At 34.8% G+C, this 288,358-nt stretch overlaps 1 protein-coding gene and 1 non-coding gene across 4 annotated transcripts; both read left to right on the top strand.

Annotated features, from left to right (window-relative positions):
• Positions 1-82,530: 82,530 nt before the first annotated feature.
• Positions 82,531-82,637, top strand: LOC118893759. Its single transcript, XR_005019599.1, has one exon. It is a non-coding gene; the product is annotated as a U6 spliceosomal RNA (small nuclear RNA).
• A 29,626-nt stretch (positions 82,638-112,263) lies between these two features.
• LOC118892753 (cadherin-10) lies at positions 112,264-232,351 on the top strand. Of its 3 annotated transcripts, none has more exons than XM_036847655.1 (11): positions 112,264-112,494; positions 175,040-175,334; positions 176,871-176,990; positions 177,440-177,607; positions 207,156-207,343; positions 208,664-208,917; positions 213,091-213,227; positions 220,099-220,220; positions 225,315-225,423; positions 228,597-228,848; positions 231,646-232,351. In XM_036847655.1, the coding sequence occupies exons 1-11, from the start codon at positions 112,264-112,266 to the stop codon at positions 232,128-232,130; spliced, it is 2,361 nt and encodes a 786-aa protein (XP_036703550.1). In that variant the 3' UTR covers positions 232,131-232,351. The 3 variants fall into 3 exon arrangements, with proteins under 3 accessions (XP_036703550.1, XP_036703548.1, XP_036703549.1); XM_036847653.1 differs by having other exon boundaries at positions 231,640-232,351; XM_036847654.1 differs by having other exon boundaries at positions 220,099-220,235; positions 231,640-232,351.
• The last annotated feature ends 56,007 nt before the right edge of the window (positions 232,352-288,358 follow it).

The following is a 288,358-nucleotide window of genomic DNA, read 5'->3' as shown; positions in this document are numbered from 1 at the left end:
AAAATGCTCATCCTCTATTAGGGTCTATTTTCAATTGATCATTGTCTCTCTTCTGTTGTTTCATTTAGAAGCCTTGTAATTAACCTTCACCTAGAGGTTTCATTTGCTGAAATGGATGGCACATTTTTGGCTGTGTTGTTTGAGGATTAGAACAGATCAATATAATCAATAAGATTAAAATAGAATGTATTCAAATTGTTCATTGTAATTAGACATATTTGACATGTCTTAGCATATTAACGATGAGATTGAGGAAATAAGTAAATCTCAATTTATAATGAAAATGAAAGAGCAAACTAAGTGAAAAACAAGATACCCAAGGGAAAAAAAATCCTGCAGAGCTTCCTTTTGCTTTACTAAATTGAGGTGACAACTGTGCTGGGATCTCTGGTCCACTCGTTATCACTACCATCACTATCACTGGGTCACCTTGTCATACATCACATTAGTTACACACAGTTCTGCAGAAACTGCAATAATCAGTGTACATCCAGACAGGTTTCACTGTCATCTCTCCAAAATGTTTACTGACAAAATGGAAGCAAATCAATGTATTGGCCAAGATTTGAACCTTCAGAGTTCAATCAGTAGAGAGAAAAAGAGATATACTCGATGCTTCTAAGCAAATTTAAACTTAAGAAATAGCAATAAAAGTGACTAATAATAACTAATATAATACAGCTAATAAACATTAAGCGTATTTTCTGTGCAATTTGTCCCCATAGCTAATGGAGGTAAAGTTGGAAGAGGCAGGTCAATTATTTCACCTGTGAACCAAAAAAGAAACCTACTGAATGTAGATGTATCTACTTACATCTGTAGATATTGCCTCCTTTGGACACATATTGGTAAGGTCAGATTCACCCACCTATTGCTCTTGTTTCCTCCTTTTTCTATTACTTGGGAAAAGGTAGAGTCAGAAATAGTGAATCAGTCAACAAATAAATTTCATGAACCAATATTAGGCCAATTCATGAATTTTGCAAAATATTCTTCTCTCATTTATTGTTTGAATGGTAGTGTTAGAGATGATGCAATAGAGAGAGAAAATGAGGTAATATAAATGGGAAAAAAACCAATGTTTGGTAAAATAATTCTGGCTATAATTTGGAAATAACCCCCTTCAAATGAGGGAGAAATTTCCATAAAAATCATGGATGTCTTAAAAAATATATACCATTCCTTCTAATTTATAAAATAATGCTACAGATGCAAATAAGCACAAAAAAAATGAGAAGAAGAAAGAAAGACTAAAACCTGGAATGTGCTCATATTTTTCCTGCTATTAGAATGAACTGGTTTTCTGTTATTAATAGACCCAAACAGCTTTTACTAGTATTACTCCCATGTCACAATGTGTTGACACATTATGTATTTTCTAACACATTTGGAATGCTAGGTTTCCCTAGTGAATCTCAATATCTCACAGGATGAAAACAAAGTCTGAACACTGTCAGAATCATCCAGATCTGCTCAAATTTAAAGACTCAATGGATTGCCCAGTTGTCTTGAGATGTTCATTATATGAGAAGAAATACACCTTTTCTTTTTAGTTTTAACTTCTTTAATTATTTTCCTTTTATTTTCGGCATACTGCTATTATGTTTGCCATTCCTCTCCTTTCCTAGGTCACATAAACAAAATAAATAACAGGAAGCAGGAAAGTTTAAAAAAAAGAGAAATTACAAAGAAAAAATTAAATTACATGATAGAATATTATGTAAATTACTGCTAATAGTTTTTATGAACTTCCCTCCATTACTGTCTCTTGGTGCATACATGTAGAGAGAAAATATATGTATATGTCATTAAATATTCTTTGAACACCTGATTTTCAATAGCTACATATTAGCTAGTGTTTTGACTTAGTAATTCTCTATAGTTAGATATTTGAATTGCTTCTATCTTTTTGCAATCATGGTTGCCATATATTTATGAATATAAAATGCTATTTCCATTCCTTATTATTTCCCTAGTAGAGTTTCCTACAAATGAAGTAACATGGTCTAAATTACTGATTTTTAAAAATTATTTATAGTCTACTTCTGCTTTAGAGAAAAATTGAAAGACCATATACCAAAATGGAAAGGGCATGAATCTGCAAGAGTTTGGGATTTCACACCCTGTTGCGTTGTTTAGCACCCCTGTCAACTTTGGAAATTTATGTCAACTATTTGAGCTTCAGTTCCCTTGTCTAGTCCAAGAAGAACATAAACTCTAGAGATTTTTTGACATGCTGTGTATAAGTGATTACCATAATGTCTTGCAAAATGTAGTGCTCATAACTGGTAAATATTGTTGAAACTTACAAGCATTACTTTGTGGTTGAGAACTTGTCCTCTGGAGCCAGAGAGCTTGAAATTGAATATTGGTTCTTCCATCCCACAGATTATGAAAATTAAACAAGTTTTGAACCTCTCTGTGCCTCTATTTAATGTTAATGATGATGCCTATTTCTAAGATGTTGGGAGGAATAACTGGTAATACATTATAACTAAAGTCCTAGAAAAATGTCCTGCACATAATGCATGCTCAATTAATATGGGCTACTACATTATTTTTAATACTGCCATGTTCACCTTTCACCAACTTAAAGCTATATCTTTTTTTTTTTTTTTTTTTTAGTTTATTTTATTTATTTTTGGCTGTGTTGGGTCTTCGTTTCTGTGCGAGGGCTTTCTCTAGTTGCGGCAAGTGGGGGCCACTCTTCATCGCGGTGCGCGGGCCTCTCACCATCGTGGCCTCTCTTGTGGAGCACAGGCTCCAGACGCGCAGGCTCAGTAGTTGTGGCTCACGGGCCTAGTTGCTCCGTGGCATGTGGGATATCCCCAGACCAGGGCTCGAACCCGTGTCCCCTGCATTGGCAGACAGATTCTCAATCACTGTGCCACCAGGGAAGCCCAAGATATATCTTATTTTTAAAATATAAAATAAATTCTTTCCAAAGGCCGTAATTATAAAAACGGTAGTTTTTTAACGTCTTACTTTAGTTAAAGTTTTGTTGAATATCTTTGATTCTTATTCTTGGAATTGACTAACTGTACATTTTCCCTAGGTGATGGTAATTTAAAATGTTCATATACTATGAATTTTAACACTTTGCCTTTCATATTTTCTTGCAAATTTTTTCCTAGTTTTATATGTAACACTGTTGTTGTATTTCCTTTGTAGATTGTCAGATTCAACAATTATCCCTTGGTCTTGCTTCTCTTTTTTGCAGGCAAGTGGGAGTTTGTTGAAGTTCTGTTTAGAAGAGTTTACTTATTTTTAATGGAGGTCAGAACATTATATTTTATCGTTTCATTGGCTACATTTAACTCTTTAGTGTTCATTTATAAACTTTATTTATTAACTTGATGTTGGGTGCTTTGGACTATTTGTGACCTCCTAAAATTCATATGTTGAATCCTAAATCCCCATTTAGTGGTGGGGCCTTTGGGAAGTAATTCATTCATGAGGTTGGAGCCTTCATGATGGGATTAGTGTTCTTATAAGAAAACAGCAGAAAAATGATCTCTCTCTCTCCAGCATGTGAGAATACAGCAAGAAGGTGTCTGTCTGCAAACTGGGAAGAGGTTTCTTACTAGAAACCAAATTGGCTGGCACCTTGATCTTGGGACTCCAGCCTCCAGAATTGTGAGAAATAAATGTTTGCTGGTCAAGCCATCCAGCCCATGGTATTTGTTAGAGCAGCCTGAGCTAAGACACTGGGGAAGGCTTAATACAGAAATTATACTACTGTCGACTAAAACACTATTCACAACTTAAAAGTTGAGAGTTATGTTTTATTCAGCAGGAATTTTTAGGACTTCAAGCCTGGGAGGCAGCATCTCAAGTAACCCGGAGAAAACTGCTACGAGGAGGTGACGGCGGGGGGTGGGGAGCCAGAATATATAGAAGTTTTGCAACAAAGGGCAGGTAGTCTGAATGTCAAGAGATTATTGTTAACTAAAGAAAACCGGATATCTCAAGTTAAGGAATTTAGCGCTTCTCTATGTATGGGAAGATGCAAGAGTCTGGGTTCACTGAAATCATTCCTTTGATATGCCCCGCAGCTATCTGGGGCCAGTATCCTGTGCTTTCTCATCCTGAGTTTCCTCGGGCTCACCATGGGGAGTGGCTGTAGTCTGATGGCTGCTAGATGGATGGCAGGTACCCTTTTCCTTCCTGAGTCCCCTCAGTGCTCACCAGATCACCGTCGGCTGTAGCTGCAGTCACTGATGACTGTGCCATCCTTTGTTTACTGATATGGCAGGCAATATTCCATTTCTCATTACAAAAAGAGTCAATTTAACAAGAGCCACTTTTAAACAGTTGTCCCTCTCTCATTTACGTATGATGATTCTTAAATTATATCACTCTGTTTTATTCCACAGATTCCTCATAACTATTTTCAACAGTGCTACACTATTATGATTCTGTGTCTTCTATGGTTTTACACTAGAGAAGACAAGTCTCACAATTTATTCTTCTGAAACATTTTAGCTGTTACACTCATTGTTTTATGAGTTTAGAAATATATTTGTAACATAGTAACAATTAAAACATAGTAACACTTAATTGCAATGTCAAAATCTTTTCTGTCTTTTGATGTAATGCTATTTGTATTAATTCTAGTGATTTTGGAAAAAGGACATTTAAATTTTTTATTGGTAAAATTGAAATATTTATTAAATTTCCACAAATCTTTGAAAAAATATAATGGGTGGCTAAAATATTGGATTACTTGCTATCTGATTAGTACATGAGTCTGAACTTGAAGAGCATATTTATAGAAACTGGATACTCAGAGAACAAAGCAGAGTAATTTGTGCCTGTCAAGTATTGTGAAAAACCCTATTGGATTATATTTGTAGTATAAAAGGGTTAAAGCTCTACATACCTTCTATTCAACTAGGAAGATTAGTAATTCATTCAATTAGCCTAAGCTTAAATGATAAAAGTTGGGGAAAAATTCAAATTTAGTTAATTCTGGATAAAGAGGAGTGCACAAGTTTTGGCAAAAATATATTTTATTTGAGTTCTCCTGATATCACTGGGGGCAAGTATTTCAGTGGGCTCAAAATCTCTAAATAATTATCACTTATCTACTTTAGGAAGAAATATATATGAAAGCACTACATCAAATATAAATGACTTTAAGTTTATTCTTGTATCTTCTCATCTACAATGTTTTAAAAAACATAATCAACGGATAAGATTTTTGCTTCAATTAGTGCTAATTTCTTGCTGAGAAAATATATAAAACAACTATCTGCATAATGTCACTAGTTTACCATATGATAATATTTAATGAGAAGAGTATAATTCACTCAACACTCATGAAAACATCTATATTCTTTTAATATTAATGAATACATCTTTAAATACACTATATAGCAGTGGAAATATTCAATATCCTTATTTATATTATTCCAAAATACATATTATATACATATAAAATAAACAAATATATGTGTTTATATATATCCAGTACTAACATAATTAAAAACAGTGATTATACCATTGTCTATAGATGAAATAGGTTAAACTAGAGATGAGGTAATTTTCCTTCCAGAAATAAAATTTGCAATTTGTTCTATTTAAAAAGTAATTTTTTAAAATTATAATTTCATCTTTTCATGGTTTAAAAAAACTTAACCCTGTTTACCCCTGTACGTAAAAATTTATTTCAGGAAATCAATGATAGCTCAGCTGGAAAATTTAAATATGTGAGATGAACATACATGAACATACTCCAAGGATTTCTTTTCATTGTCTTTTTCTTATCTGGATTATAAATCTGATTTTTTAGAGACAAGTTTTAATTCCCTTTAGAATTAAATGGTTATTTGCCAAACAAAATGATCATTCTCTATGAGTCTTGGTATCAGAGAACTTTACAACAATAGCCCAAATCATAGCTTACTGAATTTCTAGGATTATTGTTTTCAAAGTCAGTCTATGGGTAATGTTAATATGCTGCCCAAAATAAACAGAGAAAAACATAGTTTTCTATAAAAATACCACAGTATACAATGTTCTTAGATATGACTTCATCTTCCCATATTCAGAACAAAGAAGTTCTGGATACATTCAACATCAGAATACAATTTGTCAAAGACCGTTGCATCTGAATACAGTTATCATTAGCTAGTGAGGGTGTGAGTATTAGTGGCTCTGCCAGTTGAAATTTATCCTGTTCAAGGAAGAGGAAAATGTCTTCGGAAAAAAAAAAAAAGTTAAACATGAAAGAAGAGAAATGCTTATTGTAATTTTTTCAAGGCCACATACTTCACGTAGCTAAATTACTCTTTTTTATACTTTAACAACTTAGGCAAATTTCAAGGCTTCAATCACTATTTAGGACCACTGGAGGGCTATATAAAGAGAGCAGTAACAAACTCAAGAGTAAATAATACTCATGTGGCCAGAAGGAGTTAAAATAACTTTCAAAGGAAATTAGTTTTACGGGAGACATACTTAAGGCTTTAAGAACTTCTGACTTTCCTTTCCATCCTGATGAGGGCCCCCAAATCCCATTAATGTCAACATTTACCTCATTTTACAGCTAGTTCAGATTATTTTATTTTGGGCAAAGTGAGAAATAAGCAGAAAACACAACAAAGAAATCACCAAGCCGCTATCTTAAAGCAATTTGTCTCAAATATTTAATGTGCATCTTATCTCTCCCTTTTCTTTGCAAGGATCTATCCCCTTTGAAGATATATGGTTTGGATACTGAAATTAAATTGAAGAAAAAATTGAAAGTATAAACAATTGTAAGAGCATACATTAGACTTGTAATCAATTATATTCAAGTGTCAGCTGGTTAACTCAAAGGGAAAAAGAGGAGAATTTTTTGAGAAATCCACAGCTATGTTCTTTCTGATACTTAACCTGCTGACAGGACCAAAAATATACCTGGGAACATCACTTCGTATAGCTGGCAAAAGTCAAGGGAACAGATATTTAAGTGGTAAATAGTAAAAGGTCACATACACACACATATGCTGGAAACCAACGGGGTGTCAGGGGGAAGCATAAAGTTCAGTTGAGCTAATACAACAAAGAATCTATACACAAGCATAGCATTTAGCCTAGATTATCAACACAAAATTTTTACTGGTCCCTGCCTTTAATTGATCTGTGCTCACAAGCAGTGAAATAGAATGTAAAAAAGTGGCATTTCCCCTGATATATTATTTGCAGTATGCGAGGGTCACCTTGCACTTAAGCTGTACATTTTTAACTTATTCCCTCTCATAGAGGGATATTTTTCATATATGCAAGTATTTACGTAATAGCTCTGCTGTTTTAAATCCATAAGCTTTTAGTCTTGTTAGTTAACCTGTGGAGAACACTGAGTCTGTGTTTGTCCCTGTAAACTGATGAAATCCACAAATGCAAAGAGACAGAATAAGGAGCAGAAGGAGGCAGAGTGAGAGCTGAGAAAAGAGTAAATAGGTTCCAGTGATGATTCCTGGTTGGGGACAGAGTATAAATTCTAAAGAAAAGACATTTGGCAATCAGTGTTGTGCCAGTAAAGTGGTGTTTTGATAGACACACCAAGAGCATTAGTTACTTGTTCTTTACAAAGAGTTACTTGTTCTTATAAAAAGTCTCATATACCCAAATCTCCTTTTAAATTTTGTATATAATATTCGACATCTGCTGAGTGTATTATCTATAACGCTTTGCAAAGCCATTTTGAAACAAAATAGAATTCTTTTAAACTAGTGGGTATGCATGCCTCAGCTTACCCTGAAGCAGGACCATTATCATCTCCTGGGACCTACACTCTCCATTTATACTCCATCACTGAGCAAAACCCCACTCCAGCTCATATGAAATAAATGAAAAGATCATTAAACCATTGGTAGTAGCTCCTGATCGATGCCTGGCCCCCTCTGAGCATGACACACAGGCCTCCATGACAGAGCTGACTTTCCTGGTCAATCCAATCTTCAGTGCATGTATTTGCTGCTTTGGATCATTTACTGGCTCAGCAGAGGAAGATCTGGGACAAGTCTCTACTGAGACTGTTGCTATTGTCAGTGCTCTACATGGAAACATACAAGCTCCATTGGCTATCTAGGAATATCCCAGCAGATATACTCAAAGTATACTTAATTGGGGGGTTAAATACATTATTAACTTTAGCACTTTTGAATATCAATTGAGTGACAAATGCTTAGTGAACACTTTTGTACTACTTAGGTCCCATACTAGGCTTTTTGCTGAACTTTTTGTATTTTCTCACAATTCTTGAACTTGGATTATGTTTACTCATTTTGTTGTTGTTGCTGTTGTTCTATCTCCTTCCATATTTTCTCACCCAATCTCCACTCATTTTAAGCTGGTGATGAGCTTTCATAACAGATGAATTTGTGATAGTATGTCAGGGACCACTGATATGTTAGTGGAAAACACTGGTCTTTGTTACTCTCCTTTCCTACAGATAATAGATGTGCATTTTAAGGAGAACCTCATCAGGCCTCTGCCTTTGCTGTATTAACACACTGTGAATATTTTAATATTCAAGTATTTGTAGTGGGAGGTGTTTCTGGACATAAGGCCTTGTACTACTCCTATCTCCTCCTCCCATACCAGGCCAGATCATACTATATTCATGGATTCATATTCTACTACCACAAAGGATTACTGGTTTCAATTATTTGCCAGCTAAAATGGTGCAATTATACATACACTATTTCTAGAACAAAGTATTCAGATATATAGTTGAATGTTTATTAGACATTACAATGTTATTAAACATTCAACTATATATCTGGATATATCCTTCAAATCTTACTCATTTGGTGGTCTCATTCATTCATTCATTCATTCATTTAATTTAAAAACACATCTGTTACCTACAAGGTGTTAAGTTTGTTTCCAAACACTAGGCATCATCTAGTGGACAAATTTCAGTCTCTTTCTTCTAGGGGCTTATAACCTATTGAGAATGGTTTGGGGGGTAGAGAATAAAGGGGCAGGGTCAAACAAATTCAAAGGAAATAGTACTAGTGTGGCCATTTCAGTGTTCCTAACTCAATTCATATCTCATATTCACCTAGTTCAAAATCACCTTTTTAAAAAATTGAAGTATAGTTGACATACAATATTATATTAGTTTTAGGTGGACAATATAGTGATTCAACATTTATATACATTATGAATTGATCACAATAAGTCTGGTAACCTCTTTCACCATACTAAGTTATTGAAATACTATTGATTATATTTCCTATCTGTATATTACATCCCCATGACTTTTTTTATTTTATATCTGGAAGATTGTACCTATTAATTCATTTCAACTATTTTGCACAACTTCCCACCCCCAATCCCTCAGGCCAGCACTAGTTTGTTCTTTGTATCTATGAATCTGTTTCTCTTTTGTTTTGTTATTTGTTTGTTTAGTTTCCACATATAAGGAAATTATATGGTATTTGTCTTTCTCTGTCTAGCTTATTTCACTTAACATAATACCCTCTAGATCCAACCATGTTGTTGCAACCATGTGGAATATATATATATATATATCTCACATCTTCTTTATCCAATTTATCTATCAGTGAATACTTAGGTTACTTCCATATTTTAGCTATTATAAATAATGCTATAATGAACATGGGGCACATATATCTTCTTAAATTAGTATTTTTGTTTTCTTTGGATAAATACCCAGAAGTGAAATTGCTGATTGTGCGGTAGTTCCATTTTTTAATTTTTTGAGGAAACTCCAGGCTGTTTTCCATAGTGGCTCCACCAATTTACATTCCCATCAACAACAGTGCATAACAGTCCCCTTTTCTCCATATTCTGGCCAACACTTGTTTTTCTTGTCTTTTTGATAATAGCCATTCTGACAGGCGTGAGGTTATATCTCATTATGGTTTGGATTTAAATCTTCCTGATGATTAATGATATTGAGCATCTTTTCATGTGCCATCTGTATATTTTCTTTTGGAAAATGTCTATTCAGGTCTTCTGCCATTTTTCCATTGGATTTTTTTATATTGAATTATGTGAGTTCTTTATGTATTCTGGATATTAACACCTTATCAGATACATTATATGCAAATATCTTCTCCCTTTCAGTAGGTTGCCTTTTTGTTTTGTTGATTTTGTTTTTCACTATGCAAAAGTGTTTAGTTTGATGTAGTCCCATTTGTTTATTTTTGCTTTTTTTGCCCTTGCCTGAGGAGATAGATACAAAGAAAATATTTCCAAGACCTATGTCAAAGCACATACCACCTATGTTTTCTTCTAGGAGTTTTATGGTTTCAGATCTTACATTTCAGTTTTTAATCTCTTTTGAGTTTTTTTTTGTATATAGTGTAAGAAAGTGGTTCAGTTTCATTCTTTTGCATGTAACTGTCAAGTTTTCCCAACACTGTTCATTAAAGAGGCTGTCTTTTCCCCACTCTTTATTGATGACTCCTTTGTCATAAATTAAATGACCATATAAGTATAGGTTTATTTCTGGAATTTCTATTCTGTTCTATTGATCTATGTGTCTGTTTTTGAGTCAGTACAGTTTTGATTACTCTAGCTTTGTAGTATAGTTTGAAATCAAGGAACATGATGCCTCCAACTTTGTTCTTTCTTAAAACTGCCTTGGCTATTTGGGGTCTTTGTGATTCCATATAAATTTTAGGATTATTTGTTCCAGTTCTGTCAAAACTGTCAGTGGTATTTTGATGGGGATTGCAATGAAAATCTGTAGATTGCTTTGGCTAGTGGACATTTTAACAATATTAATTCTTCCATTCCATGAGCATGGACTATCTCATTTATTGGTATCATCTTCAATTACTTTCATCAATGTCAAAATATCTTTCATCTCCAGAACCTTCACAGGGGTTGGAGTGCCCTGAATCAGAGCACTAGTGCGCTAGCATAGACCCACTATGAAAAATTCTATGAATGAGGAAAGAAGTGACACCAGCTACCCATATCTCCATTATTCAGCTGGGGGAGGAATTGTTCCTGAGGGAGGAGGTAACTAATGATACATTGGCACTGGCTCCTCTGCAACAACTGATTCAGCCATATAAGTCCCCATTTAGTTTTTGTCCAAAGAGAATTAGAGCAATTCATTCAGGTATTGCAATATTATATAAATTGTAGGAGCTCAAGTTTGGGAAAATCAGAGCAGAATAATCACCTCAGTGTTTGTGTCTTGAAAAGATTGCTATATAAGAAGCCAGAGCCCACATGAATTGGCTCATTTCCTTCTAAATCCCAATCATAGAAACTGGAATTGAATTATAGTGGCAAAATTAGTAAATTATAGTGTTTTAATATTCAATATATACAGAACTATATTGTGTTATTCCTGATTTATTTTGTATTTTAAATTAAGCTCTTATCAATAATTAAACTTAAGTTCTCTAAAACAAGGAGTCTAAGGGCAGGGGATTTTTTTTTTAATTTACTTGCTTTTATATCCTTAGCACCTAGAAAAATGTCAGGTACATAATTGTTGTTTAATAAATGTATGTTGAGTGAACAAGTACACCTAAGTACTTTTCTCCCTCTTCCATTAGGAAGAGGGAGAAATTGTTGTTTGAACAGCATTCTGAAGAAAATTCTTTTGCACAGATTTCTACTTTGTTTCATTTATTCCCAATTGCCTCAAAATAAGAAAATTAAAAAGAACACTTTAGGAAACATGGGGTAAAATTACCACAACTATGGGTTTATAAAATCCAGAATGTTTAAGGATTCTTCCAGCTGTCAGTAACAAAAATCCAACTCAAAAGATTTAATAAGCAACTAAATTATTGTTTCACAAAGCTGACAAAAACCCAATGATATATTTCTCAGACATGGTTGAATAGATGCTCCTATTAGGTCCTCAGGGATCTGAGTCAATTTTTTTTTCCCCTCTCAGTAATATTTTTCTTTTCACTGACTTTATTCTCAGGCAGACCTCTGCATATGGATTCAAGATGCCAGTGATATCTCCAGACTTTCATGACATTATAGCTTGAGTTTTCAGAGAAAGAGAAATTATATTCCCAATACATCACGCTGATAAATGTCCAAAGAGAAATAAGGTGATCTCAATATAGTTTATGTGCACATCCCTGAACCAACCCCTGGACTGCTAAGCCTGGGTCTCCTGCTGATCTCTGGGCTGGAGACAGAAAGTCAGGGTAAGATTAGCCCCACCCACAAGCTGGGTAGACAAAAAAAATTAAAAACAAACAAGCACTGTCAACCACTCATAGTCACAAGACACTGCAAAATCTCATTCCTACTTTCTTCTCTGGTCACATCTCACCTCAACTCTTTCTATTTCCTCATGATCTGTGTTCCAAATAGATTGACCTTATTTTTTTCCTAAATGCATCAAAGCTCATTCACTCCAAAACACTTTTACACATGCTGCTTTACCTGGAATGTTCTTCCTTCTTCTATCATCCTCTTCATCCTTACTAGGATGAAGGATATCTATCCATCAGCCAGCAATTTAGTGATTACTTTCTCATGGAAGCCATGGATGGTTTTCTAGCTTAGGCAAAATCCTGTGACACATGCTCCCTGCTAAAAAATGTATATGCTTTTATCCAGAATTTGTCATTATTGTAATTACTTATATTCTAAATATTTGTTAACTTTTGGTCCTTTTACCTGCAGGAGGACAGCATTCTAGACTGTCACCTTCCTTATGGTTCCCCCAGCATGTGACATACTATCTGTCTGGCACATGGTAGGCACTAAAAATATTTATTAATGAGTCCAAGAAAATGCGCCAAAGCAATGATTGGATTAATTAAATATTGAATAATTGACTAGTCCATAGGGAGAACAATTTTTTCAGTAAAGGGCTAGGAAATAAATATTTTAGGTTTTGCAGCCACATTTTCTGCTGTATATTCTTCTTTGGATTTTGCTTGTTTGTCTATCTGTTTGCTTTTTTACAGTCATTTAAAAATGTAACAAACATTCCTATTTCCTAAGCCGTACTAAATAGGTCACTAGCCAGATTTGGCCTGTGGGTCATAGTTGGCCCACCTCTGCATTAGTATACCAGTAGTTACAATTATTTCTGTAATTGCATAATTATAATGAGATTCTATCTCCAACTCTTTTATCTTTTGCTTTGCTTTTGTTTCTGAGATGTACACTTGATTTTCTACCCTACATAAATACATAAATATTACTTCTGTTCTCAGACCCCAATCCAAGATCATATTGATGTGTTCTCTTTTCCAACTTATTTGTTACCAACTTTTTCTCCCTATAAAATGCCTGTGTATTTCTTCTAATATCCTGCTGTCTGTGCCACACTGTGTCTTTTGCATTCTTCAGCTTAGCGCACCTGCTGCCCTGGCTTCTTATTGCTGTTTCAAATTTTTATGCTGCATCATCATCCCTTCTGCTTTCTTCAGTATATAGTATAATATTTCAGTAGAAGGAGAAATGTTTATTTAAAATAAACTCATTAAAACAGACATTCCTAGATTCTGACACCAGGGAAATAGCATGCCATCTGCCCTCCATAGGAGCTCTTTGCCTGAGGGACACAACCATATCACCCAGGTAAGCTCTTACTAATGTGTAGATTGTACTGCAACCTACAAATTGTGTTTGTCATTCTAGACCTTCTGTCCTTTTGCTGCCCTTATTTCTATAGTACATTTTTAATCCTTTTTTTTCTATTGTATATACTTTGACATTTCTTTCCCCAGAATGCAACAAGCACTATTCTTGTGAATAGGGAACTTAGAACATCTCACCCATTATTTTCTTGTGCCTTCAGTTTCTCAGTGTGAATTGCAAGATTTTTTTTAGGAAAAGCATGGCACATTTCAGGTACTGCTATTGCATAAATAGAGGGTAATAATTTAAAACCCGAAATGTATACATATATAGGTATTTTAAACGCCATCCCTTGTGAATTCGTGATTTATGAAAGTGAGCATGCCATGTCTTACAAACTTCAAACAAAAAAGGAATCTGTCATCAACTTACTTATAAAAGAATCAAATAAAGTGTGGCAAAAATAAACTGTTTCTCAATATTAACCATAGTTATCTATAAATAACACATAGTCTAGTAGCTCTTCATCCAATATGACAAATGGTATATTAAGGTAAATTTTACATACAATAAACTGCTTGTTCCTGAACTTCATATAAGTTGAATAGTAGAGTATGTATTATTTTGTTTCTAATTTTTTGTTCACCATGATGTTTTGAGATTCAGCCATGCTTTACATGTTCCAAAGGTCCATTCCTTTCATTGCACAGGATTATTCCATTGTGTCATGAATATACACCAATTATTCATTCATTACCATGTTGAAGGAATTTTGAGCTGTCAGTTTTTGTCCATTATTAATAAATCTGCTATAAATACACATGAACAAGTCATTTTGGTGGACCTAGGTGTTATTTCACTTGGTTAAATACCTTGAAGGGTTTCTGCTGCATTATGGGGTAGGTGCACTTTTAACTTTATAAGATATTGCTGAACATTTCCAAAGTTGTTGCAACATTTTACATTCTCATCAGCAATGTTTGTGAGATTTAGTTGCTCCAAGCCTCATAAAAATTTGGTGCATACAGTATTTTAAATTTTACCCTTTTTATTGGGTGTGAGATAGTTTAATATGCATTTCTCTGATGACTAATGACGTTGAATACTTTTTCAGTTGCTTATTGGTCTTTCATATAATCTTCTGGCCTTTCATATAATTTCCTTTATTTTTTTGGACAACTTTATTGTTTTCTATTATTATTATTAGTTTATAGAAGTCTTTATATATCCTGACTATAAATATCTGTCATATATATTCTTGGTGTGCTTATTCATTTACTTAAAGGAGTTTTGAAAAGCAGTGGATATTTTTTAAAATAAGCTTTTTATTTTAGAATAACTTTAGATATACAGAAAAACTGCAAAGATAGTACAAGAATTCCTGTACATTCCACATCCAGTTTCCTCTATTAATAACATCTTATATTTGTATGGTCCATTTGTTAAAATTAATGAAACAATATCAATACACTATTATTTCCTTAGTTTTTTTCCCCTAATATCTTTTTTTCTATTCCAAAATACTGAGCAGTACATGTAGTAGCTATGTCTCCTTAAGCTCCTCTTGGTTGTAATAGTTTCTCAAGTGTTTTTGATGTCCATGCCTATTTTGAGACGCACTAGTCAAGGATTTTGTAGAATGTTCCTCAAGTGGGGTTTGTCTAGTATTTTTCTCATAAATAGACTGAAGTTATGAATATGTGAGAGGAAGACCATGAAGATAAAGTACCATTTTTATCACATCATAGGATACATAGTATCAACCTGACTTGTTATTGTTGATGGTGACCTTGATGACCTGGCTGAGGTAATATTCGTCAGGTTTCCCCCCTGTCAAGTTACACCACTTCCCCCTATTCAGTCCTTACTGTATTTTTTGGAAGACTATCACTATACACGGCCCAAACTTAAGGGGTGAAAAGTTATGCAACACCCTGAGGGTAGAGTATCTACATCAATTATTTGGCATTCTTTGGCACTGGAGATTTGTGCCTTCTCCCCCATTATTTATTGATTCAATAATTTATTTTTATTAGTATGGACTCATGGCATATATTTAATATTTTCGGTTATACTACAACAATACTTTATGTATTTAGTTGCTCAAAATGTTGACATTGGCTATCAGAAACTCTTTCAGTTGACTTCTGTCTCCCTTTGACATGCTCCCTTATTTGTGTGTGTGTGTGTGTGTGTGTGTGTGTGTGTGTGTGTGTGTGTGTGTTTATGGTCTATTATTTATTTATTTAAAATTAATAGAGTTTATTTTTAGAGCAGTTTTAGGGTTACAGAAAAATTGTGCAGAAAGCATAGAGAGCTCTTGTATTTCTCTTTTCCTCCCTTACCTAGTCTCCTCTATTATTAATATTTTGCATTATTGAGGTATATTGTTATAACTGATGAGAGAATCTTGATACATTATTAACTAAATTTAATCTAGTTTACAATAGAGTTCATTTTTTGTGTTGTATATTCCATGTGTTTTGACAAATGCATAATGTCATGTATTCATCATTACAGTTTCGTAGTTTTACTACCCTAAATATCCACTGTGCTCCAACTATTTATTTGTCGCCTTCTCTGACCTGAAGCCCTGGCAGATTGTTCCCCTGTCTCTACAGTTTTTCCCTTTCTAGAGTATCATATAGTTGGAATCATACAGTATGTAGCCTTTCTAGATGCTCTTCTCTCACTTACCAACATGCATTTAAGATTCCTTCGTGTCTTTTTTGACTTGATAACGCTTTTCTTTTTATCACTGAATAACATTCCATTGTATGGGTGTACAACTGTTTGTTTATTCGTTCACTTACTGAAGAACATCTTGGTTGCTTCTAACTTTTGGCAGTTATGAATAAACCTGTTATAAGTTTTTTTTTATGCAGGTTTTTGTGTGGACATACATTTTCAATTCATTTGGATAAATACCTGAAAGAATGACGCCTGTATCATATGTTAAGCCTATATATTTAGCTTTGTGAGAAATGGCAAACTGCTTCTAAAGTGGCTGTAACATTTTTCATTCTTACCAGCAATGAATAAGAGTTCCTGTTGCTCTATATCCTTTCTAGCATTTGGTTTTATAAGTGTTTTGGATTTTAGTTATTCTAATAAGTATGTAGTAGTATTTCACTGTTGCTTTAATTTGTAATTCCCAAATGACATATGATGCTGAACATCTTTTTGTATGTTTATGTATGCATTTTTTGAGCACTGCCTTACTTTCTGGTACTACAGAATGTCTCCGGGTTATCTTATATATTTTCTGTCTATGTCCTAGAATCAGCCATTTCTCCAAGGAACCCTGGTTCTTTTTAATGGAGAATGGTATTAGAAACCAAACTCTGGGTGTACGACATGCTTGTTACTACTGGTGTCACTGTTTCTAAGCCATCACAGTTGACAGAACAAGGACATTTATATGTCTATACTAACCTGTATAGATTCACATCCATATTTATTGCTATATGTAATCTTCTGTATCTATATTAAGCTAAACATGAGTTCATAGATTATTGTATCCTCCTACCCTTGTTTAACTCTAACTTCCCACTTCATCAGTAGGAAACCTGGCTCCCACAATCTGCAATAGTATACTTATTTGTTCAATTACAGTATACTGTATAGGGGGTATCAGAATTATTAGCCATTACTCCCATGTGAAACAACTTTATCAGCTAGAGGGAAATGCTTATGCACAGCTGGTTTTGCCTTTAGTCTTACAGAATTCACTCATTTCCAGAATTACTTCTTAGTAGTTTTTTTCCCTGACTCCCTTCACTGAGGTTGTTTGATATATTTGTAATACAAGTAGATTGTTTGGTCACATTCTGGTTTCCATTCTCATATACTCAGACCTTCTAAAAAATATTGTAAAATTTGCATATATAAACGTTTTACTCTTTGTGCTGTAAAGTTCTGTGATTTTGAAAAATGTACCCTGTCATGTACCCACCATTACAGTATCACACAGAATAGTTTCATTTCTCTAAAAAGTCCCCTGTGCTTCAGTTATTCAACCTCACTTCCACTCCAAACTCCTAGAAACTGTTGTTCTTTTTACTATCTTGATATTATTTCCTTTTCCAGAATGTCATAGAATTGGAATAATACAGGCTACAATGCAGTCTTTTCAGACTGACTTCTTTTACTTACCAATAGGCAAGCTTTTTGTGGTTTGATAGCTTATACTTATCGCTAATAACAGTCCATTGTATGGATGTACTACAGTTTGTTAGAAGAATGTGTATTCTAATGTTGTTGGATGAAATATTCTATAAGTGTTAATTACATCTAGTTGATTGATGGTGCTAAGTCAACAATATCTTTATTGATGTTCTGCCTACTTTATATATCAATTACTGGCAGAAGACTGTTGAAGTCTCCGATTATAATAGTAGATTTCTTTATGCCTCCCTCAGTTCTATCTGTTTTTGCCTCATGCTATTGGTGTCCTGTTTTTAGTTGCATAGATGTTTAAGACTGTTATGCCATCTTGGAGAATGATCCCTTTATCATAATATAATGTCTTGTGTTTTTTTATTGTTTTTTTGATAATTTTCTTCTGAAGTCTGCTTTGTCTGAAATTAATATAGCTATTCTTCTATTCCAGCTTTTTTATTAGAGTTAACATGGTGTATCTTTATCCCATTACTTTAACTTATTTATGAGTTACAGACAAACAACAAATCATTGGGTCTTATTATTTTTATGCATTTTGGTAATTTGTCTTTTATTTAGTGTATTCAGAAAATTCACATTTAAAATAATTATTGACATAGTCGGACTAATATCTACCATGTTGTAACTGCTTTCTGTTCATTAATTTTGTTCATTTTTCCCTTTATTTTCTGCCTTATCTGGATTTTATTGAGCATTTTATATTGTTCCATTTAATTTTAGTAGTTGCACTAAATTTCCAATATACATTTTTAACTAATATAAGTATACTTTCAACTGGCACTATTCCACTTCATATAAAGTACAAGTACCTTATAACAGAGTAAAACAGGAATTCTTAATTCCTTCCTCCAATCCCTTATGACATTACTGCCATTCATTTCACTTATATATGCTGTAATCCCCCAATACATTGTTACTATATATTATTCTCTTAAACAAGTATCTCTTAGATTAAGAATAAAAAAATAAAAGATTTTATCTTCATTTATCCCTTCCCTGACATTCTACCTTTCTTTATGAAAATTTGAGTTTCTGACTTACTTTGTTTTCTTTCCCCCCTAAAGAACTTTTTAAAACACTTCTTGCATGACAAGTCTGGTCTCCATGAAAGCTCTGAGTTTTTGTTTGTCTGAGAAAGTCTATTTCTCCTTCACTTTTGAACAGAAAAAAATTTTGGCAGAATTCTTGGTTGGCAGTTTTTTGTTTTTGTTTTGTCTTCCAACAGTTTAAATATATTAATTCATTCTATTCTTGCTTGCATAGTTGCTTAGTTTTTGTTAAGAGGTCATTGTAATGTTCCTTTTCAGGTAAGGTTTTTTTTATCCCTGGCATTTAAGGTTTTCTCTATGTCATTAGTTTTCTGCAGTTTGAATATACTTACCTAGGTTCATTATTTGGTTTTGAATTTATTTTGCTTGATGTTTCCTGAGCTTCCTAAAACTGTAATTTGGTGTCTGCTTTAATTTTAGAAAGTTCTTGGCCATCATTAACTCAAATATTTTTTCTGCTCCAATCTCTTTTTTCTCTTTTTAGTATTTCAATTACATGTTCCACCATTTTAAATTAGACCACATATCTTAGATGTTCTCTTCTGTTCTTTTTCTTCTTTTTTGTCATTTTTTATCTTTCATTTCAGTTTAGAAAGTTTCTATTGAACTGTCTTCAAACTCAGTGATTCTTTCGTTAGCTAAGTCAGTTTGCTAATGAGAACCTCCAAAGCATTCTTCAACCTATTACAGTGCTTGTAGTTTCTAGAATGTCCTTCTGATTCTCTCTCAGTTTCCATCTCTCTGCTTATATTACCCATCTATTACATGATTTTATATTTTTTCCATTAGAGCCTTTAACATATTATTCATAGTTACTTTAAATTTCCTGTCTGATAATTTCAACATTTGCGTCATATCCAAGTCTGTTCTGATACTTGTTCTATGTCTTCAGATTTTATGTTTTCTTGCCTGTTGGCAGGTTTTCTAATATTCATTGAAAGCCATACATGTTTAATGGGTTCTAGGAACTGAGGTAATAGGCCTTGAATATGAGGATTTGTGTATGCTGGCTAGGAGTTTAATGTTTGCTAGAGCTGTAGGTGCCAGAAGATTCCAACACCTCTAGTGTTTTTGTTGTTTTTGTTGCTATCTTAACATTGGGCTTCCCTCAATATTCCTCCTCATAGGCAGTCTGCTTTTTGCCCCTCTTTCAGCAGCAATACACTATTATTATTCTGGAGCCCTGATGGTATGGCGGTCAAGTGTGGGGAAAGGGAAGCATTCTAAAATCTTATGATTAAATCTTAGCGTTTTAATGGGCTTCTGTGTCTGGGTAGTGACTTTAACAAGTGGTTTTTCAGGTGGTATAGCATTTTTCTTCCCTTATCTGAGACAGGAAGTCTATGGGAGATGGACTTGGAGGAAAGAAAAGCTCTTCTCTCACTGGAATAAGGCTCTGATAAAACATTTTTACCCTGGAGAATTTTTTTGTAATGGAGAATGCTCTAGGCATATTTTACAATGACTAATCTTTTCCCACTGTCAGAGTTATGAGGGAATCTTTGAGAACCTAGTGAATTTTCTGAAGATAAAGTCCACAAACTTGTGGAAACCCCCCAAGACCATAGCCCTAGGTGTTTCTAACTCACAAGATAGTCCACATTTAAACTCCAAAAATTCATCAAAATTACCTTTAAATGTCCTTCAAGATTATGGCTATAGTGACTGTTCTCCAAGTAAGCAGATCTCAGCTGTGAATCTCTGGATTTGCCTCTTTTTCCAGATTTCAGAGTGGATGGTTTGTGCTGCAACCTCAGTTCTCTGATGGGTCCAAGAAAAGTTATTTATTTTCAGTTTGTTAATTTAATTCTTGATATAAACACAGATAGGATGACTTCCAAGCTCTTTACATATTGGGACTGAAATCCAAAATCTGAATACTTTAATTTTTATAAAATCAAATTTATACACTTTTTCTTTTTAGTCTAAGAAATCTTTGTCTATCCCAAGGTCATGAAAATTCTTTCCTACATTTTCTTTCAGAAGTTTTATAGTTTTAACATTTACATTGCAGTTTGCCACCTATGTCAAATTAATTGCTCTGTGTGGAATTAGGCAAGGATTTAGGATCATCTTTTTTTCAACAGTTGATGAAGCATCATTTGTTGAAAAGACATTCTTTTATCCTGAACTTCTTGCACTTTTGTTGAAAATCAATTGTCTGTATAAATGTGGGCTATTTCTAGACTGTCTTCTGCTTCATTGATGAAGTTTACAAATCTTAGGTCAATACTGCAGTGTCATTACAGAATCTTTAATATGTTTTAATATTTTCATTAACAGTCATTTATTTTTTAAAGTAATTTAACAGAAACAAAAGTGTGTCCTTTTTACATTTGGTAGTGTATATATGTCCATTCCACTCTCTCACTTCGTCCCAGCTTACCCTTCCCCTTCCCGTGTCCTCAAGTCCTGATTCACTTTGTTATAAGGCAGAAACTAACACACCATTGTAAAGCAATTATACTCCAATAAAGATGCTTAAAAAAAAAAGTAGTGTCTTTTATATTTACCCATATATTTACTTTTCTGGGTGTTCTTCATTTTAATTCTATAAATCCAAGTTTCTATCTTGTGCAATTTCCCTTTTATTCTGAAAATTTTTCTTTAGCGTTTTTTTGTAGTGCAGGCATTTCTTCAACCTTTGTTTTTCCTAAATTGTCTTTATATTGTGTTCATTTTTGAAGAATGTCTTTATTGGATCTTAAGTTCTGGGATGGCAGTTACTTTTTTGTTTTGTTCTATTATGTACTGGTTTATTCCTGATTTAAAAAGTCTACTGTCTTTCCTATCATTGCTTCTCGTATATTATGTGCTTTTTCTAAAAAGTCAATTTCAAAATTTTTTCTAGCTTTGGTTTTCAGTAGCTTGTTTATATGGTCCTTTCTTCATCCTATATGAGTTTAACTGAGCTTCTTAGATTTCTAATATAACGTTTTCATAAAATTTGCAGGACTTTCAGTTATTATTTTTGCAAATAATTTTTTTCTTTCCCATTCTTTTACTCTACTTATGCTGTTACTCCAATTAGATTTATGTTAGTCCAGTTGATAGTTCTCACAACTCATTGAGGTTCTGTTCCTTTCTATTTTTTACTTTTTATTTTGAGTTTCTCTTTTTATTTTATAGTGGAACTTCATTCAATTTCATATTCCTTACTTTTGCCATCTCCAATCTACTGTTGAGTCCATGCATTTTTAAAAAATTTTAGTTATTATAGTTTTCATTTCTATAATTTTCATTTGATTCTTTGGTATAATTTCTACTTCTTTTACAAAGTGGTCTGTCTGTTTATTATTACTATATTTTCATTTAAGTCCATGACTTAAGAATTTATAATACCTGCTTTGTATTGTTTTTCTATTGCCCATAACAAATTACTACACATTTAGCTGCTTTAACTAACACCTATTCATTATCTCACAGTTTTGTAGGTCTTCAACCTGGGTGTACTCTATTAGTTTCTACTAAATGCATAGGGTCTTACAAGGTTGAAATCAAGGTGTCTGCTGAGCTGGGCTCTTATCCAAGGACTTTAGGAAAGAATTCACTTCCAAGTTCATTCCCGTTTTTGGCAGAATAAATTTATTTGTGGTTGTAGGACTGAAGTACCCATTTTTTTCTAGCTCCTGGCCTAGGGCTACTTTCAGCTTTTAGAGATCCTTCTCATATTCTGGAAGCTGGTCCAGTCCTTACATATGGCCCTTCCATCTTAAAAGCCAGCAATGATGTGTCAGATCCTTCTTGTGTTCCAAATCAAGCAAGGAGACAACTGCTTGCTTTTAAAGGGTGAATTTGCTTAGAATAGGTCCAAGCAATAGGATATATAGATGTAAACATACAAACATGAAGAAATTCATTATAAGAAACTGTCTCACATGATTATGGAGGTTAGCAAGTCCAATTCTGCAGTGTGGGCCTGCAGTAGAGTTGATGATGCTATATCAGTATGAATGCCAGAAGCCTAGGAACCAAGAAGAGTCAGTGGTATGGATAAAGTCCAAACGCAGTCTGCTGGATAATTCTCCTTTGTCCTGGAGGCCTGTCTTTTCATTCTAGTCAGGCTTTCAACTGATTGGACAAGGCCCACCCATATTATGGAGGATAATCTGCTTTACTCAAAATTCACTGATTGAAATGTTAATCTCATCCAAACACCCCCTCTAAGTTGACGCATAATATTAATTACCACAAGTAGTAACCTTAATTTTATCTGTTTAATCTTTTTTGCCACGATATAATCATTGCTGTGATACCTTATCATATCATATTATCATATCATACCATATATACACTCTCAGGAATTAGGACAGAAAATCTTGGTGGGCCATTTTAGGATTCTACCTACTATATGATTTAAAGTTCTTATCTGTTCATTATAACTAACCCATGTTATCTCAATTCTATTTATATTGACTGCTTTTTCTATTGATCTTTGATCACATTTCCTGTTATTTCATGTATAGTTACTTTTCACTATAACCTGGATAGTATGTATGATAAGGTGTAGAGACTCTGAATTCTATTATCTTCTCTGAACATATGTTTTGTTTTGTTTTTTTTCTAGTATGAAATTAAATTACTGACTGTCACCTTGAACTTATGGAAGTTCAGTATTAAGCTTTTTTTTAGGACCACTCCTTTAGTCCTGCAATATAGTCTTACTTTTAAGGTGTGGGAACTCTGAGTCTTAAATAATAAATCTGAAATGTTAACCATGTCCCTTCTAATGTTTTGGGGCTCACACTCCATATTTTGTCTCTCTTACAGCTTAGAGTTTTAGCCTTCCAGTGATTACCTTCCTTTTTTCTTTTCTTAATATTTATTTATTTATTTGGCTGCATTGGGTCTTAGTTGAGGCATGCAGGATCTTCGTTGCGGCATGCGGGATCTTTCATTGCAGCACACGGTCTTCTCTCTAGTTATGGCATGCAGGCTCAGTAGTTGTGGCGCATGGGCTCTCTAGTTGTGGCATGCGGGCTCCAGAGCGCACAGGCTCAGTAGTTACAGCATGTGGGCTTTCCAGTTGTGGAGCACGGGCTCTAGAGTGTGTGGGCTCAATAGCTGTGGTGCGTGGGCTTCTAGTTGTGGTGCACAGGCTCCAGAGCATGCGTGCTCAGTAGTTGCAGCACATGGGCTCTCTAGTTGTGGCTCGCAGGCTCTAGAGCACACGGGCTTAGTTGCCCTGTGGCATGTGGGATCTTAGCTCCCTGACCAGGGATTGAACCCATGTCCCCTGCATTGGAAGGCGGATTCTTAACCACTGGACCACCAGGGAAGTCCCCGAGTGGTTACCTTCTGATGGGCTTCTTGAAGTCTGTCTTTTATATGTGTAAGCCAGGATTCATTTAAGGATTTAAAGAGACTTGTACGGAAATTGTGGAATTGCTCCTTTCAGGTGGCTTCTTTCTTTACAGGATTTCCTTTCTCAATTTCCAGTCAATCTGGCAGCTGAGAACTCTATCTTCTAACATCTTAAATTACTAAGACTGCAACTTTCTGCTTGAGTTCTAGTCAGTTTGTGTCCCATGGACTGAGAATTTCACTCAAATTTAAAGCATTTTAAGAATTTCACTTTGTACGTTTCCCTTTTTTTCAAAGGGTTGCATTTACTCAAACATCTATCTAATTTTCTTTCTCTTCCAGTGCTTTCCTTTTAGTGATTTTCTATTTCCTTCCTTCAAATAGTTAAATTTTATCTGTTTACTCATTTAATATATTTTGTCCAGAGGTTATAATTTCTCTCTGTGAGAAGATTTGTCTGATAGCAGGTGATACTGACCTGTGTTGTTATTACTGAGAGCAACCTCCTATTGACATTTTATTTAAAATGCTAACAAATATTTAGATGATTATGATAATAATAGAAATAATCATAACTCTTTAATTGTGGTTTGTCCCTAAATTTGGAAATTCATTTAATTTTGTTGAATTTTGTACACAAACTATACACACACACAAACTTGCATATGTATTCATATATACATATGCATACATACACACACACCTCTTTAGTAGAAATGGAATGTCATACAACTGTACTTGGAGGAAGTACTGAAATTATTATATGCCATTCAGTTAGCACTTTTCAAAATAAGTACAGCTGGTCCTTGCCTAATCATGTGTTTTAAACTGTTCAAATTGTTTGTTCCTTTAAGATCTAATTCAATTTCTATCTGCTAAATAAAGAATAATTCAACAACTGTTAACACTCCTGATATTTAAAACATGATTTAGCGCTACTTTTCATACTGGCTTAGCTTTCTCACTCTTTGAGTCATATATTACTCATGCTACCTCAACTTGAGAGCATACTTCTTCATGATAAGTACAAAGTTAAAGGCTATTTTTTAAACGGTTCATAAAGGAATTAAAAGAGGTTAAGATTTATACTCAAACAGATATAAGTTGCAATTCTGGCTTAATGCTTGGCTTTGTAACTTTGACACATTTTCTAACTTTTCTGGCCTCAGTTTCCCCTTCTGAAAAATATACTTGAGAGTGTTCTGCAGATTGTAAGTTGGTCTATCTATGTTATTATTTTTCTAGGATCATGTATTAATGTTGCAAACATACTTTTCTTTCAATAATCTTTGCTGATTGAGTGATAATTCTATTCTCAGTGTTTTGTGAGTGCTAAAAGCTAAAAAGATTTGTGTGCTTCTATTTATTGCAACACTTTCAAACAACAAAGATTCACACTTTTTGAATAATATTCCTAAATGATATACCCCTGATATCAACAATAAAGATTGAATAGCTATTTTAAGACCTGCACAGGAAACCAAATTGCATATATCTCCATGGCTGAAAAATTTCAATGTGAAATGAGTAGGATGGTGAGAAACAGAATTTCTAAAACTTTAAATTTGATTTGAAATTATACCAGGCTTTATCAGTTTTTTACTTTACCTCAAATATATGGAAATGTTTGCCTTTTAGTAAACAGTTTGAGCACTAGAAAATTTAGAAATTTTCCCTTAGGAAAATTTTGCTTGGAAGGGGGAGTGAGAAAACCAGTCTTCTTTTTTTTTCCAAAACAACAATTATTATGCAAATCGTTCAAATTGTAAAATCTCTAACTATAATAATTAAAGTCAGAGAAAATGGAATGGTGCTTTATTTATATTGCCATGATAAATAAGCTTATATATAATACACTTTATCCTTAGACTCTAGCTTACCCAGCATCTGAAAAGTGTGAAATAATTTGCACAAATGCCATATTACATTTAGCTTATGATTTAGATGAGAAGTTTAAAACATTCAATTGATTTAGTTATGTTGTCATAATATCCTCCTATATTTTACCATAGCTCTCTGTTAATTGCAGCCTTCTTATTGATCTTTTTTAGGTGAAAACAAATCTGGAAAAATGTGTAGGCCATATCTTGACAATTATGGAAAGATAAAACAGATTTTTCATAATCATGTTCGTGCTTACTGAAATGGTATAATGAAATTATATTTTTTGGATTAGTGCATCTGTAATTCTGTGAAATTCTAATCAAACACAGAGATTTGCAAGCATTCAGAGTATAACTAAATGAAAACTTCAGGGAGATATACTAGGTTTCGATCAATGCATTCATAGCTATTAAAAAACATGTAGGGGAAAATTGATAACGTTAGAACACATTTTAATTTGAAATCATTAAATATAGAAACTTTCCCTCTATTTTCCTTTTAAAGAAAAAAGGTATATTTTGTTACTGAACATAAAAAATTGACTGAATTTTTTTCTTGTCTTCTTTTTTCTTTGTTCCCATTTTTTCTTTTCTCTAAGCTCAGAAAGAGCTTAGTGAATTTTTCTAAGGAAGATAATGATGACAGTGATGATGATGGTGATAAATACGAGTTTTATCAGTTAGTTTATTTGAAGAGTGCTATATTATACTATGGTATAAGTGGGAAACAATGGAAAGGACTTTTTCTTTTGTCGTTATTCTTTGGACAATAGATTACTAACGTTGCATTTGAAAACACACAAGCTGGGTTTTAATCTTTGGTTCTATATACAGGCAATTTTCTTTCACATTTTGTGTGTGGTGAAAATGGATTTACATACTTCCTTTTTATTTCCACTAATTACCTAATTCTGAGTATAATTTAACTCTTAATTTTTAAAACAAGGCTATGAAGTAGGGATTATTATGTTCTCCCATTTTACGAATGAGAAAAATGAGTTGCCGAAAAGATAAATAACTTTCTTAGCATCTTATAGCTGGTTGATGCAAAGCAAATATTTGGACTCTGGAATTTTGGCTGCTGGATCCATGTTTTTAACCATTTAATTATGCTTCCTAAGAGTAAGTGGTCCTTTCATGGACAGGAGCTCCAAAAGTGCAGGTTGCTAAGCATGAACAGACAGGAAGCTGAATGTTGAAATGGCCGTGATGTGTGGCATTGAAGAATCTCTTGCTTTCCTTTTTCATTAGGCTCTGGGAGACTTTAGGCTGCTAAAGTGATTGACAGAAAATAATGTTATTTGATCCTTTGTATGTGTTTATGTGTGCCTAAAACTCCTAACCACCAGGAGAGACAGACACATGGCTAATTTTTTTTAACCTGGTATGTCCCTAGTTAAAGTGAAAAAATATATACAGTTTACATAAGGAAGAAGGATAAAGAAAGGGAAAATGCATTAGCAATACATTCAACTGAAGAATAAGAAAGACATTTTTGGATAGCGTGGATTAAGAGGGTAATTGAGGTCATATAGGAATAGCTACAGAGTATGAGGGCAGTTCATGGAAGAGAGAGAAAAAAGTAGTTTAAGAAACATTTCTGTGAACTATAGGTTTATGTTAGTTTTAATACATATATTTAAAAGCATAGAATTGTTGATAAATTATTTTGTATCTTAGAAATACACTCCGATTTTGAACTGCATGAGGAAAGCACACACACACACATGCGCACACACACATTGAGAGCCAGATATGGCTATCCTCTCTCAAAAAACCCCTATTTCTGCTTTAAGCCAACACTGGAGTGTACATCTTTAGCATTTTCCTAAATGAAACCCATTGTACATGTCATTATTGAAAAATGTTGATTTGAGTGAATGTGTTGCTGGGTATCTGGGAATGGAGTTTTACTACACAAGAGAGCATTTCCTATCTAAAATCTCATTAGACATCCACTTCATACCAGCTCTGCCTAGGGAGTCTTCCTCCAAAGAGATTTAAATGGGAGTTCTTGCCTATTTTTTTTCTATACAATTTAGCTCATGCTCAGCTTCTTCAGACCTAGTTCCCAGTTGAACCACCATATTAGAAGCCTCTCTGAACTAGTTTACAATGATAATCATCCAACAAAATTCGCTCCTTCCATGGAAGGAAGTGCATTACTAACCATTAAAAATATTATATTTGGCAATATTGATACATAAACATAAATTGAATATATAGTAAATATATAAAAATTATTTTTCAAGGAAATATATATGAATACAGTATTCTTAAATCTAAATAATTTAGTCATGGATATTTAAGGGTTTTTCCTCCAAGAACTCTAAGAAACAAACTGTTACGGTTATATATCTTTTAATTAAATCTTTAATTTTATTTAAATGAAATAATGATTTCAGATAGGTCTACCTATCCTTCATAAAATGAAGGAAATCTAAAATCCTTTTAACATACTAATGGTAACTCATTTTCATTGATTAAAGTTACCTTTGATTTACTGATAGCTAATATTCATGTCATCATTTTTGAAATCAGAAATAAAATTATGTGTGTACGTGTTTTCAAAGAATAATATACTAGGTTTTATTTTCAAAGATTTTTGAAATGAATTTGAAGATATTTTAAAGTAAGCCAAAATATCAGAAAGGTTTTGCTATATTCCACTGAAGCAGCTGATTTTCAGGAAGACTGATTGAGATTAGCAAGCATATTCTGAAAGCAACACTGTTTTGCACTGATGAGGAAGATTACCGGGCTCATTCCCATAAAACTTTTAATGATTCAAATATGTTGTCAGGCTGTAGTAATTTTTTAAGTTGTATTTTACTGTGGTAAGGACACTTAACATAAGATCTACACTCAACAGACTTTTAAGTGTGTAATACACTATTGTTGACTATAGGTACAACATAGTACGGCAGATCTCTAAAGATTATTCATTTTGCAAAACTGGAACTTTATTCCTGTTGAATAGAAACCCCCCATTTCTCCCTCCTCTAGCCTCTGTCAACCACCATTCTACATGTACTTCTATGTATTTGGCTATTCTAAATACCTCAGATAAGTACTTACCTTTCTGTGACAGGCTTATTTCACTCAGCATAGCGCCCTCCAGGTTCATCTATGGTGGCACATTTTGCAGAATTTTCTTCTTTTTGAAGTCAGAATAATATTCCATTGTACCTTTATACCATTTTTATTGGTATCCATTCATCTGTTGATGGACATTTAGGTTGTTTCTACTTCTTAGCTATGGTGCATAGTAATGGAATGTGGGGATGCTGATATCTTTTTGATATCCTGATTTCAATTCTTTTGAATATATACCCTGAAGTGGGATTGTTGGCTCATATGGTACTCCTACTTTTAATTTTATGAGGAACCTCCATATTATTTTCCATAGCAGCTGTTTTATTTTTAAAGTATTAACATTGCAGCAATAATACAGATTGAGATAGGGACATTTTTTCCCCTCCATTTTATAGATGAGGAAACAGAGGTAGAGGAAGTTTAAGTCACTTGCACAATATCAAACAGCCACTGAGTGACAGAGCCCTAAAGCTAAGAACTACTGCACACACCCTCTAATGTAAGGTAGTATGGTGAAACATTTCACCTGTTTGCCCATCGATAAGATAAACTCTAATCACCACCATTGTATTACTATCATTGATCCCAAGATGAGAGAAAAAAGAGACATGGAAAAATAACATACAGGGCTCTGCATAACGTAGTTAGCTTTCCAGATATACTGAGATTGATATCTTATCGCCCAAACAAACATATCTCAGTTCAGACATTATCAGTTAAGCACCAAAGACACATATAAATGCTTCAATCAAAATAGGCCTTTCTAAATGAAACCATGCTTAGTCCACCAGACAGACCCAGTCGGTGTCTACATTAAATCAAAATTTGTGTAACTCAGGACTAAAATCCTGTGGAGTTTTTTCAAAAGCTGTTAAAAATGTTATTTAACATTTTGAAAAAAAAAAGTTGACTGCTTTTTTAAAAATTTCAAGTAGTTGTTGTGTTCTTTGGTTGATACAGCCCCAAATATAAAAGCTGGTATATTTTAAAGCAGCAAAACATAGCTTTATATAGCATTACATTTTCTACATATTGTGTTATTTTATATAATCTCTTCAGTCCCTTAAAAGTGTTATTGAGTGAGTAAGTGGTTGTTTGGCAGTTTTACATTTATAATTGACCAGTAATGAAAATTTAAATAAGAGAAAAAATATAAAATGTTGTCAGATGGTGATCAATTTATAGTGGAATTTTTCCATGTAAAGTTCTATAAATGAAACAATATTTGGAAGAGTTATCTTAGAAGAAATTTTTCCTGAGTGCATGCATATGGAGCGTTTTCCAAATTGCCTTTGTTAAAACTTTATTCAGAACAAATATTTTAAAATTTTATTGGTATTAACCCTTCAGAAAATGAGTAGGACTTTTATTATGACAATAATATTGAGTACACAAACACCTAGAAATAACTCTATGCTTGAATATGGGTCAGCTATAAGAATATGGTACTGAATAATAATTTCATGTAAGTCTCTTTAATTCCTAACTCTGTGTGGGTTTTAAAAACTGAAACATAGGGAAAACAAACAAACAAACAAAAACAAACATCCCCAAGCTTGAACTAATAATCTCCCACAGGTCTTAATTATAGTTCCTACCTTCATTCACTCCAACACATTAGAAACTTTCAGAACCTAGATTTGGATGAGGTTTCTTAGGGAAGCAGTGCAAGTAAAGAAACTAGAATCAAACACCCTCGGCCGCTTTCCAGTTTATACATGAAAAATAGAGGCCACTGGCCTCTTAAACACTTTGTTTTTGTTGTTGCTGTTTGTGAGTCTGGTTTTTTGGAAAAAAAAAAAAAAGATATATTACCTTAAGATAAAACTCTGTATTATTTTTGTTTCTTTATGGACTTATTATTCTGTGCAATACTGTACTTTTTGTAGATAAAAATATAAAAACTTCTTTAGGGAATTGAAACATACCCTGCACCAAAAATAATATTTCAAAACTCTATTTCAGGGAAAAATTATCATGATGAAAGCTTCTTTCTAGTCTACATTGACCCATGTGCCTTAACCTTTGTCAAATAAGTTACAGCCTACAGAGCCACAATAATTCTACAGAGTACATAAAAACTGGTTTTTCAATTGGCGAGGTCACATTAAATCAAAACAAAACCACCGAGGTCATTGGTTTGATTTCTACTGTCCTATTAATTCCATCCATCAGGCATAGTTTGGTACCCTAACCTTGGAAAGTGAGCTTGAAAACATGAATATTTATTTTCTTAGATTTGGGGAATGAGGTAAACGTTAAGTGTGCAAATAGATCACCAGTCTTTCATGTAAAAAATAAGATAGAGATAAAACTGCAAAGTCTACAAAGGGGGTTGATGAGGAGTGTCACTCAAAGGACTCTACATAAGAGTGCACTATTTGCACACACACGTGTTCTTGAAGATTTAATCCTCTACTTCAAACATGCAACTCCAAGCTGGCAAGTGCCTTAGACCCAAAGGACATGTGATTTAGTGTGCTTCTAATTCTGTGGTAGCATGCACAAGAATAAATAAGTGCTTAAGTATCCAGTTGTTTGACAGGTCTTGATTTTGCTAAAAATCAGCATTTTAGTCTCATGCAAGAATTAATATTTTTCTGACTCCTCTTACTCAACTCTCGAACAATGATTTTGGAGAGGCTCACTCCCAAGTTTGCCACTCGACCTAAGGTTTTATGAATTAGTGAGTTAACAATATGTTACAAAAGAGGTCATATAATGTAGTCAAAGAATAAAAGTTAAAAGAAAAAGTAATCATGCAGGAAATCAGAGAATATTTAAATAGCACACTTAGTCCATTCTCAAAAGACATCAGAAAAATGTTGTTGAGTTAAAGCGATAGACAAATAGTAAGATAAAAACTGGTGATTTGGGGCTTCCCTGGTGGCACAGTGGTTGAGAATCTGCCTGCCAATGCAGGGCACACGGGTTCGAGCCCTGGTCTGGGAAGATCCCACATGCCGCGGAGCGACTGGGCCCGTGAGCCACAACTACTGAGCCTGCGCGTCTGGAGCCTGTGCTCCGAAACAAGAGAGGCCGCGATAATGAGAGGCTCGTGCACCGCGATAAAGAGTGGCCCCCACTTGCCACAACTGGAGAAAGCCCTTGCACAGAAACGAAGACCCAACACAGCCATAAATAAATAAATAAAATTAAACTTAAAAAAAAAAAAAAACTGGTGATTTGACTTATAATTAAAAGGCCTTATAACAAATGTATGGAATAAATTAAAATTAGTAACTTTGTGCTTTAATTTGACGAAAACAAAAGGCCTATACAGAGCAACCATTAATTAAACATTTGGAAAGCAAACCTGGACATTTTAATTTTGACATCACTAAATTTTATTTGCAGGAAAAGGAAAAAAAAAAATTCTGTTGACTAACAATGATCTTAAGGTGGATGACATTGTGGTCTCCCTTGCATGGCTGTTGATCACATCTCACATTAATTTTTAAAAAACAATCAGATTAATGAAAGCTATTCTGGGTTGGTATATTTTTAGATTATTTCAATAAATTAGCAGAATAGTAACTTAATTCTACTATTTTAAAAATTCTGAATTTTGTAGAATATCTATGTTTTATCATGAAACAGAATGAGGTATTATTTTTGGTATAACTTATATTTTTATATTTAGACATAAATTAGTGAACATATTTTATTATTATGTTATTAATTCAGTACCTAGGTCATGACTCAGCTGGTACTAATATTTATTATAAACTATTTGTTATTTAATAGAATATTCTTTTTTTCCATCTATGTGTTGCTCTTCACACTATATACTTATAAGAATTCACCCAGATGTGTATGCCTACATGACATCATCAAAGTTCAGTGAATGTAGGAACACATATAAGCCTGAAGAAGGCTCACATGCCCAGGTAGGGAAGAATATATATATATTTTTTTCTTTAAGAATATCTGAACTCTTGGTAATACTTCAGATACTTGATGATAATCTACAAAATATATAATCAAAATAATTTCATTACCTGTCATTAAAATTATTTTCTCAACGGATGATGTAATGGGTGTTTATGTTGATCAGTAAATGTTTAAAAATACTACTTTGCTAAAATATAGTAAGAGATATGCACATTTCAGTTACATTAAAGTAAATCTTATTTTGTGTACAATTTTTAATTTCATATCTACATGTTTAGGTACTTCATATGGGTCTGGAGAGAGTTTATTATTGAGATCTACTTTTCAACAATTGGCTATTCTTGTAGATGTTTTAATTAAATACAAATTACTTTCAAATTTATTCTTCTTAATTCACTGTTTAATATTAAGTATACAAATCTACACCTACCATTCCTAGTACAATGTTTTTGTAATATATGATGCTGACATTTTTGAATTCATGAAAATGATAGTAGTTATTTTTAATGTTTGAAACCTGTCACCTAATAGAACAGAAGTGCTTATTCCCACATCCTAGCACCTGGGAACCAATTGCAATGGCTAAGAAAATCAAAGAGCAGAACTTTGTAATTCTGAAATTTTGTCTCAATGAATTTGTATATACCTTCAAAATATCATTTTAATTTAGATTTTCAAATTAGGTTTTATCTAGAAAATACTCAAATGAAAAATGTATAATTTGCAGGATGGCTAGGAAGATAGGTAAGCAAAAAACGCTGAAGCTATGAATTTCCAGGTGAGCAACACAGAAGTGGTGCGTCCAGCATGAAAATACTAATGGTCTCTTCTAAAGTATTATTTACTCTGAAAATTTTAAATTAATGAAAACAATAATAGTCATGTGTGATATTGAAGGCAGAGAAAAAGACAGGTAAATACAACATATGTGAGGTGTGGAGAAGAAATGTTTAAAAATCACAAAACAGACAACCAATACTTTGGTTGGTTCCAAATCTACTTTTCCCTCAGTTCTCATCTCAGGATGGTGATTCTATTTGTCAGCCAGAGTCATCCCTCTCTTAATTTTCCTAACACTAACATGTAATTCATCAGCAAGTCCTATCATATTTATCTTTATAGTATATACAAATATAACTGTTCCTCCATGATATCATCATCTTCTACTTGGACATCATCGAAGTCTCTCTTTTGGTCTCTCAGCTTGACCAGTCCTACTCTTCCCCTTCCTTCAGTCTGTTCTCCATGGGGTGATCAAAATGACCCATTTAAAAATCTAAATCAGATGATGTTTTTCCTCTGCCCCAAACCTGCAAAAGCTCCCTATCTCAGTTAGAATAAAATGCCTGGATGTAACCAGCCCCACAAGGCTGACTCCTTGATGCCAGCACTCATCTCATTACAGAATTATTTACTTTCAATTTACTGCTTTTCAGTCCTGATGGTCTCTATGCTATTCTTCAAATAACTGAGCAAGTTTCTGCCTCTGGGCATTTGCATTTGCTGTTCCCTCTGCCTGGTGAGTTCTTCCCACATGTAGGCAGATGGCTGGTTTCGCTTCATTCAATTCTGCTCAAGCATCACATCATCAAAGACTCCTTTTCTAACAGTGTTATGCAAAAAGGCACATACTTACCAGTCTCTCTCGATCTCCTATTAGGTTTCTATCGCTCCTAGAACTAAGTCCATCAAATTTGGTGACTTAAATGACACAAGTTTATTACCTTACAGTTCTGTAGGTCAGCATTCCCACACGAGTCTCACTAGGCTAAAATCAAGGTGTCAACAAGGTTTGTGTCCCTTTCTCTCTAGGACAGAATCTGTTCTCCTGTGTTTTCTAGCTTCTAGAGACTGACCACATTCCTTGGCTCCTCCATCTTCTTATACCACCGTCTCACTGATTCTCTTCTATTTTCACGTCGCTTTTTGAGATGAGAAGTGTTCTCTGCTTTTAAAGGTTCGTGTAATTATATTATTGAATCTGCCAGAATCATGCAGGATAAACATTTCATTTCAAGATCTTTAACTTAAACACATCTGCAAAGTCCCTTTTACTATGTAAGGTAATATATTCACAAATTTTGAATATTGGATTGTGGACATCTTTGGGTGCCATTCTTTTGTCTACCATCTCTCTTTACCCGCTTTATTTTTACCTATAGCACTTATCATCTTTGGCATTAGTATATGCTTGTTTATTTGCTTACTTTCTTTCTCCCCTTACTTGAATGCAAGTTTCTTGAGACAAACCTTTCTATATTTTCTTTACTGCTCTATCCCTAAGTCCTAGAATAGTCCCTGGGATATTAGAGGCATTAGAGAAATATTCGTTCAATGAATAAATAAGTCAGGTGCATTTAATAACTAAAATAGATACTTATGAGCAGGAATAGTAGATTTGATTTTGAAATTAAGAAATATTACTAAACAAATCTGTGGTTTCATTTGAATATAAGAACAGAATTTGCAGGTATAGTGAAATAATATGTCTTACGTTTTCATCATAGCCGTCTGTCAGCAAAGGACCACTTCTTCTATGACCATCCAAGGAATGGTAGTTTAAGTATAGAAAAATGAACAAATCTCGTATTGAAAGTTTGTTATCAGATGACACTTTAATTCTGCAAAAAAACCAAAACACACAATAGCATATTAACTGCTAAGCTAGATGGTACCCCGAAGATTCCAAAGTGGGTAGGTGATAGGGTCACTGGAGAAAACAATGAAGTCTAAACATTTCATACGAAGAGTACTGCACATCAATGTCTTTTCTTTGAAAAGTGTTAACACTTATTAAAATAATTATCATCTGAAGTGATTCCCTTTGGCTACGGTCATAAATCTATCTCAAATTTTATCATTTAACTTTTGATTACATTTTATTTTTGAGGAATTGCATATAAACAGTGTTATATTTTTGAGGGATTGCATGTAAACAAAAACTACATATTTATTTCTATGGGCTTCAAAAATGGGGACTTGTAATCTTATTTGCACTGTACATGGTAAGCTAATAAGAAGAACACAGAGGATAAAAGTAATAATATCAGAGAAGAACATAATATCAGAAGAACACAGAGGATAAAAGTAATAATGAGAAAGATTTTCAGAGCTCTAATAATTAATATCTGGAATGCATTTCTCTTTATGATATCAAATAGCCATTTATATGTGACTGTATATTGTGCTAAATTTGAATACATCCACATATTATGTATGGTTCACCTAGCTGTGTCAATACTGCTAATATAATAAAGATTTAAATTTTTTACCTGTATGTGGTTATCAATTTCATAAATTTTTTAGTGACTTCTATTTATGTATAATTTTCTCCCTTAACAAAAAAAGAAAAGGAGAATTAATTAAATGACAGAATATATTGATCAGAGAGACAAAGACAGAGATACTTAAGAATGTACATAGAATTTTAAGATTAAATGCTAGGATTAAACCGTTATTTTAGCTTAGTCCACTTTATCCTACATCCTGGCTTAATGAGGGGGAACAGCCCACTGTTGTGGTGACAACCACCTGTTCCAAGCTAGGACCAGAAGCCTCCAGTGATGAAGCCAAGCTTGGAGGCCTCCCTATCCTAGGGCTTTGATTCAAACTCAGTTCTTTCCCACTTCTGGGTCCCTGCATATGCTCCTCAGTTCAGGTCTTCTCTCCTTGCTGCTGTCCTCTCCCAACCCCAGTGCAAGATATAGGAGCTGAAAACATCTAGATTGATTAATATTGGACTGACCAGGAACTTATTCAAAAAAATGTCAATAAGTCTGGACGACTTATGAAGGGGGGTGTTTGCGAGAGAGAGGGAAAGGCAGCTCAAGATAAAGATACAGGAAGGAATTCTTTTTGATAAATTTTAAAAAGTAATAATGTTTAAACATACTTTGATGATTATGATACTATAAGTCTCATGTCTGTACAAACACTTTAAAACTTTTTGGGTTATTATGATGCTATTGGATATGAATTAATGTTGAAAGTCACGGATAGTTCTGCATCATAAATCTTTCCCCCTGTTTTGGAATTCTTTGTTTAGCACTACTTATTTTGTTAAATGATGTTGTTCTCTTGTTTTTCTTAAATACCGATTATTTTATTTGTACTTTTCAGAAAGGCCCTTTTACTATACTAGAATGATGACAAATAACAAAAATAAAGTTGATATAGAACACACTTAAAAAATTTCCACTCCTGGAGCAGTATTTACAGAAACCAACTCAGGAATTTCACAAGTGATCATTCTTTTGCTTTGATTTATTTTGTTTCCTAAATTTATTTATTTTTGTCTGCACTGGGTCTTCACTGCTGCGTGCAGGCTTTCTCTAGTTGCGGTGAGTGAGGGCTACTCTTCTCTGTGGTGCTCGGGCTTCTCCTTGCAGTGGCTTCTCTTGTTGTGGAGCATGGGCTCTAGGCGCACAGGCTTCAGTAGCTGTGGCACGCGGGCTCAGTAGTTGTGGCGCACAGGCTTAGGTGCTCCATGGCATGTGGGATCTTCCTGGACCAGGGCTTGAACCCGTGTCCCCTGCATTGGCAGACGGATTCTTAACTACTGCACCACCAGGGAAATCCCTGTTTCTTAATTTAATATTTAAACTAGGCAGTAATTGAATTGCTAATAATTTTAACAAATCACCTAGAAATTGCTTTAGATTTTGTATTTTTTGCAAAGAATTTGAATCATTTGCATTAATTAAGTTAGGATAAAAAATGCAAAATGTTAAGCAACTATACTTAGCTTGAGATCTTGTATCTAGCTGAATAGCTGCAGTATCAGTTAAATGAAGAAATTTATGAAATATAAACCTTTATCTAAAAATAAAACTCTTCTCATGAGGGTGCATTTATTTTGGCCCTTGGTCTAACTGTCGGCTGTATCAGATTGTGTTTAAAGAAATGTAGGGCTTCCCTGGTGGCGCAGTGGTTGAGAATCTGCCTGCTAATGCAGGGGACACGGGTTCGAGCCCTGGTCTGGGAAGATCCCACATGCCGCGGAGCAACTAGGCCCGTGAGCCACAGCTACTGAGCCTGCGCGTCTGGAGCCTGTGCTCCGCAACAAGAGAGGCCGCGATAGTGAGAGGGCCGCACACCGCGATGAAGAGTGGCCCCCGCTTGCCACAACTAGAGAAAGCCCTCGCACAGAAACGAAGACCCAACACAGCCATAAATAAATAAATTAATTAAATTAAATTAAAATTAAAAAAAAAAAAAAAAGAAATGTAAATACTTGATAAATCTTGGTGACTTTTCAGCCAAAGGATATCTTGATGCAGGGACCATGATATCAAAATTAAATAAATCTTTACATATAATTAAACAATGGTGTAGTCACTATATAAATGACTTGCACCAACCCAGATTTTTTTTTCTCCATGATTTTCCTAAAATACATGTGGTTCAATAGGTGTTGTTGTTTTGCTTTTGTTTTTGTGTTGTTTTGCTTTTGTTTTTGATTTGTTTTGCTTGTGCTGAAAAGTGGTTGAAAAGCTGGCAAAGATTAAAGTACTTTTGCAGGGGCTATGTTGTAGTAGTTGAAGTGTGTTTTGCTCTATTCCAATGACCTATAGCATGAGCAAGATGTTCTTAGGGCAACAAAATGGATACATATATGCATAATATGTCTGGTAAACTAGGACTCCGTTGTTGTAGTGGTTACATATATCTGCAGTAAGGAAACTACTTTGGCCAATTAGGTGCTAGGAGGGCATGATTTAAGTGTTACCAGGCAACACACACAATGATTTCTTCTAACAGTCACTGGAGTAAAGGGCATTCCATCATGTTTCTAATTTCACCTCAAGCCTCAACCTCATCTAGGAAACTTCTTTGACCCTCTTCCTAGCCCCTCCCCAGTTAGGTCAAGACCCTTATACGATGCAATAGAATGGTGTCTTCTTTCATAGTACTTATCACGGTGAATAGTAATATAATCATTTATGAGATTAAATAATTATTCTTTTCTCCTACTAGAGAGTGAGCTCTGTGCGGTTGAGAGCTAAGTGAGCTATTGATTACATCACATCCCCAGTGATAAGCAAAATATATGATGCATTGTAGCAGCTCAATAAGTAGCTGGAAAATGAATAACTGAATACACGGATGAATGAAGCTTTACCTACTGATATCATTGAGGCCTGATGCCAGTGACTTGACACTAGAGATCAGATGTTATAGAGTCAAGCCCAGCTTAACAGGAGTCAAATACACTTTATTGTCCTTGTTTACTATTGACAAATAGATTTATTGATGTGTTTGTCTGTTAAATGTCAACACTGATTACTGTTCAAAGACTCACCTATCATGGGAACTTTTCAGTCTATGAATGACATCATAATGCATTAGTATTATAAGTAGCTCAGCTACAAAATCATGGGCTCCAGAGCAAAATGAAAATGTGGAACCCCTTGTTCAAAAATTATTAAGAAACTCAAGACTGCACCAGCAGTACATTAAACCAAGAGTGGGCTCCTTCTGAGCATGGGGCCCTGTGTGACTACACAGGATGCAGACCCACAAAGCCAGCCCTATCTATAAAGAAGAAGATATTTTCAGTTTCCTTTAGTTTTGGAATCTGACTTTATGAAACTTCTCCTCCTTCCCCTGTTTCCTCTCCTTGTTTCATTACCTCTAGCCCTTCCATATTATCACATGAAGGATTACACAGGACTGAGTGTAATCCCAAGAGGGTATAGGGTAGGAAGAGACATTTGCATGCCAAGCAAGCTACCATCATCACTGGAGCTTGTAAGAAAGGAGCTCAGAACCCCTCCTTCTCCTGTTTGTTCTCCTGGTGATTCTGCTGGGACTCTGTTTAATCAACATGCTGCCAGGACGGAACATCATCACCCGGCACTTTCACTGCCATCCTCCCTCTAGCATGTCGACTGCTGAAATTAAAACCAAAACTGACATTTATAGCAGTTGTAATACTATATTTTGGAACCTCGAGAGTAACTACTTCTACATTCATCACACACTTGGCAAATTCCCCCTTCTTCCCCTTCATTTACTTTCGTGTATCACTTGTCTTCATTTCTGTCTCTCTCATTAGACGGTTAAATCCTTATTTAGCTGGGACCATGATTATAGCTCTCCCCTACAATCTCATAAATAGCGCAATGTTTTGCAGTGCTTCTGCATATAATATATATGTGTTAAAAATAATAAGTGACTGAATAAACAATTCTCTCAATTGTAAATCGTGAGTTTTAAGTTGGGGTTTCTTCCTTTCCTAGATTGCTTTACAGCAACTGTAGGCCCGCGATTCTCAAATTTCAGCTCTCAGAATAAATTTGAGACTTTTGAAAACACAGAGTGCTGACCACCCCCTTAGTTTCTGAGTCAGTAGGTCTGAGAAGATGAGAATCTGCATTTATAACAAGGTTTCAGATGATGCTAATGTTGTCGGCCCATAGACTGCATTTGTGAACCATTGTTCCACACATTTAAAGAAAAAATTACTACTTTTCCTCCAGTTCTATTGAGATATAATTGACATACAGCACTGTCTAAGTTTAATGTGTAGGGCATAATGATGCGATTTACATACATCATGAAATGATTACCATATTAAGTCTGATGAACCTCCATCATCTCATATAGATGCAAAATTAAAGAAAGAGAAAAAAGTATTTTTTCTTGTGATGAGAACACAGGATTTACTCTCTTAACTTTCATATATAACACAGAGCAGTGTTAATTATATTTATTATGTTATACATTACATCCCTAGTACTTATTTATCTTATAAATGAAAGTTTTTACAGAAAAAAATATTCAGTGATACTTGCTAAAGCATGGTAAGGCAGTCTTTATTCAAAGGGGTCATCGAGATGGGTAGAGGGACCACTGCAGTGGGGTCTGCTGTGGAGTAGAAAGGTTGGGCTTAACTCTGAATACAGCATGGGTTAAGTGGGAATTATAGCCAAGGAGCAGGATGGGGCCAGTGGATGGAAAATTACTAAGAGGAAACATCAGGGGTAAAGGGGGATTCTGGTTAAATTGACCTAATCAGATTCTTGCTAAAGGCAGAACAGAGTAATCAGACATCACCTGGGGGATGACGGAGCATGAGGAACTTGAAGGTGATCAGATATTGAGGGTGGGGATTTTAATTAAATTGACTCAGCAGGATTCTTGCTAAAATTGAACAATGCAGAGTTGAACATGGAAGTCCATATGTCAGGCCTAGTTGTAAAAGAGTTCAGGGGAGCCTGAGTAAAGTTTGATCAATGAGGGAGTCTTTGTCACAGGCCACATATTTGGTTCTATAGGTTGAATGCCCAGTTATGTGCAGAATTTTCCTAAAGACTAGGGTGACCACATGCTGCAAATAGGTGAGTTTCCAGCTGACATTTCTCATTGGAACAACAAATAATAATCTGGGGAGACAATTTTCCATGTGTCTCTCTCAGATTTTTGTACTAAACTCCCTTTTCTTTAAACTATCTCTTTAAAGACATTTGTTTAGAAACACCCTTGAATGATGAGTTATTGTTTCCACCAGTGTAGAAGGATTTGCATCTTTTACAATAACGTAAACGTCATATCTCCCTTTGGAATTCAGGCAGTTTTGTTCACAATCCATTATATAAAAAGCAGTGCTCCCTAACCTTGGTGTCCCTCAGTTACAATGCAAACCCACTGCCTGTGCAATATCCACCTGCCCATCTCAGGCATTGCCCAGATGAGATGTGGAGACCAAGAACATGGACACAGATATGATAGCCATGCTGCTTCCGTTGCCTTTAGTCTCTGACTTAGGAGTCTCGTGTCTTCTGCCAACATCCATCAAGCTCACAGCTAATTTGATAGCTTACGTGTAGGGGAAAATGTCACAAAATTAACATTTATTGACAAATAATAAGTGAAGGAAAGGAAGAGGAGGAATGAAATATTTTAAGAGAGAAGAAATAAAAGAATAGTTGTGACTTTTCTAGTCTTAGATATTTAATTTATTTAAAAATATTGCCATTTCTTAAAAAGATTCTAAGAATTCTTAGAATTCTTTTCAGAGTGATAATATTAATTAAAATGTTTTTACCACTCAGACCTAGTCTCTGTATTAACAGTACAACTTAAAATATAACATATGAGATTATATTTTTGACCATTAAATGCAATTGCAAACACATTAGAATTATGATTTACTGTTTTCCACTTTTTTTATTTGAAAGATTTTCCTTTTATTCACTTTCTCAGGCGTAAATTTGAGTCATAACCAAACAGTGGAAAATTCAGTCCTGATTACTTTCACTTCACCAGTGTTTCAAAATTTAAAATAAGCCACTATCCTTATTCAGGTAGAGATAGAAGCAGTCAGATTGAGTACGAATTTACTTTTCAATCAGCATGAGAATTATTCAATCTATTTTTTTCTGTCTCGCTAAGACAATAAGATTCAAGTTACCTGTAAATCTTTTCATGCGTCACCAAAAATGTTTACATTAAAAATAGTAGGAAAAAAGTCAAACAATGTGATTCAGGTTTGATCTAAGGAAGAAAATGAGCCCTGACCTTTATACCTAAAGTACACAGAACATGGTGGCTTATAAAGAGAAGGGGGCAGGAGGGTCAAAATAAACTTAAGATCACATGTTCTTTCATTAACTCTTGATTGTTTTTCATAATAATTATATTTTTGGAAACATAACTGGCTATTTGATACTTTAATTTTTCCTGGCTCAAGCCTCCCTTGTCCCACTCCCAAACTGCATGATCAAAGAAATGTTGACATATGGTTAAATAGTATTAGTAACGGAGGTTATCATTACAAACAGGTTTTAGTAAGAGTTCAGTTGCAGATAACAGAAACTACTCCAGCTACTTCAGGCAAAATAAATAAGTAAAATAATAATAATAATTATTATTATTTCATTTTGAGTGATAGATGGTAGTTTACAACATGAATAGAAAGAGAGGATTAGGTGACTATCAAGAGCACTTCTAGCCCCCAAAATCACACACCCTTTGCTGTGATCCCAACAGCTGCCTCAGGTAAGGGTGACTGCAAAACCATGCTTCTTCAGCTATTATCCATGGTGGCCAAATTAATGCCTCTTACCTTGCCTTTCTCTTTATTTAATGCAATTTCTAATTCTAATATGATGAGGACACCTAAAAAATGGAATATGAATCACCCTACCCCCTCCCAGACCACTCACTGCCAGGAGAATGTACTTTAAAATTTTCCAGCCTCTAGAGTCTAGTAAGGCAGGCTGGTAGGAGATTAGAAAAAATGTGTCAGACAAACTATGCCAAATTATTTCTCTGCCAGTATATTTGTGGAGAGTGAAGCAGTGTAGACATTCTCTATTCTCATTTCATAGCCACAGAGAGAGAACTAGGTTTGATTAACTTCCTGTTATAGTGGAAATTGATATAATCTCTAATACCATTAAAAGAAACCCTGGATTTTTATTTTTCCTTAAAAAACTAAAAATAGAATTACCATATGACCCAGCAATCCCACTACTGGGCATATACCCAGAGAAAACCATAATTCAAAAAGACACATGCACCCATGTTCATTGCAGCACTATTTACAATAGCCAGGTCATGGAAGAAACCTAAATGCCCATCGACAGATGAATGGATAAAGAAGATGTGGTACATATATACAATGGAATATTACTCAGCCAAGAACAAGGAATGAAATTGGGTCACTTGTAGAGACATGGATGGACATAGAGACTGTCATAGAGTGAAGTAATTCAGAAAGAGAAAAACAAATAGCGTATAAAACAAAAACAAATGTATGGACACCAAGGTAGGAAAGTGGTGGTGGGGGGGGGTGGGATGAATTGGGAGATTGGGATTGACATATATATGCTAATATGTATACAATAGATAACTAATGAGAACCTGCTGTCTAAAAAAATAAATAAAATAAAATTCAAAAAAAAAAAAAAAGAAAAAAATGCATGTGAAATTAACTTGCTTCTAAAAAAAAAGAAAAGAAAAGAAAAAGGAACCCTGGAAAGGTAGCTGAGAAGCTGTTGTTTTAAAACAAGTATGTAGCTGTTTAGCAGGTGACACCTTAAGGATTGATGCTTACTGTTTAGCAACAGTGAGACAACTTTTAGGCATATAATTCCACATGGAATGGAAGGTTGTTTTACTTAACTGATTTTAACCAAATTGGGTCTTTTACATTTGTAATGAAGAGGGTCAGCCTTCAGAGGGTCCCTTATTATAATGACAGCATGCTCTTCAATTTCTTGAGTGTTTTATTAGTATAGTAAGGCATTTTCTGTACAATTTCACATTTAGTTTTTAAATTATGGAAATATATTTTTTAAAGTTTTCATCAGCTTTTATTTGCTTATAATGGTCATGTGGCCTTTCCTTACATCAAGGGACACTTTTGTGAGGCACTGACCCATTTGTCCCATTTATACAGAGTTTACTGTTCCTTCTTCTGACTTTCCATGGGGTAACATTTCCTAACATTCATGACCATAGGGAAGATTTACCTAATGCGCAGGAATAGGTTACATAAGATTTCCAGAGAAAACAAAAGAAATAGAAAAATTTGCAGAATCCCAAGTTAAACCATGTATAGAGTGAAACAAACAAGGAACTGAAAAATGATATTGCTTAATAAAACCAAAATTATCAGAGGTTTTAATTTTTAGCCAACGTTTCGTTTATACTTTATTTTAATTTTTATTACTAAAGCTTTTATTCAATAGGATAGCATTTGAGTCTCTCTTGCACAAGGAGGGCATTAAGAAAAATGCAATACATCTTAATGCACTCATTCAAATTCTCTCTCTCTCTCTCTCATATCTGTATCTACATATTCTGAATTTTAGGATACATGGATGTTTTGTTTATTATTTACTTAATACATATCTGATCGATACCACTGTTTCATACTTCAAAGTTTTTAAATGCTAGTAAAATTTATATTGCATGGATACCATTCTGTAACATTATGACAAAATTTTAATTTTAAACAGAACAAAATTTTGTTTTTTCTCTTAAAACTAATAAAATATGCTGCTATATGATACATAGATATGGTGGCACTACTGCTATTTTTATCCAATTCTGTCATCTTCTCTAATAGTATGAGTGGTTTTAGCTGGGCAAATAGCTTTCCAGAGTAAATACTACATTTCCAAGCCTCCCTTGAAACAATTTGTGGCCAAGTGTCTCATTTCCATCTAAGGAAACCATAGAAGATTCCAATGAAAGAGGGCATCCTTTCCTTCTTTATTTTATTCCTCTTTCTAGAAAGCGGATGTTGGGGTGATTGCTATTATATTATATATGTGAGTTCAACTCCTCAGGACTAGTTGAGCATCAAGAGAAAAGGAACCCAAGTTTCTGATGCCTACACAGAGCACAGAAATCATATCAACTCAGAAATTTATGCAAGAGAAGAATAAACTTCTATCTTGTTAAAGAAAACTATTATCAGTATTTGGGGAATACATCATTGCAACATGCATTTTCATTAATAAAACAGCATTTTACATATGAGATCAGCCTTTGCTTATTTTCTCAACTGGACCAATGAAAATGTAATATAAGCAACTCCTCATACTATGCAGCCATTTATTCTGAAACTAACAACAAACAAACATACAAAAATAGTTAATCTAGTAAGATGCCATCATACATGTATGCACCTGAACTGTTGCATTTAATTAAACACTATAAAATTTATATATAGACTATGACATTCTATAATTTCTCTTGACAACCAACTTTAATATGTCAATGGCAGTATTATATTGAACACACACATACATCGTATTAACACAAATACATTACAGAAAAAAATGGAATATTTATTTTTATCCGATTCTAAAGTTAAGGTCCTCTGTTCAAAAGCAAAAACAAAAACAAAAAAACTATGGGTAAGTGATCTAGAGACAAGTGTAAGAGTTCTTGCTCTATTATCACACAACTTTAGTAGGGTCATCACAATTTTCCAGATGCCCCCATCTGTAAAATTGTTTCAAAAGTCCCTTTTGGCTCTAAATATCATTTTGTTGAACCGAAATATTTGATATTTTAAAATATTAAGCTAGCTGGTGACATTGGTCATATAATAACCTTGCGTATACTAAAACTTCTTTGAAATCTAATTTAGGATCCCCACACCCTTTTTCTCCCCCAGATTGAGTTGCCTTCCTGTCCCATTATGCTGATTATATAAGGGGTCTACTGAGGTTAGAATAATAAAATAGTCTATCAGGAGGTAGTATGACATCTCAGAAACAGTACTAAACTGGAATTACAAATATACATAAGTATATATGTTATATATTTAATAAACATGTTTATATAAATATAAAATATAAATGTCATTCTAGTTTTAACTCTAGTTAGCTCTGTGACCTTAATTAAATCATTTAACATTTCTGAGCAGAATCACGTATTCTAAAAAAGTTACTGTCTTCATAATTCCTCCTCCAGCTTTACGATTATATTTATAGTATAATATTATTTTATGGCACGTTTATGTAATTTATTTATTTAAAAAGGAATCTACATGTAGCCAGAAAAATATAAGGACGTTCATTATTTTGTGGAGCTATACTGACATCCTTTGGTAAGGTTTTGGTTCATTCCAACTTAATGTAGAGATAAATAGGGAGATGAACAGTTAGATGGTTAAGTAAACAGAACCACCCAAATGTATTTATTATCTCCCCCCTCCCCCCACCCCCCAAACGTTTGGGCATGACACTTAAGTTTCCGAGAAAAAAAGTTAAAAGAAAAAAACAAAGAAAGATGCTGTTACGCCCCAAATCTAAATATTTTAATAGCGTTAATTGCATATTTACATTACGAATAAAATATTTTATCTATAAAATATAAAAAGGCAAAGCAGGTAAGATTAAGCAGACAAGACTGGCTCACGGACATCCCCAAACGATGAGCAAGGTATGCCCTCGTATGAAAATAAGCAACAAAAATAAGGTGTTTGGAGAATCAAGGAAAGAAAGTTCACTGAAAGCAAAAATAAATCATTTAAACCGCACCAAAAATCACTCTGGTAACGTGTCAGATCTGGTTGCAACGTGACTTGGCACTCGGTTCATGTATTTCGGTAGTCTGGCGTAAGGATGGTGCAGGAATAGATACATCAGATGAAGAAGTATCTATTAAAAAGAATTGCAAGAAGCAGTCCTGTTCCTGAGATTGTATTACGGACACAGCCGGATTAGATTGGGTTGATTACCTTAGCCTTGAAACAGAGAGTCTTTCTGCCCTGCGGGGGAGGGGACGCCTTTCATCCAAAGCTCTCCTCTGCGCTGCGCCCTCCCCTCGCATTCACTTGCAAATCGCTGTGTGCTTGCAAAAGCCAGCACTTCTAACCTTCCCATGGCGAGTGCAGCAGCTCTATCAGCAGAACCTTTCTCTCCGAGTGAGGAAGGGTTTTCCCCCCCCTCCTTCCTTTTCTTTTCTTTTCTTTCTTTTTTCCCCCTTAATCAGAAGCACTGAATGAAAGCCAATCAGAGAGAGCTCGCCCCCGTTTTTTTCGGTTCCCTGCCGTCCAGAGTTAAAAGTGATGCTGAGAGAAAGCTTGAGTTAGATTGAAGTAGAATCAGTGATAGAAAATAACAGCCGAAAACAAACAAAAAGGGGACATAGTGACAATTTCTCCAGGGTTATTTTGGCTGGAACCAACTTCCATTATCCAGAAGCTGATAAAAAAAAGGTAGGAAGACTTCATCTCTCTCTCTCTCTCTCTCTCTCTCTCTCTCTCTCTCGCTGTCAATCTCTTTCTCTCTTTTTTTTCCCTCTAACTCCCTTAAGATCTCTTATTTTCTTTCCCTGGGGGAAAATGTTTGTCTTTAACTTGTATTCAGCAGTTATTTCCAAATAATTATCTTTAATACATAGAAAATTACTAAGCATAAAACTATATATTGGATTCTAGAAACAACTGCTTTGAATATCTGAAGAGGTAATCTAAAACTGGATAAATTACATATTATGCTCAACAGTGGGTCATTATGTTAGAGTTTGTGAATTCATTCACTGTGAACAAATGCTAAAAATACATTATGGAGTGTAATTTGTCACGCTCGTACTTGTTCATCTTAATTTTAAAAATCCGTTGAAAAGAGCATTGTTGCTATGAACCCTATCATGGAACATTACTTTGCATTCCGTATGAATGGGTCCACTCTGCACTTATTTATAGTCATAATTCATTGTAGGTTCAACATAAGGAGAAATGACAGGCAGAAGACAGATGCCTTGAACCTGTCAAGGGTCACTAAGCATCTACATAAATAAGGTAGATTGGCATTTATCAGAAACAGAATAGGCATAATTCCTAGATTCGCATTTTGTGTCTGAGTCAGAAGTATGAGAGGGGAAAGATGAAGAGGGGAGATTAAATGCATGTAGTCAGCAGTTGCAGCATTATTGTCTCTGCTGCAGTAAAATCCATATTTTATGTGGTGTTAAATTAATGCAGCACATTGCAAGACTAAATGCATGTCCCCAACAAGTAACTATTGATAGCCCTGTAAGTATGGGGAAAAGCAGTAGTCTGAAAGTGTTTTTATGCCACTGCAATAAAAACCTACCATCTTCTTATCATTAAAAAGGGGGGTCTACAGGTGCAGTCACAGGCAAACGTCATTTTAGAATTGACCTCTTCTCTTTTGCTTCCTAAAAGCAGATCTATTTCCTATAATTGTTGTTCTTCATTCCAGTAAGAGCTTCTGTTATCCAAAACGGCACAGGCATTACTCTCAGCTGTTTGGCGCTGCATGCTTTTTGCTTGTTGTGTTTTTCTTGAAGGATCTGTATTAAAAATAATCTGTCCCTCTGATGCTGACAACTGGTATACTTCAATGTATATGTTAGAGAGTTTCTCCCTCCACAGCACCCCCCTCTCTATCCTGCTTTAAAATGTGGCTACAAGAGCTTCTCTGTGGTGAATAACACTTGGCAAGAGTGTGCTCATTTTTTAGGTCTGGTATGGTGAGGATTTTTAATTAGTAGAACTTTCAGGAAAACATTATGTCATGGACAAGAGCTCTAGGTTCATTTTTAGTTAAAGTATGAAGAAAATAGGAAGAGGTCTGTGTCATAGGGAAATAGGTAAATGGTAAATTGCATAGATAATCTGCTTGCCCCCCTTCCCTGTAGCATAGTAGAGGTGGCACATACGTATTCAATGTGTAATGCATAAGGAAATAGTGGTTTATTGGTGGGTGGGTGTGGAGCAAAGGTGTTAGAAAGTGCACAGATCTAAGCAGAGTGTGTCTGTGGCTTAGGGACACATCAAATACAAATCCATTCTGATGATGAAAACAAAGAAATGCTTCTTTCAATTGCTTTCACTTTTTTTTTTTTTTTTGGATGTGTTTTTAAAGTGTGAGTTAACGTCTGCTTTCATTAAATCAGATACTTCTTTGGTTTCAAATACTTGCTGCTAACATACTGACTTCCCTTGTGAATGTGTATGCCTTCCCTGACTCCAATCAAAGAATAGAATTCCATACACTTAAATGCCTGAAAAAGAAAAAAAAAAAAGAGAGAAAAAAACCCCCAGGGACATAGGAAAGGAGCACATAACCTATATGACATCCATATGCACATGTATATGTGTGGTTAGATTGCTTGGTACCTGATTAATGCTTCAGGTGATATTCCTAGATGTTTACAGAACCTAGCTGTTTATTGATAAGAACAGTACTATACAGGTATTGAATTTAATATTGTTCTGTTAGATTTTCACCTACATGAAGATTTTCTGAAAGGAAAAAGAAAAAAGGGATAGAAAATTGTTTTTCTATTTAGAGAGATATGCATTTCTGGCACAATATTAAGAAAGTTGGTGTATCTGAAAGAGGTATGATTTTTTTCCCCCCCTGTTGAAAAAGAAAATATTTGAAACTGAAAGGTTAATTCCAACATATGTGAACCCTGTTCAGAGTCTAGGATGCGTTTTTTGGTCTTCATTTAATTTCACATCTAAACAAATGACTGAGACAGAGTATATATGATCTGGGAGTTTCTGGGCATATGACTTATTTCATATGTTTCCTAACCTACTTTGCAGCAAGTGATAGAACCAGTGCTCCTGGAATATGTTATTTTTATACCAAATCATTCCGCTAGGCTGCAGCACAGGAACAGTATTCGCTCTGACGATGCTGATTCAGCAGCAAAGTGAACCATATTTCTGTTAAATGTTATTATCAGTAATAGCATTGCAGAGTAAACAATTAGTACAAAGCGGGGCTGTAAAACCAACTACCTCTAGTCTAGCCCTTGGGTTTCAAAAGCATTGACCATAATATATTCTTCTTTCTACCATGCAAATTACATTCTAATACTGTTGCCACATAGACGTTCTCGTAAAATACTGAAACAACAAAGTATTAAGTAGAGAAATATAAAACTTATTTATGCCAGTCATAAGTAATTTTATGCAGCTATTTGGTCTCCAGATTCCAGGTCTATTTTTGAAAACTCTACTTTTGATTAACCTAAAATATTATCTGGAATAGGGTTTCAGAAAAGTCACTTCAGTAACCATATTATATTTAACAGTCATGTCTGAAATAAGCTGAAGTTAAAACCCAAATAGCAAGAAAGGTGCCCTCATTCTTGTTAGGTTTATACTGAGCAATGGTGCCATAGATTAAGCCTTGTACTAAGTGTGTATGGTCCCTCTTATGAATATTTTGAAAAAAAATCAGAGTCCAAAGAATAGCATTATGAATTCATAGTTGAGAAATGAAAGTTAACATAAAAAAATCATTTTCCCTTTCTTCACACTTAATTCGGACCAGTGAGTTCATGGAGAAAATTTTATTTTTTCATAATTACAATAACCTAAAATATGCAGATAGAAAATAAGTTCTGAATTTAAGCATTTTTAAATCTGCCTTTTTTTTTCTAGTTAAAACATTTGAATTATGTCTACAGAGCAGTAGGGATATAACAATCCCTGCTTTTACCTCCAGTAAGTTCCACACTCAAAATTACAGATTTTTTTTTATCACTCATCTGAATGAGAAAATTTCAAACAAGTCTACAAGGAATGCCTGTTTTCTAAGATAACAATATCAGCTCAGGGTCACCTCTCTCCTCTTCCTTTCTTGTCCTAGAGTGGCTTCAGCTCAATTGATATTTTAGTATGAGACCGCAAGCCCTTTTATAATCCAGTTGTGCTGTCTTACATAAGGGTATCTAAAACATGTGAGGCCATTTTTGCCTTTGCCATACCTTCTTTGTCCAACTAACTCAAGAGGCAAACATTGTAAGAAAATCATATCTATGACATTAAAAGTTGTAGATTTCTGGGAATGCATTATTTTAATGTAATATTGGCATTGATCGGTTAAAGTAATCTGAGTTTAAAAAAATGTTTCAGTGTAACTTTTGATTAACTCTTTATTCTCAATGCAACTTCTCACAAAAAAGTAACTTGATTTTTTTTAAAGAATAAAGGTATTTGTTTTCACCAGTCTTTTTACTTTTATCCTTTTTCTCTCTTGCAATGTATGTGAATTTCTCTATATCACTAAGAGACATTTGTTAAATATTACCTATTGGTGGTGGATTTAAAGAAAGGGAAAACTGAAAATTGAGTAAGAAAGAATAAAATAGAATTCCATGGTACTTCATTTTACGAAATAAAGTGTAGCGTTCCTTGAAAATAATGACTGTGGGAGGCTGAAGTGCCTTCATATAGCAATCCCTTATAGCAGAGGACATTATGTCCTTAGAGAGTTTGTCAGTAACATTATAAAGCACTTAACCAAACTATGTGATCTCAATTTTAAATCCCCCCCGCTTTGTTCTTTTTAGAAAGAAGCCTTGATACTACATATTCTATATGATGCAGAAATATAAGGTTAAATAACATTTCTACTTTCAGGGCAGGATTAAGCAATAAGCTATAAGGTATCATACAACAACATTGCTTCATAACAGGAAATTCAGTATTAATGACATGTCTAAACATTTCAGAGGCCTGCTGACCTTCTTCCCTGCCTCCACCGCCCCCCCACCTCCTTCTCCCTCTCTCATTCCTTCTCCCTTCCTTCCTTCTCCTCTTCTTCATTTATGACAATTGCAGACGTCTTTGAATGAGTTTTCTCTTGTGCTTTTTTATATTATCCTATATGAAATAATATTTCTGTAAATCTTGTGATGTTTATGGCCAGTATTCTATCATCTGCCACATTGTACGTTGGATTGATTACATTTATCCTTTGCATTATACCATGAAGTGTATGAGAGTTCAGTTGACTAGAGCGTGTCCTTTCAAATGAAAGCAATTTTTATAAACATTATAACACCTAGGCTTTTAAGGAATTGAAATTGGCACCAAAGTAGTTTACTGCACTAGCAAGCAAAGTATGGGAATTCAGTGTTTATTAATGAAATGACTTCTCCTAAGTATCAGAATGTGGATGCATAGGCATAAGTTATTATACTCAGTACATCAGTTATTGATTGGGAATCTTTGTTGATTTACTGGAACAGAATATTGAAATAGTTGGACAGAGCCCTGATTTTAAACATACATTAAACATAAATTGTGTGTTTTCAGAAAGCAGTCTTTCATTAGACTTGTTGACTCTTCTTTATTGCCAAATACAGATATTACCAGTGTGTAATCTAAAAATGTAAACTGATTTAAAATGAGCAAATGTCTATTCTAGATATTGTAGAGTAAAGAATTACATTGCTCCTACCTCGCTTCCAGTTGAAAATTTGGGAAACAAAAACCGTAACAATAATCAAGTCAAGCAGAACATGTGGGGAATTTAAATAACCAATAAACTGAATAAAGTCAATGTTTTAACTTGGGTTATTCTGGTAATTCTCTACAATGTTCACATGGTAGTTATAAATACAAGAATTGAAGTTGAAATTTGGAAGAGTTAGATGAATAGATCAAAGGCAATCAACATATTTGCCTAGGTTATTCAGTGTATTTTTTGCATAATGCTAGTATCATAAGTTTCAAAAATGTGACTGATTCTCCTTTTTTATGTAACTCTACTCCTAATAAAATCAAGTTCAATCAATCCCATGTGAAAACCATGGTAACTTCTGGGATTTTTAAAAGTAAAGAATGTTTCCATAATTCTTGGATCAGACTTCAAATTTAGATGAAGTACCATAATGTTTCTGGATAATTTGACTTCTAAGTACCAGCTTTAAACTAATAGCCTCATATATAGGTTGACTTGAAAGCATTTGAACTACCTGAGGGACTTTAATGGTTTTGTGTTTACCATGTAAATCTAAGTGTATAGTATATTAATTATTTTATTTAAAATATTTGCTTTAAATAGACCAAAAGATTAAAATTTTATTCCTTCAAACTCATTGGTTTCAATCTATTGCTAGTAAAATAAAGACTGTGAATTACTAATCTTTTCATACCAACAGTGTGATATTTATTTGCTTTTGCAATGACATAAAAAGAAAAGGAACCATTAGAATAAAACGAAGTGTATATCAACTTATTTAATCAAATAAGCAGAAATTGAGTACACAATGACTAACCATAGCCTAGTAAAATATAATATTTTGTTTTACTTCTTTCTGAAGCCTTCTAAGTTGGGGGTTGTTCCTGCTCTGTAGTCTTGAACTGTATTTTGTCACCAGAGTGACTTTTTAATGTGTAGTGCACATTTATTCTGTCTGCATCTAGCTTCCTAAATTTGAATAAAATCCTTTCCCAGTGAATAAGTACCTATGGAAAGTCTTTATTTCTTTATCCACTCCCTTCAACAAGGCTTCAGTTAGTCTTTTGGAGATTTGTTCTGAATGCCAACCACAGGCAAATACTTAGAAACCCCTTCCCTTTCTCCTCTTCTTTTCCTTCTTCTTCTTTTTTTTGCCCCCTGATTGAGTGAAGAACAGAGATTTTCTATAGAATTTCTACATTTTAACCTCCTGACCTAAAATTTCAACGTTTTAACATACTGACCAAGGTTTTGGATGGATGCATCTAAAAGAGAACTACATTTTTCTAAGATTCTCTTCTGGCTACGGTGCCCTTTAAAATATGCCCTGATTTTTCAATATTTAACTAGATACTTCTACATAATCTTTTTTTATTATTATCAATTTGTAAAATGTCACTATCTTGGGAAGAGACACTAGTTAGTATTTTCAATACTAAAAAAAAAAAAAAAAAAAAAAAATACTGGGGAAATGAAATATCCCTAAAATCTAAGTTAAGAAAAATGGTTTCTTAGCTATACTTTTTTTTCTTGGAGTTGGATTATCCTCCATAATTGAGTATGAAATCTGAACAAAGTAGGTGAAAAACATGTTTTCTATTTTAGGGCAAAGATATGTCAGTGTTAAGCATACAACCTCTGCTGGGCATCTAGACCCGTGGAGATGTGAAGTCAGAGAAATGGCGACCACAGACTTGTCTTTGACTTCAGAGCAAAGGCATTAATTCACCACTTTATAGGTAGGAGTTGGATCAAACCAGTTTCTAGGTAGGTCCAAGATGAACAAAGTATGAATAAGAAGAGCCTCGTCTTTTCTAGAAGCAAACTGAAACATTGAATATAAACCACTGCCCCCCAAAAATCCTTATGGAAATGTTCGGCTTTTAATGGTGCTAGTAAGATATGATAATGCAAAATTCACAATCATTAACTGTGTTTTGATTTTAAGCTATCATGTATAGCTACATATTTATTATTTTGCACGTGTTATATTTTTCTTTTGCCTTTTACTCAGTAAATTTAAATGATCTCCTGGTATCTAAACAATCACTTGCTCAATTTTTTCTTAGCTTATAATTAATTTTATTCATTTAGGGGGAGGTTCCTATGAGCCATTCCCTTAGTGCTACACCCAGAGATATAAGGATGTATCTAATATAAATTTTGTGCTTGAGCAGTGGTTTTAATGTGAGATATTCACAATTAAATATCATATGATTTATAATAGAAATATTAGTAGTTATGTTCTAAATATTTCAGTTATCATGGAAAAAGTATTAAATTAGCAGAATGTCATTGGACAGTTACCTATTCCTCTGCCTAACACAGATTTTTCTGTTTTGATTTTCTATTATGTAAACTACGTAAGAAACTTCTCACTATCTTGTTTAATTAATTCTTTCATTTTTCTATTCACTGTTCTTTAAATGCCTACCATGAGCCAGACACTGTGCAAACAGCCAGATACAAGAATGAAGGGAGAGAAAGACAAAACAAAACAAAAACCCTTTCTGCAGTGAGGCATTAAATAATTAATCACATTACTTTTATTATATTCTAGTTTTGATTAATACAAGAACGATGAGTATCAGGTGCTTTTATTTATTTATTAAATTTATTTATTTATTTATTTTTGGCTGTGTTGGTTTTTCGTTTCTGTGCGAGGGCTTTCTCTAGTTGTGGCAAGCGGGGGCCACTCTTCATCGCAGTGCGCGGGCCTCTCACTATCGCGGCCTCTCTTGTTGCAGAGCACAGGCTCCAGACACGCAGGCTCAGCAATTGTGGCTCACGGGCCTAGTCGCTCCGCGGCATGTGGGATCTTCCCAGACCAGGGCTCGAACCCGTGTCCCCTGCATTAGCAGGCAGATTCTCAACGCCTGCGCCACCAGGGAAGCCCATCAGGTGCTTTTAAAATGAATAACATGAGGTTCTAATTTCACCTATTTTCATAAGCTGTATTATTGTACTCAAGGCCACATGACATCTTTCAAGAACCTATCAACATGAGTTAGCAGATTAGTTTAAGATGCATATTTGTGTAGCCTCAGGTTCAGTCAGTGGGGGCCTGAGGGTGGATTCTGGATTGGTGCTTCAGTTAGGAGCAGCCATGGTGGTTGGTGACCCATGTTTGCACTTCACATGTGCAGTAACCGATTGTCATCCTGCAGCAAGGACTCAAATTTGAGACTAATATTCCAATCCCAAACCAGAAGCCTAAATGAAAAGCCTACATATCTGAAGACCAGGCAAATTCTATTGCTAAAAATTCTTATGAACAGAAGCTTCCACACCCCAACAAGCAATCAAAGTATTCACTGCATAGAAGCCACTGAGTTTCAAACTTGGTCACTCCGTCACAAAGTTTCTTCTATATAATATTATTTTCATGAGGACACCTGATAAAGGTCATGTTTAATAGGGAGATGACACAGTGATAAGGCTACATGCCAGAAGCACTGAGATTGCCTTTCTTAATAAATGTAGTGACTCTTACCTAAGTGTACTCACAAGGATAAAAGCATGGAAGGTGGCACCAAACTGGGTTCAAATCCTGTGTCACTTACCAAATATTTAATATTTAATATTCCTGGTAGTTTTTTCATCTGTAAAATGGGGTTAATAATTGTACTTATATGATAGTGCAGTTGTCATGACTGAAAGAAACCATAACTGTAAAGTACTAACAATTCTTGACGCACAATAGGTGTTCTAGTGCTACGTATTATTGTTATTGTCACCTTGGGTGTTTTTTGGTATTATTATTTGTAAATTAATGTGACCTATGCTTTTTCATTAATATTGAGTGTGTTTTATTTTAACCATAGCATATGATGCAACTTGGGCTACCAAATTCAAATTTAATTTGTATCATGTAATAATTTGTGTTAAGATGAAAACTACATGGCGTTTTCAGTCTGATTTTGTCACTAATTCTACTGCCAACATCATAAATTTCTCATTCCAAATTTTTTGTTTGTTTGTGAAAATGGGAGTTTGAACCAAATAATTTCCAAGGACACAGTTAGTTTATCTATTGTTCCAATTGGAAAGGGCTAATACAACCTATTATTGTAACTGGAAAGGACTCAATATATTACTGTTAAAATATAATCATTCCCTAACCATTGTGAAAATGTCAGTTGCATAAAGCGAGAATGTAACCTGAAAACTTAAACTACATTCTCAGAATCACATATAGTTAATCACATGAACTAGGGAATTAATGGATTCAAATTTTGAAAATGATGTGCAAGACCTAAAAAGGGGACAGAGGAGGGAGAAAGCATTAGAAAGATGGACACTAAGTGTTGTGAGTTCTGTAAGCCACATAAACTCACTCAGGTGAAACATGAACCATTTCTGAATATACTGCAGTAATGGTTCCTTTCACAGATTCTCCTTCTTGAGGTCAGAGTAATGAAAATTAGAACAAGAATGATGAACAGAGTCAGTGCATTAACAGAAATAATCCCATTAAAGTTTTGATACCTATAAATCTCAAGAATAGTTCTGCTGTCTATATTACAAGCTGAAAGGTCAGTGGGTCAGAAAGTATTACAAGCTGAAAGACTAGGTCCAAGAAACTGTCTGATGGAGACAGAATCTGCTGCAAAATGTGAAAATTTTAACAGGTTTTACTTAGATAATTCATTTTTTCATTCTTCACATTTAAGGTAATATGAAAATCAATGAAAAATCACTGTTTCTGTTTTTTTCTGCCTTTTTGTGGCTCTATTTATATGATATATTAAAAAGCATCTGGAATGAATTCTATGGAATTATGTAAAGTCTATAAATTCCTTTCTTTTTAAAACTTCATTTTAAAAATCCAGAATTATATCACATTTTTTATTTTCTAGTTTTATTTATAATTCTGGACTCATTAATATATTTGTTTTAGAAATTCACATATTTAAAGGATAAACTTAGCCCTTTATCTTATCCACCCACATGTAGAGGTGAGGTAAGTCATAAGAGAGACTACTAATCCTAGCCAACAAATATAATTTTGTGAACATAGTAAAGATAATTCTCATTTTTGGTCATAGCTATATATTTACATTTATTATCTATTTAATTATTTACTATTTAATCAAAGTCACAGTCTTCTTCATCACATGTTTATTAATGCTGTGATCATTTGATAATACTTTTTTTGTCATGGCTTCACTATAATTTTGGCTAAGTGATTTAACTTCATGGCTGATTGATTAGAATGGCTAATTTAAAATATTCTAATAATAATATATACTTCATTTTACTTGACTTTCTAAAGGCATGCACTTTTAGAATTAGACCTCCCCAGGGCTAAAAATTAGGCATGCTTTCTCTTTAGTTTTAAAATTCTTTAATTATGCTAGAGAAAAAGTTCATTCACTCGCATATATATTTACTTTCATTTAACCGGGAATCAAGTGAGAATAAAATTGTGCGAAACTACAGGAGAAATTAATTTTAAAACCTAAGTAAATGAAACGTTGAGTAAGTATGCAGACTAAATCACTTCCTTTCAAAATCCATCAAATTCTTCAAGGTTTTCAACCATTTGATGTGTTGTTTTGAAAGTCTGCATTTTAAAATAATATAAATTCGACTTCAAAACTTAATCAGAAGGTTGAACTGAGTTTATGTTTCTGAGGTATTGACCCATTTATAGGGTAAATTGCTGCTAATATTTCTGGTAAAATTCTAGTCACTTGACAAGAGGTAAAACATACTTAGGTGTTTGGCGCCCCCTTGTGGCCATCATATAGTATATTAGGGAAAATTCCCTCCCTTCAGATTCTTTTCCAACTGAACGCTGCACGTGGGAGCATTGAAACCAATGTGAACTTATATTAAGGGCTATACAATGACATTACAGATGGTTCATGTTTAATATTTACATGTCTATATGAATTACAAAAATATTGTTTTTCAAAAATCTAAACAAAGTATTTTAAACAACACTTTTCAGGCAAGATATAATTTTTAAACCAAAATATATTTTTACTGTGCAGCTGCAAGTCTACACTAATGACTCAAACATTTAATGTTCTCAAGGCAAAATTCCTTCCAGTATCCTCTGGTGTGCAGCACAAAGAAACCAGGGGCTGCGTTATTGTGATTTTTGCATTTTGTAAAACTTAAATGTAAATATGCAGCCTGCATGAAAAGCGTGAAACGACTGCCAGTAACCCCTGGTCATTGAATGTGTTTTTCAGGGGGCTCACTGGAAATTCAGAGAGACAAATTGTTTGCTTTCATTTTTTTCGTAAATATTAGAGTAATTTATAATTTGCATAGTGTAATATACATATTCACCAAATGTTGTCTCTTTTACTAAGTTTTTTGTAACCTAACAACACACTTTCATGAGAGTAGGGCCCATTGTTTGCTTCTCTTACAATTTTACAAGGAAGTACCTGCATTTAAAAATAAAACAATACTATTATTTTCTTGAAACCAAAAATAAGACTTCTAGATTTTTAAATCTGGAACCCTCACTGATTTCTTATATGGTTTTCTTCCTCATTATCTAGTTTATTATCTGAGGGTAAAAATAAAGAAATTTGATCAGAATGAATTTTCTTTGTACATCACCCATAGCAATAGATGAGCAAAAGAAATTCTTTAATTTATTGCTATATCTATAGCTCTCTCTCTCTCTCTCTCTCTCTCTCTCTACCTACCTACCTATTATGATGGCACACTTATGTTACCATCCTAAAATATTACCATTCATCATCATTATCATTAAAACCTGAGTAAGACTTCAGTTCCAAGACTGGACATGAAAACGCCTAGTCATATTTCCAGGCCCCAGTGTCAACAGTTCCTGAACTGCCCCTCTTTGGGGCACTGGGGTGATTAATTTTAAAAGAATGGAACTTAATGGGAACTGAAGACAAATTTATAAAATAACAAAAAGTCTTGTGAAGATGATCTGTATGTTCTGTGTTAAAGCCATGAGTTTCCCGTCTTTAAAAAGCAAATCATTTTCTCTCTGTTTTGAACTTGCCAGGCTGGCTCTTGATGTAAACCAGGTGGTCAGAGCACGTCATTTCTCATGCACAGCCCAACAGTCTCACTGAAAATGAAGATTACTTTGCTTTCCATTAAACCATGTTCCCTCTGTCAACAAAAGTGCTTCTATTCTAAGATATATTACTATTGATTTGCCTTTATTCTCAAAAGACTGCTAGGGTTTTCATTCTATGCAATGGTGCACACTGTGTAATTTAAACAAATAAGTAAAGTATATATTTCAAATCCAAAAGGGAGACAGAAATTGAAATGGTGTATTTAAGATGTTAGAAATGTTTAAAATTTAGAAGAAACCTTGTAATGATGTCATATTCACATTTAGTGCTATTGCTTAGGGCAAAGTCTTCTTTTTTGCAGAATGAATAGTAAACGGATAATCATAGATATTGAAAGAAACATATAGAAATCTCTCCTCTGGTGAGTAAAAGCCAAGAAATAACTCAAGACACTTTTACCTAGAAATTTCTAGTTTCTTCTCAATTTTAGTCTAAAATGTAGCATACCTATTTGACCAACATAATTTAGCTTCAAGTGATAAGGGAGATTTCCATAATTAACCATCATCCTAAGACCATTTTTAAACTTCTTAAAAATTTCTTCACTGTCCTAGAGCTAAAAATGCATTGTCTCTAATCTTAACTCTCCCCCTCCAAATATGCTTATTTGATAAATCCTTTTAATTCTAACTGTATAACAAATATAAAATTGGTCTTTTTAAAATTTCAACTCAATACTACAGAAGAGATTAAAATTACATTTTTCCTTCACAGTTCAATCATGTTTTAGAGTTCTTAATATATATTACAGAATTTGCTAAGAACTTGAGATAGAGTTGTAGATAATATGGTCCCTTCCTCAATGAAATGAAAATATAGTAGGAAAGAGCAACATTTAAAGGTAAATACATTGTAAATTAGTGTTTTGCTTGTAGGATGAATGAAATTTTAGGGGAATGTAGGTAGGGGAACATAGCAATTTAATCCTGGGGGAGCTGAAGGGGGGCTTGAAAGGTGAGTGTTATTTCATTGGTTATTAAGAGATGAAATTAATGAAATAAGAAACAGCTTTCTGGGCTTCCCTGGTGGCGCAGTGGTTGAGAGTCTGCCTGCCAATGCAGGGGACACGGGTTCGAGCCCTGGTCTGGGAGGATCCCACATGCCGCGGAGCGGCTGGGCCCGTGAGCCACAATTACTGAGCCTGCGCATCTGGAGCCTGTGCTCCGCAACAGGAGAGGCCGCGATAGTGAGAGGCCCCGCGCACCGTGAAGAAGAGTGGCCCCCGCTCGCCGCAACTAGAGAAAGCCCTCGCACAGAAATGAAGACCCAACACAGCCATAAATAATAAATAAATAAATAAACCCAAAGTTTAAAAAAAAAAAGAAAAAGAAACAGCTTTCTGCACATCCAAAATCCTCCTAGCTGATCTTCTCTCTAACCCTTCCTAAAATATATTTTTCTTAATTTATTTTTTCATATAATTATTCATTCAATAATACTTACCGATTTTCCATTATGGAGAAGGCAGTATGTTAGGGACCAAGATGTGATGGAAAATAAGTCATATTCAAACTTCTAAACCTCGAATGCCTTCTGGTGTTTTACAGGAGACAATCAAAACAGAAGTTAAAATATAGTCTGATGACTGCAAGGAACAGTGTCAGCACAGGGTACTGTGACGTTAAAGATGTGGGCATATGCCAATGTTTGAGTCCAGGAACGGACTCCTTCAGGGATGAGATTAAAGCTAAGCCCTTAAAGCTGTGACACTTTGTGTCACTCATACGCTCAAAGGTTTTTCTGCACAAGTCCATTTTGAGAGATATTGCTACATAGTGGTAAATTGTTCTCCAGAGTTGGGCAGGTCTACATAGAGTATTACTTCTGTCACCAAGGAGTCTGGGAATCTCGGCCAAGATATTTAATCTAGCTAAGCCTCAGTTTCTCGTCTGGAAGATGAGATAATATGGCTACTTCTTAAACCTGCTGAAAGGATTAAATGAAACTATACTTATAAAGCACTTAGTAAATTGGTTTTTTTTTGTAGTTAATAAATTCCTAATAAATATTCCCAGCATTATTACTCTTTGTGGGTAAAATCCAAATTATTTAACCTAATATGATCTAATTCTTCCTTCTTCTTTTAAATCATTGTCAGTCCCTCTGCCCAAACCCCTGTAATTTGCCTCTTAGTAAAGACAAGTTCACCAGCTCTCAGTTTCAGGTGAATTGTCCTTATTTTATGTATTATTTTATTATTATTACTTTTTATCTCTCTAGCTTTGTTTATATTGGTCACTCTGGCCCCAGACTCTGCCTGGTAAAACTCACTACTCAGGTAGGTTTCAAAAGTTATTTTTTCCTTAAGTTGTTCCTTGCATTCTCCTGCTAGAAGGGTTCTTTAGCTTTGGAAAACTCACAACTTTTTATTCATACCTCTTCTTACCATGGGTAATCATCTGCCTTGAATTTTTTGTGTGTGTTTGTCTTATTTCTTTTTTAAATATATAATTACTTTCTTAAAACCAGGATCATGTTGATTTTTATCTACAACTCCAGCACTTAGCTCAGTAACTCCCACATAGTAGCAGATGTGTGATAAGGAAATTCATGCATCAGATAAGTACAACATATATTATGGTTTACATTTTATAGACATATTACCATAGAGTAATTGAAAGATTAAACAACCGTTAAAAACACAAAAGGCCTCTTCCTTTTCACTGGGTAATATTCTGGATCTCTCCTTTACCCTAAAGCAATTTTCTTTTTTACAAATACAAACTCTAAAGCAGCTTTTTTCTCATCCTGATTGATTGATTGACTGATTATTATCTTATTCATTTAGCATTCACAATTGGCCCACCCCAGACCTACTTTATCAGAATTTTTGGAGTTATGGTATGGCCATACATATTTTATTTTATTTATTTATTTTTTATGGAAGTATAGTTAATTTACAATGTGTTAGTTTCAGGTATACAGCAAAGTGATTCAGTTATATGGCATATATATACACACATATTGATATATATGTGTGTGTATATATATATATTCTTTTTCAGATTCTTTTCCCTTGTAAGTTATTACAAAATATTCAGTATAGTTCCCTGTGCTATACAGTAGATCCTTGTTGTTTATCTATTTTATATATAGTAGTATGTATCTGTTAATCCCAAACTGCTAATTTATCCTCCCTCTTTTCCCCTTTGGTAACCGTAAGTTTGTTTTCTATGTCTATGGGTCTATTATTGCTTTGCATATAAGTTCATTTGTGTCATTTTTTTTAATATTCCACATATAAGCAATATCATATGATATTTGCCTTTGTCTGGCTTACTTGACTTAGTATGATAATCTCTAGGTCCATCCATGTTGCTACAAATGGCATTATTTCATTCTTTTTTATGACTAATATTCCATTATACATATATACCACATCTTCCTTACCCATTCATCTGTTGATGGACATTTAGGTTGCTTCCATGTCTTGGCTATTGTAAATGGTGCTGCAGTGAACATTGGAGTGCATATATCTTTTTGAATTATGGTTTTCTCTTTATACATGCCCAGGAGTGAGATTGCAGGATCTTATGGTAGCTCTATTTTTAGTTTTTTAAGGAACCTCCATACTGTTCTCCATAGTGGCTGTACCAATTTACATTCCTACCAACAGTGTAGGAAGGTTCCTTTTCCTCCACACCTTCTCCAGCATTAATTATTTGTAGACTTTTTGATGAAGGCCATTCTGACCAGTGTGAGGTGATACCTCATTGTAGTTTTGATTTGCATTTCTTTAATAATTAGCAATGTTGAGCTATACCACAAAGCTACAGTAATCAAAATAGTATGGTACTGGCACAAAAACAGAAATATGGATCAATGGAACAGGATAGAAAGCCCAGAAATAAACACACACACCTAGGCCAATTAATTTACAACAAAGGAGGCAAGAATATACTGTGGTGAGAAGACAGTCTCTTTGATAAGTGGTGCTAGGAAAACTGAACAGCTACATGTAAAAGAATGAAATTAGAACATTCTCTAATACCATACACAAAAATAAACTGAAAATGGATTAAAGACCTAAATGTAAGACCAAATAGTATAAAACTCCTAGAGGAAAACATAGGCAGAACACTCTTTGACATAAATCACAGCAATATCTTTTTAGATCTGTGTCCTAGAGTAATGGAAATAAAAATAAAAATAAACAAATGGGACCTAATTAAACTTAAAAGCTTTTGCATGGCAAAGGAAACCATAACAAAAAGAAATGACAACCTATAGAATGAGAGAAAATATTTGCAAATGATGCGACCGACAAGGGATTAATCTCCAAAATATACCAAGAGTTCATACAGCTCAATATGAAGAAAACAAACAACCCAATCAAAAAATGGGCAGAAGATCTAAATAGACATTTCTCCAAAGAAGACCTACAGATGGCCGAGAGGCACATGAAAATATGCTCAACATCACTAATTATTAAAGGAATGGCTGTATATATTTAAAAATTTTTCCTTGGTTATTTGAATGTGCACATCAGATAAATAACTGTAACTAGAAATTACTATGCTGTTTTTAATGTCTGAACCCACAAACGGATTCTAAAATCAATTTTAAAAGGAAAGTTTCATAAATACATTTAAAATTTATTTTTTTGAAGGCAGGTGCATTAAAGGGGACATTACTCATTTTGAAATATGCATATCTTATGTTATTCTTTTTTTGACTCTTGCTTTATAGCCACTTATTGGTTTAAGCACATATGTACAGAGCTTCGTGTTGTACACTAAGATGAGTATAATAGAACAAGTAAGAAACATTATGTTATTGAGAAGCAAAATAGCACAGGCTGTGGTATGTAGTTAAGCATTAAAATGACTCTAAACCAGTAAGTATTAGGATTCATTAGTATAAGTCAGAAAGCTGAAGTAATGAGGGAGATGAAATTGTTACTTGACCTTGGCTTGGAGGATACATAGAGTGTATGCAAGGGGCAGGTATTCCAGAGCTTCTGTCACTGTGAGCAGAGACAAGAATGAACATGGGGATTTGGTTGGTCACTAAGGAACCAAGCTGGGTTTATGCTGAGAAAACTATATTTATGAAGAAACTTGAATACTAAGGGTTTTAGACATGATTTAAAAGTTCATAAAAAGGTACCATTTTAAAAGTCCATTTAAAAAGTCTTATTTTACCCCAAACTCATTGGGATGAATAAGGTTAAAAAAAAGAATCAACCATTATTCTTAGTATTTTAAATGCCTCAAATGGTGGGGTTAATGTAAATCCAAATGCTTCAAAGTCAACCCAAATCTCTTGTCTCCGCGAGTACCAACCTGAGAGTGCCAATGGAATTATCCTAATAAATACCATGTCTGATTCTGCCCATTCTCCATCCCTAGCAATTTTCTTATATGTGCTTTCAAATACATATATGCTGTGAGTTACCATTTGATGTCTGCCATTTTCCTCCACTTCATATATAGTTCCTCAAGGTTGATTTCTGTCTAGCATTTTCTCCCATCAATGAAAGTGTAATTTTCTGTGGTCTGTGCATGGTCATAATGTTCTGGTGTCCAAAGCTATTAAAACTACTGATGGTCACACTAATGAATTAGCATCTTTGATGTATCAGATAGTTTTGTTTAAATTCTCCTTTAGTATAAGCTCATTTGTGTGACTGGGGGTTATTTATTTCAAATACTGTTTTGTTTTTTTCCTGAGAAAACAACTTGCTCTTAATCTCATAGCTAGTTATTGACAAAATACGAAGTAGAACTTATGTCCTAAAACTCCCATTCCTATGTTATTATTACAACGTTATAGGAATAATCAAAGCTTTCCTTACTGTAAAATGAAAACTCAGACAATATTAACTTCATAACTTTTTTTTAATAATTAACTGAGATAATACATGAAATATGCTAGTGCTGTGTGGTGTACAGTACATACTCTTAATATGATAATTAAAGCTATCATTTTGCTTCACTAATAGTGATTATTTGTAAGAGATGTTAGTTATGTTATTACAAAGTTTTAAGCAAATGATTAAATATTGATAATACACATAATAAAGATAACTATCATTTATTGAGAGCTTGTTAAGTGCTAGACCCTATACAGAATGATTTGTCCAGTATTTCTTTTAATCATCATGTTAAAGGAAATGGGTAATATTATTGTCTCCATTTTATAAATGAGAGAACTGAGGCACAGAGAGGTTAGATAACTTTCACAAATCACGAAGCTAGTGAGAGACCCAGAATGCATACTCTGATAATATTGTCCCTGCCCTTCTGTTCTTAACCTCTACCCCATATTTATGTAAGTCATATGTGCATTCCTGAGAGGAGAAGATGTAGCATCTATTTATTTCTACTCCTGTTTTCCCTTTTATAAAATTTCTACTTATTAATGACTTATTTTTATTATTTCTTTTTCAATGAGATAACATTGGCCTAAAAATAAGTAGGATTTTAGGATGTAAAAGTACAAAAAATGTGCCATATTTTAAGCACTGTTCTAGTAACATGTACAATTGAGTTGTCAAAATTTGTGAATGATGAAGAAAGACTTGCCTTGTAGGTAGGAAAATGTTCACTAAAACAACTTAAAAACTTAAAGTAACCATAACTTACAAAGTAGCCATAAATTCCTCAGTGGACTTCGTATCATTCTCTTAGCATTATGTAGTAGTTTTTTTTTTTTTTCCTTAATGCTCCCTGTTGGAGAAATAAACATATAATGCTATTTTTGAAGTACATAAGATATTTTTCAAGTATACATAGGAAAATAGTCACAATGATTGCTTCTGGGAACAGAAGTAAGGGATTCATGTGTCGACAGAGAACCATTTTCGTTGTATACACATAATTTTGTTAGAAAGTATTATCATAAATATGGATTAATTTTTGAAAAAAAATTTAATTTTAAAAAAGCTTGTCACTCATCATGAATCCTCTTGAGCATATGAAAAATGAAAGATTCCAAACTCTTAAACTTGTCTTCATAGCATAAGATGACCCACTCATTGTCCCTTTATATAAAGGAAAAAAAAAACAACTAACAAGTGCTTGTATATGCAGACACACTACTCACTGAGTTTTAGTAAACTGAGTAGTTATTATGAGAAAAACACTCAATAACATTTCTTCCCCACGTGGCTCTAATCATAAGAAGGATTTTATATTTTTTAAAAAGTTCATGTTGAGGTTGTGACAATGCCCAGTTTTTCTCAAACCTGATTCAGGTTATATGAATTTGAAAGCTGTGCGCTTTCATATGATAATGTGAATATACTTCACATAAGCATATATTTAAGGTGAATAGCTATCTTGTAACAAGTAACTCTCATGTTATTTCAGGATCCACTTTTCTATAGTGATCATTGTTGCTTTCATACCACCTTTAGTTTTCTGCAAAAAGAACAGAGGTGGCAATATTTTATATCTTATAGGTTTTTGCCAAATGAGCTTCAAATGATGTTGCAATGAATTATGTGAACTATTTGAAAATTTTGCCACCTAGAGAAAAGTGAACCAAGAGTTTACTTTGCTCTATGTGTATTAATCTCTAAAGAATTTTCATTTTAATTGTTGGTGCCATATTCACACTTATCAAGCACTTAGTTTTGGTGAACCAAAAGAATCTCTTACATAAAATTAATATTAATTTGAATGCTATTAGTTTTGAGATTTTTGCTTGCAGATATTACTTTTTATGTTGTATTATAGGCACAAATATTTATCATTTTACAAAAAATATATATAAGCTCTTATGCTTAGTTTATACATGTTCCAATAACATTATTCTGCAAGTCATTCACATCAATGAAGCAGCAACTATCATAAGAGAACACGATTCAACATAAACGCCCATGATAAATTTGAGATGATCTTTCAATACTTAGTAAAAATGTTGCAATTAAAAAATTACTGAGGGAGAGTAATACATAATGATGGTATTTTATTCTAAAGCTAAGATTAACGTTTTAAAATGTGATGGACATCCTGATGTGAGAGAAGATAAGATCCCTAAAACCAAAAGACTAAGATGCTTCAAAACAAACCTCTCTGTGTACCAAAATATAGAATGCCTCTCTGGTTGAGATAGCCTTTGGTACGTTTTCATGTTTGTGAATATATATAATCCCATTTTCATAATGCTCATTTGGAAGCTTTACCCTGACTTCAGGAAATTAATTTATTCAACAGCCATTGGGTCCTTGTTATGTGTAGAGCATGGCGCCTCATCAACTCTTGCTATTTAGCCCATGTTACCAAGACATCTGGTTCTTTAATTTCAGTCTGAAAATATTCAAACTCAATCACTTCAGATATAACTACAGAACAAGGAGAGCCCTGTAGTTTGGCAAAGATAAAAGCAGTATTAATGGTATATTGGGCCACTACTTCCCTTGAATAGTCTAGAATTGACTTATTGTATGTTTTTTATCTAAAGCTTTTATGAACCTATTATATTCTCAGCCTGTGTTACTTCCATGAGCGCTCCACCTAATAAATAAAGTACTATGACACTTCGCATTATTTGTCCTAAATTTATCTCTTTTAAACTTCAAAGAGTGCCCTCAGACCTGGTATAATTGAAGTGTGTGGAGAAGTTGGCTTTCACACTATCCACCTTCTTCATGATTTAATAGATGTCAGAGTTTCCAGACTGAAGATTCTAATCTTTAAGGTCTTTCTATACAAAGTGGCTCCATTTCTTTAATGATAGTTTAGTTGTCTTTCTGTGAGCATTTTCTAGCTTTACTGTATTTCTTTGAGGTAATGCAGTCAGCATTGTGTGAGAACATTCAAGCAAGTGGTTCATAGAAGTTCATAATAGAAGAAGTAAGCCTTCAGAATATAGGTCCCAGTCCTGCCCTTTTCATCAATCAAGGACTTTTTAACACATATCTTAATACCTCTTGAGTTTATTTTGCTTTGATCAAAAATTGGGCATTTAGAAGAGATAACTTCTAAGTTCCTTTCCAAATATGGAATCTCAGAAATGAAATTACAAAATTATTATTTTTAAGAAGAAAAAAAATAACTTTTGGATGTAGTTAATGAGACAAGGAATACACTGAACTGATTTCGACCTTGCCTTTGTGTGGTGATTAATATGGAGATACTGATGCAATTTCGTGTGCTGACATAGGCTCCTCATACCTCTGTGACCACCTCATCATAGCTGACATTAAATGTCTCAGAGAATTTAAGTTTTCCTCCCCCTTTGTTTATGTTGTTTACTCACAATTTGATTAAACAATTTTCAGCAAAATTTGATATTCTTTATTGATCCATTTAAATATTATTGAAGCAGCGGGAAAAAATCCATATGTAAGATAGACTAAAATCTATGACCTTATGGAGTTTACAGCCTAGAGAGGGGATCAGACAATAAAAGTCTAAATAACAGAAATATTTAATATGGCTGGTTGTAATAAGTGCTATGGAGGAAACAATGCAGAGAAGGTGGTGTTATTGGTCCAAAAGTGATTTATTTCTCAAAACAGGATGCTGCTTCTTTATGTTGGGTTTTGTTCCTTACTATACTTTGGAGCACCTAGTGAGCTCCCCAAGAAATGGTTGCTGTGTGGTTATCTGTCTATGTCCCGTTTTTTCCCTTCAACTTGTTGCTGTACTTTGATAGTGAAGAAATGTTACAGAAATGTATTTCTTAGGAAAAAAAGGGAGAGAGAACTTTCATTCTCACTAGATAAGGTACAGTTCAGAAAATGCAAAAAAATAGTTTTGAGTGATACATTTTTCATTTTCATCATTGATATAGTTGACAGTTGTGTGAAGGAAAAAAAAAAGACATGAGCCATGAGACAAATCCCTAAAAACACATATGCGGTTATTTAAAAGTACAGCTCACCCTGCAATAGCATTTGGAATTCAGCGTTGGCTTCTGCTTGCTTTGTTGCTGATAGCTTTCCCTTTCTGCAAGGTAAGAGGTACTCTGACCAAAGGGTTGTTTCTTCTCGTAAATATTTTTGTTCACATGATGCTTAAACGCTGTTGAAAAACTCCAGCCAGACCTACAAATCTCCCTGTTTGGGGTTTTCTGATTCTCTATTACTAACTTTGCATTATTTTCCATTCACGTAACTCTGAAGTGATTGAAAAGAGAGATTTCCTCTAATTGTTTAAATTATTTCTGATTTGAAAGAAATATCCTACTATAAGAATGCACATCATAACGAGGGTTCTCTTTTAAAATTTGTTATGCAATTTACACGTTTTGAACTGTCACTGCACATTTGTTCTGTTGTATATTGTTATTACCTTTTCTCCTCATTGCATGCCATATTTTATATGCAATCATCAGACACTTTCAAGCTCAAGTGGTCGTTAGCTGTGCGCTCTCCAGCTGTTCAAAACTGTTAAATAAAACTAGTCCACCCATCGGGAGTGTGCCTGACTGGCTTCCCTGCATCTTTAGGAACCGCTGGCTTGGAGCTGGCTGTGAATGAACACTGACGCTGCCCTGAGCCCGTCGCTCTATCTCCCAGTCCTATACCTGCTTCCTGTGTGACAAAAAGGAGAGGTGAAATAATACTCATTTCTGGCAGAGGCATAACCGTTTTCTTTTCTTCTTCTTTTCCATACACTTGGCTATAAGCATAGCACTCTTTGAAGCTATCTCACATTTTTTATGGCCTAGAAAGTGCCAGAACTAAGGTCCAGTATGCAAGTCACTTAACTTTATTTGTCTCAGAATCCTCTTTCAGAAATTAAAGAATTAAACTGGATGATTTGTTTTCTTCTGAGTTCTACAAAATGAAATGATTCCAAGCAAATATTTTATTTAAAAAATATATGGGTAAAATATAAACCTGACTTTAGAAGGTTTTTTCCCTAACTACCTGTATTTTTATGTCTTTGTCATTAAAATACATGAAGCAGTGTTTGGTGTCTCATAAATATTGAGAGATACCACCATACTACCATCTCCATAAATGCCTCTTCTGTCTTAGAATTTTTAAGTCCTGGGGACCTGGAGAGGGGTAAGACAGAGTCTGTATCCAAAAGTTGATATTATTAGATTTAAAGTACATCATGATTATTACTGTCAAGACTGGCAAAGGTTTGAAATGGTGATCAATTCTCTAATCAGAAGCTAGAGTGATTTGGCTAAAGCACATATCTGATTCTACACATTCTCATCCATCCTAATGTATTCCAAATTTTGCACCCGACTGGAAGAGATCCTTTAGTATCAACAGAGCTAATGAATCTGATGTAGCTTAGCTAGGAGAATGTCCCTTCTGCCTTCCTACTCCTATCCGCTCCCTCCTGGCAAATTCTCACAGCCCCTTTATGATGAATATCTTCTTGACCCACTATGTGTACTCTTGCCCACAACATCCAGAAACCGAAGAAATTTGGTCACCGATCATTCACCAAATCAAGTGAATATGTTTTGTCAAAGGTCAGCTATGACTCCTGAGTTTGAGTTTGTGCCGACTTTTTCTGGAGTCTTCGTCCTGACCGAATAACCTTCAAATAGGTCTAAATACCCTTCAAATAGGTCTCCTTGTTTCTGTGCTTGCCCTACCTCAACCTATTCTCAGCCCAAGGAAGTGAGATTATTCTGTGCAAATATCTCAGTTGGTGTAAAAGCCAAAGACTTTGCAAGAGCTGGTGAGACTTCTCTATCTTCTGGTCCCCATTCCCTCTTCAACCTCATCTCTTTCTGCTTTCCCAAGGCTCTCACCACTTCTGCCAGCCTGGTTTCTAGCTAATCATCTAACATTCTATCATGTTCCTGCTTTAGGTGAAGCCTTTGCATTTTGATGTTTCTCCTGCAGGAAAATATTTTCGTATACACCTATACATATACACTTACATGTATGCCTCCTTTCCTTCGGGTCTTTACTCAAACATGACCCTTCGGGAAGGCTTTCTCTGACTTCCCTAATTAAAGTAGAAATTCTTCAACACTCCGTGTGCCATTTTCCAGTTTTGCTGTTTCTTAAGCACTTCTCACACTCAACATTCTAATATTTTACTTATTCTGTATGTTTATTGTTGATATCCTCCCAGTGAAATCAAACTTCTTGCTGACAGTGAATTTGCTTGCTTTGTTTCTGTTGTGTTATTTACTTATTGTGTTTATTGTTTAAATCCTTCCAATAAATTGTAAACTCAGTGCTGGCCCAGAATACTGTTTGGTTTATTTAGCTCTGTGTCCTCTTAATCCATATGCATTGGTTGAATGCTCAAATAAACAAACAGATATGGGGGTTCTGTTTTGTTTCTAGATGGCAATCAATACTGGAGATTTCAAGGAGACTAAATCACTTCTTTGGTTTTCTTTCTCCCCACTGCTGCTCTGACACATGTCAGTATTCTGGGCGAAGGGTGAGCGGCAAGGGTGCTTATGGACCCTCTAAGGAGCGACTCCCCTGACCTGGAAGTTCTGACTGTCGTTGAGTAGACAGCTGCTGAAGAAGCTCATTCCTGAATTGAATTCATCAGAGCTACCAGTATTTGCTGCATGCTAGCAGATATATCCCAGTTTCAACCTCAAAATATTAAGTCAAATGCTGATATGTCCAAATGCCTTGTATATTATGCTGGCAGCTAGACCTTGACGATAGGATGAAACTAAAACAGAGTTTTCCATAAACCTTCAAAAGTTGAAACAAACTGTCCAGAGCTAGTCAGTCAGTTGAATTGATTGGTGCTTTATGGGATTTGTATATTTTGTCTGTGCATCTTCTGTCAACATTCTTTATGTCTAATATGAATACTGACTGGTACAGGGGCCTTTACAAAACTGTGGCGATGAGAGGAGAAAAAAACCTACTTTGTCCCTTAACTCTGGTAATATAGAACTGGCACATTCAGAGTTGATTACCTGTAGTCACTCTAAACAATATATAAAGGTCAGACAAGTATATGTCTGACAAGTATATGTCTGACAACTTCGACAAGTATATGTCTTGTCCTTACTACTCGCCTTAAAAAATAGTTGGATTTATATGATTTTAAATCAAATGCAGTGTTAATGTGCTTCTTCATTTTTAGAGACCTTCCTTTATTCAAAGGCCAGATTTTGATATGATCATGTTCTGTGTCTTATGCAAGGTGTTTTCTTAACTGGTTCATAAATAAACCTTCTTCATTTTAAACAAAATGAAGAAGTTTGCTTTTTTTTTTTAAGATTTATTGATTGATTGATTGATTGATTGCTATGTTGGGTCTTCGTTTCTGTGCTAGGGCTTTCTCTAGTTGCGGCAAGCGGGGGCCACTCTTCATCGCGGTGCGCGGGCCTCTCACTATCGTGGCCTCTGTTGTTGCGGAGCACAGGCTCCAGACGCGCAGGCTCAGCAGTTGTGGCTCACGGGCCTAGTTGCTCCGCGGCATGTGGAATCTTCCCAGACCAGGGCGCGAACCCATGTCCCCTGCATTAGCAGGCAGATTCTCAACCACTACGCCACCAGGGAAGCCAAGAAGTTTACTTTTTAATACTATACTTTCTCAGTAGATTTGGAGGCTTGATTATTTAAAAGGATTATTTATATCTTGTAGAAATGTGGAATCTTCTTATAATGTACATAATTTTGTTAAAATGTAATAGGCATAAATAATTAAATACTGCATTTTGAGCTGTCTGACAAAAAGACAACAGGAAAGAAATCTAAATACAGGAATATTAGAAAAACTATTTCTATGTATACTGTGATAAAAATTAATATGTTAACATCTGTGAGAAATAAAAGGTACATGTCTGAGGTAGTAAGATAAGATTGAAAAAGAAGGAACTTACAGTATACTTGTGGAGAAGCATCTATTTTGATACATGTAAGTATACTTTATTCATTTTATTGCTAAAAGTGTTCTTTTCAATGAACAAACCTCAATGGTAACAAAGATGAAAAAAAACACAAACACACAAAAAATAAGCCCAGTGTGATACTATTTAAGTAAACAGAATACAAAATAAAATTATATGTTGTTTTTGGATACACACATTTTGGTGAAAACAGAAAAAAAAATGCATACAGACACACACATACCAACATAATGATGGTGTTTATTTGTAGAAGGAGATGAAAAAGAAGAGTTAGAATGAGGCTTATTTTGATTTATTAGAAAGAGACTTCTGAAGCAAATATGCTGCTTTACTAGCATGTCTAAACTCTGATTTTTGGTTATTTGAATTTTTGTTGCAGTATTTGCTATATTTAAAATACAGGCATTAACATAACAATACTTGAATTCATAGACAATATCATATTGGCATTTGTAGAAGCTGTTCTGAAATTTTAAACCATTTTTAAGCATTCCAGATGTGCATAAGTTTCTCTCTGTTCATATTATTAGGAAGAAATTAAATGCCAGATTCTCTTTTTTCCAAAGTACATATGATTACATATACAAGTATATTATAAAATTTTATTTCTACTAGAAATATAATAGTTTACTTTGTATATACCAATGCATATCCCATATTTAACATACAACATTACCAATATTATAACCTCTTATATTCTGATATACATTCTAATATTAACACATTTTTTTTTCTTTTTAAAGACATAAAAGGAGGAATATTTATAATTTTTAAAGTTGTGGACAATTTTCATCTGGGAAGAATTCCAGATGCTTAAAAATATTAATCCTCTTATGAATTATTATTTTTTTTTTGCAGGAGTAGGGGTTAAAGTCATTGACAATGGAAGATTATACCCTTTGTATTTAGTGAAATTTATTTGAATTTAACATGATCAGTCTTATTCTCTTTAGATGTGGAAGTCAAAACATCAAAGTTTCTGTCAGGATATGTGAAAACTGTCCCAAGTTGCTATGTGCTACACTTCATTTGTTTGTTTGTTGTTTGTTTGTTTTTAAGGAGGTAGGGGTCAGTCAATCCCAAGTCATTTATTGAGCTAATATTCTGTCTCAGCTGTGGGGATGAGGGGAGGTAGAGGTAGATAAAAAGATAAATGAGAAATTACAATGAATTCATTTACAATGAATTTATGATTATAAATTTTAAAAAGCATATGCATATATATGTATAATTATCTATAAGTATTTTTAATAATTGAGTATGATTCAGATTATAGGAGAATTTAGAACTTTTTGAGAAGATTCATTAGGGCATTACATTATTTCATCATCATCAATGCACCTATAAACCTAGTTGGCCACCTTGTAAAGGGGTTTTTAATCACAGAGCCATGCAGTTTTAGAATTATAAGGGAGCTGCTAGAGAATGAATGTTTGTATCTCCCCCAAATTTATGTTGAAACCTAATCCCTAATGTGAAGGGATTTGCAAGTGTGGCCTTTGGGAAGTGACTAGGTCATGAGAGTAGAGCCCTCATGAATGGGATTTGAGAGACACCAGAGAATTCCCTTGCCCCTTCCCCATGTGGGGACACAGCGAGAAAATGGCCATCTAGAAGAGGGTTCTCACCAGAAACCAGATCTGCTGGTGCCTTGATCTTGGATGTCCCAGCATCCAGAACTGTAAGAGATAAATGTTAGTTGTTTAAGCCACCCATATGGCATTTTTGTTATAGCAGCCCAGAAGGACTAAGGCAGGATCTTAGCAATTAGGCTGTCTCCAGCCCCACCTCCATTTTGTATACCATTGTCAAAAATGTTCTGTGATTTTACCTATATCTCCTTCAATTGCTGTAAGGGTAGATTACACCCTGCAATTCACCAGTGTTCAATCTCAGTGTTTTCCCCCCATTATGTGTAGATAATGAGGTGATGCATCATGTGTTCATTTAAGAGCACATCTCAGAAAAATAAACTATTACTATAAGCATAATTTTGGGTAATATTGGGTTAAAGTAATTTAACATGGACATGATGGCAGTAATTTCTGGGTCTCTGGAAACTGCACTGAGGTATGTTTACTGAAGGCTGATTAGTTATGAAGCAAAAGTTCAAACCATTTTAAAGTTCAAACTGTAAAACTGGTTGCTGAGTGCTTCATCACCACTCGTTTTAAAATCCTTTCAATTAACATGATATTTAATTAATAATTTAAATATCACTGTTAAAACTCATATGACTATACTGTTTTTATGCACAAATATTAAGTGGATAAGCAAGAAACCTTTAGTTTTTTGAACTTCGTATTTTCATTAAAGTTCTAAAATTGTATTAACTATGTCTTTTAAACTCTGACCTAATTTTATTCTGACATAATGATTTTAAGGGGGTACTGGTTCCATCTAACTGACAACCATCTAACTTATTAAACAAGTGGTTGATTAACTAGTGCTGGCCACTTCATAGAATCATAGAGGAGAAAAATTATATTATGTAGTTGTCTAAGTAATGCTTGAGTATTACGGCAGTTTAATCAAATGTTTATTCACGATCATGGAACTCAGTATCTACAGGAACATATCCTTTTCTTTAATTAGTTTTCTTGTTGCTCTGTTATTTTATTCTTAAATTAAATGAAATAATTGGAAGTATTTAGAGGCGTTTTGTGGTGTCGGTGTTAAATTTCCTGTCGTCTTAATCATCCTCAATATGTATTTGATAAAATAATTACTTGATTATTTAATTTTGAATTATTTGCAAATTTCAAAGGCCTCTGTCAAATTTTTAATTTTTATAATTGTTATTCTTTATTGTTTTAGTGTGTTCTATAGGATTGTTCAGTAATATACTAAAATAGTCAAACTTAAAAGTAACTCAAAACATGAGTTTATTTTTAATTGGTGATGGGAATTTCCTAATTCTTAAATATTTATAAGTGTTATCTTGTATCTTTAGATCGAAAGGGCAAGAACACAGGAAAGGTAACTAAGCACCCATTTACACATTTTAGCAAGATGTGGATTAAACCCTCTTCTATGAAATTGAATATAAATTATGTGTGAGCATGTTAATTTTAGGAAGCAAATGTAGTCATAAATTATTTAACTTAAAATAGTTGTCAGTGTTTATTAGAAGTATGAATTATATTAATGAAGTTGTAGGATTTAAACTGTTGGCTAGATAAAATTTGTGATTTAGACTTAATATTCAAAGTTTCAAATCCTTATTTATGCCTTTTTAAAAATTATTTTTAAAATTTTCAAATAGCAGGTTAAAACTATGACAAAATATTAATAAATAAGTGTACTGATAAATTTAAAAACCTTCACAAAATGTCCTGTGAATAAATCTTAATACTACTAGTTCTAATGAGGTAGATATTACCTGTATCAAAACACATCCTCAGGGATTCAAATGGCAAATTCTTAGAAAGTATTAATCCCACTGAAGTGAACATTAAATGTCATCATAGCTGGAAATTTATTTAGAAAAATCTCACATTTGCCAAGTTATTAATGGTATTAAGATGTTTTTTAAAACTCAAAGTATTATGTTAAGATGGCCAGCATTCTCTTTGCTTAATGAAAAAATTGCTTTCTTATCAACAAAAAAATTTGAATTTTTTGAAAACAAAGGAAAAAAATTCATACATTAAAAAATACATTATTTTATATGGAACTAAACCAAAAAAGACTATTTTATTTCCAGTTATACATCCACAGCTTGTCACAGGAAGTTAAGATGATTTTGTTTGCAAATTTTAGTAAACCTCCAGTTAGTGAATCTTGTTAGATCTTTAAGAAAACCTATCAGTTCAGTAAAGTAGAAGGCCAGAGATAGGTCAACTGTACAGTTGCCTAGTATAGGGATTCTGTGCTAGTCAAGGACCCAGGTTCCTTCTGTCTCTCTTTTCTTCCATTCACAGTTTTGAATTCCTCCAGTGATAAGACCTCTAGGATCTATCAACCAGTGATACCACTAAGAAGAACTGATGAGTTCCTTTCAGAATCCTATGCTTGAATCAGTCAGGAGCGAGGGGCATGGGATTACTGGAATTTATAAATTTGGATGTGGTGAAGTTTATGCTTGAGGCACATGAGCTGAGAAAGTAGGAATGGAATATAAAAATCTAAATCTGAGATTAAGAATGTGGTCAAGGAATGAATGCTAGCTAGCTGTTGGGGATTTTCTTCCAGTTTCTGAGCATGTTTATTCCAATTAACATGCCTAGAAACTGTGCCCTAGGTATTTTCATGAGCTTGAAGCTTTTATCAATATTCTCAAAATGTCTAGCTATTTCTCTCCCCATAGTTCATAGTTAGCCCAGAAAATGTCCACAGTCTCATTTGGAAAAGCTGGGAAAAGATATTTGTGCTGTTATCATGTTTATCACTCAGGTGTACTTAAATACTTAATCATTCACTGGGCCCTGAATCTTTGCAATGACTCAGGGCCGGAACTTGGCTGAAGAGCTGTACATCCCGGTTGTAGTTGGGGGCATCATTTTTCTACCAGACCAACCACAAGGTTTTCCTGTTACATAAATCATGTAGACCTTAGAGTTCTGTACATATATTTCAGTTCTAGAGATTCTGTGGTCAAGTAGCCATTGAAAAATGCTCTCTTGTGGTACCACTATTAGTTACAGAAATTACATTTTGCATCTGATGGTTCATTGATATTATTTGGTCTCAACACCCAAGGATCTCATTCTGCTCATGGAATAAGAGAGCCTATTTGCTGCAAAATCTCTTAGCAGCAGTTCTAGCTAACAGAGAACAACCTCAACAATAGGTTTTAAAGATGCTGGTGTGCTGTCATCCATGTATTTCTCAATACACAGGGTAGAAAGCATTTGCCATCCTCTCTTAAGAGATGTAAAGAATTGGTTGAATGAATTACACATGATAAAACCACTCTACCATTCTCATTTCCTTAATTAGATGAGTCTTTTTATACACAAAGTACCAAAGAGTTTGGGGTATCTCGGAGTCATCATTAAGTCCATGTTTTAATTAGCAAACCAAGCAACAAAGCAAACCCCATTATCATGTGCTGAGGTTAGCACAACAATTCTAAATTGATGGGAAGGGCAACCATATTAATAAATGTTGCGTTCTAAAATTATGTTCTGCAATCCTTGCTTTACTACTTTCAAAATTTATTCCTATACATATTTTCTAGATTTTTGCTGATACAAATCCAAAATTATTACAATGATTTCATGCTTAATCATCTCTTCTAGAATTTGAGTTTGTAATTGTCTCCCTGGGGCATGTTGAATTCTGATTCTAATTTAGATCAGGAGATAATTAGAAGTGGTAGAGGATGGGAAGAATAAGAATAGTTTTCCCTGGAAAGGTAACTCTCTCAGATGAGGTTGTTATTGGATTTTAAGCAAAAGCAAAACAGGCCTTCTTGGACTTGGAAGGAAGGGCTGTTTCTTCTCACAGGGAAGATTCAGATGTTTGGGAGTTCGGGGGACACTAAGCCATCTGGATCCTACCACATTTTCCTGCTCCAATATTCAGAATCTTTCTTGTTATCAATCGATTTACTAGCTTTCCTATACTGTGGTAATAATGGGACTGTGTATGTAACAAACTTTTAAATTTTATAATTGGTATGATCAAACTTTTGAGTTTGGAGCTCTGAGTTAAGTCTACAGTTGTAGATGATACAAGATTATTTCATCATTCATAAAATTCCCCTGGTTTTTCTCTGTGCCTGGAGCCAAGACTTAGGGCTTCACGTTTGTTGTTTCCTTCAAGCTGTCAGTACAGTTTGAGACAATCGACTCACCTTCACAGTTTACACATTCCTCATGCCCTTTAATATTGTTCTCTCAAAACAGCCACCTGATCCCTCAAAGTCTCGTGGCTCAGTGGGCATTTTACTCTAGGTCATAATTTAATTAGCTATTTTGCTACTGCAAACCATGGGATGATAAAATTTCATTTTTCAGCTAGAATTTTTTTTGAGCCATCAGCTGTATCTTGCCTTATAATAAAGTGAACATTTCTTCTATTGCCTTAAGTTCTGTTGCCTGCAGCCACTCCTACCAATTTATGTATCATTTAGGATATTGATGCATCAAGTTTGTGGAGCCAAATTCACATGTGGGTTTCCTAACTGCAAAGGAAGCTAAGAAATCTGTTCTTTGGAATTTTTCCTTGGGAGTCAGGAATTATAAAGCAGGACATTCAGTCAACACTGGAAGGCTATTTGAAATAGACTTGTCAGCAAAAATAATGACAAATATTTAATACCCTGATTCTTATCTTTCCTTTGGGCATTGCCTATTCATTTTTTTACGTATTTTTATCATTGTGGTCCTCATGGTTTTTTTCTTATTAATTTGTCAAAGTACACTGTACAAATTGCAAAGTCCCTTAGAGGTAGTTAATCCTGTATCATATATTTTGCATGTATTTTTTTCCAAATATGCACATTGTCTTTAAAATGTGTAAGCTTGTTATTATTATAGCTTTTACATTTATTATCTCCCTAGTTAATGTATTCAATTTTTCTTTAAAGACCTTTTTAAAATGCTATTAGGATCCAATTTTATTTCAAATAATCAACTAATTTCATTAGCCAACTTACATGAACATATGTATTTTTTTGTGTTTTAAATTAGTATCAACTGTTTCTTTTTTAATTTGGGGGAGTATTGTCAGTATTGAAAAATATCAAATAAGCCAAGATCACTAAGTCATCAAAAAGACCACAAATTATATTTTAATGTCATTATTGCCCAAAACCAAAAGTCAAGACATTTTTTCTTCAGAAAAGGTATGTTGAGTTAATGCATTTCAATGAAAACCAAGGTGAAAATAAAGATAGATGGTTAGATAGAGTCAGGATAAAACCTCTAATATATACTGTATGCTGTTGCTTACTGAAAGTGACTTTTTGAGCTCCTCCTAACCTAAGCATTCTTGCCTCTGCCTTCTCCCACATAAAACCTCAAGTGTCAATTTCTCCAGCTTGTCTCTATACCAATTAAAACAGAATGGAACTTACTTACTAAGCCATATCAACCACACACTTTAGTGTAAAGGAGCTTTTCAATGTTTTCGTGAGTTTCGGTTCAGTGTACTGCTGGAGAGAGCCTAAGTATATGCTTGAGGGTGTACAGAATGTTTTGGGGAATTTGGTGTGAGACAGTGGAGTCTAGAGTTTCGGGGTATTGGATCAGCTATGCTAGTATGAACCCTTGGGGAATAGTGACTCATTTTTTGCATTTATACAACTACTGATTTGGATTAGATTAACTCTGAGGTCATTTTGAACTTCAAGCTTTTATGACAATAGCTTAGAGATGGAAAAACAGAAAAATATCCTATAACAATATTGGCCTCCATTGTAAGCCTTCATACAGATTAATTAGCAAACATATGCTTAAGGCCTACTTCTTTTCAGGACTTTAGCCATGTGCTGATTTCAGCCTTCTTTTTTTCTTTAAACGCGCACATTTTGCTTAGGGTTTGCTTTCAGTGCTTAATTAAATTATTCACCTAAATATAAATATTATAGGCAATGTTGCAATCTTGTGGTTCTTAACTAGGGCCAGTTTTCCTCCTCCTCCCCCAGAGAACATTTGGCACTGTCTGGAGACATCTTTGTCTGTCACAACTAAGCAGGGGGCATTGCTACTGGCACTGGGGGATGGAGGCCAGGGATGCTGGCTGCTAAACATCCTACATTTCACAGGATGGCCTCCCACAACCAAGAATTATTCAGTTCCACATATCAACAGTGCTACTGTTAAAAAGCTCTGTCATCAATGCACTAGGAATACACAACTTGATGCATTTGCAAGGGGCTGGATTTGCCATTCTTTTTCAGGAATGACTGATGCAAAGATTGACTAAAGGGATATGTGTTTTAAAAGGATGAGATATTAAATGAAATGGAATCATAATATGAGAGATTTGTGTTTTTCTAAAATCACATGTCTTGCTTAGACATTCTTGAAAACAAAGTATGGTATATGCCTAAGACAGCTGCTAGAGGAAAAAATAGTGCATACAGTCTGAGCACCAGTGTAATCTATGGTCATACCACAGAGTGAATTTAGCTAACATACAAATTGGTAAACACAAGGCTTTGGCCTTAGTCCAGTGGTCTACTGGATATATGAATTTGATACTCCTATTTATCTGGAATCAATGAAAACATCTGAATGCCTACCAAAATATTCTGGAGAATAAATTTCACTTTGTTCCACATCTAAATTCTCACAGAATAGGAACAATTGATTGTACAATATTTATTAATATGGAAAGTATTAGTTTTGTTCAGATTTTACAAAGTAATTCCAATCTAGTGATAGTTTTTACTTTGTACTGACTTCATTGATATTTATCAGTGCTAGATTTCTTTTTATACTGATTAATTTTGTACTTTCTTCTCCTTTGTTTTGTCATTCAGCTTTAAGAAATCCCCAAGTGTAGAACCCATATTCAGTGTTCTTCTCTTAAAATGCAAACAATCTTGAAAACCATAATATAAATTTATTTATTTATTATTATTTTTTTTTAAATTATTTTATTTATTTATTTATGGCTGTGTTAGGTCTTCATTTCTGCACGAGGGCTTTCTCTAGTTGCGGCAAGCGGGGGCCCCTCCTCATCGCGGTGCGCGGGCCTCTCACTATCGTGGCCTCTCTTGTTGCGGGGCACAGGCTCCAGACGCGCAGGCTCAGCAATTGTGGCTCACGGGCCTAGTTGCTCCGTGGCATGTGGGATCCTCCCAGACCAGGGCTCGAACCCGTGTCCCCTGCATTGGCAGGCAGATTCTCAACCACTGTGCCACCAGGGAAGCCCAATAATATAAATTTATTGCTGAAAAAACAGATTTCTGATTCTCATTAGCCTCAGGAAACACAAAAAGTCATTCTTCTTTTAATGACTTAAATAGTGAACATTTAAATATTATTTGGTCTTGAGATAACTAAAGTCTACCTTTTTACTAAACCTGGATACCTATTAAAAATTACTACCAAAAAAAAAAAAAAAAAGAAAAATTACTACAGTGCTCGCTTCGGCAGCACATATACTAAAATTGGAACGATACAGAGAAGATTAGCATGGCCCCTGCGCAAGGATGATACGCAAATTCGTGAAGCGTTCCATATTTAAAAAAAAAAAAAATTACTACAAATAGACGCCCCCCTCTTTTTTTTAAACTTGCCAAAAAAAAAACTAAACTAAAAGTCCATGCATTGTAATGGAATATATACTTTTGTTTGAAAAAGCATAACAGATAAAATAATTATAGGTAACACTGCATTAAAAAGTATAGTTCTCATGGATATGATTTAGAGTAATTAAAAGAGAAAGCATGTTAGTACCTTGGCAATGTGAAAAGATAAATGAAAAATTCTGTAGTCAAATCATAATCTCTAATAGACATTTCTCCAAAGATATACAGATTGCCAACAAACACATGAAAGGATGCTCAACGTCACTAATCATTAGAGAAATGCAAATCAAAACTGCAGTGAAGTATCATCTCATACCAGTCAGAATGGCCATCATCAAAAAATCTACAAACAGTAAATGCTGGAGAGGGTGTGGAGAAAAGGGAACCCTCTTGCACTGTTGGTGGGAATGTAAATTGATGCAGCCACTATGGAGAAGAGTATGGAGGTTCCTTAAAAAACTAAAAATAGAACTACCATACGACCCAGCAATCCCACTACTGGGCATATACCCTGAGAAAACCATAATTCAAAAAGAGTCATGTACCACAATGTTCACTGCAGCTCTATTTACAATAGCCAGGACATGGAAGCAACCTAAGTGTCCATCGACAGATGAATGGATGAAGAAGATGTGGCACATATATACAATGGAATATTACTCAGCCATAAAAAGAAACGAAATTGAGTTATTTGTAGTGAGGTGGTTGCACCTAGAGTCTGTCATAGAGAGTGAAGTAAGTCAGAAAGAGAAAAACAAATACTGTATGCTAACACATATATATGGAATCTAAAAAAAAAAAATGGTTCTGAAGAACCTAGGGGCAGGACAGGAATAAAGATGCAGATGTAGAGAATGGACTTGAGGACACGGGAAGGGGGAAGGGTAAGCTAGGACAAAGTGAGAGAGTGGCATGGACTTATATATACTACCAAATGTAAAATAGGTAGTTAGTGGGAAGCAGCCTCATAGCACAGGGAGATCAGCTCGGTGCTTTGTGACCACCTAGAGGGGTGGGATAGGGAGGGTGGGAGGGAGACACAAGAGGGAGGAGATATGGGGATATAGGTATATGTATAGCTGATTCACTTTGTTATACAGCAGAAACTAATGCACCACTGTAAAGCAATTATACTCCAATGAAGATGTTAAAAAAAAAAATCATAATCTCTGATTGCCAAGAGATTTGGGTAGTGAATATCTGCTATGGCTGATCACAGTAAGGACCACTTCATGCTTCAAGGCATAATTTCCAAAAGATACGGCATGCTCAACCTTGATCACTTTGTTGAATTACATAATGAATTAATTTATGACATCGTCAGTATAAAAAGAGTCAGTCTAATGGGTAGACTTGAAAGTGATTTCAAACTTTACCTGGAAATCAAGTGAAGGTTAGAGAGGTCTGTTTATATTATTTGGGGCATTATATTGACCAGAGGAAGCACCATCCATGATAAATATAGAAGGTTTCAGGGAAGCTCCTTGGTCTTAGAAAAGACTTGTTATTCTTCGTTTCTTTGTTTCATTTGACTTGTTGCCAGCAGAACATTATTCTACAAATGTGCCAAGACTGCTCTGTGCATTGTGGCTGCAAAAAGAAAAAAAAACAATAAATATTAGTTTCCTGTATTCCTGTAGAATATATTTTAGGGGGACAGATGATAAATAGTTAAACAATAGACAAAAATAACAAAAATATTACCCTGTGATGATATCTGTGAAAGTAATGAATGATGTGAAGTGAAAGAAAATGTCTTTGAGGGCTAGTTTTAAGTAGAATAGTCAGAAATTTTTAAGAAGGTTTTGAGTTGAGATTTGAGAAATGTGAAATATGTGAAATGTGAAATATGTGAAACGTGAGCAGAAGAGCTCTCCGTGCAGGAGGAACAGCAAGTGGAAAGATCCTGATACAAAAATGGGCTTGAGATATTGGGTGAAATGCATGGAGGCCAGTGTACCAGAAGAAAATCAATCAATACAAATAGAGGAGAGATTAATGTAGAGAAATAGGCAGGAACTGTATTATAATGCATTGTGAGTACTTGTGCAACTTGAGAAGATGTAGGGAGGAGGAACTGAATTGTTTAATGGGTCTAAAGTTACATTTATACAAGAGGAATAAGTTCTAAAGATGTGCTGTACCACATAGTGCCTACAGTTAACAGTACTCCGTTGTGCATTTAAAAACTTGCTGGGGAGGCAGATCTCACATTCTTACTACATACACAAAAAAAGCAAGGAGACACAAAAAATCTTTCGGAGGTGATAGATAGGTTTATTACCTTGTATGTGGTGAGGATATCACAGATGTATGCATATGTCCAAACTCATCAAAATGTATACGTTAGATATGTGCAATTTTCTGTATACTAAGTATACTTCAAAAAAGTTAATTAAAAAGAAAGAAAGCCTAGTTAAGAATGTATGTTAATGAACTGGGGAGGTGGTCACATGCACCAGTGATATCAGAAGACGCAAATACCTCCAAGTACTTGACTCCTGCTGTTGAAGATGGCTTGATGGTTGAAGTCAAAGCCTGCACATCTTCTTCATCTACTGTTCTAGGCAGGAGAAAAGCAGGGGGGCGCTACATAAGAAAATGAGTCCTATTCTCTTCGATTTTCACAGAACAAGCAGGTGGCAAAATGAAAAATGAAAGTTAAGATAAACATAGGTTTCATGCTACACCCCAGTTTAAACAGGTCCCCAGGATTCAGCCCCAAATACCACATTTTAATCTGGTAGACAGAGAGAATTATTGTAGACACCATTAACCTCCTGGTTCTCGTTGTGCCTGGTTCTCTGTTTACCTTGTCTGGAAAACAAAACTAAATTCTAGCTTCATCAGGTGGTGGCAAGGCAACAGCAGAGAAAATATGGTGAGATTGATCCTGGACCCATTTTGTTGGCTTCTGCAAATGTCAAAAAATGGTGAAAAAACTTCATCTGTGCTATGTATTGTATCTTCATAAGAGACTGGTTCTTTAATGACCAATACTTATGTGCCCCCAAATTAATTTATTTAAAGCTTGAGATATTCACCGGGATGTCCTATGTTGCAACACTGTCCAATTCCTAATTACCGAGAATGTCTTCACCAGCTGCCCCAAATATTTCCAAGGATAGGCTTTCATTTTTATGGTAAATGAAAGCTGTCATTTCCTTTTTTTCAGTGAAGAGGATGCTTGCAAGCCAAACCACAGAGCAAAGAATACAATGAAAACAATGAACAAAATTTTGGAAACTAAAGAAAGAGGACACATAGAAAATAAAGATGATTTAGTCTCTCTTTTTGCTAGAAAGGCTATAAAAGTGAATCATGCTGCTGTGAAAATGAGTCTTATCTAACCACCCATTTATTTATACTTGCTCATATATGTATTAACAGCAGGAAGTACAAATACATAGTTTCTCCTGAGTTTTTTAAAGGTACTTTCACTAACTACAGCTATAGTCAAACAAAACATGAAGTAGTAAAGGTTCAATGTTGATACCTAAGCCACTCTCCATGCATTTTCTACTGCTGATTTGCACTTCAGTTAACCATTTTCAGTTTTGAGAAACAGATACCTCCAGTAAAGGCAGAATGAAAATCATTACTTTGCATTCTTTAACATTTTTTTCTATATGGAAGTACTCTAGGATTATCCTAGATGACGACAATGATTCTGACAATCAGTTATTTGCAGTTTGTCTAGAAACAGTAGATGTGAGTTGTACCTCTCAGAGGGATGTGTCTTCATGCTCTCCAAACAGGTACTGCAAAATCATGATAAAGAAATCCAATCATCCTTTAAAAGACTAAAAAATGTAATAGTAATATTCCATTAGAGGCTCTCATTACCACATACATTTTTTGATGGACTAAAAACCTACCTTACTTTTCCCAAAGTTCAATTTGTGTCATATCAATTTCACTATATTGATTAAATGGGACAACACCAATAAATCTGAACAAATGAAAAAAATATTTAAACTGCTGTAAGAAATGTGTGTATAAAGTTGAGGGCTGTATAGTTTCAGAAGTTGTCTTTTGAATTTCTAAGGGCCACTGTTTTCATGAACCTCGTTTTTTATACCAGTATTATAGAACAAAAAAGAATATTGACAATGTATATCATTAACACATTTGTAAGTTATTATGGTTCATCAAGTGTATGAGCACTGATACATTGTGTCAGTAAGAGAATGGGGGAGGGAAAAATTGAGAGATTGGGATTGACATATACACACTACTATGTGTAAAATAGATATCTAATAAGGACCTACTGTATAGCACAGGGAACTCTACTTAATACTTTGTAATGACCTATATGGGAAAAAAATATAAAAAAGTGGATATATTTATATGTAAAACTGAATCACTTTGCTGTACAGTAGAAACTAACACAACGTTTTAAATCAACTATACTCCAATAAAAATTTTTTTAAAAATGAGAAGAAACTTCTTTCAATTCAACTATCATCAATTAAAAGACATTTTCTGTATTCAGAGATGGTAAAATGTGAAAAAAAATGCATCTTTGAATTGACCAGATAAGGTCGTAAGAAATGGGGTTTACACCAAAAAATTTTTAAAGCTTTTTAAAATTTTCCTTTTTACAATACCTTGTTGCAGTTGGAACCACAATAATTATAGCATTTATTGTGGTTTAAGAAACTATTTTTACTTCCAGTGGGCCACTAGAACCCTTTGTCTCTTTCCTATATATGTTTGTATGATCATAAGCAACTGAATAGATGGTTGTTCTCAGGACTCAGTGCCTTACCGGTTATTGAACTGAGGATCCCAGTTTTTTGATAGCTGTGGGCCATGGGCCAGGGTCAGTTCCTTGCCACATGATCCTCTCCCCCATGGCAGCTTAGTGATGCAAACATGCATGCAGAGAAGGCAGTAGAATCTCCTAGTAAGTCGCAAGTTTTGAAAATAATATCCCTTCACCTTTCCTGCATTGTACGGATTAAAAGCAAATCACTAGGCCAGCTCACATTCAAGAGGAAGGGACTACATATGGGTGTGAATACCAAGAGGAAGGGATCATTGGAAACGATTTAGATGTATAACTACTGCAACCACGAACAAAAAATCTACTCTGAAAAATAGACAGGACTTTAACAACTTTTCTAATGATCCTGTTTATTCTCACTCTTATAACTGTGTTCATGCTATTTTATAAGCTATGAACAGTCTATCATTAGAAGATAGTATAATAAACAGGAAAGAAAGTCTGTTTCAAAATCTGAGTTTAGCCACTTACTAGTTGTATTGCGTTAGATATGTTACTTAATCCCTCAGCCTTCTTTGATTTATCAAGTTAATCAGATTAATATTTAATATAACCTAGTTGTAAGTATCCTGTTAGGGAAAAATGAAAAATTATTTTCCAAGAATTTATTGAGTGACCGTATACCCAAGGATCCACGCTAGATCCTAGGGATGAAAATCGGAACAGTAAATAATCTAAGATGAAACTATTTAAACTATATAGAAACATGTCTGGCATGTAATAGTCACTCAGCCAATGTTGGCTCTGAAGAAGGTTTTTTGTACTTTTTCTATTTTCTTTTACTAAACACTGATTGTTGATCCTTCAGTGACAGTAGAGGAACAATTATTATACTCTTAAGAGGGAGATCAATTAAAGGGGCAGCAACCCTACTTCCTCAGCAATCTCACCGCTTAATTTGCATTTCTTTACCTCTTTATCATTTCCCGTCTTTCTTCCCCACCCACTAAATGAAAGTAAGTACAAGGCACTTAAAATCTTGGGGTTTTGGACTGAGGAAAATAAAACATTGAGGATGAGAATATTGCCAGGATATATTTATTCATTTTAGTATGAAGATTTCACCAGAAATAAATTAAATCCATATAAAATCTCTATATTCAGGGATCATAATTCCATTTGGTAGATCTATTTCACTTTTCCATTCAGAGGAAAAGTAATGTTTTATTCATAAGTGTTTTCGAAATAGAGGCCAAACATTCGTATTCATAATATGAAAAAGCGCATTAATATTTAAATATCTATCTCTAAATTTAATCAAATACAATTAGCATAATTGAAGCAAAAATACAGATGACCCTAGTCAATAGTTTTTAAATGGACCATAAAATGACTGTTTATTGAAACTAAGATTACATAATTCAATTTATGTTTAAGATAAGAAGCTATTTAATACGGTGCTATTTTCTATAGCCCAACTCATGCTTCTTGAGGATTCCTTGCCTTATTTCTCCAATTTATATAATTAGAAATCTAATTTACAGAATTTTAAGAATGAGCTTAGCATTTGTGAAAGTATGTTGCTCAATGGTTGGCACATGATAATTGGTCATATAAAAGTTGATTTTTCAGAACTGTCTCAAGATAAAATTAGGTCCTGCAAGCAAGGATCAACTAGCTAAAAATGTCCAGTGCATTATATTAATATGGAATATTTCTGGGTCCATGGGCCCCTTAAAGTATGGTGGGTAACTTTTACTGGGTTTCTCTCCCTGTTCCTCTGTTCTGCACCCTCATCGTGCATTATAATGGTAACCAGACATTATTGCCTGAATTCTAGGACTGGTGGGGAAGAGACGACCAGATATCTGACAGACAGTGAGCATGGTGATCAGTAATTCTGGTGGGTGCCTGACCATAGAGGTGAAGTCAGCTGATTGGTGGACTTAGGGGACTGCTGGTAGTGGTATAGATGGCTCAAGCCAGGCTGGGAAATGTGTATGCAGGGAGAGATCTAGCAGGGAAGAGCAGAAATCATATCATGGCAAGGAAGCTCACATAGCCTCCTGGTGGTGGCACATGGTCTTTTGGATTCCTGTTTCTTTCTGTTGCAAATTAGCTAGTCCCTAAAAACCTACACTGTAATCATTTGAGAGGTAATCATTTTGGTAGATGCCCCCAGAGTTGTGCTGGCCTCTAGTAGTGCCCTGTTGTAATCTGCTGCTGAAATCTGTGGTCCTGCTTTCTCATCTTTTCATATCTGCCATCCAGTTTTTGTTCTGGTTCTGTTGGTTCGCAACCTTGAGAGTTTACCAGGTGAAATTTCAAACTGGCCCCTGTACACAGAGGGCAAGCAGAGATGGAAGAAAGAGGCAGATGATAACTCCAGATTGGTAGGTAATAGTTTTAATAAGGAAGGGAACTTATATACGAGGCTTGTCTTGGGCAGCCACAAGATGAGTGGATCTCCACTCCCGCCCTCCAGAATCTTGCCTTTATATAGAGTTACAAGAGTTTTCTATGCCTTAACCGGGTTCACTGATGTATGCAATCTGGATGCTCTCAAAAAACACGTTGTTCTCTCAAGGGTGTGTCCTTGAAGTAGTTCCTAGTGTGGGAGCAGTGGACAGAATGTACATTCCAAGGACAGAGGAGGAGGTAAGGAGCCTTTGATTGTCTAGGCCCAGCTCCTGGGCCAACCTGTGGTTGACGTCCTCCAACAGGGTCCAGAGTTGCCTCCTCACAACATGCTCGATTACATGAGGCTCTGTGAGGCTAGATGCATTCACCAGTTATCTTTTATCTACTACCAAGTCTGTGCTTCTAACTTTTCCTCCTCACCCCTCAGTCAAGCCTTAAGGATGTTGACCAAAGGCATAGAAGAGGAAGAAAGTGCCAGCAGCCGGGAGACTGACTGACCACTGGCCATTCTATTATTTTTCTGAGAGCTCTTCTTCAGAATATATAGTGATTTCTCCCTTTCCAGTGGTATGGGAATTCTCCTACATTAGATCCTTAGTTCTCCCCAAACTGAGGTTCTTAGTATAGCTTTACCAATTCACCAATTACTGACTTTCAAGGCACTTATTCTTCAAATACAGATACTTTTGCTGAAGAAAATACAATTTTAAATTTCTTGCTAAGTAATCACAATCTTATTCTTTCCACACCCTTGATGCCTAACATCTGAAACCTCTAACCCAAAGAATAGTGTTAAATCAGTTGGGGTGTAGCAATGAGAAACATGTAATGGGAATTTTTTTATATGCACAAATTTTAATAACTTTAAAAATGCTGCTTATTCAGTTTGTAATGTTAATATGTCTTTTTTCCCTGATGAGTTTTAAGCTTATTTAAAAGAGTATTGTTGTACCTTTAAATCCTGATTATTTATCACAGTATCTGTTTTACTGATACTGTGATAAATTGTTCATTAAATGGATTAATTAAGTGATGGGATGATAAAAAATTTAATGGTTTCTTTTCACAGAAAGATCGGAACAATACAATATGCACTATTATGTTATATTTTAAAATCTTTTACTAAAATATTCGAAACATAAGTAAATCAAGCCATTAAAGAGCGACACATATTGTATTGACAAGTAAGAAAAGTCAAGAGAGATGGCTCAGTTCGCTAACAAATCCATTACTGTTCCATATCTTTTCTCATTACCACCAGTTTAAAATTGGATAATTCTGTTTGCAATCTATTTTATTTTGTAAGAATGTGTCTAGGTTAGTATTACAAAAATACAAAATATTGTCTCACACACAATGTTTAGTAGTGTCCTTTCTTCTAATAGTAACATTTCTTGTCAAGGTATTTCAACAGCAAACTGAGGATACAAAACATTGTCAGGCAGCTAAAATGTCCTTTTGAGGTTATCAAATAAAAAGCGAACAAAAATAGAGGACTTGCTTAAAAAATATAAAATTATCTTTACAACAATACTAAATTAATAAATTTTTATCAGCAGATAATCTTTTAATATTTAGATCAGGCTATGAGATTAAATATTTAAAGTATTATAACCCTTTTAGGAAAATCATCATAGAATATTTGCTTTTGTTTCAATATGAGCAAAACTTTCATTTGTATGATCTTAAATGCAGAGTCCTTCCTAGCTCTGTGACTGATACATAATTCAACTTTTTTGGAGTAATCATTCATTTGACTTTTTTGACTGTAATTATAAAAGGTAAAACTAACGGACATCCCTAGACAATAAAGCGTAAAATCCAACATGTGGAAGTTCAACTCATAGCTCTTGAATTTCTCTGGGATTTATAGGGGATTGTTCAAAAGCTTAGCATGTAAGTCATAAAAATATTATTCCTTATTTATAATTTATGTTAGAAATTTGTGTCTGAATAAAGTAGGAACTATAGAAGCCTGGTGGTGTCTTTTATAACTTTCGTTCTTGTAAATAATGCAACTCTGTTGAGTTCATTTCCCTTGTTGGCTGTCCCTAAAGTGTGCCCTACCCTATTTTGGTTCTGTTCCATCAGATACTTGTAAATCAAAAATCCCTTTGAGAATAACTCTCCCACCTTTGTGTCTGTCTCCGAGGGAAATGTAATGTGACTTCAGTCGTCTAATTAGCAGTAGGAGTCTCTGTGCTGCAGGCTGCGACATCAACACAAGTGTGATGAGTCAGTGTGCTGACATCAATGAACACTTTATTAAATTACACACTCCCCTAGGCAGGCATGGGCTTTCAGAGCCCTCATATTTTATGCACTATTGCACAGACTCCCTGTTTTCAGAAACTGTGAGTATCCAGGCCAAGCTGAGGATATAAAGTCCTGATCAGATTATGGAGGTTTTTTTCAAAAGATATTCGGCACACTGTTAGGTGTTAGGTTTGGCCTGTTGTTTTGACAACTGATAACTAGCTAGAGTAAAAGAATAACAGGAAACAAGACAGGGCATATCATTTAGGGCATCTTTTTCTTTGGAACACCAGTGTCTCAGAGTAAAATAAAGGATCCATTATCTGAATAAAATTTCAAAGTGATAAAACTTTTCTCGATACTCCATATTTAGATGTATAAATAGTATGCAGTAATTTTTGTTTCCTGTATAATTTATAAAAGTACACATTCTTAAATGCTTTTAATTATTAAATGATTTAATACTTAATAAAGGAAAGTGCAATGAAGGTAAATATCCTTTAAAAATGGCATTTATCCTTTTACATAATAGCCATCTTGACAGGTGCGAGGTGAGATTTCGGTTGTGGTTTTGATTTCCATTTCCCTGATGTTTAGTAATATTGAACATCTTTTCATGTACCTGTTGGCCATTTGTACAAAGGTATAATTTACATACAGTAAAATTCATCCTTTTTAATCTAAAATTCTATGAATTTTGACAAATATATACAGACTTATAACAAGTAGCACAGATAAGATAGAGAACACTGCCATCTCCCCCAAAAGTTTCTGTATGTTACTTTGTGGTGACTAGGCCCTAGCAACCACTAATCTGCTGTGTTTTGTATCCCTATACTTTTACTTTTTCAAGAATGTGATATAAATGGAATCATATACTATATATGATTTTTGAGCCTGGTTTCTTCCACTTAACATAATGCATTTGAGATACATCCATGTTGCTGCATGTATAAATAGTTCAGACGTTTTGATTGATGAAGAGCAAGACCTTGTATGGATACACCAAAGTTTGTCCACTAACCCGTTTGAGGCCATTTGGGTAGTTTCCAGTTTGTTATGATAATGAATAATGAATGCAGTGGGTATAACCATTTACATATAGTTTTTTGTTGTTGTTTTTTTTAAATTTTATTTATTTATTTACTTATGGCTGTGTTGGGTCTTCGTTTCTGTGCGAGGGCTTTCTCTAGTTGTGGCAAGCGGGGGCCACTCTTCATCACGGTGCGCGGGCCTCTCACTATCGTGGCCTCTCTTGTTGCGGAGCACAGGCTCCAGACGCGCAGGCTCAGTAATTGTGGCTCACTGGCCCAGTTGCTCCGCGGCATGTGGATCTTCCCAGACCAGGGCTCGAACCCGTGTCCCCTGCATTGGCAGGCAGATTCTCAACCACTGCGCCACCAGGGAAGCCCTACATATAGTTTTATGTGAACAAATGTTTTTGTTTCTCCTGGACAAGTGTCTAGGATAGGAATATTATATCAAATGCTAAGTGCATGTGTAATATTTTAAGAAACTGCAGTTTGTTTTCTAAATGGCTATATTTTGCATTCCCACTAGCAGGGAATAGCAGTGTCATTTGCTCTGCATCCTTGCCAACACTTGGTAATGTCTTTTTAAAATTTTATTTTAGTGATTTTAATGTAGTATAGTGGTACCCATTATGGTTTCAATTTTCAAATTTTCATTTCTAATGAAAAAAGATGTTAAACATCATTTTATGTGCTTATTTGCCATCTGTATATTTTTTGTTGAAATGTCTGTTCAAGTCTTTTGCCCATTTTTAATTGGATTGTTTGTTTCTAATTATTGACTTCTGATATTAATTAATGTAGCATGGATAAATGCTTTATCAGATGTGTTTTGCAATTATTTTCTCCAAGTTTATGACTTGTCTTTTCATTTTATTAATGATGTCTTCTGAAGAGATAGTGCTTTTAATTTTGATAAAAACAAATTTGTCAATTATTTTTCTTTTATAAATCAAGATTTAGGTATCATCTCTAAGAAATCTTTATGAATTAAAAAACGTGAGTTTTTCTCCTATGATTTCTTCTATAAGTTTTATAGTTTAGATTTTTACATTAGATTGATAGTCCACTTCAATTTATTTGTTATAAATGGAATAAAATATAGCTTGCATTTAAATTGATTCAGCTCTATTCATTGAAATGATTATTTTTTATCCATTGAATGATATTTGTAGCTTTCTAGGAAATCATATATGTGAGTCTATTTCTGGACTCTCTGATCTCTTCCATTGGTCTATGTACATAATGTTTCACCAGTATCTTACTCTGTTGATTAGTGTAGCTTTATGATAAGTCTTAAAACCATATAGTATGAGTTCTGCAACTCTGTTTCTCTTTCTCAAATTGCTTTGGCTATTTTAATTCCTTTGATTTTACATATAAATTTTAGAAGCAGTTTGTCAACATCTACAGGAATATCCTGCTGGAATTTTTTTTGACTCTACAGATCAATTTCGGGAGAATTAACATTTGAACAATATTTCCATCCAGATCATAAATAAAATTCATTTATTTATTTATTTATTTACAGTTTCTCCCATGAGACTTTGTAATTTTCAGCATACAGATCTTTTTTTAAAAAATTTATTCAGTAAGTATTTACTGAAAACCTAGTGTATTAGTTATCTATTGCTGCATAACAAATTACCCCAGAACTTAGAGGCTTAAAACAACAATAATCACAGAGAGCAACTAGGCTCAGTGGTTCTGGCCTTCTCATGAGGTTGCAGTCAGATGTCAGCTCAAGCTGTAGTCATGTGAAGGTCTGATTAGGGCTGGAGGACCCACTTTCAAGGTACCTTCCTCCAGGGGCTGGCAAGTTGATGCTGGCTGCTTGGGGAAGGTCTCAGTTCTTTACCACAAGGGTTCTTGAGTGACCTCACAATGTGGCATGACTTCCCCTGCGGGAATGACATAAAAGTAAGAAAGTACCAGGAGGAAGCTGTATTTTTTCTATAACCTCAGAAGTCATATACCATCACTTCCACCACATTCTATTTGCTACAAGCAAGTCACTAAGGCTGGCCCACATTCAAGAGGAGGAGAATTAGACTTCTACCTTTGAAAGGGGGGGTGTCAAAACATTTGTGGACATACTTTATTCAGCTTTTTTGAGAAATGATTGACATGCATCACTGTATAAGTTTAAGGTGTACAGCATGATGGTTTGACTTACATATATTGTGAAATAATTACCACCGGAGGTTTAGTTAATATCCATTACCTCATATAGATACAAAAAAAGGAAAAAGAAAAATGTATTCTCCTTGTGAAAAGAACTCTTAGGATGTACTCTCTTAACAACTTTCCTATATATCATATAGCAGTGTTAACCATAGTCATCATGTTGTATATTACAATCCTAGTACTCATTTGTCTTATAACTGTAAGTTTGTACCTTTTGACCACCTTCCTCTAATTCCCTCTCCTCCAACTACTGCCTCTGGTAAACACAAATCTGATCTCTTTTTCTATGAGTTTTGTGTTTGTTTTGTTTTGTTTTGTTTTTAAGATTCCACATATAGATGAGATCACACAGTATTTTTCTTTCTCTCTCTGACTTACTTCACCTACCATAATGCCTTCAAGGTCCATCCATGTTGTTGCAAATGGTAGGATTTCCTCACTTTTATGGCTTAATATTACATTTTATGTATATGTATCACAACTTCTTCATCCATTAATCCATCCATGGACACTTAGGTTGTTTTCATGTCTTGGCTGTTGTAAATAACAGTAGATTGATCTTACATAGATTTTGTTTGATTTCTACCTAATATTTCATTTTTTTTGTACTTTTGTAAATGGTATGATTTTAAATTTTATTTCAATTTATAATTGCTAATTGTTAATATGTAAAAATGCCATTGATTTTTGTTTGCTTGACCTTGTATTCCTGTGAACTTGCTAAACTCATTGACTAGTTTGAGTAGCTTTTTAAATAAATTGCCTGTGATTTCACATGTTCAGAATCATACCATTTGCAAATGAAGACAGTTTTATTTCTTACTTTTCTCTATGTATGCTTTTTATTTCTTTTTCTTGCTTTGCTTCTTTGGCTAGGGCCACCAGTTTAAAGTTGAAGGTAAGTGGTAAGAGCACATCTCCACAACTTGCTCCTAAACATATGGGGAAAAACATTTAGTCTCTCATCACTAAGTATGATAGTATGTTAGGATTTTGTAAGTGCTTTATATGAGTTGAAGAAGTTATCTTTTACTCCTAGCTTACTGAGAATTTTTATCATGCGGGAGGTTGGATTTTGTCAAATATTCTTCATCAACTGAAATGATCATAGGTTTTAAAAAATCATTTAATATGATTACAGTGATTGATTTTCAAATGTTGAACTTACTTTACTGGGGTAAAGTCAAGATATAATTTTATATATCATTGAGTTTCATGTGCTAATATCTTGGTATGAATATGTATTCTATCTTCATGAAGGTTATTGCTCTTCAGTTTTTTGTTTTTGTTTTGTTTTGTTTTCCCTCTTGTAATGGCTTTTATCATTTTGGAGTCAGATTAATGATGCCTTAGTAAAATGTATTGGAAAGTGTTCTTCCAGTCTAGTACTTTCTGAAATACTTTGTGTAGAACTGGTAAATGTCTTAAATGTTTGCTTGAATTTGCCAGTGAAACTTTCTGGGTATGGAGCTTATAGGTTCAATCTTTAAATATTTATGGACCTATTGATGTTATCTTTTTCTTTTTGACTGAGATTGGTTGTCTGAGTCTTCATGGAATTTGTGTATTCCATCTACTTTTTAAAATTATGAGTGTGGAACTTTTAGAAATGGTTCTTAAATAATCTTTTAATATCTGTAGGATCTGTAGTGATAACCTATTTTACTCTTCTACTGTTGGTTTCATTAATTTTCTCTATTGTTTCTGTTTCTAGTCTCACTCATGGGTACATATATATGCATATGTGTGTGTATGTATATATATGCATGTGTGTGTACATACACACACGTATTATTGCCTTTGTCTTTTTGATTTGGGTAATAATTTCTTCTTTTAGCAGTCTATTAAAAGAGAAGCTTAGATAATTGATTTGACATGTTTCTCTTTACTGAAGTTGATATTTAATACTATAAATTTCCCTCTAAGCAATTTTTAGCTACATCCCACAAATTGTGAAATATATAGGATTTTTTCCATTTTTATTCAATTCAAAATATACTCTAATTTCTTTTGAGACTTCCTTCTTAACCCATCGGATTTTAAAAAGTTGTTGTTTAAAGTAAGGGAGCTATTACAGTGGAGGATTACTGGACTGAATGTCAATATTATGACATAGTATGAGTGTGTTTCATGTTTGGTAATTGCAATCATTGTTGCTTTTGTTGTGGTTATCTATTTACAATGTTTGGTGTCAGTTTATTTATCTCTTGTAAAAATAAAATACAGTGTGTGTGTGTGAAAAAAAAAAAAAAGATCAAAGAGAAATGGCAACCAAATGCAATGTATGATCCTTGATTGGATCCTGGATTAAAAATACTAAAGAACACAGTGGTCACCTACTAGGGAAATGTGATTTTGAGATTAGTGCTACTCAAAAGTATAGTCCATGGGCCCATAAAAAAAAAAAAAAAAAAAAAGTTGTTCTTAAATTTTCAAATATTATGGATTTTCAGATCTCTCTTCCTCTTATTAGTTACTAATTTAAATCTGTTGTACTCAGAGATGTGTTATATAATTTCAGTCTTCTTAAATATACTATGACTTGTATTATACCCAGAGTATGGTCTTCTTACTGTACTTCATATGTGTACTTGCACAAATGTTTATTCTGATATTGTTGGGAGGAATGTTGATGATTCCTACCATAATTGTGTATTTTTTTAATTTTTTATTTCCTTTCAGTTCTATTAGTTTTTGCTTAATGTATTTTGAAGCTCTGCATACATGTTTATGATGTCTTTTCTATGTGATTTGGCTGTTTTTCATAATGTAAAGCCTGTATCTCTAGCAATATTCCTTGTTCTGAAGTCTGCTTTATCTGATATTAATTTAGCCAATCCAGACTTTTATAATCAGTAGTTGCACGATAAATATTTTTCATTCTTTTACTTTCTTTCAAACTATCTCTTTCTATTCCAAATGAATTTCTTTTACATAGTATATTTTCAGGTTTTACATTATTACCCATTGTGATAGCCTACAAACTAGGATACTAAGCTTCCTAGTATTTGGAAACAATTTGCTTTTCCTAGTAATTAACTCTAAATGTACAATGCAATTTATTGTAAGCTTACTATAGTTTATCATATTTTTATTATCCATTTTTTTCCCCTGGGATAATTCGACCTAATCAAATGAAAAATCAAACTGTTGCTTGCAAATTGTAAAATGTTGCTTTTTATATTCATAGACCTTATTTGCACTGACTCTGGGAAGAGATAATCCCATGAAAAGTGTAGTAAAAATATTTTTGATTAGTCCCCCAAGTTAATTAATTTTTTTCAATTGCTCAAATGCATTTTGTAATCACACTTTACAATGCAAACTTAGAATGCATGTTTGTGCTATGCTACAGACATAGCCAATATTTGGGGGATGGGGGATGGGGAAACTGGAAAGGACCACTACAAGCTTTATGATCTTAAATTATATTTTGGTTTTTGTGTCTTCCCATATATAGCCTTATCATCCTTTTCTCACTGCCATGTATTTTTATTCTTCAGAGCCTTATTATAAATTCAGTATTAGAGGTATGAGCCTACAGGTCACTGTATATATATCTTGCCTGCTTGGTTTGCATTAGAATCCAAAGATAAAAATTCCAAGTTTAATTGAATGGGCTTTACAACTGATGCTAAGGAGGACAGAAACTGATACCTCTAGTTATACAAAGTCCTGAACTTCCTTATCACACAATGTTTTCTGTTCCTCTGGATATACCACATATATTTTTTCTCTGTGGTTGTCTTACTCTTTCTTTTTTTAAAATGAAATTGGCTAGGTTTTAGGGTTTTATTATCAAATGAAACTGCTATAATTCAAGATAAATTTTGGGAATGATCAAAAAGTTATACTTAAAAGGATGAATACACATATTTACAAAAGAAATCAGGAGAAATCTTGAATGAATGCAGGAGGCTCCCATTCTAGGAAATTAGGACTTGAGACATATCACGCCTTTATGACACTTTATTCTTATTCCATAGCTTATTGGTGGGAGAAAGAAAGTGAGAAAATGCAATCTAAATAAACTCTTAGCTTCTTTTCTATATCCCACTCCTACCTCCCCATCTCCAGGTATCTAGAATTCCATCTTCCTAGGTGATGGTAGAAGTCAAGAAAATAACTTAAAATGCCTTCAAATGGAAATGCATGGTATATAATACTTCCTTTGATTAACTCAGTCCATCAAAGGCCATTTACCACACACACACACACACACACACATGCACACACACAGAGCAATAGAAGGATGTGTTTCCCCCAGATGCAGAATACCTATTTAGAGGAATGGTTAAAAAATCAGGATGTAATACCATGTAATAAGTATCCCCATGCAAAAATTCAGAAGGTATCAGGTACATGTGGATGGAGGTAAACATAGAAGGTATACCAGTTATCCAAGGGAGCTAGGAAATGTTGAGCAGCACTCTGCCTTGAAATAATATTTTGCAATTAACTGAGTAGATGGCATTTTATAGATTGTCTTAATGGTCCAGTTCTGATGTACTACTTTTTTTCTGACACCAATCTTAACCTGCTAAATTCTCACTGAAATGATGAATCCTTCTGGTTCCCACAGTGATTGTGACTGAATATATGTCAAGCATATAATTATTTCAGGGGTTAATGCATAAACTCTTTTAATGTCCAAAAACTCACAAATTTTACTACCTTCAATAGATATAGGTTTTTTGTTGTAGTGATTTTTTTACACTGGATTTGGGTACCAACTGATTCAGTGAAGCAGACTTATCAACTTTAATACTCTCTAAAGATTAAAAATAATTACAGGTAGTAATTTCCCCATTGATGTTTGCACTATAAAAAAAGTCATATACACGTGTACAAGCATCGAAATTTTCTAAACTAGGTGGTCATAAAACTTATCATGTGAAAGACTGCAAGCTGTATTTCATTTGGAATTCCAAGAGGCCTAGCAGGGGATTGGTAGTGGTAAGGCCAGGATCCTGGGTATGAGTTAGCGAGGATAGGGGGCAGAAACCACTAAATGTAAACATGCTTTTAAAGGAAGTTTAAAAAATCCCCATTTTATTAACTAATTTACAATCTTAGCCAATCCCAACGTTCCTTCCAGAGACATAATTCTTGAAAAAATATTTGCTACTGAATCTTTGTTCTCAAGGGGACTTGAATAGCACATTTATATATAAAATTCAACATGTCAATGATGTCTTTCAAGTTGAAAGCAATCTGTGGAATTTACATGTCTAAATACGTTATTATTAACATTTTAAATAATATTCTTTACCCAGAATCTTACTGTATGTGTCCCAGTACTTCTGTGGTCTGTACCCAGTACTTCTGTGGTCTGTTCACCCACTTCCTGCAGTATCAGAAATCTCCCATTCCCAGTGGGTCTGTCTTATTTGTGCTCAGCACACTGGAAGCTAGCCAAGATGTCCTCTAGATAAGAGGATTAAAGTGCAAGTTTTAATCATAGTAACATCTATTCATTATTAAATTATGGAGGACCTTTCAGAACAGTACAAGGGGAATCTGGTGACCTGAGTTATAGTTCTGGTTATGACACTGTTTGAGACTGAGCACATCACATAACATTACTCTTGAAACTGTTCCCATATCTGTCAGCTTGAGCTATAGGAGAAAAAATTTATCTCTGAAGCTCAGTTTAAAAGTACTTGATCGTATGTTTTGCTGCTAAGGTCGGTGTCGATTTCTCCATGAGGCAGAGTAGGCACAGAGGGCTTAGGACCCTCCTGATTTTTAAGGGAGGGGCCCATGAAAATGTTTGTTTTTTTTAAATAAGAGAAAACATTGAATTTTTAGGTCAAAGACAATGCTTTACTATATAATATTAATATATGTGTCTTTATATGAATGCAGTTGTAAAACATATTTTCTAATATTGTTTTATCAACAAAAAAGCCCACGAAGGCAAACTGTCTAGAGCCCATAAAAGTCATAATATAGCCCTGGCTATGGTTGAGAAAATTGTGGCTGAAGGGTTAGAAGATTTGGACTTCACATTGTAACAGACCTAGAGCTAAATTTAGATTTGAACTTATTCGTCTTAGAATTGAATCATACAATCAAAGTGATATCATTTCATTCCGTCAGTGCATATGCTTCTTTTTCCTCTGAGCTTTGCACATATTTTTCATGTTCATGACCCGTAATGTACTCATGACTCATTTTTCCAATTCATGGAACACAATTCCATCCCATTGCATTGCCACAACTCAGTTTAATAACTGCACTTATGTGCAAACTTGTGCATATGTATGCACATACAACGTGCACACACATACACACACAATGACATCCTGTTTCCTCTTCCCTGTGTCAGCTAGGACATGATTTCCTCCAAAAAGATGTCTCAGCCCACCCATGTTTGGATTAGGTGCTCTTTTCACCCATCCACACTGTTCGTTCTTGGATGGTGAGAACCATCTTGCTTTTCACCAAAATTTAACAACTTTCATATTGCCAAATGTAAGGCACAGAGACAATACTCCATAAACATTGCCAAGAGAATAATTCTAAACCTTAGTAGGCCCATTTATAGAATGAAAATTCTAAACACACTCTACTGAGATGAGTAAAAACATATGCACACCAATTTGTATGACTAGTTCATTGGGGAGCTTATTATAATATACCTTACTACTCCAAATATTTACAAAGCCAATAGTATGTTTTAGTCTAGAGTCTATACTTAGGCATTGATACTTTTTAAAAAGTTTAATAAGTAAATATTAGAAAATAAAGAAACCTTGTATTCTCTTTCTAGTTCAATTGAAAACTATGATGAAAGTACCACTTAGCATTGAGCCAAGCATTATGAAAAATGGAAATAAATGACAATCTAGTCTCTTTCTGCCCTCAGAAGTTGAAATTTAACTAATGCAATGCTATGCCAGCTGTATATTTCAGCTACAGATACATAATTTTGGAGTTAATCCTTTTTTATGTAATGGGCTTCCACGTAGAGGTAACGTAGGCTATCTACAAGTGGGCTTTCTAGTATTGTGCAAATATTGAAGCATAGAGTTAAAAAGTAGTGCTGAGGGCTTCCCTGGTGGTGCAGTGGTTAAGAATTTGCCTGCCAATGCAGGGGACACGGGTTCGAGCCCTGGTCTGGGAAGATCCCACATGCCGCGGAGCAACTAAGCCCGTGCAGCACAACTACTGAGCCTGTGCTCTAGAGCCGCGAGCCACAACTACTGAGCCCATGTGCCACAACTACTGAAGCCCGCATGCCTTGTGCTCCGCAACACGAGAAGCCACCGTGGTGAGAAGCCTGTGCACTGCAATGAAGAGTAGTCCCCGCTCGCCGCAACTAGAGAAAGCCATGCACTGCAAGGAAGAACCAAAGCAGCCAAAAATAAATAAATCAATTACTTAATTAAAAAAAAAAAGTAGTGCTGATAAAATTTAGTGCTTTTATTTAAGCCTGACTATCTCATCAATGCCACAAAGATCTGTCTTATGATCACTTGCTTATTCTTATGTAATAACTATACTTTTAAGTATATTTTTAATGGCCAATAATGTAGTTCCATGTTTGCACCTTTGACTAATTTTCACAAATGAGTATCAGGTATAGTTTTTGCATTTTCAGGTATAACAGCAAGAACTCACTTTGCAATACCCAATTTAGTGCATATTTCACATATTCACATAGTAGAACAAGCTAAAGCGTGCAGTGGTTGTTTATACACTATTAGTGCATGCACAGAAGGTCTTCATAGAAAAAACTTTGAATGGGAATGATGTTTAACGGGTTCTTTTTTCCAGCTATGGATATTTTTTCTTGATGTTCTACTAATAATGTGTAAGTGAGGAATGACCCCATCTTGGGTAGGAATTCCTAATCAAACTCCCAAACTCTCTCTCCCTATCTCTTCACTTATTGCTTTTTAGAAACAGTTCAAGTCTTGGATCAAAGAAAATTGGGTACCAGATGGCTTTTATCCTAACATCTGTAAGTTACCCTGAGAGCATTCTTGCTACCAGTTTCCACGTAATGAAATAAATCCTACTACAGCAGGATGAGACTTCCAGGAAGCAGCAGGTGTAATGTCACAGCTGTATTAGTGCGGATCAAGTTACATCTGGGACTGTCACACTGGCTGCTAAAGTTAAAAAGGCTGCTGAGAGAGCAGCAAGAACTCTTGGATGCTCTTCTTTAGCTTATTAGCAAGAATCGTAGAGAAAAGTGGCCACACCAAGTTATGTGTCTCACTCAGCAATGCTTCTCTTTACTCCTGCCATATGCTTTATCCACCCACTGCCCAGAATTTATATGGGTTATATCTGGTTTTGCAAATTATCTTGTTAAGACCTTAGCATGTAGTATAGCTAGAGAAGTGTATTACCGTTTTATGTGCAGGTCACATTCCTGGAGAATAAAATTAATTTCAAAAGGTCTCTCTTGAAGGGGGATTTGAATCTGAGAATAGCAAGGATCAAGGCTTTTTGGAATTCTGTCTGTATTGACAACAATCCTAACAATGTTTTATAACTTATCTGAGACTAGCAAACCTTTATGTTTCATATTTCATTCAACAATGATATATTGATTGCTTGTTTGACTAATGTCTTGTGTGAGTGTGGTGATGTTATATATAAATAGGATATAAGCATAAAATGGTATAAATGGTCCTCAACATGTTGTTGTGCTTTTTTAGGGGAAGGGACCAAGTTTCCTTCTCACTGAAATATTTTAGAAAAAATAATAATATTCAATCCAGTTCAAAAATATTTACTGAACACTTTGTGCAATCCCTATATTAGCAACTTTGGATGCAAGACATAGGCCCTGCTTTAAGCTTACAGTCTAAACAGAGATACATATGCAAATGCACACTTAAACTAGAGTGATAAATATTCAATGTAGAATTATATATTTTCTATGACATTAGAGCACAGTAGGTAATGTGTAATGAACTCTTGGAAAAATATGATCAAGCATATGGACTCATATTATTTGAGTCCTTAGTGTAATGCTTTGATTCAATTATCTCACAAAGTGCTTTATACTAGATGCATAAAATGGTATCAGATGCATAAAAAGGAAGTATTTAGTATGCACTGGCTCATTTTAATTGTATAAACACACCTGAAAAATGTTCCTTTTTTCTCAATGTTGAAATTTCATTAGATTGTATTGGTGCTATGAAACTCTGAAAGGATTAAAATTGTTCATCCATAGAGGCTTGGGTATGGTCTCAGTAATCTTTAGCACTTTCTATTATGATTATAAATGGTAAAATTAAAGGGAATAAAAGCTGGAACATTAAGATTCTAATCAACATAATCAACCAACTTGAAGAATGACTAATTCCTTTTATTGAGAATGGATTACAGCTTAATTGATCACCTGTTATGTGTGGAGACCTAATTAATAATTGAGATGTGTCAAAATGACTATTGTATTTTGTGATCTGCTCTTCTTGGCTTCCTATATAATAAAATTAACACGCTATAGAGAAAATAATGGTAGTGATAAATATTTCAGAAGAATAATGAAGACTCTGTGATTACAGACATGGAATAAGGTTCAGTGGGACAGATGCTTTAAAATGTACATATAAAGGAAAACATAGTTTGTAATATGATCATGAGAATAATTGCTGTAGTGTGTGCTGACTTGAATCAAACAGATTCTTCTAGTTAAAAAAAATCCAGAAAACGACTGATTATTTAGAAAAAAATGTTCTGATCTTCCTACAGTAGTCACCTTATATATTATTTTCCCATCAATGTAATAAGCAACATACTAGGGCTGTGAGGCACTAAATAGGAAAAAGTCATAAACATGTTCTGAAGATGAACCTCCCTGTGGTTCAGCTGTGTTGACATTACAAGTGAGTTTGTTAGAAATGCAGAATCTGTGCCTCACCCAAGACTTGCTGAATCAGAACAGACATTTAACAAAAGCCCCAGGAGATGTGAATATACATTAAAGTTTGGGAAACACTGGAATTATGGGAATGCAGAATGCTAAGGGATGATTTAATAATCTTAAACTTCATGTGGTATTCGTATTAAATTATTTTTAAGAGTAAAATAAAGAAATGTGGTTTTGTAAGAAGTTCTTGAAAATGAAATTTATTAACTGAAAATGACATTATAGAATTTCATTAATTTGTGGCATTTTCATTCCAGGAGATAGTTTAACTGTGGTCTCAACCCACTTGATTCCTTCTAATTATAACTGTTTACAATTTCAAACAAGTACAGCTTCTTTACATACTGTTTTTATACTCTAAAATTTAGCTTCTGTTTTTCACTGTAAATAGTCCAACCTATTCAGAAAGTTATAAACATATTAATTACTTAATTCAAGAAAGTTTTACTGATACACACACACACATATATATACATAGCAACATGCTATTCGCCAGTGAGGGAAAGTCAATAAAATATAATTACTTAGACATGATTGAGAATTATATATTAGTGGAGGAGTAGTTTATACACATAAGAAGTTACATGTCAGACTTGAAATTAAACAACTGGAAATAATGTGAAATAAATTTTAAAAATCATCTGGTTCGAGATATTGCAATGAGTTATCAAGTACAGATGTTATCTTCCCAGTAATAGACACGTTTAAAATATTTAATTGATTTGGGTCTTGATGAAGTGGGTTTTTGAAAATTAATTTATATATTAATAATGCCCTCTATGATATATTTTAAATAAGAAAGATTAAGGTTAAGAAACCTGTTAGTAGATATTGTTCACTCATTTGCATGAAATGATGATTTAAAACAGTGTGGTGGCACATTAAACGGTGAGGGCGGTGTTGGGGGAAGAGAGCTGAGAGCCATGGAGAAAGAAAACAAAAGCAAGAGAATATAGACTGACCATGTAAGAGGTGTACTTGGTTAAATGGAAGTGTCAAAGATGTTCTATATTTTGAGTCAGGTTACTGGAAGTATGATTATTTGTGGTTTTTATACTGAAGGAACAATGTCTTGAAAAGGTTAATAAGTAGGCTTCTAGCAACATAGAACATACCTAGGAAGAATTATCATTGAACAAATTAACTATTGGTTTGTTTTGCATAATTTCCTAGTTTTATTTCTTTTTGTGAGTGTTTATCAATTGTTCATTTGTTTTTGGAACTGTTTTACATTTCCAAGAAAATTGAGAAGATACAAAGACTTCCTAGATACCCACTGCCCCCACACATGTGTATCCCCGCTCATTATCAACATCTGTAACCAGAATGGTACATTTTTTACTAAGGATGAACCTACTCTAAACTATCACTCAAAGTCCTTAGAGTTCACACTTGGTGTTGTACATCTTATGGATTTGAACGAATGTTTAGGGACAAATGTCTAAGTTTTTTGAGGATCCTACTGATATATCCTCTTGCTCAGAGATTCTTTCCTCAGCCATACCCAGTCTACCAGTAAGCCTATCAAAGGTATTCTTCATTTACAGTGTTCTTCATCTCTCACATTTCATTTTAGTTCTTTCTGAGGATTTCCATCTCTCTGCTTACATAGCCCATCTGTTCTTACATGCTGTCTACTTTCTTCTTTAGAGCCCTTAACATATTAATCAAAGTTGCTTTAAATTCCTGGTTTGATAATCCCAACACTCCTGCTATGTCTCATTCTGATGCTTGCTCTGTCTCTTCAGTTTATGCTTTTTGCCTTTTGGCATGCCTTGTAATTTTTCTCTTGATAGCAGGATGTGATGTACTGGGAAATGGAGCTGCTGTAAATAATCCTTAATAGTGTGATAGTAGGGATGGGGGAGGGGAAGCATTCTATAGCCTGTGATGAGTTCTCAGCCTTTCAGTGAACCTATTCCTCTGGACTGAACGTCACAAATGTTTCTCAAGATTTTCTCACTCCTTAGGAGGCACTGGATGGTCACTGTGGGCTGGATTGGATTTTCTCTTCCCCCAGGTAAATTAGGCTCTGATAATACTCCAGCAGGTTAGGCTCTGGTTAAGTAGCCTGAGGGCAGGCCTTGTTAAGAACAGAGTGATCTGAGGTATTTCCAGAGATTTCCTTTTCCCCTCTCCCTGTGGAAAGCACAAGGGGATTTTTCTCAGATATTTACTGTGGGAACTTGGTCGAGCTCCTGGAGGTAAATCTCACCATGTCAAGGACCTTCCCCCTGGAGTTTTTAATTCTCAGAGTTGTGCACACTGAACATCCAGAAATTTATCAATCACAGTTCAGTTTTATTACTCTGTTACTGGTTCCGGATGGTTTCTGCTAATGAGTCTCTGGTCTGCTAAGCTGTACTTCCTTCTATTCACCTGTCTCTCCAATCTTGGGATCAGTAGTTTGCCTTGAGTCCTCTCCTCTGTTACAAATCCAAGAAGAGTTGTTAATTTTTTTTAGTCCGTTCAGCTTTTTGTTGTTGTTAGGATGGAGTGTTAGCTTCCAGGCTCCTTACATGTGAACTGAAAATGTCATTCTTTTTTAACTGCTCAGTAGCATTCCATTGTATGGATATAGCATGATTTGTTAATCCATTCACCTGTGACATTGGCTTGTCTCCAGGCTTTCCCTATATCCATGCATTGCTATAAACATTCATATTTTAGATGAGTACACTTTCATTTCTCTTGCATAAATGTCTAGGAGTAGAAGCCTAAGTTACATTATAGATATATTTTTAACACTGAAAACAATCTGCCTATCCTATTGCTGCTGTAACAACTTACCACAAACTGAGTGGCTTAAAACAATACAAATTTATCTATTACATTTCTAGAGGTCAAAAGTCTAAAAAATTTTCCACTGAGCTCTGTTCCCTCTGGCGGCTCCAGGGGAATATCCATTGCTTTGTTTTTTCAGCTTCCAGGCTGCCTGCATTCCTTGGCTACTGCCCTCTTCCTCAGGAAACTCTAACCTCTTGTTTCTGTGAGCATCTCTTTTACTGACTCTGATCCTCCTGCCTCCCTCTTATGAGGCCCCTTGTGATTACATTGGTTTTACCTAAATGATCCAGGATAATCTCCTAAATCCCCAAGTTAGTCACATCTGTGAAGTGTAAGGTAAGGTAGCATATTCACAAGTGTCAGGATTCAGGATATAAGCATCTTTGAGGAGCCATTATTCAACTTACTACACTGTCTTCAAAGAGTTTATATCATTTGACAATCCCATCAACAGTGTAAAAGATTTCTCATTCCTCCACATCCTCACCAACACTTGCTAATCATCAGTCATTTTAGTTTGCATTTCTCAAATGATGAATGATGTTGAATATCTGTTCGTGTACTTTTTTGCCTTCTATCTTCTTAGGTGAATTGTCAATTCAAATCTTTTTCCCATTTTTATTGGGTTTTGTGTTTTTTGATGGTTGAATTTTGAGAATTCTTTATGTATATGGATGTAAGTCTATAATCAGATATGATTTGCAATCTGTTATCATATATTTCTTCCAGACTCTGGTGTGTCTGTGTTTTCTCTTAACAACGTCCAAGCTCATCAAGTTGTATACATTAAGTATGTACAGCTCTGTGTATTTCAATCATACCTCAATAAAGTGGTTGAAAACAAAAATAAAATAAAGTAATAGCATGAAAAAATGAAAATACTTAGGATATATTTGACAAAAGGTGAACAAGGCTTATATACTGAAATCTACAAAACATGACTGAGAAGAACTCAATAATGGAGAGACATACAGTGTTCATAGGTCAGGAGAGTCAATGTTGCTATGATGTCCATTTTCCCCAAATTTATCTAAAGATTCAATGCAATCCCCATCAAAATCCCCACAGACTTTTACATATAAGTTGCAAGGTAACTATAAAATTTAAATGGAAAATGCAAAAAGTTCTGAAATAACCAAAAAATATTTTTAAAAGAAGACCAAAGTTGGGGGACTAACATTGTCTGATTTCCAGACTTATAAATTATAGGAATCAAGACAGTGTGCTATTGGTGTAAAGATGAACAAATAGAATGTAATAGACTAGCGAGTCCAAAAATATATAGACACACATATATAGACAACTGATTTTTTACAAAGGGACAAAGGCAATTCAGTGGAGAAAGGATGAGTTTTCAACAAATGGTGCTAGAGCAATTGAATATTCATAAGTAAAACATAGAACTTCAATTCATATCTTGCACCATATACAAATCTTGATTCAAATTGGACCATAGACCTACGTTGTAAGAACTAAAACTATAAAACTTTTAAAAGAAAACAGAGGAAATGTTTTTGACCTTGAGTTAGGTAGAGATTTTTAGACACGAGACAAAAAGCCCAATCTATTAAATAAATTCAAAAATCTAATTAATCAAGATTAAATTTCTTATTTTAATTTAATCTTGTCATTGTTTGAAATGGTTTTATCAAATAATTTTTATGTAAAATATATTTTAAACATTTTAATTATCTTAAATCAGTATTAAAATGCATTTAACGATAGACTCTTCAGAAAATTTATTATGAAATAACAGAAACTAGAACAATAATGAAGAAAAATGATTCCATATTTTTGTGATGCTCCAATTATTTACTAACAACTTTTACAGATGCAATCTCCACCTACTCCTTCCTAAAAATATTGCTACTTAAGCTTCTAAAGTTATAGGTAAGGTTGTAATTGTATTGAAAATGATCACCAATATAGCAAATAATTGCTTGCAAATATTTCTAAATTGAAAAAAGAGAATTGAAATGAGAATGTTGCTTCAATAAGTTTTAAAACTTTTGGCAGAAACCCTCAATTATGCAAACTCTCTTTTAACTTTTAGGAACAGTATATTTTTCTGGAGAATACTGTCTAGCATGTCCTGATACATTTTAAAAGTCATATATCATTTTAGTAAATGTTCCTATTACTTAGAATCCAATCAATTTGAGTTTCTGTAAAGTCAGTGCCTTGTGATGTAAAACCATTTTATGCATCAGATAATTTCTATACTCCAAGTACAGCATTTTACATGACATATTTTAATACAGGTTACATCTGTCATGTTGAATGCTTCATGTGCTGTGGAGAGCTCCACTGTCATTTAGTACACTCTGGGGAAATACTGCTTCGCCATTAATCTTATTTCTAAAGCATGTTTGCATTAACCTTTAAATCGTCCTAATAATAAAACAAGCACACAAAAAAGTAAACAGATTGCTTAGAAATCTTTGTAAATGAAAGCATAAATATAAATGCTGGAGTACTTAGAACACATTGTCATATTTGAGAAATGAAACTCAATCCTTTTGGTCCTCCAACCACTTTTTTATAGTATTTTATCATATCCTGAAATAAAATTCATAGCTAACAAACAGAAAACAAAACAAAAAAAATACAAAGAAATTTTTAAAATAAAAATATTCTAACAATAATATAAATAAAGAATAAAATAAAAGTAATTATGATTTAAAAATACTATTTTCATGCATAAATGTTTGAGTTTAACTACATAGAGGAGGTAATGATACTCAGATGTTTGAATCAATTTACAATTCATTCATTCAATCAAACTGTTTAATGAGCATCTACTATGTGCAAGGTTCTGTTATAGACACTGTGAAAACAGTAGCAAAGAAAAGAGCAAACTTCCCTTCTTTCATGGGATGATGGTAGGGAGACAGAATATGTGCACAGTAAATAAATAAAACACATGTAGTGTATTGGGATATACAAATTAGGGGAGTTTTCAAGAAAGAACCGAAGGAAACAGGGGATCTACCTATGTGGATAACTACACTGAAAAGCCTTCCAGGTGGAGGGAAGAAGTAAAGAGGTCCTGGTTGAAGAGAGGAGCATATGAAGTGTGTTGCAGGCTGAAGCAAGAAGGACACTGGCTGGAAAGGAGTCAATTTTGGGGAGTGGCCTGGGGGATTGAAGTATAACATGAAGTCAGAGAAGTGACCAGCTGTCATGAAATGGAATACAGAATTGTAGGTATTTGTGAGAGGCTAGGTTTAATCAAAGTGAGGTAAGAAGGCATCAGAGTGTTTTGTGCAGAGAAGTGACATGATCTGATTTACATTTTAGTGGGATTACCTCGGATACATTGTTGAGAAAAAATAATTGCAGGTGGAGAGCAGTGAGGAGCCTGGGGCATCACGGAGTTCTAGATCAGCACAGGGGCAGGGAGGTGGTCAGAAGTGGACACATTGTGCAAATGTATCAAAGGTATAGCTGACAACATGATTAAATCCTTCTACATAATAGTGTAAATTATGTCATATGTTGATTTACTGTAGTAGTGATTTTTTTTCCTACTCTATGAAGCTCTAGGTGTTCCACAGACCGACCTAAGAGGGGAGAGAGGAGAGGTCTTCAGCTGAAGACACTAAGTTTTTTTTGGTTTTGTTTTTGGCTTTACTTTTACCTTTGAGCTGGATTAAATTTGAAGAAACTGTGCTGCTGTTTAAAAATCATTTAAATATCATTACACTGCATGACAGATGCATAGTTCCTGTAGTTCATTAAAATCACTATTTTATTTTCAAAATTTTAATTATGTTAAGTTACTCTGGAAATGTTCACGTGCAAAATTAACTACAGCTCCACTCTATATAGGGGTTATGATTCCTGAAAACTGGTAAAGTGCCAAAAGAAAAAAAGAAATAAAAGCTAAATATGTCCTTTCTTTAGAATTTGTTTGAAAGAAATTATTTACAATTATCTTTTCTTAAATTGTAGACATGTTACTAGGTAAGTAGTGTTTCCAAACTAATAATTATTTTATGTAAAAGAGGGGAAGCAAATATTTTGGTTACTATTATTAATTAATATTTGTCATGTTAAATTTAAAGTGACAGGTAACATTCATAATGTTGTCAACTGACTTTTTTTTATTTGTTTATTTGTTTGAAGCTTTTGGAAACATGTCCAAAACATTGATGAAATGCTGGAAACCAGTTGAAACACAGTAAAATTCAACCCAATAATATAGGACTGCTTTTTCTTCATCCACGTTGGGAATTGTCAAGAAGTGAACTATGACAATATATCAATTTTTGCTACTGTTTCTACTCTGGGTATGCCTGCCACATTTCTGTTCTCCAGAGATAATGTTCAGAAGGACTTCTGTGCCCCAGAAAAGAATTTTAGGTGCACGCGTACCTAGAAGTGATGGCAAAATTCTGCACCGTCAAAAGCGTGGTTGGATGTGGAATCAGTTTTTCTTACTGGAGGAATATACAGGATCTGATTATCAATACGTAGGCAAGGTAAGTCTGTGCTGAAATGGCAAATATTTACATTCCAGTTTTTCATATGTCTCATAAAGAAAATTTGAAGGTTATCAAGATTGCCATTCTTACAAATTTGATTCTCTAAATATCCCTAAAGCAGTTTTTGTTTATGGAATACAAATTATAATTTGAAAAACTATGTAATGAATATAGCATTATAAATGTATGAATTCATTTACTAGAATTAATTCTGCCTACTACCTCATGTATTAAAGAGGTACTAAAAATTGCAATTCCAGAATTTGTAGTTAGAAATCAATGATCATGAGAAAACTATCTGGCAATCCAGTATTTAAAATAACAATGCATGTATATAATACATATATATATACATATATATATTTCACATTGCCGTTGACTTCAGTGAGGAAGAAAAGATATATTTAAAAGTTGTTTAATATTCTACAGAATGAGAAAACAAAAGTCATTAAAAATATGACCTAAGGCCAAAAAAATGCTTACTTATAAGAAAACTTATTCCAGATATGATCATTACTTATTTTTCTAAAGTCCTACCATGGGTACATTTAAATAAGGGAAGAATAAATGTGAAGACAAGCAGGAAAAAGTAGTTTACTTGTCGGGATATGATGACATGAGGAGATTTCATGCTATTCAGTTATAAAAGATAGTGAGGAAAATGAGCTTTGGTTAAGACTGGAGGGACAAATACGACATAAAAGTTACAATGGATACTTTTATACACTAGATTGTATTAATTTCCAGTTTTCTTTCTTGGCACTATCCGAATCTAATCGAAATTAGGTAATATCTTAAAGAAAAAAATCATTTTAATAGTGTTATTTTTATGGACAGTTTATGAAACTATATCAAAGAAAGAAAGTTAAACACACAAAAGGAAAACAGATATAATCACATGTTCATATATCACATATCAACAGTACAAAATTATGATAGATCCATGATTGTGTTGGCGACTTTTTCATCAACCTCAACTTTAATAGCTTCTTTCACATAATTAAAACTGGGCTTTTAGAGTTTTCGTCTTCTAAGAAGAACTATTTTTGAGAAAATACATGTTCATTGATTTTTAAAACACTTTGATATGTGTTTTCATGTTCCAGTTATTTCAGTTTTTTTAAAATATGTCTGGCAGTATGAGAAAGATGGCATTAAAGGTTAAATGTCATATTGACTGTAAGGAGAAGAAAAAAACCCAGCAACCTAAGCAATTTTACCAGAAAGCATGCAGTAGTGGCCTTATCACAGGGTCATCTGATACAATTCCTGAGATCAGAGGGTTAAGGTAAATTTTATGGTTGCTGCAATAGGCAACTTTCAGTTTATGAAACCAACCACATGAAAATATAATAACTGAAATCCGAGCCATAGAAACTATAAATAGTTTCATTTGGCTCTTCCTGGACATAGCGGTTATTTGTTTATTTGCATAGATTTTCCTTCACCTGGTCCTTAATGAGGATTTAGTAAATGTTGGTAAATTGAATTATCATTCCATTATGTACTCTCTTGTGATAATCAAGGTACTTCTATGTACTTTCATTTGTTCTTTCCCCAAAGAATATCAATAACTTGAAATCAAGAACTTTACTTTGTATCTCTCTTTGTTTCTAGCTCTTAGAGTGGAGTTTAATATTTAGTTGGCTGAATTATCCTGAGTTGTATTGAACTGAATTCCCAGAGTCATCTGGTACCACTTAGCTCTTTGGTAGAGAAAACTAATGTAGAGTTTAAATTACTGTGGGCTATTAAAGCTGGTAAATACTTAAGATACATGCATCTTGATATGCAACTCAAATTTTATTCTTCCTTACTCTGCTCTATAAAAGCAAGCCAGAAAACTCTTTAATGAGGAGAGACATAAGGAATTTATGGAATGTGTTCACCAGTTTCTTCTATAAGTATGTCCTGAACTACCAAATCAACAGACATATATTAGATGCTGTAGCTCTGAGTTTACTTCTAATACCCAAAGCATCTGTTTTTTCGCTTATATTTCAAGTCAATTTTGTATTTCTATCATTTATTCATGTCATGACCTGTGAAATAGTTATTTTTAAATTTCCCTTGTCTGTAGTACATATGTGTGTTACTTTTTATTAAGTATTTGCATTAATTACTTATACAATTAAAGATCTTATTTTAGAAGTAAACATATAGATTTTTTTAAACATTTAGATTTGTATATGCGAAAAGGCAATTATGAGATACAGAATATTTTTATAAACATGCACTTTAATGAATATAATTGAGGCCTAAGGTATATTTTCTTCATGAAGTATAAAAAATTTTAAATTCCCTGGATATTCTTTCCAACATTACTTATAATAAATTTATTACATATTCATCCTTTCAGAAATTCTACTTTCAGTTTTTACTTCATTTAAAGTAGGCATGTGATATTGATGCTAAGAGATTCAATGTCTCTAGGTTAGTTCACAGGGAGGAGTAATACATGTCCTAATTACTAGATGTATGGGAAGACAATGATAAACTCTCCATTGTTGTGGAAAACATGATGGGAGCTCAGAGTAGGAACAATGGAGAGAATTACACTGGTTGAGTGAGGACAAGACTGAAAAGCACATGCATGAAGAGGGGAAAAATTTTTAAAATACCAAACAATTAGCCAATAAATCCTACAAAGAATGGATGGCATATAATTTCTTAGATAAAAACCCATTACTGCTTAAGGGGTTGAAGCAAAGGGAAAATCCCCTTACTTCTCATTGGATTAAAGCAGAGGAAAGCTTAGGAAAAGCATATAACTGCCAATCAGAATACCTATATGTAAACTTGCTTCTGCCACTGTTTTTGCTTTCAGTGGTTAAATCAATTAACTTCTCTTGGCCTTCATTTTCTCATCTATAGTATGATCATGTCAGTCATTTTATATATATATATATATATATATATATATATATATATATTTAATGTACTTATATATATAATTTTTATATGATTACATTATAAATGTGAAGTGTTTGAGCATTTAAAAACCCATTTATATATTAAAAAAAAAAGAAAGCTAGTGGCTGAATTGTCACTGCCATGGCTATTATGAAGAAACTAGCTAACCAGCAGTGAACTCAAAGCATTTCTTTGTTCATCTCTCAATGAGCAAAAAAATATCTTCCTCTAAATCATTCAATCAAATGTATTCTAAACCAAAATATATTTGGTGTAAGTTCTTTTTTTTTTTTTCAGTGAGATAATCAGAATATTGACCTTTAAGAAATTTCCTATATAGGACAATGCCTGCTAACCTTTCTTTACCTTCCAAAGCAAGAGGTTTAAAACGTGAACTTCAAGTATCTACTTTTGCCCTATGTTACTTTCATATCTCAACCTTTTATAAACATCTTTAAATTTACCAATTTAAGATTTGAGAAACATTGTGATTATAAGCTATTTTTATTAATGTCCTTTTACATGTAGCTTCTTATCACAGGTTCCCATTGCCTGATTCAGTTGCCTAGATAATTTCAAAATTTTAGGCTTCCAAATATTCAAATAAATAATGACAATAAACTAGATATTCTTGAATTTACTTTTAGCCATAACAAACATACAGTTCTAAGTGAATTACTAATTTTATTTACTGTACAAACTTTGCACTTTATATAATAATTATTCTCAAGTGGAGCAAAACATGTTAAAAATAGATTTTTAATCAAAACCAGAGATTAAGAAAAAACACCAAAAAATTAATAACGTAATTGAACAATGATAAACCTGATTCTGAGTCAGCATAGTAAAATAATTCACTCCAGGAAGTAAAAACATAATAATAATTTTAATAAATAATCAGGGCAACTGTCTATATCTTCTTGGTATAATGAAAAAATGTACCATCTGGAGACATGAAAGAGATTCTTGGGGCCTCCAGGCCATTCAGACCTTATAGTACCTCACTGATATCATCCTTCTCTAAATGCAGAATACATTTGACACATAGATTCTTTTTTTTTGTTCCCAATGATAGGTTCTTTTTTTTAAAATTGAAGTATAGTTGATGTATAATGTTGTGTTAGTTTCAGGTATACAACAAAGTGATTCAGTTATACATATATATAATACATATATATATTCTTTTTCGGATTCTTTTCCTTTATAGGTTATTACAAAATATTGAGTATAATTCCCTGTGCTATACAGTAGGTCCTTGTTGGTTATCTATTTTATATATAGTAGTGAGTATATGTTAATCCCTAACTCCTAATTTATCCCTCCCCTCCTCCTTTCCCCTTTGGTAACCATAAGTTTTTTTTTCAATGTCTGTGAGTCTATTTCTGTTTTGTACATAAGTTAATTTGTATCATGTTTTAGATTCCAGGTATAATCGATATCATATGATATTGTTGTCTGTAAGTCTTGTTGGGTTCTCAGTTGTTTAGCATTCTTGAAAAACAGAAACCACGTTTAATTATTTCTTAATTTCATATCCCTTTTCCTGAAGAATTGATGGCTTCAAAGAGCTAGAGCAATAATGGTGCTCTCTATTTTAGCAGATTAAGAATACTATAGGTATTTATAGTTCTTCTGTCCTTAGATGATTACTTAAGCTCACCTCTACCAAGGGATACACGGTTCCCCATAGTCTACCATGGCTTTGTCCTCCCATAGTTTATAACCCAATATGAACCTTCATCCCCCTTCCTGAGTAGCCAATAGAAACTTTCTCCCTGTCCCTAACAGGTTTTTCTCTTTGGAACCAACTGCTTTTATTTGCACAAGTATCTTGCTGGTCACTCGACTTTTCAATTCACTATTAAATATTTCATTTTCTGACTCTACCCTGTTCCATGATTGAAAATGATAGAATGAGCCATATATTTTTCTGGTCTATCTCAACTCTATACCTTTAGTTCTGTCTTATTTGCCCTCATGGCCCCTTAATGAGCATGAAGAGTTCAAAATACCCTAAATTAATGATTCTAACTGGGGGTTATTTTGCCATCCAGGGGAAATTCATCTATATATGGAGACATTATTTGTTTTCACAACTAGGTAGAGGGGGTTGCTACTGGCCTCAAGTTGGCAGGGACCAGGGATGCTGCTAAAAATCCTGCAATGTATAGGGCAGACCTCCAGTCCTAAATGTCAGTAGTGCTGAGACTGAGAAGCCCTGTCCTCAACTTCCTTAGTTTGCCAGAGCCTTTTACATTTCCTAAACAGCTCAGTCTTTATTTTACTTCTTTCTGAGTTCTTGTTTCTGAGTATGCTCTCAATTATCATCATGTTTCTTCCCTTCAGAGTTGCTGTAAGAATTTGCTTTCCCTAACTTGGATTTCTCTCAAGACCTGCTTTCCTATTCATATTCTGTCTAATCCTTAAAGCAAATATTTGGCTCCAGTCTCTTGGTCATTCTTCTCTGTAGACTTGTGAGCTGCACACACCCACTATGAATGAATTATTTATTCATTCTGTCAACAAATATCTAGAAGACGTGTTACTACTCAGGTACTACTCTGATATTAAGTACTGTGGTGAAAATATAATTTCTCTACTCACAAAATGTCTGCCTTTAAGAGAAGGAGAGAATAATAAGTAAGGATAACAGGAAGTTATGGGACTCTTTTTGTCTCAGACACAGCACAGACCCCAAAAGCCTCGAACAAAACAGTAAGTGCCAAATATTGCCACATTTCATTTCTGCAGTACTTGTAAATAGGTGGAAATAAAATAGTTTGGGGATTCGTATTACGCGAATCTGTGTGTTATTAAATGTTGAAACTGGAGAGTCAAATTCTTATTTATTTATTTATTTATTTATTTATTTATTTGGAAGAGTTTTTTAATGCGCAATGCTTTATAATGAAGTGATTCTTGGAAAGTTCTAGAAGAGATATCTTCCAGAAACTGAAAAAACATTATTCATGAGAGAATAACTTGACTTTAAACATTCACAAAGTCTGGCAATACCAACTGTGCCCACTATATTAGACTGTATGCGTTTTGCTCTTAATAATATGGGTACAATCAAGTCAAACCTGGTTGCAACAGGGGAAGGAGTAGTTGGAACTAAGATAGAAGAAGCTGTCCTGACCTCCCCACTGCAGTTTTCCTACAGGGGAAGGAAATCTCAAGTGAACTCATGGATGAAGTTTATGTTTTGTTAGAGTTTAGAGAGCTGGGAACACTCTCTGGGACCTTTTAAAAACTGTAATGTTGTTGAGACTAAAAGTTTCCAGGTGACTTTTTTTTAATACAAACATGATGAAGAGACTCTACATAAAACACACACACACACAAACATATAGGCCTGCTTTAGTGGTGAGATGGGAGTAGGAGAGGGCTTGGTATATAGTTATTTTCTATTTGAACCCTATTAATGCTCACCATAAAAGGATTGAGCACAAAACAAATTAATACAGTGAGTGATTTTAGTTAGAAAATGTCCTAAAAGAAAATAAATCAGGATGATTTGATAGACATCAACAGAAAGTCCTTTATATTAAATGATTAATAAAGACCTTCCTGATGAGGAGACATTTGGACTTTTGGGGTGAATATAGACATTATTTCCCTGACAGGTAAAGACCACAACAAAAAAAAAGATGATCCTAAATTAGAATTTATAAAGACTTTTTATACTAATCCTCAAGCAAGAGGTAATTAAAGCATTTTTAAATAGAGGCATGTCCTGCAGAACCCTGATAATGTTTTCCAGGCAGACCACCTCTTGGTTTTTAACTCTCAGAATGCATACAATGTCTGTATCTCTCAATGCTTCAGCCAGATGTTATATTGGAAAAATATGCTCACCTCCTCAAAGCTCACTGTAACATTTTAACAAAGCAGTATTCAGGAAGATCTTAAGTTGCATTCCAGATACGCTTGGTAGAACATCAGAACCACCCATAGATGTTTTGAAACTAAGAGGCTGTAAAAAAGAATGTGCATCTAAGATTTTGTAAGCCCTTTGGGAAGTCTTGTTAATTCATGTTAACCTGTAAGTGATCAAGTAACACTGGTTTAAGCGTTTTCTATACTAACATTATAGCATGTTATTCATATATAGAGATTTTACTATGTTTTAGTTACTTTTTTAGGAAATTAGTTTTGAATTTGGGTTTAATGTGTAAGCATTCTATTTTTTCCAGTTTAAACTAATGGGAAATAGACTTCCTGTTAGCATTTTCAAGCAAAGTGTCAAATATTGAACTCTTTTTAAAAAGATAAATGGAATTAAGTATGTGATACTCATATATAAATAACTACAATCATTCTTTTACTTAAAAGTTCTTACTGGTAGTAGTGATAACATGTTTACTAAACTCTTCCATGAAGTTATTTACATAACGTGTTATCACTGTATAACCTTCATGAAACAACAGTATACCCGCACCACCTAAACACATTTACCACACTCACTGCCCTTACTGTACTCTAGTGATTTGTGGGAAATCCACCCTTCCACTCATTTTTTACTCTTGAATTAGTAACCCAGAGTTGCTGTGTTTCCATCTTTTCTTTCCCATCATAGTCTTATTTTTGTACATCCCTCTCTTGTACTCACCATTTTATAACCCCCTCCACACAGAAGCTTCTTCATCTCTTTTTCCTGCTTCTTCAGTTTGTCACACAGCATCTTTTAAAATCTACCTCTCTATGTTATGTCCCTTGAATGTATTTTTATTGGGTTATGTTTTAGATGAGATAATTATGAATTTATTTTCTAAAAAGTATTATTTCTGTGGTTTTAAGCCAATTAATTCACATAGAGTAGTAATAGTTGGAAGTAGATGAAAGGACTTTGATGATAATAATAGACTAATAATAAAAAAAACCTCAATGAATTTTTCTGTGATGAATAAGCTTTTAAAAACTTTACCTATTATTTAAAAATATTAAAGTTAAAAAATACTAAATCTGCAATTTAACCCATCGTTTTTCAAATATAGAACTTTTAAGAAATACAATCATCTCTGAATGAAGATTATGTGAAAATTGAGCCAGACTTTTAGCTAAAGCTCGAGAGAAATCTCTGTAGATGAAAAATGTATTGAAATGTCATAAAAATTTTCTCTGCAAAAAATATCTTAATATAATTTATCAGTAACAGGTGAGTGTGTAATGACCATGAAGCATGGGAAATTATTATTATGGTATTATGAATTTCTACCAAAGCCCTCTTATTTTCTTTCTTGGAGACAATATACAATTATATATTCAATTAAATTTTGTCCCCTTTGTACTAAAGAATAATGTTCTTTTCAGTAAAGAAAATGAAAGTAGGTGTATGTTATTATGTTTGCTCATCAATGTCTCATACTTAGAGTATGTTCAAATACTCAAATTCTCAGTTGCTTCTTATGAAAGCATGAATAGAAAAGGAGGGAGCACTTTAATAAATTTTCTGAAGTGAATTCTTAAATATTCACATAATATAGTTAAATTTCTACTTTTGTTTTATCAAAGAATATTATTTAATCTTAATTTTTTATTATTATCATTATTAATATTGTTGGTGGTGGTATTATTATTGTGTTGCTAATGGGTAACTGCATTCCATGGCTCCTGGTAATTGTAAATAAAAGTTAAAATAAAGAAAACATAAAAGTTGCCAGGAAGATGGACTAAGTTTAGAGAAGGGAACAGTGATTTTGTTGGGATATAATATACAAACCTTTGGTTCTCTCCTTAGAACTCTAATCAACAAGACGAAAAGCACTTTATGCAAATTTCAGACTCTCTCTTTAGTAAAATTCTTTCACTAACCTCATTTTAAAACTATACTTTAAGCATTTATAGATTACATAAAACTATTAAATTTAGAATTTTACATGAAGGTCTTAAATCTCAGCCCAGGATTAAAATTGTTTTACCAAGTAGGAAATTGAGCTGTAAGAATGTGTACTATTATAGCCTTTTATCTAAAGGAACATTTCCTGTTTTGGCTGATGTTTAGCTTAAATTCCGTTAGTGAACTCCTCAGTTGAGTGTTGTGTCTTCCAAATACCCCCCAAAACTCCAAGACCACTGAATTTTTCAATTTTCCTTGATACCAATTCTGTCAGTATATACAAACCAGCATCAAAAGCTTAGCACCAAATCTAGTTTGCATGTGTTGGGTTATCCTGAGTCCAGTGGAGCAGAGGGATAGAGTTGTGAATCATGAACTAGCTGAATACATGCATTCCTAAGAGCTGAGCTTCCAAAGGGAGACAATAAAGAGATAAAGCAAAGGTCAAGGACATGACCTATGATTGTAAGTCAAATAACATAAAGGCAGAGATAGAGAACATCCAAGAAGAAGTAGAAAGGGGCGGGGGCGGGGCAGAGAGGCAAGACTTGGTTTGTTATAGAGGTCAAAGGAGAACAAAATTCCAAAGAATTGATGACTAATCCTGTTGAGTGTTGCAAAGTCATCAAGAAGAAAGTTGTAGCAATTTAGAGATCAGTGTGGACCAAGGAGAGAGCCATTGCAATAATCTGACGTAAATGGGAGTCAGATGGCTTTGGTTTAGCACAGAAAGAAGCAATACATCAGTTTCTCATAGGCATGTTACCAATAAGGTAAAATAAGTAGGAGTAAGAGAGAGTTTGAAATGATGAAGAGCTGGAGATGGGACGTTATTATATGGACAGAAAGAGAGGATGTGAATGTGTGCAACAGGTGAGCTCACTCTTGGTAAAAATTAAAATTAAAAATTTGTCTATTAAGCTGACAGCCAGAATCATACATAATTACTAAACAAAGAGAGTATTCCCACTTAAATTACCAACAGGAGTGAAATAAGTTTTAAAAAAACCACTTTGCTCACTACTAATATTTAACATACTTCTGGAAGCAAGATAACAGTGTAAAAACTATCACATATAGTTTTTTTTTTTTAATGTGAGAATTAAATGAAAAATAATATAAAATATTCTGAAACATCGTGACATATCCTGATAATGATCCTCTAAAAAGTATTTTATTTATTATTACTTAATAGTCCAACAACCGTTTTTTATTGTTTCGTATTTACAAGTAAGGAAAATATGTCCTTCTTGTCTAAATTAGGTGTCTAAGGGCACCAATCAAGTAACTTGTAGAGATGGGATTCTAGCCCAGAAATTATGACTCCAGAGTATATACTAACCATCATTACCCCTCATTGCCATTATTAATAGTAATATTCTTATTTTATCAATATTATGTGTTGCTTCACCAGAAGCAATTATATTCTTATTTAAGCAGTACAATGATGGATAGTTAGCTGACTTTCTTTTCTGAATGATATCAGTACAAAACTAAAATTGCATAGGTAACAGGAGTATTTCTGCTACTTCATAGAGAAGTCAAATTTATTTTTGCAGTTGTTAGGTGTTTATTATTTAATTTATATGTGGAATTGATAATGCATGCACTTTGAATAAAATTTAAACGGCAAAATAGGGTGTTTAGTTAAAACTGAGACTCCCACCAGGATCCTCAGGCATCCATAGTTCTCCTCCTAAGAAACAGCTGCATTTACCAGTTCTGTTTTGTTTTTGTTTTGTTTTGTATTTTTGTACGTATTCCAAGAGACATTATAGAACTATTTAATAAGTATTTATGATTTTGTTTTTACATAAATGGTGGTGTACTTTATGCCATGTTATAAAACATGGTTGGTTTGTTTTTAGTTAAAAATGTAACTTGAGGACATATTCCATTTCAGGACATAAAGATATCCTTCATTAAAAAAAATAGTAGCTGCATAGTATTCTTTCCAGTGGATATATCATAATTCGTTTTACCTTTTTCTTTTGAAGAACCTTTAGTCATTTAAAAAAATATTTAGTAATATAATAATATGACATGTTATTTCACACAGTGCTGGTATACCTTTAGGAATATGACTAGAAGTGAAATGCTGAAGCAAAGTTTGGAAATCTTAAACTTTCATAGGTATTGCTAAATTGCTCTCCACTGATGCAGTTTGAATTTATCATGCCAACAGCAAGGTATGAAAGTTAAGTATTTCTCCACAATTGTATCCAATCTCTGTATTATCATCATTTTTAATAGCTTTTCAATCTTGTAAATGAAAACATATTTCTCTTATTTTAAGTGAGAATGAGCATTTCTTCATGTGTTTAAAGCATTTCACATTTCTTTAAATGAGTGTTTATATCCCTCACCAATTTTTCTATTAATAATCTAGTTTTTTTCTTTTGATCCATAAGTTCTCCTTATTAATTGACCTTTAATTCTTTTTTTTCATTTTCAAATGTAATACATGCTGAAAGTTGAATAAAACACACATATAAACTTTAATGAATAAGTATAAATCAAATCGGGTGACCTCAACGCAGGTGAAGAAATGGAAAACTCATGGCCCCTAAGAAACTCTCTGTGTGGGTCTGTTAGTAACAACATCGTTTCTCCTTTCTAAAGGTGGCAATAAGATTCATTTGGGGTTAATAATACCTTTCTTTTCTTTATAGTTTGAGCATCTATGTAACCACTCATAAACAGCATGCTGGAGTTTTAAATGTTTCTGAAATTGAGTGTAATCACAGTTCATATATTCTTTTGTGTCTTTCTTCTTTCACTCAGATAGGTGTATGAAATTAAACCATATTTTTGTGCAGAGGATCTCTTTATGTGAATGTGTTTGGATTTAGTTATACGTTCTATCAATAATGGAGATACGATGTTGCCCCTTCCCCTTACTTTGGCTTTACTAACAATGCTTCTGTGAACATTTCTGTACATGCACCCTGATACTTATGTACATTGAAGAGCTTCAGAGTATATAATTAGGAATAAAATTGCTGATCTCTAGTGTGTGCCTAGCTTCAATTTTTCCAAATACTGCCATTTTAGTTTCCTAAGTTTTAACCAATACCTACTCCCACTGGCAGTATACGAGAATTTCTTCTATTCTACAAAGAGACACAAGCTTGATATTTTTAGAAAATTTTTTTCAAAACTGGTGATTTAATTTGCATTTTCCTAAATAACAATGAACTTTCATTTCTGTGAACAAGGTTTTCAAGTGTTTTATCAACTGTTTCTTCAGGTCATCTATTTTTTGCTTATTGATTGCTTCATTCCCAAATCCATAATAGGTGTGGAGCACCAATTATTTTTCAGGCACTCTCTAGGTTACCAGGTCACACCCCTGAATAAAAGACAACACACCCTGTGTCACAAAGCTCACATTTTTAGTGGGAAATGCAAAAAATTAAAGATAAACATAATAAATATATTACTCTTATGGTATGTTAGATGATGAAGGTTACTATCAGAAAAGAAGAGAGAAAACAAGGTAAGGAATGTTGAGGAATGGAGCAGAGAAGGTGGTGGTAGTCAGTACTTTCTTACTGAGAAGGTGATATTTAAGCAAAGGATTTGGAGGAAGTGAAAGGGGTAACTAAGCAGCTGTTAGAGGAATATTTTTTGCATCAAGAAGAAATAGTTACTGCAAATGCTCTAAATCAGGAAATTCCTCATGAATATTCAAGAAAGGGCAGGGAGGTACATGTGCCTAGAGCAAAGGGGGCAAGGGACAGGTGGTAGAAGGGAAAGGCAGAAAGATAACAGGATGCCCAGATCCTACAAAGTGTGGTAGACAAAATAATTGCGCCAAAGATATCCACATCCTAATTCTCAGAATTCATTATATGTTATTTTAAATAGCAAAAGGAGACTATTGCAGCTGTAATTAAATTGAGGATCTTGAGATGGGGGAGATTATACCCTGGATTTCCTATGCAATCCCCACGTGATCACATGGGTCCCTATAGGAGTGAGGCAAGAGGGTTAAGGTCAGAAAAAAAGAGATGTCACAATGGAACCAGAGGTTAGAGTAACAAGCTTTGAAGATGGAAGAAAGAAACAGGAGCCAAGGAATGCAGACATCCTCTGGAAGCTGGAAACAGCAAAGAAACGGTCTCATCTGAAGCCTCCAGAAGGAGCAGAGCCCTGCCAACACCTTGCATTTAGACTTCTGACCCCCAGAACTATAAGAGAATAAATTTGTGGTGTTTTAAGTCACTAAGTTGTTCATAATTTTTACAGTAGCAATAGGAAACTAATACAGAAGACATTGGATTTTGACTTTTACTCTAAGATGGAAGATATTGTAGAATTTTTAGCAGAAGACTGACATTATATGAAATAAGTTTTAAAAATATCAGTCTGACTTCTGGCTTTAAAGTTGGTACAACAGCAATCTATGTAGTATTGATGCATGGATGTTAGGAAGCATTGTTACAGATGACTCAAAACATTTTGGCCTGAGCAGCTGAAAAATTGATTGTTTTTATTTAGAGAGCATTAGGAGTAAGAGCTCGAGTTCATCTTCAGATGTTCGAGTTCATCTTCAGAAGATAAATGGAGTTTTGAGATTGTATTGGGTTGGCCGTTAAGATGTTATGGACACCCGAAGGAACTTTTTGGCCAGCCCAACTACAAGTTCAGGAAAACTAAAATGGGACCTCTTAGAAGCCATCAGCATATAGCTGGTATTTAAAGTCATGGGACTGTTAGATATTAAGAATGTGAATGTAGTGAGAAGTGGAAATAGGGCTGTATTTAGAAGCAAACTCACATTCAGATATGTGTGAGGGGGAGGATGATGTGGGAGGAAAGAAGAAAAACCAACATATACAACAGAATGAATATTCCTTGAACTGCAAGGGAATCTAAGAGCTGGGGGTGTCCTAGAAGACAGGTGAAGAAAATGTTTGGAGAATAGAGTGTGTTAACTGAGTCAAAAGCTGCTAAGTCAAGGAGGTAGAGAGTTCTGATTTGACTACCGACTTTAGTTTCATGGAGATTCTAGGTGAATTTGGTGTTTATGGTTTCAGTGCTGTGGTGGGCCCGGAATTCTCATTGCAGTGGATTTCAAAGGGAATGGAGAGAGAGAAATTGGAGCAAGTACACACAGGCAGCTCCTGCAAAAGGGAGCAGTTGTTTGTAGCACTATCTGATGGGGGGAGTGTGAGTGGATCAAGAAAAAAAACATTTTTTTTTTACTTGTCTTTCTGCATTGATTAAAAACTCCAATAGAATATTGAATAGATGATATGAGAGGGACCTCTTTATTTTGTTCTTAGTTTTTTAAAATGTTCAACATTTTGTCATTAATTGTGAAGTTTCTTAAGTTTTTTTTTTTTTTTTTTAATTAATTAATTTATTTATTTTATTTTTTTTGGCTGTGTTGGGTCTTCGTTTCTGTGCGAGGGCTTTCTCTAGTTGTGGCAAGTGGGGGCAGCTCTTCATCGCGGCGCGCGGGCCTCTCACTATCGTGGCCTCTCTTGTTGCGGAGCACAGGCTCCAGACGCGCAGGCTCAGTAGTTGTGGCTCACGGGCCTAGTTGCTCCGCGGCATGTGGGATCTTCCCAGACCAGGGCTCGAACCCGTGTCCCCTGCATTAGCAGGCAGATTCTCAACCACTGCGCCACCAGGGAAGCCCTTAAGTTTGTTTTTAAAGGTATTTTTATCAGACTAAGGGATTTCCTTTTAATCCGAGTGTTTTATGTTTTTTAATCATAAGTGAATATGAAATATTGTCAAATATATGTATGCATATAATGAACTGTTTATTTTCCCTTCAATATTTTAATCCAAGCAATTACCTTAAATGATTTTTCTTATTTGAACTAAACTTGCAGATTTGGAAAGAGTTCACCTTGGTAATGATATAAAACTTTACATTATCGTATTCCACTTGCTCTTTCTTTGCTTACAGTTTCTACTTTTTTAAAATCATTCATTTTCATACAAGATATCACTCAGTAAAATTACTTATGTTAACTCTTTTAACTGTTTTATTGTATTTAGACATCAAAGTTATGATAGTCACATACAATGAGATAGGAAATATTACCACTTTTTCTATTACTTTATATAATTTGTGTGTGTAATTGAATTAATGCTTTTATGAATGTTGTCTAGAATTCATTAAAAATACCTTCTGATACAATAGTTTTATTATAGGGAAACGTGGGCTATTGACTTATTTTCTTTAATGGTTATAGGGCTACTCAGGTTCTCTTTCCTTCTTGACTTAGTTTTTGTAAATTGCATTTTTGGCATCTGTTAAATATTTTTTGAAATAAGCTGGTGGGCTAAATTCAGAAGGCTTCTTAGCTCATGGTCTAAAGAGAATTTGTATATGTTTTTAAGACTGGATTTTAAAAAAAAAGGAAAAAGAGGAAGAATATGGTGCAGAGGCTGTTTGTGGCCCTCAATGTTAAAATATTTACTTTCTGCCCTTCACACGCACAAGAAAAGTATGCTGAGCCTGTGTTAGTGGCTTCTTTAGGAGTAACAGTACAGAAAGTCCTCTTTTCGTGGGTTCATATGGGACCATAAAAATGTCTTTGCATGCTGAAACCATGCAACATCTTCTTAATAATCACTGCGGAAAATTAAAACTGTTCTGTTACCTTAGAATTTTTTTTGTCAAAGCTCCAAAACCCTTCTAATTCTTGCTATTAGTTTACAGGAAGTAAAAAATGTAAAACTAATATTATTGAGTGCTGTAATTTAAAAGATTAGAAATATTGATAATTAAATCATTTATTTTATAAAAAAAGATTACAGTAGTTTGATTCGCGCTTACATTCTTTTCATCATATACACGATTTTTTTAATGCCTTCATCAAATTCTCATACTCCTTTATAAGTTTGTTGCTGTGAAATATCTTTTTAAGAGTTCCCTTAATCTATAACGTTACCTGGATGCTGGTTTGTAAAAGTATCACAGAATATTTTAGCGCTATTCCCCTCCAACGTGACTTACACTGTCATTGTCTTTTATGTTCCTTGTTTGTTCAGATTTATTCACACATTTTACATTTTCTTCACTATTCCTTCTTACATATCAACTTTCAATTAGAGATCATTTGCCTTTGTTATGAAATAAGTATATTCATTAGTATATATGCTGGTGATGATATCTTCAGCTTTGTTTATCTGAGGATATTTTTGGCTTTGTGTTAAAAAGTTAATTTTTGTGGGTATAGAATGTGAGAGTGACAGCCACGTCAAGGAACATTCCTCTGTCCCCTGGATTATGAATGGATTGTTGTTACTGAGAAATCAGCTGGCAATCTGCTTCTCCTTTGAAGATATTTAGCTCCTTTTTGTCTGACTGCTTTCAAGTTTCATCTTGAATCTTAGGGTTCTCTGGTTTACTTGCAGATTTTTAATCTGGCTCAAAATATTGGCGAGAGCCAGCTTCTTACTGGTGAGGGCCAGTTATTTTTTTCTTTACCTTTAGTTACTTATGTATTTTCTTTCCTTTATTCCTCTAGCTTTGCTTACAGTAAGGTAATTTTCTCTCCAGTTCCATAGCATGAGCAACTTGTTATAACTGTTTAATGTTTGAATGTTGAGTCTACATCTTTGACCTTGAATTGTGTACCTCTTACCCAAGAAGTGCAACAAAGCTGAAAAGCAAGTTTTCTCCTATAAACATACTCTCATAGAAAACGCAGCTTTACGATCTGCTGTTCTACTTACTGGCCTAGGTGTTTACTTCCTGCTACATTTCGTTCTGACATCTTGTCTTTATTACTTTAAAGGAACTGTTGTTTATATTCTCTCCAGCATTTTCAATTGTTTTTAACATAAGTTTTTCCAAATAACTTCTCTACCATGTCTGAAAATGGAGTCTCTTCCTATGAGTTTTATTATGAGTTGCAAATATATTTTCCCTAGTATATGTTGTATTTTACCATTTGAGTATGTGTCTGTAAACAGATTATTCGATTATTTGTATGAAGTTAAATTATTTATTTCTTTTTGTCTTCTAAGTTGTTTCCCTCATTGTTCTGATCTCTTATTGGAAACAACTCCTTTCATTCTTTTATTTTCTCTCTAAATCATTTTATTCCACAACCAAATAATTTAGTGTTTATTTCCTTCAAACAAAGATATTCTCCTATATAACCACAACACACCATCAAAATCAGGAAATTAACATTGATGGATTATAAACATCTACCTCAGACCCCATTCAAATTTTGCCACTTATCCCAATATCATCCTTTATAGAAAAACAAGGCAGTTCACAATCATACATTGCATTTAGTTGTCATGCCTCTTTGGTTTCTTTCTGTCTCTGATAAAGTTCTCAATATTTCTTTGATTTCATGATCCTGACACTTTAATGATCCTGTAATCCTGAAGATTACAGGCCACTTATCTTCTGAAATGTTCTTCAATTTGTGTGTGTCTGATGATTTCTCATGATTAGATTTGGGTTATGAATCTTCAGCAGGAAATCACACAAGTGATGCTGTTCTTCTCATTGCATCTTACCGGGGGTGGAAGACTTCAATTTGTGCCGTTACTGGTAATCACTATGATTATTGGATTAAAATGGCATCTTCACTGTAAAATTATTCTCGTAACTTGTTCTCTTTTTATTTAAATTTGCTTTTTAAGACTTTGTTCAGAGGAGTTTTATGTTAACAGAAAGATGGAGAGGAAGGTACAGATATTTTTCATATATCCCTTGCCTTTACACATGCATACCCTCCCCATTATCAAGATCCCCCACCAGAGTGGTGCATTTGTTATAAGTGATGAACCTACACATCATAATCTCTCAAATCCATAGTTTACAGTTCACTGTACATGTACATGCTATGTATTTGGGCAAAGTATAATGACATGTATCATTATGATGGAATCATAGGGACTATTTCACTGACATAAACTTCCTCTGTACTCTACCTATTCATCCCTCCCCATCCCCTAACCCTGACAACCAATAATCTTTTACTGTCTCCATAGTTTTGTCTTTTCCAGAATGTCGTATAGTTGGAATCACACAGTATGTAGCTTTTCAAGTTGGTTTACTTCATTTAGTAATATGCATTTAAGGTTCTTCTGTGTGTTTTCATGGCTTCATAGCTCTTTCTTTTTTTTTAGTGCTGAATGATATTCATTGTCTGGATGTACCACAGTTTTATCCATTCACCTACTGAAGGATATCTTGGTTGCTTCTGAGTTTTGACAATTATAGAGAAAGCTTTTGTAAACATCCATGTCCAGGTATTTTGTGAACATGTTTTCAACTCATTTCATTAAATACCCAGGAGCGCTATTGCTGGATCGTAATGGTGAGAGCCTGTTTAGTTTTGTAAGAAACCAACAAATTCTCTTCCAACCTGGCTATACTATTTTGCATTCCCATTAGCAATATGTGAGAGTTCCTGTTGTTCCACATCCTCACCAAAAATTGGGAATTGTCAGTGTCCTAGATTTTGACTATTCTAATAGGTGTGTAGTGATATCTCATTGTCATTTAAATTTGCATTTTCCCGATGACATATGATGTGGGACTCTTCATATGTTTATTTGCCATCTGTATATCTTCTTTGATGATGTATCTCTTAAGGATTTTGACCTATTTTATAATTAAGTTTTTTGCTTTTTTATTGTTGATTTTTAAGTGTTCTTTGTGTATTTTGGATAATAGTCCTTTATTAGAAGTATCATTTTTCCAAATATTTTCTTCTGGTCTGTGGCCTGGCTTTTCATTCAATTGCTGTTGTCTTTCACAGAGCAGAAGTGTTTAATTTTGATGGAGTCCAGCTTGTCAATTATTTATTTCATACATGTGCCTTTGGTATTGTATCTAAAACGGTATCACCATATCCAAGGTCATCTAGGTTTTCTCCTATGCTATTTTCTAGGAGATTTATGGTTTTGCATTTTGTAATGAAGTCTATGATCCATTTTGAGTTTGTTTTTGTGAAGATGTCAGTTTGTGTCTGGATTAATTTTTGCATGTGGATGTCCAGTTATTCCAACACCACTTACTGTAATGACTGTCTTAGCTCCACTGTATTGCCTTTGCTCCTTGTCAATGACCAGTTAAATATATATACATAAGTCAGTTTGTGGGCTCTTTATTCTGCACCATTGATCTGTGTAATCTTTCTCCAATGCCACCCTGTCCTGATTACTGTAACTTTATAATGCCGTGAAGTTGGGTAGTGTCAGTCCTCCAATCTCATTCTTCTCCTTCAGTTTTGTTTTGGCTATTCTGGGTCTTTTGCCCCTCTATATAAATATTAGAATCAATTTGTCATTATCCACCGAGTAACTTGCTGATTTTAATTGGGATTGCATTGAATCTATAGATCAAGTTGGGGAGAACTGACATCTTGACAATATTGACTCTATTCATGAACATAGAATTTCTCTTCATTTATTTAGTTCTTATTTGATTTCATTCTTCGGAAATTTGTAGTTTTCCTTATACAGATCTTGTACATCCTTTCTAGATTTATACATCGGTATTTCATTTTGGGGGTTCCTATGTAATGGTATTGTGTTCTTACTTTCAGATTTTACTTGTTCACTGCTTGTATATAGGAAAATACTTGACTTCTGTATATTAACCATGTACCCTGCAACCTTGCTATAATCACTTATAAGTTCCAAGAGGTTTTTTGTTGATTCTTTCAGATTTTCTACATAGATAGTCATGTCATCTGTGGACAAGGCTGTTTTATTTCTTCTTTCTCAATATGTATACCTTTTATTTCCTTCTCTTGTCTTATTGCACTAGCTAAAACTTCCAGTATCATGTTGAAAAGCAGTGGTGAGAGGGTTATCCTGTCATTGTACCTGATCCTAGTAGGAAGGCTTCAAGTTTCTCACCTTTAAGTATGATGTAAGCTGTAGGTTTTTTGCAGATATTCTTTATCAAGTTGAAGTTCCCCTCTATTCTTTGTGTACTTAAAATTTGTAACATGAATGGGTGCTGGATTTTGTCAAAAGTGTTTGTGCATCTATTGATATGATCGTGTGATTTTTCTTTTTCAGCCTATTCTCTCTAAATCTTTTTGACTCTATCTTTCTAACTCATTTTGCTTGCTTTTCTGGGTCTAGTCTTCTCTTTTATCTACCATGTTTATAGCAAGTTCTACTTTCTCTTTTGTTGTTTCCAATTTTGCCTTTCTGTTCTTTTATTTTACTCTCCTCACTTTTCCCCCCATTAATCCTCTCCGTTTATATTTTAACCCCTTCCTCTGTTATTAGATTATCTTATATCAACCCTTAGGTCAATATTTGGACTCATTGTATGAAACCCATCTTCTTGTTATTTTTTTTTAACAGTTCATGCTGCTATCCTGAATGTTGTGCTCATCATTCTTATGTGGTTTAAAACAACTTACTACATAAATCATTATCTGTATGGTATTTTGGAATTCCATAAAAATTGTTTTACACTGTAAAACAAAACAAAACAGTTCATGTCTGTTTCATCATAATTTCCTGATAACCACATTTTGTATTGATCTATTGATCCTATTCTTTTGCTCTTTTTTTCTTATCCTAGTACAATTATACAAATTCCAATCTGGTCCCTTTTTAGTAATTATTGAATACAATGTTTGTCCTAGTCCAGTTATTTACAGGTAATATGTGAAGCAGAGGCAAGAGTGCAAGACAGGAATTCTCTGCATATGTGAATATGATGTGACCTAAATGTGAGTGTGGTGTGAATAAGAGGCAAGGCTTTCATTTGTTTGATTTTATACTTCTTTGCAGCCAGCTCAAATTAGTGGCTCTTGGACTTTTCAAAATATAAATTTTTTTCTCTTTCAGTCTCATGCTAACATAGTTTCCTGCAAATATGACTTTCCTGTTTGATTCATTTTACTTGCCATTTCTGTGCCAAAACTGATCCCCTTTACTCCTGTCATCAGCCCACATAACCATTACCTTTTTTCTAAATAAAATGGTCTTGATTTTTTTCTTGCCATGTAATATTAAATATTTTGTCAAATTCAACTCTGCTAAAGTTTTCTTAGATACTCAGCTCCATGTATTCTTTCTTAGTGTCTTTTCTTTCTGCCTTTAAAAATTCACTGCATATAGGTAACTTTAGGGAGTTCCTTAGTTTCTTCAAGGATAAGGCAAGCATTTTTTCGTATTGATCTCCTAAATTATTTTATGTGTTTTAAAGAAGAGGAAGAGGGAAATCTTCTCTACATATTGTTATTTTTAAACTAGAAGTTGTAACGCAAGTTTCAAAAGCTCCATTCTGGATGCCCAGAGGATAGATAATTTTATTCTTCTAACTCCATCTCTTGGGTTTCTCAGGTCCTTTTAGGCTCTTAATTAATTTTAGTTTCTAGCCCAGGCACAGCACTAGGACAATATTGACTTCCCCAAGGCCATCCAGACAACAAGATTTTTGTTTGTTTTGTTTTGTTTTTCCTGAAGACTTGTTTAGTAAAAATATCATGGAACTTTGAGTCAGAAAAACTTTACAGAAATTTAAGTCCACCCTTGCCTGGATTTATGATTTGTGTTAGTGTTTTCATTTTTAAACCAGACATAGCAGTAGTAGTGTGCTGGAGCTAGTTCATGCCTGCTTGCAAGAGCCCATTTAAAATTTTTCAGGGTGTTCTCATGTCAGTTAATGCCATGGTGGTAGTTTTAAATTGAGTATGGTGTGGTATTTAGACCACAGAAACTGTCAGACAATACAAATCAGGCCTCCTTTCCCTGGAGAGTTAGTTGTTAAAGTTTTGCCAGTTTACCACTGTACAGTAGCATTCTTTTCATGAAGGTATTGCTAGAATTGAATATAATAATTTATGGACTACATTAAGTATGTTTTCTGGCATATTGTAAATACTCAGTAAATGTTGTTAATTTCTTTCTTGCTTGCTAACCAGTGTCTTAACTTCAGTTCTCATGGATCTCATGGAATTTCTTCTTAATTTTTTCATCTTATACTGACCTTGACTCAGAACTGAATAATAATGCTTTCCTGGCCTCTGACTTAAATTAATTTATTTTTCTGTCACATCATTCTTCACTCATTCTTTTCTCTGAGGCATTTTCTTACTGCTGACCCCTGTGGCCTTTAGCATTAATTAATCTCTTCTTAGTTTAATTGAAGCTGTTCCTCTTATTACTTACATCTTTTTTTTTTTTTTGTCCAACTTCCTAAAATCTTTCCCTGTGTCTCTACAACTTCAAGGTTCATCATGAATCTCACTATTAAAATGCACTGAGGCACATAAATTATTAATATATTTACCCTTCATATACAACCCACAACTGACCACTGAGATGCTGATTATGATGAGCGCCACAATAAAGTGAGAAAAGATTGGTTCTCCTCCAAAACTCTTAAGTTGGATCTTTACTGATGCAGAATTCCATATTGGGTAATTTGCAACTTCTAAGAGAAGGAAGGAGCTAATGGACACTGTTTCTCTTCTTTCTTTTAGAACAAACTTTGAAAAAAGGCTATGTCAGGAACAAATCTTTATTAAAATAGGTAATAAGCCAGTAGGACTTCAAAATCAGCAGCTACTAATAAATTCTTCATCTCACAGTACAGTGAGTCTGGTCAGATCACAACTTCCTTTGGAAAAATCAACACTATTTCAAAGCATTCACAAAAGTAGCTTTTTTCCTTATTGGTAACATTTAAATGGTTCCAAAGCAAATTTGATTAAAAATATGGAGCACAGAAGTACCACAAGCATACATTTTCTAGATATTCTGTAGCAATAGTTTTTAAATTTTGGATCTGATTAGATAAAAATGCAGACAGCATTTTACTAGTATAAATTTCAGCAGTGTATATTTTGGGTGTTGCACAATCTAGCCTTTCACAACACATATAAGGAGTTTTTTTGGCATAAACACCTGTGGAGGGAGATGTGAAAATTTGGATTGAATGAAGAGTTAGTCAGTGATGCAGGCCTTATGGCCTCAGCCCACCTCATGGGGTCTCTGGAGTGTAAATATCCCAACAGAATCTTCTTTCATTAAATTGAAATGGCTAACCCCTTACACCTCTACCTCCATCAGATTCTGGATGTGAGCTTCCCTCAGAAATGGTGACTTTGGGTGAGACAGCTCTTTGGAGTTGAGACAATCCGTGAAGGGGATTTCACACAGCTGGAGCAACATTCTGTTCTTCAAGGCAGAACTGGGGCTGACAACTCTACACAAACCACAAATAAATATTTTTAGCCTTGTTGTTTTCAATGAAAACAAAATTTATACAGAGATTTTTATCACTGTTAAAAACATTGCAAAAGTTTCTATAAATTAATATCTCTAAGAAAATAACAGATTCACAAAGCAACAGAAAATTGGATCATTTTCAGACAAAACTATATTTCAAAGAAAATACACACCTGCCCACACAAACACACACAGATGACAATATCTCCCCAATAAAGAATAACAATTTGAAAACTTTATATATTTGAAGTACATTTACTAAGTCTACTAAAATTTTGTAAAAAAATAAATAATTTAATTTAAGAAGCAGTATGGAGTCATTTTAAATAATATAAATGTGCACAAATTATTTTCAAAATTACCTTAATGATTCAGAGGCAAAGCTATGTTTTTGACAATAAAAATTATTTTCAAAATAATAAATCTTTAGAGGCATACATTTATTGCATTTCTTTTCACATAAGTATAAAAGGCTTTACACATCAACTATATTAAAATAATAAAGTTTGTAAAACTATTTTATTATTGTGGTAAAATATACATAACATAAAATTTACCATTTTAATCATTTTAAGTGACATTTTTAAGTTTCTAATGCAGTGACATTAGAAACATTCATATTTTTGAGCAACCATCGCCAGTATCCATTCAGAGAATTCCCATCAGCCCAAACTGAAACTCTGTATCTATTAAACAATAATTTGCCTTTACCCCCTCACCTGAGCCCCTAGTAAGCACTATTCTATTTTCTGCCTATGAATTTGCCTATCTAGGTACCTCATATGAGTCACACAATATTTGTCTTTCATTGTCTGGCTTATTTCACTTAATATAATGTTTTCAAGTTTCAGTTGTATTGTACTGATAGTATGTATCAGGTATCCATTCTTTTTAAAGGCTGAATAATATTCTGTTGTATGTACATACCATATTTTGTTTATCCATTCATCTGTCGATGGACATTGGTTTGTTACCGCTTTTGGCTATTGGGAATAATTCTGTTGTACAAATATATGTTTGAGTCCCAGCTGTCAATACTCCTGTGTATATACCCAGATGTGGAATTTCTTGATCATATGGTAATTCTATATTTAATTTTTTGAGGAAACAACATAGTATTTCCACAGGGGCTGCATCATTTTACATTCCCACCAACAATGCAAAATGGTTCCAATTTCTCCACATCTTTGCCAACAGTTTTTTTTTTTTTTCCTGTTTTGTTGATAATAGACATCCTAATGGGATCTCATATGGTTTTGATTTGAATTCCCCTAAGGACTAGTGATGGTAAACATTCTCTCATAGGCTTATTGGCTATTTGTATATCTTCTTTGGAGAAATGTCTATTCAAGTTCTTTGTCCATTTTTAATTGGAATGATTAAAGTTATTTTATTTTGAATGATTTTTAATGTGAATTAAGAATATGTTCTCTATGCCCAATATTTGTTTATAGAAGTACACTCAATATATTAATATTTTTCCCTTTGATTTTTATTCTATGTTCTTTATTTTTGTAACAAGCCTACTTTTTAAATTTTTTTTGAAATTGCTCATGCTAAATACAAAATTTAAAATATACAGTTAAGTAAACATTCTTGTAGATATTTTTAGAGAGAGTAGATCATAAGACTTCGGAAAATCATTTAATTCCCTGGGTTTCTGGTTTTATTATCACTAAAAATGGAGTATTTGGGTGAGATCAAATTTGAGATACCATTACACTCTATAATTCTGTATTAACATAGCTGATAAATTAAAAGCAAAGAAAGAAAGAAATGTACACATAGTTACATGGTTATAGGAATGGGAAGATAATATTTGTTGGCATATTTAAACTTTCTCAATAAATCTCTTCAAGAAAAACATTTTTAAATTTTGAAGTATAATTTACTTACCTATAGCAAAACACACTGATCTTAAGTATGATCTGATGAGTTTTGACAAATGCATCTACCTCTGCAATCACATGAAGATATAAAATATCCATCACCCTGGAAAGTTCCCTGTGTTTGTTCTTAGTCAACCTCCTACCCACAACAGGCAACCACTGTTGTGACTTCCTTCAACAGAGATTGGTATTTCCTCATTTAGAATTTCATGAAAATGAATTTACAGAGCATGTATTCTTTTGCATGTAACTTCTTTCCTCAGCATAATATTTTTTGAGGTTTTTCCATGCTATTGTATTTATCAGTGGTTTATTCTTTGTTATTGCTGAGTGGTGTTCATTGTATTAGTATGCCACAACTTGTTAATCCAATCTCCTGTTGATAGGTATTTGGGTCCTTTTGTGTACGTGTGTGTGTGTGTGTGTGTGTGTGTGTGTGTGTGTGTGTGTGTGTGTGTTTGGCAAATGCATAGAGTGAAGTTTCCAGTCATGGATTAGTTATATGGTTAACTTAGAAAATTCTGATTTTCTGATGTGGTACCATTTTAAACTCTTACCACTAATGTATGAGAGCTCCTATTATTCAATGTTCTGCATAACATTGGTGTTGGTAATGTCTTTATATTAAGCCATTCTATAGAGTGCATAGTAAAATTGCAATATATTCTTTATTTCCATTTCCCTCGTGACTAACGATGTTGAGCATCTTTACTATAGCTTAATAAAATGGTTAATGATATATAACATATATATAATCCCTTTATGCAGTGTCTTTTTGACTTTTGCCCAATATTTTATTAGGTTGTTGAGATTTTATAATTGAGTTGTAGGAGTTGTTTATATTTGGATATAAGTTTTTTGTCAGATATATAGTTATTGCAAAGAATTTTCTCCCAGTTTCTGACTGGCTCATTCATTTTCTGTATGTTGAGGAGAAGTTTTTAATTTTAATGAAGTCCATTTTTTCCTTTTGTTTTTCTCTTTTTATGGTTAGTGCTTTCTGGGTCTTGTCTAACAAAATGTTGATTACCTTAAGACCATATAAGGTTATTCTTCCCCCATATTTTCTTCTGGTAAATTTATAGCTTTATATTTTCCATCTAGATCCTTCATACATTTTTGTGTATAGTGTAACATGTGAAAAGTGTTTTTTTTTTACTATTGTTCTTTTTTCCATATGGAGATCAATATAGTGAACCAGTTGTGCTAGCATAGTTTGTGAAAACCCTTTCCTGTTTGAAATGTCATATGCCTTAGTCAAAAATCAATTGAACATTTATATTGTATTCTAATTATGAATGATTGATTCTGTTCCATTGATCTATTTGTATATTGTGTATATTATCTTGCTTATTGTAGCTTCAGAGTAAGTTTTGAAATCAAGTAAGTGCACCAACTTTGATTTTTTCAAGTATTTTTGATAATTCTATGTCATTTGCATTTTTATATAAATATTAGCTTCATCAAAATATATTTAAATATACTGGGTTATGGTTTGGATTTTATTAAATATATAAATCAAGTTGGAGAGAATAGACATATTAATCTGATTGGGCTGCCATAACAAAATAACATAGGCTAATGGCTTAGACAACAGAAATTTATTTTCATATGGTTCTTGAGGCTAAAGTTTCCAAATCAAGGTGCAGCAGGTTTGGTTTATTTTGAGAGCTCTACTTCTGGCTTGCAGAACGCTCATGTGGCGTTTCCTTGGTGTCTGTTGTCCCATAGAGACGGGTTGAGGTAGGAGAGAGGAAGAGAGAGAGAGAGAGAGAGAGAGAGAGAGAGAGCACACGTGCACTCTCTCTAGTATCTCTTCTTATAAAGGCACTAATCCTGTAGGATCAAGGCCCCACCCTTATGACCTCATTTAACTTTACTTTCTTAGAGGCCCCATTTCCAAATACAGCCAAAATGAGGATTAGGGTTTCAATATATGTATTTGAGGGGGAAACAAATGTTCAGTCCATAATACATCTTCCAATCTATGAACATGTTATATCTTCCTGTCTGTTTAGGACTTCTTTAAATCTCTCAATAATTTTTTGCAAATTTAAGTGTAGAGATCTTACATATATTCTGTTATGATTTTTACCTCAGTGTTTTAAGTTCTTTACTGTTGTTGTAAAAGGCATGAATTTTAGAGTTCATTTCCCAAGTGTATTTTGCTAGTATGTAGAAATACAAACTATATTTTGACCTTGCATACTGTGGCCTTGATTAATTTATTTAGCAGACCTAACATTTAAAAAAATAGATTGATTAGGATTTCCTACACAATCAAGTTGTGTGAATAAAGATAATTTTACACACCTTCCTTTCCTCTTCTCCTTTCCTTCCCTTTCATTCCCTTGCTGGACTGTTCAGTGAAATCTTCTAGGGACAGAGCAAAGTAACATCAACTTCGGGGCTGAAAAAAGTCTCAGTTGCACACATTGAGGTTTCAGAACAAAATCAGAGTAAGTAGGTATTCTAAGAGATGGCAGGCAGAGGTGGAGTGTCAGAGATTGAGCATAGTAAAGAAAATTATATAGGGATTTGGACTGGTGTGGGCAGACAGAGTCAGAAAAGGATGAGGTGGGCATATTCACTGTGGAGTAACCCAGTGTGAGAGTCAGAGTGTGGGCTGAGGAGGACATCTCTTCATGGGAAAGACCAGTATGATGTATCTGAGCCTGGTTACACAGCTGAACTCCCCTGAGACAGAAGTGATGGCTGCAGATATGAGAGATTTGTTATAGGAGGATTGACCAAATATGTAAATATATTAAGGATCATCACAGCAAATATTCTTTCTCTAATAGAAAGGAGTTACAAATAAGGAAAGGAATAAAACTAGAATCACTTCTACGCTGTTGGATTGCAATTAGAAATATTGGTGGGAACTCATGGTTTTTAATACATTGATATGTATTGATTAGAAATATAGATAGATAGATAAATAGATAGTATGCATTATAGTGTGTGCAGTATAGTAGTATACAAATATTCCTTAGTTGTATCCAATGAAAGAGCCTGGGGAAAGCGATATCCCAATAACAGTGAGTGCACCAAATACCCCAGATATCTGTTTCTAAATACCAATTTTGATGAAGAGGAACAGACGGATGATTATACAGCTGGAGCAGGGTGTGTACAAGACAAACCTGACCCATCTTGTTGTGTCAGAAAGCAAGTAAGTTCTCAAAGAATGAAGGAAACATGTAAAGGACACAGAGGCAGCTTGAATAGGATCCCACTGGACAAACTGGGGGCTATTTGAACATCAAAATAAATAATGTTAGTAAAGGATTATAACCCATTGGAGAAGATGGAAAGCATTAGTTCATGAAGATATAATTTATTAATTACTTGATTAGAAAATGTTATGAGGAGTGGAATATTTACATAGCTTTTTAAAAATGCTTCCCATAAAACATGTATTAATGCAAAGGGAAAATTTATAATTTTCCAGCTGAGAAGACTGAATCAGTTGATCAAAGCAAAAATCATCAATAAAGAGATAAATGAAATTTGTCCTTATTGACAGGATGCAATAAGAACATAAGACCTCTTCTGAAATAATCCAAATAAAAATGCCTAACCTAAATCACAACACGAGGAAATTTCAGACAAACCTAAAGAGGAAGATACAACAAAATAACTCATGGGTGATGATTGTAATTGTCCAAATCATCAAGTTAAGGAAAAACTAACTGTTCCAGTCTCAAAGATGGAAGCTGGAACTGTTAGTTCTTAGTATGTCTTAAAAGCGCATAATGCCAAAGTGCAGCACATAATTTGAGATATCTTACTACAAAAGATGTTATTGGAAAAATTGGTGAAATTTAAATGGAGCCTGAGAATTATAATATTATATCAGTGCTACCTTAGTGATTTGATAGATAATTTGAGATATGCAAGAGAATTCACTTGTTGGTAGGAAATGGCAACTAGAGAACTCAGGAATCATGGTACCTCAAGTTGACAACTTACCCTCAAATGGCTAAGAGAAAAAGAAGGTTTTTATACTGTAGTTCCAACTTTCTATAAGTTTGTGTTTGTTTAAAAATTTTTAACGAGTTTATTTCTCCCATTGTAATTAGTACACCTGTGATTGTATTTTTATTTACTAGTTGTAATGGTTAAGATTGCCAGTGTTATGTTAAATGGAAATGATGAGAATGGAAAATCTTCTCCTCTTTTGACCTTACAAGGAAATCATTATGCCTTTTTACATTTTATATGATATTAACCATAGGAATTTTGTAGAATAAGTAGAAAATAAGGTTTGAAGTTATGATGAAAAAATAAAAACACACAGTTAAGGCTAACAGTTTTGTAGATATTTTCCTGGAGAGTATATTAGGAGACGTTGTATCCCATGCTTCTGCCATAATTATCATTATGATTATGGGCAAATCATTTAACCCCTTGGATTTCTGGTTGTATCATGACTAAAAGCAAAATAGTTGGGTGAGGTTAAATTTGAGACACCCTTACATTCTGTAATTCTAAATTAACATGACTAATAATATAAAAAGAAAAAATACATTCATAGGTATAAGAAGAGGAGATAATAACTCGACTTATTTAAAGTTTCTCTATAAATCTTTTCAAGAAAAGAATTTTTAAATTATTGAGGTATAATTTACATATGGTATGTTTCCTTATAAAAATTGTTAATATAGTGTATTTAAAAATACTGTGTATTTTTAAAACTTATATGAATGATATTTTGCTAAACTAATTCCATTTCTCTTTTTTTCTTTTTAACACTATGTATTTTAAAGATTTATAATATTATTTCTATACTTACAGTGTTGAATTTAACTGTTGCACACTATTTCATTATATGCATCTACCAAATTATAAACAAAAATAACAAAGAAACAATCAGTCCTACTCAGAAATATTTCAATTCAATTGGTCAACATTAAGAGCCAGATGTATTTTTTGTTTGAGTGTTTTGTTTTTATTTTTTAAATTCCTGTGCATGGTCCTGAGCATGGGAATAGAAGCATGAGCCTGGCCTCCCCGAAAGTTTTGACTCTCTATTTTTAATTAATTACTGTGGTCATTGTCTCATGACTTGTTTAAAATATGACGATTTGTTGCTCCAAGCTTAAGCTTCTTCAGGATGTTTTAGAGGTGAACTGATCATAATGTCAGTTGTTTTATGCTGTGGTTTTAATTTGCTTTAATTTTCCATCATTCCAAACAATCTTCATTTACTCTCAAAATGTAGGAACTTTCTAAAAACGTTAACTTCTCATATACCACCGCAGCTTTATTCATTACAAAACATAGGTATATTCTTTCATCTCCACCTAATTATTAGAGAGGGGATGAATAAAAGTTGAGACAAGCCTAATAAATTTCACAGCAAGAGATAAGGGAAAAGAAGAGTGCAGTAGGGTTACTTACTATGGCATGTTTCGAGCTGATAGCCAAATTACCCTTAAATTCAGAGTAAACTTACTGTAACACCACTAAAAGTGTATATAGTATTGTTTTTTTCTCTTTCCACTGAAATTTGTCTTCATAACTTCCTTATAGAATTGTTTATCACTTGTCCATTTATTTATTTAACTTAAGACTTTATTTTTTTACAGCAGTTTTAGGTTCACAGAAAATTGAGGGTAAGGTGTATAGATTTCCCACATACCCCCTACCCTGATACATGCATAGCTTCATCGTTATCAAAACCACTCACGAAGTGTTACAACTGTTAGAACTGATGAACCTACATTAGCACATCATAATCACCCAGAGTCCAAGGTTACATTATAATTACCCTTGGTGTTGTACATTCTGTGGGTTCAGACAAAAGTATGACATGTGTTCATCATTATGTTATCATACAGAGTATTTTCGCTGCCTTAAAATTCTCTATGCTTCACCTAGTCATGCCCACTGCCCCCAACCCCTGACAGCCATGATCTTTTTACTTTCTCCATAATTTTGCTTTTTCCAGAATGTTATACAGTTGAAATCTAACATTATGTAGCCTTTTCCAGTTTGGCTTCTTTCTCTCCTCTTTTCATGGCTTCATAGTTCATTTCTTTTTAGTGCTAAATAATATTCCATTGTCTGGATATACCAGAGTTTATTTATCCATTCACGTACGGAAGGACATCTTGGTTGCTTCCAAGTTTTGGCAATTACAAATGAAACTTCCATAAACATCCATGTGCAGGTTATTGTATGGACATAATTTTCAGCTCCTTTGGGTAAATACCAAGGAGCATGATTACTGGATTATATGGTGAAAGTATGTGTAGTAACCTTCAACTGTCTTTCAAGTGGCTACACCATTTTGCATTCCCATCAGCAATGAATAAGAGTTCTTATTGCCCCACATCCTCACCAGCAAGGGTGTTGTTAGTGTTCCAGATTTGGGGCATTCAAATAGGTGTATAGTGGTATCTCACTGTTATTTTAATTTGCATTTCCTGATAACATATGAGGTAGAGGATGTTTTCATGTGCTTTTTGCCATCTTTGTATCTTCTTTAGTGAGGTGTCTCTTAATTTAATCCCTTTTTTAATCAGGTTGTTTGTTTCCTTATTGTTGATTTTGAGACCATTTTATATTTAATCAGATGTGTCTTTTGCAAATATTTTCTTCCAGTCTGTGGTCTGGCCTCTGATTATCTTGCCGATGTCTTTTGCAGAGCAGAAATCTTTGATTTTAATGAAGTCCAGCTTATTTATTTTTTTCTTTCATGGATCATGCCTTTGATACTGTACCTTAATGTTAACATACCCAAGTTTCTTTACATTTTCTCCTGTGCTGTCTTCTATAAATGTTTTGTGTTTTACACTTAGGTCTGTGATCCATCTTAATCAAATGCAAATTTATATCAAACACATATTTCTGAAGTGACTAATATATGGTATGAAATTTATCTTAATCCCCCTAAGATTTCTACTTTAAAATAACATAAATATTCTGTTCTATTCATTTTTACTATATGTATATAAACATAATATTAGCACTATATTTACAAAAAATGAAATATAGGTAATGCTTTTAAGCATTAAATAATAAAAGTAGTACAAATTACCATTTATTGAAGGCATAATGTGTGCCAGTTATTGCTAAGCTATTTATTTATTTATTTATTTATGGCTGTGTTGGGTCTTCGTTTCTGTGCTAGGGCTTTCTCTAGTTGCGGCAAGTGGGGGCCACTTTTCATCGCGGTGCGTGGGCCTCTTACTATCGCGGCCTCTCTTGTTACGGAGCACAGGCTCCAGACGCGCAGGCTCAGTAATTGCGGCTCAGGGGCCCAGCTGCTCCGCGGCATGTGGGATCTTCCCAGACCAGGGCTCGAACCCGTGTGCCCTGCATTGGCAGGCAGATTCTCAACCACTGCGCCACCAGGGAAGCCCCTGCTAAGCAATTTAGATGCTGTAATATTGCAATACAGGGATTGCTATTCCTACTTTACTAAGAGGAAGCTGAAGCTTAGAGAGGCTAGTTATTATATCTAGTTTTACTTAGCTAATAAATTTTACAGCTAGGATTCAGAACTATCTTATCAGGAAACTTGGATTAATTCACTATAGTGTAATAGCATATCAGTAAATAGATGTAAAACATCAGAGAGAAAACACAACATCATTTTATTTTGTTTTTGTGGGTAGAGTTCTTATTGAATGCACAAATCTATCAGCAATAAATTTCAAACTGAAATTGCTTTACTCTTAAAATAGTGACAACCATTTATAGAGGAAAGAACCCTGGAGTTTCAACTTCAGGGCACATTAGCAGCCAAGATTCCTTGAAAATATAACCTAATCTCCCAGAGTCTCAGTTTCCATATTTTTAAAGGAAATAATAACATCTATTTATGCAAGTTGTAATTTTGGAAATCAAAATTAAGAGATGAATATGCAAACTCTTTAAAATCTATCAAGCCCCTTCCAAGTGCATAGCATTATTGCAGTTTAGGGCACACGTCAATGAAAAAGCACAACAGATTCTAACAAAAAGAATATTTAATTCAGTGCAGTTTTAATTACATAAATGAAAAGAGGAATCGAAAGGAAATACTCAGAAATGGAAGTGGCAGCATAAGTAGTAATTACATGTTGGCCATGTGCTATGTTGGTGGATGGGCTTTCTTCCCAACATAATTTTTTACTGGCCTGTTTAACATGCCGGAAACATGGGAACCAAAAGAAATGTGAAGAATATTCACACACATACAGAAACACAGAATTGGAAATATTCCCGAATGAAACATCATCTTTTTTTAATTTAATCAACAGAAAGTAAAGAGCATCTTGCTTTTAGTTGAGCAGCTGGGATCATGGATTGCTAAAGTAAAATCATCCCAAAAAGTTAAGTTAAAGGCAAGACAGAAATAGTCACTTGGGCACAAATTTGGAGATAAAGTGATGAAAACTGGTAAGTCCTTTAACATCAATGTAAAGAAAGTAACAAAGTATTAAAAAGTCACACTTTAAAACATGACTTTAAGCATATGTTAAAACACACTTTAAAAGCATGAAATAAATGTATGACTGTACATTTAATTTGTTCTCTGGCCAAAAGCAATATAGCAACTGAAATCTGGCCTATAAGATAAACTGATTTTTTTTTTCATTTTTAATCAGTTAAAGCAGTTCCAAATGGAAATTTTCATTCTCCATTTTTTGAATAATTTAAAACTAGATTGTAATAGTTCTTTCTTATGAAATATGGACCTTGTTCTCAAAGCCTCACTTTGCAACCAGTTTTTTTTTCTTTAAAACCTTTCAATTTACTGTTTTATAATCTGTTTCATTTTCAAATGCATCCATTTTTTGTAATATCTTAACCCAAATTTTAAGAACACACTTCCTCTTTCCTGTCCCTGATATGTTTTCAGTCACTCAGAAACATTCTTAGTTTTCTCTTCCAATAAACACATTTCTCAAGAAAAAAAAAGTACTCCAGTGTGATCAGACCAATAGTGAAATGTCTGAAGGAAGGGTTGTTCATTGGATATTGATCTAGGGTCAATTTATGCATGTTGTATAGCTCTACATTCAGTTGATTTTTTAAAAAAGTTAGTTTCTTTTATGTGCTCAGATATACCTTTGTATACACGAATTAATAACTAAGAAATGTCACGACTAAATAATAAATTTCAAAAGATGTCTATTTATTACTAAAATTGGCTGTGATATATACCTTGGTTAAAGTAGGTTTGTACGATGATTTGCCTGAAGAGTAAAATGACCACAGCTTTTTTTCTTTACCTGTTTTCTTTACCTGTTTATTAATACTAAGCAAGAGAAAAATAATTCCATTAATACTTAACAGCATGTTTATTTGTGTGCATTAATAAAACAAAATAAGGCATCAAATGTATGTTTTTATGAGAATTGTCCTGCTAAAAAGACCAGTTAAAACAAATAATTCATACTAGGGAAACCCTCCCAACCACACACCCTAAGCAAAATATTTGCTTTTAAAGGATAAGATTAAAATATTGCTAAAAAAAAGTTAAATAAAAGAAGGGTGCTGAATGAGGTAGAACTAGGCTCATGAGAAAATACACTGGATCTTAAAACACATAAATGTAAAATATTTTGATAACTAATATATGTTAAATTTCATATTGACAGGTCACTGCAAGGTAAAAATATAGTCTTCTCTGTCATTGAACACCTGGATTCTAACATTGCACACATGTGTTTTTTGAACCAAACTGATATAAGTTGTAATAATCGGGATATCCCTTCTTACAGTATTTCTTTGATTTTTTTCTTCTCTGCTCCTTTTTTCTCTTCCAATTTTTATGCTGACACCTTTATTTCTTGACTCTGATTTGTTGTTGTTGTTCAGTCTTAGAAGCATACCCTGAGAAAGGTCATGAATTTTCATATCTCTTAAAATATATACTTACTCCATTTGGGGATTGAATAGAGTTGTCCATATAAAGTGTGGTCATCTAAAATAAAAATGTATTTCTCTAAATTAGTCCTCCAGACTAATTATGATTTTTAAAATTTTCATCCCAATATATTTTACTACTCTACTAAAACTCTTGTAATTATTTTGCTATAGTGTCCTTGCTTGCTAAACATAAATAATAATTTGGAAGAATATTTGAAATTTTGAATGATCTGGGAAATTCAGAATCCCAACCATAGCTTATAACAGTGAAGTTTCAAACAAAATTAGTGATGTAAATTGTATGGTATTGCTGTATAAACAAATATCCTGAAATGGTAAAATATACTGGCATTGTATTAAACAGCTTCAGTTACAGAAAGTTTGCCCAAGAACATAAGTAATTCTCAACATTACTTAATGAAAGTCTTACAGATTTTTAACACTTAAATAATCTTTGGTTACACTCAGTAATTTTTACTCTCAGTTTAAAAATATAATTTGTATTTTTTTCTTTTTCCTATGCTTATTTTGCTTAATATCACATAAAATTTTAATAAGCACAAAAGTATTTTATTTTTAATACTTTCCCTCTTGTTTCAAAAAACTTGAATTCTAGGGTTGGTTAAGTTTTAAGCAAAATATAAAATTTATGTAATGATTTCTCACAGGAGTTAAAAACAAATTAAATTATTGCTTGAGAAAATTGCTAAGCATCATTAGTTGCATCTTCAATCCACTCCATTCACCTTATTTTGTTTAGTGACTGTAACAATTTTTAAGTAATTGTTCAATTCATCAGGGAGGGTTTAGTTGGAACATCATCCAGTTGCTGCAGAAGCTGAAGTCATTATTTGTTTTTATAGACAGAGATGTTTATTGGCATCCTCGGGCCTTTTTATTTTCTTTTTTAACTGACTGGAAATAAGCTCTGTGAATTTACCTCATTTTCTTTTCCCTTGACTAATGACTAAAGGATGCAAGCAAACAATTTAGCTGAAGAATGAAATTAAGCTATGGAATTTTAATGATGTGTTGTCTTTATTTTTATGTGAAGAGGATCACAAATGAAATTAAACACAAAATTACATGGAAATATGTTGAACCTTTTTTTTTTTTTTCAACCAGCATTCAGTTCTATTTTACTAAAAACAGAATGGCTGTGAATTGAAAATGACACGATGGGAAATAAGAATGATTATTTTAAGGTATTAAAATAGGAGGAAAATATTAAGCCTTTCACAGTTGGCAATAAAATAAAATTACAAGTAATGCAAAAAAAGCAGAAAATTTCAACTTAAAAAATTTTCAGGATATTAGTGGTAAATAGAAAGCATCTAAGTTGAAGTATAGAAAATAAAGTAGTAAATACAAAATAAAAAAGGAATAGATTTTAATAACCCCATTTTTGTCTGTGTTCAGAGTTGTAGTATATAGTACTAACAACAGAAAGCTATCCATTCTGTCACCACATCACCATCACACATACACATTAATATTTTTCATAGAATTTAGGCAAAGGAAATGAGGTGATTTAGGCAAACTTGAAAAGAAGAATACCTTCAAATATAGCTTATATTAATGCTTTTAAAGTAAAGACATGAAAAAAATCTTGAGATTAAAAACTTATCAACTTGAGACAGCAGAAGCAAGAAGAACTACAATCTTGCAGCCTGTGGAACAAAAACCACATTCACAGAAAGATACACAAGATGAAAAGGCAGAGGGCTATGTACCAGATGAAGGAACAAGATAAAACCCCAGAAAAATAACTAAATGAAGTGGAGATAGGCAACCTTCGAGAAAAAGAATTCAGAATAATGATAGTGAAGATGATCCAGGACCTCGGAAAAAGAATAGAGGCAAAGGTCGAGAAGATGCAAGAAATGTTTAACAAAGACCTAGAAGAATTAAAGAACAAACATCTAGAAGAATTAAAGAACAAACAAACAGAGATGAACAATACAATAACTGAAATGAAAAAAGCACTAGAAGGAATCAATAGCAGAATAACTGAGGCAGAAGAACGGATAAGTGACCTGGAAGACAGAATGGTCGAATTCACTGCTGCAGAACAGAATAAAGAAAAAAGAATAAAAAGAAATGAAGGCAGCCTAAGAGACCTCTGGGACAACATTAAACGCAACAATATTCACATTATAGGGCTCCCAGAAGGAGAAGAGAGAGAGAAAGGGCCGGAGAAAATAGTTGAAGAGATTATATTTGAAAACTTCCCTAACACGGGAAAGGAAATAGCCACTGAAGTTCAGGAAGCACAGAGAGTCCCAGGCAGGATAAACCCAAGGAGAAACATGCCGAGACACATAGTACTCAAATTGACAAAAATCAAAGACAAAGAAAAATTATTGAAAGCAACAAGGGAAAAATGACAAATAACATAGAAGGGAACTCCCATAAGGTTAACAGCTGATTTCTCAGCAGAAACTCTACAAGCCAGAAGGGAGTGTCATGATATTTAAAGTGATGAAAGGGAAGAACCTACAACCAAGATTACTCTACCCGGCAAGGATCTCGTTCAGATTCGATGGAGAAATCAAAAGCTTTAAAGACAAGCAAAAGCTAAGATAATTCAGCACCACCAAACCAGCTCTACAACAAATGCTAAAGGAACTTCTCTAAGTCGGAAACACAAGAGAAGAAATGGACCTACAAAAACAAACCCATAACAATTAAGAAAATGGTAATAGGCACATACATATTGATAATTACCTTAAACATGAATAGATTAAATGCTCCAACCAAAAGACACAGGCTAGCTGAATGGATACAAAAACAAGACCCATATATATGCTGTCTCTAAGAGACCCTCTTCAGACCTAGGGTCACATACAGACTGAAAGTGAGGGGATGGAAAAAGATATTCTATGCAAATGGAAATCATAAGAAAGCTGGAGTAGCAATACTCATATCAGATAAAATAGACTTTAAAATAGAGAATGTTACAAGAGACAAGGAAGGACACTACATAACGATCAAGGAATCACTCCAAGAAGAAGATATAACAATTATAAATATATATGCACCCAACATAGGAACACCTCAATACATAAGACAACTGCTAACAGCTATAAAAGAGGAAATCGACAGTAACACAATAATAGTGGGGGGCTTTAACACCTCACACCAATGGACAGATCATCCAAACAGAAAATTAATAAGGAAACACAAGCTGTAAGTGACACAATAGACCAGATAGATTTAATTGATATTTATAGGGCATTCCATCCAAAAACAGCAGATTATACTTTCTTCTCAAGTGCACATGGAACATTCTGCAGGATAGATCACATCTTGGGTCACAAATCAAGCCTTAGTAAATTTAAGAAAATTGAAATCATATCAAGCATCTTTTCTGACCACAACACTATGAGATTAGAAATCAATTGCAGGGAAAAAAACGTAAAAAACACAAACACATGGAGGGTAAACAATACATTACTAAATACCAAGAGATCACTAAAGAAAGCAAAGAGGAAATCAAAAAATACCTAGAGACAAATTACAATGAAAACATGACTATCCAAAACCTATGGGTTGCAGCAAAAGCAGTTCTAAGAGGGAAGTTTATAGTAATACAAGCCTACCTCAAGAAACAAGAAAAATCTCAAATAAACAATCTAACCTTACACCTAAAGGAACTAGAGAAAGAAGAACAAACAAAACCCAAAGTTAGTAGAAGGAAAGAAATCATAAAGATCAGAGCAGAAATAAATGAAATAGAAACAAAGAAAACAATAGCAAAGATCAATAAAACTAAAAGCTGCTTCCTTGAGAAAATAAACAATATTGATAAACCATCAGCCAGACTCATCAAGAAAAAGAGGGAGAGGACTCAAATCAATAAAATCAGAAATGAAAAAGGAGAAGTTACAAAAGACACCACAGAAATATAAAGCATCCTAAGAGACTACTACAAGCAACTCAATGCCAATAAAAGGGACAACCTGGAAGAAATGGACAAATTCTTAGGAAGGTATAACCTTCCAAGACTGAACCAGGAAGAATAGAAATATGAACAGACCAATCACAAGTAATGAAATTGAAACTGTGATTAAAAATCTTCCAACAGGGCTTCCCTGGTGGTGCAGTGGTTGAGAATCTGCCTGCCAATGCAGGGGACACGGGTTTGAGCCCTGGTCTGGGAAGATCCCACATGCCACGGAGCAACTGGGCCCGTGAGCCACAATTACTGAGCCTGCGCGTCTGGAGCCTGTGCTCCGCAACAAGAGAGGCCGTGATGGTGAGAGGCCAGCGCACCGCGATGAAGAGTGGTCCCCACTTGCCGCAATTAGAGAAAGCCCTCGCACAGAAACGAAGACTCAACACAGTCATAAATAAATAAATAAATAAAAGAACGTGAATTTCTTTAAAAAAAAAAAAAAATTCCAACAAAAGTCCAAGACCAGATGGCTTCACAGGTGAATTCTATCAAACATTTAGAGAAGAGCTAACACCCACCCTTCTCAAACTCTTCCAAAAAATTGCAGAGGAAGGAACACTCCCAAACTCATTCTATGAGGCCACCATCACCCTGATACCAAAACCAGACAAAGATACTCCAAGAAAGAAAATTACAGACCAATATCACTGATGACTATAGATGCAAAAATCCTCAACAAAATATTAGCAAACAGAATCCAACAACACATTAAAAGGATCATACACCATGATCAAGTGGGATTTATCCCACGGATGCAAGGATTCTTCATATATGCAAATCAATCAATGTGATACACCATATTAAGAAATTGAAGAATAAAAACCATATGATCATCTCAATAGATGCAGAAAAACCTTTTGACAAAATTCAACATCCATTTATGATAAAAACTCTCCAGAAAGTGGTCATAGAGGGAACCTACCTCAACATAATAAAGGCCGTATACAACAAACCCACACAAAAAAACAAAAAACATAAAACTTATCAACTTGGTTTTAAATCATTTCAAATATGAAAGCATATATAAAAATATTTTCACAAACAACTCTAGAAAACAAGTGAATGTGTAGGAATTATCAATGTGTAATAATAAGAAGAAATTATGTTCAATTATTAATAGATTGTCATACATACTGTCATTCATTGATCTCTGTTATAGACCAGTGGGCTGCTTTGTAATAAAGATGTATTAAATATTCTATTAAATTGTATTAATATTTTAAATCTATTCCTTATAATTTTCTATTCATTAAATTAAAAAAAAATCATCCAAGTAATTACTATTTAATGGGTAGTTCAACCAAACTTTTTTTTTAACCATTAGTGGTAAAGGGACCTTTGAGAGATTTTTCAGTAAGGATGGAGCATAGCAATTTTAATTAAACCTTATGAAAAAGACCTCTTGATCTAATCATACAAAACAACTACTACATTTTGTAGATTTTAAATATCCTTGAAATTTGGAGATTCTACAGCAAAAAAATAAAAAACTAACACAACTTCACAGTTATATTTTATTTAATACAGTAAGTCCCCTACATACAAGGGAGCTCCATTCCAAGAGTAAGTTCATAAGTCCAATTAGTTCATAAGTCCAACAAAGTTAGCCTAGGTACCCAGCTAACACAATTGGCTATGTAGTACTGTATTGTAATAGGTTTATAATACTTTTCACACAAATAATACATAAAAAACAAACAAACACAAAAAGTAAAGTACTACAGTAAAGTACACAAAATCACAACCACTTGTAGAGGATGCACACACGTGACAATGTACACCGGACACATGAACTAACTTACGTGATTGGACATGCGAATAGCACGATCACATCTGCGAAAGTTCGCAACTTGAAGATTCATATGTAGGGGACTTACTGTAATGTAAGTTAAACCACAATTATTTGTGGAGCAATTAGAGCCTACAGTTTTAATTTGGCTCAGTACAATTGGACTATTTTTTTTAAAGGCAGGTTTCCTTTAACATGGTAGCCTCATCACTCTTGATTATTTCCTTTCCCACATAAAGAAGAAGAAAATGATATGTATAGATAAGAAGCACAGGGAACAAACTGATGAGATTTCAGATGAACAAAAATTATGAAGATTTACGGGCAACTAAAAGTGCAGTGGGTCATGGTGATAGATCCACCCAACAACAGAATAGATGTGGACATTAATGAGAGTAGTATGGGAGAAAGCTGAGATGAAAGTGAGTATTATTTGAAAGTGAGTATTATTTTCAACTTTAATTCGTACTCCTTGGTTGTTTAGTCTACTTCCTCCTCAACAATCCACCACCTTGATATCTTCTCCTTCCTACCCCTCCATCTCCCACCTCGACTAAGTATAAGCAAAACATCCAATCAGATATCTTCCTAGAAGTGATTATGGCTCTCATATTGGGTGTTACTAATACCCAGTATTTGGGTACAGTAGTGGAGATGGGAGCTTATCACCATCATGCATCTCATTTGCACAGTTTATTTTGAAGTTCTCAATCCCCATAGACAGATCCTATCCTTGTTGGAAGACAGTTTTTCATAAATTTCTCACATTTCTTCCCTTTCAGGTATTAACAGCCAATTTGCTTAGGTTAATTTACATTCCAGAATAGTACAAATAGAAAATAGCTCACTCACCAGCAGTGTTCCAGGACAGTAGATTAAAAACCTCTCCCTTTCATTCCTGATGAGGGTTAGCTTGCATCCCAGGGAAATTAAGGTAGTGCTAGAAATTCCCTTGGGGATTTCCTGTGCCACAGATCAACAATACGCACCGTGGGTCTGTGATGCTGCATCAGCCCTTGGGATCTGGGAAGCAAGGGAAACCATACAAACGTGAAGCTTAAGGTACCTGCTCTGCTTACAGTAATAAACTGTCTAAATCAATTTTGGCTCATTGTGTCTTTAGTGGACAAATCTATGGAAGTGGGGCAAGTCAACCTAGCAGCTGCCACCATGCACTGCTTACCAACTGCTTGGCTGCTTGACAATCCCATTTGGACAACGTGTAGTCCTCGGGGTCATTTAATAGTTAGGCTTGTAAGGAAGAAGAAAAGTCATTTAAGCTTCTAATGAACCTTTTACACAAATTTAAAAGAATAACAAAATGTCACTAACACTTTAGAAAATCCCACAGCACACGCAAAAATGAAGAACTTCATTTGATAAATAGAGCATCACTCTCTGGGGAACAAGAAATAAGTCAGAGAAAAGTAAAGAACTTTAGAATATGAAATTATATCTTCTAAGAAAGTGAAAAAAAGTAGGACATTTTTATAAAAAGACTTACTTGAAACAAAAATTTTATTTCAAATTATAAATAATCAAAGCAGATTTAAAATTTATATCTGAATCAAACACTCAAAGATTAATCCAGAATGTCTAATAAGCTTCTAATAGAAAACGTAGAAAAAGAGGAAGAAAAGGAAGGAGAGAGAAAGAGAGAGAGAAATCAGAAAATGTAGAGATAATCAAATATTAAACAATATAATATTTTTTCCCAAAGCTGAGGAAAAACATCAATGATCAGACTGAAAGGACTCCATAAAACATTAAAGTGAAGAAGCTTAATTTCTAGAATTATTATCACAAGATTTTAAAACTACAAGGACAAGATCTTCAGTGTAAATACTATATAACCAGATTGTTTTTTTTTTTACTATAACCAAATGAAAATCAGGTTCTGAGTAGACTTTTCAATAACAATATTGGGTGTTAAAAGAATGTCACAATTTCTAAAATTTTCTGAGAGATAAATTATTTGTAACATAACATTATATATCTAGTTAAAGTATCAGTCAAGACATTTGAAGAAAGCTGTTACTATAAATCACAGAAAAATAGGGAGAAAAAGCAATTTGAAGGAATTAGAGAATATGTAGAGAAAAAAACTCATAAACAAGCCCCAGTTTCCAGGTATGTAGGATTAATATATATTAATATATAATTCAATATTAATTAACATATGTTTCACCGATAAAATAAAATAGATTACCTTTCTGGCTAGCCATTGCTGCCTAACACCGTAAAATTTAATGACTTACCACAACAACGGTGATTTTATTATTTGGTATAGTTCCTGTGGTTCAGGATGTTGGGAAGGACTTGGCTGGGTGTGTTTGGCTTAGAGTTTCTTGTGAAGTTTCAGGCAAATGGTAGGTGGAAAGATAGAGTACTTGAGGTGGGCTGGACCTTTCTCTCTCTCTCTCTCTGTTAGTCTCTGTGTTTCTCCATGTGTTCTCTCCCCTGCTCTGAGGGGTTCCTCAGAGTCTAGTAGCTTCAGAACAGCTGGACTGCTTGCTCAGTGGCTCAGGGGTATAGTCCAAGTGTTACAGCTCCCAAAGCAGATGTCTCTTCACATTTTCAGACTCAGCCTCGAAAATCATGTATCATACCTTGTCTACATTCTGTCTATTACAAGATTCAAGAGGCAAGGAACTAGATTCTACCTCTTGTTGGGGCTTCAAGAGGAGGGCTCTTGGGCACTTCCTCTTGATTAGGGAGTAGCAAGTTCTTGGAATAGGATATAGAATGGAAATATTGTTGCAATCACCTGTGGAAAATACTATCTGCTACATACACATAATTATTTTAAAAATGAATTTACATAGAAGAAAAAAATTATATTTGGAATTTAAAGGTATGATAAATATAAAAATCTCAATAGGTGATGTGGAGAATAACATTCAGAACGTAAGTTAGAAAGTAAAGCAAGAAGGCAAAGAGACGGAAGATCAGAGCCAAAGGATAATGAAATTAAAGGGAAAAACAATGAGGATCAATATCTGAATAATAAGAGTTCCAGAACAAGAAAAATGGAAGAGAGAGCATATCAATGAAAAATTCATTAGAATAGTCTAGAATAGAATGGTATGGGATTGAAGAATGTAAAGGCCTGGTGTGTAACCTGCAATTTTGATAGAAATGTACAACAAAGAACGACACCATGCATTTTCAGAAATCTGGACAAACAAAAGATTCTACAAGCTCCCAGAGAAAAATAGATCCATGCGTCTTATAAAAAGATCAGGCATCAGAAAGACTACAGATTTCTTAACAGCAATACTAATATGAAGAAGGTAATGGAGTATTGTATTCCATATCCTCAAGAAAAATAATATCCAGCCTTGACTTCTTTGTCCAACAAGAGAATACATGTACAACTCAGTATTTGGATTTCACATCAAAAATCAGAATGAAAAACAACCAAAAAAAGAAAACATACTAAAGACTGGAGAGGCAAAGGATTCTGATGAAGAAAAATCAGAGGCTAACAGCTGTAAGCAAAGTTTGAATCTCAAACAGTTCCTTTTGGAACATGTCAGAAGGTTCTGGGAGATTGTCTTCAGAAAGATGAAAGCTGTTTAATGTTAGCAGCTTGAGAGGAAATTAAGGCAGTTGTGGAAGAGTTTGTGGTTGAATTAAAGAAAAAAGAAACACAGAAAATGAAGAATTTAGACAATTTGTGTTTGTGAAGAAAGGAGAAAGTAAGAGTGGGGTGAAAGATGGTGTGTTGGAAAGGAAAATTAATCATTGTGGGGCTGGAGGAATAGAACCAAAATCAACTCTGTGTTTTTAAAAGTCTACCTTAATTATATTTACAAAGAAAGTTTGAAAGTAATATTTAGGGTAAGAAAACATTTCCCTTCTTCCCTCTTAGGATCTTTGGCCTAATTACTAAATTGACATATAACAGATTAACAAGAGAAAAACAAATTTAATTTTGGACCTACCAGAGTCCTAAAGATATGCGGCTCACAGACGTGACCGAAGCAAACATCTTTTATCCTTTTTAGACAAAGAAACAATAATTTGTGAAGAATTGGCAAAAGCAAAGGGGCTTGGGCTCTGGGTAGTAAATTAATGAAGAAGTAACAAGGTTTGTTTTCACAGCCTCCTTGGTCTTGAATTCCCTATCTCTGGCAGTAAGGATGCCTTCTGCCCTCCAGGTTCAGGGAGGGCAGCCTTCACGTGGGGGATTTATTTCCAGCTTTCAGGGGGACAAAGGAGGGTCCGAATGTCCTTGCAACAACTGTTTCTTGAGTAACTTTAATTCAGAATAATCAATATACCAAGGTGACATATTTGGGAGCAGCCTGCCCTGAACCCCATCAGGCCCCTCCTTTGAAACTTCCCTGGAAGTTTCACATATTTAAAGCTTAGCTGATGACTGTGGAGAACAGAATTGGTTTAGTAGCTGAATGGTAAGAGATCTGCAAAGGGAGAAAAGAACGTAGATTAAAATGAGAATGAAAAAACAAAAAGGATCAAACGGAAGCACATTTCCTCACACCCCATTAAACCAGCTTCCCAATCCTAGGAATAGATCAGTCCAATAAAATGGCTCTGCTTCATTTATCTGATGGAAAGTGTTAATCTTATCTTTCAACAGATGTAAGTTAGATACTATTTGTCCCGTTTGAATTAATAGAAGCAGCACTTTCCCCCATAATTTCCTCCTTGCTGGGCAGTCAGTGTATCTGTTATGGGCATGCTGATTTGGAGTTCAGCGGAGGCTAAGCTGTGCGCTACTGACTGGGGCAGTGCTGAAGTTCACGTAGTGGTATTGAACTCTGGTTCTGTTACTGTAAAACGTTTTAAGATCGCCTTTTCCAATGCATGAGTTCCAAAGCTTGGGAATAAGGTCCTCAACACTGCAAAGAACTTGGATTGTTGATACACAGGCAGACTTTCTATGATTTCTCATCTAATCCATTTATGTGGCATGCCTTTATGGGCAAAGGAGCTTAAGTTTGTAATTTGGCTGGTATTTAAGGTAGAGTTTTCTGGTGGCAGAAAAAGCTAAGTATCTGACTCCATAACATCCTGACCATTTAGGTGGGAACCTTTTACATATCTTGTCGCCACATAAGATAAAAAGACCAGTGTGCTTCAAAAGCAAGGTCAGAGTGGAATCTATAATTTCCTAGATCAGGGGATTCCATGCTACTAGTAAAATTAGCATCCGCGTATCTCTACTTTCCATGTACTCCTGACAGTTTATAAGAGCAGAACAAGTTGTGGAATATCTGATAGAGGAGGCCTGCAGTTTGGCTTTGGCAACTATAAAGCTTAGCTTTGTCATCTGGCCAAGTTCGTCCAGATTTTTGGTCTATCCATATATAGTTTGGGGTATTGGACAGTCTAAGCAGAGGAGCGGCTGAGACACCCCAAGTCGTGCAAGGGTGATTTGGCATTTGGTGATTTGGCAAACATCTGTGCCATAAAAGGTAGCGCTGGAATCACTTTTCATCTCCTTGATAGGTTTGAATATGCCATCCATGGAATCAAGCCACAGAGTTTGACTGCAATATTGCCCTGATATGTCACCAGGAAAGGTCCAGTGGCACATCTGTTTTCAATACCCAGGGAAAAGATTTCACCTATTGTCTTTATCAGGGCAAGGAACAGCCCTTGAGTTTCTAGAGAGGTTTTCCTGGGCCCAAATAACTCACTAGAAGAAGAGGCAGACTGATGTTTTTCTAGCTGTGGATACCATACCCTGTTCTCCACCTTCCATACTGGAAGGAATGAAAACTAGTTCAGATTCTTTTGCACTATAGATGCTGACATAACCAACAGTCAGCTTGATTAGTTAACATGACCAGGGTTTGGTAAACTGACATAAGGGAGTGTTTGGTTTGCCCCTGACCTGTTGAAAAAGTAAGTGTTAATAAGAGCAAGACATAGGTTGAAAGAGAGCCATAGTGGAAGCATAGAGGGACAGTAGATAGAAACAAGCAACCTCTAGTCAGCCTTCTAATAAATGATTAATTAATGTAGAAGAAGAAAAAAATTGTTCATTAATAAGAAAAAGTGCTTTTTCTTTGTTTTATTTATTTGTTTGGTTTGTGTATGGGGAATCTTTAAAGGTGGGGAATGGGTAAAAGTAAAGTTTCTTGATCCCTGATCTAGGGGAAAGTTGTCTACTTCATAATGCCATCTGCTTCTGGAGACTGGGAATTGGCTCTGGAAAAGCTTTACTTTAAGATCGATCACCTGTAGGGATTGTCTCCCAATTGTCAGGTGATATGGGTTTTTTTTGGTGTGGCTTGTATGAATCCAGGAGGATTTTTCTTTTATTTTGTTGGCAGACTAGGTGGTTAGCAATACCTTGTAAGGTCCTTCCCAGCTGGTCGACAGTGAGTGTTTTCCTCTAAAGACCTTGATGTGCACCTGGTCTCCTGGTTGAGAGGGACGGAAGCCTTGTCAGTCGGTGGAGATCATGCCCTTTTCACCTGTTGGCAGTATGCTCCAAGATACTAGTTAGTTCTTCTATTAGCTAGTCACAGCATCAGATCATTCATGTAAATTCCCACAATATTCACTTAACCCAGGAATAGAAGGTTTAGTGATGCCAGTAAGTGTAAAAATTTAGACATATAAAGGACTTTAGGAAAGATCTGTCATGAAACTGGACTTAAACAGCCAGAAGCATTACTACTGGCCCTTATAAAATTCCAAAATACTCCAAATAGGTGACATGGATTAACCCCTTTTGAAATAATGTTTGGACACCTGATGCCACAGGGTCTAACTGGCATGAGAAATATAGGATGTATCTGAGAGGCAGAAGATTGTCTTAAAATCCCATTATTTTCATGACAGTAAAGATGAAAAGGTTTGTCAAAATTAGGTAAGCTGAGAGCTAGGGGTGTGGATAATGTTAATTTTAAGGCTTCAAAGGGGGTTAATGCCTCTGAAACTCAGGAAATTGGCTCTGGGTGGTATCTGGAAGGAGGGCATCAGAGGTTTGGCAAGGGCAGCAAAATCAAGAATCCATTGGCTGTGGTAACCAATTGCTCCTAGAAATTTATGTAACTTTTTTTGTTTGGGGGAGAGGGATGGAGAAAATTGACTCAAGGAGCTTTGTGGTGAGCGTTTGAATGCCCCATATCTCAATCTCATGTCCTTAGTGGATAACACTTGTTTGTACCCATCGAAGTTTAGTTCCAGAGGCTTTATAGACTTGTCCAACTCGTGCCCTTAGGTCTCTAGAGACCAAACAACAAGTCCCACAAATTCAGATGGAAAAAGTGAGCTAGATATCAAAACAAATATAAAATTATACTGAAGGGCAGCTATATGTCCTTAATAAATGGAGATATATAAAATTTTTTTTCTTTAAGGGAGTAACAGAAATGTGCTTTCATTTTTGTTTTATTTTGATGGAACAGAAGGGAAACAAGAATTCTGTTTTGGATCTGTTAAATGTGAAATATCAATAAGCCATCCCATTGAAGATGTCAACTAGACAGCTGCATATTTAGAGCTGAAGTTGAGAGGAGAGGATTGGGTTACATATATACATTTGGAGGTCATCGTCACATACATTTCATTTAAAGGAAATGAAAGTTGAGTTTTAGAAGGGAGCTGAATAGGAACAAAATGTACAACCCCAAAATATACCTCATTGGCTTATTGATTATTTTAAGCTGGTTGTTTTTAAGAAACAGCAGACACAAGTGAAGCTTTGAAAACCGAGTGCAAGTCACCCCCACTCAGCATATTTCTGAAGCCGGGAAAATTCTGAGGGGCTGAGGTGGGCCCATTTTTCCTGGTTTGTCATAGTGGTGGTGAGGAGTTCCCTTACATACCAGGTGAGGAATTCTTTATTCAGATGTTTGGCAGATTTTTGCTTCAAAGTTTCCACATGGCATGTTTCTTTGTAAAATACCTTAAGCTTTCAGAAATATACAGTCTGTCAACATAAAACTACTGTGGATATGAGCTGTAGTTTCAGTGAGATATTAAAGAACCTAAGAGATCAGCAATCAGAGATTAGTATGGTAATTATTATAGCCCCCCAGCCCAGGTATCCGAAGAAGCTGAAGCTTGCCACGTTAACTTCAGGACCCATGGAAAGGTCCCAGAAATTTTTATTTAATTGAATTAGGGTGTGGTACAGGCATCAGGGTTTTTAAAAACTCCATCAGGTATTTCTACTGTGCAGCTAAGGCTCTGGAGATATACACAATTTTTGAGAATAGGATGTGTTCATGTTTAAGATGATACTCTCTCCAATTTAATCTGTAAATTCATTGCAATTCCAATCAGATTTTTAGCAAGACTTCTGTTCTTTATTTTTTTAGTAGAAAGTAACATGCTGATGTAAAACTACACGTGGTAAGGACCAAGAACCCTCAAGACAATTTTTTAAAGGACAGATAAGGAAGGGTACTTATTTGAATGGGTATTAACAATCATTGCAGAGTTTCAGAAATTGAATGTGTTATTAGTAATAATACTATATTTGTGACAATAGACAGATGGAACAAAATAGAAGGCTCTTAAGTGTACCCATGGTTATATAGAAATTTTTGTTTGTCTCTCTTCCCTCTGGAAATGTCCTGAGACCCAGGCCAGCCGTGGATCCCTGGCGGCCCATCTTGGAACCTGCAGCGTGTCTGTGAGTGGCCAAAACCTTTCTCAGGGGCTCTCCAGTCCTGCCTCTGGGCCTCACCTCCCCGTGATCCAGGAGGAACAACCAAGGCCTGGATCAGGCCTGTGCCACCTGGGGTGCCCGGCCACATGTGGCTCATCCTGGGGTGCAGTCCAGTGGGAGCCTGCCTGGCTCTGGGGGTTTGGAGACCGTCGGGCAGAGAGGTGGGCCCCAAGGACGAGGCAGCTTCTGGGGACTGGATGTCTGTGGCCCAGCATGATCCAGGGGTACCACATCCATCATGGGCTTCTAGACACCAAAGGCCATGAGGGAGAGTTGACCAGGACAATGCTGAAGACCAGGCCAGTGGCCAGGTTGTTGAGGACGTACTTGACGAGGAAAATGAGTACCGTGCCCACGCAGGTCTGCAGCACCAGGGAGTTGGAGAAGGTGAACTGGGGCCCTGCTCCATGATGGCCTTCAGCTGGGAGGCAGTCCCATTAGCAGCGTGATGCAGCATGAGCTAGGCCTTGGCCATGCTCTTCTTGTTGACATAATGGTCAAAATAAATAAATAATAAAACACACCTGTGCTTATATAGAAAAATTTTAGATGAGTTGGAATTAAGATCAATGGTTTAATAAATATCTGTAGTAAATCCTTACTAGAAAAAGTTGATCTGTTCCTAACACCACACACACACACACACACACACACACACACACACACACACACACACACACACATACACACACAACAATGTGTGTATATGGTAAAAGTGAGCTACATGTCAAAGAAAAGCTTTAAAAATATTAAAAGTGAACAGATTATATGAAAACATAAGTATGACTTTGGGTTAGGTAATCATTCTTGAATAAGGTACAAAAAGGAATAAGCATAAAATAAATTATTGTTAAATTTAACTACATTGAAATTAAACATTCTCTAGGACAAAAGAAACTATTACCTATGTTAAAAGAAACATCCCAGGGTAAAAGAAGAAACATACAATGATATAACAACAGATTATTAATATTCAGATGTATAAAGAATTTCTTACAAATTGAGAAGAGAATGACAGAGCGAGAGAAACAAAGGGAAAAAAGATATGAAAGCACAAAAGTGATACACGAAATCACCTATAAATATTAAGTGAGGAAGTGTGTATCATTCAAAGAAATAGCAAGTGCTAAAGCGAGAGTAGAAATAAACTTAGCATGTTCAAGAAATAGGAAGGTCAGTGTGAGTTCAAGTGGTTAAAGGGAGAATGGAAAGAGTTGAGGCCAGCATGACAGGCCAGGACTACATCACAATGAATGTTGTAAATGAGGGTAAGGCGTTGTTTAGACTGTGTTCTAAATGTAATGGGGAGCCACAGTGGATTTTGAGCAGAGTAGTGGCTGTACCGATCTGCATTTTTAAATGATCACTCTGGCTAGTGGGTGGAGAGTAACCATAGAAGGATGGAAATAGAGGTGGGGCGACTAGGTGGAAACTTAAGTGACAGATTACAGTGACTTGTATTGGAATGACAGCAGTGGAGGCTGTGAGAAGCAGTTGGAAATACATTTGAAGTCCAAAAGATTTGCTTATGGAATAAATAGGTAGAGTTGGGGGGGAAAAAATCAATGGCCCCTAGGATTTTAGTTTGAAAAACTGGCTTGATAATCATGCAGTTTACTAAAATAAGAGTTAAATTTGTGGGAAAGGTGGAAATGAAACATTCTGTTTAGGATAAGTGCTATTACTCACATTGCAAAAATATAAAATATGGAAGGAAAAGAGGCACACAGACTTCAAGATGATGATATGTATAAAGATGTAAGGAAAGGAATGAAAGGGCAGAGAAGGCTTCAACTACTGAATTACAGTTTATTTTAGTTTTATTTTCTTTCTAAAAGCAAAAAGATCCAACATAAATTTGCAAAATATTGACATTTATGGAACTCTGGCACTCACTTGTTTGTTTTATTATTCTCTATGTTTTTCTTTATATTCCATTATATTGGCATCCATTTCTTTTGGGAATTATAGCCAGACTTACAAGCCTAGCGTTGTAGTGGGTGAAGGTGGTGGGGTCCGATGGAAGGTGGGAAGACATCAAGATAAATTATGCTAACTTTGTATTGAGGAATAATAATCATACAGAAAAGTGTGCATATCAAAACTGCACATTTCAATGTATTTTCACAAACCAGTTTAAATTTAGAATCCTTTAAAATTTTATTCCCTCTTCTTTATTTCTATTATGTTATTGTCATGTACTTTATTCCAGCATCCAAAGATATTACTATTATTGTTTTGTATATTCAGTAATTCTTTATATTTACCACATAATTATCATTCTGGTGTTTTCATTCCCTTCACAAATTTTATTTGGGATCATTTTCTTCTGTGAAAACTCCAATTTAATACTCCTTTTACTGAATACTTATTGGGGTAAATACCCTTAGTTTTTGTCCGAAAACATACTTATTTCAACTTCCTTTGAGAAGCCTATTTTTGCACAGTGTAGAATTTCAGGTAGCTCATTATTTTCCATCACTGCTTTAAGATATCTTTCCATCATGTTTTGGCTTCCATCATGTCTTTTCAGAAACAGGCAATCAGACTAATACTTGCTGTTTTGAAGTTAATGTATCTTTTTTGTTCCCAAGTACTTTTACAGTTTTCTCTATGTTTTCAAATTTCAAAAATATGACTATAATGGGATTATTTGTTGTTTTACTTTTATTTATCCTTTTGGAGTTTCTCAGATCTTACTGAATCTGTTTCTTGGTATCTTTCATCAGTTTTTAAAAATTCTTACCCATTTTTTCCTTCAAATATAATTTGCATTCCATTCTCATTTCTCTCGTTCTGGGAATCCAATTTCATGTGTGTTGCAACTTTTGATTCTGTTTCACAGGCATCCAGTGATCTTATCTATTTTTTCTCATAATTTTTTCTCTCTGCATTTCAGGTTTGTATTTTCTATATACCTAACTCCTTGATGGCAATGTCTGCTTACCTTTCAGCAGACTAACCTTGTGTTTTACTATATATCCAATCTGCTGGAAAAACTGTCTATAGATTTATGAATGTCAGGCATTGTATTTTTGGTTTAGAATGTTCTTTTGATTCTTTTCTCAATCTCCATTTTTCATCTGCTCTTTCCACTTTTTCCTTACATTTTCAAATCTATTATGCATAGTTATCTTTCAATTTTGTCTGCTAAATAAATATGTTAATCATATACAGTCTTTTTCTATTCTGTTTTTACTCTTGTATTGGTTATATGATCTTGCCTTTTTGCATGGATAGTAATTTTTCCTACCATACATTATGTATAATGGGTTATTTTTCACTGGAAAGAATTTTTTGATTGTTTTTTGGATTATTTGCTTATCATCTGTGATCATTAATTTTATGTGTCAACTAGGACATGGTGACCAGTTGTTTGGTCAAACACTAATCTAGATGTTGCTATGGAGGTTTTTTTTTTTTTTTAATGTGATCAACCTTTATAATCAGTAAACTATAATTAAAGCAGATTGCTTTCCATAACGTGGGTGGGCCTCATCCAATCAACTGAAGACCTTAAGAGCAAAACATGAAGTTTCCCAAAGAAAAATGGCTTCTGCCTCAAAACTGTAACAAAGAAACCCAGCCTGAGTTTCTAGCTTACTGGCCTGGCCTGTGGATTTATGACTCAAAATTGCAACATCTACTCTTACAAATTTTGAGATTGCTGTCCTTCCCGATGGATTTCAGACTTTGTATCTTCCACAATCCCATGAGCCAATTCCTTAAAATTCTCCAAACAATACGTAGATATATAGGAAAATAGATGGATATATATATATATATATATATATATATATATAAAAATATAGATTTCCTATTGGTTCTGTTTCTTTGGTTATAAGGCAAATGATATATCACTACAGTTCAATCAAGGATTGAGGAAGATCAGATTGAATTGCCATTTGGTAAGCCTACGTCTACCACTGTTTATCCCTTTACCAAGATGATGAACCCTCCAAGTGAAAGTGAGTCCTGTCTCTTTTGCCCCCCAATTCTTCAGGATATTTAGTTTTGCCCTTCAGAAATTCTCAGTTTAGATCTTTAATCGTTAGCTTGATGCTCCTTCAACAATTGACAGAATTCTCCAGGAGGGAATAATCTGTATGTTTTGCCACTTTGCATGAAGAACAACACATTTCTTGCTTTCTTTTCTCTCTGGCAGTGACCATTTTTCAAGGGACCAAATCTGTGAGTCTGTATTTTTAGCCTATAGAGGCACTAAGAATTCTTGAACACTCCTAGGTGCAAAGTCCCTGTAGATCCTCAGGTTCAATGTGACATTCCCTGGAGGGCTTTCAAATTTCACCTCCTCATGAGTCTTTTTTTTTTTGAACCTAAGAACCACCAGTCTCTGGGAATGTGACAATTACATTCTGGCCTTCAGAAGCTTTCAGCCTGGCCCTTAGCCATCTACAGACTCATAATTCAACAAATATTTTATGGAAAGACTGGCAATGCATTTGAGGACCTTCACTTCCCCAGTATTTTCACTCCACTACCATGTGAACTCTAAACTCTTTTCTGACTTCTTTTATTCCAGAAGTACCTTCCTCTTGGGACAATCACAGATTCTTACCTCCAAACCCAGGCTCGGAACTGGCAAATTCCCCTGGGGAAAAAGCAGCTGCAAGTCCTCTGTTCACCTCTGAACAATCCTCTCCTCCCAGGTTTTAATCCATTCAGTTCCTGTTGTTTACACAGCAATTTGGCCTTAGCAATGTGACTTTTTTCTTTTTTTGTAGTCCAGCTGGATGTTCTATATGTTGTCAGTGGGAATGTCATCCTGCTATTATTACCTAACTACCTTATCCTACTCTTAATTAAATTACAGACGTCTACAATGACTTACCATATGGTTTTAGAGATAAATTTGGATTTGCATTTCTTTCCCTGGCTCTTCACTGAAAAATGTAAATATGTCTCCTGGTAATCCATGTATATATCATATCCCACTGATACCATCTCATAGTTAACTGGAATTTCCAGCTAATTTATAGCCCCAATCTTTTTCAATATGAAGAATAAGATTTTATTTATGTACATCTATGCTTTCAATGTAGAGTAATCTCTGATCCCCACTTTTCATTATGGACTTCTAATTCCATTTCACTCCATTCAGAAGAATTTCACTTCTTTCCAAGGAAGTAGCACAAAATGAACTCTTTATTCCTCATGTCTGTGGTATTTGACTCTGATGTCCATTTCCTTTTACAAGTAAATAATTCCTTATTATGTACTGTGAAATGTTAGGAGTCCATAAGAATAGAAAACTCGTTTCTCATCCTCAAAATATATTTGTAGTTCCATAAAGACTTATAAAAATAATAGTTCAAAATTTGAAGTGGTTATAAAATTTTATATGTATATACATATATATAATACCTATATACACACTCATACAAACAGACGCACATGATAATTGGGGCACTAAGGAAAGAGAGGTCAATTCAGCCTTACAAAGGAGTTTGAAAAAATGCCTCATATAGGAGATAAGATATAAATAGGATCTTTATCGATGAGTAAGAATTTTCAGGGTGGATAAATCAAGGTAGTGGGGAAGGACACAAGTTGTAGGGGCATGATATTGTCAGATAAGTTTGGGGGCTAGGTTTCCTCATTTTATGAAGATATGAACGTTTCTCCACCAAATGAGCAATCCCCTTTCATAAGGAGAACATGTACCTTGATTTCTTAATTCCTTTTGTATGTGTGTGTGTGTGTGTGTGTGAGTATGTGGAAAAACATATAAAATCTACCTAGAATAGAAGTTTTTAATTTAGTGGTCTAGGGCTATATTTGTACTCCCTGATACCGCATATTAACATTCTTTTTGTATTTTACACACACACACGATTTGGAGGGGGGATAGAATTCACAGCCCTTTTTCAGATTCCCATTTCAGTCAGTGTCTTAAAAAAATCCAACAAATGTAAAGATCCAAACCCCTTTTCATTTTCCCCGCCTTGACCATAACCCCTAGAGACAGCAGGCAGCTGCCTAGTCCTTCTCCTTTGGGCATCCAATTATGTACTTGTCAGTCTATAGTTTTCAAGATAAAAGCATCTTTATGAATTAGACTTAGAAACTCAACAGCTTCAAATACTTCCTCTGTAGCAAAATCTCCAAAACTTCTAAGTCCTAAAATGGCACACAGAATTCTCATTACCCTCCTCAGTTTAGTTTAGTTCAATCCGATTCAAAAAATACTTATTTAAATAAACTCCTTCAGTGAATAGGTATCCCTAGCCCTCTCCTTCCTTTCATACCTCCTATCATTATACCTTTCTTGTTTAAAAGAAGGAAGGAAAGATTCTCAGCTGCCTGTGAAGCCCATAAAGAAGAGATGATCACCCTTTATTTTTTCTTCTCTGATTTCTGTAGACCTTATTAATCAAAAATGAATCTCTTGATTTTAAATATTTTGCATTTACTTAACAATTTTTAGACATGTATTTACACATACTCCCATATTATAAATCTAAGATGCTTAAGAAGACTTCACGTTGTGGGGAAAATAAGGTGTGAAATGTTCAATGTCATTTTCACACTGCAAGGGAATACTCTGCATAATTTAGTGATCTTCAAAACTATAGAAGGAAGATGCCAGGCTTCTAAAAGAATATGAACCTTCTCTAAAATATTTCCCCAATAACTCTCTTTGGAAAGGAAAACTAATACAATAATTAGAAAGAATGTGTCTACTGTGTATTATGCATACCATTTATGGTCGTGAAGCAGATAATGCCCTATAAAACTGTGTTTATGGAAAACTTAAATAAATGCCTTCAATGTAGTCTTGGTATCTTTACAGTACCAGGAAAGAAATGTACGAGTTGAGACACTGTAAGATGTGAATTAGCAGCAGTCCTAGCAGGAGATGTCTTTAGAATTTTATAGCACTCTCTGCTAAGAAGTCTGACCTGCTGCAGGGTCTTGAGTAATTCCTAACGGTGTCTAAGAAAGCCCCCCAAACTGCAGGATGATCCAAGATGGGACTCATCAATCAGGGTGGCCCAGAAGCACAAGGCCAACTGTCAGTGGGCTGCACTCTCAGAAGACCAAACAGGAAGAGGAATCTCTAGCTTTTGAATCTGGATGCCCCCTGGAGTTTGTACTCCTGGGGGAGATCTCCAGAGAACACTGTCAAATGTGGAAAACAAACCACTTGATTTTTTTTCGCCAGACACTAAATTAAACAGACAACATTGCCCGTCAATCATTTAATCCTCTATACTTGCTTCTGGTCCCAGAAAGAAATTGTTCAGAAAATTGTTTATTAATCTAAGTCATATATATGGGGTATTTTTAAATTATTGTAGTTGTTTTTACAGTCCATTCCATTGATAGATAAGCTTAATTTCTCCTCTCCATTTCTATTTTTGAAGAAAAAATTGTTTCATTGGGATTCATAAAAATTGATGTATATTTTTCCATATCATTAATATTAAAATAATGCTCCATCTTACTCTGTAAATGTCACACACTCCAATTCAAGATTTGCCCCCCTCCCTTTTTTCCCCTAGTCTCAACAAAATGAGTAACTACTTATTTATTTCTGACCAGATTGTGTTTATTTGCTTTAACATGCTTTCAGCTGTTTTCTGGTGCTGGACCATCTTCACTGGTATTTTTTTATTGGATGCAAACTTAAAGTTACCTGATTCAATGCCTTATTTTCCATTTGATATTATGTTACTCACTAGAGCAATTAGAGCAAAATGCTAATGATGATGGTACCAGAATAGCATAGCATATTAGCCATATTCTGGATTTTTTTAAAAAAACCAATATAGAATATATTGGCTGTTTGAAAGAACAGCAGGCATAAAATTATCACTGTGCGTTAGAAAATCTATTCAACAATTTCTGATATTCTGAAGTTAATGAACACACACAAACAAGAAATTGTTAAACTCAGATAGTGTATCTTATAGTCCTTTGGATTCATTTATCAAAATGTATCCTTCAAAGAACTAGTCTAACCATTATAAATACAATCCTAATATAATTCTACAAATATGATTCTAATTTTCTCTACTGTCTTTTCCCAGTGTTGGGGATCAAACCAAATACCAACGATGACCAATATCTAAAAGTGTATCAGTATTCTGAATGAGAAAGAATCTCACACAGCAACATAAATTCCTCTGAACTAGTAATCAGACTTTTACTGGCAGTATTGAAAGATACGTTTTTTTACGTTTTAAAACTTGTTCATTTTTCTTCCAGCCAAGGAGGAAAGTATAAGATAAACTCTTTTATCAGTTATCCTTTTGGTAACAAATTACTTAAATTCCCTGTACTTCATAGATCAATACTCTGATTGCTTTTATAGTATTTCCAAGCTTAATGTGAGAAACTGAAAAATAAAAATGAACTGATATTAAGAAGTAAAAGTTCCACCAACAAAGCACTGATCCTCAAGTGTAATCTTAATTTAACGCCTGTGTGATAAAAAATTGATTGGATCTCAGTTTCTTCCTCTTAAAAGTAAAGATGGCCTTACACTAGATAAGCCACAAGACCCCTTTTAGCTTACAAACTTCGTTTTAGACAAATATATTAAAATGAATGCTTTACATGAAATGTTATAAAAACCTGCCACATTTAAAATTACTAGGCTTTCATTAAATAATTGGCCGTTAAAATATTTATTTAAATTCAGTGGATTGTATAGTTTTAATTATTAAACTAATCAATATAAGCAAATGAGTTATAATTAACCACATCCAAATTTAAAAAGTTAAATAATAGGAAAATGACTTTTAAGTGTGCATAGTACCAGTTGTTCTGTTTTCATTAATTGTCATGTACCTTGCCATGTCCTTTATCTGCTTGTGAATTTACAAGGAACACAGCAGGTTGTGAATTTTTAATAGGCTTTCCTCAAGGAAAGAAAAGGTCAGTATTAACATAAAATTCTTCTTAAGGATTTGTGGCACAAATGTTTCACACAGGGGTTACTGAGGAACTAAAGCCACAATAATCTGATATTTTTTTCTATGTTTAAAGAAACCTTAATATCTCACATAATAAAATAGCACAAGGTCAAATCAATATAAAATTTATTTCAGAGTAGACGCTTTAAGTTATTTAGCACTTGATCCATAATCCCACTTCTCAATAGCACAAACAACTAACTGATTTTGTTTAATTAAATATTTAATAAATCCAAGTATTGATAACTAATATCCAAATGAAAAAAGGAAGAGTAGTGAGAAAGCTACAGTTATAAGGACTAACCCCTGTCTGATCATTGCTTAGTAAATGAGTTGGAATGTAAAATAAAATTTTATCACACACACAAGGAATGATGGAGAGAGACAATACCAGGGTAAGGAGGGAAGAGTATGCAAAAGAAGAAATAATTACAATAATAAAGAGAAACTTGAAAAAGAGAGAGGGAGCTTAGGCGGAGGACTATAATTAAAGAACTTTGTCCATTGGTCTCTTTCTGTAACTTTTAGAAAATCAACATCATCATCATACCCCTTAGTAGTTAACTCTGTCTCCCATCAGGTTCATCTGGGGCAGAAAGCAACTTCCCAAGTCTTAGGACATCTAGAAATGCATGTCTCTGCCTCATAGTATATATCAATTGCAGTCTCTTTACTTGTCCAATTCTCAAATATGTTTATTTAAATAATATTTCAATAAACATAGACTAATGTCAAGCCCCCAAATATGGTCATTTTTGTCCTTTTATTCTAGTGTTAGTGTTCCATTGTTTCCCTCTGTAAGAAAAGAAAATGCTTTTTCTTTTCTTTTATGCAGGCTCTCACAGTTCAAGAAAAAATTATTATGTCTGGTTTCTTAAAAGCAACATTTATAAATTCATAGATCTAATTCATTTCTCTTAATTATGAGAAGGTAGAAATCCTTTCATTTCCGACCCACGAAACCAACAGTCCAGCTTCCAACCCTCATCTCTTTGATTCCCAACTATCATGTTCAATTTTCTAATCCAACGGAAACTGCCACCCTATGTGGTCCAATTACAAGATTTAATTTTCACTCTCTGTAGTATAAGTGAAGGTAAAAATCCTGCTGTGATTCATATTGCAAAACTGAGCTTTATAAAAATTAAAATCTCACTATACTAGCAACTTTTTTTTGCACGTCTAACCAATTAGAAGAGCAGAACTGGTCTTAATGATTCCCATCTTGTCTTATTTCCTTCTCCACTCTGAATCTACGTTCTATATTCATCCAGTGTTCTTTATGAGGTGTAAAATTTGTAAAATGCAAAAATAATTCCCAGGTTTTAACCTCTACTCATTCTTTATCACATAACTTAGGTGATATATGCTTAAGGAAATCCTCACTCATTCCTGTAGGCTAGTTTAGGGACTATCCTGTGAATTTCCATTACACACTGTGTTTGAATCTTCCATAGCACCAGGATGGAATTGTTCATTTACTTTTAGAACTACCTGATTCTTATGAGAGTAAATAAATATTTCTCAATTAAAATTGTTGAATGAATAGACAATAAACATCATAACTGTCCAGTACAAATCACAAAGTTATATGATCAGATGATTGATAATATCAATAATCTTTTCTTGAACTATTTTGATTCCCAGACAGAATAAGAAATATGCAATGCTTATATCTGTCATTTGGAAAATTGCCACATTATTGTACATTTATATAATTGGAAAGTTTCCCAGCAACTTTGTGCATTTTCAGTTACTAAAAAGCTTCAGTCTTGTGACTTTTTGAGAGTAGTTCCCTGGACAACACAGTCATATGTTACTTCTGAGAGCCGTTTAGTTAAAAGCAGATATTTCTTGTTTCTCAACCTTACTTTGTTGTTTATGAATAGCTAAAAATGCAGTAAAAAATTATTTGTTACCTGACTTCTATATCTTTTTCTCCAAGTACATATCCATTTGGGGTTTTTTTCCTATTATATCTGTAATAATGAGTTATTTATCCAAAAATCAGCAAAATGGAGTTTGATCCATATTTAATGGCTAAATGCTGATTATTACAAACCATTAACAAAAATATAGACTGCTTTTGTAAACCCAGCAGTTGTATATAATATATTGTATTACATATATATTGTATTACCTAACCAGTAATAAAATATATTGGGGAAGGGGGTTAAATATTCATTTAATTTAAACAATTTTGATATCCACATAAAAATGTTTTCACAGCCAAGTTCATTGATATAAGCTCCTATAAAGAAAAAGAAACTTTCAAATAAAGTAACAAAATTCTACTTTAAAGAGAATATAATCAGTGTAATACTTCTACAGGTAAATAGATAAAAATTTTTGTTGATTTAATCATCTAAAGAGCAAAAGTCAAACCTACTTAGATAAATATCTAACTCTATAATATTTTGCATAATGGAAGGATATTGTCTCCAGTTTTTATTTTTCTAAGCTACAGGTCAGTATGCCTATTCCAATTTATTACTATATTTTATATGAATATTAAAAAAGACAACATGCTACAAATGAACTTATTTACAAAACAGAAACAGACTTACAGACATAGAAAACAAACTTATTACCAAAGGGGAAGGAGGGAGAGGGATAAATCAGGAGTATGGGGATAACAGATACACACTACTATATACAAAATACATAAACAATGAGGGTTTACTGTATAGCACAGGAAACTATATTCAATATCTTGTAATAACCTATAATGGAAAAGAATTTAAAAAAGAATATATAACAAAATCACTTTGCTGTATACCTGAAACTAACACAATATTGTAAAACTATACCTCAAATTTAAAAAAGACAACATGTGCATGATGATATCTAAGTTATAATATATGCTTTATCAAAACTTAGAAAATCTACACATTCTTTTTCTATTTCTTAGCAGATGAAAAGCAAAATAAAAATTTTAAAGCATAATCTCTTACTGCAAATAAGGAAACATGATCTTAGCATTAAAAAAAATATTTATTGGTGTGGTGGTACAATTAGAGAAAAACTTACAATCCTTGTGTTTTACAAAGGCATGCATGGCTAAGTCTCTCCCTCAGGGTATGAATTCCATGACAGGCAAGGGGATATTCACATCTGGAACCCGCACATCCATTTGCAGACCATCCTTGAAGTACTCGGGACCCATTATTCCCTGCCCAAACATCCTTGAACTTGCTTCTAGATCCTGGAGAGTCTCTTCTCCAAGTCAGTCTACCAACGGCCAGATTTACCCATTTTTATATGTACCCTTAATCCTGAGGGCTGGCCTAGTGTGCATCTGTTAAAAAAGGATATACAATCACCCCTCCACATCTGTGGGCTCAGTGTCTGTAGATTGAACCAACCACAGGTGGTAAACATAGTGCACAATCCATGGGTGGTTGAATCCATGGATGCTGAACCCATGGATACCGAGGGCTGACTGCATTATGCCATTTTATGTAAGGGATTCAAGCATCCTTGGATCTTGGTATCCACGGGGGTCCTGGAACCAATCCCCCACAGATTAGTCCTGGAACCAATCCCCCATCCACCACAGGGCAATTGTGGATGGAATTTGCCCATGACACATGGGGTCCTGGACAAGCGTTAGCACTGGGGTGGGATGTGGACTAGGCTGATATATCCACATGAATGCATGCCAAGCTCTTTGACGTGATGACTAGATTGTGGAAGATGAGTGTTGTGGGCATAAGCAAGGAGGCAAGAAAAAGGCTTGCCCTACATTGCATTGTTTCTACACAGAACTTGTTGTTTGCAGTTGTTAAGAAGATAGATTTGACAAGGTAGGAGACTAGATAGAGCATATTTTATTTTACAGTTTATTAATTTGATTTATAACTTTAAAATATATAGGCAGGTGTTATATAGACATCTATTTGTACTCTTGCTCTGAACCCCACAAATATTTCTGGGGCAGTTGTTGTCATTCGTGTGAATCAGAGAATGATGGGTAGGGTTTCTAACATAGAAGCCATGTCTCATGCAACTTTGCCTGTCTAACAGTTCTTAAAATATTGCTAATTCCAATAATTAATAATAAGTTTACAGGAAGTAAATTTCTTGCATAATATGAGAGTAAAAGAATTTTCCACTCACAGAAAGAGATGAGAGAAGCAATGTTTACACCAGCATATCAAGACTAATGACTTATGTCTTTGTCAGGAGTTATTTGCCTACGGAAATGGTTATTTACCAAGCAAAGCAAAGAAAGGAGCTGTGTTTGGTTTATTTTTATTACTTTTTTCCATTTAGAATAAAAATCACACTGATATGTAAAAGGCTAGTCCTATTGTTTACAGCATATAGATGAGTGTGATCATACTTATTCAACTCTTATTTCAAGAACTAAGATAACTGACCCCATTTTTCAAAGATGTGACTTGAGAGACCTTCTTTGAATTCTTTCTGCATTATGTATCTTTAGACATTATCATGGATATGCTCATTTTTATTCCCCCTAGCTTCATTCAGACCAAGATAAAGGAGATGGATCCCTCAAATATATTTTATCTGGAGATGGAGCTGGTACTCTTTTCATTATTGATGAAAAAACAGGTGACATTCATGCCACAAGAAGAATTGATAGGGAAGAAAAGGCCTTTTATACTCTACGCGCACAAGCTATTAACAGAAGAACTTTGAGGCCAGTAGAACCGGAGTCTGAGTTTGTGATCAAAATCCATGATATCAATGACAATGAACCAACGTTCCCAGAGGAAATTTATACGGCGAGTGTTCCCGAAATGTCTGTTGTAGGTAAGTTCATTTACAGTGTTTATGATGGTATTCAAAAAGTATAAAAAATAATTATCAAGAAATTCTTAAAATATTATGATCAATTACTTGAAATCATATTTGATTCCCTGCTAAGAGTGCATGTTTAATTTTCTGAATTATGAAATGAGTCAGGAAAAAGAAAAGATGAATGCATTTCTCACTTCCTATGGGTTTGTAACTTTCTACAATACAATAAATAGACACTTCCTTCAAAAATCCAAGAAAATACCATTGACCTTCAGTAGAAAACTATGAAAATGCAAATTTTTGTCGCATGGATTTGGAGAACAGCTGTGTAAAGTCCTGACTCCAAATATATTATAAGTACACTTAGAACACCATAAACATAGTCTAGAGTCTTTACATATATACTCTAGTCATAATTTGCCTAAAGAGTTTGTCTGGATTACCTAGATGTTATGAACATTGGAGTTAATTAGATTTTCTATCACTTCATATTAAATATTTTAAAACATCCTTTCAATTTAACCATTATATATAAAACTCTGCTGATATAAATCTCTTATTCAAATAAACCAGTTGAAAATCAACAGCTAATCACAAACTGATACAGAATTTAAAGTTAGGCTGCAGAAGCAGTAAGACAGAAGGCTTGAAAAAACTGGAAGTATAACATTCAAGAAAATAGACTTCCTTTTTCAATGTAAATAAATGGAAGGTGTATTTGTAGGCAAAGAAAGTTAAGATTGATTTCATGTTTTTGCTAAATAGAGAACCACAGAAAATTAAACATCAAAAAACAATAACATTTTTTAGAGATAATGTATTTGGATTTAGTAGAATAGATCATTTCTCAAATGTGGGAGAAGTATAAACTGATGAAACAATTCTGATACATTTTTTCCTTGTAACAATTTTAATAGAAAATATCCAACTGCAGTTCTCAAAAGCATTGTTCAGAGATTATTATTTAATATTTACTTCACTAAATCCCAAGGACTTTTGGCAATCACCTTAATATAAAGCCCTTTTATATATTTTGAACTTTATTAAATAGTTTCTAATAGTTCTTGGGACTTGGGATCATCTTGGATTGTTTCTAAATTTAGAATTTAATCTATTCATAAAATCATATTCTAGAACAGATGTTAATTATTTTTATAGTTAATTAGTGGAGAGAGAGAAAAAACAGCATACTTACTCCTTTGTGATTAGATATGCCCTTTACACAAAACAAATCTATTATGTGAAAATGAATTTAAATATCAAACCCGAGCATTTGTAAAGTGTCTGCATTTATTATAATCTGATACACTGTAGCATTATCTATTGCATGCATGAAAATACACCTGTTGGCTAAATAAAATATGTTGTTGAATTCAAAGTTCACCTATAATACGCTATATGTGTATTATTTTCATCTAAATTATATATGAATGTTTCTTTAAGAGGTCATTATTAAAGCCAAAAGTCATTGAAGTCTTCCATGAAAACCAGTGCTTTTGCTCCTCCTTCTGGTACTGTGCAGAACTAAGCTGAATTTGGATACTTCAGGTACTTCTGTGGTGCAAGTCACAGCTACAGATGCCGATGACCCTTCCTATGGGAACAGCGCCAGAGTCATTTACAGCATACTTCAAGGGCAGCCATATTTCTCTGTGGAACCTGAAACAGGTCAGGAATCATGAATCAGTGTTTGTTCATTTAGTAGTCTTTATGATCTTTATAAGTAAAAAAAAAAAAAAAAAAAAGGTGGGAAAATAAGAACAAAATCCTAACATTAATACTCACAGAAGAGTGATGATGCCACAGTTAAAGATTTAAGAACTCAAAGTTGAATGATCGAGCGAGCTAATGGGAATATACCTGCTTTTATGTTTTTGCATCTGGGTTTAGGGCACTAGACAGCACATACGATATTCTTTAGGAAATAGAAAAACAACACAAATCAGAAAATATTTACATAGAATCACTTTTACAATTTCTAGACAATAAAAATTAATAGCAAAAGCATTTTCATCTTTCAAAAATCACTACTATTTTGGATTTACAATTTGTGAGCTTAATCAACTAATAATTGAGATTTTAATGAGCATAATAAAAGTTTTTCCATTTTCTTCAAGGTATCATCAGGACTGCTTTACCAAACATGAACAGAGAAAACAGGGAGCAGTATCAGGTGGTCATCCAGGCCAAAGACATGGGTGGCCAGATGGGAGGCTTATCGGGGACCACCACGGTCAACATCACGCTGACAGACGTCAATGACAATCCGCCACGCTTCCCCCAGAGTAAGCTGTCTTTAATGGTGTTTGTGCAGGGCAAAAGCTTTAGAGTAAAAAAAGAAAAGAGGAGAAAAATCAATTGTCAATCATTTCATTTAAAACAGACCAAAAATGTGCTACAAAAATGAAGAAAAAAAAATATGTATATGCTGATGAATTCACTGTTATCAAGAGATAAAAGTTAAATATTTCAAACATAGTTCATTCAGAGACAGAGGGATCTATGATCACAAAACCTCTCCATATATATACATATACACATGCAAGCTTACATATATACTGTCTCTCTCTCTCTCTCTCTCTCTTTCTATATATATATATGTATATATACATATACATATATATACTCTATCATCTAAGAACTATTTCTGTCAGCAAAGGAAATGTTTTATTAAAAAAAAAAAAAACTAAATTATACTTCTACAATGAATGTGTTTATTTCTACTTAGAATTTAATAAAGAAGATTCTAACTTGAGGGTAAAATTTTTCACTAAAATAACTAATTTGCCATATTGTAAGAACTTAGCCAGAAAGAACTACATAGGGGGAACCTTACAAACTAATCAGACTTCCATTTAATATCACTGTGTCAGACTTGCATGTAATATCTGTGTTTGGAATGGCAATCATACTAAAACATTTTGTATTTCTGATTTATTTATAGACTTATTTTGTGGTTTAGAATGAAACCTTCAAATTCTCAAAATAGGTCAAGAAGAAGTTAAGAACCATTAGCTTCTGACCATATAATTACATTTATTTATTCTCCTTTCTTATGCAAATTTGGTATACATGCAGCTAGAGAGGATGGTATTGGGTCTCAGTGGACACCGCCAAGACTCAGCCAATTTCCTGCTAATCTAAAAGACCCTTTACTTCAAGATGGAATCTCACGTTGTTAGGAAATGTGGCATAAAACACAGGCTTTAGTATGATCTGTGTTTTTAATTTTTAACATTTGCTGTGTATTAACTTCTAAATTGATATCCCAATTTTAGTTTGTTTGTTTTTTGCCTTAAATAACTTTGTGATAAAGTATTAAAGTGTAAAAAGCAATAGCTTTCTGTGATATTTATATCTTTATACTAAAGGCCATTGCACAGAAAGAATTATAGTCTAAGAATTCACTGTATTATTTTGACTCTTTAAAAGCATTTCACCTCTTTTCTTGTACTATTTTTATCTAACTTTGATTATACACATGATTTTAGTTGAATTGTCTAAAATCACATGTGTGGAAAGATTATACAATTCAGAGAGAATATTCTTGAGTGGACTCATCATATGCTTATGCATTTTTATGATATTTTGTTGGATATTTAAGGTACATGCTCCTCAGGATTGCTACTGTGGTGTTTGGCCCAAAACACAGAGAAGGGTGTTTGCTTATGCTGTTTTCAAATTATCAGGTTTCAACTTCAGGTTACCTTTAGCATCGGCAGGGAAAAGCAAACCAATAATAAATCTTTATAGTTCTTTTAGAACAGGTCTAAAGACATGCCTCGTTGCACTACAATTTAAATTTCACATTTTATATGTATTTCTAACCACCTCTTAGCATGAGCCTGTTACCAGGAGAATGGACATGCAAATCTAGGAGAACAAACCGTTAAGTGGTTGCATAATCCACAATGAGCAAAAATATTTGTGAAAAAAGTATTTTATGAGTAATAAATGACCATTAAGAGGATTATTATAGTGTAAATTCTCAGGAACATATATACACATGTGTCCAAAATACAGTCCATTTAAAAATTATGCATTTGATAAGCAAATTAATAGATTCTAATTAAATGGAAAAACTAGACATTTGAAAGATGAAAATATCTGATAAAAATTCATTTTATCATTTTTCTTCTACTGTAACACCTTTATTAATTCATTCACTAATTACTTTCTTTTCTTTTGTTAAGTCAGAATTTGTGGTTGGTATCTGGTAGGCACATTACACAAGCCTGACATAATAATAATAGTAATAATAATAAAAAAAAGAAACAGCAATAGCATAACATGTTTTCTGAATGGCGTTTTTATTTCACCCTGTATCAGGTTATTTACTGACCTACTTTATTTTATCAGAACAACTCATTGAGGTCAGTATTCTGATCTCCATTCTACAAATGAGAAAACGAACATTATAGACATTAAGGCCGAACTGCAAGTAATGGCAGAGGTGGTTTGAAGTCCATGACCAACTCCAGATGTACAACACAATACATTATGAGAAGTTTTAGGGCATTCTGTGTCTTGTCTCATTATTTTTTAATTATAGATGGAAACATAATTTATGGATCTTTATTTTCTCAATTATCTTTTCTCCTATGAATATTTGCAACCATATCTTACTGTTGGGAACACTCAGTCATGGCAATTAAAATGTTACTTGATAGTCTAAGTCACCTAACATGTGGAAAACTAGTTTTTAATTTCTCATATCATTTCATTAAATAGCTGAGGTTTGGAGGGAGTTCCACAGTTTATGAAGACCTTCATATGTAGCATATCACTGAAACTCACAACTAACTTGTGTAGACTCATTGTTATTATCATTATACCCAATATATGGAAGAAGTAAAGGAGGTTCAGGGTGGAAATAATAAAGAGGACAAACTAGTACTGCCTAATAGAAATGTGCAAACCAAAAATGTGTGCCACAATAGTAATTGTAAATTTTCTATCAGCCATATTAAAAAAATAAAATAAGCAGGAGAAATTTATTTTAATCAGATATTTTAACCCAATATTATCCTTTAAACATATCATCAATATAAAACTTATTCAGATGTTTTACATTCTCTTGTTCCATAATTCTTTGAGATACCCTCTTTCATTAAGTATTTTCCAGTTACATCAAGGCTCAAGTCAGACTAATGACATTTCCAGCCAATAGCTGCATGAGGGTCAGTAGCTTGGCTAGTGGCTGCCATATGGGCCAGTTCAGCACAGACTGTGGAGTCATCCTCTTGAATCCCAATGCTGTCTTCTTCACTTAGTAGCTTTTTCACCTTGCTCCACTGAACCGACGTTTTAGTAGAAAGGTGCCATTTCAGTGCCTTTCAGTAAAACCGGAGAGCAGTGCCTACCCCATGGAGTGGGAAGACTGAATAATTTAAAGCAGGGGTCCCCAACCCCCTAGCAGTCCGCGGCCTGTTAGGAACCAGGCCACACAGCAAGAGGTGAGCATTGGGGGAGCGAGCAAAGCTTCCTCTGCCACTCCCTGTAGCTCCCCATCGCTCGCATGACTGCCTGAACCATCCCCCCAACCCCGTCCATGGAAAAATTGTCTTCCATGAAACCGGTCCCTGGTGCCAAAAAGGTTGGGGACCGCTGATTTAAGGTATATGAAACGCTTGACTCAGTGGCTGGCACTAGTGTATTTATGTGCTCTGTAATACTGATTTGTGCAAGTACTGCTGTATTATTATTATTTTTCAATATTATAAAAGTAGAGTCAAAACTTAAACTTTCATACAGATTGATCCAAATTCCACATTTCCCAATATGGTACATCTGCGGAAGATAAAAATCTCCATCATTTGGAGGGGACAAGGACAAATGAAAGCCCACATGTCCTCCTTCATTGTTTAGCTTATTTATTGTGTGGGTCTATAACAATCATTCTCAATCAGGGACGGTTTTGTCCCCCAAAGGACATTTAGCAAGGTCTTAAGACATGTTTGTTTGTCTCAACTGGTGGTACTACTGGCATCTATTGGGTGTAAGCTAGGGTGCTGCTAAACATCCCTACAATTCACATGACAAAGAATTACCTGGCCCAAAATGTCATCAGAGGTGAGGTTGAGAAACTTTGATATTATCTGAGGAACTGTTCAAGTGAAATCAGAAATTTTTTTATCTAAAATTATTTATTGAGAACACTCCTGCACCAAACATTATTTTAGAAACAAGACATATGAATATTGTTAAAAAAAAACTGTTTTTTTGTCCCTATGACCTTTCATTAAAGCAGGGGAGGCAGATGATACATAAGAAAACAATTCTGTACATGCAAGGTATTGGCTCAGTTCTGGTTCAAAAGAGGAACACAAGTGTTCCAAGGGAGAGGATAAGGGAAGGTCTTGCTCAAGAGGTGATATTTCATCCAAACACTGCAAGATGGAATAGACTCACCATACAAAGAGATGGGAAAGTCCTTCAGGCAGAGGGAACAGAATATGGAAAACCCTGAGTTGGAAGTTGAATGATGTTGAATGGAAGTTGAATATTAAGAAATGAAGACCAGTGTGGTTGGATCTTACCAAACAACAAGGAGGTTAGTGAGAGATTAGATCAGGGAGCCCTACGCTCACGGGAACATTGGCAATAGTCAATTATTGTTGGAATTAACAAACGCATAACTGTGTGCCTGATCTAAGTTACCATTATACTCTTGTGGTTTTAGAGGTATATAAATATGTGAACATTAATAGGACATGTACACCTTAGTATGATTCTAAAAGAGAGGCAATGGATTAGAAGGCTGGGGTGCACCTGAAAACTGAGTTCCAAAAGTCTTTTAGGTTCTTTTGCTCCAGATATTAAATTGTATTTTCACTACCAAAACAATATCTCTGTTGAAATTATTTCAGAATCCTGGAATACTTCAAGTGACTTTAATTTTAAAAACAATTAGTGAAGAAAAAAGTCTATTGCTTACCTTCCACCGATAAGCACTGTGCTTGCAATTAAGCCCATGAAGGTTAATAAGTTTTGTTACATTTTCAGGGCCCGAGAGTGGGCTCTTGTCTAACACTCTGAAATGAATTGTCCGAGGAGACACACATACCGACAAAGCAAAAGACTTTATTGGGAAGGGGCATCCGGGCGGAGAGCAGCAGGATAAGGGAACCCAGGAGAACTGCTCTACCATGTGGCTCACTGTCTCAGGTTTTATGGTAATGGGGTTAGCTTTCCCAGTTGCCTCTGGTCAATCATCTTGCTTGTACCCATATTTGCTCTGACTCAGGGTACTTCCTGGTGGTGCACGCATCTCAGCAAAGATGGGTTTTAGCATGAGGGTTTCTGGGAGGCTGGCGGGACATATTATGGGCTGGCATCTCCTCCCTCCATTTGGCCCCTCTTGAATTCTCCCATTTAGGTTTCAGTGGCAGCACCATGTTCCTTACTGAGATCTCCTGTTGTGAAACAACTCATGCAAGCAGTTATTATTGTGCCTGGCCAGGGCAGGTGGTTTCCGTCAACAGTTCCCTAACATCTTGATTCCTGATTACAAGTGGTTTACTGTCCAGGAGGGGAGAGAATATTTCAATATGAAATGATATGTCTGACAGAATTTAATGGGCATACAGAAGAGCAGCACTTTTCCAAATAGGGGGAAGGAGGACTGAGTGCATCCTTTACAGTGAAAGGTTTTCTGGAGAATTTCTCTTTTGATATAAATCTTCTTCAGACTACTAAAAGCAATAAGGGCAGGAAAGGAAGGAGAGTTCATGAAGTTGGAAATTAGCAAAATTACCAATGTAGGATATTAGCAAAGGGCATATTCTGTGCAGGTAAAAAAAAAGGTAAAGGATTGCTTCAAAGCGGTGATGAGGGTTATCTTTGGTGGTGCCTTTAATGTTTGCTTTTCTATTTTTTATCTATTTTTGTAACTTGATACAAGAAAACCAGAATAACAAAGGATAGAAAAGGACAAAAAGGACAAACGTGACAATTGCTTCGAAGTCAGATAAAATGAGTGCTGAATAGCATAATGAGGGTAATTGTGGGTGATCTTTCCCAATTGGTTTTAGTAGAAATCATTTCAAAGAAGCTGGAGGGTAGTAAACCGAGGAATAAAAGAAAGTCAGGAAGACGATCAAAGAAATAATGCCTGCACTTTAAGAAGCTGAGGTGAACAAGAAAATTAAATAGAAAAGGGATATATTGTAATAGTTAAAAATAAATCCTGGGTTAAGGGTAGTTCAGTAGATAATTTTGAGAGCCTCCTTTGTCCAGGCTCAAAGCAGGAGTTAGGGCTTCAGTGGCCAACCAAGGACATGAACTACTGGAGGAAGGTGTAGAAGATAAAGTGATAATCACAGGAATACATAATATAGTGTCTGGCAATGGGGTAAGTGCATGCAGAAGAGAAAGCAGAATAAAGGACTAGAGAATGGCAGGGGTGCTATTTTAGGAAGCATGAATAGGGGAGACTTCTCTAAGGAGGCCTGAATAATTTTAAAAACTGAAAATGCATAAAATTAGACAATTCAGCTCCTCTAGCCATCAGTTTCTACATTTATAATACTTAGAGTGCTACAATTAAGAAATAAGGTCATATATAAAATGTTTTCAGTAGTAACTAACATATAAAGGTTCTCCATACATAAGGATTTTCCTCCCCTTCCTTCTTCCTTCTCAAGGAGTATGACCAGTGTTTCAAATCTTGTTTTTCTTGCTCTGATGCTGTGCTGCTATTCATTAATGGCCCACAAAAGATGAAATAAAAGTGCCTTAAACCAGGAGATACCTATAATCTCAGCGGTGTACCTCATATGAACAAATGAACATCCGTGGATGAGGACTCCAGAGCAAATGTTCCTGCTCTCCAAGCAGTCAAATGTACAATGGTCCTTGAATTTCACTATGTTTCATTGTGCTAACAGAGACAAAAGTTTTACTCCATCACCTATATTCTATCCACCTGGTATTTTCACTTGAATATTTTAGTCTCTTTCACCTCACATCCTTCCTTCTTTCCCTAACATCAGAAAAACAAAATAGGCTCCATGGAAAAGGTCTATGAAGAGAGTAAATTACTGGAACTTGATCATTGTAGGGCTTGGCAAAAACACTCGGGACAATGGGATTTGTGCCCAAATGGCCTTTTAAAAAAGCGGCTCTGGAAAAATGCTATGATACTAATTTTCATCTAGACCAGAATCAGTGATTAAGGAATAGCTGATCTGCAGAGGTGAGCACTGAATAGCAGCTCCCAGCATCTTTGCCTTAATACAGAAGAGAATGTTGTATGGTAAGACTCTCTCAAATCCATTCCCAAAAAAGAAGAAAAGAAAAAGAAAAAAATGAAAAATAGACATCAGAAAGGAAGGTCCAGGCCTAGAGGAAAAGAGTTTACAAAAGCGATTATGTCGATGGTCAGGGTTCCAGTCAACAAGCTGGTGCCTAGGACTTGGCTCTAGTACTTGGATGGGACAGTTCCTAGGACTCAAGAAGAAAGAAAGCAACTAAACATCTGAGATCAGGCAAAAAATTCCAACCCACAAAAAGAGCCAACTCTAGAACATAGTTTGAGAAGACCACAGCTTGTTATTCATATGTAGCTGCTTTCCCACACATTGTATCACAGAGAAGAGAGAGATTATTTTTCTCATCCTGCTTAACAGTGAGTATGACCTCCAGAGAAATCCAGCTCTCATAGAACCATGCCCCTGATCTACTTAGCACTGAGTCACAAACATGTTTGCAGACAGCTTAGGTGGAAAAGTGGAAGTCAGGAAGCAGTAACAAACACATTTATGTAATAGCTGAGCTGGGATTTCATGAGGAGAGAAAATTTATAAACTGCATACAAAATATAATATGATTGAGTGATGGTCTTATTTGTATTTATTTATCTTTGACCTCTTAAGATGTTTCAGAATATTATGTATATAGGTAATCAAGATCAAATTTATGAGAATTTGATATGATATTTATTATGCAAGATTACAGATCTATCCCAAGTGCACTCAAAAGAGTGAAGTTATTGCTGCTTACTATATCTTTTTGCCATGACTTATTGAGAATGGTAACAAAAATCCATTTTTCATCATTTGGTTGTCAGTTCTGAAAATTAAAACAGAATTTCTCACTTATAGGAAAGTTTTTTTTTTAAGATAAATTATAGATGATGGGCACTTGGGTGTACAAATAAATTTAATGAGACTCTAATTTCCTGAGTATTTTGATGCCAACGCTTTATATTTCCATCAAATTATATTTAAAGATTATACACAAATATAGCTAATTCAGATGCCATACTATGCAACTGTAGAATCACTCAGCGCCTAGAAGAGATTTCATACCTAGGTTTGTTTGTTTGTTTTAACTGCATGACCTTTATTGGCTACTGACTTTATTTAGCTCATTAAATTACATAAATATGGATTGTCTGATTTGCCTATATTTAAATAAAATAAAGCAACAGTATAAAAATAATAGTAACAGGCACAGTGTTACAGCATGGACTAAACACGGTAAAATATAAAATTAACTCACTCTTCGTATCTGTATAATTATAATGTAACATAATATATTTATTTACCCCTTTTTATTAGTTCAAGAAAAACTGAAACATGAAACTTAAATCACTTGTTTATGATTCTACAGCTGGAAAAGAAATAACAGCCAGGTTGAGGATCTGGGTTTGATGATTCAAAAATCTGTGCTTCTAACCACTATACCAAGAAAGAAATTGGTACATCAAAGACTCTCTTTATCTTCCCTGGTACATCTTGCCTTTAGTTAATTCAGTGATTCACTACTTGTATATAGATTACAGGAACAACTTTAGGTAGGACATACTGAATTCTTACAATGTCCATGCATTTTCATACAAACCCAGGAAAATCAAACCTTTATTTGTTAGTGCTTTTGCATTACCCAAGGACCAAACATGAGTGACTGCTTTGCTGGGATCCTTATGCTGCTTGGCGGATAGATAAACAAGTTTACATGAGACAAGGTCGTTCAAGGAAATGTCTATATGATCTACGCAGGGAGTTAAGACACGTACTTTCAGTGAGCTGTGAGACTACCATTATCCCTGCCTGGTACAAGGGAGGTTTGATTTAATAAGTGCTGATTTTCGCTTTGTAAATAGAGTCAACCTTGCCTCTACTGGGGATTCTAAGGTAATGTAGGCCCCAGGCTGATCTGCATATTTTAAAATTATCAAGCACATTTCAAGTAGAGCAACAGTCAGGTATGTCCCAAGGAAGATGCTTTAGCCTGAGAAAGAAGGGAATGAAATTAAAAATGTCTCTTTTCTCCCTTTTTTAATCTAAAGAAAATGAATATTCTTATATTCAAAAGCACTGTTCTACAATTTATATAGGCTAGATATAGCTCTGATTTTTACCGTGATCACAAAAATAGCCTCAAATATTTGTAGGATTTTTCCCCATGGTCCTAGTACCTAGAATTTGTAAGAATTACAAAGAAAGAATGTTATTGAAGCATTCTTTGATTTATTAAACACTGATTGAAGCCGTACTATGTGGAAGTATGTATGATAGGAAATAATAATAAACTAATTATTTTATAGAGAGAAATAAGAAACAGAATACATACATAAATGGTTTGCCTTTTGAAAGATTATAAAACACAACACCTCTCTCTCTCTGTCTCTCTCACACACACATACACACACACAAATAAACATATATACACTTATTTTATTATATCGTACTTTCCCTCACACACAGTCTCCTTCACTCTTTTGCTTGCTTGTGTATATAGGTGGAGTTTGTATATAGGTTGCATAAATGTAAGTATATATGCACATATACACATATATATGCACATATGCATGTAAACTTATATACACACATATAACTGGAGAATGATATAATAACATTCACGCTATAATTGTCAATTAAAGCCTAAATCATAAAATGATCAACCCTTCAGATGTAAGGGGACCAGGAAAGAGAAAAATATTTAAGTGTTTTCCAGGCAGCAAAACAGGCATTGAGGGGGAGAGCGTTTTTGTTAGGGAGGACAGAATGAACACAGGTGACATTCAGAGAAATGCGTGTGATTTGGTGTGGCTGGATCCCAGGGCTTGAAGCAGGTGTTGTGAGAGATGAGAATGGAAATATAGCAGAGTCAGCATCATGAAAAGGGTTGGATACAAAAATAAAATGCTACATATGTTATGTAAGGGAGTATTTTTTAGGAGAACACCAGGCACAGTTCTTCATTTTGTCTAATTATTCTGGCAGCAACGAAGCACATTGCTTGGATCGGAAGAGCAAAGGTTGATGAGAGTCTGAACTGAAGCTGAGGAGAGGAGGGATTTGAGATATAGTTAAGTAGTTGAGCCGTAGGACGTAGTAATTAGGTCGATAAAAGGTTCGAGGGAGAAAGAGAGCAAAAGATACTTTCTAGTTTTCTACCAGAAGAGCTTGTTTGAAGAGAGACAGGGATTTCAGTTTGATTCGAACGTTTTAAATTAAGATTCCTGCAGAAAGATAGTGGTTTTAAATACCTAGGAGACAGTGAACTATGTTGATCTGATGTACACACACGATATATAAGTGAGAACAGACGTGATGATCTCAGCTAAGCTAAATGTTTAGAGTGACATAACTGAGGAAATGTACGATTTCCAAGTATGATGAAATATATACTTCTCTAAGAAAAATAGAAATTATACAAAAATCCACTTGGAGCTCTCCAGTTATTCCCGTGGAAAGTTGCCTTAGACTAAACGATTTAGCATTTTTGCATCATGGGATTCGAAGTCCCTCTGTGTTATGGTATCCTCTAGAACACACTTGGAAAATACCCCTGGGTAGGTATAGAGAGAGATATATAGAAACAGAACTAGCTGTGCAAATATATTTAGACTCAGTTAAGCCGCTGTTACAGAGTTTTTAGTAAGACTACAATTTCAGGGAAGATGCATTGCAAAGAGACTGAGTACCTAGTACAATGTAATATGTTTATGAATGACTCTAAGGTTATCTTAACCTCCCCTGATTCTATATACTTTTTATGTTCCTACACATTGCAATTGTGTGTATTTATTGATGCCAGTTAACTTGGAGACAATTTCAAAGAAATGAATCAAGATGGATTCCCTAATCTCTGGGGATCAATGGCAGCTTCTCTAAAAGCTTTGTCCTGTTGCTTTCTTCAATGGCATGAACAGGAAACTAAGACATCTTGCAGCATCTCATTTTGCTCTAATTTAACTTAAATGCCCAAAGCTAAGTTGGTGATCATGTCTCCAGTGCTCACAGAATAGGTTTCTGCCTTTCCTCTAGTGGGTGTCTTCAATTCCAAACCCTCAATCCTCTGTCAGTCTCTGGTGTGACTTTCAGCTCTCCGCTCCTTTTCCTAAATGCCCATTTAGCATTGCATAATTTCCTTAACTGCTCTGCAGTTTCCTCTCAGGAGCTTTATCTTGTTTTTAATTTCTTCCTGTTAAGCTCATTAAAAAACATCTTTTAAACATTATACAATGGAATGGTTTATAAATGTGCATAATTGTGTCATTTTTCTTAGAGAAAGTGTTGTTTGAGATTATTATGCAGCGAAGAGATGTGACAATAAGATTACACACAAAGCAAATAAAAAATTAAACTAATGTTAAATTATTTTGTTGATTCACATATGTGGTGCTTTTTTCTCACAACTCTGGAAAAGTAGAGAGTTAATGTAAATGTGAATAGAAACAAGGGCAGGGAACAAAGGAAAGAGTCAAATTGTATTTCTTGGAAACTTACTGGTTTTTATCAACAAAACAAAACGGCAGCTGTCTGTTGCCAAGCTTCCAAAGCTACGTTTGCCCTCTTAGCTCTCCCATTTGTTTTCTGGCATCTACTTTGTTGTTCCTGATGAAGTCACGCTGTCACATCTCTTACTGTGCCCATCTTATGTCTTTCCTCCAAAGTATCTTACATTGAGCTGTCAGGTACTTCTGTTTCCAGTACACAAATCTGCAGTGTTTTTAATACTCAAGTACAAAGGTCCTTTTGATCAAATTTTTGGTAGAAAAAGTGACCTGGAATACTTAATCTTGAATCAAAAAACACAAAAAAACAAAACAGAAACGCATTAAAATTGTTTTAAGTCTTTAATAATGAAAATTTAGATGTTATGTGAGGTCGTTAATAGTCTCAGAATACACTTATTTAAGTAGCCTTATCTTTTGGCCAGTCCTTAGGAAGTATTCTTTGCAGTATTACCATTTAGATTTTTATTTCTAAATACAATTTTTCATAGGTGATACGGAAATGGCGATTACCTTTCTCCTCCTTGCATTTGTGCCTCGCCCTTAAGTCGATAACCAAACCAAGAACATACTCACTGGGAAGAAATATTTATCTGCCCTAAACATTAAAAGAGAAGCAAATGATTCAATCAGATACCTGGGAATGAATTTAAAACAACTATAAATTGGAATTGATAGGAAAGCTACCACATAATTAAAGCTTCATCAACTGTAAGATAAAAAATAAGGAGCATGCAAATAGATGTCTTTAAGGAAACATGAAACGTACGATGGGTGACAGGTGCTACTTTGCCTTTGTCAGTGTGTGCAGTACAATCTGTCTCCTTTCTGGACCCCCTCCTGCTGCTCCCCCTACACGGTAAACACCCTTGCATGCTCTTAATTAAAGCAATTTCAGTTTGCTTGACAAACTAAGATACTTGTGTTCAACAGACGAGTCTTGGAAAAACATTTAAAAGTATGAATGAATAGCTCTTTCATACCTTTAAAATATAGAAATGCACTTTTTAAACTTTGAAGTAAACCCAATAAATCTTGTCCCTGAATAGATTTCTGAGCATAAATGCAATTCCAGAGAAAGCATTATCCAATTATCTATCTTGGGCACTGAATAAATATTTATTGAATGACTTAATTACTAAAGTTACCATATAATTAAAACGATCATGAATGTGTGTGTGCTATATGTGTATACAACATATATACCTTTAATATAGCTATCTGAATTATTTAACAGAAGAGCTAAATCTATGCTATTTTGATGAATGACCTCAATCTTAATCATTGCTTTTCTGCAAAGTATGGAACTCCTTGAAAACACTTTCATTAGTGTTTCAAGGAAAAATAAATATACTTTGGTGCATGTATATACACACACTCACTATGTGTGTGGGTGTGTGTATCCCTTATATATAAAATGATTTAGGCTTATTATAATATGAATCAATGGAACATGATCACTTCCCTGGTAAACCTCAGAAAGTACTGAAAATTAACATGGATAATGCTTACCGTCATCAAAATGAAATAAACTTTGTGATGGAGATCGTCTCTGCACCAACCAAGAAATAAAATGAAGTAATAAGTGATTTTGGATCCTTGACCAGAACTATTATGACAAGTTCAAAGCAGACAGATTTTCAGAATCTAAACCTGTGCCTAGAAATCCAAGCAATCTCAAAAAAAGTCCAAGCTAAAAATAAAAAGTGGGAGAACAAATTCCCAGAGAATACTCCCAGTGAAATCTATGTGACAGTAAAATTAATGAAACCAAAAAACTGGTTTTTTCTTTTGTACTCTCTCTCTCCATGTTAAAAAGATCCATGATACAGAATCTTTTTACCATAACCTGATAATCTCCAATAATATCAGGTCAATTTTCTATTTAATGTTTTAAAAAATAATTTGCTTCAGGGAATTCCCTGGTGGTCCAGTGGTTAGGACTCGGTGCTTTCACTGCCGAGGGCATGGGTTCAGTCCCTAGTCAGCAAACTAAGATCCCATGTGCTGTGTACCCTGGCCAAAAATAAAAATAAAAAAAATAATAATTTGCTTCAAAGTATTAAATTCATAGATAAAATTTTTAAATGAAAAATAAGCCACCCATTCCATTCTTCCTCACCCATAGCTCTAATCATCACAGAAAACAACTTTAAACTGTTACTCTTTTTAGTTCATCTAGGTTAAGCTGTAATTCTTTAAGTAATATTTTCTTGTTATTTTTAAAATATTTTTTACATTACCTTTTGACTTCTTTTCATTATTCATGAAAATGGAGTTCAGTAGCATCTCAGTCTATGCTCCCCTTAATATAATTATGATAACACTTTTTAAAATTTCTCTATTGGTTTTCTTTTTTTTTTTTAAACATCTTTATTGAAGTATAATTGCTTTACAATGGTGTGTTAGTTTCTGCTTTATAACAAAGTGAATCAGTTATACATATACATATGTTCCCATATCTCTTCCCTCTTGCATCTCTCTCCCTCCCACCCTCCCCATCCCACCCCTCTAGGTGGTCACAAAGCACCGAGCTGATCTCCCTGTGCTATGCGGCTGCTTCCCACTAGCTATCTATTTTACATTTGGTAGTGTATATATGTCCATGACACTCTCTCACCCTGTCACATCTCCCCCCTCCCCCTCCCCATATCCTCAAGTCCATTCTCTAGTAGGTCTGTGTCTTTATTCCCGTCTTGCCACTAGGTTCTTCATGGCCTTTTTTTTTTTCCCCTTAGATTCCATATATATGTGTTAGCATACTGTATTTGTTTTTCTCTTTCTGACTTACTTCACTCTGTATGACAGACTCTAACTCCATCCACCTCATTACAAATACCTCCATTTCATTTCTTTTTATGGCTGAGTAATATTCCATTGTATATATGTGCCACATCTTCTTTATCCATTCATCCGATGATGGACACTTAGGTTGCTTCCATGTCCTGGCTATTGTAAATAGAGCTGCAATGAACATTTTGGTACATGACTCTTTTTGAACTATGGTTTTCTTAGCAAATTTAATTGTTATGAAATTTCTTTTATATCCACCATTCTCAGCCTTCCTCTCTGTCTTTCTGTCCCAACAGCATTCTCACTGAAGCACTAAATATATTTGAGAACCTTTTAACTGTCTTTAAAAAAAAGCTCTATGATTTTTAAAATACACTTTTCAAAGTACTATACTATTACCTGTAAAAGTTTGATCTTTAGTCCAAAAATGTATACAAAAGCATACACTGGCTTTCAAAAGTCTTAGAGGAAAAAAGCCAGACATTTTATTTCCCATGTAATGATTTCAACTACTGACTATTAAAGATCCTCTTTAGCAAAGTTGTATTTTCCGAGATGTTACAGGTTTGTGCTTTAGATGTGCAGTGGGTACAGCTGTTCAAAATTTGTTAGTGAAAAACCCTATAGCACTTAGCTTCATTTTAGCAACATTCAGAGTTGCGAACCTAGATTCCTCAGTATTCCCCTTCCAGTACGGGCTGGCTAATCTCTATAGCTCAAGAAAATCTGCCATCCCAGACATTTCTTTTTCACTTTTTGTAACTTGGATACGTAGCTCTGTAGATCTCCTGTATTCCTGTATCTTGATTTAGCCCATTATTTTCCTGGAATACATTCATTAGTTTCTTTTAAAAAGCCCAAAGGCAGAGAAATTTGCTGAGTCTCAAATTATCTTTATTGGGCTATCATACTTGATTAATATGGTGCCTATAGTGAATATTCAAGGTTCAGAATAACTTTGTCATCAAATTTTGATGACATTGCTCAATATGTTTCTAGGATCAGAGGTTACCTTGAAAGGTCCATTGACATTTTGATCCGTGCCTTTTATTTTTTCCAACCACACAATTATATATTAATTTTTAATTGTGTGTACTTCCTTCTATTGTCCTCTAGCTCACCAATTCTGTCCTTTGGTGACTTTAATTTTCTGTTTAACCCATCCATTATTTTTTAACTGTTTTGACTTCAACTATTATATTGGTAATATCTATGTTTTGTATTTGGCTTCATAACAATATAGCCAGCCACTTTTCATTGTCTAGTAAAAATATTGTAACTTTTACTCCTTAAAACATAATGAATATATTTTTAAAATATTCTTCATGTGATGACTCCATATTAGTTGTTTTGTTGATATGATTCAGCTAAAGTGTTTAATTTGTTTTGTTTCGTGCTTTTGAATTTTATTTTATTGTTGCTTTTCGGTGTTTTGTTTTTGTTTTCCTGCTGACACTCATTTATGTTTCCTTTTGTTGTTATTATGTATATATATGTTTTTTAATTAATAATCATTGAAATTTGTGAGACCTGAAGTTGAATTTTACTTTATATTTTTAAATAGATCTTTATTGGAGTATAATTGCTTCACAATACTGTGTTAGTTTCTGCTGTACAACAAAGTGAATCAGCCATATGCATACATATATCCCCATATCCCTCTTGAGCCTCCCTCCCATCCTCCCTATCCCACCCCTCTAGGTCATCGCAAAGCACCGAGCTGATCTCCCTGTGCTCTGCTGCTGCTTCCCATTAGCTAACTATTTTACATTCAATAGTGTATATATGTCGATGCTACTCTCATTTTGCCCCAGGTTCCCCCTCCGGCACCGTGTCCTCAAGTCCATTCTCTACATCTACATTTTTATTCCTGCCCTGCAACTAGGTTCATCAGTACTTTTTTTTTTTTTTTTTAGATTCCATATATATGCGTTAGTATACGGTATTTGTTTTTCTCTTTCTGACTTACTTCACTCTGTATGATAGGCTCTATGTCCATCCACCTCACTACAAATAACTGCATTTTGTATCTTTTTATGGCTGAGTAATATTCTATTGTATATATGCCACATCTTCTTTATCCATTCATCTGTTGATGGACATTTAGGTTGGTTCCATGTCCTGGCTATTGTAAAAAGAGCTGCAGTGAACACTGTGGTACATGTCTCTTTTTGAATTATGGTTTTCTCAGGGTATATGCCCAGTAGTGGGGTTGCTGTGTCATATGGTAGTTTTATTTTTGTTTTTTAAGGAACATCCATGCTATTTTCCATAGTGGTTGTATCAATTTACATTCCCACCAACAGTGCAGGAGGGTTCCCTTTTCACCACACACTTTCCAGCATTTATTCTTTCTAGATATTTCGATAATGGCCATTCAGACTGGCACGAGGTGATACCTCATTGTAGATTTGATTTGCATTTCTCTAAAAATTAGTGACATTGAGCATCTTTTCATGTGCCTCTTGGCCATCTGTATGTCTTCTTTGGTGAAATGTCTATTTAGGTCTTCCACCCATTTTTTAATTGGGTTGTTTGTTTTTTTGATATTGAGCTCCATGAGCTGTTTGTATATTTTGGAGATTAATCCTTTGTCCGTTATTTCATTTGCAAATATTTTCTCCCATTCTCAGGGTTGTCTTTTTGTCTTGTTTATGGTTTCCTTTGCTGTGCAAAAGCTTTTAAATTTAATTAAGTCCCATTTGTTTATTTTTGTTTTTATTTTCCTTACTCTAGGAGGTGGGTCAGAAAAGATCTTGCTGTGGTTTATGTCAAAGAGTGTTTTTGCTATGTTTTCCTCAAAGAGTTCTATAGCGTCTGGTCTTACATTTAGGTCTTTAATCCATTTTGAGTTTATTTTTGTGTATGGTGTTAGGGAGTGTTCTAATTTAATTCTTTTACATGTAGCTGTCCAGTTTTCCCAGCACCACTTATTGAAAAGGCTGTCTTTTCTCCATTGTATGTTCTTGCCTCCTTTGTCATAAATTAGGTGACCATATGTGCATGGGTTTATCTCTGGGCATTCTATCCTGTACCATTGATCTATATTTCTGTTTTTGTGCCAGTACCATACTGTCTTGAATACTGTATAGTTCGAAGTCAGGGAGCCTGATTCCTCCAACTCCATTTTTCTTTCTCAATATTGCTTTGGCTATTTGGGGTCTTTTGTGTTTCCATACGAATTGTAAAATTTTTTGTTCTAATTCTGTGAAGAATGCCATTGGTAGTTTGATAGGGATTGCACTGAATCTGTAGATTGCTTTGGGTAGCATAGTCATTTTTGCAATATTGATCCTTCCAATCCAAGAACATGGTATATTTCTCCATCTGCTATGTCATCTTTGATTTCTTTCATCAGTGTTTTATAGTTTTCTGAGTACAAGTCTTTCACCTCCTTAGGCAGGTTTATTCCTCGGTATTTTATTCTTTTTGTTGCAATGGTAAATGGGAGTGTTTCCTTAATTTCTTTTTCTGATTTTTCATTGTTGGTGTACAGGAATGCCAGAGATTTCTGTGCATTAATTTTGTATCCTGCAACCTTACCAAATTCATTGATTAGTTCTAGTAGTTTTCTGGTGGCATCTTTAGGATTTTCTATGTATAGTATCATGTCATCTGCAAAGAGTGACAGTTTTACTTCTTCTTTTCCAATTTGTATTCCTTTTATTTCTTTTTCTTCTCTGATTGCTGTGGCTAGGACTTCAAAAACTATGTTGAATAAGAGTGGCAAGAGTGGACATCCTTGTCTTCTTCCTGATCTTAGTAGAAATGCTTTCAGTTTTCCACCATTGAGTATGATGCTTGCTGTGGGTTTGAAATATATGGCCTTTATTCTGTTGAGGCAGGTTCCCTCTAGGCCCATATTCTGGAGAGTTTTTATCATAAATTGGTGTTCAATTTTGTCAAAAGCTTTTTCTGCATCTATTGAGATGATCATATGGTTTTTATTCCTTAATTTGTTAATGTGGTGTATCACATTGATTGATTTGCATATATTGAAGAATCCTTGCATCCCTGGGATAAATCCCACTTGATCATGGTGTATGATCCTTTTAATGTGTTATTGGATTCTGTTTGCTAGTATTTTGTTGAGGATTTTTGCATCTATGTTCATCAGTGATATTGGTCTAAATTTTCTTTTTTGTTATTCTTTTTCTGGTTTTGGGATCAGGGTGATGGTGGCTTCGTAGAATGAATTTGGGGGTGCTTCTCCCTCTGCAATTTTTTGGAAGAGTTTGAGAAGGATTAGTGTTAGATCTTCTCTAAATATTTGATAGAATTCACCTGTGAAGCCATCTGGTCCTAGACTTTTGTTTGTTGGAAGATTTTAATCACAGTTTCAATTTCATTACTTGTGATAGGTCTGTTTATATTTTCTAATTCTTCCTGGTTCAGTCTTGGAAAATTGTACCTTTCCAAGAATTTTTCCACTTCTTCATGATTGTCCATTTTATTGGCATATAGTTGTTTGTAGTAGTCTCTTATAATCCTTTGCATTTCTGTGGTGTCAGTTGTGGTTTCTCCTTTTTCACTTCTAATTTTATTGATTTGCATTCTCTCCCTTTTTTTCTTGATGAGTCTGAGTAAGGGTTTATCAATTTTGTTTATCTTCTGAAAGAACCAGCTTTTAATTTTATTGATCTTTGCTATTGTTTTTTCTTCATTTCTATTTCATTTATTTCTGCTCTGACATTTATGATTTCTTTCCTTCTACTGACTTTGGGATTTCTTTGTTCCTCTTTCTCTAGTTGCTTTAAGTTAGGGTTAGATTGTTTATTTGAGATTTTTCTTGTTTCTTGATGTGAGATTGAATTGCTACAAACTACCCTCTTAGAACTGCTCTTCCTGAGTCCCATAAGTTTTGGGTTATTGTGTTTTCGTTGTCAATTGTTTCTATGTATTTTTTTATTTCTTCTTTGATTTCTTCAATGATCTCTTGGTTATTTAGTAGCGCACTGTTTAGCTTCCATGTATTTGTGGGGTTTTCTACAGTTTTTTTCCTGTAATTCATTTCCAATCTCATAGCATTGTGGTCAGAAAAGATGCTTGATACGATTTCAATTTTCTTAAATTTTCCAAGGCTTGATTGTGACCCAAGATGTGATCTATCCTGGAGAATGTTCCATGTGCACTTGAGAAGAAAGTGTATTCTGCCACTTTTGGGTGAAATGTTCTATAAATATCAATTAAATCTATCTGGTCTATTGTCTCATTTAAAGCTTGTGTTTCCTTATTTATTTTCTGTTTGGATGATCTGTCCATTGGTATAAGTGGGGTGTTAAAGTCCTCTACTATTATTGTGTTACTGTCGATTTCTCCTTTCATGGTTGTTAGCACTTGCTTTATGTATTGAGGTGCTCCTATGTTGGGTGCATAAACATTTATAATTGTTATACCTTCTTCTTGGATTGATCCTTTGATCATTATGTAGTGTCCCTCCTTATCTCTTGTAACAGTCTTTATTTTAACGTCTATTTTATTTGACATGAGTATTGCTACTCTAGCTTTCTTTTGATTTCCATTTACCTGGAATATCTTTTTCCATACGTTCACTTTCAGTCTGTATGTGTCTCTAGGTCTGAAGTGGGTCTCTTGTAGACAGCATATATTTGGGTCTTGTTTCTGTATCCATTCAGCCAGTCTGCGTCTTTTGGTTGGGGCATTTAATCCATTTACATTCATGGTTATTATTGATATGTATGTTCCTATTACCATTTTCTTAATTGCCTTGTGTTGGTTTTGGGGGTCTTTTTCTTCTCTTGTGTTTCCTGCCTAGAGAAGTTTCTTTAGCATTTGTTGTAAAGCCGGTTTGATGGTGCTGAATTCTCTTAGCTTTTGCTTGTCTGAAAATCTTTTTATTTCTCTGTCAAATCTGAATGATATCCTTGCTGGGTAGAGTAATCTTGGTTGTAGGTTTTTCTCTTTCATCACTTTATCCTGCCACTCCCTTCTGGCCTGCAGAGTTTCTGCTGAAAAATCAGCTGATAACCTTATGGGGATTCCTTTGTATGTTATTTTTTGTTTTTCCCGTGCTGCTTTTAATATTTTCTTTTGTAATTAATTTTTGTTAGTTTGATTAATATGTGTCTTTGTGTGTTTTTCCTAGGGTTTATCCTGTTTGGGACTCCCTGTGCTTACTGGACTTGGGTGACTATTTCCTTTCCCATATTAGGGAAGTTTTCAACTATGATCTCTTCAAATATTTTCTCAGACCCTTTCTTTTTCTCTTCTTCTTCTGGGACCCCCATAATTCACGTGTTGGTGCATTTAGTGTTGTCCCAGAGGTCTCTGAGATTATCTTCAATTCTTTTCATTCTTTTTTCTTTATTCTGCTCCTCAGCAGTTATTTCCATCATTTTGTCTTCCAGCTCACTCATTCGTTCTTCTGCCTCAGTTATTCTGTTATTGATTCCTTCTAGTGTATTTTTCATTTCAGTTATTATGTTTTCATCTCTATTTGTTGTTTATTTCTTCTTGATCTTTGTTAGACATTTGTTGTATTTTCTCAATCCATGCCTCCATTCTATTTCCGAGATTCTGGATCATCTTTACTATCATTACTCTGAATTCTTTTTCAAGTAGATTGCCTATTTCCTCTTCATTTATGTAGTCTTGTAGGTTTTACCTTGCTTCTTCATCTGTGACATACTTTTTTGCCATGTCATTTTTTTTTTTTTTTAAGAGTGGGATGTATTCCTGTCTTACTGGTTGTTTGGTCTGAGGCTTCCAACACTGGAGTTTGTTGTCTATTGGGTAGAGCTGGGTCGTGGTACTGAGATGAGGACCACTGTGAGACCTCACGCTGATGAATATTCCCTGTGGTCTGAGGTTCTCTGTTAGTCCAGTGGTTCAGACTCAGAGCTCCTACTGCAGGAGCTTTGGCCCGACCCCTGGCTTATGAACCAAGATCCCGCAAGCGATGTGGGTGGCAAAAAAAAAAAAAGAGGACAATAACAATGTAAAAAATAAAATTAGACTAGGAAACTAACAGATATGTTAGAAAGAATATAAAAGTAAAAATATAGATGAAACAACAACTGGCAGGTACAACAGTACCACAATAGTAAAAAAGAGGAGGAGGGAAAAGAAAAAAAAAAGTGGGGGGGAGGCCTTGGCTGTGGAGCATGGGGCCTAAGCAAGGGTGAGGTTTGGGCAGTGGGCGGGGCCTATGCTTAGGACCCACAAGCTGGAAAAGGCCCTGGGGGCTGTGGGAGATGGAGCTTAGGCTCAAGGAACAGAAGGGGCCCAGGCGTGCCCCCCACCCCTGGTATCAGAGGGCAGGGGACCTCACCTGGGAGCCCAGCAGGCTTCCTGGGCTCGAGTGGGCAGGGCAAATGCCCTCTGCTCCTCTCCTGCTCCTCCCAGAGGGCCCCTCCCACCTGCCTCTCCTGATGTCCCTGGTCTCAGGGGCGTTGATCCTGTCTGACCTCCACTTCTCCTCCCCCTTCAGTCCCCCACATCTTACCAGTTCATTTGGTGGTTCCTCCTGTCTCCTTGGGCTTCAGGGTCCCCCACCAGCAGCTGGCAGGTGCCCTAGTTGGGAGGAGATGCTAACTCTGCGTCTTCCCACACCACCATCTTAGAGGGTTCCTCCTGAAGTTGAATTTTAAATAGAAGATGTTTATTTCCATCAAGTACCAGGAACACTAACAACACTTTTAAGCAATGCTTAATTTGACAATTATTTATGATGTATATGGGTTTGCTTGTTTGTTTTACCTTTTCATGCAGTATGTAATAACTACAAAAGAATATAAGTAGTACCACTTTAATGCATTACAAGGACTTTAAAAATAGTTTGCATTCACATGCATGATCCTTGAATTTTGTGCTCATATATGTACATGTTCGAGAGAGATTATTCACATATATAAATATATATACATAGTATTTATGTTTTTCTAAGCAAAATATTGTTGAGTTCTTGTTTATGGTTTATAAAAATAGTATCACACCATATATAATTTTCTGAAATTTGCCTTTTTCCACTTAATATGATGCAACTAAGACTCATTCACATTTTTTCTGATGTAACTATAGCTCATGGTTTTCAATTTTGTATTACATTGGGATGTCTGATAATGTAACAATTTATTTACTTATTCTCATGCTGTTTGACATTTGGTTCCCTTCCTCTTTTTTTTTTTTAACTTTATAAACAATAATTCCGTGTTTAACTTTACATAACTTTACAAACAGTGGCATTTCTGCAGCTATTTTCCTCATGCACATTGCTGGATTTTATTTATGCTAATATTTAACATCACAACATATAATCCTGTTATGTGTTGAATTGAGTCCCCTAAAAATATACTTTTAAGTCCTAATCCACAGTATTTCAGAATGTGACCTTATGTGGAAATAGGGTTTTATAGGTGATCAAGTTAAAAGGAGATCATTAGGGTTGGGACCCTTTTCCAATATGACTGATATCCTTAAAAAAGGGGGCAATTTGGTTACACAGAGAGACACGCACTAAGGGAATACAATGTGAACATACAGGGAAAAGATGGCCATATAACTGGAATGATGCATCTACAAGTCAAGGAATGCTAAGGATTGCTGGGAAACACTAGAACCTAGAAAAGGGAAAGAAGGATCTTCTCCAGAGCTGTCGAGGAGAGAATGGCCCTGCCAGATACCTAGATTTCAGACTTCTAGCCTTCAAAACTGTAAGACAATAAATTTCTACTGTTTAAAGCCACCTAGATTTTGGTACTTTGTTATAGTAACCCAGGAAACGAAAATTTCCCAAAATCATTGTGTCAAATTTAACACCAATCAGCTCTGCATAATAGTTCCTCTTAGACCACATACTTTTTACATTTGGTTTTGTCAGACTTTATTTTTGTTAGTTTAGTAGGTGTAAAATGATATCACATCATGTCCTTAATTTAATTTGCATTGCTTGATTAAGATCCAGTATATTTCTCTATGTTTATTTGTCTTTCTTGTTTATTCTACTGTAAACTCTTTTCCATTTACATCCTTGACTAAATTTTCTACTAGCTTATATGCATACATCTGTATGTATGTATATGTGTGTGTGTGTGTGCGCACGCGTGTGTGTGTATACTCCAACAGGCATTTGGCATGTTGTCCTATATCTTATGGCACCTGACTCCATCATTTTTCTTCCTTTGTGGCTTTATGAGCCAAGTATTTACAACTGTATTTTCATTGAGCTATGTAATACATCTTTCCAGGGCTATTAATGTCTCTCGCTTTTGGAAAAGGCACGTGAGGGAGAAAGGTATGAGGAGAGGTAGCGAGGAAGGGTCCTCCCAGTAGCGTAATCTCAGTGGTTTTCTTGTCCACATAGATTCTCCATGAAGTATTGGATTGGCCAAAAAATTCGTTCGGGTTTTTCTGTAAGCTCTTAGGGAAAAACCTGAACGAACTTTTTAGCCAAATAATTGTAGCCTGCCTTGTGAGCCTTCACCCCTTGTGTTGTGGAGGCCACAATATCATCTTTCTCCCCTAGTGGCTAAAGTTGCTTATATCTGTAAAAATTTAGCTCTTCAGGATCATCCAACACAATGAATGCAAAATGTCATAAAGGGTGGCTTGTGTCTAGATCACCCTTCCACTGAACGCAAAACACTTATTGTGGAGACTATTTGCTGTTGTGTAACTACCCTGCAGATAACTTGGAGTTTGATATTTATTCTTCTTGCTACAAGAGGCCATAAAAATAAGGATCAATTTTTGAAAATGGCAAATATCTTCAGACCAAAAGTGGGCTTCAGTTTTCTACTTACTTCTCTAGGTTCTCATTTTCCATTCAATTTGGAGCTTATACTTTTTTAACACCTTCAAATGTGTATCTCTATCTCTGTGATCCACGTATTGTTTTTGAGCTAAAAAGTTCAACTGAATTAACTAACTTACATTTCCAGAAGCCTAATCTGATTTTATGTGTTTTAATCAATTAAATAATTATTTACTTATCAAGAATCAAATTTTCAAAATGCTGTACAGTAGAAGCAAGTTGATTGGGTTCTTTGTACTTTTCTATGATCCCAGTAATGTCTGATACCTCATTTAATTTCTATCTCAAGGAATTCTAATCTCACTTTCCTTTCTATTCCTCAGACAGTAAATCTCCAAGAAGAATTTGTTTATATTATAGAAAAGCACTGTATTAGTGACCAGTGTTTGGCCATTAGGGTTTTGTTTTTTTCGAGTGGAATGGAATTCTAGGCCTTTTTCAGTGACTATGATTAAAACAAAAATGTGCAACTACTTTACAAGTATGAATTTATAAATAAAAATTTGTGTATTCAGTTCTAATATTACAGTGTTTCTATTTAAGTATTTTTATTCTATTGTACTACAGGGTGTTCTCATGATGAAAAGCCTTAAATACTAATATTTTAAATCATAACACTCTAAATTCCTTTTGAAGTGTACAGATATTTTATTTCTAAAACAAAGATCAATTAATATGTTAACAGGCAATAACTTACTGTTATTTAAATTTTTATATCAAAAACATAATTAGACTTACATTTCAAATACAAATAGCTTCCTTTTGCCTTTTTTAAAAAATTTTTTATTTATTTATTTATTTATGGCTGTGTTGGGTCTTCGTTTCTGTGTGAGGGCTTTCTCTAGTTGTGGTAAGTGGGGGCCACTCTTCATCGTGGTGCGCAGGCCCCTCATTATCGTGGCCTCTCTTGTTGCGGAGCACAGGCTCCAGACGCGCAGGCTCAGTAATTGTGGCTCACGGGCCTAGTTGCTCCGTGGCATGTGGGATCTTCCCAGACCAGGGCTCGAACCCATGTCCCCTGCATTGGCAGGCAGATTCTCAACCACTGTGCCACCAGGGAAGCCCCCCCTTTTGCCTTTTTTGACATATTTGCATGTTATGAAAGAAGAGTTGCTCCATTTACTAAAATTTTGAATACTACATTATATTTAAAAAATTATGGTTCTTTCTTCACTAAAAGAAGTCAGGACTCACTTGGAGACATGGTTGATTTCAGGGCTTGGGCAGGGAAAATATAAGATGAACCCATAACATTTTGTGATGCTGGGAATTAAGGAAGTACTTCCCCCCCCCCAAAAAGTAAATGAATGATGGAAGCATGTTGAAAAGACACTAGGGCCAACCTAGAAGATCGATCACCCAATGACCAAGCCTGTAAGAACTTGCACAAAGTAATAAATAGCCATATTATTAGATTATAACACATAGAATAAAATAAATGTCCTTACTGATATAAATAAATAAGTAAGGGAGAAAGGGCAGCTTTTCCTTACAGAAGAATTCCAAATAATATATGTGGAAATAATGAAGAAAATAGAAGATCACTATTAGAAGCACCATTAGAAAGAAAATAGAAGATCACCATTAATGGTGCATTAGAATAATTGCACCATTAATTATTGCAAGGAAGATCATTGATTGATTATAAAATTAATGAGCAGACTTTTGAGGAAAAATAGGATATTTGCATAATCTTGAAGTATATTTCCCAAGATATATACTAATTATAAAGAAAAAATATTTACTTAACAAATGAAAAAGACTGGCAGAAGCACCTTCTTAGCCAAGAGATCAAGGTTAAATCATCATTCATAAGACATATTTGCATCCAGTGCTACACTAAAAACAGATCACTCTTATGATATCCTTGACAAAAAAAAAAAGAAATGGATGACCTCGATCTAATCATGAGAAAATATGAGACAGACCTAATTTTAAAGATTTTTTATAAAATAACTGGCCAGTATTCTTTAAAGGTGTCAAGGTCATAGGAAGCAAGGAAATACTGAAGAAGTCTCACAGATTGGAGGAAAATAAATAGGCATGACAACTAAATACAAAGTAAGATCTCTGAAAAGACTTTAATGGAATAGCTGGTGAAGTTAAAACAAAGTATGGAATTTAGTTAATAGTAAAGTGATTAGAATAGTGTTTCTCACATACTAAACTTTATACTATATAGGAGATTATGAATTAAAAATTAAAAATGAACTTGCTAAATATTATACAGTCAGGTATGGTGCAGCTTGAGTTTTAACCCACACTATATAACCACTGGACTTTTCTTGTCTGGTTTTGGTATCAGGGGCATACAGTACTGATCTCACATAATGAGTTGGAAAACAGTCCTCATTTTTCTTTTCTCCAGAAGACTTTGCACATAAAGTTGTAAGTTACCTTCTTTAAGTAAAATCATTTTCTCTTCACCACATATTTGAGTTTCTTTTAATTTCTTTTTCAATTTTTTTGTCTCCCAATTTGTATTTTATTTGAACCATCAGTTGCATAGAAGTTATTCTTCATTCTTCTAAATTTTCAAGAATATGAGTATTTGGGGGATTATCTTTTTTGTTTTAACCTCTATCTTAATTGTATACTGGTCAGAGAATTTAGTAGATACTGATTTATTAAAATGTATTCAAACTTGTCTAATAACTTAATACTTGATCAAATTGGGTTCAATGTTTCATGCCTGCTTGAAAAGAATCTATATTCTCTATATGGTGCATGCAGGTTTTATATATATAAATGTCAGTCAAAACATCCATATTACTTGATTTATTTTGTTAAATATTCCATGTATTTATAATGTTTCTAGTCTGGATGACTGATCATTTATTGAAAAAAATTATTTTTGGCTGTATTCCACATATACTCTAGGTTTGAGACTAGATAAGCATGGTACTGAAGATTTTTTTTAAAACCCGGATTTTATAAGACATTATAAACCAAATGAAGAAATTAAGAATTTATCCTAACATCAATAAAAAGTGCTTTCAGTAGAGAAGTTAAATCATTTCTGTCTTTTAGAAAGGCTACTTCGGCTCCAGTGTAGTAAATCAATTCATTGAGATGCTACTTCTCTAACATTTAATATTTAAAAGAAAGTTGTTGAAGTAAGTAGGCTAGAGTTGATGGTGTTCTGTGGTAGAAGCATAGTGAAAATAAATGTATATCAAAAGGAAGAGCTAGAGGTTGCCAGGCAATGCATTGTGTAGAAAATCTTCCATGAGGGAGAAAAGTGTATTAAATTGAAGAAGAAAAGCATATTTTAAAAACCTAAAGGAGAACTAAACCTAAAGGAGTGTTATGGAGACTATTAATTAAGGGAGGGAATGACAAGAAAAAGGAGCCAATCTGTGGCGGGCCAGCCTATGTATGTTTTATTTTAAGTACAAAGAGAGCTATCAAATGGTTTTGAAGTTCTGAATAATTATTGATTAAATTACTGTTTTCAAAGGGATAGTATGGATGCAATGTGTACTGAGAATAGCTGAGATTTGAGTGGATTTGGCCAAGAATAGCACCTGGTAGACGAGTTAGGAAGCTTCTCAGTTATCCAACATAAGAATAAGTATGTAGAGGCTGCTACATTCAAAGAAATACAATGGGAATATAGAGGTGAAAAAATACAAGGTCGTCCCTGTCTTGTATCAATACAACATCCTTATGGTACATACAAATAAACAAGTAAATAATATAATGCCATCAGTGGCAAGGGATATGAAGAGTGATTGGGAGTGGTCTTCTCCATAAAGTTGTTTTCAGTAAGGTCATTGGTGAAAGCTTCTGGGGGTCAGAGTTGAGCAGTCACCTGAAGGAAGAAAGTGAATGAGCCATCTGAATATCTAGGAGCAGCTGTTTCTAGCAGAAGAAATAGCAAAGGCAAAGAGAGCCAACAAGACAGTAGCTAAGGAATGAATTGAGAGTTGCATTCAACAATGTGTTACCAGAGATTAATGGAGAGAAAAAATGTACAAAAAGAATTTAAAAGTATGCATTAAGTGACTAACCAGGGTGTGGTAGAAATTGAGTCTTAATGATGTCTCCTAGAAAAGGACTTTTCAAACTGAGCAGATATAGATGCCTGTATTAGTTTGTTAGGGCTGCCATAACAAAGTACCACATACTGTATGGTTTAAACAATAGATATTTCTTTTCTCACAGTTCTGGAAGCTGGAAGCCCAAGATCAAGGTGGTTTCTTCTGAGGCCTCTCATTGGCTTGTAGATGGCCATCTTCTCCGTGTCTTCACATGGGCTTTCCTCTGTGCCTGTCTGTGTCCAAATTAGGACACTAGTCATGTTAGATTAGGGCTCACCCTAATGTTCTCATTTAACCTTAATTACCTCTCTAAGGACGTTATCTTCTAGTACAGTCATATTTTGAGGTAGTGAATGGGAGTTAGGGGTTCAACATAGGAATTTTGATGGCCATAGCCCCCTAAACACTCAGCACATAGTAGACCCATTTTCTCAGATTTGATAAATTATGTTATGATTATTTGAGGGTCGTGGGGGGGGAAGAATTTTATGTGAGGGAAATAGTATGTGAACTATAGAGATATAAGAAATTAATTTTTGACAAGAAGGCTTTGAAAAGTCCAGTTTGGTGCAGATCTTTCCTGGAAGTGACTAACAGAAAGACACATTAGGAAAGATATAGTCAGGCAAGAGCATGACTAGCTAAGAGGTCTGGACTTTATTATGTATATTAAGGAGAATTACTTAAGGCTTATGAGCAAGAAGGTGCTCTAACCAGAAGTGTTCCTCAGGTCGATTAATCTGTCAGTAGTGTGTAGTTTATGATCAGGTACTAAAATATAAATCTCATTAGCAGGAGAGGTTGTTCATGCTGAAGCATGAATAGGTGTACCAGGGGCTTAGATAAATTCTTGTTTTGCTCTGAAATGTAAGGGAATTGGTCAGAATTTAGTGCTTTTACACTGACACTGTGAAGGGCATCTTTGTATTTCTCCCACAGAGTATCCTTTGTGTCTCCTGTCACAAATATAAGTGGGATTCTTCCCCACTACAGCTGATTTCATGGAATTTTGTAATGTTCTGCCCTGCAGCTGAAATAAACTGAGCAGTAAATAACTAAAAACAAGAAAAGAAAAACAATTTAAAAATACGTTCACTGCAAAATATAAATATTCACAGTATATTCTGTGATTTGTTGTGATTGTATAAACACACACAGGTACATATGTGCACTCAAAGCTGATATCTAGTTACTTGTGCAAATGCAAAAAAAGACAACATGCTCATTTTTAAAAACAGAACTTCTGATACAATTAGACATTGGGTCTCACTATTTATAATAGGCACAGACCAAATCCCCCAGATTCCCACTTTTTCTGTTCCTAGACTTTATATTATCCATATTGTGTGTATTCAACTTATTAGTCAACATCTAATGTAGAGTTTAAGATTTACAATATTTTCTCATACACATTTTACCTTGGAATACTCTACTGAGAAATCTCTGTCTCTCTCTCTTCTTTTCTGTAATCTTTACAGACACCATCCATCTTCGAGTTCTTGAATCCTCCCCAGTTGGCACATCCATTGGAAGTGTAAAAGCAACTGATGCTGATACTGGGAAAAATGCTGAAGTAGAATACCGAATTATTGATGGTGATGGGACTGATATGTTTGACATCAGAACTGAGAAGGACACACAGGAAGGCATCATCACTGTGAAAAAGGTGCAGAACATCAATAGAAATCATCATCTGACTGTTTAGGAAGTAGGGATTTCGATATGTATTATCCACTCATGCTCTGTCCATTAAGAAATATCCCTACCATGTTCCAATGTAAATGCATAAGTATGAGAGACATAAAGCCAAAGATCTTGAATGTTTTGACCAAATGTTTTTGTTAATTAAAACATGAAACCTGAGATTTTACAAAATTTAAAAGGCAAGTTAATATACATGTGATTGTATTTCTGAGCCATGTTAATAAAAGCCCCTTATTAACATCGTTTCCTTAAAAAAATAGTTAATAACTAATAATAGTAATATATCATCACAGTTGGAGGCATAAAAAGTAGCATGCCATCTATCCAGATGTATGAAGCAATAATTAGAGTTGCTAATAAAAAGAGACAGCATGGATTGGAAAATAATTTCATTGTTCACATTTTCCCTTCTGCTACATAAATTAAACTTTTCTGCTAACATATGCTCAGTGATATGATTTAAAGGTAACTAGTTTTTTATTGTACATTCAGTACCATCCTTATAAGAAAAAATAAGGCCCAGTAAAATTTAGGTCCTAATGAAATGTCCTGAACACTCTATTTGTATAAAGTAAACATCAGTTAATCACGGAACTCTCTCAGAGGCTACTGCGAAGTTCAAGGTACACAACCACTTTTAAACAGACAATGACCAGCAAAGGAGTGACTTACTTACTGAATATTTAAGTTCCTTTTTGTTTCATAATGTAACGTAATTACCAATTAGCTATCAAAATTTTTCTCTTTACCCAAGGTTTTTCTTATTTTCAATGTTTCATATAACTGCTGAAAAGTTTTGTATTAGTCTTCAAAATTTCATCAAATTTATGTAGTGCCATGAGCCTGTTGAATGGAATGGAAGTATCAAAACATATATTTTAAAAGATTACTGAATTTTTTACTTAGAAAAACTTAGCAGTAGCCAACACCTCAGCACACATACGTACACACAAACACACACACAATCCACCAGCCCACGTTTTGTAATGAGTTACCACTATATGAGACAGGTCTTAATATCCTTTTCAATTTTTCTAAGATTTAAAATCTCATTTTCCTATGTTCTGAAGTACTACATTTTAAGTACATAAGAAGTAAAAATTGAATTCTACCTGATGTGTAAAGATTATATATTTTTATTAATTTTAATTATTTACAGTTTATAAACAACTTGACAACTCAACTAGGCTTTAAAAATCATACTGTAACTTGGAAGGAACATATAATTCAATTTCCCTCAATCTAATTTGATGATTTATTTACTTAATTATTTTTAATACAGCCACTTGACTATGAGAGCCGAAGGCTTTACACTCTGAAGGTTGAAGCAGAAAATACCCATGTGGACCCACGTTTTTATTACCTAGGACCATTTAAAGATACGGCAATCGTGAAAATCTCTATCGAAGACGTGGACGAACCACCTGTTTTCAGCAGATCCTCCTATCTGTTTGAGGTTCATGAAGATATTGAAGTGGGTACAATCATTGGCACTGTGATGGCAAGGGACCCAGATTCTACTTCTAGCCCCATTAGGTAATTATGATTATGCTTAGGATGAAAAGAAAGGGAATTGAAGTAAATGTAGAGAGCATGAAATTCTATTTAAAGCGTTTAATGCATTAAAAGATAGAGCTGTGCATATGTTGGGTGAGTACAAGTATTTAAAATAGTCTGTGTTCTGGGGGGCAGGCTATGCACAAATTTCATAGTTTGATTCAGTTTTAATCATGCCAGTTACTGAAACTTGGCTTGTATCATCTGCCTGTCTCTTTAAGATATTTGTTGTTCTGACGCCTGGTACAGATAAAGGGGACTATTTCAGCTGTGCATTTGCAATGTAACAAAATCAATTTATCTGTGCTTTTGGGTTCTTAAATAATATGAGGTTGAGAGGAGTTTTAATAATTAAAAATTATATAATCATAACAATGTTACAATGTAGTTATGAGTTTAGAAACTTCTATACTCCTGCCAGCAAAGGGGGAAGTTTTTTTGGTGTTCTTTTGGCTATATCAAAAAGTTCAGAACATTCTAGAAAGATCAGAGTCATTTCAAACTTTCGTTTTGCTTTGTTTTCTTATGGCACCTAAAAGCATATAAGGTGTGATAAAAACATACAAATGAGAAAGACAAAGTTTTCACTGACATTTGTTCTCTCATTTTAAAAAAGTACAAATATCTATATACAATATTCAGGCTCAAAATTTCTGCTCACTTTAAACTGTTAGTCCATCAATTGTTTTGGATTTCATTTGTTTCCTTATCCTCAGCAGACTGATTTTGCTTATCCTTTTTACAATGTGGGCCAGTCTAGTAGGAGTTCAAGTGGTTGTACAATTTCCAAGTACACACTTCTCTGACTCCTAACTATGCAGCAGTGGAATATCAGAACCTCTACTTTTATGCACCATGTGACTCTAGCTCAAAGTTTAAAATTCTGTAGGTTCTGCCATATCATCAAGTGACTTCATATTATATATATATTTATATGCATATATATTAAATTATTATTTGATTTATATAATTTTACCTAAATATTTTCTTATAGTCACATACAGCATGACAGGTTACATATTGGCAGCCAAAACCTGCATATGGTAGTCAAGTACAGTTCCCATCTGTCAGCATGATTTTCCCATAAATGCCTCTCCCATCCATTTATCTTCATTGAAATTGCTGCATTCCTTGGATTTTTTTCCTTTAAAGCTTTTTTTTTTTTCTTGTCATTCATTCGGTAGACATTTATCGAACATACACTCTTATTCTTCCCCATTGAATACTACCAAGCATTCCCTTGGCAGAGCTCCTAACTGACTTTAATAGCCTGTGTTCTGTGTTCCTGGTTTTAAAATGGCCTTCTTAAAATAAAATATAATATTTTTTAAAAGTTCAGTTTAAATCATGGCATTATTAAGAGGCAATATATTTTTCCACACAGTGAAATAGATTCTAAATATTCTCATAGACTAATGGTTATTACATGTTAAAATATGTCTGTGGATTCTTTCTTAAGTTAAATTTTTCATCAGGATGCAAATTTCAGGACCAGGAGAAAATAATCCATTTATGTGTACTAAGCAACAGAATTAATGACTTCATTGCTTATTAATGACAGAGTCTAGCTAAGGTCGTTGTTGTATATTTGAATTTGTACTAACTTGATGTAGAAAAAGCAAATGAATATTTCTGGATGTTAATCTTGATAGACCATGCAGATTAAAAAGATGTATATATATAATCAAAGAGATAAAGTAGTTTTGCTAAAGCAATGTATTTAGGGATGGATAATCGGATAATACTGGTCATGTTATAAACTGTCCATGTCATGTATTGTGGATGTTAATGCAATAATCAAAGGTATTTACCTAAAATATGTCTTTTGGAACTGATTTTTAAAATGAAAATGTTAGGTAATAAACATAATTTACTGATAGAGAATTGAAAAATAAACAGTTGTCCCTTGAACAACTCAGGGATTAGGGGTGCAAATCTCCCCTCGCCCCCTCCCCACAGTCAAAAATCTGAGTGTAACTTTATAGTTGGCCCTCTGCATCCGTGGTTCCGCGTCCAAGGATTCAACCTCAGATTTATTTATTCAATAAACACAGACTCTAGTTTATATTTTCTGAAAATATCTGCATATAAGTAGACCCAGGAAATTCAAACCCATGTTGTTCAAGCGTCAACTATAACTATATCAGGTTTGAAAAAGAAACAGGATCTCTCTGTATCGTCAAGATAATTTCACATAATCCTTTAAATTTTGTCACTAGCTTTTAAACTGAACTACAAGAAAAAAGACAAAACACACATAAAATGGATTTGGAAAAGACAATGATGCTCTATATTGATTTACATAATGCAACTTCCTGTCATATTTCTATAGAAATAAGGATACTTATCATTTGCCAAAATGCCAAAGAAGTCATTCAACAAATATTTGTGGGTCACCATGTCAGTTACTAATTTGTTTCTCAGGGAATGCACAGTCTGTTAGGAAAGAAGATTCAGTATGAGAAATAAGATTCATTGAGTATCTACTAGATTCCAAGTATGACGCTTGCTGTTTTCATGTTTGATTTCCTGTTCGAGATGTGAGATGAAATGAATTCCTAATACAATGTGGTAAATGGCAGAGATGATGGTAGAAGGTGCTTTAGGATGGAAGGGGACAAATAGCTTCTACTTCAGGTAATCATGGAACAGTCCAAGGAGGAGGTAAAATTTACATTGAATCTTTCAGGAGTAAAAGAATTTTGTCAACCTGGGATATAATTTGTGAATTATTCCAGATACAGAGATACAATGTTTTGCTTTATTTGTGAATGGCTAAAGCATGTAGTTTAATACAAAACTAAATTCATATTGTGTTACTAGAGAGGGCTGGGGTTTATTAAGGAAATTTCTAAATTACTGGTCTATTCTACTTAGAATTGATTTAAAATAAAAATCTAAAATAAGCAATCCTCAAAAATAAAATCATATTAACTGTATCAAAATATTAAGTTATTCTTCTAACGCAATTTATTAAAAACCCTGCAAAAGATCATAAATTTCAATTGATCTTTGGAAATATTATACAAGTTTGGAACACTAAAAGAAAAAACTTTTATGGCACTTTCAAAATTATTTTGTGTTATTACTTACAAAATACTATTTAAAAATAATATTTCATATTTTGTTCCTTCAAATAAATGACAGTTGTGGCTTAGGAAAATATATGCCATAACTAGATATTACTCCTAGTTTTGTCATGTTTATTTTGCTTTCTTTTTAAAATTTTTAAATAGGGAACATTAAAGATAACTTGGGGGATTATGCTTGCTAACTCAAGAATTACGAAACATTTGTAAACAACTAGGATTGTGAAGTGGCAAGAACCACCAATGAGGGGTACAGCTCTTTTAAACCTTGGCTGACAACCCCCAAAATAATGGAACTTACCCCAACTACATCATCCTGATTGATAAACCTGTAGCTGGGCTTTGGAATGACACCGGACACAATGCCTTTAATCAATTTGCAGAATAGTTGGTTTTGTAATATATATACTAAGATTTAATTTGATACAAACATATAAAAACTCCTATCCCAAACTTTTCTATTTTTAAAACATTTATAGTTAAAATGTATACATTTTATAATGATACATGTGGGTAAGAAACCAAAGCTACCTGGGTATCATACTTTGAAGCTGCTGAACACCATCATAAATTGATGATCTACTACTCTGAGGGAACTAATGTTGTCTCCAATATTCTTACTGAAAACTTTACTAGTGGGAATGATATTTTGCATTTGATCTTTGTAATAATTCTTCAACAGAATTCTCAATCACTAGGTAATGTCAGTTGGTAATGTAAAACTTGTAATTCCAAGTTCTGTGGAAAAATACATCAGGGTCAGTTGACTATGCAATAGACAATGATTTAATTAAACAAACATTCAGAAGACCAGCATTTGAATGCAGAACAAAGGTCAATTCAGGTCTTGGGAAGAGGTTTTGGGGGGATGGGAGAGGGTCAGTTTGTGTGTGTGTGTGTGTGTTTGTGATAAATCCATGACACAGCCTGCATCCTGGATCAGTACTATGTACTCTCCTGAAATTATTATATATCACTATATATGTGTCTTTGCATTTCACCATTTTCTCCTGCAAACCATCAGTAATGCTGCCGTGTATTTTTCTCTGCCCTCTATGTTCAGATTTTCCTTGGATCGCCATACTGACCTTGACAGGATCTTTAACATACATTCTGGAAATGGATCCCTTTATACATCAAAGCCACTTGACCGTGAACTATTTCAGTGGCACAATCTTACTGTTATCGCTGCTGAAATCAGTAAGATGAATTTTATGTATATCATATTTAGCATAATTTTAGGTTTTATTTTGAATTAAGAATAATTTCTTCTCATTGCACACATGAGTTGTAATTTCAATCTAAGGTTTTAAAAGGCTTCTCAACACCTGTAATTTTTTTCAATAGTTTCTATATATACTGAGAAATAGCTGTAGGCATCCACAAATCTACATTTAATATTAACTAATAAAAATGATCTAGAATTAGAAACTAAAGATATTCTCTTTGGGAGAAAGGGAAATGTATTAAAATTGTTACTTGGACGCCATGAATTAAAATCTATGCTAAAATGCTGGGAGTCCATTATTTAACAATAAACACAGAGATAGATATTATTACTTCCTTTTTACAGGTGAAGAAACAAAGGTATTAGTAATAAGAGCTAACACTAAACACTCGGTGAAGGTATTATTCTAAGAATTTTAAATGAATTCTTTCCTCCTAATATTTTTCTTGACCTTATTTAACAGAGAAGGAAATAAGACTCCAAGGATTTTAGTAACTTGTCCAAAGTCACAATGACAGAAGTAGTAAAACTGGGATTTGAAACTAGTCATTCTGTTTCTAGAATGACTTAATTCTATACCAAATTTACGAAATTTCATCCAACTAGTAACAGACAGAGCCAGCATTCAAAATCATATCTGTCACTAATTGCAAAAGTTCTTATCCATACACAGGACTGACTACATAATTTTGAGAGCCTATTATAAAATGAAAGTATCAGGCCTCATGTTAAAACATGATTAAGAAATTTAAGATGGCAACACTATAAAACTCTTAGAGGAAAACATAGGCAGAACACTCTATGACATAAATCACAGCAAGATCCTTTTTGACCCACCTCCTAGAGAAATGGAAATAAAAACAAAAATAAACAAATGGGACCTAATGAAACTAAAAGCTTTTGCACAGCAAAGGAGAACATAAACAAGACGAAAAGGCAACCCTCAGAATGGGAGAAAATTATTTGCAAATGAAGCAGCTGACAAAGGATTAATCTCCAAAATTCATAAGCAATCATGCAGCTCAATATCAAAAAAACAAACAACCCAATCCAAAAATGGGCAGAAGACCTAAATAGACATTTCTCCAAAGAAGATATACAGATTGCCAACAAACACATGAAAGGATGCTCAACATCACTAATCATTAGAGAAATGCAAATCAAAACTACAATGAGGTATCACCTCACACCAGTCAGAATGGCTATCATCAAAAAACCTACAAACAATAAATGCTGGAGAGGGTGTGGAGAAAAGGGAACCCTCTTTCACTCTTGGTGAGAATGTAAATTGATGCAGCCACTATGGAGAAGAGTATGGAGGTTCCTTAAAAAACTAAAAATAGAACTACCATACGACCCAGAAATCCCACTACTGGGCATATACCCTGAGAAAACCGTAATTCAAAGAGTCATGTACCACAATGTTCACTGCAGCTCTATTTACAATAGCCAGGACATGGAAGCAACCTAAGTGTCCATCGACAGATAAATGGATAAAGAAGATGTGGCACATATATACAATGGAATATTACTCAGCCATAAAAAGAAACAAAATTGCACTATTTGTAGTGAGGTGGATGGACCTAGAGTCTGTCATACAGAGTGAAGTAAGTCAGAAAGAGAAAAACAATGTGTTAGTATATGCTAACACATATATATGAAATCTAAAAAAAAGAAAAGGTTCTGAAGAACCTAGGGGCAGGGCAGGTATAAAGACGCAGACGTAGAGAATGGACTTGAGGACACGGGGAGGGGGAAGGGTAAGCTGGGACAACCTGAGAGAGTGGCATGGACTTATATACACTACCAAATGTAAAATAGCTAGCTAGTGGGAAGCAGCCGCATAGCACAGGGAGATCAGCTTGGTGCTTTGTGACCACCTAGAGGGGTGGGATAGGGAGGGTGGGAAGGAGATGCAAGAGGGAGGAGATATGGGGATATAGGTATATGTATAGCTGATTCAGTTTGTTATAAAGCAGAAACTATCACACCATTATAAAGCAATTATACTCCAGTAAAGATGTTAAAAAAAAAAAAAAGATGGCAACAGCAGAGCATTAAATAAGGGTGGGTGGGGCCCTTCTGAGTGTGAGGCCCTGCTCAGTTACACACTCCCATGAGCCAGCCCTGTCTACACACACAAACCTGTTCATGGTTTCTGATTCCTGTATTATGATATGTGCATGGAATAGAGCAACTGTTTGTTTTAAAAAGAAGCATAAATTAGGGACTGAATCATGGTAAAAAAGAAAAAAAAACTAAGCCTATACATTTCAGATCTGAAACACTAAGCTGAATCCGCAAACATATATCAAGGTCAAGTTATTCAAAGTAATCATTCCAAGATTTGGAAAGCAGGGCATTGGGGCTGAATTACGGAGAGTCTCAGAAGGATGGAACCGGGCTAGACTGATCATCAGCAATGAACTTAATGCCTCAAGAGAAAGTACTAGATTTAACTTTTTCTTAAATCTGCCTCTGAAATATAGATTAACCCCACCATCCAAACAATCCAGTTTTTCCATAATGAGATATAAATAGCTGTGTCTCTCAGGGTGAACTGAAGAATTTCTGAGATTTTCTTAAGGAAAGTTTTATTTCTCTCTCTGTATCCGTATCACAATGTTTAGATGGGCCCGACAGGATCCAGTCTGATTACTCCAGAATCATGATTGTTTGTGCTCTCTGCTCGATTCAAGCTCCTTATTCAAGCCTAATGAGCTAGGAATTGCATTTTCTATTTCAGATACTTTGAGAAATTTAACTTCTAAAGCTAGTTGAAGTAATGACAATTCTGTAAACAGCTAAGTCAATTATGTTCTTCTTTTTAAGAACTAAACCTACTTTCTGCCCTTAAATAAAATCAATCTGTGGAGTAACTGCTGGAAATGCCTACCTGCCAAGCCACAAACAGTCAGGGGCCCGTCATGCTGTTCCAATTATCAAATGGAATGAGGGTGAGAGGGAAACATCATGTAAGGAATTGTTTTTGCTAGATTTTAAACACTGGGTTTGTGGTAAGCGTGCCATACACCAAGCCCAGAGTAGTGCAGAATGGCCTAGAAATGTACTGCTTACCAATGTTTCCAGGCTCTGCCTCTAACAGTTTAATTCTACATTCATATCAGTGTATCCCATCGTATGGCAAGTATTACTCCAGGTAATCATTTAATGCACTATACCATGGAATAACTTCTCTTTTTCTTCTTTAAAAAGTATTTTTAAATCCCATGTGGAGAATATAAAATCCAAAATTAAGGTCACAATCAGGGATTGTAAAACACATTGTTGTAGAAACCAATGAGTTCCTATAACCACATCTGAAAATTAAATTATAAGCATTGAAATATATTCTGACAACAGTAGAGCAAAGTTTATGACTGAAGGACTCCATTTTCTATACCTGCTTCCTCATTAGTAGAAATCCTTGCCCTAAGTAAGTAGAAAAGATACCTCTTTCTAAAGCCTGGGATTTCTAGATAATGATTTATGCTTTCTTCTTCCTGGAGGTATGGAAAAGCCTGTGAATACGTGGCATGGTTTTACCTTAGGACATACATTTTAAGATCCTTTGTTGCTCACACATTCTCACTACAGTAGAGTTTGCTGGATGACCAAGAGTCTCAGGTGGTAAATATATGCCAGCTCCTATTCAGTATGATGCTTCCTTGGAAGGCTTTATATTTTTCTGTATACGTAAGCAGCCGCATCTGCCAGTAAAATGATTAGTGTAAGCACTGTTTTTTGAATAGGTGACTCCAGGCCTGATGCTTTACAGAGCGTGTTTATCCCTGTGGATTTAGCTGTTGATTTGAAGAGCCTTGAGTTATGTGTAAAGAAGCTGGAGAATCTCCATATTGTGTTAGGGAAGGGACTGACAATGCAGTTCTTTAGATGTGAAACTTTTCTGTCTTTCTTTGCTTCTGTGGCACAGTTAGAAACTGAATTGCTACCAACAAAGGAGTTATTTTTATGTCAAGACTTTGTATTGAAGGAAAACATTTAGCTTATGTCCACTAACTATAAAAGTAGGTTAAAGAGCACATTCTAGAAAATACAGAAGAATCATACCTTCCCACTCTTCCCCATAGCATCAAGTAACTTGGGGTAGCTGAGGATTCATTTGGAGGTGAACACTATGCCTCTGGGTTTTAGCAAGTCGTTTAGGAGTGAGGGAGGTAGGAAAATAGCAGAATAACATTTTTCTCATTTTTTTCTCGTCTCCTCACTTTTTCCCAAATGTACTCCTCTTGAGACCCACATGAATTGCAGGAAAGCTAGTTAACACATTTTTATTGTGTAGACGCTTTGCATGGAGAAAGATAGCTTAAGCTTTTAAGTAATGTAAGGAAATAAGATATGACAGTGGTACTTCCCTGTTGGTGCAGTGGTTAAGAATCTCTCTGCCAATGCAGGGGACACAGGTTTGAGCCCTGGTCCAGGAAGATCCCACATGCCTCGGAGCAACAAAGCCCATGCGCCACAACTACTGAGCCTGCGCTCTACAGCCTGTGAACCACAACTACTGAGCCCACTTGCCACAACTACTGAAGCCCACACACCTAGAGCATGCTACGCAACAAAGACAAACCACCGCAATGAGAAGCCCACACACCACAACGAAGAGTAGCCCCTGCTCGCTGCAACTAGAGAAAACCTGTGCGCAGCAGCGAAGACCCAACGCAGACAAAAATAAATAACAGATAAATAAATTTCCAAAAAAGGAAGATATGACAGTGATAATAAAGATGATCTTAATAACAATAGTCAACATGTATTGGTTTTGTGTGTTTACCAACAAACTGATACTTCGATGAGAAGTTTTCATGCATTAGTTCACCTAATTATTCAAATAACTGTAAGATCAGAAGTTCTATTTTGATTCATTTTGAGTAAACTGAGGCATTAGAGACAGAGTGTAAGCTGGCCAAAGTCACACAATGAATAAGTGGTAGACCTGGGAATCAGGTCAACTCTGTTTGACTCCAGGATCTAAACTCTAACCACCTGACATACTAAGAAGTGAATAGCATGCAGCAATAGATTAGCAAATATGAAATCAGAACCTGAGAATTGAATACATATGGGTTAAGAAGATGGAAGGAAGACTAAACAAGAGTGTTAAAGAGGAGATGCACTTTAAAGTTTCCCTTGAAAAGAGTAAAGTAAGGTAAATACACTTCAGATGGAAGTGTCTTCCTTGCTTCATACTACTCAGCCTTGTAAACGCCCCTGCCAAGTAATCAGTTCTTACATGTTATTTTTAAAAAATGCTGATTTAATTATTTTAGTAACATTACAATTACATGGAGAGAAGAGAGGAGAAATAAATTCTTTTGAGTAGTGATATACTCCCTGTACCTGACAATATTTTTTAACCCTTGTATCTGAAAATTATTTAGATAAAATTAGAAAATCAGATAAATTTCACAAGGGTAAATCATATTATTCATAACCCATGTTGGTAGAGGCCATTTAGTAAGATGGCTACTGTCCCTCAGCTTATCTGCTTTTTTTTTTTTTTTTTTGCTTTATTTTTAGCGAATTATCTCCTTTCTCCTTTTATATTGATCTTGAGCTTGACTTTACCGAAGTTCACAAAGAAGTTGAACTATATCCAGAGACTGAGATTTTGACATCACAAAGGTTGATGAATATAAACCTGAATTTAAGATCCCCAAACACCTCAGATATCAGTGCAAGTGCCTAGAAAAATTCTTGGTGGAGATAATGCAATTATGACTAATATGCGGTTGTTACCCAAGGCTAAGATATATTTTAAAATTCCATTTACAAATCAAAACATATTTTTAAATGCATTTTTTTTTTTTAATTTTACTTATTTATTTTTGGCTGTGTTGGGTCCCCGTTTCTGTGCAAGGGCTTTCTCCAGTTGCGGCAAGCGGGGGCCACTCCCCATGGCGGTGCGCGGGCCTCTCACTATCGCGGCCCCTCCCGTTGCGGAGCACAGGCTCCAGACGCGCAGGCTCAGCAGTTGTGGCTCAGGGGCCCAGCTGCTCCGCGGCATGCGGGATCCTCCCAGACCAGGGCTCGAACCCGTGTCCCCTGCACTGGCAGGCGGACTCCCAACCACTGCGCCACCAGGGAAGCCCAAATGCATATTTTTATGTGAAAACTTTGATGCCCTTGATTTTAGCCAAAAGAAAATCATGATTATTACACTACATGTTACTACTGAACTAATTTTGTCATACAAAATTGAGCCTGGATTGTTGAAATGGTACCAGTAACAATTGTATTAAGGAAACATTTAAAATCCTCTATTTCATTGTAAATTTCCATCCAATTTGTAAAATTAGTAGCTATATATTAAAATTTCCAAAAGGAGGGATGAGAGTAGCTGTTGGAATACATTTTAGTGATAAAAGTAGTCAGAAGGGTAGGTTGTAATATAACAACTACCACATAGATGACCTCGGGCAAGTTACTAATTTATTTAAAACCACTCTTCATCCAAAAAAAATGGTATAAATTAAGAACTATAATGACATATAATAAAGATTTAATAAATATTTGTTCTTATTTTGTGTATTTGGAGAATAAGGACACAAATATAATATGAACTCAATTATACTGAATTGTACTTTTAAAAAGATTTTTCAAAATATTAATAGTACTCTTGAGCCCATTAATAACTGAATTCATGACTACTTAATTAGGCTCTGCAGTAATTTTCTTTATCGCATTTGCTCATTACGTTAGTAGAATGAAGGTGATGCTTATTTGTATCTGAGCACTTAATATCCGCAAGAGGCTTATATGAATTAAATCTGGTGTACAAATGTGTCGTCCTAAACAGATTTTTTCCTTTCCTTTTTCTAGACAATCCCAAAGAGATGACTCGGGTGGCTGTTTTTGTGAGAATTTTGGATGTTAATGACAATGCCCCACAATTTGCTGTGTTCTATGACACTTTTGTATGTGAAAATGCCAGACCAGGACAGGTAAGCACCCATAGGGTTTTAAAGTGTAGGAAGATTTCAACGGGGACGCTAAGTATTTTCTTTTCCCAATCTTGAGAGGAATGAGTAAACAGATAAAATCACTCATGTAAAATCCCAGTAGTATGATTAAAAGCAAACAAAAAACAAACCAAAGGCTTATGTTTTTAAGGTTGAAAATGTTTTAAATAATAGTGTAACACATTTCATATGTCCTTCGTAAAGTTCTAATGTAAATATGAGATTTTACTGTAGCCACAAAAGTTAAAGTGTAAGAAGAAATAACTTCTTAAACTTTCAAAAACAAAAATAAACGAACAGAAGGAAAAATAAATCCTGCTGTGCCATTAGATAAATATTGGTAACAGCTCACAAGACGGGTAATGAAAGTTGGGGAAAACAGAGACAAATACTTGGGATCATCAATACATTCCATCAATATTCCAATGTATGCAAATACGATTTTGAAGCAGGGCTGCAGAGTTCACTCTTAAGACTTATACTTGCATTTCATCATCGTAGCAACACATAAAGTGCTTAATGACTTCGTTTTCGTCCTTTAAAACATTCTTCCTATACCAGATTTGTTTATAACCCTTTAAGTCTTTTCCTCAGTGGACTCATTTTGTTGTTTGAAGAGCCCCAGCCTGTATGGCTGAAAGAGATGCTCTTAATTGGTTTGAATGCCATCTTCACAGAAGGAAGCTGCATGTTATAAATAATAATTGGGAATCAAATGTGTTTTATTAAAGAAAGAGAAGCCATCGCGAAACTGTATTGCGTTTTGACATCATTTGATGCTCTTTATAAACATCAATGTCATTGGTACATTTTTATGCAAATTACATTGTGAAATAACTCAAATTCTTCCTTCAGAAAATTCTAACAGGAATTCAATAGCCTGTCTATTGTGGGAAATGGTAAAATTGCTGCAATTGGATTCATTTTTTTATTTGAAAGTGTTATGGAAATGTTTAATTTGGAATATTTAAAGGACTAAACTGCTTCCAACCTACTTCTTAATGAAACAGTGTGCCCGAAAAATACAATTCCAAATAGTCCTCTGCTTGGCAGGCTCAGCATGATATGAGTTGAAGCCTTTTCTCTAGGAGATGAATTACCCACTTTGCAACTGCTGCATACATTGCTCGCTCTATGGTTATTCTATTTGATTTTCAAGAGATATCTTTTCAGAGCATGTGAGTCATTATAAATACTCATTCCCAAATGTATTCAAAATACACAAAATAAGGGATTGTGTTTGTTTATTTTTCTTATGCCTTTTTTCTTTTAACCTATATCTGGCTCAGTAATTTCATATTTTTTGAACTTTTTAAAACAAGCTGGTATATTGAGGGAAAATAATCAAATCAAAGTTGATTTTAATTTAAAAAGTAGTCTATTTTAACAAATTTGACAAGAAGAACATGATTAATAATTTTTGTCTAATTGGCTGCATGTGCAAAAGCCTCCCATAGTAGTTATTTTTAATAAAACTCGTTTGTTAGATGTCATTTTGGTCTCATGCTGAAAAATTGTTGCTTGAACTGAACTGTAATATACTCACTGATGGAATTCTAGGTTATGACATCCTAGCAGGCAAAATCAGAATAGCTATTTGATAAAGTCCTTCTTCACTGAGCCTTTCTTGAAATTAATTTGTTAGGTCTGTCTTCCCTCCTTCCGGGGAAGTAGGAGCTTTTTGGAACTTCTGGGTGTGCTTTAGTTATTTGTAGAGTAGTTTAGTCCACCCAGCACTCCTCTGAATTAAGTGCTCTTTAAGAGCAGCCGTTAGAACCACATAGAACTTAATTCTGATTCATTTGGTGTGTAGAACTTAATTCTGATTCATTTGGTGTGTCGACTCAATGAGACAGAAATAAAGCTAATTGCCACCCTCTCCTCCTTTCTTGCCTATTCCCTGGCCTAAGGGTAGAAGATTTTCCCCCGGGGAAAGGGATGCAATTTACAAGTGATATACTATGAATAGTCCCGTCTTATGCTTGAACTAGGCAACTAGACTCCCATCTTTTCCATCTCAGACAGAGTCAGGGGACCTTGGGAAAGGGCAGAAGAGAGGACTGGCTATTTCTCTTTTCTTCCATTTTCCCTCACACAGGCTTTACTCCTTTAGTCAATAAAATATATTTTAATAATTTTTAATTTCTATGAGAGGGCAATAGCATTTCAGTCTCACAAGAGATTTCCCAGGGAGTCTCTCTGGGGAGACAGGCTGCTTATATTTACCCATTGATAGTATCTAAGCTCCAGGCCCTTATCAACCCCCAAAATCCTATTACATATTTTCCATAGAACAGTGTTTAGTTACTTCCCTAACAACTAAAAAGAGTGCTTTTTTACCAGAGCAAAGGGAATTTTCACATCAATGGAAACTACTAGTCTTTTCACCGAAAAAACTAAAATATTAAAACTCAGTGACCAGTTTTCTAACTAAACATCTTAAAATCCATTTGTCATCCCACACTCCATTATCTTATGATCCCTGAAACACCCTTCAAGTTCATTTAAGATTATTTTAGAATAGCTTAGTGAACATGCAAACCAATTATATAATTGCTAAGGAGATAAAATATAAATGACTTGTCTGTGTCTAGTTTTCATATGCTCAAAATGGATACTGGACATCACTTTTTTTTTTTTTCCTAACTGTGGCAACTTCTTTTATTGGCAGTGGGTCAAAATGAATTTGTTTCTAGTCGAAATAAAATAGTGAGGTCTTATAGGGAGAGACAGGAGAAACAGTTTTACCTCCTTTTTATTGCCATCTTCTGATTTCTATTGCAATTCTTTACGGTACAAATACCGAAATAAAATGTTGTGACTTTTTAATGTATGACTGGAAATGCAAAGGAAGACTATATTAAAAGGTAAATGCAGAATATGGGGAAGTTGGATGCTAGAAGCCAAGTTATATCTCAAAGAAAAAAAAAATCAATCTTGTAAAGGAAGTAAGTGTCTCCATCTGCATAGAGAAGTCTGCTGGTCATAAAAGTATGTTGTGATATGATATTGATTTGCAGCATGTCATTCTGTTTTGTCTGCATTGTTTAATGAGTTTTACTTATTCCCTTTATAACATTTAATGAAGATACATTAGCAAATCGCTGAAGTATTGCTACCATATACAGTGCTACTGTCTTTTATTAAAATAATACATCTTAATTGAGAATTTTTATGTAAACCTTTATAATTTATTATAGTTATATGTGAAGATGTGGCCATTTCATTCTCTGAACTGTGTTATTTTGTCCATAAAAATGAACTGGAATTGTAATTTGTAATCACAGTTGCAAATGTAAATTTATTATGAGACATTGTAGTTTTTATTTTAAAAGACCATTAGCTCTACTTTTACATTTCTATAATTTTTATGCATCTGTATGTGAGAGTTAATATATTAATATTGATATATATAAACATAAGAATTTCTATTAGTCTACTATCTTTCTTGATATGTTATTTCATTTATGCCATTTTTTTCCTCTTCAACTTATTTCTATAAATCACTATTTGAAAATAAAATCTTTTAGACTGCTCCACAAACAAGAGTCAGTCAAGAAATATATTTGTAACTGAATAGATACATCTTAAAGGGTATTAGTTAAAATTATTTTAACATTTTTCTCTTGAATTCCTTTATATTTGTACCACCTTTTGGTTTTTGATTGAATGGATAAGCCATTAGCCATAAATTCTTGCTTATAATTAATCTTAAATAACCACTAAAATTTCATAATGTTAGATTTTTAAATATATATTTTAAATTATTTAAAGTTTTAAATGATTGTTCTGCTACTTATTTCTAGACGATAAACATTTATCTTTGGTCCAATTATATTTCTTGTATCATTTTGAAATAAATGATTAGGGAGTACCTCAACTTTACCACATTTTAATTTTTATAGAACACTTTAAAAGAAAAATAATTTAATATGGAATACTTAAAATATTTCCTTATTTTTTTCTAATTATTTTACATAGTGTTTTAAACTTAAAAATCCTTTCTAAATTAATAAAACATCAGTAACAAATATTTACATCAAATATCCAGACAATATTAAATTGAGTTAATGCAGTAAAAAGTATATTCCTTTCAGTTAAGCATAAATTTGACCATTTATCTAGGCATTGAAACACATATTTAACAACTTCTGAAACCTTCTTGCAAAATTAGTATGCAAAAATACATAAATGATGTTGTATAAATAAGTTAAGGACAAAATGGATATATATGCAAAAAATACATAGTAATCTGTTACGTATATATTTGTATAATATTAATTAATTGTATAATATGTTCAAAATAGTCATCTGTTTATAGTATAAGGTGTTAAATTTTCTACTTTGTTACTAGATAGCTTCTTATATTCTCTTACCCTAAAATAAATCAGAACTGACCCTTTTAAAATAACCAATCCCTATAGTATTATATGTATATGTTGAATTTTAAAATATATAATTCTATTGACAGTGCAAATGAAGTGAACAGTTACTGTTAAAGTAGATAATACTGTAATGTTTGTCTTTCCTTTATAAAGTTATATGTAATTGTCTATAAAATCTCTACATTCTTTGAATAGTTTTCACTTTACTTTTAATGAAGAGGAAAGCCCTAATCACAATAATTTTCTAAATTTTCCTACGTTAGATACATTTATCTTCTAGATAAATGTTTAAATATATATGAAATACCTACTTATTTCAAATGCTATATCTAATAAAACTGTAAAGAATAGAATGTTACTATTTATTATTTTAATTATAATTAAATTTAATTAATTTCGTATTAAATTAATTACTATTTATTATTTTAATTAAAATAATAAATAGTATTTAGGGGAAATTAGAGAGAGAAACAGAGACAGAAACAGAGTGGGAGGGAGAGAGAGAGACTTTGTTTAAATCTAAGTAATAATAAAAAGATGGAATAACTCAAACAAAGGTACATACACAAGGAAGAAAATCAATTGTCCTTAAAAAAATGTTAGACAAAATTGGATATTAAAAAATTACATATTATAAAGCAGATTCTACCCATGGAAGTTTGATAAATATACATTTTTCTCTCTTCTGCAGCTAATACAGACTATAAGTGCAGTAGACAAAGATGATCCTTTAGGTGGACAAAAATTTTTCTTCAGTTTAGCAGCTGTCAATCCAAACTTCACAGTACAAGACAATGAAGGTAAATTTTAGAACGTGTTCATTATGATTTAAGGTGACATTAACAGGAAATTTTTCCCGAAGTGACAATTAGCATATACATGATATATTCATTTATAGATCTGTGTTACAAAATTTTGGTTTCATTACGTTTTTAATGAGCTATTATGGTAATTTCTTACTTAACAGTGGTTAGTTTCTCGAATTTTAAGATTATAAAATATGTGACAGAAGACTCTATATGGGTTCTAACGCAAAGACTGAATCTTGCGAACATTAGAAAGGCCAGAATAATCAGTTCCTATAACAAAATAGTAGGACACACAGAGAAATGAATGGCTCAGTGAGACTCTTGTGTAAACTTCAGTGAGATTTAGCAGCAGCAGATTCACCAAAGCCAAAAAGGCATAGAAGAGACAAAGAAAAAAAAAAAAGTAGTCACATTAGCCTATGAGGGGACTGGGTGCAAAAACATAGTCTCAATGACAAGATGCACTATTCTTCCGTGTAACATATGAATCTTATAATGTCTCTGTGATCAAAAATACTAAACATATTTCTTGCATTCTCAAAAAAAGCAGAAACATATTTTTGAGGAAAAATACAAAAATGATCACTATTTTCAAAAAGTCAAACAGCTTTATTCTTTGGAAAATATGTATGGTAATTATTCTAGGCTAAACAAAAGTATGTAATCAGAGTTTTCTCTCTTCAACAAATTTATGTTAAAACTAATTATATAAGGTAGTTTTTGGTAAAAAGGCATACTTGTTTTAGAGCTACTATAGATATAATTATTCTCAAAATAAATCTAATAACTACATTGGCATATTTACAATACCTTCCTAACTGTGTATGTACGCTGGCAGAGCCAGGTTGCTATAGCATATCTAGGTGGCTTTCAGAATGTCAGAAAGCAGTTTAAGATAATGGATAGTTTTACACTGAGCAACTACTACTTGAGATATTTGATATAGTAGGATCTTTGCACAAATCAGCTGAAGGGAGGCATTGGTTGGTAACATCTGTTTACTAAATCTGAGCTTCTGAAATGTCTATCTTTTCTGTCCCTCTGGACACCTAAAACAATTGTGATTGGAAATATTAATGTAGAATTGGCAAATAAAATACAAAATGCCCAATATCAGCTGTAATATCTGAATATCAGAAAAGGACCCATCATTTTAATTCGCTGAATCTGGTAACCTAAACATAGAATTTAGACGGGACATTCTTAGTACTGAGCTGACAATATTGTATTGTATTGTACCACTTTCTAATTGTATTTTAATTTGTTTTATGTTCTTGTTAAACTGAGCCCCGGATCTCAACAAGCCACCTCTCAATTTTAAAAAGTAATAGAGACTTGAAATAGTACTATCTTATCACAGCACTTCACAGTTACTGGGGAAACAACTCAAGGCTAATCTTAATTAACTTTTGATAAATAGTAGCAATTTCCTATATTGGGTAGAGTTCCTGATCCTACATAAGTTACTCAAAGCAAGGGCTGAAGCCATATGAATACAAACCTGAACATACACTAAATAGAATGCCAGTAAAGTCGGATGGAATATTTGATCTAATCTTGCATAAATTCACTATTTTCTGTTACTGGGTGAATTTTGAAAGACATTCCAATGACATAGACATCACCTTAAAGTTGACCTTCTTGAGACAATACCCTTGCATTTGTCTATATGTTCATCTTAAAAATCTTTAATTCTACATCTTTCTTAAAATATGTTTCCTGCTTCTGTGATACCACAGTTGGTATCACATTATTAAAAATGCCTCACTTTTCACTAACTTACAGGTCAAAAGCATTATTATATGATGACTTTCTGAATATTTAATAAAATGATTCAAACAGAATTGTTAGTTTAGGGTCAAACTTCTTTTGGCTCTTCAATGTATCAAAGCTATTGCAGGCAAAATTAAGATTTAGAAATTTTTGAAAAGTTAAAAAAGCGTAAGGCAAGAAGATTCTGAAAATACCCGTATGCGTGTAAATGTTTGTTTTAGTGTAGGTTTGAGAAAGGAAGAATTGTATCCTACTACTTCTTGGAAGAAAATTCAGAATTGCAAAATTATCAGGATTACATTTTATTTTTTAAATTTGCTTATGCGCATCTTCTATTTTGCTAATTTACTTTCCTAGATTATGCGGTAGTTAACTGATGTACTAAGATTTAACTTCTTGCTAAAATTTAGGAAAGGATTCTTTAATGTTCAACCACTATACCTGCAAAAAGATTGTCACTTTTTTTTCTTTTTTTTTAATTTTGCTATCCTGTTGGTTTGATTTAGCAATTGCCTAACTCACTCCCTTCCCTACATTGGCATTTTAAGCAGCCTTATGGGATTGGCTAAACAAGACCCAGCACATTGGACAAACAGAATAGGAAATTATCATCCAAGTATATATTGATTTTATTTTTCAATATTATTATATAGATGCACAACCTGCATTTAAGGATACTGGGTGAGTTATTGGATAAAGGAAATATCATTAGCGATATACTAGGTAGTAGGATGCTAGCCTTGATTAAGTCCCTACTTCTTTCTGTGTGTCTGTTAGGCACTCCACGTTCGTGTCTTCCACCAATGCCTTGAGTTACACACTGTATTCAATTTAATGGGTGGAAATCAAAGTTCAAAAATATTAAGTAACTTTCTGACTGTTCTTCATACATCGGGACTCTTGAAGGTTTTTGAATGCTTAATTGATTTTAAAAGTACAACTATAGTTAAAATTTACCCAGTCATATTTTTCTTCATGAATATTGGATTAATGTGTGTTTTGTGTATGTGCACACACACTTGTAAATAAAAAACATTTACTATAATTTTTTCTTTGGTATGCATAATATTTATGTTTTTTGAAAACTCTGATAAACAATATGCTACCATCTCTATAGTCTTGATAAATGATTCACTTATAAAAATTCACCATTTTGAAAACATCTGAAAATTAGTTAAAAATCTAATAAGTAATAACGGTATTAGATTCCTCAAACTGTCTCATTTATCTTATCTATATTTGAATTGCCTTGTATATATTTGATAGGGAAGTTGATATCAATTTTGTATTTCACACAAACAACTTTTTATTTTTTGTGTCAAACCACGGTGATCAGGATGAGACAAATGTATTGTCCCAAGCCATGTGTAATACGTTAAAATTTATTTTAGATAATACTGCCAGAATTTTAACCAGAAAAAATGGATTCAATAGACACGACATAAGCACCTATCTCTTGCCTGTGGTGATATCGGACAACGATTACCCGATTCAGAGCAGCACTGGGACACTCACCATCAGAGTGTGCGCGTGTGACAGCCAAGGCAACATGCAGTCCTGCAGCGCTGAGGCCCTGCTCCTTCCCGCGGGTCTCAGCACGGGGGCCTTGGTCGCCATTCTCCTCTGCATCATTATTCTGCTGGGTAAGAAAACGTGATTATTTCCTAGATGGCTTACTTCACTGTGTTTGTAAGTAGAAATGTTACTATTAAAATACTTCCCCTAGGGCTTCCCTGGTGGCACAGTGGTTGAGAGTCTGCCTGCCAATGCAGGGGACACGGGTTTGAGCCCTGGTCTGGGAAGATCCCACATGCCGCGGAGCAACTAGGCCCGTGAGCCACAATTACTGAGCCTGCGCGTCTGCAGCCTGTGCTCCGCAACAAGGGGGGCCGCGATGGTGAGAGGCCCGCGCACCGCGATGAAGAGTGGCCCCCGCTTGCCACAACTGGAGAAAGCCCTCGCACAGAAACGAAGACCCGACACAGCCATAAATAAATAAAATTAAAAAAAAAAAAAAAATACTTCCCCTAAAACTAACCCCCAAATTTAAGACAGACAGCAGTTAACAGTGGAATGTTTATATTAAAATATTTTATCTGATCAGATAGAGTCATTACCTTCCCTTTTTAAACAATGAAACGGAAAGTTAGAGATGTTCTAAACGTTTTCCAACGTTACACAATTTCTGAGTGGCTGAGCTAAGGCAAGGCACCTTGCCGTCAGTCTTTATACGTAGTTTTTCAGGAAATCTAAAGTTTATTTCCACTGTTTTTGGTTCTTACTACAGCTGGACAATGGCCTCACGAGCTTACCTCTTCACTTATATAATGTTAACATAGCGCTTTGCCTCGTTCATGTGTCCCTAAAACAACAATACTTGATTTTATAACCCAGAACAAATTGCTTTTTAACTGCTTTTGAGTTAAAAATCAGATTGTTTACTCTCTAGTTGCATTATCTTAAAACTATTGTGAGTATTCTTGTGACTCTAATCAAAAAACACTGTATCTGACATTTCAAGAAGCAGTGAAATGAACTGGGATTTTGAAGCCAATCTTAGTAAGTTTCATTATCCTCATTATTAGAACATTTTTTACTGGCTAAGATCCTTTAGCTGATCAAAAGCAATCTGAGGTTTAAAATCGTTACATCACAAGTTTATGTGTGTGCACAAATGATGAATTTAGCCAAAATAAAAGGTCACATTTTCTCAAAAACTTGAAGAATAAACATTTTCTTTCTCTTGGTGGTGGCCTATTTATTTTTTAATCACTTTGAAGGTCAAGAACAGTTGTCAATGGATTAAAACTTTCTTTTTTGTTGCATTAAGAAAAGTCCCTTGTCTGCCCTCTCACACAAGCTTGAGGGCAAGAAGTCTTACTGTTCTAAGTTAATAAAACAGAAAACATAACTTAATACCACTTTACATAATAACATAATTGCCTTCATTCAGGCTGCTATAACAAAATATCATAGACTGGTAGCTTAAACCACAGGAATTTATTTCTCACCGTCTGGAGACAGGGAAGTCCAAGATCAAGGCACTGGCAGATTTCATGTTTGGGGAGGGCATACTTCCTATTTCACAGACCGCTGTCTTCTCTTGTATCCTCAAGGGGCAGAAAGCAATCATCTCTCCTGTGTCATGTCAAGAGAGCACTAATCCCATTCATGAGGGTTCCACCTCCATGACCTAATTACTTCCCCAAGACTCCACTTCCACACACCATCACATTGGGAATTTATTTAGGCTTTAGCATATGAATTTTTAGGGGACACGTTCAGTCAAGACCAGTAATAAATCCCATATCCTTTAAATGTTTGTTCTAATGAGGCTAAATAAATATAGATATTTCTTCATACATATACCTGGTAAGATATTTTCCCTTCCTTTCCTCATCTAACTGAATTCACATCTGTTTCTCTAAATCATCATTTTAAAAGGATTATGACCAAAATGTTTGGGGATAAAGAATGAGGGTGGGAAACTAATACAACCAGAGGGAAAATGATTTTAGCTTTCTCCTATCATTTATGCTATTACCATTATTATGATTACTAAAATAATAAGTATATTATTATTATTATTGATACCTTCCCATGGAAGTACGGAAATGTCCTGTCTGAATGATACACATTTCTACTTGTGGATCTATACTCATTAAGATACATATAGCTGAAATTCATACATAATTTTTGTAGCTAATTCAGTGTAGTAATTTGAATTTACTCTTTGCCATCATGTGATCCAGCAATTTTTTTTTTGATCTCATGAGTGATATATATTTCAATGGAAAACCTCATAAATTTCTAAACTAATAATGTCTAAATAATGTGGTCTTTTTTTCCCAGTAATTAAGGCCTTCTAGTAACAATGTAAGAAAAAAAATATGTAAATCAATCAGCAAAGCTATTTAACAGATATGGATACTCCATATCTTGTGAAGAAAGCTGCCTTTTTAATATTGCATAAGGATGTAAAAATATGGGCATATTTTTGCCCTTCTTCATTGTTTTATTTGAAGCTGAATTTGATTTGTGTCTATTTTTTAAACATCTTATGTCACTATTTAATGCAAAGTATAAATAATGTCTGTACAATCAGGAGCTATCTTTAAACAGTTCTTAGAAAAATAGATAAAATAAGTCACTGTATTTGAAAAAAACTTTCACATTGCTTTAAAAGTAAATTAGAATCACTGTTCTTAAACTCTAACCATACTGGCTAAATCCTTCAACACTCCCCTCTCCTCTCACGCCTCCCCCTCCCCACAAGTCCCGCAAAAAAAAAAATTATGGAAATACAAAATTAACCCTAAATTCTAACCAGTTCCAGAAAACCTAAATAGCAAACTCCTTTATAGTACTTCCACTCGTTATTTATTAATATGTGTTTCAGATGGACCTCTAATGCATCTTTTTTCTTTTTTCAAGTTATAGTAGTACTGTTTGCAGCTCTGAAAAGACAGCGGAAAAAAGAGCCTCTGATCTTGTCTAAAGAAGATATCAGAGACAACATTGTGAGCTATAACGATGAAGGTGGCGGAGAGGAAGACACCCAGGCCTTTGATATCGGCACCCTGAGGAATCCTGCAGCTATTGAGGAAAAAAAGCTGCGGCGAGATATTATTCCGGAAACTTTATTTATCCCACGGAGGACTCCGACAGCTCCGGATAACACGGATGTCCGGGATTTCATTAACGAAAGGCTAAAAGAGCACGACCTGGATCCCACCGCACCGCCCTACGACTCACTTGCAACGTATGCCTACGAAGGAAACGATTCCATCGCGGAATCTCTGAGTTCTTTAGAATCAGGTACCACTGACGGAGACCAAAACTACGATTACCTCCGAGAATGGGGGCCTCGGTTTAATAAGCTGGCGGAGATGTACGGTGGCGGGGAAAGTGACAAAGACTCTTAACCTAGGATATATGTTCTGCTCAAGCAAGAGGAAGTAACTTTACCGACACCGTCTCCACTTCACAATATTTGATATTCAGGAAAATTTTCCTGCCACTCAGCACAATTTGTTTTCCCATTTCCTTTTTAATTTGTTCATTAATTACATTAATTATTCCCTGTAGGATGTCTCATGGAATATATACGACATTTTATTTAATCACTTCCAAGAGCCAAAGCTATGGAAATTCAGTGTTGTCCTTCTTAGGAAATAAAAGATAATTTCAGAAACATGAACAGGCTAGTTCTCCCTTAAGCAGCCTCACAAACAAGCCGCTTCCGTTTCTTAAAGGTGAAGAAAAATTTTAAGGTATATCCTGTTCTGTATGTTAAATTAAAAAAAAAAAAATGTACATGTGGTGTTAGTAGGTGTGATATGCAACCTGGTATACAAACGTTTGTGCAATTTCATTTCATCAAATTCTATCTGCTAATGTTTTATATTTATATTTTTGTATTTATTTTTAAAAAAAATAAACCAGTTTTTACAACTACCTTGTCTCTAGCTTCTTTTTTCCCTAGGGAGAAAAAGTTTCTCCACAGACTAAATTTCTTGGTACAAAATTACACTGAATACAGGTAAGAACACAAAATCATTATCATTACTATTGAGAGCTCTAACCAAATTAATATGATTTAGGGAAGAATTATTTTTCCAATGTGTCTTGCTACGCTGTGATATGTGAAAAACTCTTTGCATTAAGAGTGATAGTCATTTACAGATCACCTAAAAATGTACCATATAAGCAAATGTAAAACATGACCAGCCTTATGCTAAATACCCCAAACACCAGCAATGCAGTAATTTCATTTTGTCTTTATTCACTAAAATAATATCTGAAAGAATAAAACGTTTCCTTTTTTTGTATGACATTTGTGCTATTCAGGTTTATGGGCACTAATAGTTCAGACAGATTTCATACTGAAATAATCTTTTAATGGAAAATATGCTTACCTCCCACGGTGACTTTGAAATGCCTAGTAATGACAGTAATAATGCTGAATATTCCATTAAGATACAGCAATGTAATTATGTAAAGTTTCCCAAAATGCATTACATATTACATATTGGTAACAAAGTCTGTTTTTCTGTCAATGAATGATTCAATAGAAAGGAATAAAAAAGTACTGGCAGTTAACTATCCAGAGTTCCTGAGATTCAGGGAAGCCAACTGCCACTAACTGATGCCTCTTTTCTCAAGATCCAAACATGATTTATTCATAAATGGAGCACTTTGTTGGGCCTACACTAGGAAGTCACATTCCCTGCTGAGTTTATCGTAAACAATACCAAAGATTTGTGTGCTTTCCAATTAGTGAAAATGGTATGCGTTTGGAGTGAGTCAGAGGGCAATATTGACATATCCTTAATGCAGAATTAATTATTTCAATCTTCTTGAATGCTTTTTTTCCCCCAGCTTCCAGGCTGCAAGACACATATCCCTCTGACCACAGACATTTTAGTTTGCATAGTAATCTAGTCACGAAAGAAAAACAACCCATGTGGTCTAATTAAAATTACAGTCACGTTACAAGGCTGACACATCAGACCACAGTAAAACCTAACTTGGTCAACTTCCTATATTCCAAGAACCCATTCACCCACCCAAAAGGTTGACTGTCAGAAGGACAACATGTAAAGAAAAAAAAGTTTGCTCATATATGTTGAACTGAAGAGAAAACTCTCAATATGCTAGAAGGTTTATTTATTCAAATAAAATCAGCAACAAATGGAAAAGATAAAAGAAGGTATATCTCACGAGCATTTCACATTAGTTATGATTCAAACTATAATATTCATTTGAATAAAAATTAGTTTAAAAATTTCCAGCATTAGTTATTTTTATTAATATTAGATGTCAGTAATTGGAATTCTTATTTGAATATCTTTAATTATCCTCATTCAGATAATTTTAGACTGACATTAACTTGCTCTATCATTTATTTTATCGTCCAATTTTTATATATTTAGAGAATCAGTGAGCTTTTGCATTATTCAAACCAGGTTTCCAAAAATTCTCTTTAAGGAGATTGATTAGCAGGCTTCTTTGGCAACATAAAATCTATATTGTACAGAAATAATCTTTCAGAGTACTGAAGCAGTCCTTGGTATCAGATATCCTAATATTTTTTGATAATGAAGGTGATATATAATTAATTTCTTGGAGATCCTGAAATTAAAAATACACCTATAAGGACCTGCTCAGACTGTAAGTTTCCCTTACATTATGCTCTCCCAAAAGCAGGCCCAATATATGGATTATTCTATGTCCACAATTTCTTCTATATGGGGAGTGGGGAAAAATGTCGCTCAGTAACGTGTTGATTTTATCGGACAACTCTGGACTTTTCATTTATGCATCCATGTATTCGTTCATTCATCAATTATTTTGAGCAGTTATTATAAAAATCAAAGAGTATTCTAGATCCTAGAGATGTAATAATAAATCATATATAATTTATATATATGTATGTAATTAGTCTATTAGTGACAATGGGGGAAAAAAAGGCAAAATAATTACCAAAACACTCAGACTTTGTAACAAAATACCTAACTTGTACTAACTTTTTAAAGTACAGTGAAAAGAAATTATTCTGTCATCCTTTTTTATGTTTTAAATATTCAGGTAAGGGAAATAAAATGATTTATAAACCTTCGGTCATTAGAAATGGTGATCAAGTTAGTCAATTCTCATTGGTTCTACTTTCAATGAAATATCCAAGAACGTTTATATAATGAAAAGTAATGCTCTTAGACTGAGGTTTCTCTGTGTATGTTAAGTAGATACTGTCACACAACTGCAAGAGTTCCAGACATAAACTATGAGTAATTAGATGTTTAAGATACTCTACAATAAATAAACTTAAGGTGTACAATTGAGACTTAGGGATATCTGCATATTTGGGTTCATCTATCAACACATCTACCTAAGTATCTATATATAATGGCTTCACCATGCCTTCACCAGCTGCACCCCCCTCCCTGCTGGCAGGGCTGACCCTCTGCTGCAGCCCCCTGTCCAGTGGCCTTGCACATGGGTGGGCACCCCTGGGCAGCGCTGCAGGACTAGGTAAGCTGCAGCTGCTGGTGGCGGCGAAGGGAACCTCCCTGGCTCACATGCTGCCCCCCCAGATCTACTGCAAATCTACTACAGATCTATTAGAAATGCCCTCTGTTCCCAAGCTTGAAATAAAGCAGACTGTTGGTGTCCTTTTGCAGCCGGCTGCTGGACCTTCCCATTGCTCTGAAAGAGCGCAGGTTTCGCCCACAGGGAGGGGTACCGGGCTCCCGCTTGGACATCCTATAGGTTGAAAATAGTGTAAGATAGAAGCATCTAGTTACTTCTGCTGAGAGTGCAGGAGAGAGCCGAGTCTTTCCTTTTTCTCTCCAATGTTTTGTTCAACACCAAAACTTTTTAACTGTTGTGACCATACTATTTCTAGCAAATCCCCCATGCAAGCAATTGGACTCATTTCATCTTTAAAACATACACAGAATCCCACCACTTCTCACCATTTCCATTACCCAACTGAAACCATCAACACCTGTTTTCTCCATTGTTAGGAGCCATTAACTTCCTAACTGGCCTTTCTCTTGTCACCTTGCCCCACTTATACTCTACCATCAGCACTGAGGTCAAAGAAATATTTTCAAAACGAATTTCCCATTTGATTGCTCCCTGGTTCTAAACTCTACTCCTTCCTCATTTTACTCAAGAGTAGAAGGCAAACTCCTTATAATGTCCTGAAGGCCTTCCCAGAACCCTTTGACCTCTTCTCCCGTTTACTCTGCTCCAGTTTCTCACCCTTTGCTGTTCCCCTCTGACTTCATGTGTTTATACTGACCATTCCTTCTATCTCCAGCCATGTCCTTATTTCTTTATAAAATGCTATTTTATAAGTTCTTTATAAAATGGTACTTTAATTGAGGTCCACGCTGTCCACCTTACTTATAGAATTTCCCTAGACTCACCCATTGCTCTTACACTGCATTTGTTTTCTCCCTAACACTACCACAGTTTTAACATGCTATATGACTTACTTATTTACTATGATTATTTTCTCTCTCCCTCAAATAGAATGTAAAATTCATGAGAGCATGGATTTTGTGTTTTTTCATCGTGATGTCCAATACACAGAATCATGTCTATCTGTTTAGGTATTCAACAAACACATATTGGAAGAATTCATAAGTATTGTACTTTTGGGTTTATCACATATTATACTTAATTTTAAATATGTATGTATACATATTATGCATATGATATTTCTGCTTCTTCCTTTATTTAGATAGTGAACTACTCAAAGTTATAGGCAGTATCTTAATGATTATTTTGCTCATTTACCAGGAACCATTTTACTTCCAGACTGATATAGTACTTGGGTATTGTTTTAAGGATAAATGTTAATTAGCCAAAAATTATTTTGACTAATTGCTTTAGGAAATTAGAGATATATTCTGAAGAGCACACAAATGTGAGAAAGTCAAAACGATGATTTAAACGAAGTTATATAGTAAATGTGCTTGGAATATTTACAAAGTGCTGAAAATTATAATAGTGGGAATTGACATAAAATAAATACTACAGTCAGAGAACGACTGACTTTTCAGGTTCTGTTCTGGTGTGGTTGGGGTCTGGGTCATGACGAGAATTTAATATTGCAAAAAGGTCATATAAAGGGGCAGTTAATCAGGGAAAATTTTGAGAAAGATTATGATGAAAGGGAATAGAAGGCCAGAGCCCCAAGGAAGACTCTCCTGCTTCCTTGCTAAAAGGTACTGGGGTTCAATTTTTTTTTTTTTTTTGAGGGTTTATTTATTTATTGTTTTTAATATTTATTTTTCTTTTCTTTCTTTTTTTTTTTTAAACATCTGTATTGGAGTATAATTGCTTTACAATGGTGTGTTAGTTTCTGCTGTATAACAAAGTGAATCACCTATGCATATACATATATCCCCATATCTCCTCCCTCTTGCGTTTCCCTCCCACCCTCCTTATCCCACCCCTCTAGGTGGTCACAAAGCACCGAGCTGATCTCCCTGTGCTATGCTGCTGCTTCCCACTAGCTATCTATTTTACATTTGGTATTATATATTAGTCCATGCCACTCTCTCACTTCGGCCCAGCTTACCCTTCCCCCTCCCCGTGTCCTCAAGTCCATTCCCTACGTCTGTGTCTTTATTCCTGTCCTGCCCCTAGGTTCTTCAAAACCATTTTTTTTTTTTTTTTAGATTCCATATATGTGTGTTAGCATACAGTATTTGTTTTTCTCTTTCTGACTTATTTCACTCTGTATGACAGACTCTAGGTCCATCCACCTCACTACAAATAACTCAATTTTGTTTCTTTTCATGGCTGAGCAATATTCCATTGTATATATGTGCCACATCTTCTTTATCCATTCATCTGTCGATGGACACTTAGGTTGCTTCCATGTCCTGGCTATTGTAAATAGAGCTGCAGTGAACATTGTGGTACATGACTCTTTTTGAATTATGGTTTTCTCAGGGTATATGCCCAGTAGTGGGATTGCTGGGTTGTATGGTTGTTCTATTATTGGTTTTTTAAGGAACCTCCCTTCTGTTCTCCATAGTGGCTGTATCAATTTACATTCCCACCAACAGTGCAGGAGGGTTCCTTTTTCTCCATACCCTCTCCAGCATTTACTGTTTGTAGATTTTTTGGTGATGGCCATTCTGACTGGTGTGAGGTGATACCTCATGGTAGTTTTGAGTTGCATTTCTCTAATGATTAGTGATGTTGAGCATCCTTTCATGGGTTTGTTGGCAATCTGTATATCTTCTGTGGAGAAATGTCTATTTAGGTCTTCTGCCCATTTTTGGATTGGGTTGTTTGTTTTCTTGATATTGAACTGCATGAGCTGTTTGTATATTTTGGAGATTAATCCTTTGTCAGTTGCTTCATTTGCAAATATTTTCTCCCATTCTGAGGGTTGTCTTTTTGTCTTGTTTATGCTTTCCTTTGCTCTTCAAAAGCTTTTAAGTTTCATTAGGTCCCATTTGTTTATTTTTGTTTTTATTTCCATTTCTCTAGGAGGTGGGTCAAAAAGGATCTTGCTGTGATTTATGTCATAGAGTGTTCTGCCTATGTTTTCCTCTAAGAGTTTTATAGTGTCTGGTCTTACATTTAGGTCTTTACTCCATTTTGAGTTTTTTTTTGTGTATGGTATTAGGGAGTGTTCTAATTTCATTCTTTTACATATAGCTGTCCAGTTTTCCCAGCACCACTTACTGAAGAGGCTGCCTTTTCACCATTGTATACTCTTGCCTCCTTTATCAAAGATAAGGTAACCATATGTGCATTGGTTTATCTCTGGGCTTTCTATGCTGTTCCATTGATCTATATTTCTGTTTTTGTGCCAGTACCATACTGTCTTGATTACTGTAGCTTTGTAGTATAGTCTGAAGTCAGAGAGCCTGATTCCTCCAACTCCGTTTTTCTTTCTCAAGGTTGCTTTGGCTATTGGGGTCTTTTGTGTTTCCATACAAATTGTGAAATTTTTTGTTCTAGTTCTGTGAAAAATGCCATTGGTAGCTTGATAGGGATGCATTGAATCTGTAGATTGCTTTGGGTAGTATAGTCATTTTCACAATGTTGATTCTTCCATTCCAAGAACATTGGGGTTCAATGTTTGAATTGATGTCCTTCTTGTATTCTTTTCCTGTTTTTTTTTCCTACAGGCTGTGATTATTGGGTATAAAGAGTTTGATGTGTATTTTCTTGATTACTTTTAAAAAGCCTCACTTGTTGAGATTGCCAAAACATACGAAGATATTGATATGCAAAGAGAACAGCCTGCATATTTACCTGTGCATGGACTCTAGAGACAACCTTGAATCAAGAACCCACAAGAAAAAAAAAAAAAATGGAAACGAGCTGAGAGAATTGATGTGAATGAGCAAAGATTCTTGGAGCCAAAAGGTACACTCATGGTTAAAAACAAAAACAAGGGACTTCCCTGGTGGCTCAGTGGTTAAGAATCCGCCTGCCAATGCAGGGGACAGGGGATCAATCCCTGGTGCAGGAAGATCCCACATGCCATGGAGCAACCAAGCCCGTGTGCCACAACTACTGAGTCTGTGCTCTAGAGCCCATGAGCTAAAACTACTGAAGCCCTCGCACCTAGAACCTGTGCTCTACAACAAGAGAAGCCACTGCAATGAGAAGCCCATGCACCGTGACAAACAGTAGCTCCCGCTAGCTGCAACTAGAGAAAGCCCGTCTGCAGCAATGAAGACCCAACACAGACAAAATTAGAAAATAATAAAAATAAATAAAAATTAAAAAAATAAATACAAAAGCAAATATGGGTTCCAAAAAAAAAAGGAATCCAGCAAAACTATATCTATCTATCTATCTATCTTTAATTTATTTTCATCCACTCTAACATTTTTTATACGTATTACATTTTGCGTCCAATTTCCCTGAAAATCTCTTTATTTCTTTAGTGCTACAAATATAATACTTACTCCCATGCTGAACTAGCTAAGTCATTTTAAGATCTGGAAACCAGCTAAGCAAAAGAAGAGGCGAAAAGGCATGTTTCACAACTCTAATTAGTAAGAGCAAAAACAAAAAAAAGGCAAATAAAGTTACCTTGTTTAACCTTATTTTCTAGTATTATTATAAATGGGTTATTTTAAGTTATGCATAAATTAGTAGCACAATGAACATTCTTTATTAAATTAAATGATTTATATAGGAAAGAATTAATGATTAATAAGAGCATAACAGAAAACTGGTAGACACTATGTGAAAGCTCTTTTCCAGCTGTGGAATTATCCTGAATTTGGAACATGACATTTACAACTCCACAGGAAGGATAGCACAGCAACTTCATTCCCAAATTTATCTGAAACCACCTGCACAATGTGAAATATTTAGAAGCATTCTTAAGACTCTTTCCATGATCTTTACCTCTCTCCTTTTACAGTCAAGAGGATTTTAAATGACTTTTTAATCAATATGTAAAATCTATGCCACTGTGTTACAGGTTACATTTATTTCCATTATCCCCACTATTAATATAGCTTAAAATAAATCTTTCCTAAATGATGTAGTTAATGTCAATGAACCTTTGTGAAAAGCAGTCAAACAGTGATTGACTCTGCTTCTGGCATATTCTACTTTTCTTTTAGAAGAGCAGGACTTTAGCACTACAAAGTTATTTGTTTGAAATTATTATTTATCATTTCCCATCTTTATTGAGATATAATTGATATATAACACTGTATAAGTTTAAGGTGTACAACATGATGATATGTGTATACATCTTAACTACATAACTTTCATATTTGTTTCTTCAAAAAGTTAAATTTTATTACAGGTAGAATTTGTCTCTGCCTTTGTAATAACTCTGAGCATAGAAAATATTCATTCAAAAGGGTGTAGGTATTTTAGTAGCACCAATATATGGAACATTCTATTGGCACACCTATATGGTTTAGATTAAGGCAGCTCCTTAATTTTTAGGTTGCATTTGGTTAAACACTTAAACCTGATAAAATGCTAGTTCCAAGCAATGCATTGGACACCTAAGTAGGTATTACATAAATACTTGTTGAGTGATTGATTAATATTGGCATTCTAATACTTTGTTTTATAATTTTGGCACTGTGGAAAATTTCAGGTTCCATGCCTTCCTTACCCTCAACCAAAAAGGCAACATGTTTCATTCATATTTGAAAAAGCATATTCTAGAAATGTCACAGTAACCTTTTAAGATGACAGTCTCTGCCTAGGAATTCTTGACAGCAGCTATGCACAATTATGCCAGCTATATTTTGAAACTTTCTTACATCATCTTCCCAAAAGTGATAGCCTGGTAGACAGAGTTTAGGTGATTGGATGGAAGGATATGCAAACTCGATGCACACTTTTATAAACTTATTTTTGAGATAAGAATAGAGAAAGTAAAATTCAATTACTGGTTTATTCATTGTCAAAATGAGTAATTTATTTAAAAGTAATCATATTATGTCTCAATTTCCCTATCTGTGAAGCTAATATCTCAATGCCTTATTAACACAAAACATTGAACACAATTAATTTTGTGCCTTGATACTTTCATTAGTTTAAATGTTTCAATTTTATTGAAAAGTAAAAAAAAAAATGAAGACAAACACCGAAGTTATTCTCCAAATCACTTAAAATATAATGACGCAGGGCTTCCCTGGTGGCGCAGTGGTTGAGAATCTGCCTGCCAATGCAGGGCACACGGGTTCGAGCCCTGGTCTGGGAAGATCCCACGTGCCACGGAGCAACTGGGCCCGTGAGCCACAATTACTGAGCCTGCGCGTCTGGAGCCTGTGCTCCGCAACAAGAGAGGCCGCGATGGTGAGAGGCCCGCGCACCGTGATGAAGAGTGGTCCCCACTTGCCGCAACTAGAGAAAGCCCTCGCACAGAAACGAAGACTCAACACAGTCATAAATAAATAAATAAATAAATAAATAAATAAATAAATAAATAAATAAAAGACCGTGAATTTCTTTAAAAAAATATATATATATAATGACGCATCTTTTAAGTAGTAAACATAAGTACCTAAAATATCACTGATTAACAACATCTTTAATGTGTGTTCTTATACACAGAATGGTAAGGCTATATCTAATTTATGATAATAGTGTTGATTAAGATGATAGAGATGATGATGATGATGATTATAAGTAACATTTATGTGCCTAATATTCCAGGGTTTGTTCAAAGTCTTACATATACTAATACATTTAATAGTTACAATGACTCTGTAAGGTAAATACTATTATTATCTCCATTTTACATATGAGGAAATACAAGTGAGGATTAAATAAAATTGCCCAAGTTTCTACTCTTTCTACACAAAGGAGTTCGGAAACACACTTGGCTCAGCTATAAGGTTAGTGCTCTTTAACCCAAGCCTACTCCTGGTAAGGATAAAACAACAAATCTTTATATCTCAGGGTTAGTAATGATAGTGAGGAGATCTCTATCAACAGAGTTGCTTATAGAGAATGAACTTTTTAATTAAAAAATATGTAGTTGTATTTAAAACACACATTTGGCCTTAGCGTCACAGCTGGTACTGGGTTATCATCTAGGTCAGTAGAATTTGTGTAATCCAGGTCTCTCAGTTTGGTTGGGGTTTGTCTCCTTGGACTCTCTAACATGAGGGTCATATTGTATAATCTACCCTTTACTGGGCCACAAGTGTGTGGGAGATGGGGAGATGATCAAAATATCAAAATGGTAACGGGAGCATTTCTCTGGTGAGTAGATGTGAATGATGTCCTCTCTAATGTCGAAGGAATGGGGGTTCCCTTTAAGTACCAACAAGGGAGTCCCTGGATAAGACTAGTCATAGGTGTGAGGGAGCTGGAGACCTGAGGGCCAGGAATTAAGCAGTATTAGAGCTTAGTGTAAAGTATCTGTCCATTTGGGGGACCACTTATGGCTTAAAAGCTTGAGGAGCATATCTTTGAGTAAGCTGCTGTGCTTCTCTATAAGTCTGGACACTTGGGACCTGTACGCTAGGTGGAAATTCCACAAGAGTCCATGGTCTAGAGCCCATGACTAAACAGTTTGGGAGGTTAAATGAGTCCCTTGATCTGAATCTACAATATCTGGTGGACCCAAGGGGATGAGCACGAACCTGGTTAAGAAGGAGGTTGCGTGATGAGACGCAGCATTTCTGGGGAAAGCCGCCCGCAGGAGTCCACTGTAAATATCATACCTACTAGCTCCAGCAGAGGGCAACAGTGGTCAGATAAAATTAATTTGCCTTCCTGCAGAGGCTCTGTCACCTTGGGGCACATGTCCCCACCTGGGAGCCTTCCAGAGTTTTATTTGGGAGCGAAGAGGGCAACTATTTACCACCACTTTGGCTAGACCTGTGGTGAGGGGGAATTCGCACCTGTATGCCCCGTCTGTGAGTGTTGTCACTCCCCTGTGCTGGGATGTAATATGGACCCTCCCTGCTAGTGTGCATGGCACCTCTGGAGAAATAGTTGTGTCCAGAGTTGTGTGTGGTACTCTAGGCGGTAGCTCATGTGGGGCCTTGGAACAAGCATGCCATTTGGATAAGGAGTCGCAATGTTATAATGTGCTTGTTGGCATTTGTGCACAGAGGCATGAGCGACCATAATCAGCCTATGTGAGTCGGCTCTCTCTTTCCAAATGGAAACACCCCACAGAAGCTTTTTTTGAATCATGAAATTATCCATTTGCCTTTGTCCAGACCAGACTGCGAGCCCATTGGCTACCATCCTGGAGCCAGTAAAAATGTGTGCCCTTGGGAGTCCCATTTTTATGGCCTGTTGTAGAGCCAGGGGCACTGCCACCATATCTGCCAGCTGACCCAAGCCAGGAGAGCCCTCCTGGTCTAAGGATATGCTGCCAGAAGGATGAAATGCTGCAGCCTTCCAGTGGGCTGCACCGCATACAACGCGCGCTGCCATCCAGGAAGAACACCCACTCTCTTTCCATGCAGTTGGTCCCAAGGGGATCCCCAAATTGCTAGAGGGCCCATCAGTGGAGGTACCAGTAGCTGCACCTCAGTGTCAGTGGGTAAGAGTCTGAGCATGGGGGCTGCCTAATTTTCCTGCAAGGGAAAGGCCCTTGACATCAGTTTAGTCCTTTCCTGAAGGTGCCGCATTTCTTTTTAACCGTGAGGCCTCAGAGGCCATGCCAAGGCTCTGCTGGATTGAATCCCTGACTCAAGGACTTTTGTGTGAGGTAGTTTGGGCTGTGAGCCCTATGATTCCTCTGTCTCTAAAAGAGCCCAGGAGGCTGTCAACATTTGACATGTGAGTGTCATGTCCCAGGCTGCTGTCTAGGGCAGGCGTTTGGTCCAGGGCCCCATGCCCAGAACCCCAGGTAGAGCCATGCTGAGTCTAGAGACCCCACGGGGTGTTTCAGTGACTCAACTAGGAAGTCTGAGCTGTAGAGGGACTAAAGGAAGGATCTGCTGTCTGGTTTGCTGGGCCAGTTGCAAGGAAGTCTGTTGAGGCGCTCCCCAGGGGGAAGAAGCTGATTTGCATGTAACAGCATAAATAGTCTTAAGTAGAATGAACAAGCGTGAAATGTGTTGCCTTCAAAATGTGAACAGAACTAACATGTGCTGGGCCTGTCGTAATGTGACAGGAGGCTTGATTGTGAGTTGAGGTTTTACAGTGATAGGAATTTTGAGGCCCTCAGCTGACTTCAGAGGCTGGTCCTTGGATCTTATGTGGGGCAATGGTCCATCCTCTCTGCTGTAAATATTGTGTTTCTAGCTGTAAATCTTCTTGGGCTGCATCCTCAGAGAGCCCCCATAGTAGAGTGTCATCCATGTAATTGCAAGGGCACCAGTGGTTAGTTTGAGTGAATCTAGATCTTGCTACCTCGTTATGTGCCATTCAGATAACTCATGGGCAGCCAAGCATTTTGGATATCAGTGGAGGTATCCACTGATACCAGCAGATACTGGTATCTCTATAACCAGTATCTATCATCTCTATAACGTTGGTAATGGAGGCCTTAATGGTGGAAACCTTAATGGTGCATTGAAATTTTGATAGTCAATTGTTAGTCTCCATCCATTGGTGGCCAGTTTTAACACTGGCTAGGTGGGGCTATTAATAGATGAGACCATGGGCCTAATGACCCCAGTGTCAAGCATATTTCTAATGATGGGCTGAAGGCCCTCTGTACCTTGTTTCAGTCAATACTGTGGTGTATTTACTGTTTTCACTGAAGAAAGCTGTTGGACAGGTTCTCATTTCTTCATCTAGTGTCTTCCTTTGGCTTTGAGCTTTGGAGGTAATAACCGCAATAGAAGGGTGAGCTTCATGCAAGCCATAAAAATCCTAGTAAGCAGGGGAAGGGATTTTCCCTCTATATGCTTAGGGCTTGTGCTTTTGTGTTTGGACTCTCCCTCCTCATTAGAAGCCTTGGTTATAGCATTGGGATTATTGGTGGCAGCAGCCTTTGCTTTAATTCTGGTTGACTTGATCCTGGCGTGGCCCCTCATGGGTGGGGGGATGGGGTCACCAGTGTCTCTTAAGAACTTGGCCTCAGGCTCTGGGAGTCTTTTAAAAGGTTATATGTTTTCGGGTTCTTGGAAAAACCGGCTAGTTGCCTCATTTCTGGGGCAGTGAGTAACAGCTCAGAGCTATTATTAAACACCATGAAGAGTCAGTCAGCACTCCCCCACACTTTTTTTCCCTCTTGCTGCATCAAGTCTTTTAAAATATTTTGAATCTGAAGACAGATAAAATTTTGAGTTTCAGTTTCTAATTCTCTATATCTGCCACTGATTTGACCTAATGAATTGTCCCTTAAAAGATATGCAGTTGACATCCCCTCGTGGTGGGACAAGTAGTCAGTTCCCTCTGCAGGGTGTTCTAATAGACCTCACTGAGATGGGGTCAGCCTTTGCTAGAGCAATGGTACCAGGATCATTAAGACCTAGACCTTGAGAGTGAAGAACCGGGGCTTTGGTATGTTGGTATGCCTGGGTGTTGAGCAGTGCCAAGGCTGCTTCTATGGGCATTTCCCATTTAGTAAGGAGTTTAATTTCCTTGGGCATTATAGTGGGGGCAGTAATAGGTGTTCTGGACATTTGTATTGAACCATTTGATCTTGTGCCACCGCAAGCCTAGAGTGGCACTGATGATATTCATGGGATCAGAAGACTTGAGATGGGACAGCAGCAAGGTACGCAGCATCAGAAGGACCTGGGCCCCAGCCACATGAGCCTTTGCCTTGGGCCATGACTTTCCCAATGACCGTGTCCCAACCACATGGTTTAGAGCTCAGTGTCCTGGTGCAGCCTGAAAACACAACGGCCAGGGAAGGAGAGCCTCCCCCTCCTCTTTCTAAGGTCACTGCCTGGCACATTTATACAGTAGACCACACGTGGGTGGGGGTTGTCACTTTCCTCTCCTGGCCATGAACTAACACGACTGGACCTTGTGAAAACTTAGCCAACTCTCCTAAGAGTCGGTAGCTGGGCTCATGTTTATAGTTGGGAAACACACCCAAAGCCTAACACCTGCTGGGCGAAATTGCTTCCCTTCCTGTGGGGTATTTCCAGGCAGAAAACACATCTGTAGCACCTCAGGTCAGCTCCAATTATCAACGCTCTGAGGTTCAGAAGGATTCTGGTGATTTTTTCAGAGCTGGCACTTCGGAATGGGAAACCAAGGTAAAACTCAGCAGAATCAATACAATGCAGTGAAAAATAGCACAACTGTAGGTTAGTATGTGGTAGACTTTTTCCAGATAGAATTACCCACCTGGGAGAGCCAGTCAGTAAGCCATCTGCAGCTAAATGGCATTTCTAATGGTTATAGGAAGACTGTTACACTCCATCCCATTCATAAAGCCAATTGTGACTTTGCTAAAAGCCCTAGGGTATTGGGTGGTGAGCCACGCTTCAACAAGGGAAGTGAAATAGAGAAATTCATTACACATAGGTCATGAAAAATGTAAATGGCATGCCCTGAGGGACCACATGGGCTCATGGCAGGTTACAAGTAGAGAGAGTAGAGCAGGACCTGGGCCCATGCAATTATTAAGGTCATAGGTGGAGTGCTTTGGGTTCCTAGGCTAAGGAAGTATTGGTCAATTCAAACTAAAAGGAACAGGGTTTTGATATGCTTCTGGGAGGGTCTTACCTTAGGGTGCACAAGAGGAAGGCCCTGGGAACAGGGGGAATGCTTATCCCAAGGGAAGTAGGGGGTAGTTAGAAACATACATTTACTTGTGACTCTGGGAACTCTTATGTAAGGCATGTACTCATGGGAGGGGTTAATTTTTTTTTTAAACATATTTATTGGAGTGTAATTGCTTTACAATGTTGTGTTAGTTTCTGCTGTATAACAGAGTGAATCAGCTATATGCATACGTATATCCACATATCCTCTCCCTCTTGCATCTCCCTCCCACCCTCCTTATCCCACCCCTCTAGGTGGTCGCAAAGCACTGAGCTGATCTCCCTGTGCTATGCAGCTGCTTCCTGCTAGCTTTCTAATTTATATTTGGTAGTGTATATATGTCAATGCCACTCTCACTTCGTCCCAGCTTACCCTTCCCCCGCCCCGTGTCCTCAAGTCCATTCTCTACATCTGTGTCGTTATTCCTGTCCTGCCCCTAGATTTATCAGAACCATTTTTCTTTTTAGATTCAATATATATGTGTTAGCATACGGTATTTGTTTTTCTCTTTCTGACTTACTTCACTCTCTATGACAGACTCTAGGTCCATCCACCTCACTACAAGTAACCCAATTTTGTTTCTTTTTATGACCGAGTAATATTCCGTTGTATATATGTGCCACATCTTCTTTATTCATTCATCTGTTGATGGACATTTAGGTTGCTTCCATTTCCTGGTTATTGTAAATTGTGCTGCAATGAACATTCTGATACATGACTCTTTTTGAATTATGGTTTTCTCAGGGCATATGCTCAGTAGTGGGATTGCTGTGTCCTATGGTAGTTCTATTTTTAGTTTTTTAAAGAAACTCCATACTGTTCTCCATAGTGACTGTATCAATTTACATTGCCACCAACAGTGCAAGAGGGTTCCATTTTCTCCACACCCTCTCCAGCATTTATTGTTTGTACATATTTTGAAAATGGCCATTCTGACCAGTGTGAGGTGATACTGCATCGTAGTTTTGATTTGCATTTCTCTAATGATTAGTGATGTTGAGCATCCTTTCATGGGTTTGTTGGCAATCTGTATATCTTCTTTGGAGAGATGTCTATTTAGGTCTTCTGCCCATTTTTGGATTGGGTTTTTGTTTCTTTGTTATTGAGCTCAATGTGCTGCTTGTATGTTTTGGAGATTAATCCTTTGTCAGTTGCTTCATTTGCAAATAATTTCTCCCATTCTGAGGGTTGTCTTTTCATCTTGTTTATGGTTTCCTTTGCTGTACAAAAGCTTTTAAGTTTCATTAGGTCCCATTTGTTTATTTTTGGTTTTATTTCCATTTCTCTAGGAGATGGGTCAAAAAGGATCTTGCTGTGATTTATGTCAGAGTGTTCTGCCTATGCTTTCTTCTAAGAGTTTTATAGTGTCTGGCCTTACATTTAGGTCTTTAATACATTTTGAGTTTATTTTTGTGTATGGTGTCAGAAAGTGTTCTAATTTCATTCTTTTATATGTAGCTGTCCAGTTTTCCCAACACCACTTACTGAAGAGGCTGTCTTTTCTCCATTGTATACTCTTGCCTCCTTTATCAAAGATAAGGTAACCATATGTGCATGGGTTTATCTCTGGGCTTTCTATCCTGTTCCATTGATCTATATTTCTGTTTTTGTGCCAGTACCGAACTGTCTTGATTACTGTAGCTTTGTAATATAGTCTGAAGTCAGGGAGCCTGATTCCTCCAGCTCCGTTTTTCTTTCTCAAAAACGCACCATGGAGCGTGTCTTTTTCTTTTGCTTTGGCTATTTGGGGTCTTTTGTGTTTCCATACAAATTGTGCAATTTTTTGTTCTAGTTCTGTGAAAAATGCTATTGGTAGTTTGACAGGGATTGCATTGAATCTAAAGATTGCTTTGGGTAGTATACTCACGTTCACAATGTTGATTCTTCCAATACAAGAACATGGTAGATCTCTACAACTGTTTGTATCATCTCTAATTTCTTTCATCATTGTCTTATGGTTTTCTGCATACAGGTCTTTTGTCTCATTCCTAGCTATTTTATTCTTTTTATTACAATGGTAAATGGGAGTGTTTTCTTAATTTCTCTTTCAGATTTTTCATCATTAGTGTATAGGAATGCAAGAGATTTCTGTGCATAAATTTTGTATCCTGCTACTCTACCAAATTCATTAATTAGCTCTAGCAGTTTTCTGGTAGCATCTTTAGGATTCTCTATGTATAGTATCATATCATGTGCAAACAGTGACAGCTTTACTTCTTCTTTTCCAGTTTGGATTCCTCTTATTTCTTTTTCTTCTCTGATTGCTGCAGCTAAAACTTCCAAAACCATGTAGAATAATAGTCGTGAGAGTGGACAACCTTGTCTTCTTCCTGAGAGGAAATGGTTTCAGTTTTTCACCATTGAGAATGATGTTGGCTGTGGGTTTGTCATATATGGTCTTTATTATGTTGAGGTAGGTTCCTTCTATGCCTACTTTCTGGAGAGTTTTTATCATAAACTGGTGTTGAATTTTGTCTAAAGCTTTTTCTGCATCTATTGAGATTATCATATGGTTTTTATCCTTCAATTTGTTAATATGGTGTATCACATTTATTGATTTGCATATATTGAAGAATTCTTGCATTCCTGGGATAAACCCCACTTGACGATGGTGTATGATCCTTTTAATCTGCTGTTGGATTCTGTTTGCTAGTATTTTGTTGAGGATTCTTCCATCTAAGTTCATCAGAGATATTGGCCTGCAGTTTTCTTTTTTTGTGACATCTTTGTCTGGTTTTGTTATCAGGGTGATGGTGGCCTCGTAGAATGAGTTTGGGAGTCTGCTATATTTTGGAAGAGTTTGAGAAGGATAGGTGTTAGCTCTTCTCTAAATATCTGATAGAATTTGCCTGTGAAGCCATCTGGTCCTGGGCTTTTGTTTGTTGGAAGATTTTTAATCACAGTTTCAATTTCAGTGCTTGTGATTGGTCTGTTTATATTTTCTATTTCTTCCTGGTTCAGTCTCGGAAGGTTGTGCTTTTCTAAGAATTTGTCCATTTCTTCCAGGTTGTCCATTTTATTGGCATATAATTGCTTGTAGTAATCTCTCATGATCCTTTGTATTTCTGCAGTGTCAGTTGTTACTACTTTTTCGTTTCTAATTCTGTTGATTTGAGTCTTCTCCCTTTTTTTCTTGATGAGTCTGGCTAATGGTTTATCAATTTTGTGTATTTTTCAAAGAACCAGCTTTTAGATTTATTGATCTTTGCTATTGTTTCCTTCCTTTCTTTTTCATTTATTTCTGATCTGATCTTCATGATTTCTTTCCTTCTGATAACTTCACGTATTTTTTGTTCTTCTTTCTCTAATTGCTTTAGGTGTAAGTTTAGGTTGTTTATTTGAGATGTTTCTTGTTTCTTGAGTAGGATTGTATTGCTCTAAACTTCCCTCTTTGAACTGCTTTTGCTGCATCCCACAGGTTTTGGGTCATCTTGTTTCACTGTCATTTGTTTCTAGGTATTTTTTGATTTCCTCTTTGATTTCTTCAGTGATCTCTTGATTATTTAGTAGCATATTGTTTAGGCTCCACATGTTTGTATTTTTTTTTACAGTTTTTTTCCTGTAATTGATATCTAGTCTCATAGTGTGGTGGTTGGAAAAGATACTTGATATGATTTCAATATTCTTAAATTTACCAAGGCTTGATTTGTGACTCAAGATATGGTCTATCCTGGAGAATGTTCCATGAGCACTTGAAAAGAAAGTGAATTCTGCTGTTTTTGGATGGAATGTCCTATAAATATCACTTAAGTCCATCTTGTTTAACGTGTCATTTAAAACTTGTGTTTCCTTATTTATTTTCATTTTGGATGATCTGTCCATTGGTGAAAGTGGGGTGTTAAAATCCCCTACTATTATTGTGTTACTGTCAATTTCCTATTTTATGGCTGTTAGCATTTGCCTTATGTATTGTGGTGCTCCTATGTTGGGTGCATAAATATTCACAATTGTTGTATCTTCTTCTTGCATTGATCCCTTGGTCATTATGTAGTGTCCTTCTTTGTCTCTTGGAATAGTCTTTATTTTAAAGTCTATTTTGTCTGATATGAGAATTGCTACTCCATCTTTCTTTTGATTTCCCTTTGCATGGAATATCTTTTTCCATCCCCTCAGTTTCAGTCTGTATGTGTCCCAGGGTCTGAAGTGGGTCTCTTGTAGACAGCATATATACAAGTCTTATTTTTGTATCCATTCAGCCAGTCTATGTCTTTTGGTTGGAGCATTTAATCCATTTACATTTAAGGTAATTATCGATATGTATGTTCCTATTACCATTTTCTTAATTGTTTTCAGTTTGTTTTTGTAGGTCTTTTCCTTCTCTTGTGTTTCCTGCCTAGAGCAGTTCCTTTAGCGTTTGTTGTAAAGCTGGTTTGGTGGTGCTGAATTCTCTTAGCTTTTGCTTGTCTGTAAAGTTTTTAATTTCTCCATCAAATCTGAATGAGATCCTTGCTGGGTAGTGTAATCTTGGTTGTAGCTTTTTCCCTTTCATCCCTTTAAATATGTCTTACCACTCCCTTCTGGCTTGCAGAGTTTTTGATGAAAAATCAGCTGTTAACCTTAGGGGGATTCCCTTGTATGTTATTTGTTTTTTTTCCCTTGTTGCTTTTAATAATTTTTCTTTGTATTTAATTTTTGCTAGTTTGATTAATATGTGTCTTGGCATGTTTCTCTTTGGGTTTATCCTGTATGGTACTGTCTCTGCTTCCTTGACTTGATTGACTATTTCCTTTCCCATGTTAGGGAAGTTTTCGACTGTAACCTCTTCAAGTATTTTCTAAGATCATTTCTTTTTCTCTTCTTTTTCTGGGACCCCTAGAATTTGACCCCTATAATTTTAATTGTCCCAGAGGTCTCTGAAACTGTCCTTAATTCTTTTCATTGTTTTTTCTTTATTCTGCTCCCTGGCAGTTATTTCCACCATTTTTTCTTCCAGGTCATTTATCCGTTCTTCTGTCTCAGTTATTCTGCTATTGATTCCTTCTAGAGTGTTTTTAATTTCTTTTATTGTGTAGATCATCATTGTTTGTTTGTTCTTTAGTTCTTGTAGATCCTTGTTAAATGTTTCTTGTATTTTCTCCATTCTGTTTCTGAGATTTTGGATCATCTTTACTATCATTACTCTGAATTCTTTTTCAGGTAGGTTGCCTATTTTGTCTTCATTTATTTGGTCTTATAGGTTTTTACCTTGCTCCTTCATCTGTGACATACTTTTTTGTCATTTATTTATTTTATTTTTTCTTTTTGGGTGGTGCTGTATTCCTGTCTTACTGGTTGTTTGGCCTGAGACTTCCAGCACTGGAGTTTGCAGGCAGTTGGATACAGTTGGGTCTTTGTGCTGAGATGAGTCCCTCTGGGAGGCCTCACTCTGATTAATATTCCCTGGGGTCTGAGGTTCTCTGTTTGTTCAGCAGTTTGGACTCGGAGCTCCCACCACAGGAGCTCGGGCCCGACCTCCGACCTGGTAACCCAGATCCCACAAGCTTCGTGGTGTAGTTAAAAAAAAAAAAAAAAAAAAGCAAGAAAAAAAGGAGCAGTATAATATCAAAGAATAAAAAACAAAATAAAATTAGAAAGTTAAAAAATCTATTAGGAAAAATAAAACTATAATTGAAACAACTGCAACAAGGTAAAATAAAACCACAACAGAAAAAAGAAAAAGAAAAAAAAAAATGGTAGGGGAACAAGCCAAAAGGAGAGAAAAATAACAAAGTATAAAGAATAAAATAAAATTAGAAAAATAAAAGATTTATTAGGAAAAATAAAAATATAAAAGAATCAACAAGGTAAAACAGAACCCCAATCTAAAAGAGGAAAAAAGAAAAAAAGTTTGGCTATGGGGGCGGAGTTTAGCTGGGGGTGAAATAGGCAGGGGCGGGGTTTAGCATGGGGCGGGACCTAGGCAGGTGAGGGGGGTGAAGTTTGAGCGTGGGGCTGGGCCTAGGCTCAGGACCCATGTAGCAGAAGACCCTGGGGGTGGGGCCTAGGCGGGGCTACGTTCAAGTGTGGGGCTGGGCCTCTGCTTAGGACCTGTGCAGAAGGCGAGAGGCAGCACGTCCAAAGGGGGGTCTCCGAGTGTGGTGTTTGGAATTTCGAGGTAAGGCCCTGGGTGAGGGTGTATGGGTTGGGTTTAGGCCCAGAGCAGTCTGAGGGGTTCTCAGAGTGGGTCTCCATTGTAGAGGTAGGGGCCTGGGTGGGGTTGTAGGGGCGGGGCTTGGGCTCTGTGTGGCAGGAGGGAGGCTCTGAGGACAGAGGATTAGGCCTGGGAGCCCAACAGGCTCCCTGGTGCCTAAGTGGACAGCGAAAGCACTGGCCATGTTCCCTTCCGTTCCTCCATGTCCCCCCCCAACATCTTTCCCAGGGTCTCCCCCATCCCTGCTGGACCCCTAACCGTGGGTGGGTCCCGCTGGGTGTAGGAACTCCTCCCCTCCCCCAGCCACCCCTCAGGGGTGCCGGTCCTGGAGGTCCGGCCTTTACTTTTGCTCCCCCTTCCCTTCCTCCCACTCCCTCAGGACCCATGTGGCTGGAGGGGGCCTTGGTGGGCAAGAGATCAGGCCTGGGATCTCAGCAGGCTCCTGGGGGCCCAAGTGGGCAGGGGAAACTTGGCCATGCTCCCTTTTGATCCTCTTCTCTCCCAATGGTTTCCCAATTTTCCCCTTTGGGCATGGGATCCCTTCCCCTCCCTCAGCCACCCCTCAGGCAGTGAGAAGTCCTGTCCTGCCTCCACTTCTCTTTCCCCTTCACTCCCGCTATGCCCCACATCCCACCTGGTCACTGAGGATTCCTCCCATCCCCTTAGGTGTCCATGATCCCCCACTGGTGCCTGGTAGGTGTCTTAGTTGTGAGGAGATGCAAATTCCGTGTCCTCCTAGTACACCATCTTGACTCCCCCCCCTCAGGGGTTAATTTCAATTCAAGGCACCAGTAAGACATTTGGCCACACAAAATAGATTTTGAGACAGCAATATTATGGAGTAGTTTAGCTTAACTCTTAAAAATGGGCAATCCCTGAGTTTTTGTCCTTTCAACATGTTTCTTTTGAATTTTTATATTTGAAGGACATTATGGCTGAATATAAAATCCTTGGCATGCACTTTGTTTCCTGAGTTTCTTAAAAAGGTCTACTACCCCATTGCCAGTTTTGTACACAGCATCTGAGAAATCTAATGAATTGACAGCGTAGTTTTCATTCACTTCTAAGTAGTTTGATAATTTTTCTTAAAGTCTCCAAGAATTTTTTTCTTTGTCTTAAAGTCTAAAATTTTTACTGAAATATATCTCAGGATTGATTTTTCATAGCCCAGTTTTTCATTTCTCTTTGTCATTTTATTTTCTTTCATAAATTTGCTTTATTAGATTTTATTCTTATGTATTTTCACTTGACAACTTTGTAATTTGTTTTTTATTTCTGATATTTTCCTTTCATTTAACTTCCTGACTCCAGTCAAATTACTTTGCATTTATTGCTACCCCTTTTTATATCTATTATTCTTAATTTTTGGATATCTAGCTTTAGGGGATTTAGTGTTACTTCTTAAAATCTCAGAATACTTATTTTGGATATTTACTTCAATTAGCAGTAATAAAATTTACTTCTGCTCTGTGTGTGTGTGTTGTTTTAGGTGTAAAATAATCATTGGATGAAATATATTTTGATTTGTATTTTCTCTTTTTACCATAGCTCTATATAGAGTTTGTATGACATATTTTCTAACCTTAAGCATTACACGGGAAAAGTTTGTATTAGTTTTCTATTGTTACTGTTACAAATTACCACAAATTTAGTGGCTTAAAAACAGCAAGTGTTTATTACCTTGCAGTTCAGTAGTTCAGTAGTCTGACACTGGTCTTACAAGGCTAAAATCAATGTGTCTACCAGATTCAGTTCCTTTATGGCATCTGGCATCCATTTCCTTGTCTTTTTTAACTTCTAGAGGTCACTTGCAGTCCTTCGTCAGAGTCCCCTTTCTCTATTTTAAAATCCCTCAGTGGTGGGTTAAGTCCTTACATCACATGACTCTGACTTTCTCTTCTTCTATCACCGGTTGCTAAGGACCCTAATGATTACTTTGAGCCCAACTAGAAAATCTAGGATAAACTCTTATTTTAAGGTCAACTGATTTGCAACCTCATTACCATCTGCCTCCTTAACTCCCTCTTGTCATGTAAAGAAACATAATGCACAGTTTTCAGGATTAGGACGTTTTTACCTTAAGGGTGCCATTATTCTGCCTACACAGGTTTCAAGTTCAAAAGCATCCACTTCTGTCAGTTTAGTGAAGTATATATTATTCAAGTGATGACATTGTCAATGTTGGATGTAGCAGGTGAAGGTGAGCAGTTAGTGAGTCTTGTTTCTATTTATTTCTGTAGGATTCTTAATATTCCACCCCTCCATTTCTTTTTCCTCTTCTTGATTTATTACCTTTTCCTCCAGGGAAATGTTTCTGCATGTCTCTCACTTCTGGTCCTGTCCTGTTTCAAGCTACCTTGCTGTAGCTGGTATGAGCTACCAAATCCCAGATATGTGTTCAGTCTTTTGGCTTTTAGTACTGGAATTTCTCTAACTGAAGGTAATTTAGTTTATGATTTGTTGTTCTCCTCTTTCCCTTCTGATTTTTCAAGAAGTCTCTTAAATTTCCTCTCCCCACATAGCTACCTTCTCTCTCTTTACCAGCAGGCTTGCAGCAGAGTGGGAGCACGATGAAAACTTAGTGATTATATCTTTACTCACAGGTAATACAATTTTTTATGGTATGCTCTCTTTCTTAGTAATGCTTAAGGTATGGCGGGTGTGTGTATGGGGAAGAATGCATAGAGAAAATCAGATTCAAGCAAACACTATTGTCTTTCAGAGTCAAAGTTCTCTTGTGTATTATTCTTTACATATAAAAAGCTAGCATTCTTTCTGATAAAGTATATATGCCATGCATCTCTTTGCTTAAAACTACAGTATACTAGTAAAGATGAATTTTAACAGGGTTTTTAATGTTTTCTAAGAGACAAATCCTTCTACGATGTTATCTTTTATTTTTGTAACTTTTAAGTAATTGTTGAGACATAAGACTGGCTAAAATAAAACTAAAAAAATTATTTAGGAAAGCAAAAATATGTTTTTTTAGAACTAAGTAAAATTGCTATTACTAGAATATCTCAAAAACAGCAAAAAGGCAAAACAAAATATGTCATATGCAAATTCATATTTTCATATATTAATCAAAATGTCATGAAGAGACATGAAATAATTATTTTCTATCTCACTTTTTAGTCCCAATTTATCTCTGAATAAAGGCTTTGAACTAGATGATCTCTATTTCAATAATTGTAGTTTTATACCCAATATCTTTGATTGCTTTCTGTTACTAGAATTGCATTTTATTCCTGCTTCATGTTTTCAGTATGTTCTTTTTCCGTTTTATTTTCAATATTACACACATACACACACACATTAGTTTTGATTCTCTTTTATTGGTGATTTACATTACTCATGGTGTTTCACTGTGGCTGTCTTTCTCATATGTCATGTGCTCATCTTAATGCTCATGTTTTACTCTAGCTAATAATATCTAACTGGGGCTGGAGGAAGGGTCAAAGTCTAAGTCCTATCTTGTTCTCTTTTAGTTAAAATTATAGCATATTATTTCAAACTTTTGTTTTATTGCAAACTACCATGGAAATATATTTTTCATAGTGTATTTTAATAAAGTGGCACATTCTTGTATTTATTTTAAAAATGTTTATTGAATGCCTATTAAATATCAGGTATTGGAGCAATCTGACTCAAGGTGTCAGGATTGAATAAAACAGACCAATAGCTGTGTCCTCAGGGAGGTAACATTTTACACAAGGAAAAGCTAATAAATATATGGTGGCCTATCCATACACACACACACACACAGATATATAGATAGAAATAGAAATAGATATAGAGATATTGTAGATATACACACATTTGAAAGGTTTAACTTACAAATATTTTAAGAAAACATACTTAGCATCGTTCATGTGATATGTCTTGATGTTTCAATCCACTTTCATTTCATTTAAACACACTCACTGTGGCCCACTAAGATGAATTTGTGACCTGCAAACAAGTATTTCTCCAATCAGTTTTAACATTAATGTGTGGCCTCTTGTTCTGTCCCACTTCAGGGCAGTGATTTCTCCAGTGCTGGGTTCCATTCCTCCCGTTCTTCCCACATAGGCTCCCTATATAGTCCCAGAGAGTTTTCAGAATTCATGTACTTGTGAACTCCAGTTCCTTCAATCCCTCTCTTTCTCATGGGTTCAGGGTGGAGTCCAGGAGCTGATGCTTGTTTTTCATTTGGTCAGAATCTTCAGTGCTGGCTCAAGTATTTCTTAATTTCCACATTTTATCATCTTTTATCTTGGCTCATATCTTCTCAATTATTTGAGAAAAATGGATTTTAAATTATAGGAAAATAAGATTAAAGGAAATATTAGTCAATCCTCGCTTTTTTTTGCAAAAGAAGAGAATCAAGAAGCAAAGACTTACATTTACCCACCAAGTTTTTTTTTTTTTTTTTAATGTTTATTTATTTATTTATTTTTGGCTATGTTGGGTCTTCATTGCTGTGCACAGGCTTTCTCTAGTTGCAGAGAGCGGGGGCTACTCTACATTATGGTGCATGGGCTTCTCATTGCAGTGGCTTCCCTTGTTGTGGAGCATGGGCTCTAGGCGCATGGGCTTCAGTAGTTGCAGCACGCGGGCTCAGTAGTTGTGGCTTGCAGGCTCTAGAGCACAGGCTCAGTAGTTGTGGCGCCCGGGCTTAGTTGCTCCGCGGCATGAGGGATCTTCCTGGACCAGGGATCAAACCTGTGTCCCCTGCGTTGGCAGGCAGATTCTTAACCAGTGCGCCACCAGGGAAGTCCACCCACCAAGTTTTTAAGTACGTTTATGATTAAGACTATAATTATTAAGAATATTTTAGGGGCTTCCCTGGTGGCGCAGTGGTTGAGAATCTGCCTGCTAATGCAGGGGACGTGGGTTCGAGCCCTGGTCTGGGAGGATCCCACATGCCGTGGAGCAACTAGGCCCGTGAGCCACAACTGCTGAGCCTGCGCGTCTGGAGCCTGTGTTCCACAACAAGAGAGGCCGCGATAATGAGAGGCCCGCGCACCGTGATGAAGAGTGGCCCCCGCTTGCCGCAGCTAGGGGAAGCCCTCGCACAGAGATGAAGACCCAACACAGCCCAAAAAATAAATAAATAAATAAATAAATAATTAAAGGTGCTAATAATTAAAAAAAATATTTTAGGATTGTTTCACAAGGGAGGAAAAAACTATTATTCTGTTACTATAATAAAGAGCAAAAAAAAAGAGAACTTTCTTCTTGAAAAATATTAAATTAAGAGTAAAAACCAAGGCTATTTCTTAAAATTATCTGCATAAACAAAATCACCAAGTATTAATAATAAGCTTTAACTTATATAATTAGATAGGGCTGACCTAACTGTGGAGGAATAATGACTATAATATTTAAACATGTAAACATGTTTTTTAAGATGTAGTTGAATATATTGATATTCAAATGAACTTTTCAACATGTGGTTGAATAACTGGAGAATATCCAGGCTTTAAAATGTATTTAAATATATATTGAATTGTTTATTCTTAAAAATATTTTTACATTTATTGATATATCCTGAGAAATACATACATAAGTTACACACACACTTTTTATATTTGTATACACATATACATACAATTACATATATGCATACAACAGTTTTAAACATATGTTTAATGTTGTTATATGTATACATATAAAATTGTTATATGTACACATGTAATTTTATATATCTATATAATTACACAGATATTATGTATGTGATTTTACACATAATACTTCTTCGTAGCAGTTCTTTTCTTTTGTTATAGATCAGTATTCATAGGTTAAATCCATTATTTTGCTTTGAGGTAGGCGATATTTTTTTTAATAAGGTGTAATTTAAGTATCAAAATTTTTACCAAATATGTACAAAGTATAATCCCCACCTCAATTAACCTATAGAACATTTCATCATTGTTGTAGATTTCTCATGTCCTCTTTTAGTAAAGCTATACTCCCAAGTCCCCCAAGGCAAAACAGGTTCCTGACTTCTATCACCATCAATTTGTTCTGTTGGTCTAATACTTAATATGGATGGAATTACACAATGTGTATTATCTTGTAACTGGCTTCTTTCACTTATCACAAAATTGTGAAATTCATCCATGTCATTGCATGCATCAATTGTTTGTCCCTTTTATTGCTGGATATGAATTGTGTGAATGCCATAATTTCTTTATCTATTAATGGATTAACAAATTATTATATTAGTGTCATTTTCCCCTTTTGATTACTATGAAAGAAGTTTTTGTGAATATTTTCTTGAGAGTAATTGCTGAGACATATTTAGAGAATTGGAATTGATGGTTCATAGCTTAGGTCTTGTTTAATAAAACAAACAAACAAGCAAAAAAACCCTGCAAAAACTGTGTTCTGAAGTGATTGTAGCATCATATACTCCTAGAAGGAATGTGTGTAAGATCCAATTGCTCCACATACTAGCTAACATTTGATACTATCAGACTTTAATTTTAGTCAATAAAATTGAGTATGAAGTAATTTTTCTTGGTGACTTTAATTTATATTTCCCTGAAGAATAATATGTTGAGAATCATTTCATGTGATTCTGAAGCTTTTACACATTTTATAAACTGTTATTATTATTATTGAATTATTAGATATGCATACAAACATAGACACACATACATAAATATTCTGGATACAAGTCTTTAGACAGCTTTTACATTTATTAAGTGTTTTATACTAAATTTTAACTTGCCCTCTTATTTTCTCAATATTTATTTTGAGGAGTTGAAATGTATAATTTCAATAAAGTCTGATTTATCCATTTTTTCTATATTTAATGATTTTAATGCATTTTATAAGGAATCTTTACTTAGAGGTCACAAAGATATAATCCTAAATTTTCAACTAAGATATCATAGTTTGAATATTTATGCTCAATTCAATTATCCATTTCAATTTAATGGCTGTAAATCATTTGAGGTAGGGATATTGATTCTCATTTTCCCTTATGCAGATATCAAGTTGTTTTAGAACATTTCTTGAAGAGAAAAGCCTTTCCCCAGTTAATTACCTTAGTACTTGAATCAAAATCTAATTGTTCATGTATGGTTATGTCTACTCCAGGGCTTCATATTCTGTCCCGTTGATCTTTTGTGTACCCTTACATTCTCCTAATTACAATAGATTAATAGTAACTGTGGTATTAAAATCAAGTTGTATAAGTCTTCTGTCTGGGTCCTCTACATTTCTATGTCCATTTTACAATCAACTTATCAATTTCTACCAAGAAAACCTGTTGGACTATTTACAGGGATGACCTTGAATTGTATATTATTTTTGGAAGGATTTACATACTATATTGTTTAAATTCTTTAAATTTATGACATGAGCTGTCTCTCCATTTATTCAAATCTTTAATTTCTGTCTGCTCTATTTTATAATTTTCATTGTATTAAGCTTGCCATATTTATTCCAAGTATTTTTTTATTTGAAGTGGCTGTGAATGGCATTGTTTTTAAATGGCTTTAATTTTCAATAGTTTGTTACTAGTGTACTAAAATACAATTAATTCTTTTATGTTGACTTGAGTCATAATGTTGTTAAATGTATTTATTAGAAATCTTAGGGGTTTTTTCCCTGATTAACTAATATTTTATATAAAGGCAACTGTATTTTCTGAAAACAAAATAATTTCTTCTTCCATTCTTTACTAAACAAATTTTTTTCTTTCCCTTTTGCATTGGCTAGGAACTCCAACAAAATTTTGAATAATACTGAGAGCAGACATCCTTGCCTTTTTCCCATCTTAGGAAATGTGTGGTCCATACACTAAGTATTAAGTTAGTTATGGGTTTTCATGGAGATCTTTCATTATATTAAAGATGTTCCCTTCTAAACCTAAGTCACTGAAGATGTTTCTCAGGACTGGGTATTGAATTTTGTCAAATAATTTTTGAACATGTATTAAGATGATTATATCGATTTTATTTTTTATTCTGTTAATGCTGTAAATTACTCTGATTAATTTTGAATGTCAAACACATCATTCTAAGTCATTTACAGATGTCAGCTTGTTCAATCCCTATACCATCTCAGTGAGAGAGCTCTTATTAATTTACCCAAGGTCGCTCAGATAATAATTTGTCATAATAAGGTTTGACACTGTAAGTTTAACACCTGAATCTATGCTCTTAGCCACTACTATATTTAACAATAATCTTTTCTAATCAGCCACATGAATACATTCACTTAATACTCTCATAGGAAATATATATGATACCAATCTATATTACAAATAAAAATATATAAGCATTTTGAAAACTCAAATAATACAATACACTAAAGGCCAAAATCTTTATAAAATCTCTCAATATGAATATTTAGTGAATTAAGATGGCTAATCACTATTAACCTTCTTTAGCAAGAAAAAACAAATGTCTCTTCTTGGCAGAGATCCTCATTCCTGTCAACTTCACTTGGTTTAATGATGAGAAAAACAATAATATTTAAAGACTCACTGTCTGTTTGGCAAGCATTTAAACATGTGAATACATTTTTAAAACCTAATGATAATCATTTTTTCAACATGGAAAGTTAAAAATTGTAACAGGTCAGCCCTCTTGAGGACTTTCATTGAATTCTTTAGTTTGTGAACACATTTTTTCCTTTAAAAAACATCAGAATATTACAGAAAATACAAAATTGAAATAAATACATTTGTATTTTCATACTAAATGAAATCAATCTCACCCAATAAAGAATAGTAACAGAATTAAAATGCAGTTATTTAAATTATTATTTTCACAGGAGAGTTAAAAGATACTTATTTCTATGATAAATAAAACTTTACCTTGTATAGCATGTTATTCCAAAGTACAATAATATGCATTATTTTATTTGATCTCTATTCCTATAACTGGTAGATCCTATATCATACTTCTTTTATTAGTCATATTTCAATGGCATCTGCCTTATTCTGATTTTGAGGTGTTTATTCCCATACTGATTCCCTTTCCTAAGTAATTTTTGTCAATCCTTAATCCTTAAGGATTATTTATAAATCACCTGATTTCTAGACATCACTAAGTTCTTTTCAATTCCCTTAAGGTCATGGTTTCAAAGACAGGATAAAATTGAGATGAGGGAGTCCCTTCCTCCAGTCAGAATCCTGACCCCTGCAGATTTCTGTCATCTATGTGGTCCTGTCCCCAACAGGAAGCACCACGTGTTAGAGCACTCTGCTGCTGTAATCTGCCAAATCCTACTTCAGTGTTGAAAGGAGTAATTCTTCCCAGTGTGGTGCTCAGACAGGAGCTTCATGCCAAAGGAGATCGGGGTTCCCACGGTCGAAGCTTTAAGCAACCTGTAATTAAATTCATTTTATGAAGCCGTATGGCAGAGTCTAGAAAGACACCAGCAATACTCACATTTTTTCTGCTCTAAAACATATCTTCTCCAATTACTCAGCTCCAGTGTTCGACTTGAGTCACCATCACATACCATAACATTTCACAAGGTGAGTTGACCCTTGGAAGGACACATGTCCTTCTTTCCTAGATTTGGCCACATTTGTAGTCTACTTAACATATGCTTTAAAACATTAAGACTTACGGTAAAGTGGAGAGTAAAACTTCTAGTTTTAAAGGAGATGAGGAGGGTTTCATAAAGAAAATGAGAATTGTAGTCCATCTGAATAGTGGATAAGATCCTCTCAGCAATCAGAAGTGGTAAAGCCTGCTGGGGATGCAAAATGGCACCACCACTTTGGAAGACAGTTTGGCATTTTCTTATAAAACTAAATATATTCTTACCATACAGTACTACAATCATGCCCTTGATCCAAGTGAGTTGAAAACTTATGTCCATACAAAAACCTGCACATGGAAATTAACAGAGGCTTTATTTATGATTGCCAAAACTTGAAAGCAACCAAGATGTCCTTCAGTAGGTAAATGAATAAATAAACTGTGGTACATTTGGACAATGGAATATTATTAAGCACTAAAAAGAAATGAGCTATCAAGTCATGAAAAGACATAGAAAAGCTTTAAATGCATATAACTAAGTGAAAGAAGCCACTCCGAAAAGGCTACATACTGTGTGACTCTAAATGACAAAAGGCAAAACCATTGAGACAGTAAAAAGATAAGCAGTTGCCAGGGATTGGGATGAGGGAGGGAGGGATGAATAGGTGGAGCACCGAAGATCTTTAGGACAGTGAAATATTTCCGTATGTTACTATAATGGTAGATACACGTCATTATACACTTGTCAAAAACCCATAGAACTTACAACATCAAGAGTGGAACACAATGTAAACTGTGGACTTTGTGCAATTTTGATGTGTCAGTGTAGTGCTATTGATTGTAACAAATGTCCCACTCTGGTCAAAAGATGTTGACAATGGGGGAAGCTGTGCTGTGTGGAATAAAGGGGTATATGGGAACTCTGTACTGTCCACTCAATTTGGCTGTGAATTTGAAACTACTCTAAAAAATTAAGTCTATTTTTCTTTAAAAAATGGTAAAGCCATTTCAGCCAGAGAAAATATCACATGTAGGGGTGGATCAGCATGTTGGTTGTCTGATATACCAAGTCCTGAGCAGTACCACATCATCACTGGGAATGTAACAAGGTGGAGAAAATTATATTTGCTAGTATTTTCTAGAATGTAATACTGTACATATTAGGTTAAATCACAAAAAGTTGCTCAAATCTGACTTTTTTGACCAAGAAAAAATTTTAATTTCATGTGGCTCAATCTAATATTGGCAAGTTAATGTTGATTTGTGTTTTTATAGGAGGGTGAAGCACCAATGCGATTTCTCTAGGTTGGTGATCAATAAAATGTTTCACAGAAGGATGAGTTCCGTGGACTATTTGTCCTTTGATGAGAGAGTTTTTTTTGGTTTTGTTTGGTTTTGGTTTTGATTACTGAGAAGTATATGGAAGACTGAGGTCAGAGGTGAAATTCTTGAAAAATAAAAATAGAGGACGAGGGCTTCCCTGGTGGTGCAGTGGTTGAGAATCTGCCTGCCAATGCAGGGGACACGGGTTCGAGCCCTGGTCTGGGAAGATCCCACATGCCGGGGAGCAACTGGGCCCGTGAGCCACAACTACTGAGCCTGCGCGTCTGGAGCCTGTGCTCCGCAACAAGAGAGGCCGCGGTGGTGAGAGACCCGCGCACCGCGATGAAGAGTGGCCCCCGCTTGCCGCAACTAGAGAAAGCCCTCGCACAGAAACGAAGACCCATCACAGCCAAAAATAAATAAATAAATTTATTTAAAAAAAAAAATAGAGGAAGAGTTTAGATAATGGCACCCAGAATCCATTGGTTCAGCATTTGATTTCTGTAATCAATATTTAGAGAATATCTTTCTGAAGAGGCATCCTTTTACACACTAGGGTTATGAGATGTCTCGATTGAGACTTATGCACAAAGATACTAGAAAGAGCATAGGGAGCCAGAGGAAAAAAAGGACTCCAAATTTAATGTATCCCAAGAATCAGAGAGAGATGAGCAGAAAATCATGAAGAATCTTACGCTCCATCTAGGATGATAGGTCGTTCTTCAGAAGCATTGGGGATTCGTGGGAAAATAGATCTGATTTATGCTTTAGAAGTAATTTTATCTGCTGTGAAATAAATTGATTAGTTAGGCATGGTAAAGAAAGGCAATGGCCACTGAGGTGAATGTAATTGGCCAGTCAAGAAATGATGGATGTGGAACCAAAAGTGGTAGTGGAAATAAAGAGTGAGGGAAATTTTGAAAATATTTAGTATAAAGTATCAGGAAAAAAAACAGTTAAAACAAATAGATTAAGAAAACCTCAGTGGATAGTTTACGTGGAGGGAATAGGTTTAAAAGAGAAAGCAAAGAAGACTTTGCAGTTTTGTGTAAGAAATGAGGGTATGTTGTTGCAATTCCCTGGGGAAAAGTAACAAAAATCAAGGAAAGACGCACATTTTCAAATAAAAATCTCTGTTTTAAAGTAACAAATTGTGTAAAAAAGAGTACAATATTTAAGGTATTGAAAGATAAATATGAGCTTACAGCATGGACAATAGAAAAGTGGAGATTGTTAAAATATTGGGACAAAATAATGAAGTGAGAAAAACATACACTCTGTCTTTCACTTAATATCCCATGAAAGGACCAAAAAGATTGTTTCACAAATAAGAAGAAATATATAGATGTTCAACAAAACAAGAAAAAGTGATGTCCCTTGACAGAAATACGGAGGGGAAGCCTAAAACTTAGAAAGCAGAGAGGCTCAGATCTCAAACCTGAAGAAAGCACTTCCCAGAACTTGTACAGCAGATAATTGCTTCAAAAGTAGGAGCAGCATTAGAGTGCCAAGCTGAGGCAATGCACGCAAGATGCAGCAATGAACTTGGAAACATTTGTTGTCAAGGCGACTAATGGGAAAAATAGATTTGGAAGAGCTAGACTGTTCAAGTTCCTCCCATTTCTGCTCAGAACTAGCAGTAGTGCCACTTGATTTTGAGCTGGAGAAGTGAGTGTCAGCCTTGAGAATGAAGGGACAGAGAAATGTTCTTGGGAGCTCATTATACCCAGGAGAGAGTGAACGGCTCATATCGAAATGAAATGACTCTGGCATATACCTTTCAGTAGTAGCAGTACATAATGTCCATTTTATATGACACCCGGGAACGACCACAGCAAATTACAACTGGAATAGGATTTTCAAATAGTAATAAATAATAATAACAATAATAATAATAATAAATTAAATGAGTCAGCAAATATTGAAAAAACTTTTACAATGAGACTAAAGCAACAAATTAAACAAATTGAATTAAACAGAAAGAAGATAGAAAATAGGAAATTTTAAGGTGGATATAATAAAAAAAATCCTCAAGGAGATGTCTTTGGATATTGCGTATATAAAATGAAGAAAACAATGGACTTGGAGGTTACATTTTTATTTTCAAAATAATGCAGATTCCCATTATATATAGCATTTTGTTCAGTTTAAAATCATCATCTTCTTTTAATGGGCAACATTTATAAATTACTTTATAAAGTGGTTGCTTTTACCTTATATTTTCTTGAAGCTAATTTTCAGTTAGGAGCATGCCTAAGTATTTTCAAAACAATGTTGCATAAGGGAAAGAAATGGACCTTCTTTATAATACAATGTCAAGACACCCAACACAGTTTTTTTAATTTGAATTTTTATTTTGTTTTAAGATTACATATGCTTAGTTAAAATGAACAAAATCTTGTAGTTCGTGCTGTTGATCTTTTTGATGTGAAAATTGCGCAAAAATGTAAGAACGGAATATTAAGCTTTATATTGGCACCTAATTTCTGTCTTTGCTGATTGAGTATGGAGAGTTCACATTCCAACTTGCATTTCTGAATGTGATTATGGTGTTAATTTCTCTTTCGCTAAGTCTAAATTCCTTGAGGATAGGAATCATTTTTCATTTGCGTTTTTTTCACAGAAATTGTGCACAGAATCTACCTTTTTGTGTATATTCCAACAATGTTTTATGAATGAATGAAAACAATGATTAGTTACAACCTTCTTTAAAATATTTTCTCCTGTGTGAACAATACAACACTATCTACAAATGAGACTTTGAGGGAATAATTATCTTATTGTGCTAATTTGTTACTCAAAACCATTTTTTAAAGAAATAGTGTTATAATCAATTGTGAAGTCAGCTCCAATTGGAAAGTATTTATGAAGTAGGCTACTCAAACATTTTCAAAGAGAAAATAGCAGAAAATCACCTCTTTCTCATACTGTCTTCTTCCTATGTCATTCTTTCCACAAGTGTAAAGATAATTTCTATTGCAAATATTAGGGGATTGTCTGACACCTAGTGGACACTCACTAAATGCTTGTTAAATTATGTTATGAAAATAGAGAGAAAGAAATGAGGGCAGCGTCAGCAGAGTATGTAAAGCACCTTAAAATGCTTAAAGCTATAGCTGAGAATGAGAGAAGGGGCTGGCACCTTAGAAGCTTCCTCAAGGCACTCTTTAAGAACATTCTCCTACAGGTTAATACACATTTCTTGACTCTTTAAAACTAAAAGGAGATTAAGAATAAGACCTGCTAATCCAAATGTCACATTCGTTTTAAGAAGTAGGTAAAATAACCTAATTAATTTGTAATTTATCCACATAATTTAATGATTTAGCATAATAGAGCAAATGTGAGGTTTTGATCTGAATAGAAAATATCTTGTATTTCATAGCTTGCTATTAAGTTAGCAATGCATTTTATTTAGAGACTTAAAATCAAGTACACTTGGGCTTCCCTGGTGGCGCAGTGGTTGAGAGTCTGCCTGCTAATGCAGGGGACACGGGTTCGAGCCCTGGTCTGGGAGGATCCCACATGCCGCGGAGCGGCTGGGCCCGTGAGCCACACCTACTGAGCCTGCGCGTCTGGAGCCTGTGCTCCGCAACAAGAGAGGCTGCGATGGTGAGAGGCCCGCGCACCGTGATGAAGAGTGGCCCACGCTTGCCGCAACTAGAGAAAGCCCTCGCACAGAAACGAAGACCCAACACAGCCATAAATAAATAAATAAATAAATAAAGGTGCTAATAATTAAAAAAAAAAAAAATCAAGTACACTCATGCTACACAAGGGATCAGTGAAAGAATAGAAGAATACAGACACAAATATTTCACCTATATCAGATTAGGTCAAGTGTGACTAGGTCAATATAGATCTTAACACTAGAATATGATGCATACAATTTTAAATTAAAAACATCCTTCTATCTGAAAAAAGCATTTTTTATGCCTCTTTAAAGTAAGTTGTCATAAATTAACATATCTGTGCATTTTTATCATTTAAAATGAATTGATTTTTTAATGAAAGTTAGAGAGGATTTTATTGTATTTCTTTTTCTTGGATTTTATATGCCAACATTATTCAAATTTAAGATAATACAAAAGATAATCCTATACCTACACCTAATGTGTCTTCATTAGTCAAAGTCACTGCTCACCTACTCATTTTTGGCCTGAAACTATATACAGATGCAAACACGAATGAGAAGGTGGCTGTAACTGAGGGAAGAGGCCTGCGTTCATTCACTGCTGTGTGTACCGGGTGTGCAGCCTGCCAGGCACAGTTTAACTAAACACATATGTGCCCCTGAAGAGTCTGACCTACTTATGATGTGGCCCAATGCCGCACAGGCAGGTGGAATTTCAGGGTCTCAAAGTAAATATAAATCAGCTTTCATATGCACTTGCTCTTCCTTCAAAATAAATTCATGTACATTATAGTTTGAGCAAAGTATATATTTCTAAATTTGCCATCATTAACTAAATTTCAATTATGAGAATTGGCATCAATTATATGATTATAAAATTTTAAGTTGTAGCACAGTGTTATATAACTGTATCACAGTATTAGAGAGTCACTTGATTTTCCTGAATTAAAGAAATACAATGAAGGGCTTTCAGGAACTGTGAGACTGGGGAGATCCCGGCCAGGAGATCTCATTGTCCTCCCAACCCTTCGACCCTCCCCCAAAGCCCCTCAATAAAATGGCTTGATTGACCCCACCCCCCAAAAAAGAACAGAAATACAGTGAATGAACACATGGGTTAGAAGCCAGAAAAAGGAAAATACATAAGGCTAATTTGATTGCCTGTTTCAATATGAGAGAAATTAAAGCCTACTGTCTGTCTGAGACTCATCAGCAACCAAAGGCCTCTTTATTTAGAAGTCAAGCCATTCCTGGGCCTTATGTGCCATGTCTTGGAATATCAAGTTTAGCCTGTCATGAGCATTTAATTTACTGAGAATGTAATGAGAAACAGTGCATATCAAAATGCATTTGTAATGTATTTTATTTATCATTAATGACAGAAGAAAGGAAAAGTAGGTAGAGATGACAGAGGAAGAAACAGAGCAAGGGGCCAACAAGCAAGACATATTTTCCCAGACCACCAGGACCTTATCATGAGGACGAACCAAAGCTATTGATATATATCACTTCCCGAAACACCTGGGAAACATCGGGAGGGGGTTCCAGCTGCCTTGAGAGACAAGTTCCAGGGTGGTCCTGTGAACTGATTGCAGAATGAGATACTGCTGACCTCTTTTCCTACTGAAAATTCCAATGAAACTCAGAAAAGGGGGCTAATCTAGAAATCCATACAGTAATTATTTTTTAATGTAGAGTCTGATCCGTTTGAGATTCCTTAAATACATATACTAAACAATCACTTGTCAAATAATATTTTCCACAGTCTCAAGATCAGTTATTTAATATGATATTCAAAGACTGAAGCAAATATTTGTAATGCATGTCTGAAAGTCGTCCATGTGTTGTGTTTTACTGATATTGGATGCCTCATAGTTCTGAAATACTGAAACATACTGGTTTCTTGTTCTTTGCCAAAAAACCCTTAAACTTGTATTCTTCATTGGAAAAAATTTTGTTTATTTTGTCTGACTTTTTGATATAGATGAATCACTCATTAATAATAATTAGTAAATGAATAAAATTGATGAATCCAAAAAATAAAGTTGATATAGTAATGTGGTATGTACTGATTCTTTTACCCCCTTAATTGTTTTTTTTAGGCTTAGTTCAAGTTATACCATAATCAGCACTGACATATATCAATGGTATTTTTTCTGACACATCTGATCAGATGAATACATAGGCATAAAAATGATATCTAATTTGGAGTCAACATCGAGACAAACCACACAGAGAAAGATATGGATGAGCCCAGGAACAACATTTCACAAAGTCAATTGTACCTTACAAGACAGTTCACCTGTTTGTTCATCCTTAAGCTGGATATTTAAAAGGGTCCATAAAGCTGTCACAGTATCTTATACTCCAGAAGAACCATAGGCATATTGATACTAATAAAATGAAGAGATTAATCTATATTCATTCAGCAGTAACTTACTGCCCAGTGATGGAGTCCAAGTACTTTGTTAGTTTCTGAGTATTTGAAGCTGGGTCAGACCAGGGTCCTCACCTCAAGTTCACTGTAGAGTGTGCTGGCATTAACAGCTGTGTCCTGTAAAGCACAGGGAGTGATGACTACAGGTGCCTGGAAACTCACAGAAGGCTTCACAAGGAAGACTCTAGTCCATCTAAAACTTGGAGGAGTTGGGTGTTGTGAGTGAATAAATGTGGAAAGACATTTCACGCAGCACAGATGACATTTGAAAAGGAAGGAGGCAAGGAACAATGATGATTTATTTTTATGGAAAATTTTTACTCAGGGAAGTAACATGTTGATCTTTGCTTAATGTCCTGTAAAACTAAAACTTACCTGATTCAAAATAGACCATTTCTTCATCCTACACAATCACTTCTTAACAGAATCTCTCTACCAGCTGCTTAATGATTTAAAATAAACTAAAGGAAACACTTTTATCATCCCTCTTCTTTCTCATTTCCCACATATAGACATGGCTCTCACATGCTTCCTCTCCTTCACATCTTTTTCTGTTAGGAGATGGTACCACGTATGGTTGACACATTCGAGTATGGAATCAGATATCCTGGTGCTTGAATGCTAACTTCACCTTCTGCAACCCCTCGGACATTTCATATATTATCAATTAAGCATAATAATCTTGGTTTCATCAGCCCTACTGTGATGGTTAATTTTATGTGCCAACTTGGCTAGACTGTGCTGCCCAGTTGTTTGGTCAAGTACCAGTCTAGATGTTGCTGTTAAGTCATTTTTTTAGATGTGATTAACATTTATAATCAGTAGATATTTTTTAATACATTTATTTATTTATTTATTTTATTTTTGGCTGAGTTGGGTTTTTGCTGTGCGCAGGCTTTCTTTAGTTGAGACGAGCAGGGGCTGATCTTCGTTGTGGTGCACGGGCTTCTCATTGTCGTGGCTTCTCTTGTTGCGGAGCACTGGCTCTAGGCACACGGGCTTCAGTAGTTGTGGCACGCGGGCTCAGTAGCTGTGGCTTGTGGGCTCACTAGCTGTGGCTCGTGGGCTCTAAAGCGCAGGCTCAGTAGTTGTGGCGCACCGGCTTAGTTGCTCTGCAGCATGTGGGATCTTCCCGGACCAGGGCTCGAACCCATGTCCCCTGCCTTAGCAGGCGGATTCTTAACCACTGCACCACCAGGGAAGCCCTATAATCAGTAGATTTTGAATAAAGCAGAATATCCTGCATAATGTAAAGGCCAATCAGTTAAAGGCCTTGGGAGCCAAAGCAGGTTTTCTGAAGGAGAAGGAAATCTGCCAGAAATTGTAACAGAAATTCTTCCTGCATTTCTAGCTTGCTTGCTACCCTACAGATGCAGACTTTCTAGCCCCTACAATCAGGAGAGCCAATTCCTTAAATTAAATCTCTCTCTCCCTTCCTCTCTGTCTCTCTGTCTCTGTCCTCTATTTGTCCCTTTCTATCTGTCTGTTCCTGTGTCTCTTTCTCTGTCTTTGTCTTTCTCTGTTTTTCTGTCTCTCTGTCTCTCTCTGTCTCTCTAAATTTATACGTAAAATACAGTACCTATATATATTATACTGTATATATATATATATATATATATATTCTATTGGTCCTGTTTTTCTGGTATGAGGCACTAAATAAATTCAGATAATGTTTTTCTTTTTGTTATCAATATTATTATTCTGCCGACTTTGTTCTGTACACTGGGTGGTTGTACTCTATGAAAAGATTCTATGAAGAGGTTCCTTAGCCTGTAGTGTCTTCCTCTCCCAGTGAGCCCTCTACACAGCTGCAGGAATGATCTCCCTATGGAAAAAAAGCCTTAAGAATATTAATAGCAAAACAAGTAACAACAGCATTGATAATTGAGTAAACTTGGGCACTATGTTCATCACATGAATTTTATTATTTTATTTAAACATGACAAACCCATAAAAAGTATATGTATATATTTATTTATCCCCATATTTCAAATACGGAAACCAAGTCTTAGAGCTGTCAAGTAATTTATCCAAGGTGACACAGTTATTATGGGGTAGACGCAGGATTCAAGCCAAATTCTGCCTACTCCATTGCCCACAATTCATCCATACTTCAATGCCCCTTTCAAATTTAACTTTTTTTTTCAATTTAAATTTTTATTTATTTATTTATTTATATTTATTTTTGGCTGTGTTGGGTCTTCGTTTCTGTGCGAGAGCTTTCTCTAGTTGCGGTGAGTGGGGGCCACTCTTCATCGCGGTGCGCGGGCCTCTCATTACCGCGGCCTCTCTTGTTGTGGAGCACAGGCTCTAGACGCGCAGGCTCAGTAATTGTGGCACACGGGCTCAGTTGCTCCGCGGCATGTGGGATCTTCCCAGACCAGGGCTTGAACCCGTGTCCCCTTCATTGGCAGGCAGATTCTCAACCACTGCGCCACCAGGGAAGCCCCAAATTTAACTTTTAAAAGTCTTTCTCCACTTGGTCCATACCCTTCACTTTCCTTTTCTTCAAATAATATTTTACTCACTCTGCTTGAAAAATCCATGCACTTTAAGATATCTAATTTTTTGTGCCTTTTCCCTATTTCCTATCTGGTACATCTGGCAAACTATTTCAAACACTGTACAATTCTGTTTAAAAGCAACCTTCTCTGGGAAAGCTCCCCTGACAACCAATCTACCTGAAGATGGAGTGCGTCCTCTGCTTCCTCTGTGTTATGGAAGTAACACGTATACACCTCTATTATGGCATTTATTGTATTCTACTGAGGCTATTTTTTCCTGCTCCTTTAGAATCTGTAATATATAAAGTCAAAACAAGGACATGCCCTATTTATGTTTCTATTCAATTACACAGTGGAATATCTGACTCATAGAATGAACATTTGATAAATGAATGCAGGAATGAAGTGAGTTTGGGAACAAAAGGTGTGAAGTTAAAAGAAAAAAGTCTTGTTTTTTAAAATGCCAGCAATGTAATAATTAAAATAAAATTTTGATTAATTTTTATAATGTATAAGCTAAGAACGTTGATAATGAGAACTAGGTAAGTAAAGTGAAATAAAATATGATTTCCTGATTGAATTACATCTGAAGGGCTTTATATTTTCTGGAATTTACAGATTTTGAAGAAAGAGAAAAAAACTATTTCATGACTTAAATTGATTAGATACTCTAGAACTTTTGAAATACACAGGATAATTATACAAATTTCTACTTAGCTTTGTATCTCTGACCCAAGTGTCAAAAGGAAGAAAAATGAAAATGTCTAACTTCAGGCAAAAATAAGCATCCCACTAATTACAGTGAGTCAATTATATTATATAAGCATAAAATTCAGATACTAATGAGCTACTTTATGTAAGCCTAGTTATTCCAAAAAGTGGAAATGGATTTGTGCAAATATAAGGACTCTATAGGAGTTATAAAAGAAAGTATGAAATACAGGTTGTTATCAAACAGAACATCAGCATGTAAAGTCTGACAACTTTGGTTATTTCTTCATATGACACAAATTAAAACCCTCTTACATGTGGAAAAATGCAGACGTTTTGGGGGGTATGAATGTGCATAGTGATTTGAGATTCTGCAGGCAAATAAACTGCTAATTTTCTTTTAATTTCAATTGATTAGTGAAAATATAAATGCATGGAACCGCTAATAATAAAGGAAAGCCCTATGGAGTATTGTCAAGAGTATGATTTTTTTTAAGTTTTAATTTAAATATCCCAAATTCAGTTTCTGACCCTTTCCTTTGGTATTTCTGGGCTTAAGGACACACTATGTCCTTAATATGCCTCTATTTTATAATCTGTAATTAAAGAATGAGAATAATTATTTTCAAATCTCACAGAGCTGATATGAATGTCAAAATATTAATCCCTATGAAAGTGCTTTGAAGATAATAAAACACTACATTTATATTGCTAATGTTATTAACAGTGTAATTTCTATGATTTTTGTTAAAAAAATAGGATGTTATCCCAGAGTACTTATCCCCAAAAAAGTGAAGTATAAGGGATGAAAAAAATCATGAAAAAAAGAACATTTATTGAATTTCCCTGAAAAATGTGTTGTTTTTTTTTAAACGGGTTTAGAAGTATATGCTATGCTAAATTTTGAGAATGGTATTGTGAAAAGTATGCTTGGAGGAAAGACTTTTTTGAGGAGGAGAACAAGTCATAAATTCCTCAGATGAGCTGATTTAATCCAAATATCACCAAACAACTCTGCAGAAGGATGAGGCTGAAACAGTACGTTTTTAAAGAAATTTTTATTGGAATATAGTTGATTTACAATGTTGTGTTAGTTTCAGGTATACAGCAAAGTGATTCAGTTATACATACATATAACTGAATTCCTTTTTTATTTTCTCTTCCATTATAGGTTATTATAAGATATTGAGTATAGTTCCCTGTGCTCTACAGTAGGTCCTTGTTGGTTATCTATTTATATTTAGTAGTGTGTATATTTTAATCCCAAATTCCTAATTTATCCCTCCCCTCCCCTTTGGTAACCATAAATTTGTTTTCTACATCTGTGAGTCTATTTTTGCTTTGTAAATAAGTTCATTTGTATCATATTTTTAAGATTCATTTTAAAGGAATCCTGACAAGGTAACAGGACTCAGAGAGAGAGAGAAAGCAAGTCATTTGTGCTAGAGAAAGGTGACGTCTCAATTCAAGCCTTCTTGACAAATTCAGAGACAAGATATGGGATTGAACTTGATGTTGCAGATGATTCTTGAATAGAGCTGAAGAATAAAGGCAAACAAACAGCTTTTCTTGATATTTTCATTCAGATTCTTAAAACAGAAGGTGAGGAAATGAAGAAAGAAACAGTGCCTTCAAGTAATCTTCTGCCCATTTCTCCACACCTTTTCTTTGGGCAACTGATTCTTAAGAACAGTCCAACCTTCCTTCTTGGGATACATGTGGCTCATAATACGTGTTGGCAGTGTCTCCTCCTGTCACAGGCATCTGGGAGGATGAAAACTCGATTTTCAGCTGGATGATTTGAGGAAGCAGGAGGCTATGGGCTGAATTGTGTCCTCCCTTCCCCCAGTTCCTATGTTGAAGCCCTAATTCCCAATGTGACAGTATTTGGAGATGGGGCTTTGGGGATGTAATTAGGTTCAGAGGAGGTCATGAGGGTGGTGTCCTCATGATGGGGTATGTGTCCTTATAAAAGGAGACCAGACAGATTGTTTTCAATCTCTTGTTCTGCCATGTGAGAACACAGTGAGAAGGTGGGCATCTCCACGCCAGGAAGAAAGCCCTCAGCAGAACCCAATCATGCTGGCACCCTCATCTTGGACTTCGAGCCTCTAGAACTGCGAGAAATAAATATCCGTTGTTCAAGCCACCCGATCTTTGGTATTTTGTGATGGCAGCCCAAACTAAGATAAAGGACATCCAGTGAAGTAGTCCTAGACTGGATCTAGGTTTCAGGATATTTAGACTAGTGTTTCTGACCAGAGATCTCAGAACCAGATATCATCTCTTCACTGGTCTCTTTTCCTTCAGGTTATTGTATAAGAAGTGGTGGTGTCACTCGTAACTGATAAATTCAACTACAATTTTAACTCATCAGAAACAAGATTCTTTGTATTAGTACAAATACTTGGCTAAGTAAAGTGAAACTTAGCAAAATAGGATCAAAAGTAGAATGTTTAAAATTGGGACCTTTGGCTACATCATATCGTTTAAGTTTATTTATTTCATTCACCAATTTGAAGAATGTATCATAACAAAATTAAAGAAACAGTCATGTAGAAACATTTATTGTGGCAATATTGTTAAAGAGAAATGTTAGAAATAATGATGTTTGGCTTGCACAAAATTATTTACTAATTTTATAGAAAAATTCCTTGAGTGAAATACTGTACAACTACTAAGTTGTATTATGGGAAAATTGCATGAAAAATGTCACATGTAAATTATACGTATTTATATACTTATACTCATATATATACAAATTTACATATATAAACACACATATATTCATTATAAACTAAGTGCAACTCTAAAATATCAGATTGTTGTCTATATTTATTTCTGGGAAGCATAATTTTGTGTAATTTTTTTCAAACTCTCTCTAGTTTCAAAATCTTTACAATAAGCATCCAGTGTTTGCATAATAGAAAAGTTACTCTTATAAATAAAGTTATGTGGAGAGAGGTACTACATGAGTATGAAGCACGTCATCAAATGGAAAGCCAATTTCCCTTGATGTTTGCAGTAAAGAATTCCTGTATTACATAAATGTTGAAGCACTATAGATTGCTTGCATGTAGTTATATCCAATTAGGATACATGAAATTAAATGTTTGCAGTATCCACCATGACAAATGCTCTAACAGAAAAATTTGAGTTATGTCTATTATTATTTTAAAACTAATCACAATTTAATAATTGTATAATTTTTCTTTTGCTGAAAGTATCAGGAGTTGAGTATGAAATGAGACATGAATAAATATACTTAAATAAAATTAAAAATAATGATAAGCTCATAACTGCATTGTAGAGACCAACATATAAACACTATGTCAATGGTAATAAATATTAAGAGTATTATTTGATGATAAAGGAGAAAGAGTGGATGAGGGAGAGACTGAATTTTTCAGCCTTCAGGTCTCAGCCTAGACCTCTCTTTCCTGATCTTTTAAAAACTGGTACATGCTACTATATAACCACTAGCATATGCTTCACTGCATTGAATTTGTTTATTTTATTATTGTCTTTTTTCTCCACTGTCGTATAAGCTGGAAGAAGGAAAGGATCATGTCTCTGTTGCCCAGATTGTATGCTCACTGTGTAGCACATTGTCTGACATATTGGAAGTAATTAATCAATATTTTAAAATCAGTAATTGAGGAAGAATATGCAAATCAAGCAAAAATGGAGTAGGTGGAAAATGGGAAATAAGAGAAAAAGAAAAAATCTAGATTGTTGACATTACTTTCAAGTAGAATTACTGGTTAATAAATTGGGCTGCTTTGTTTTTCTATTTTGTCTTTAATCTAAAGCAGTGTAGATGTAGACATTTGAGATATCTATAAAAGATTTTCAGGGATTATTAATAAAGTCCCTCAAAATCAGATTGAGACAACAGAAAGTAAAAGCAGATCTAATATCTTGTAAATTCATACCATGTAGATAATATAGTTATTTTAGCAGTATAGAAATCAATCCACCAAAAATTATATCAATATTTGTTTTCAGAAATTGAAACACAAAATACTTTTGTATTCTACACTCCGGATGAGAGTCAAGCGAGCAAAGAGCAAGACAGCATAAAGATCAATTAACTACTAAGGGAAAAAACCAAACAAGCACACAGTGTAACAAAAGCAGTAAGTGGAATTTATTGAATGTGATAGCTTGCCATTTAAGGGCAAAAAATATTTGTGCCAAATGTTAAAATAAATGAAGTACTATAAATTCTCCAGCAGAACCTCTTAAGACGTAAAAAGCAAATATTTTTCTTTTGCTGATTGTACAGTTTTAAAAAAAGGGAGTAGAATATTGTTACAAATGTTGGCCATGGTGGGGAGAAACATGAAGCCACAGGAACTGTCAATTAGTCATGAGCTGCCTGAGAGGTCTTGCTCAGTTGGGACAATGGATTTGTTTTACTTTAGGTCTGTACTGTTAGGTAAAGGGAATTACAGTTTGAGATATTGTACACTGTGCCAATTTCAATACACCAAGAGCACAGTGGCTGTAAATTTTAGAAAATCTATTCTGGGGCACCATGGGGACAAGTTGCAATAAGGCTGATGAAAGTTAAATAGACCATACATTTTAGTTGGGGCTACAAATCTATAGCAAACTCAAGCCAAGAAAAACAGGTAATGTCTCCCACTGAAAAGAAAAAAAAAGAGCTTGTTTTGTATTATTGTAAAAGATAAAATCTTTTTAAAAAGTGAGGAAATCTGTGACTTAATGAGAACTTATTTTCTGTTGCTTCTGTTGTATCTGAATCTTCTATTCTGTGTATATTCTATAATGTTTATGTCTTTATACCTGTAACTGCGTTTTATTTTTTTAAGGAAAATAAAGGTCCTTTGAAAAATGATTGAGATTAGTATTTTTTTGGTTTACAACATCTACACCATTACCTTCCGTGTATTAGTCACAAAATATTTCAATGGTGATAAATGGTGTCTGTTGAAAAATATGATTAATGAATTAAATAAAAGGTCAACAGTGCAGAATAAACTTCCCTCAGGTATTCTGGCAATGGAGAAGAAGCAGGAGCACTTTTTTGAGAAAGGCATAGGAAAAAACCTGCTACTGAGAAGATAATGATTGCCATCCAGTGTTAACTGGCACATGCAATGCTAAAGAGGGTTTAGCTTTCTTATTCTATTTGATTTCACATTTTTTTTTCTGGGCTGTTACCTCTACTGCTTTATCTCTTAGGTAATTCTCAAATATTTTGATTTTTGTTTATTTTGAAGGCAATTCTCAATGGTGTTTTTACATGTCTTGTAATAGCTATTGTTGCCTACTCTATTTTCAAGGATGTTTGTACAGCAAAGAGACTTAGAAGATAGAAATAGATAGAAATACCCTTGTGGGTAGCACGTAGATATGTTTCCTGATGAGTCTGATAAAGATAATGACTCCATCTGGGGCTAAGTTTGGGAACGTTTGCTAGTAACCTCCTCATAATATTGGTATTTTTTTAAGCTTGGGGTTCCTCAGCTACCGCATGAATCCACTGCGTATAGCATACACCTGGGCTTACTTCCCAGTTGCCGTAATGGGACTTGGGAGGCAAGTAGAAGGCAATGTACATATAAAATCATGCTGCCTATTGTTCAGTGAATGATGAACTCCCTTATTTGTGGCCCAGGAGTCACATGTCCTCTGCCGGAATCTGTGAAACTGTGGCAGATTCACTTCACAGTTCTTTACATTTGTAATGGCAAATTCTTTTTGTGATTATTCATTTTGAGGAATCACAGAAGTAGAACACATACAGGGTCCATTTATAACCTGCAAACCCAATGACTTAAAGCAGAAGTAATAGCCTTTTGAATGTAACTAGAAGAATGTTATATTAAATATTTCAAAAATATCCTTTTTGAGTAAGAAAGTCCTTGTTTTTAAATAAGAGATATTTTGGGTAAACAAGATAACAAAAAGTATCTACTTTTGATGGGACAATGTTTGTCAATGGCCAAAAATGAATAGACCTCTGTTTTTCTAATAAGGTGGGGGGTGTTCTTTACTGTAGGAAACCTAAGCTAAAATTAAACAGATGATTTCAGGGATTGCTGCAGAGTCTATTGTTTCAGATAACATCTTAAATCAAAATTTCTCCCTTATTTCCCATTTCGAACAAGCAGCTGAGGAAGAGTTCCCAGTGTTGGCCAAAACTACTGTTGAGTATTGGTCATTATCATCTCCTCTGTCTCTAGCCACGTTCATCATGAAGGTCAATGTCCAGACCCTGAAAGCCTTCTGCCCTATGGAAGAAGCTCGTTGGATATTACCTGTAAGTCCTTTCTTAGATGCTGTGAATAATAGAAAGAACTCCACCCCATCTATTTTTTTAGTATTTAAAATTTTTTTCAGAACCTGATATAGAGTAATCATTCCTAACGGCACATTTTTGGGTTAGGGGAAAATCTTCAAGATTATTCAATAGCCAACTAAAATGTTACATCAATATTTCTGATTATTTCTACTGTTTCATTGGCCTGCTTTTTTCTGATTTACTTATTAAAGGATACTGGTGACATTTTATATGAAAGGGGCACATTTATAATTTAAAAAATACAAATTCTTTTGCAAAGTCTAAATTTACCTTTGCAAAAGAATTTGTATTTTTTAAATTGTAAATGCGACCCTTTCATATAAAATGTCACCAGTATCCTTTAAGTGGTTTATGATGAGCAGAAGCTTATGTTTTGTTATATATTATGTTCAGTAGGATTCAGTATTTTTTTTTTTTTTTATGATCACAGTGTTCTCTCTACTCTGTGTGTTTTGTGATTTATATTGAATGGACCTAGAACACTATGCATATATCTTTATGAACATGAACCCCTTTCTTGAATATCTTTCATAATTAAACAATCAAATGACTGCCCTTTACCTTCACACATTAATCTTACATCCGTCCATAATCAAAGAAGTCTTTTATTTAACTAACTACAAATATATGAGGCAGTCATCAACCATTTTTCTACGGTGAATCTAAGTGAAGATTCTGTGGCAGAATTTCTAATTCTGTTCAACTCATCTTGTGTATTTAAATTTGTTTCTCAGCCCTAAATATATGCTTTTGCTCTCCAACCAAAATGAGGTAAATGTCAGACTTTGGATTTGATTTAAATTTACACCAAGCTCTTTCGTCTCAAATGCACACATCTCATCTGTGACTGCTTATCACTGAGATGACTGAAAGCAATTGCTTTAAGTGCCTAACTCTATATATCTGCATCCATCTGTAGAACTTTGGTGCCACACTCATATATATCACCATGCTCCATGCTTCTGTGATTCTCTCTATGGAGAATATGTCTCATAAGACATACACTTGGCATTTGTCTTGAATCACTGCATTAACCTAACTCCATTGCCATTCTCTCACAAATCTGGATGAAGAAATTATAGTCAAGTGTCAAAAATTGAAGACTTCAGAAAAGAATAATAAAATATTGAGTATTTGTTACACATTTCAATGAACGTTAACACGCACTGCTGAAGAAAAGATGATGTTTGAACAGAGTTTATTCCTTTAAGCATTACAATGTTTTCCCTTGTCCACTTATCACCTTTCCTATTTGTCAACCAGATCTGGCCCAATATAATTTTTACATTTAATATTTATCTATATTTTTAAAAATATAAGGCAGGGAGATTGAACAAAACAAAACAAACAAAACCAAATTTTCTTAGACTAATAAATCAGTTTCAATGTGTGAAACCTAAATATGAATGTCAAAGATCATTTTCACCTTAACAATATTGTGGATTAATATTGTCACAGCAATCTGGAAGCATTTTGGGTATGGTAACCATATCAAATTTAAACTTGTCACATCCCTTCCTATGCACAGAAATTTCCACCATATAACACTTTCAGTGGTCTGTGAAGTAATCATAGATTCTGATTCAAACTAGAAATAAGCAAAATGGGTTATTTTTAAAAATTGCTTGTCTGTTTTTCTCAATAAATTCCAGTACTCTGCTATTAAAAAAAAAAGAAAAAGTTGCTCAGTACTCTAAACAGACTATATAGAATATTATTGTGCTTACAGAATATAATTATCATCAGTTATTTTAATAAGAATTGGATTAGATTAATATCCATTACAGCATACCAAATACTACTTGATTCCAAATTTGGAGAGTTCTCTCATAAGTTTCAACCTTTAAAAACTATTTTATATGATTGAATTGTGAACATATGTCACTAAATCTTCCTGTAAATCCGTTCCAAATAAGGTGGCATTTACCGTTTATGTTACATGTGGATCTATTTCCAAACATGATCTATTACCAAGTAATCTTTCAAGCATCTCCTGGCCCTGATGTTTTAGTTAAATATAACAATATTTCTTGCCTTCAAGGCAAGGGGATCAGGACACACTGACGATGGGAGGAGGGGAGGCACGGATTCCAGGGACTCTGCGCCTGTGCAAGTTTAGGAGCGGTTCTGCCTTGTGTTCCCGGGAAGGGTCGAGAAACCTTCGTCTCTGAGGGAGCCCCTCTGGTCTCCAGTCCTGAGCCTGGCTCCTTGATCTCTGGAGAGGCCAACTTAAAAGTCTTTCTTCCCAATTTGGGTGTTAGAGTGGAGCCATAAGCGCCTGCCCGGGTTGGGTGGGTGAGCTTCAGTTCAGCTGCGGAGAACTCGCTTCACTGCTCCTTTCATTCCAGCCGGACAGTGTTTTCATCAGTAAAATGCAGAGAAGTTATTCTCAGGTCACCTGTCCTGTTAATACTGCTTTTTAACCTTCAGTCAGTGTACGTGCAACAGCCCTAAAGCAAATGGAGATTCATTTTCTTTGTTACTTTGTAAAGATTAAGTCATTAACAAAGTATTTGATTTTTGAGTTCCTTTATCAATGGCATATTCCTGGATGTGGTGTCATTTATATATACACATATACACACACACACTCACACATACACACCCTTAAGGAAGAAAATACTATGGCATGAGTGAAAATGGACCAAATAACCATAATACAAGGCAGTGTGTGATCAAAATCACCAGTTACGGAAGGGAATGAAGTTAAAAGTTGTTGTTATTCAGGCCTTTGATAGAGACTGGATTTTGAGCAGGGATGGGATTCAGCTGGCATTCTAGGGAAAGGAAACAGTAAAAGCAAATACTTGGGCAGGAACATGCATGACACTTTGTAGGGTGAAAGGACAATCTGGTTTTAACGGAGCACCTACTTTATCATAGTTCCCCGAAGTGGAAGCTCTTGAATGCCCCACATAGGAATCAAGATGCTATCCCATGGGAAGGAGGGGGGCCATTGAGGGAGCTTTGAGCAGAATCACAATTTAAGTAGAGATAAACCTTAGGAAGTAATGTTTGGAATGAACTGAAGGGAATAAGGAAGACTAGAGAAGTTAAAGAAACCATTGCAGGAGTTGAGGTAAGAAAGAAAGGGCCATATAAACACAAAGGTTGATAGAAAATGCAGAGAAAGGGACGTTTTGAGAAGGAACTAACTTCTTTAGGGTGTGTTATACAGTGAAAGAATCTACCAGAAGGATGTATTGATTTTAAATCTATATGCATTACTTCAAAGTTTATAAAGCATTAATTGGTATAACTAAAAGAAAAATAACTTAATCCATTATAAATGCAGGAAACATTAATTCTCATTAATTTACAGATCCGTCAGACAAAAACAATCAGTAACGATATAGAAGATTGGCACAACATAATTAATTAACTTGAGCTACATTTCAGATATAAAACATTGTGCCCAATAGTGACAGAATGCACATTATTTTCCTGTGAAAATAAAATATTTACCAAAATTGATTATATGATAGATTATCATAAATTATTATTATTTTTTTAATGAATAATTGAAATAAATGTAGAAGATATAGCTCTTTTTTTATATAAATTTACTTATTTATTTTCTTTTTTGGCTGCGTTGGGTCTTCATTGCTGCACGCGGGCTCTAGAGTGCAGGCTCAGTAGTTGTGGCACACAGGCTTAGTTGCTCTGCAGCATGTGGGGTCTTCCCGGACCAGGGCTCGAACCCATGTCCCCTGCATTGGCAGGCGGATTCTTAATGACTGAGCCACCAGGGAAGCCCCATAAATTATTTTTTTAAGATTCAATATCCATTAGAAGTTGTTCTCTAATCTTGGTGGATTTAATAATTACTAGATATTTTCTGTCTGAAAATAAAGTGACAGAGTTCTAAATAAGTGTTGGATAAAAGAATGTATCACAAAAGAGGTTGAAAATAATTTGAACTTCATGACCGTAAAAGTATGACATATAAAAATTTGGAGATGCAAGTAAAGTAGTGCTTAGCAGGAAGGTTACTGTTATAAATGAATATATTAAAAAAGGAGGAAAACTAAAAATCAGTGATCTAACATTCTATTCTCATAAAAATACAAGAAAAATAAATCTAACACAAGGACAGTAGAAAGAAATAAAGATAAAGAACCCATCAAATAAATAAAAACATATGGCAGAGAAAAATCACTTCTTTTGGAAAGATTAAAAAACTTGATAAATCTTCATAGTTATAATTTTTGTAAATCTCCATAGGCAGTATCTAATAAAGCTGAATATCAACTCAGTAATTCTAATTCTAGGCTTATGCTCCCCAAATGTAAATATGTGTTCACTAAAAAACTTGAACCTAAATGTTCACAGGAACTTATTCTTAATAGTTCCCAACTGGAAATTAATAAATGTCCATCAACTATTGAATGGATAAATAAATTGCAGTATATTTATATGATTAAATACTTACCAGAGATGCAAATAAATAACATATAACTATACAGAACAACTTGGATAAACCTCACAGACATAATGTTGAGTGAACAACCCAGCACAAAGGAATACATCACGCACTATTTAATTTATCTGAAGTTGAAAAGCCATGCAAAATTAAACAATATTGTTTAAGACAGAATAGTGGTAAAACTTGTTGAGCTAGGGAGTGACCATGACGAGGAAGCAAGAGCACAGTCCCTGGGAGACTGGTAATATTTTTATGTCTGAGTGCTGGTTACAGTGGTAAGTTCACTTTGTGAAGCCTGGGAAAAGATGACATGTGCATTTTTTTCTGTAGACACTGTATAATTTAATAAATTTACTGAAAAAAGTAATCACAAAATTATTTAAAAAACACCTATTTATGTACCTTACTGTAGATCATATGACAGCATTCATATTCAACTGAAACCCATAATATTAAACTTTCTAAATATGCCTATTTTATCTTTTTGAAGTTGGAGATATTGCCTTTAGAATCAAAACAAACACAATATTTAAGGGTGATTTAATATGAAGATCCCAGCATGATTACATATTGTAGATCACAATTCTTTACTAGATAAGCACTAACAAAGACTATTCTGTGCAAAAAAAAAAAGTGTGATAGATAATTTGGTTTAGATAAAATATTGAGCAAAAAAAGAAAAAAAGACTAACACTTTAAAAGTGGTTTATTTCAAAGTGACTGCACTTTTATTTTTGAAGTCTGTTTATCTCAAAGTGCTGATATGGACACATACCACCTCAAATAATGTTTTACTAAATTATGTTTTAGCAATGCTGAATTTAACAGGTTAAAATTAATTGAGAAAAATGTTTATTTGAGGGTATATGTTCATACCATCACTGTGAGATGAATAAAAACTCCAAAAATGAAAGCAGTACCTCTTTAAAACAGGAAAGACCAACCAGCCACTTCCTGCAAGTTGACTACTTTGGGCTCCGTCTGACCAGGACAAACCAAACGTTTGTCTTTACGTAGGTTTTGTGTATCCTGCCTACAGAGCCTGCACTAGCTGAGTACTTAGGGGCTTAGAAATTGCCTGACCCATACTCATATAATCCCACACAGTGTAGCATCTGACCTGGGGGACTACTTGACAGCAAAGGAGTGATGGAAATTGCATCCACTGGTCAATGCCTATATGGAACTGTCCAGAAGAAGCCTGCCTCATAGAGCCCTAGAACAAACTTCTAAAGCTAAAACTCCATACTATGAAAAGATGTGCTACCATCCTTTAGGATGTAGTGAATGCATTATATCAGAGACCCTAATGTGCCACCAGTAGGAAGAATGCACAGGTCCTAGAACCAAAGGGGGGAAACAGCAGTGGTTCCATTTACCATAACTGTAGGGTGTTCTGTGTTCTGTGTAACTGGAATTGTCTTTGCCGCAAGGTTGGAGACTCTGGTCCCCAAGAAGGACATAATATTAGCAAAGGACAAAGCAAGGGTCTCATTAGACTATAAACAATGGCTGCTGCCAGAACACTTTGGACTTCTTGTGTCCAGGAACCAGCAGGTGAAAATAGGAATCACTGTCATGGAGTGGCGACTACTCCTGACCAGCAGGAAGGTGAAGCTGTATAGAACGGGGGCATAAAGCAGTATGCAGGAATGAGCTTGGCGAACACATTATTTCACTGTCTCACTGGTCCCCTTACCCTGCAAGCCTTGCTTAGAACAAAAGTCAGTAGTTTTACTTATTATTGTTATCTCCATTGCCACTATTCCACACTACCATCTCATTTGTTAACTGCAATGGTCTTCTTTTCTCCCAACTTCATTCTTCTTATCTTCTGAATGGAAACACACACACACACACACGGGCTCAAGCATCCTCTTTTTAAAAAGTCACATTGGGGGGACCTTCAAGATGGCAGAGGAGTAAGACGTGGAGATCACCTTCCTCCCCACAAATACATCAAAAATACATCTATATGTGGAACAACTCCTACAGAGCACATACTGAACACTAGCAGAAGACCTCAGATTTCCCGAAAGGGAACAGACACCCTCAAGCGACCTACACGCAGGGGCAGGGCCAAATCCAAAGCCGAAACCCAGGAGCTGTGCAAACAAAGAAGAGAAATGGAAATTTCTCTGTGGAGCCTCAGGAGCAGTGGATTAAATCTCCACAATCAACCTGATGTACGCTGCATCTGTGGAATACCTGAATAGACAATGAATCACCCCAAAATTGAGGCAGTGGACTTTGGGAGCAACTGTAGACTTGGGGTTTGCTTTCTGCATCAAATTTGTTTCTGGTTTTATGTTTATCTTAGTTTAGTATTTAGAGCTTATTATCATTGGTAGATTTGTTTATTGATTTGGTTTCTCTCTTCCTTTTTTAATATATATATACATTTTTTTTTCCTTTTTCTCTTTTTGTGAGTGTGTATGTGTATGCTTCTTTGTGTGAATTTGTCTGTGTAGCTTTGCTTTTACCATTTGTCCTAGGGTTCTGTCAGTCTGTTTTTTATTTTTTTTTTAAGGATAGTTTTTAGTGCTACTTATCATTGGTGGATTTGTTTATTGGTTTGGTTGCTCTCTTCTTTCTTTCTTTTTATTAATTACTTTTTAAATTTTTTTATTTTTAATAATTAAAAAAAATTTATTTTAATAACTCTATTTTATTTTTCTTTCTTTCTTTTTTCCCCCTCACTTTTCTTCTGAGCCATGTGGCTGACAGGGTACTGGTGCTCCAGCCGGTTGTCAGGCCTGAACCTCTTAGGTGGGAGAGCCGAGTTCAGGACATTGGTCCACCAGAGACCTCCCAGTCCCACTTAATATCAAATGGAATAAGCTCTCCCAGAGATCTCCATCTCAATGCTAAGACCCAGCTCCATTCAACGATCAACAAGCTTTAGTGCTGACACCCCATGCAAAAAACTAGCAAGACAGGAACACAACCCCACCCATTAGCAGAGAGGCTGCCTAAAATCATAATAAGCTCACAGACACCCCAAAACACACAACTGGACTCGGTTCTGCCACCAGAAACACAAGATCCAGCCTCATCCACCAGAACACAGGCACTAGTCCCCTCCACCAGTAAGCCTAAACAACCCACTGAACCAACCTTACCCACTGGTGGCAGACACCAAAAACAATGGGAACTATGAACCTGCAGCCTGTGAAAAGGAGATCCGAAATGGAGTAAGTTAAGGAAAATGAGAAGACAGAGAAATACACAGCAGATGAAGGAGCAAGGTAAAAACACACCAGGTGAAACAAATGAAGAGGAAATAGGCAGTCTACATGAAAAACAATTCAGAGTAAAGATAGTAAAGATGATCCAAAATCTTGGAAATAGAATGGAGAAAATACAAGAAACATTTAACAAGGACCTAGAAGAACTAAAGAGCAAACAAACAATGATGAAAACACAATAAATGAAATTAAAAATTCTCTAGAAGGAATCAATAGAAGAATAACTGAGGCAGAAGAATGGAAAAGTGACCTAGAAGATAAAATAGTGGAAATAACTACCACAGAGCAGAATAAAGAAAAAAGAATGAAAAGAATTGAGGACAATCTCAGAGACCATTGGGACAACATTAAACGCACCAACATTCAAATTATAAGGGTCCCAGAAGAAGAAGAGAAAAAGAAAGGGTCTGAGAAAATATTTGAGAAGATTATAGTTGAAAACTTCCCTAATATGGGAAAGGAAATAATCAAGTCCAGGAAGTGCAGAGAGTCCCATACAGGATAAATCCAGGGAGAAACATGCCTACATGTATTAATCAAACTATTAAAAATTAAATACAAAGATTAAAAGCAGCAAGGGAAAAGCAACAAATAACATACAAGGGAATCCCCATAAGGTTAACAGCTGATCTTTCAGCAGAAACTCTGCAAGCGAGAAGGGAGTGGCAAGGCATATTTAAAGTGATGAAAGGGAAAAACCTACAACCAAGATTACTCTACCTAGCAAGGATTTCATTCAGATTCGATGGAGAAATTAAAACCTTTACAGAAAAGCAAAAGCTAACAGAATTCAGCACAACCAAAGCAACTTTACAACAAATGCTAAAGGAACTTCTCTAGGCAGGAAACACAAGAGAAGGAAAACCTACCATAACAAACAAAAAACAATTAAGAAAATGGTAATAGGAATATACATATCAATAATTACCTTAAACGTAAATGGATTAAATGTTCCAACCAAAAGACATAGACTGGCTGAATGGATACAAAAACAAGACCCATCTATATGCTATCTACAAGAAACCCACTTTAGACCTAGGGACACATACAGATTGAAAGTAAGGGGATGGAAAAAGATATTCCATGCAAATGGAAATCAAAACAAAGATAGAGTAGCAAATCTCATATCAGACAAAATAGACTTTAAAATAAAGATTATTACAAGAGACAAAGAAGGACACTACACAATGATCAAGGGATCAATCCAAGGGAAGATATAACAATTGTAAATATTTATGCACCCAACACAGGAG

The sequence above is a fragment of the Balaenoptera musculus genome, chromosome 3, assembly GCF_009873245.2.
Source record: "Balaenoptera musculus isolate JJ_BM4_2016_0621 chromosome 3, mBalMus1.pri.v3, whole genome shotgun sequence".
NCBI classification, from domain to species: Eukaryota; Metazoa; Chordata; class Mammalia; order Artiodactyla; family Balaenopteridae; genus Balaenoptera; species Balaenoptera musculus.
This window is presented reverse-complemented; position numbering and strand designations above follow the sequence as displayed.

What these genes read in the sequence shown, in the direction of transcription:
- LOC118892753 (XM_036847654.1), top strand. Translation starts at nt 112,264, where the DNA reads ATGACAATATATCAATTTTTGCTACTGTTTCTACTCTGGGTATGCCTG. An exon ending in TCCGCCACGCTTCCCCCAGA is followed by an intron (nt 177,608 to 207,155) that starts GTAAGCTGTCTT and finishes TAATCTTTACAG; the next exon opens with ACACCATCCATCTTCGAGTT. An exon ending in GACAGGTAAGCACCCATAGG is followed by an intron (nt 220,236 to 225,314) that starts GTTTTAAAGTGT and finishes TCTCTTCTGCAG; the next exon opens with CTAATACAGACTATAAGTGC.